At 40.3% G+C, this 226,266-nt stretch overlaps 21 protein-coding genes across 37 annotated transcripts; 8 read left to right on the top strand and 13 right to left on the bottom strand.

The window, feature by feature from the left end:
* Positions 1 to 13,530: 13,530 nt before the first annotated feature.
* On the top strand, positions 13,531 to 24,415 carry LOC147217278 (myosin heavy chain, fast skeletal muscle). The gene is made up of 39 exons (XM_086175848.1): positions 13,531 to 13,749; positions 13,904 to 14,047; positions 14,141 to 14,297; positions 14,391 to 14,418; positions 14,508 to 14,619; positions 14,700 to 14,792; positions 14,871 to 14,934; positions 15,043 to 15,141; positions 15,225 to 15,328; positions 15,544 to 15,682; positions 15,957 to 16,075; positions 16,198 to 16,347; positions 16,441 to 16,611; positions 16,690 to 16,996; positions 17,132 to 17,214; positions 17,338 to 17,425; positions 17,507 to 17,624; positions 17,732 to 17,855; positions 17,977 to 18,113; positions 18,200 to 18,455; positions 18,539 to 18,781; positions 18,876 to 19,052; positions 19,164 to 19,309; positions 19,720 to 19,810; positions 19,906 to 20,295; positions 20,451 to 20,577; positions 20,760 to 20,878; positions 21,070 to 21,266; positions 21,417 to 21,600; positions 21,684 to 21,849; positions 22,022 to 22,146; positions 22,278 to 22,586; positions 22,668 to 22,871; positions 22,961 to 23,086; positions 23,198 to 23,368; positions 23,481 to 23,585; positions 23,665 to 23,760; positions 23,865 to 23,996; positions 24,286 to 24,415. The coding sequence occupies exons 1-39, from the start codon at positions 13,546 to 13,548 to the stop codon at positions 24,304 to 24,306; spliced, it is 5,826 nt and encodes a 1,941-aa protein (XP_086031974.1). The 5' UTR covers positions 13,531 to 13,545; the 3' UTR covers positions 24,307 to 24,415.
* Positions 24,416 to 24,960: 545 nt separating this feature from the next.
* On the bottom strand, positions 24,961 to 29,437 carry LOC147217277 (uncharacterized). Its single transcript, XM_086175846.1, has 13 exons — positions 29,283 to 29,437; positions 28,702 to 28,845; positions 28,410 to 28,569; positions 28,074 to 28,240; positions 27,736 to 27,912; positions 27,511 to 27,661; positions 27,249 to 27,415; positions 27,014 to 27,175; positions 26,778 to 26,925; positions 26,544 to 26,692; positions 26,030 to 26,209; positions 25,644 to 25,682; positions 24,961 to 25,539 (listed from the first exon to the last, which is right to left on the bottom strand). The coding sequence occupies exons 1-13, from the start codon at positions 29,337 to 29,339 to the stop codon at positions 25,084 to 25,086; spliced, it is 2,157 nt and encodes a 718-aa protein (XP_086031972.1). The 5' UTR covers positions 29,340 to 29,437; the 3' UTR covers positions 24,961 to 25,083.
* A 763-nt stretch (positions 29,438 to 30,200) lies between these two features.
* Positions 30,201 to 40,165, bottom strand: stxbp2 (syntaxin binding protein 2). Of its 2 annotated transcripts, none has more exons than XM_086176247.1 (19): positions 40,085 to 40,165; positions 38,469 to 38,518; positions 38,320 to 38,401; positions 38,035 to 38,111; positions 37,861 to 37,936; positions 37,584 to 37,687; positions 37,135 to 37,283; positions 36,964 to 37,048; positions 36,321 to 36,451; positions 36,112 to 36,219; positions 35,083 to 35,140; positions 34,935 to 35,000; positions 34,478 to 34,558; positions 32,845 to 32,986; positions 32,658 to 32,764; positions 32,483 to 32,581; positions 31,718 to 31,803; positions 30,991 to 31,151; positions 30,201 to 30,885 (listed from the first exon to the last, which is right to left on the bottom strand). In XM_086176247.1, the coding sequence occupies exons 1-19, from the start codon at positions 40,119 to 40,121 to the stop codon at positions 30,806 to 30,808; spliced, it is 1,779 nt and encodes a 592-aa protein (XP_086032373.1). In that variant the 5' UTR covers positions 40,122 to 40,165; the 3' UTR covers positions 30,201 to 30,805. The 2 variants fall into 2 exon arrangements, with proteins under 2 accessions (XP_086032373.1, XP_086032374.1); XM_086176248.1 differs by having other exon boundaries at positions 30,991 to 31,148.
* A 1,751-nt stretch (positions 40,166 to 41,916) lies between these two features.
* Positions 41,917 to 44,740, bottom strand: pet100 (PET100 cytochrome c oxidase chaperone). Of its 2 annotated transcripts, none has more exons than XM_086175474.1 (4): positions 44,718 to 44,740; positions 43,270 to 43,371; positions 43,133 to 43,165; positions 41,917 to 42,999 (listed from the first exon to the last, which is right to left on the bottom strand). In XM_086175474.1, exons 2-4 carry the CDS (start codon positions 43,354 to 43,356, stop codon positions 42,910 to 42,912), a joined length of 210 nt encoding a protein of 69 aa, XP_086031600.1. In that variant the 5' UTR covers positions 43,357 to 43,371; positions 44,718 to 44,740; the 3' UTR covers positions 41,917 to 42,909. The 2 variants fall into 2 exon arrangements, with proteins under 2 accessions (XP_086031600.1, XP_086031598.1); XM_086175472.1 differs by lacking the exon at positions 44,718 to 44,740 and adding an exon at positions 43,498 to 43,656 and having other exon boundaries at positions 43,270 to 43,356.
* On the top strand, positions 44,367 to 73,327 carry brd4 (bromodomain containing 4). Of its 6 annotated transcripts, none has more exons than XM_086175468.1 (19): positions 44,367 to 44,450; positions 62,807 to 63,194; positions 63,390 to 63,527; positions 64,117 to 64,252; positions 64,351 to 64,688; positions 64,904 to 65,278; positions 65,378 to 65,506; positions 66,154 to 66,384; positions 66,474 to 66,703; positions 67,210 to 67,541; positions 67,683 to 67,778; positions 67,864 to 68,241; positions 68,684 to 69,601; positions 69,963 to 70,069; positions 70,165 to 70,318; positions 70,419 to 70,555; positions 70,671 to 70,876; positions 71,449 to 71,737; positions 72,098 to 73,327. In XM_086175468.1, exons 2-19 carry the CDS (start codon positions 62,967 to 62,969, stop codon positions 72,164 to 72,166), a joined length of 4,491 nt encoding a protein of 1,496 aa, XP_086031594.1. In that variant the 5' UTR covers positions 44,367 to 44,450; positions 62,807 to 62,966; the 3' UTR covers positions 72,167 to 73,327. The 6 variants fall into 6 exon arrangements, with proteins under 6 accessions (XP_086031594.1, XP_086031595.1, XP_086031592.1 ...); XM_086175469.1 differs by having other exon boundaries at positions 70,419 to 70,543; positions 72,098 to 72,168; XM_086175466.1 differs by having other exon boundaries at positions 44,368 to 44,450; positions 69,963 to 70,081.
* A 5,762-nt stretch (positions 73,328 to 79,089) lies between these two features.
* Positions 79,090 to 83,977, top strand: lpar2a (lysophosphatidic acid receptor 2a). 2 transcript variants are annotated; one of them, XM_086175845.1, is made up of 5 exons: positions 79,090 to 79,184; positions 79,582 to 79,716; positions 80,387 to 81,139; positions 82,490 to 82,752; positions 83,662 to 83,977. In XM_086175845.1, the coding sequence occupies exons 3-5, from the start codon at positions 80,389 to 80,391 to the stop codon at positions 83,755 to 83,757; spliced, it is 1,110 nt and encodes a 369-aa protein (XP_086031971.1). In that variant the 5' UTR covers positions 79,090 to 79,184; positions 79,582 to 79,716; positions 80,387 to 80,388; the 3' UTR covers positions 83,758 to 83,977. The 2 variants fall into 2 exon arrangements, with proteins under 2 accessions (XP_086031971.1, XP_086031970.1); XM_086175844.1 differs by lacking the exon at positions 79,090 to 79,184 and having other exon boundaries at positions 79,449 to 79,716.
* A 4-nt stretch (positions 83,978 to 83,981) lies between these two features.
* Positions 83,982 to 118,002, bottom strand: pbx4 (pre-B-cell leukemia transcription factor 4). Of its 4 annotated transcripts, none has more exons than XM_086175841.1 (11): positions 117,786 to 118,002; positions 117,142 to 117,352; positions 114,814 to 114,927; positions 111,427 to 111,500; positions 94,280 to 94,524; positions 92,085 to 92,275; positions 91,808 to 91,943; positions 90,899 to 91,055; positions 89,284 to 89,354; positions 87,982 to 88,068; positions 83,982 to 87,235 (listed from the first exon to the last, which is right to left on the bottom strand). In XM_086175841.1, the coding sequence occupies exons 2-11, from the start codon at positions 117,324 to 117,326 to the stop codon at positions 87,146 to 87,148; spliced, it is 1,350 nt and encodes a 449-aa protein (XP_086031967.1). In that variant the 5' UTR covers positions 117,327 to 117,352; positions 117,786 to 118,002; the 3' UTR covers positions 83,982 to 87,145. The 4 variants fall into 4 exon arrangements, with proteins under 4 accessions (XP_086031967.1, XP_086031966.1, XP_086031969.1 ...); XM_086175840.1 differs by having other exon boundaries at positions 117,819 to 118,002; XM_086175843.1 differs by lacking the exon at positions 89,284 to 89,354 and having other exon boundaries at positions 117,142 to 117,809.
* Positions 118,003 to 118,131: 129 nt separating this feature from the next.
* dsn1 (DSN1 component of MIS12 kinetochore complex) lies at positions 118,132 to 124,456 on the bottom strand. Its single transcript, XM_086176264.1, has 11 exons — positions 124,415 to 124,456; positions 124,094 to 124,124; positions 123,709 to 123,979; positions 123,549 to 123,622; positions 122,807 to 122,879; positions 122,603 to 122,681; positions 122,452 to 122,505; positions 122,207 to 122,278; positions 121,933 to 122,077; positions 120,786 to 120,873; positions 118,132 to 120,690 (listed from the first exon to the last, which is right to left on the bottom strand). Exons 1-11 carry the CDS (start codon positions 124,447 to 124,449, stop codon positions 120,608 to 120,610), a joined length of 1,005 nt encoding a protein of 334 aa, XP_086032390.1. The 5' UTR covers positions 124,450 to 124,456; the 3' UTR covers positions 118,132 to 120,607.
* Positions 124,457 to 125,732: 1,276 nt separating this feature from the next.
* atp13a1 (ATPase 13A1) lies at positions 125,733 to 135,009 on the bottom strand. Its single transcript, XM_086175839.1, has 25 exons — positions 134,384 to 135,009; positions 133,377 to 133,466; positions 132,959 to 133,222; positions 132,713 to 132,868; positions 132,515 to 132,584; positions 132,149 to 132,255; positions 131,946 to 132,075; positions 131,612 to 131,667; positions 131,381 to 131,507; positions 131,130 to 131,267; positions 130,926 to 131,046; positions 130,629 to 130,786; positions 129,575 to 129,750; positions 129,378 to 129,488; positions 129,134 to 129,259; positions 128,941 to 129,049; positions 128,566 to 128,759; positions 128,247 to 128,343; positions 127,978 to 128,162; positions 127,409 to 127,523; positions 127,114 to 127,310; positions 126,838 to 126,980; positions 126,631 to 126,742; positions 126,397 to 126,540; positions 125,733 to 126,309 (listed from the first exon to the last, which is right to left on the bottom strand). Exons 1-25 carry the CDS (start codon positions 134,735 to 134,737, stop codon positions 126,199 to 126,201), a joined length of 3,591 nt encoding a protein of 1,196 aa, XP_086031965.1. The 5' UTR covers positions 134,738 to 135,009; the 3' UTR covers positions 125,733 to 126,198.
* Positions 135,010 to 135,198: 189 nt separating this feature from the next.
* chchd5 (coiled-coil-helix-coiled-coil-helix domain containing 5) lies at positions 135,199 to 136,328 on the top strand. Its single transcript, XM_086175837.1, has 4 exons — positions 135,199 to 135,305; positions 135,489 to 135,629; positions 135,744 to 135,895; positions 136,156 to 136,328. The coding sequence occupies exons 1-4, from the start codon at positions 135,241 to 135,243 to the stop codon at positions 136,182 to 136,184; spliced, it is 387 nt and encodes a 128-aa protein (XP_086031963.1). The 5' UTR covers positions 135,199 to 135,240; the 3' UTR covers positions 136,185 to 136,328.
* A 1,379-nt stretch (positions 136,329 to 137,707) lies between these two features.
* lmx1al (LIM homeobox transcription factor 1, alpha-like) lies at positions 137,708 to 152,713 on the bottom strand. Of its 2 annotated transcripts, XM_086175836.1 has the most exons (9): positions 152,551 to 152,713; positions 150,712 to 150,800; positions 149,858 to 150,050; positions 140,419 to 140,651; positions 139,608 to 139,771; positions 139,378 to 139,455; positions 139,172 to 139,292; positions 138,938 to 139,093; positions 137,708 to 138,571 (listed from the first exon to the last, which is right to left on the bottom strand). In XM_086175836.1, exons 1-9 carry the CDS (start codon positions 152,592 to 152,594, stop codon positions 138,414 to 138,416), a joined length of 1,236 nt encoding a protein of 411 aa, XP_086031962.1. In that variant the 5' UTR covers positions 152,595 to 152,713; the 3' UTR covers positions 137,708 to 138,413. The 2 variants fall into 2 exon arrangements, with proteins under 2 accessions (XP_086031962.1, XP_086031961.1); XM_086175835.1 differs by lacking the exon at positions 152,551 to 152,713 and having other exon boundaries at positions 150,712 to 151,051.
* Positions 152,714 to 153,185: 472 nt separating this feature from the next.
* On the bottom strand, positions 153,186 to 166,226 carry gmip (GEM interacting protein). Its single transcript, XM_086175834.1, has 21 exons — positions 165,989 to 166,226; positions 165,156 to 165,246; positions 164,430 to 164,520; positions 164,249 to 164,312; positions 161,694 to 161,819; positions 159,956 to 160,020; positions 159,764 to 159,871; positions 159,596 to 159,676; positions 158,782 to 158,943; positions 158,428 to 158,565; positions 157,756 to 157,946; positions 157,541 to 157,632; positions 157,381 to 157,443; positions 157,183 to 157,266; positions 156,936 to 157,078; positions 156,669 to 156,845; positions 156,447 to 156,584; positions 156,176 to 156,369; positions 155,777 to 156,104; positions 155,160 to 155,262; positions 153,186 to 154,507 (listed from the first exon to the last, which is right to left on the bottom strand). Exons 1-21 carry the CDS (start codon positions 166,032 to 166,034, stop codon positions 153,945 to 153,947), a joined length of 3,048 nt encoding a protein of 1,015 aa, XP_086031960.1. The 5' UTR covers positions 166,035 to 166,226; the 3' UTR covers positions 153,186 to 153,944.
* A 202-nt stretch (positions 166,227 to 166,428) lies between these two features.
* On the bottom strand, positions 166,429 to 175,526 carry colgalt1a (collagen beta(1-O)galactosyltransferase 1a). Its single transcript, XM_086175833.1, has 12 exons — positions 175,208 to 175,526; positions 171,964 to 172,074; positions 171,459 to 171,576; positions 170,743 to 170,877; positions 170,463 to 170,667; positions 169,396 to 169,515; positions 169,168 to 169,244; positions 168,970 to 169,076; positions 168,747 to 168,879; positions 168,535 to 168,662; positions 168,251 to 168,457; positions 166,429 to 168,141 (listed from the first exon to the last, which is right to left on the bottom strand). Exons 1-12 carry the CDS (start codon positions 175,453 to 175,455, stop codon positions 167,874 to 167,876), a joined length of 1,857 nt encoding a protein of 618 aa, XP_086031959.1. The 5' UTR covers positions 175,456 to 175,526; the 3' UTR covers positions 166,429 to 167,873.
* Positions 175,527 to 177,071: 1,545 nt separating this feature from the next.
* pgls (6-phosphogluconolactonase) lies at positions 177,072 to 180,026 on the bottom strand. Its single transcript, XM_086175702.1, has 6 exons — positions 179,917 to 180,026; positions 179,479 to 179,760; positions 179,287 to 179,394; positions 178,411 to 178,512; positions 177,738 to 177,878; positions 177,072 to 177,455 (listed from the first exon to the last, which is right to left on the bottom strand). The coding sequence occupies exons 2-6, from the start codon at positions 179,740 to 179,742 to the stop codon at positions 177,309 to 177,311; spliced, it is 762 nt and encodes a 253-aa protein (XP_086031828.1). The 5' UTR covers positions 179,743 to 179,760; positions 179,917 to 180,026; the 3' UTR covers positions 177,072 to 177,308.
* Positions 180,027 to 180,068: 42 nt separating this feature from the next.
* On the top strand, positions 180,069 to 182,988 carry LOC147217264 (uncharacterized). The gene is made up of 4 exons (XM_086175701.1): positions 180,069 to 180,708; positions 180,885 to 180,963; positions 181,052 to 181,154; positions 181,934 to 182,988. The coding sequence occupies exons 1-4, from the start codon at positions 180,413 to 180,415 to the stop codon at positions 182,602 to 182,604; spliced, it is 1,149 nt and encodes a 382-aa protein (XP_086031827.1). The 5' UTR covers positions 180,069 to 180,412; the 3' UTR covers positions 182,605 to 182,988.
* A 2,703-nt stretch (positions 182,989 to 185,691) lies between these two features.
* LOC147217263 (uncharacterized) lies at positions 185,692 to 189,388 on the top strand. 2 transcript variants are annotated; one of them, XM_086175699.1, is made up of 4 exons: positions 185,692 to 186,108; positions 186,315 to 186,472; positions 186,951 to 187,056; positions 187,141 to 189,388. In XM_086175699.1, exons 1-4 carry the CDS (start codon positions 185,799 to 185,801, stop codon positions 187,749 to 187,751), a joined length of 1,185 nt encoding a protein of 394 aa, XP_086031825.1. In that variant the 5' UTR covers positions 185,692 to 185,798; the 3' UTR covers positions 187,752 to 189,388. The 2 variants fall into 2 exon arrangements, with proteins under 2 accessions (XP_086031825.1, XP_086031826.1); XM_086175700.1 differs by having other exon boundaries at positions 185,883 to 186,108; positions 186,320 to 186,472.
* Positions 189,389 to 189,563: 175 nt separating this feature from the next.
* LOC147217262 (uncharacterized) lies at positions 189,564 to 195,855 on the bottom strand. The gene is made up of 4 exons (XM_086175698.1): positions 195,436 to 195,855; positions 195,210 to 195,328; positions 192,356 to 192,461; positions 189,564 to 192,270 (listed from the first exon to the last, which is right to left on the bottom strand). The coding sequence occupies exons 1-4, from the start codon at positions 195,710 to 195,712 to the stop codon at positions 191,462 to 191,464; spliced, it is 1,311 nt and encodes a 436-aa protein (XP_086031824.1). The 5' UTR covers positions 195,713 to 195,855; the 3' UTR covers positions 189,564 to 191,461.
* Positions 195,856 to 195,947: 92 nt separating this feature from the next.
* On the top strand, positions 195,948 to 199,340 carry vac14 (vac14 homolog (S. cerevisiae)). Its single transcript, XM_086175697.1, has one exon. The coding sequence runs from the start codon at positions 196,094 to 196,096 to the stop codon at positions 198,470 to 198,472; it is 2,379 nt and encodes a 792-aa protein (XP_086031823.1). The 5' UTR covers positions 195,948 to 196,093; the 3' UTR covers positions 198,473 to 199,340.
* A 2,524-nt stretch (positions 199,341 to 201,864) lies between these two features.
* trim35-13 (tripartite motif containing 35-13) lies at positions 201,865 to 205,656 on the top strand. The gene is made up of 6 exons (XM_086175832.1): positions 201,865 to 202,373; positions 203,149 to 203,244; positions 203,322 to 203,552; positions 203,646 to 203,668; positions 203,769 to 203,887; positions 203,976 to 205,656. Exons 1-6 carry the CDS (start codon positions 201,972 to 201,974, stop codon positions 204,512 to 204,514), a joined length of 1,410 nt encoding a protein of 469 aa, XP_086031958.1. The 5' UTR covers positions 201,865 to 201,971; the 3' UTR covers positions 204,515 to 205,656.
* On the bottom strand, positions 204,979 to 210,051 carry slc27a1a (solute carrier family 27 member 1a). Of its 2 annotated transcripts, none has more exons than XM_086175829.1 (13): positions 209,627 to 210,051; positions 209,256 to 209,423; positions 208,781 to 209,175; positions 208,152 to 208,319; positions 207,892 to 207,961; positions 207,687 to 207,778; positions 207,483 to 207,592; positions 207,170 to 207,379; positions 206,935 to 207,061; positions 206,711 to 206,848; positions 206,364 to 206,528; positions 206,129 to 206,275; positions 204,979 to 206,025 (listed from the first exon to the last, which is right to left on the bottom strand). In XM_086175829.1, the coding sequence occupies exons 2-13, from the start codon at positions 209,420 to 209,422 to the stop codon at positions 205,868 to 205,870; spliced, it is 1,947 nt and encodes a 648-aa protein (XP_086031955.1). In that variant the 5' UTR covers position 209,423; positions 209,627 to 210,051; the 3' UTR covers positions 204,979 to 205,867. The 2 variants fall into 2 exon arrangements, with proteins under 2 accessions (XP_086031955.1, XP_086031957.1); XM_086175831.1 differs by having other exon boundaries at positions 208,979 to 209,175.
* A 3,008-nt stretch (positions 210,052 to 213,059) lies between these two features.
* Positions 213,060 to 222,000, bottom strand: adgre5a (adhesion G protein-coupled receptor E5a). Of its 3 annotated transcripts, XM_086175826.1 has the most exons (19): positions 221,626 to 222,000; positions 219,376 to 219,456; positions 218,982 to 219,152; positions 218,742 to 218,894; positions 218,425 to 218,571; positions 217,992 to 218,114; positions 217,821 to 217,864; positions 217,619 to 217,723; positions 217,206 to 217,359; positions 217,006 to 217,128; positions 216,696 to 216,886; positions 216,200 to 216,364; positions 215,885 to 216,079; positions 215,458 to 215,675; positions 215,314 to 215,374; positions 214,885 to 214,976; positions 214,501 to 214,669; positions 214,288 to 214,383; positions 213,060 to 213,928 (listed from the first exon to the last, which is right to left on the bottom strand). In XM_086175826.1, the coding sequence occupies exons 1-19, from the start codon at positions 221,654 to 221,656 to the stop codon at positions 213,887 to 213,889; spliced, it is 2,361 nt and encodes a 786-aa protein (XP_086031952.1). In that variant the 5' UTR covers positions 221,657 to 222,000; the 3' UTR covers positions 213,060 to 213,886. The 3 variants fall into 3 exon arrangements, with proteins under 3 accessions (XP_086031952.1, XP_086031953.1, XP_086031954.1); XM_086175827.1 differs by lacking the exon at positions 218,742 to 218,894 and having other exon boundaries at positions 218,952 to 219,152; positions 221,626 to 221,995; XM_086175828.1 differs by lacking the exons at positions 213,060 to 213,928; positions 214,288 to 214,383 and having other exon boundaries at positions 214,625 to 214,771; positions 221,626 to 221,998.
* Between the last annotated feature and the right edge of the window lie 4,266 nt (positions 222,001 to 226,266).

Below are 226,266 nucleotides of genomic sequence, written 5' to 3'. Positions count from 1 at the left end.
AAAAAGTCCACATAGTCATTCTATCATGCACAAATGTTGTACAAATTCAAATTGTGAGATCCAAACCAAAACATCAGTTCAGACAGAGATAGGAAAAAAATTGTTCCCCACTGATGGCTGGCTGAGCATAAAATACAATATGTTCTTAAACATAATTATTTTCATAGCTCTCAGCAGGCATGGCATGCACCAAGACAGCTTCCATTTCAAGTTTAAACAATTAGATATCTTGTCAATGGTAGTACTGTAAAATAAAAAAATTCTGAATTCTGAGTGTTTTTTGTATCTTCACACGAACACTTGTTGGAGATATTGGCTAGGTGCATCACAAAATCTACCCTGTTGTTAAGCAAGACAAGTACTGCTGGCTGAAACAGAGGCCAGACTTAAATAATTAAATCAGTCAACTTTGCAGATATATGACACCTTATTTACTGCCTTATATGTACTCTAGTATAGTCTGTCATCACTGTTTCCTTAGAGACATTTAAGCCTGGACTTGCAAGTGCCTTTCTATTTTAGAACAACCTGAATAACCCTACCCAACATGAAAAAGTATAGTCATCAAATAAATTACACATGCCGCATGTTAAAATCTGATCTCCCCCACATATCATTTTATACCCATATTAAGACTGTTATGCTTGCAAAGACAACCCTAAGAAATCTTGGATGATATTAGCCATTACCAAACAATTCGGAATTTACATGCCATATTTTTTCAGGAAATCATCTAATCAATACATTAAAATGTGATTTCCTTTTCTACAGAGGGATGTATAACTGGATCAGTATCAATGGTGGGATTTGATCACAAATGCACAATCAAAGGAACTCTGAAGGACAACTAAAGCAATTACCAGTAATCTTTCAAACATTTTGGATTTTGTTTTTTCTTTTAGTCAACACAACAAAACAGGCCTTACAATGTGACAGATTAACCTAAGTGAGAATATGAGTGTAGGTGGTAGTGGAGGTGTTGTTGCAAAACTGTGACATGAGTGAGATTTTGGGTACGTAATTAGTTAAAAATGCAGCTTTCTGAGAATTTGAAAAGTTGCCATACAGAGTACACTATATGGCCAAAAGTATTCGCTCACTCATCCAAATAATCGTAGTCAGGTGTTCCAATCACCTCCATGGCCACAGGTATATAAAAACAAGCACCTTGGCATGCAGACTATTTTTACAAACCGTTGTGAAGGAATGGTTGCTCTCAGGAGTTCAGTGAATTCCAGCATGGAACTGTGATAGGATGCCATCTGAGCAACAGATCAATTCGTGAAATTTCCTTGCTCCTAAATATTCCACAGTCAACTGTCAGCTGTATGATAAGAACATGGAGGTGGTTGGGAACAACAGCAACTCAGCCACAAAGTGGTAGGCCAAATAAACTGACTGTGCGGGGTCAGTGGATGTGAAGGAGCATAGTGCGAAGATGCCACCAACTTTCTGCAGTCAATTGCTACAGACCTCCAAACTTCATGTGGTTTTCAGATTAGCTCAAGAACTCTGGGCTTCATAGAGAGCACAGAGAGCTTCATAGAATGGGTTTCCATGGCCGAGCAGCTGCTTCCAGGCCACACATCAAGTGCAACACAAAGCGCTTGATGCAGTTGTGTAAAGCACACCAACACTGGACTCGAGAGCAGTGGAGAAGCATTCTCTGGAGTGACAAATCGCACTTCTCTGTCTCGCCATCTGATGGACAAGTCTGGGTTTGGCACTTGCCAGGAGAATGGTACTTGTGTGATTTGTCTGCCAAGTGTGACGTTTGGTGGAGGGGGGATTATGGTGTGGGGTTGTTTTTCAGGAGCTGGGCTTGGCCCCTTAGTTCCAGTGAAAGGAACATTGAAGGCTTCAGCATACCAAGACATTTTGGACAATTCCATGCTCCCAAAAAATTCTCATGTTGGCACGCATACACACACACACACACACACACACACACACACACACACACACACACACACACACAAATAATGACTAGGACGGGCTTTTTTCCTTAACTAAAGACAAGTGAATGATGGATCTTTCTTTGGATTATGGGAAAAAGTGTTTGACTTTCACACAAACTCACACAAATGGCAATTGAATCCTCCGGGTGTGCGCACGTCCTGTTTCTGCAGAAGACAGGGACAGTGTTTTATATCTATAAACTATGCCATAATACAACAATATATAATCTTGACATTTTGGTACAGATATCTACAGGTTTGTTTTTTGTGATCCATGTTGTGTCAGAAAGGTGGAAACAGCCTATTTTCAACTTTATTGAAAACTGCACCAACTACCATATGACAAAACAAGTAGAAGCAGGTGGGATGCTTTCACTGACTGTGGTCCACCTGATCCCACTTCAGCTGTCTACCATAAAAACTGACCTCAGCACTACATAAAAATATATATGCATTCCATAACTTGTGCCCTGACGCTAATTTAATTAACATTTTGCTATTTATTAATCTACAGAGTTTATTTATAGCTATCACTTGGAATATACACACACACACATATATATATATTATTCTAAGAATCTCTGATTTAACTTATCATTGCATTCAGCATTCTAGAAGGTCAGATCATCTAAAATTTGTTGAATATTCATATTCATAATTCTGCCCCATGAAACAAAGAAAAAATCATTATTTTGCTCTCTTAAGTTATGCATTTTATTGTGAGGACAATAACTTGTAAAATGAGAACTCTCTATTTTGCATTGGACAAATTTCAACATGTAAATTAGAAGAGACATGTGGATGGCCAGAACATATACAATATGAAGATGTAACATCCATGTGTCTATTGTCAAGAATTGTAAGTCCTTCCTGACTTTTAATTCCTCTTCCCTCAGCCGCAGGGAATCTTCAATCTTTGTAGTTACTGCTAACAGTTAGACAATTCATATTTCATTATATTTCTTATTCTTCCTCCTTTCTACTATTATCTATTACTGTTATGTTTTTTACTTGAAACTCTGGCACAACAATTTCCTTCAGGATTAATAAAGTGGTTCTCATCTCTCATCTCATCTCATCTGAACTTCACATCTCAGGGATAAAAGTAAGTATTTGGAGCTGAGTGAGTGGCAGATGGCTACAAAAGATTATTTCACTTCTTCAAGGAATACATAAACTGACAGCAACACTTGGTGCCTCACACAGAGGTAGGATTTATGCCCACTGACAACCATATATCATACTACACCAGTGCTACAGTAAAGCAGTCAGTCATTTTCCTATTTTGGTTGTAACTCCTCCTTTATGATGTGTGACAGCTCTGCCCTTTTCTAGCAACCCTTTGCAACTCTATAGGACAACATTAATAAATGTGCGGATTTTACTAGACTAATCATACTATATTAATGTTTTATTTTTATCTGTACACATGCAATTCATTATGTATGTATTTTTTCAAGATAAATCTCTTTTAATGAAAGAAATGGCATTAACTTATCCAAATGTGTCCTATAAATATATAATTCCATCTGTGCCACAAAAGATGCACTCATCCCTTCCTTGGCTGGCTTTATGTTTGACCAGGGTGGTACTCCACAATCTGCTGGTAAGATATGGACAACAAGCCTACTGAAAATCTGGAAATTTCAGTTAACCCAAATCTTCTTTTCATTAATTTGTTAAGAAGAAAAATATCTCCATCCATTTACACTGGCATCTGCTTTTATTCTTCCTGGCATCAATGGTATTTGTACAGAAAATATTTCTGACATTAAATGAACAGTGTTGGCAATGCTTCTGAGAGTCTCTCTAGTGATATATGACACCTGTTCAGCATTAATGGAAAGACCATCCCTCTGAATTTTATTTCACATGTCTGAGATTTCTGTGTCCTGCAACTATACACCAGTGACATTTTATTGCTTCTCCAAACTGGAAACTAATTACTGACTATGAAACAAATTTAAGGGGAAGAAGACCCCTTAAAGTTGCCTATCATACAACGTGTCGACTTGTAATAATTTCTGTTCTAGATTTATAAGACTATATAGCCCTCAAACAATGCAGTGCACTTTGGCTATTTATTACTAGGTCTACAATAAACACTAAGTTTGCTTAGTGAAATCTAGTTCGGAAGCCCATAAACTTAGCTTACTTGCCATCTGCTAACAGACATTTTTCAACATCAAATTTTGTACAATGAGCTAGTATTGATACTTAGGATGAAGGACATGGCCATGATGACTTTGATAGCTTAGTGGTACATTATATTAGTGAAGTCTTCAAATTAAACTGAATGTGTGACTGTGTATATTTTATGCCTTTACAGACCTACTATGGGTTGTTATGCGTCGTCATAATCCCTACAAATGGCTTCCGATGTACGATGCTCAATGTGTAGTGCCTACAGAAGCAAGAAGAGGGTTGAGGCCCGATCCCACATCTTCTCCATCACTTACATTGCCTGTCAGTTCATGCTCACAGGTAAGATCCAAATAATTACTGCTAAAAGTGTAGAACTGACCTTTTATATAATGAAAGAGGAAAGGAAGGCAAGAAAAAAACTGTAGTCGTGTGAGGTGTGTTTCCATTTCAGGTCATGACAATCAGTCTGTCTTGATTACATGAGTCACAAAAACAGTGCCATGGTAAACTTATAAGACTTAAGGATGACAAAGCAAAATCTGAATATTGAGTCTTCTATAACCCAGTGGAGAATCCGGAGTTGGAAAGACTGTCACTACCAAGACTGTTGTACAGTACTATGCAACAATTGCAGCTATTGGAGCTAAGACTACAGCAGAAAATGCAGGTAAAACTTTACAGCTGTCACAGTTGGTTTGTTTGATGATATCTACTTGTTATCAGATGCACATAACATGTACAATCACCTGGTGTTCCGGGGCTCCCTTGAGGCAGTCAACCCTCTGCTGGACGCCTATGGTAATGCCAAGACTGTGAAAAATGACACCTCCTGTTTTGTGAGTAGCACATCCGACTTTGTTTGGTTTAATTGTCGGATGAAACTGAAAGGAAATAAGCAATTATGATGTGGCCCTCAAGTGCAAATTCATTAAGATTCACTTTGGCTCAACTTGCAAATTTGCTTCAGCTGATATTTAAACACATAAATGTTGACATTGTTGTGCATTATGCTGATTCAAACTGAATATATCTGAAGGGAAAAATAATTCTAATTTAAAAGGGGTGGAGATGGATAATATCTATATTTGGAGAAGATCTCTTTTTCTCCATTAAACCCGGTTTAAAAAGGAAGCTTTTGTTTGTAGAAAATTCACACATGATGTGCAAGAATCAAGATCAACTGATGGATAACGGTAATCATAGGTTAAAAAAATATAACAAAAAAGGCATGGAGAAAATGACTACTGCCACATGAATAGAAAATTGAGTTTCACATGAGTCATATTGCCACTGTCACAAGTTCCCTTTCCAATCTGTTCATCTGTCCTAGCCATTGCTGGACAGTGTTTTACATTTATAGCATATGGTGTGTAAGGAAATTCAAATCACTGTCAAGAGCATGACAGTGTCACTGTCATCAATGATGTGGTGGAGTTCATTGCGATATATATTAAGTTATATTTTGTTGATAAAATACATATTTGATATAAGATACATGAAATGAAAATGATTCTCTCACCTGCAATGCAGACTGTTATTGACATCTTGAGCATCTCTAGGGAGGACAAGATTAACTGGGGCTGTGGTGCATCATGGCATCATGAAATTTAAGAAGTAACATGTAGAGAAGGCTAAATCTGACAACACTTGAGGTTAAAGCTAAAATTTGATTTTTTGTGACTATAAAGCAATTAGAAGCAATTATTAGGCATTGATATTGTGTATGACTCTTCTCTCTGTCTCTTAGTGCCTTTCCTTCCTTTATGCAACCCATTCTTCAGTTGTAGGTTAGAGATATGAGGGATACAACAGAGCTGAAATAATGTTCCATTATTAAGTGAATTATCTGAATACATGGTAACCACAAAAGCAGCATTTAAAATTTGTATGTTGTAATAGCAAATACAGTGTTAAAATTTAATAGGACTACAAACTAACATATCACTATTGTACAGTGAAATGTGAATTAATATGATTCAGTATTAAAAAGTGCTGCTGCCATAGATTTATTGAGTGACAGTGACAGAATTCTATATTCATAATACGGAAGCATCTGGCGATGGCAAGAAGGGTGGTGGCAAGAAGTAGGTTGGTTCCTTCCAGACAACATCTGCTCTGGGCAAGGTAAGCATAATTTGTATTAATTTTTTGAATAACAATTAAACATCACTTGTTCTCAAATATGATTTTATGTCACTGATCCACAGAAGAACTCTGGCAAGCCAAGACCATCTTCAGAAGCACTCATCATCACTGTGTGCTGCCTAATTCCCAATGAAACAAAGATTCCAGGTATAAAGCATACTGTTAAGCAAAATTATATTAATTCACCCTCACAGTACGAAGGACCCTTGTTCGATTCTCACAGGGGGCCTTTCTGTGTGGATTGATTCCCACAGGGGGCCTTTCTGTGTGGATTTTGTATGTTCGCCTCGTATGTGCTTAGGTTTTCACTAGGTTCTCCGGATTCCCCCCACAGTCCTGAAACATGCAAAAGGGTAATTGGACAAATAATATCCAATTCTATTTTACTTTGAAGTCACTGAGATTGCTAAATCTATTGTGCGGTATTATAAAACTATGCTTCAAAATTCATCAATCACTTTTCATAATCAGTGATAATCATGATAATAATTTTCATTTACAGACTGAAGAGGACAAGAGGGAACAGACTTCAAGATCTGGTTGATAAACTGCAGCGAAGACAAGACTTACAAGAGAAAGACAGGAGAAGCTGTAATTGAAAGTTTCTCTGTAGTTGTTTTTTTTTTCTTTTAAAGTGAGAAATGATGCAATTCATATACATACATTTTGTACTACTGTAACAACATTTCTGTTATCACAAAAACAGGAGTGGACCAACACTCACATATCAAAGCTTAGGAAGGATGAGCGTGAAGTGGAGAAGGCTCCCCAGCGCACTAACATTGCTGAGTCCAAGGTCATCAAGCTTAGGGCAAAGAGTCATGATACCAGAAAGGTAGATAGCGCCTCAGTGCGAAGGACCCTGGTTCAATTCCCACAGGAAAACTTTCTGTGTGGAGTTTCCATGTTCTCCCAGTGTCTGCGTGGGTTTCTTCCGGGCTCTCCAGTTTCCTCCCACAATTCAGAAACATGCAGGTTAATTGAAAAAAAAAATGGAAAATTGCCTTAATGTGTGTGAATGACAAAGAATCATTGTTTGTCTGTATTTTTGGCGACTGGTCCAGGGTGAAAGCTGCCTCTCACCCAATAACAGATGGGATAGGCTTCAGCCTCCCCCATGACCCAAGCTAGTTATCATGGTACTGAATGCATTAGAAAAAAATTGCACACTCTGAGCAAATCTGTTCTTAAAATGAAAAACAAATCCAATATTATTATTGCAGGAGGTGCTGTTAAAGAAATCAAGCATGGCCAATAGTAGGTACAACTTGTGAGCTATAAGTGTCTTGGATGGAACTGGCATTAGAGAATACAAGTCTCCAGAGTGGATTTAGTTTGTCATATGAGCCCACACTCTCAAATGCCTTTCCACTTTTAAGCTTATTATATCAACTTACTCTTGTGAGATCTGTCATGCATGCATCTTTTAACATTTGATATTGTTTCATCGTGCATTGCGCCGCCATGTCCACACTTAAAAAATGATTTATCATGATGTTTACGGCCAATCATGTAAATATAAGTGCTACTTCAAAATGGACCTGGGAGCCTTTAGATGACAAGAAAATCAACTTTTGTTTACTCATAATTCTTTGAATTTTTACTGTATAATTTAATATTTAGAACACAGTTACAGAGCTCACTGTAAAGTTGTAGTCTCAACTAGTAGAATGTTTGTATTTCCATTTCATATTAGCACAGGTTTCATTCCATGAATCAAACAAATAGGGGTCAGATGAGAAGGGATTTCTAGGCCATATTATTTTCTTTTAAAATGTACATACATTCAGAAACAAAGACAGTGTCATGCAAAGTGCAAATTATGGGACTAGTCCTCGAATGATAATGTCTGTTATTACTAACTGATGTCAGACACTATGGGCGCATAGGGGCCATGGTTATATTTTAATTAAATGCCACATAGACATTCGAAGTCATTCTGGTTTTGCTCATTATACACTCCAATTCAGTAGAAAAAGAAAGTACTTTACAAACTTGGCAAGGAAACTTCCAGGGGAATCTGCAGAGATCTGAATTGTCTTCATAACATCAGACATGTTTCAGTTTAAGTGTAATTAGAAAATGTAGGGGCTCTTGAATAGGTGAAATAGGACTAATCAAAGGACTAGTCACATAACTTACTGACCTTGTAAGTGTGCAGCCAGTTGAAATATTTATAAATATTCATTTATTTTTTCCAGGGACAGTAAGGATTATAGCTAAAAGAACATGCCATTGTCCTTTTCCATTCAGAGGTATTTAATAATATTTACTGTTTTCCTTCATGTTGGACCAATGATACTGATGAGTAATACTTAAGTATCCTCCAGTGAACATCCATGTGCTGAAGATCAGCGTTTGCTTTTCCCCTCATCTACCTGTAAGAACCCTCCCTGACTTTTCAGCAGTCACTCATCTGTTGAATAAAATAAAATAAGATCCTCGATTGAAGCTTCACAGAAACTGTGACGTCACTTTCCCCGTTAAAATAATCTCTGGTAATGGATGGTGATTGTTCATAGCATCGTCAAACTTCCATCAAAACAAATTATCTTGTTATATCCTATGACTTCCAAGTAATTAAAATTGGGGCTTAAAGTAAAAAATTACTTGTTTAAAGATGAATTCGAGAAAAAAAATGTGCAACATAAATAGAAAAATATTTACTTAAACAATGCGGTGGGGACAAATTCAAACAGGTGCCGACAATTAGGAATCAATTAACGGTCGATGTTCGGTTGTGAACCGCCAACATACCGGTTTATTTTCCGAAATACTCCCAAAACAAATCCATTGTTTCAAATTAATACGAGCTCTTCGGTTGGAAAATATTGTCTCTTCCAGAAAATACTTCTTTTTGGAAATACCCGGAGCATTTAATCCAATTTCTTACAATTCTTGTGGGGACAAAAAACGAGGGAAAGAGACAAGTAGGAGGTGTTCAGATGTCAGCGAGCTGCGAAAACGGAACCGCGCGTGACTTCGGCTTTAGACATTTGGCTAACACTGTGTAAGTCTAAAAATGTAAATGTTTTGCCTGGTGAAACGTTTTCACACAACGTTCCGTCGAATATAAATACAAAATATCGCTCCCCCCCCCAAAAAAAATTTACAGTCAAGTCATCTATTTACTTACTCTAACATATTATGGTGCAGATTCGTGTGTGGGCGCCCCCTAGCGGCGAATCTGCAGTGAACATGAACCTCAGGAGGGCGACCTTAACTGAGGCAAGATTAATGTTGACAAAGAAAATAATGCCAAGATATGCAACTCATCCTTCAGTTTCTTGGTAACAGCATGAATTTGTTTGGTTTGCGTTGCCTTTTCAATGACATCCAAACTCCCTTGATAACTAACATATGCATGATAGGTCCATATGCTGCTTTTTGCAAGTTTTGTGCAAAACAAGTAACTGCGTTTATTAGAGCACATGGTTTAGTTACGTACACAGGCACCTACCCATGACTACACACACATAAACCAATGGTAGTAACTGTCAAGTAAGCTGACACAAATCACTCAATGTAAAATATGTAACTGCTGACAAGTGGCTGTTTAAGGTTATGTTCGAACTTAAAAAGTGAGCCAGTGACAGTTACGCTAATAGTGAGACCCACTGTTATGGCATGACAATTGGCTTAATCCTTGCTCAAAGCCATTGCAAGAATTCAAATAGGCCTACTCTGCAACTCAGACTTGTTGGCAGGAGGGTGCAGTGTTCTAAATGTTCCAAAGGGTGACAATATAAAATGAATACGAATCCTGTGGTGGTCCAAATTTATGACCAGTTAACAGGACCTATCCATCAACTAAAACCCTCTGGTGTGTGTAACTATTTTAACATGGATTCAGCATCATCATAGGGGTGTCCTCTATCCCCATTTTTAAAAGCATGTTTAAATACATTTATTGATTTAAAACATCATTGAAAAAAATCCCTTTGTAAGATATCTATTCTCGAGTATGTTTTTTTCTTTTTTTTTTTTATCTATTAATGTGCCTTTTAACCAACACTGTGAACATGAGAACCTTCATCAAATAAAAATGTTCTATCTTGGGTTGCTTCCCAATACTTTGTGTTTAGCTGAACCCAGGTATTAAAAGGGCTTAACTTGAAGGACAAACTTCTCCTGAATAACAGTGGGCTATATTTTTACAACAGGAAGGATTAATTAATATCACTTAAGGTGCCTGTGTCTTTGTGCTACATAACATTTACATTCATGAAGGACAGGTGGTGTTGGACTCCGGAACAGATACTATTTTTGATGGAGACACAGCCTAAGTTATTGTCCACTTGTGTGCCAAGGTATTTTTAAAAGTTGACTTAGGCTTTGTTGTTCACATAGACAACTGTATGGGAGAGGCCACAAAGGCATCTGATTGTAAAGACAGTTTCCTGTCTTTATTATGACAAAGCCAGTATCATATGACCAACAGAAACCATGGTGTTCACTTTCACTACAGCTGTACAGCTAACTTGTTCTAACTTAGATGGCTGACTGAGTTGGCAAGCTAGAATAATACCCCAAATCTTTAGAAAGAGAATAATTACAAAGATTGTCAAGGTAAACGTGTACAATTTATACCAAAGTTGCTTCTAGGTTGCATGGGATTTTTACTCTGATATAAAATTACATTCTAAAAGATGATTTTAAACTTTGCTCCTCTTTCAAATCTCAAACAGCGAATTCGCACACTTCTCATGTCTGTTCCCTTCGTCCTGTGTGTAATGCTCTTTTAAACCCGGTCAGGCCCCTCCTTTCAAGACATGTCTGCCATGTTTTATTTCGGTTCGAGGGCTGGCTGAGACTTTTTCAGAATGGTCAGGAGCCTCAAGGACATACAAAGGAGAGGGCTTGTTAGGACAGTCTCCCTCACTTGTGTCAGACATTTTTTTTCAAGCTTACATGGTCACTCTAAACTGCCACTTAGTGAAAATTGTTGAATATTGAAGTTTGTGTTCTCCAAATGATATAACCTGTTATTATAATGAAGGCTTATCAGCTACCAAATAAATGGCACATGTTAGATTAGAACAATATGTATTTAGACGATAACTGCCCCTGTCCATCTCTTGTAAAATGCGGCTGTATAAGTGAAACACTTATATACATTTATACATTAACCTAAATGTAAAAATTCAAATAAATATAAATTTTGATCTTCATGCTCTGTATTTATCCAACCTGAATGTAAAACAGAGGCTTAAATCAGATGGTGCAATTTGTCACCAGTGTGAGACAATTCAACTTCGCAGCCAACGATGGATTTAAGGTGCAGGAAGATGTAGCCAACAGCTATTGAAATAACGTCAAATAGCAATAAATGGTATCATACGAACAGACTGATTTATAGACCAAAGATTAAACTCTCTCCCAGCTATACTAAATAATGTATGGTGTACAATGACTTACTCAAACAATCAGACTAAAAAAACTACTATGGACCCTTGACCTGACTTGCATAGCAGTGTGGACACATGCAGGTTGCTGAAAAAAATGCAGCCCTTTGACCTCCTTTTAGAGCATGTGTCCAACACATGTTTGTCTAAAAGCCCACCTACCTATTGGGGTCACGTGGGTGGTGTGCTTCAAGGTCATGCCCTTTTTCGAACAAAAGGGGTTATATAAAAGCGGTAATACAACTTGACCCTACAATTCATATCTAAAAACACAGCAATTTAGAGCCTTGAAACGAAATATATAGTCTCTCACATTTAAAGTTTAGTTATACCACGATTATATTTTTTTTATTGATGGTTCTATTACAGTTATGGCATCTCTATCATCTTGTTTATTGGCACATGACTTATTTTGGGTCTTATCCCAGCCTAGATGGCAACTGTTCATCCACTCCATTCCAAGGCGATATGTAATCCCTCCTCAACTTCTATGGAATGGTGCTCAGCCTCAGTTTTATTTCAGACATCTGAGATGTGTGATTGTTCTGCAACTGTATACCAGTGACATTTACATGCTTCTCCAAATCCAAAGACAGTACTGCCATGGTACACTCTTATTACTATTTATTATTATTGTTAATATCATCATAATTAGGTTAATCATGTCCTTATCAAACATTGAGGTGGCTGGCAAATCTGAGCATTTCCACTTATACGGTATTGCCACGATTATAAATGAAAATCACATGCTTAACAAGGTCATAGCGCTTTATTTAATCAGTGTTTCAATATTCTATGGAATTTTATTACATTTAAAGCAATAGAATGTGAAACGATAGAACAGTCTTATTAAAGAAAATACCATATTCAGTAATTATTGAATAAATCATGTTAAAACTGATTATATTTAAATAAGAGTCATGGGTTGTAAGAACCTAAAATCTTTTTTATGTTAGTGTCTCTGAACATAATGGTTCTGACTGTGCTTACAGACCTTGTTTCATGAGACTAACACATCTGATACACAACTACTTAGCAACAACACTAGATGCCACTCCAAAGCTCATAAAAATATCTTCCAGTGCTATTGCCATTAACGAAGCTTCAATTAATTTTATTGTGACTACTTTTTTAATTCTATGTCATAAAAGATTCAAATCCAACATTAGTCACTATATTGTAAACACATGAAAAATGTTATGTATATGGTTTAATTGATGTGGCACATAATTAGTCAAATATTTTTAGAATCACATACAATTTCTTTGTAAAACTAATATCTGATAAAAGTTCACTACTCATTGTATGTATTTGTCTCTTGACATTGTGGATTTCAATTATGAAGTTTAAATGCTGGGAATATATATGTACATATGAGTATATTTGTCTGCACAAAAGTTTGACCAAGGCAATATAAACTCTGTAAATGTCAATGTCACAGGATTAGCGGCAACATGACAAGAATACATGACCAAATTGAGCAGGGCACACCTACTGAGGAGACAGACTGGTCTCTATAAAAGAGGGTGCTTGGGACACTGTCAATAACTGGTAGGCTTCCAACTCAGGTAAGTAATTAAATATGGACAGTGTTATATTCATCATATATAATTTCAAGTATGATTATGTCTTCAGGTAATATGTTTTAAATTCAATTTAAAGATATTGTGCTTATTTTGAATAACCTACCCGTGCTTTATTGATAGGATCATAAGAACAGATCTGACGATATTCCATCTCCAGTTGGAACCAAAGGGGGTAAATGACAGCATTATTTCAGATTACAACCAGAATTTCGAAAAGAAATACCAACTGAGTGATCTATCTAAAGTAGTACTTGTTAAATTCATCCTTGTTTTGATTCAATTTCTGTCAGTCCTTAAGGTGCCATCATGAGCACAGACGCAGAGATGGAGGCCTATGGCCCTGCAGCCATTTACCTCCGGAAGCCTGAAAGGGAAAGAATTGAAGCCCAGAATGCTCCGTTTGATGCAAAAACAGCGTACTTTGTGGTTGATACTGATGAGATGTATCTTAAGGGTAAACTCACCAATAGAGATGGTGGCAAAGTCACTGTTGAAACTATTACAGGAAAGGTATGTAATATAAAACTCTTTAAATTGCAGCCAAAAGAACATTCAAACTGTTAAGAATTGCAGACACATTTTAGACTCAAAGGAGAATGATCAACCACATCACTGATGCCAAATCTTGTCTCTGATAGTCATACTCAATTTATTTAACATACAGACTGTTACTGTAAAAGAGGATGGCATCCATCCAATGAACCCGCCAAAGTTCGATAAAATTGAGGACATGGCCATGATGACCCACCTCAATGAACCCGCTGTATTGTATAACCTCAAAGAGCGTTTTGCATCATGGATGATCTACGTAAGTTCTAATTCTAAAAAAAAAAAAAAAAGGCATTCGTATTGATAACACATGTTGTTCATAAATGCTAATATTTTTTTCTTTGGTGCACAGACCTATTCTGGGTTGTTCTGCGTCGTCGTGAATCCCTACAAATGGCTTCCTGTGTACGACAGTCAAGTTGTTAATGCCTACAGAGGCAAGAAGAGGATTGAGGCCCCACCCCACATCTTCTCCATCTCTGACAATGCCTATCAGTTCATGCTCACTGGTAAGATGCAATTTATTAGATTAAAAAAAGAAATTGTGTAATGAGGACGTAAAGTCCAACAGTTGAACTCCGGTGTGTTTTTGTTGGTTGCAGATCGTGAGAACCAGTCAATCCTTATCACGTGAGTTTGATACAGTTTAACAGAGATAACGCACGATTTGAACAATTCAGAACTATATTGATTTCTTCAAATTACACCGTAATATGCAGCGGAGAATCCGGTGCTGGAAAGACTGTCAACACCAAGCGTGTCATCCAGTACTTTGCAACAATTGCAGTAGCTGGTGCCAAAAAGGCAGAGCAAGCAGCTGGCAAGATGGGGGTAAAATGTTTATGTTTCTTATCAATCTTTTTTTATCATCATGGATTTTATACCTATACTGTAATAACATTCCCCCATAGGGATCTCTGGAAGATCAAATCATTGCAGCCAACCCTCTGTTGGAGGCCTACGGCAATGCCAAAACCGTGAGGAATGACAACTCCTCACGTTTTGTAAGTAATTTAGCTTAAACAAATCTGTATAACTTGTGATTTAGCCAAATCTGACATGTTTCTGGTGAACCTTTTTAGGGTAAATTCATTAGAATCCACTTTGGTACTACTGGCAAGCTGGCTTCAGCTGATATTGAAACATGTAAGTTACAGTGTTTATAAAATTCAACAATTGTGGTGATGTGTGGTTCCCAAACTTCAAGTCTTGCATGAGCAGTTTGTGACATGTTTGACAATGTGTAAAATTCAGACCTGTTGGAGAAGTCCCGTGTCACCTTCCAACTGTCTGCTGAAAGGAGCTACCATATCTTCTACCAGCTGATGACTGGACACAAACCTGAGCTCCTGGGTATGGTATTTTGAAAATTGAACATAGTTTAGAAAATTAAAAAAAAACAAAATATGCCAATTAATGTATTTCCTTTCAAACAGAGGCTCTCCTGATCACCACCAACCCTTATGACTACTCAATGATCAGTCAGGGTGAAATCACTGTTAAGAGCATCAATGATGTTGAAGAGTTCATTGCAACAGATGTATGTTAACAGTAATTGGTAGAATGATGTGTATGTATGTATGTATGTATGTATGTATGTATGTATGTATGTATGTATCTATGTATGTATGTATGTATCTATGTATGTATCTATGTATGTAGTCATGCTTTTGACATGCACATATATATGTGCACACACACATATATAAATAAGACATGAATTTCAAAAACTAATCAGCTTCATGTTAATTGCAGACTGCTATTGACATCTTGGGATTCAGTTTAGATGAGAAAATTAACATCTACAAGCTGACTGGTGCTGTGGTGCATCACGGAAACATGAAATTCAAACAGAAGCAGCGTGAGGAACAGGCTGAACCTGACGGCACTGAAGGTATCTATCGTTTTTATTTTACTCTGGCAATTTAATTGTCACGGATGAATGTCAATGTAACTCTGAATTATGTGATCCATAATCATAAATACTCTAGCTGTTAAAAAAATCCAATTAAGGGGCCAATATAATCCAAGTGTAAATGGGTAACAGGAAATTACACTCCTATTAAGTGGTATACAATTTAGCATATTTTAGCAGCTTTTATAGTGGTGATTCTAATTTAAGCTGAGCTAAGTAAAATTACTCTTTTTTTTTTTTTTTTTTAAATCAGTGGCTGATAAAATAGCCTACCTCATGGGTCTGAACTCAGCTGATATGCTGAAGGCCTTGTGCTACCCCAGAGTCAAAGTCGGGAATGAGTTTGTCACCAAAGGTCAGACTGTCCCACAGGTAAATGAGCATCTTGAATAAAATAGCTGTCAAATGCATTTTTGTTCTTTTAATTTAGTGACTGTTTTTTTTTTTTCTTGGAACTCCAGAGGTTATTTTCATTGACATGCTTCTTCCACTAGGTCAGCAATGCTGTCATGGCTCTTTGCAAGTCTGTCTATGAGAAAATGTTCTTGTGGATGGTCATCCGTATCAATGAGATGTTGGACACAAAGCAGCCGAGACAGTTCTTCATCGGCGTGTTGGATATTGCTGGATTTGAAATCTTCGATGTGAGTGGTTCAAATTTATGTAAGCATGTAAAGATGCATTAACAGATAGCCACAGTTTTACAATGGCATGTGGCTGACTGACTTCCATTACAGTTCAACAGCTTGGAGCAGCTCTGCATCAACTTCACCAATGAGAAACTGCAACAGTTTTTCAACCACCACATGTTTGTCCTGGAGCAAGAGGAGTACAAGAAGGAAGGCATCGATTGGGACTTCATTGATTTTGGAATGGACTTGGCTGCCTGTATTGAGCTAATTGAGAAGGTAAGATATTTCCACAAAGTAGGAATTAGTCTCTGCCTTCTAGGTACCCAGTAAATTGTCAATATTATTTACTTTCAGCCCATGGGCATCTTTTCCATCCTTGAAGAGGAGTGCATGTTCCCCAAAGCAACAGATACTTCTTTCAAAAACAAGCTGCACGATCAGCACCTTGGTAAAAGCAAGGCCTTTGAGAAGCCAAAACCTGCAAAGGGCAAGGCTGAGGCTCACTTCTCCCTGGTTCACTATGCTGGTACTGTGGATTATAACATCAGCGGCTGGCTGGACAAGAACAAGGACCCCCTGAACGACTCTGTTGTGCAGCTCTACCAGAAGTCCTCAAACAAACTCCTCTCCTTCCTGTATGCATCGCACGCCTCAGCCGAGGGTATGTAGCGAATATTATCAAGGCTGTGTCATAAAGTAATATATGAAATATTAAGTAAATGGGAACTTTTAAGGGATTTTAAAATTAATAACAGGTAAACATTTTTCTATTGCGATGTAATATTTTTGAAAACAGAGTCCTCCGGTGGGGGCGGTGGCAAGAAAGGTGGTGGAAAGAAAAAGGGTGGCTCCTTCCAGACTGTCTCTGCTCTTTTTAGGGTAATTTTAACACTTCACTTTCCTGTCAAAAAAAATATTAATAATAATGTTGCTGTTGTTGTAAGTTTCCCTTCGGAGTCTGTGTTTGCAAATTGAAATGTAAATGCTATCATCTGCCTACAGGAGAACTTGGGCAAGCTGATGACCAACTTGAGGAGCACTCATCCTCACTTTGTGCGCTGCCTGATTCCCAATGAATCAAAGACCCCAGGTATTGTTTTTTTTCAAATATGACCATCAAAATTGATTCATACTTTTGACTCTAAACTGAATTGTTTCATGAAACGCGCAGGTCTGATGGAGAACTTCTTGGTCATCCACCAGCTGAGGTGTAACGGTGTGCTGGAGGGTATCAGAATCTGCAGAAAGGGTTTCCCGAGCAGAATCCTCTACGGTGACTTCAAGCAGAGGTCAGGGTGATTTCACTGAATCAAATAATTTCTCGAGAAAGAAAACGTGACCCAATAGTGAATCTACCAAAATTACAAAGGCTCGATTTGTCAAATTTGTATTACAGATACAAAGTCCTGAATGCCAGTGTCATCCCTGAGGGACAGTTCATCGACAACAAGAAAGCTTCAGAGAAGCTGCTTGGCTCCATTGATGTGGATCACACTCAGTACAAGTTTGGCCACACAAAGGTACATTTTCAGTGACAGAGAGAAAGTGGGAAAGAAAGAGAAATGATGCATACATTGATAGAATAAGAGATACATAGACAGATGCCATGATGCAACCTCATTTACGTCTTTTGCTGAACAGGTGTTCTTCAAAGCTGGTCTGCTGGGTACCCTGGAGGAGATGAGAGATGAGAAACTGGCCGAACTGGTGACCATGACTCAGGCTCTCTGCAGAGGATTCCTCATGAGGAAAGAATTTGTGAAGATGATGGAAAGAAGGTGGGAATAACAAAGTACATACTGATTTTTGAATTATGTGTGCAATATCTGAACCAGAGCCATCATATACACCAATTTGTTTTTAGAGATGCTATCTTCACCATCCAGTACAATGTCCGTTCATTCATGAATGTGAAAAACTGGCCTTGGATGCATCTGTACTTCAAAATCAAGCCTCTCCTGAAAAGTGCTGAGACTGAGAAAGAGCTAGCACAGATGAAAGAGAATTATGGAAAGATGCAGACAGACCTGGCTACTGCCCTGGCCAAGAAGAAGGAACTGGAGGAGAAGATGGTTTCCCTGCTGCAGGAAAAGAATGATCTTCAGCTACAAGTTGCTTCTGTGAGTGGCCTACAAAACAAGACCTAGACCTGTAATTGAAAAAAAGGTTTCAAAGACAAAAATACTTTTTCTTTTAAATGAAGGAAAGTGAGAACCTCTCAGATGCTGAGGAAAGGTGTGAGGGCCTGATTAAGAGCAAGATCCAGCTGGAGGCCAAACTCAAGGAGACTACTGAGAGACTGGAGGATGAAGAGGAAATCAACGCTGAGCTGACTGCTAAGAAGAGGAAACTGGAGGATGAATGCTCTGAGCTGAAGAAGGATATTGATGACCTAGAGCTTACCTTGGCTAAAGTGGAGAAGGAGAAACATGCCACTGAAAACAAGGTTGAAATCATTTGAGATGTCATATACACTGAGTTCAGAATCACAAATTGTTTCAAGTGTCGGGGAAATAATTAACCTTGCATGCCACTTTCAGGTGAAAAACCTGACAGAGGAGATGGCATCTCAAGATGAGTCTATCGCCAAGTTGACCAAGGAGAAGAAAGCCCTCCAAGAGGCCCATCAGCAAACACTGGATGATCTCCAGGCAGAGGAAGACAAAGTCAACTCACTGAGCAAGGCCAAGACTAAGCTGGAACAACAAGTGGATGATGTAAGACAGATATTTCTTGACCAGTATGAGTATGAAGAAATTTTGGGATGATTTTGCATTGAAGCCAGATTTTCACTTGGATAAAGACACGTAATTATCTTTCCCTAAAAGCTTGAGGGATCACTGGAGCAGGAGAAGAAGCTTCGCATGGACCTTGAGAGAGCCAAGAGGAAGCTTGAGGGAGATCTGAAACTGGCCCAGGAATCCATCATGGATCTGGAGAATGACAAACAGCAATCTGAGGAGAAAATCAAGAAGTAAGTAACTTTACTTATTGTTTACTTCCATCCATCCTCTGCCACTTATCCTGCACTCCGTTGCAGGAGTCATCAGGTGAGAGGCGAGGTTCGCCCCGGACTGGTCGCCACTCAGTTGCTGGGCCACATATACAGACAAACAACCCCAGCCATTCATTTGGGGCCATTTTCTCATTTTTTTCCCCTATTAACCTTCATGTTTTTGGACATGCAGGCAACATGCAAACTCCACATAGAAAAGAATTTGAACCAAGGTGTGAGGCTGAGGCACTACCTGCTGCGCCACCATGCCGTCTTATTGTTTACTTATGCAAAAAATTAAGGTTTCCTTTATTCACAGCCCACTCTTCCCAATCGTTAAGACACTGAGCAGTAAAAGTATGGACCCTGTTTTTGCTCTCCTCTTTCAGGAAAGACTTTGAGACCAGCCAGCTCCTCAGCAAGATTGAGGATGAGCAGTCTCTTGGTGCTCAGCTTCAGAAGAAGATCAAGGAACTCCAGGTATTTTATCTGCCATCACTTATTGTCTAGTGAACGAAAGGACAAGGGACTGAACGCTCTACTAATGATCCTTTTCTTACTCCCACAAAATCAAGGCTCGTATTGAGGAGCTGGAGGAAGAGATTGAGGCTGAGAGAGCTGCTCGGGCCAAGGTTGAGAAGCAGAGGGCTGACCTTTCCAGGGAGCTTGAAGAGATCAGCGAAAGGCTCGAGGAAGCTGGTGGAGCAACAGCCGCTCAGATTGAGATGAACAAGAAGCGTGAGAATGAGTTCCAGAAGCTGCGTCGTGATCTTGAAGAGGCTACACTGCAGCACGAAGCGACCGCAGCCGCTCTGCGCAAGAAGCAGGCTGATAGTGTTGCAGAGCTGGGCGAGCAGATTGACAACCTCCAGCGTGTCAAGCAGAAGCTGGAGAAGGAGAAGAGCGAGTACAAGATGGAGATTGATGACCTTGCGAGCAACATGGAGGCCGTTGCCAAAGCAAAGGTTTGCATTTTTTTTTCTTATTGTAATTTTTTTTTAATTCAACTCACATCGGGAAATAACAGAAAGTATAAATACATTTTCAATAAGCCCCATCATCACTGGGTTGGTGTCACCTACAAGTTTGTTACAAGGGTTTATATGCGTGTCTGATGCAGGGTAATCTGGAGAAAATGTGCAGAACCCTAGAAGACCAATTAAGTGAAATTAAGACCAAAAATGATGAGAATGTTCGCCAGCTGAATGACATGAGTGCACAGAGAGCAAGACTGCAGACAGAAAATGGTACGTGCCCAAAAATATGTAAAACATAATATTGCACAAACACATTACCCATTCCGGTTGAGTTACATGTCAGTGTTCAGTTACAGACTGATTTGAGATTTATATGAATTTATGAATTTATGAGTGTTTACATATAGGTAACAAAAGTTACCAAAGGTTTTTTCTTTCTGCGTTATCCTCAGGTGAGTTTGGTCGGCAGCTGGAAGAGAAGGAAGCTCTTGTTTCCCAGCTGACCAGGGGCAAACAGGCTTATACTCAGCAGATTGAGGAGCTGAAGAGACACATTGAGGAGGAAGTCAAGGTATAACAGCAATAAATGTTTGACGGTGTTATAGTAATATGCAATACACTAATGGACTCTTCCTTTTCATATCAAGGACGTAAATTCTTTCTCCATCCATGCAATGAACAAAGAGAAGATGTGTATATTAAAGTAACATACTTGAACCTAAACTACATCATTATTCACATTTATTTTGCATTGCTGACCAGGCCAAGAATGCCCTGGCCCATGCTGTTCAGTCAGCCCGCCATGACTGCGACCTGCTCAGAGAGCAGTTTGAGGAGGAGCAGGAGGCTAAAGCTGAGCTGCAGAGAGGAATGTCCAAGGCCAACAGTGAGGTGGCTCAGTGGAGGACCAAATATGAGACTGATGCTATCCAGCGTACTGAGGAACTGGAGGAGGCCAAGTAATGGACTTTTCAACACTTCTATTAATCCAGTAGTTTGAAAATTGTAGCAGTTGAATAGCACGTATAGGTTCAAGTAGTTGAAATATACAGTAGTTATGGAATATCGTGTTCCGTACATGTTCCTCCTCATATCGCTCTTTACTAAAGGAAGAAGCTGGCCCAGCGTCTCCAGGAGGCTGAGGAGTCCATTGAGGCTGTGAACTCAAAGTGTGCCTCTTTGGAGAAGACCAAGCAGAGGCTGCAGGGTGAGGTTGAGGACCTCATGATTGATGTGGAGAGAGCTAATGCTCTGGCTGCCAACCTTGACAAGAAGCAGAGGAACTTTGATAAGGTGAATGTTACACTTGTAAGAAATTCAGTTTTAACAAAGGTTAAAGGCTGGTCCTGAACGAAATGCTAACTTAACAACCTTAGGTCCTGGCAGAATGGAAACAGAAGTATGAGGAGGGCCAGGCAGAGCTGGAAGGAGCCCAGAAGGAGGCTCGCTCTCTCAGCACTGAGCTGTTCAAGATGAAGAACTCCTATGAGGAGGCTCTGGATCAGCTAGAGACCATGAAGAGAGAGAACAAGAACCTTCAGCGTGAGCCATTCTGACAATAATCTACAACAGTAATGATAAAAGTTCTTCTGTTTAACGGTTCATATCCAGGTTACAAGATTTTCTGGAATTAGCACCTACATAAAAACTATTTGAATGTATGTATAATGAGTGTGTGGAGTAAAATTGAATTTGGGCTTTGATTTTTCAACAGAGGAGATCTCAGACCTGACTGAACAGATAGGTGAGACAGGAAAGAGCATCCATGAGCTGGAGAAGGCCAAGAAGAATGTAGAAAGTGAAAAGGCTGAAATCCAAACAGCCCTAGAGGAAGCAGAGGTATTTTATACATCTATTTTTCAACTGTATGACCATAACATGTGCTTGCATTATATTAAATGATTACATTTTATGTCAATTTCAAATGAGTTGTATTTCCATGGGAAAAAGTTGGCTGTTCCCTCTTTTAGGGTACACTGGAGCACGAGGAGGCCAAGATTCTCCGTGTCCAACTTGAGCTCAACCAGATCAAGGGTGAGGTTGACAGGAAGCTTGCAGAGAAGGACGAGGAGATGGAGCAGATCAAGAGGAACAGCCAGAGGGTGATTGACTCCATGCAGAGCACTCTTGACGCTGAGGTCAGGAGCAGGAATGATGCCCTGAGAGTCAAGAAGAAGATGGAGGGAGACCTGAACGAGATGGAGATTCAGCTGAGCCATGCCAACAGACAGGCTGCTGAGGCCCAGAAACAGCTCAGGAACGTCCAGGGACAGCTAAAGGTCACTTTCATTACATTTCTTCTAAACATTAACAATATCTGAAGGTGGCAGAAACTTCATAGCTCTTCTTCTTGCATTCAGGACGCACAACTGCATCTGGATGAAGCCGTCAGAGGACAGGAAGACATGAAGGAGCAGGCTTCCATGGTGGAGCGCAGAAATGGCCTGATGCTGGCTGAAATTGAAGAGCTCAGAGCTGCTCTGGAGCAGACAGAGAGAGGCCGCAAAGTGGCTGAGCAGGAGTTGGTTGATGCTAGTGAGCGAGTTGGACTGCTTCACTCTCAGGTTGGTATTCCGATGATTAATATAGCTGCAAGCTGTGATATTCAAGACAAAAAACTTTGAATTAAATGTGAATTTGTTTGAACATTAAGAACACCAGCCTTCTGAACACCAAGAAGAAGCTGGAGTCAGACCTTGTCCAGGTCCAGGGTGAAGTGGACGATGCTGTTCAGGAAGCAAGAAATGCTGAGGAAAAAGCCAAGAAGGCTATCACTGATGTGAGCTTCATTCACTGAATCTGAAATATACCCAGATTAATGTAATCTTAAGAGACTGGAGATTTTGGCTTGATCTTAAATAGTTTAATTCCAACAATTCCTTTATTTCAGGCTGCCATGATGGCAGAGGAGCTGAAGAAGGAACAGGACACCAGTGCTCATCTGGAGAGGATGAAGAAGAACCTGGAGGTCACAGTCAAGGACCTGCAGCATCGTCTGGATGAGGCTGAGAACCTTGCCATGAAGGGTGGCAAGAAGCAGCTCCAGAAACTGGAGTCCAGGGTATGATATGAGCAGAAATTCTTCTAAAGGAGCATTAATATATGAAATCGATCTGTGATTTTGAAGTCACCGATAAATCTATTGTGCTGTATCATCTATTATCACACCTCAGGTGCGTGAGCTGGAGACTGAAGTTGAGGCCGAGCAAAGACGCGGAGTTGATGCTGTTAAAGGAGTCCGTAAATATGAGAGGAGAGTGAAGGAGCTGACTTACCAGGTTAAAAATCAATTCAATGAAAACAATTATTGCTGATTTTTGTTTGTCCACAGTCGTAATATTTATTGTGGTTGTGCAGACTGAAGAGGACAAGAAGAACGTGAACAGACTTCAGGATCTGGTGGATAAACTGCAGCTCAAAGTCAAGGCTTATAAGAGACAGGCTGAAGAAGCTGTAAGTCAGATGCCTTACTGAGACAAAGGAGATGTGGTTTTAGAAAACCGAAATCACGTTAAGCTTTTCCATTTTATTTTTGTAATACTCAACATTTTTCTCAGGAGGAGCAGGCCAACACTCACATGTCCAGGCTCAGGAAAGTCCAGCACGAGCTGGAGGAGGCTCAGGAGCGTGCTGACATCGCTGAGTCCCAGGTCAACAAGCTGAGGGCCAAGAGCCGTGATGTTGGAAAGGTAACTATCTTTTGTGTGTGTAGATTGTGTTTGTTTTACTGTCTAAATTTGCACATCTTTGTATTCTAGATAGGTGTTGTAGAGCACTTGAATATATTTCACACTCTTTTTCATTAGTCTACACAGCGCAATACTGTTACTGTTGTATGAATATAACAAATTCTCTGCTTTCAATCATAAGCAACATATCAGATACTGTTGTACATGCTACATGTTGCCATTTAGGGATGTTCATGATTTCATCTGAAAACTGTGGACAATCACTAAAACCTCTTTACTTTACTTTCAGGGAAGTGATGCAGCTGAGTAGATACAACGTGCACCTGGATTATTATATGGGTTCATATAATATGAGACCCTTCCTCTATATTCTTCAATAACATTTGGAATGGAAAAAAAATTTAAGTTTGTTTGTCTTGACTATTTATCCTATTGATTGATATCCATGCAAGCCAACAGTTACATGATTCTACATCCTAACACCAATTAAAACACCAAACTTGAAGAGGAAACATTAAGTCTGTTATGAAAACATTGTAATATTCCATCCATTTAAAATGATGTTCAGTGCACTTTTCCTTCATATGAAGATGAAACACCATTTTTTTGGATTTGTGGAAAGACCTACCATTAATTTTGTTTATTGTCCCATTGGTTTTTGTCTTGATGGAAAAACGAACTTTGAGCTGTTCCTTCCCAATGTTGTGAATAAAGTTGTGCATGGCATTGTTTCCGAACAGTTTTTTTTTTCTTTTAAACTCACTGTCATGCCCAGTCATGTGCCCAACTCCAAGTAAATATTCTCACTAAACAAACAACACTAACAATTACATCTTAAACTTTAAATAATTCATGTACATTTCAAAATGTAGAGTAATGTGTCTGCAGGGTCGACCGCACTAACTAATGTCTCAAAGCAAAAAAAAAAAAAAAAAAAAAAAATTAAAAACTACATCAGCAAACTGCTTCTAGGTAATGAGGAGTTATGAAAACTACAAGAGCTCACCTTTTCTGTCCAATGAGCTCTTGTTTTAGTCAGTTACACATTCAATTTCATCACACTTCCTTTACGGTGAGGATAAACTGCCTATAGTTTATTGACTCCGTCCTTGGCTTTCTTTCCGGTCCCTTTTCCCTTTCCTTGCTCACCCTTTTCTCTCCGTTTTCCAGGCTCCTTTTTACATTTTTGTCCTTGAGCCATTGCCATCTGTTGGTGGGCTGTGTGAACCTTCTCAATCAGAGAGAAATAGTCTTCATCCGGACTGATAGAGTTCGTCAAAGGCTTCCCCTGGTCCTGTGGGTGCGATGTTACTTTATTTGCTTTGGGGTTGGGCGATGATGGCCTCGAGTGGGCCTTCCTCTGTCTTGCGTGGCTCGGAGAGCTTTGCCTGGAATAACCGTTGTCTTTCGGGACAAGATTTAGGTTCAGGGAAATGGGTCTTCCAGGGGTCGGGCTCAAGGGGATGACGAAATTATCTCCTGGGGCTCCCACGGTGAGGAAGAGTTCTGGAAAGGTGCACGGCTGCTCGATAATCTTGTGTCCCTTTGACAGATGAAAGAATCGTGAGGTAAAAATCAAACAACTACGGACAAGATCGCTTTTCTTGAAAAATTTGTTCGCGGTCACAGAAGTCTGAGAAGATTTACCAGCTGAGGTGTGAAACTCATAGACACCTTTAGCGTCACCTGTAACGGAAAAGAATATCTATATTATTCCACCGAGTTTTTGCTCAATAGAAACATTTGATTTTCTTAAAGCTATACCAACTTTAATCCAGAGATTTAAATCATTGATATGATTTAAACCTTGGTTTGCTTTTTGCAGTCATTTAACTTATTAGAATCGAGTCGTCTTTGAGAATCAGAATCAGAAACACTCTGACTTTTACGCAAAGCTTGAAAGAGGCATGTACACATTGTACACACTGCACATGTATACATTTTCACATTGGTTTACATTTTTTTCAATGCAATAAACAGTAATGAGGTTAAAAAAAAATTGAGCATTACCATGATTTATTCATCTAGTTTACCTGTGCTGAGGAATTCTGTGTCCTCTGATATTCTGTGTCGGGGGTAAATGAGGCCGACTTTGGTATGCCCGTGGAGAAGCCTGATCCGACATACACCGGCGATTGGGAAGAAGGTCTGGAGCCGTCCTTCCGTGATGTTGTCGGTGTGCTCTTCGGCACCGTGATTTGCGGTGCGGAAGCCTTACAAATATGGAAGGAAAAAAAGCTCTTAAGGATTCATGTGTAACAGCTATTGTTTTTAAAAAAGAAATCCTACCCAGTCCTCATCATGTCCATTAATCAGTTGGATTAAAACACAAACACCATGAGATATAGCCCTTTTTTTCTTTTTCAGTAAAAAGTGGAGTCATTAAGCTGTCATTATGAACGCTTCTCCAGTTGCAGAAATGTATTCCCAACTAGGTGGCTGAGAATAATTTCCTGAATTTTACCAAGAGTGATAATATCACAAAAATAAAAAGACAGTACACTTGGGTTGCAAATGATTGGTTTTTTTTTTTAATGTGTAACTTACCCTCATTCCAGAATTTGAATAACCCCCATTTTCTTTCCTTTCAGAACTCCCACTTATCCCTGGCAGGCAAGGAAGCGCTACACGCTGATCATCAAGTCGCCGAGCCTGACTGGAGGCAATGATTTTGAATAATTTGTCATCTTCTGCACCTGTAACAGAGAGACATGTTATTTCTATTACCTCATAAACAAAGAAAACACACCCGATACCGCGGTTGATGCACCTCCATCTTACCTGCGGGTACACTAGAAATTCCATTGTGGGCGGGAGAGGCAGGTGTGCTTCTGCTCGGTTGTAAGGAGCAGCGCTGTTCATCCATGCGTCCCCTTTGGGCATGACTTATCATTTTTAGGAATTGTTTCTGTTCCGCTTCTGTCGGCTCCTACATTCGAAAAGTAACAACTCAGTAACCGTAAAAAAACAAAAAAAAAACAAAAAAAAAAAGAGCTGTGTGCTGCATGATCGCTCACCTGCTGAAGCTGCTCTGTTTTGGTTCTAGTAGGCGACCCTGACCTCTTGAAAGCTTTATCAGATGTATCTGAAACAGAATTGCCTTTGCGCTGAGAAGAAGGTGTGTCTACGGTCTGTAAGATTTGAGGTGCAGAACATCTCTGCTCATCCATCCTCGAGCCCTATGGATAGATTCCTTGCAGTTACATAATGTCAATGTACTTAAATACACTGCACTCTAGATGTAGCACTAACCTGGACTTTTGAGACCATATAACACAAGCGGTTTGCATCTGTGTCTGAAGCCGCAGATGTACCTCCATTCTGTATTCCCGGCAATGAAAGAAGACTCACTCGCTGGTCATCAAGGCGTTTGCTCTGAGAGTTGGCCAATAGACTAAAAAACCTCTCAGAATCTGGACCTGGCAGGGAGAAATATGCATAAGAGTTGGGTTATAAACTACTTTAAGATTATTATGTAGGAAGGCTCTTCATTGTCACGATGTAAACCTCTAACCTTGGGCCACTGGGCTCTGAGTGGGCTTGTGTTTGGGTGTGGACCGTGGACTCGGGCTCAGACTTAAGACACATCGCTGTTCATCCATTCGTCCGCGCTGTGCATGGCTCATCAAGTTAAAAAAGTCCTTTTGATCTCTTTCCGTAAGTACCTGTATAGCACAACGTGCGCTGTCAGATTGCACCAAAAATCTATGTTAAAAAATATAATGGGCTTGCACAATACCTTTTTGGGAGATTTTTTTTCATTGTTCTTGGGACGTTCTATGTCTGAACCAGGGCTGAAGGAAGCAGAACGCGGAGGGCCCGAGCCTGTCGAAGCCTTGTCATATTTTGAAGAATCATCTGTCTTTGCAGGTTGTAGTATGGGAAGAGAGCATCTCTGGTCATCCATTCTGGAATCCTGAAAATGAGACCAGATTTCTCAAAAAACCTCTAGTTTGAGGTACATCCTTCATCAACTGCTTTACATACGTATCAGTCACAGCAGCGATCGAGCAAATAACTTTCAAGTAATACACTTCAAAAAACCGGAGGGACAGCGAAAAACTTGGATGGACTAACCTGAACTTTTGAGACCATGTAACACAAGTAGCTGGAATCTCTCTCGTCTGCAGATTTAGGATTTTCCTTCTGCATTCCTGGTAACGAAGGAAGCGACACTCGCTGGTCATCGAGTCTTCGACTCTGAGTGTTGGCCAAGAGGCTGAAGAACATTTCAGAATCGGATCCTGGTGATGAAATGGGATAACCTGCATATTAGTTTTGATGTTTGTAGGATGTCACACATCAAAAGGAAAAGCAACTTATTTAGCAAAAATGTCAGGTGGAAATGTTGATGAGCATTTTAGTAAGCATGCAGAAAAAATATATATGAATATAGTTCAGATGTTCATGCACCTGTGTTTAATGAACTGGTAATTTGCATCCTGTCTGAGTGTTTGGGTGTGCAGGGAGCACTCCGAGAAGGATCCAGGGAACAGCGCTGGTCATCCATACGTCCACGCTGGGCATGGCTGATGAGATTCATGAACTTGAGTTGTTCTTCAGGTGACTCCGCCTATCAGACAAATATCAGTGACATACAAATATGAACAAAATCAGAATGTTCATAAGTTATTTACAACTTGTCAAAAATGTCAGGGGAAACACACAAGTCCATCCGGACTTCAATGGCACAATGACTACATACCTTTATCGAAGACGACTGGTCCAGTTGACTGGGAATTTGTAAATGGTTGGAGGGCACTAACAGCAGCCTCCTGTTTAGATCAGGGGTACTTTCTGTCAGTGATATTTGGGGTGCAGAGCCGTGATGGTTAGGAATTCTTCGTCCCTAAGAAAGAATTAAATTGTGAAGTCAAGCATTTATTCTTCACACCGCCCAAGTATAATGCGCCACATCACTACGAACAGGCAAGTATCTACTCTTGGTCAGTTTTTTTCTTCATTGTGATAACAACATTACATTTAAAACTGATAGCATTAACAATGAATGCTCTACTTACTATCACACTGTGAGGAAAGTGGCTTCGATATAGCAATAAGATATCAAGGTAAGACACACTGTGTATGTGAAATGATTAAAGAGAAGCACAGATACAATCATTATAAATATTATCATTGTTTTGTTTTTCTGGACTGCTCAGCAAAAATGCCTAAAAAAATTAGGATTATTTTCTTTCAAATAAATGATTGGGTAAACTGATTAAAAAATTGCTTCTAAATTCACAAAATATCCTGCATTCAGTTACTTTTTGTTCCATGTCCTACCAGCATTGTAGATTCGGCCTCTGGTTTTGAGTCCACTTCCAATTCAGCAGTTTCCATTATGAAGCAAGAAAACAAAGACTTGTTTGACTGAAATTAAATTTAAATGTGAAAAGTTAAAAGCAGTTGTATCAAAATAATTCTTGTAGTTAATGAAGACTCCATTCGTTACAAGACAACATTTTCCCTCGATGGTCCTCTGAACTATATGCCAGATACTGCTTGATACAAGGCTTTTATATAGAATTAAGTCCCGAGTATTAACCCATCGCCATTAAGACTCCCGTCAGTGCCCTGTTCTTAACATTACCATCTGTAATCCTAGATGAAAACATAATCCTCTGCATTGGAGAGGGATGATCTTTTTCACTGGTAGGTGTATATTCTCCCATTAGACTCAACACAACACAAAAACCATGTTTGCATTTTAAAGCCCCACACTCATTATATTTAGGCACCAGACTTATGTCCGTGTTGTTGTACTGAGATTATTCAAAGTACAAACACTTAAGTATGGTTATGACACTCTTTTTCCCCTAGATCCTCTAAATGAACAAAAAGTCAACAATCGAATATACACAAAGGGTATTTATTTCATTTTCACATGTGTGATGAAGGCCTGAAACTGCACAACTCTGGAAGATCAAGGTTTTACTTTGAAACAAATAATAAGTAACACGCAGGGGTAGGGTTTTAGCTAGCTCTTGTATTAAAAACTATTCAGTATTTGGTCGGTGTTGTACAGCTTTTAAGTATAGAAATTTAAAGTCAGCAGAGCATTAAACACATTTCAAGTGAAACAGGCCACAAGCAAACTTTTCTGTTTTCTGTTTTTCTGTTTTGTGAAAACTGAAAGTTGGTGGTCACACATGGAATGGATTTTTGTGTGTCACACATAAAAAAAGCAACTTTTGAAAACAATGTGAGTGAATATTGTGTTCCTTTTATTACTCAACTTTGACAAAGAAACAAACACCCACCACATTTGCTCCCAGCAATTTATTAGAGTAGATCATAAATGTGCAACACTTCATTTGACAGCAGTTAAAGACTTGAGCTCTGAGATAAGAAAGAAGAAAATGTACCTAAAGAAAGACATACAGTTAATATGACTTGAGAAAAGGCGCTAATATATTGATGTGTGTACTGTACATTAACATTAGACTTCATTTGATCTGAGGTGAGATTATCCCATTTTGCAGAAATTAAACAATTAAAAGTACAAAAATAAGTAGACGTAACACATGGTTAACAAAAGTAGGAAATTGAAAGAAATGAATACAATAGTGACAATATTAATGTCTACATTCAAGTTAAATATTTTTAACACAAACAAAAATCACAAGAAGTATATTGATACAATGTCACTGAAAATAAAAGGGAAATTCTAAAATAAAACAAAGCACTGAAATTCCCCACTGTCAACCTATAAAATGTATTTTTATGTCACTTCAGGATGCAGATATACTGCTATTTTTCATTTTTATTTAGACTTGAATTCCAATATCCTAATCTTTGATCCAGGATTAAGAATCAGGGTTAGGGACTTGGTCCAAACTCTTTAGATCATTTAAGAAGCTGGTTGGAGTCAGGATGTGTGACGATCCTATCAGGGAGAGTTGAGATATTTATTGGAGAAAAGAACAAAACCTTTACAATGCAAAACAGAGAAGATAAAACATGTACTAAAATTGTGACAACAATAGCTTACCAATCAGCACTTCCCATTTTCCCTCAGTAGCTCGGGTGACTTCATAAGCAGAGCGCATCTCTGAGTAAGACACTCCACCAATCACAAATATTATGAGTCGGGGGCCAGTGCGGTACTCTGTTGGAGATCTGTTTTTATGCCAGTGTCCAAAACGTGCACTGCTGTAACCAAACAAAATGTAATTGAGTGTTTTAGTGCACCAATGATTACAATAATCAACTGTAACATTGACAATACAAATATAGCAATTCAATATCGTTTATCTCTGTATCTATCTCCATCTCTAGAGGGAAACGCACGCGCGCACGCACGCACGCACGCACACACACAAAGAGACAGACATATATATATATAGTTTTTTAATAACTACTCATTTTAATTCTGCACTTTACTAAACAGGAAGGACACAAGCATTGTGCATTATGCAGATTATGAGTGAACCCAGGCCCATCAGGCTTGTATGTGTAAGCAGCATCAGGATGGGAATTCCCTCAAGGATTATAGACTACTGCAAGCAAAACTGGCTTCATTTCCCCTTTTAAACTTCAAATTTGTCAACAGCTGTATTAGTAACTATACAGAGATAAAAGCTTTCACTTTGCAAAAAAAAAATGGTTTGTTTCTCCAGTTAATACATGTATTACTATTTCTTTTGAATAAAATGACAAAATAACTAAATAAATAATTGAATCTAAAAATGTAATGACGTGCCCAATATATTGCCCACCTGACTGCCGTCTGTGTTGTATTGATGGGTGCGGGGTCAGATATGAATGGCCACAGTCTTCGGTCCAGTTTGTCGTCTATAGCATTCTGAGGCAGGAGAGAAAGGGTAAGAGAGGAATTGTGGATGCGGTGAAGGAAGATATACAGTAAGTGGCTGTGACAGAGAAAGATGCAGAGGATCAGGTTAGATGGAAATAAGATGTGTCACTGGAACTTCCCCTAATGAGTACAAGCTAAAAAGGGAAGTAGGATATATTAAGAAGCATGCTGTCAAAAGAAGATGCATTCAGTCTGCTTTTTTTAAAAAGCAGACTGCCCTGCCTAATTTGTTTTACCCAAATATGTAATATGTATTTAACTGCATATCTATAGGTAACACAAGTGTTAATGTACAGGGAATATATTTAAACTAATCCAACAGTGAATGCCTGCACACACACATTTCCTGTCTACATTCATAAATGAATACCACTAGGGAGGTAACTTAAATGTACAGTGTGTTGGATGTGTAGATTAAAATAATCATAGGTCTGTAACCTTGGTGCTGTTGAAGAGTCTTCGCAACAAGGGGAGAGAATGTATACGAATACTGCCTACTTGCACATTTCGTAAATAATTAAAGTAGCCCACAAGGCTTCATTGTATGGGGCACCATTTAACACAAAAATGCATGTGAAACAATGAAGTGACCCCAACATAAATTGCTCATTAATCCACTCAATCTCTTCGAGAGCGAGCAAAACCTGAAATACCAGTTGTAACTTACCTCCATGATGTCTTTGATGATAGGTGTCCATCTGGAGAGCTGGTATGTGCTGTCTAAGCGCTCTTTTCGCTCTGGCAACACTTTACCTGCATTGCGACCCTATATAGTACACCAAGAAGGCAATACATTTAAGAATGAAATAACAACCAAATCCCAATTAAGAACCAAAACTTACTCCAGATATGATGTTGCAGCCCAGATTCTGCAGGTTGGTAATGATGCTGCGGTCTGCCTGTATGTCAGCATGCTGTATAAGTTTGGTAAGGTTTTCCTCTCCAATGCCTGCATTCACAGTCAGTCTTAATTAAAAACACTATAGTGAGAGTGATACTAAAAAAGCAACAGTTATGACAAGTACCCACCATTCTTCTTGTGAAATATGTATAGTAGTATGATCCGTATTTTGTCATAAGCCTCAATTTCATTGTTGAGTAGCACAGGAACAATGCTTTTCATGGCATCTTTCAAAGGTTCCCCCTCTGCATTTGCACCCATTGCAAGATCCTGTGAAATAAACCATTTCTTAACCATTTTCTGTTATTAGAGTTTTAACATCTATCACACACAAAGCTGATATACAGTACATCTTGTAGTGAAATAGAAGGAGGATGTACTGTTCAACAATACTTTAGATGATAAGTGTTCATCCGGAATGTGCTGTCTAACACAAATAAAAATAAATCTAAGACTGCCAACCATTACCGAGCTCCAACAAATTACCCTTGGTAGTGCTGGGATTTCCCATTAGTTATGAACTCTGGTGACTGTATGACCTCATAACCTTGTCTAACTGTACGGTGAATTTGCTCTGAGCCTTCTTTGTCCAAATGAAAACAAAATATTTAGAGACAACAAAAATAAATAGAAAATACCAAGTAAATCAATTAAAGTGCACTGCATAGTTATATGTGTGCTTGGTCACCCAAACAATGTAGAACACTTAAAACATTGACATACTCATGTCAGCTGCCAAAGAGTTGTTGCTGTTTGGATCACACGGTCCATCTTAGTGCCAAAACAAGCCCATTGGATTTAAAAGGCAGCTTTCAGACATGCTGACAATCCATTAATGCAGATGAGTCATACACTCATTCAAAAAGGTCCCATTAACACTTGCATCTCATAATACCACAACCATGCACTGGCTTATCATTTCATGTGAGGTTGTAGCTTGTTTGATAGAAGACTATGTGAGACAAGAAACATGCCCTAAGGGAGTGGAGGCATGTCTGCCACATCTTAACAATGTATTATAGCTCATCCCTGGGACATGGCACAATACTAGCCAGACTTTATGAGCCTTTAGTGTCTTATTGCGTTATTAAGTGCCTTAGGACTCGCAGTCATGACATAACTATTTCTTTGATGATTCTGCTCAAATGTGCAAGTTGGCGTCCAGCTGCAAGCTTCTTATGCAATGTTATGATGACTGCCAGAGGCTTTTGAAATTATTCCAGAGAAGCTATAAAAAAATAAATATGCCACCATTTTGCAGTCACTTAGTGTGAGTGGGACACCGTAATTCCATATCAGACATTCTTTCTAGGATATTTACTGTCAGTGACTAATGTAGTGGGACATTAGCCGATCCCTCATTATTAAAAAAAAAAAAAACAACAGCCCACAAACACACAACACATCACAACAACGAAAACTTAGATAGGTTGTTTGATGACACATGAGCATATGGATTCCAAGAACTGAACTAGTGATAACATAAGACTGCATTTCTCTGGTGGGATCATGAGTCCATTATCAAATTTCTATTTATACTTTCTACTATAGATGAACACACTTACTGAATCCTCATTTAATCTATTGCCAGGAAGCTCCTGATGTAAGAAACTAGATTCCACGGGCTGTTCAAAGTCACCATTACAGTAACTTGGGAAATCAGAGCACTTTGTTGGAAAACCTCTAGCTGCAGCAAACAGCATGTTTCTTATGTGTCACGAAATGAAATCAATTTAAAAAGTTCTCTAGAAGAGCACTCACCTGTTCTACTTCACAAAGTTTATCAAGAGAGGCCTTGAATTTCTTCATACAAGCTTCAGCAAGGTGCAAGTGAGTTGAGTACTGTTAATGAAAACGAAGGGAATGAAGTGTAAAACAATAGTTCATGAGTACCGGTAACTTAAATAAATATGTGGATCTGTGACTATTCTCAAAAACTGATTGACTGTCACACCCAAGAGAGAAACTGATATATGTAAAATATTAATAAGTAAGACCAATATCAAGCAATTATGTATCTCAAGAAATTACTCTGTTGCTTTGGGAGACCCTTGTCATTGCAGGGACAGATATTGTGCAGCAAAATAGCAAGAAAGGACGCATTAAAAATCTAAATTATGAATCAGATAATAAGCACTGCCATGATCATCTCCCAATGAAAACCTGTCGAAGTTGGTATTGGTATATTAATCTGGTTCCAGTCAGAAGTCACACTCACCATGCTCAGCTCCTTCTGATACTGCGGCATCTTTTTCAACATCTGAGAGAGATCCTTAATATTGGCCTAATGTGGAAAAAATACTTTTTTGAAAACCGATTTGATATGTTGTGTTACAGATTCTACTAATAAAAATAACAAGACTTACATTGTCAGTGCACATTCTCTTGCTCTCACAAAAGGTGCGAAGAAGATCGGTCACTTGTCTGCAAAAATATATTTAGAAAATTATTTAGTCTGACTGCGGAAAGGACCATCATCAATCAATATTAATATCAATCACAACCCATTAAGCTGTATTTCTTAAAAAATATTTGTCAAGAATTTAAAATGTACGACATTTAAGATGTTGATATATCCACCAACCTTTTGAGGAGAACCCTCTTAGTTTCTGTTTTTTTTTTTTTGCAATTAGGACCTAATAACTGGTATCTGAGTGAGGTTGAGAGGCGATTAGAGATATCAGAAAAAAATATGAGATGGCACAAAAATTGGAATCAGTGATTTCTGAATCATATGTCTTTGCAAGCTCTATAAATATTGTCTTTTTCTGGTCAACTTCAGTACACTTGTAAATGTACATCCATACCTTCTATTAAGCGAGCGATATGTGCCATAGAGGGTTAAACTGAGGAAATTTTAAGAGCTGATAATGACGTGAAATAACTTTTGTGATTTGAGGCAGGTGAAATTCAGTATAATCATGATCTGGTACAGACAAAAGTTTCCATGAAAACACCTAGTAGCTTTTAGAAGATAAAGATTAGCAAGAAATGTCTGAGAAAAATATTGAATGGAAAAGAACATTGTTGCTTAAAACAGTAATGGGAAAGGATTTGTGTATTTCATATTCAATGGTGAAGAAGACAACATGTCAGGATTTCAAAGCTCACATGGTACATGTCCTCTCTGATCCAACTGCACTACATCAAACATCTCTCTTTATCCATGACTAATAACATCCCAAGGACTTTGCCAAACCTTGGTCTGCACAGAGTTCGCCCATAAATACTAAAAAGGTTGCTGAGCCAAAAGTAAGGTATTGTATAGTTCAAGTGACCAGATGCACGGTTTACAAAGTATTGAAATATAAATAACATTAGACAATGTCTCCGATTTGAAAGTTTTATATGAAGAAGGTCAACATGAAAAGGTGGAGAATGTGTCTCAGGCTTACTTAGTAACATCTGCGATGTGCATGTGTCTGAGCTGAACCCAGAGATCATCATCTTCGTCCAACAACACCTCTCTCTTTTTTGCATCCCCAATACCTGTTGTCTGATAACTTCAAAACCAGGACAATACAAATAAAAATGTTACAAGGAATGTAACAAAGATAAAGAAAAGGTATATGACAAAAATAAGTTAAACTTAGTGACAACTTACGCATATATATCCTGTTTAATATCCAGTAAATCATAAGTCATTGCCTGAAAGGTCAGCTCATGTAGAATAGGTGAGATTGGATCAAAACCCCGATCAACTATGAGCAGTTGGGATCGTGCCTTATCAGCACCCTAAAAACATTTGACATTGAAGACGTCAATGAATATTGAGCAAAATGTGAATTTCTTAGAGATAAATAATAAACATCTTGGTCTTGGTGAAGCTGCCATGCAGTCAAATTGTTTTCAGAATTACTGTCATGGTTGTAGTACTTAAGCAAACGGTCATGCCAGTCATAGAAAGAGACATACTGTGAATGTAATGAATGGAGGCAAAATGAATGAGGATACATGCCTTTACAAACCCCTCGCGGGAGCAAGGAATGTCAGCTGAGAGAGAAAGAAAACAAAAAAGCAGAAAAAAGAAATGTCCAGCAAAGTGCAAGGAAGAATAGGAAATAAACAGAAAATGAAACCCAGAAACCAGAGAATTTTGCAACCTGTAAAACTGAAGAGCTGTAGAATCCCTGTGGATGTTTATTTTCTTCTATGAAAAAGCTGGTTTAGCAAAAAAAAGTACAAGATTCAATTTTAGAAGTGCAGAAAAAAATACTATCATGGGTACTGTCTTTGTAGATCCTAACCTCTCCCATGCTTGGATTATCAGCTTTGTGGGCATTCAGCCGCTGGTAAACCTCATCAGCCAGTCTAGCATTCTCCTCTGGTCCCCTGAGAACATGGAAGTCTTAGTCACCAAGTTGATTCTGCAGCAAGCTAAACTTAACGTATTAATTTGCTAGTTTTATTAGACATACTTGCGATAGCGTATTGCAGGGTATTCCTTAAGTGTGTCACATACAGTTGCGATCTGTTCAGCCAGATTCTCCATCATTTTGTCTCTATTTACAGTGGGCTTGAGACTATAGAAGGAGTGCAGGGATGCTGGGTCATCCAGTGAGAACACCTGAAGGAGCAAAACACGGAAAGATGTGTCTCATTTTAGATTTAAAAACTTTTTTTAAAATCCCTTGATGATTACTGATCAGTCACTGGAGATTTTAATATATGGTTGAATTTACTGATTAATTTGTTCATGATGTGGAGATACAAAACCAACTAAATAAGATTCTATAGCATTTCCCGTGAACTACTGCAAAACAACTTGTTGAAAATAACAGAGAAAGGATGATAAAGTTATATGAATACAACTAGGTAAAATTATATTGTTCATATTTGTTTCAATAGAGAAAATAAAATTCCCCACCTGAGACTCATATGGTAGGAATGCAACATTGATCTCTTTTAAAGTCTTGATGACCTTTGCTACTCTGGATCTCCCAATCTCAGTGAAAAGACCATCTGGACAAGCTAAGAAAGCAAACCTCCATTTTAGTAGTGACAGTGGCTTATTATTTAAGTTCCGTGATCATTTCCCATTAGCACAATAAACATTTAAATAACTAACAGATCATTTCAAACACATAACTTTAATTAAAGAACATGTGTGCATATATGTATCATGTAGACACAGAAGCACTTACTGTCAGTGAAGAAGATGTGGGCTGCTTTGTAAGTAAAAGCTGTGTCTTTGAAGTCATTGATCAGAGCTCGAACTGACTGTAATTCAGAAAAATCATTGTCAAGAATGTGAAAGGTTTCAATAAGAGACAATTAAGCACATTTTAAAAAGATCATATTACAGAACATTAGCTGACCTTCTCCACTGGTGAAATCAAATATATCGCCTCCAAACTGGAGATGGGCTCCCTGCGTTTATTAAGGTCTTCAACAACTGAAGGCAGAAAAGATGTAAATATTACTTTCTTGAATCCATGTGATATGACACAAGGATATATGCAATTCCAAGCATAACAACACAATGGCCATCAATAATTGTAGTGCAGTGACACAACTGTTGTAAGTGTAGGTTTGCGTATCATTATGTGGTCAACCTGTGGCTTTTTTAAAATGCAGGTACCCCAACTTTTATGCATACTTACTGGTGACCCCTTCAGCCAAAATGTCTGACATTTTGCAGCAGGAAGAAAGAATTCGCATGCTCATATGGTCCACAATAAGAACCTAAAGAAAGATAAGCAGGATATTAACTCAGATAGGTGGATTTTGGACTTACTGGGCAACTTTTTACCTTCCATTCTCCATCCTTCTTCACACTCTTGATGACCCCATTGAGGATTTCTGAAGAAGTCAAAGATTGTCATTATGTCAAGGAAATCACTTGCTGATGATGAAAAAGCTATCCGATTTAAGTGAAGATGTAGCTTCATATAAGTCATATCCTATTAAGAGCTGTTTGAAAACAAGAATTAACGTAACTCTAAATTGATAACATACATGGTATGATAATGCTCAGGCATTCCTGTGAATTCTACCTTGATGAAAAGGTAAGTCACATCATATTGTAGGTTATATCAATCAGGTTAGGGTACAGTCACTTTTTCTGAAGATTTGTCAGTGCAACATCTAAAGTACTGTACCGAAAATCTGGTGAACATGCAAAAAAGCAACATGTATATTACATTAAGGATTTTTTTTCAATGATATATTTAGAAACATCCAATGTGGAAACAGTGGGAGACATATAACAAGTATTTATAAGCAACCAGCTGAGCCATGAACAAGGAACCTTCAAAAATGCAACATACTGCATGTAACGATTATATTTAAAATAATCTTCCAGTCAAGGTAAACTTCCCTTTATACATTATTTATTAGGGCATTAGAAAACCACTGTTGTAAAGAGTCCTATCATTAGGGCCAAATATGTGTGTGTCACATGATTTAAAGAACAGAATAACTGACAGTTTTCCTCACAAAAGATGTGAATTATTTCAGAGGGGCAGGGCAATGACTTCACACAACAAATATCACAATCACTACAAGTGAGAAGCAATGAAGGTAGACTAGTTACTTGGTAGTCACCTAAAATGTGCATTACTAAAAAAACACAATTGCTAACCACCTTCTATGGCTTTCAAATTTAAGAATATCAACAATTGCTGGTGCGGTCTCCCGTTGCCTGCCAGAAGTATTGTGTTACTCTGCAACTCTATACAACTAAATTGCAGAAATTAAAACCAAAAAAAAAAAACAGTCAAAAGTGTAATAATGTTGCAACTGCTGAACCAAAGCCAGCACTTCCAATGGTAAGACATGAACAGACCACACATAAATAATAAAAAACATTACACAGCAACTCGTTGGCGTTACTTTCGCATTTTTGTAGCCTTTACGCTGAAATACCGCCAAAATAAAAACATTTCAGTGCTGGATTTTAATTCTGACCAGACTTGTTTCTCTTGGTCTTTCGTGGTCTCAATGCTAATTGTGTCGTTGGACTTCACGTTAATTGATCAGAAGCATTAGATTAAACTTCCTACTTGTTAGCTAGCTAACTATGCTCCCCAACTCACAGTCCACAGGTGGGACATATCACTTTCAGCGATGTAACATCTCTGTGTTTCACCTGTCACGTAAAAAACAAACACTCTTCCGCTTAGGAAACGATGTTGTGATCGGTTTTGACCCTAGAGGACTACATTTAACGCGTCATTCGAGTCACTTTTATACTTCGTTAATGTTAGCATTTTCTTTGGCATTAACAGCCCGGAAGCAACCTTTAAAAAAACGACGTCCCTGGGGAAAGCCTCGAAATTACTAAACTACGAACATAAAATAAGCCCATAACTTCTGGATAGCATAAACTCCTTAAAAATTACAAGACACAACGAAAACTTTGCTTACTTTCCCCAACGACAGCTTTCAGCCCATTTGGTGCCATCTTGACAGAAGTCTGACGATTTAGTCAGTCACTTCCTTATTGTTAAAGTCTGTTTGGGCTAAACGCGCTGCATTTGACGGGGAATGTTGCCCCCTGCTGGCATATTATATAAAAAAAAATGTCCACATGCTTTTTATGTTGAAACCAATATTCTTCTTATTCAGAAGTGGGCGATTATTTTGTCTGGCGGGCCACATTACTTATTTATTTTTTTATGCGCGGATCAAGTCTGTATCATGTAAATTACACAAAAAAATAAAATGAAATTTGAATATTTAAATTTTGGGGCATTCTATTTCAACTTTAAAATAATTTATGATCATATAAATGTACCGACATTATTTTGTTTGTAATCATCCATACAAAATAAAACAAAAAGTAAAAGTAAGGAGTTTCTAAATTCAATATTGATTGAAAATACTGATTAAAATATTGAATGAAAATAGTTTGGTGGGCCGGAGGCCGTAAAATGCCCAGGTCTGTTCTTATTCTTCTTTCTTCTTTTTCTTCTGGCGTTGCCACAGTGAATCCTCTGTTTGACTCTCCTCTGCTGCTCTCTTCTCTCACATCAGCTACCTTCATGCACTCTCTCAGTCCATCCATCCACCCTGCCTGAAATTTCCAGCCTCAGCATCTTTCTACCCAAATATTCACTATCCATCCTCTGTACATATCCAAACCATCTCCATTATCTCCAAAACATCTAATATGTGCTGTCCCTCTGATGAACCTCCTCACCCAAGAGCCCCAGTGTATTGATAAAATTAAAATCCGCTGAGAAATTAACTTTAATGTGTATTTGTTATACCTTTTTGCAGAAAAGAAAGATAAGAATGCTAAAAATCATGTCTGATGAAACATTAATAAGACAATAAGAATGAGTATATCTCAATGACTACTTCTCAAACTGAATTGCTGGGCGTGCCCTAAGTCTCCCCATGTAGCCATGCAAGAGTGACTTCTTGCATTTTATTTCCAAGGACAATTAAACTTGGCTGACATTTGCCAGCTTTAAAAAGCTGTGTCATCATCAATTTTCCTTCACTAAAACACTTGACCATCCATTTGACCTCTTACCTCAGGGGGAGGGGAAGATACAAGGTCATTTTACAGTATTTCTCTTATTAGCTAGGTTTATCTTTTTAAGTGTATACTGTATAATTCATTTTGTCTCTGTGTAGTTGTGAGAATCCCCTCACACAGTCCTTCAGGAGTGAGAAGCCTTAGTGTTCAGCCAAAGTGTTCATTGGAAGTTGTTTTTTTCCTGAAAAATTGCTCAAAATACTCTGTTGAGCCTTGTGACAGTGCATAATAAAAATCCTTGCTTACTTCAGCATACAAATAACATTGCAACACGGAACATTAAGGGAAATAATGTTCACTGATTAATGGTGATCAAATCAAGATGTTATTCACAGAAATTAATTCACCATTATCACCATTTACCTTCATCAAGAAGGTAAAGATAAAATATATTTGCATTGTTAGTACTACTTTAACAGGAATGTGAGAAAAAGGCTGAAGAAAATTGTATTTATTCCAGAAGGTAGGTGGTTGGGCATGTTCTTAAGTGGCTTTCATCACAAATGGAGTTAGATTTTTTCTTGCCTTAAAACATGATATACAATTACTTAACTTTTTATTTGAAACTTATTGTGCCAATGCTTTAATTGTAATAAACTCCTTACTAAATGTTATAACTTGTAATAGAAATTAACTCACCAATTTAGCACTTAAACAGCATAGAGTATAAGTAATACTTGTTCCAAAGAACCAGAATATCAAGAAGCAGCGCTTTCTTTTTTTAAAAAAAAAAAAACATTTATTGAGCTGTTATTTCACACTGGGAAAAAAAATAATTTTCCAGAAGTGTAACACTAAGATTAGCATACCCAAATCATCAGCTAGTGTAAGTCACTGGTATAAAACAGATTATCATGTTTTTCACTCAAAAACAGAAGCGAGAGTTTGTCATTCAGATCAGATAATATCACCTGCTCTTTCAGGGCATTATTCACGGCAAAGAACAGCAATTAACAATGACAACCTGTGTTTTAAGATGTAGTTATGAGATTGGTGCATTGACATGGCAGTTAATTAAAATACAAATACATGTGATATCAGATCAGGGAGGTCTATTCCAGTCCAAAAAAAATTGGACAGATAAATTTGTGTTGAACAAATATACAATTTGAAAGTACTCTTCACCTATCTTGAATCATACCATCACAGCTTCATTCATTGTCACTGGGTTTTAAAACAAACTGTCATTAATGTAATGTGTAACTATACGAACCCAGTTTAATCTGATAATTTCCTCAAATCATGAACAAGTATCTGAAGGCAAGTAAGAAGCTTCTTTAGACTGATAATAAAGATGGGCTACAAGACGATCACACAAATAATGGCTCAATTGTAAAATAGACATTGTCAGACAAAGACCACACTAATAAGAGTTGTTGGTTAAACAATGGATATCTTATATAGTTATCTTGAGAGGGTTTATAAAGATTGATGATCTTGGTGTGTGTACAGTGTTTTATCTGCTAAATATGAAAACAATACAAGATACAGTTCAGCCGGATGAAACAATTTTTTACAAGCGTACTCATTGTACAACAAAATGACTCCTGAATATTCAAAATGCAGCCCTAATCTCTAGAAAACATCAAGGAAACCCTTGGGTGTTTTAACAGAGACATCCAATGTCAAGTTCCTGCTCCAGTTCAGTCACTTTTCCTTCTTGTGTCATCTTTGGGATGATGGTTTGAATGTATCTGCCATATTTTCAATTTTCAGATTCCACAGCAAGGTTTTTCAATATTCGCTGCTCCTTGCGAACACGCATACGCTCTTTGAAGTCCTCCAATTCTTTCCTCTGAGTATGAAAAAAAACATAAATGTTAGCAAATAATCAAGCCTGATGATATCATAAACTAGTTGTGAACAACAATTAGATATGCGTTTGAAAAAAAAATTGCGGTACTAGATGCTGATTGTTGTGCACTTACATGAAGTCCCTCGTCGGGGGGGAAGATCTCCCTCTGGATTCCAGAGGAGGCCACATGCGGAACAACATTCATTTGTTATTGAAAGAAAAACAGAAATGACACGAATTTATGATCCAAGTTAAACTATGTGTACATACCTTTCTTTTAACTATATACTCCTCGAAGTATTCCGCTTGATTTGAGATCCAGAACATGGTCACAGGAAAGGACAGGTACAGCATCATCTGTTAAAAACAAAACTACAAACTGATGACCGTTGCGTCATGAGCTGTTAGCTAACATATGACTAGCAATTACGAAACATCCTGGTTTGTTTGATCTGTAAAGTTTTAACCTAACGCTCTTAAAATACCATCGGTACCTACTCTGAACATCTCTATCTTGACACCCATTATAATTCGAATTTCAGAACAGCAACCGGTGAACGATTCCTAAAACAGTCAAGACTCCATGCTACTGTCGAAGACCTTCACAGTAGTTCCGGGGACCAGGAGCTCCAATCACCTGAAAGCCGCAGCGCATGCGCAAGTGTTGTGGGAACCTCAACATTTTTAAAGACCAAAACTAACACTGTATTGCGGTACCAGACGTATCTCTTGCCAAATTACATATTAACTAGATTAAAAATATGGTGCTTATATTTAGACAGCAGATAGGGAAAAACGTCGAGGTTCGTTATTGTCCACTGAGGGACGCTACAAACCGGATTTTGTTTCCAAGCTGTCCATGATGTCTGAAATGTGCAGATACTGGTATTGAGATGTGTTGTAGCTTGCTCGGTATAATTCACAAACAACGTGTATTCTACAATACTTCCAGAGATGTTGCTCACTAATCTCTGGCATAAAACCGGAAATAGATACTATCGTTCTAATTAGAAAAAGAAGTAATATAAGACAGAGAATAAGGTTTTGACGTGTTTCCTCACCGTGACAAAAACAAAAATAAAGGTTAAAAACAGTTGTGAAGCACTGCATTTTTGCAGTTTGATCTTTGAATACGGCCAGTAGATAGACGTTAGAAGTCGGGTTAACTGTTTCAAAAATAATTTTATTTTTAATTTTTACCCTATCTCGATGCATATTTTATCTGTAAAATTAACAAAAAAATAACACATATTCGTTTTGCCAAAATGCAATGTCGCATTTAACACAGTTTTGAAAAAGATGTCCCCTCAGTTACCGCTATGCTGCTCAGCCCGCAGCACGTTCTTTACGTCTGACACGAAAGACCGACGTGTGACGTCACCGACAAGGAGAGGTGTTCATGATCCTCGGAGAGAAAGATCCCGCGCGCCTTGGCAACCTGATAAACCCAGGTAAACGCCACCGTTTCAAACATTGTTCTGCTAGCCATGTTGTGTCAGTAAAGCGTTTAAGGGGACAGTAACAATCACAGAAGCAGCTGTACAAAGGCTTAACAGGTAGCGGTGATACCCGGCGCCCACAGAGACCGTTCACTTGCACGGCGGCCTGTTCTGACTAGCTAGCTTGCTAGCTAAAGCTAGTTGGCAGTTGTCTGTAAAGACACAATAACTGCTCTTGACTTGTGTGTCTATCTGACATCCAACATCTCTCTTACTCACTGTTGTTCACAATCACGTTACCAATAGCCCAGCAGATACCGTTATGACCACTGTGTTAGGCGTCAAGTGCTAGTTTGCCCGTCGACTGTCTTGTGTTGTGGGAGACGGTGACGCCGTCACGGTGATGATGGCGCACACTCAGACTGAGGCTATTTGCCGAGAATGCAGTCAATGAAGCACATAAGTCAAAATATATCCGTATGGTTCATTTTCAAAACTTGCTGCTACGATTTCGCACAGAGCGCCCATCCATATCGTCTTATTTCAGTTCTGGTGGATAGTATCATTTCCCTTTATGAAACCGGCAATAATCTGTGCCCCGTGGCCTAACATTAGGATCTTGGCTCCTCGACGATGCCCGCACGCCAGCAATCATTACGGTGCAGTTTATCGTTGTATTCATCACATCTGGTAACGTCCCCCATTCATTGCAGATGTGTATGGCTCCGTAGTGCTTTGATAAATGTGACTATCATAGACATAGCAGTAGAATTCACCCGACTGGCATGTGAAGATCATTCACGTTGTGGGCCGTTATTTAGGAGACAGGCTTTGCTGTATCATAGCAATAACGTCTATCTATTTTTAGCTCCAGTTGGTGTTCATTGTTGTTATAGATGGGCACAAGAACGGCAGTATGATAACACTAATATCTCGTGCTTAGATAATGGATTTTGTTGCTAGAGAATAAAGAAACCAAAGCAATTTCAAGTAAAAAGCTTGTTATCAGTTTTTCTTTGATTTAGTTTTTCCCCAGCTGTGTTTACCTGTGTGAATGGCAGCATCTGTTGTGAGATTCATTTGTTACCTCTAAGGTGTCAGGCCTATTAATATTGTTGATATAATTCAAGATTGTAATTTAGGAGGTGAACTTGGGTCTTGGAGCATGCAGTTGTCATGTCAACAGGAAATGAAACGGGTTCAGTTGACCAATATTTTACATGATATTTTTTGAGATCAATTTCAAAATGTATGCTGTATGCCTCTGTATGCCTGTAATCCAACAGTTTATCCAACAGTTGTGAGTAAATCATTAGCGTTAGTAACGTTTTAGCATACAGTTCTTTTTGTTGCACCAAAATTGTTAAGAAAGAGTTTGAGTTCACATAGATTTGATTTTTCTAATCTTGACACATTCCACTGTCTTAAGATTCCCGGTCCAAAAAACAGAGATATTCTTATACAAGTCTCAAATTGATATTGGTTTTTGATTGTTATGGTGTGTTAGTTGAACAACATTTCTTCTACTACAACATTGCTTTCTTTTCTTTATCAAACCTTTTTCGACTCGGCTCTCTGGTTTTGTTGCTATGGTAACACCCATCTTTGGCCTAGTTCTGAATGACCTCTCAATGAAAAGAGAGTTTGGTCAGGGAACAAAATATTCTATCATGCTGATTTTTCTGTGCATAGATTGTCCGTCTATCATAATAGATGAGAAATACTGCCATCATATTAAGGCCCCCCACAAACATGACTGAGTTTTTGACTGTTGTTATACACTCATCAAAACAGTGCATCCTTGTCACTTAGGGGCAAATTGATGTTTTTCTATATTGCTACCTCATGATCTATATGCTATCTTATTTTTTTATTTATTTTTTGTCATAATGCTGCATAAAGTCATTCTGTTTTAGAATATATATTATTGATATATTGTCATTTTGATCTCAAAAATTCATTTTCTCTGCTTTGATGATTTTTTTTTTTACATTGAAACTTACTTCATAATTTTTTATTGTAAACTTATTTTTTGTGAGCTTGTCCCTTTTATTTTCATTTAACTCTTTGTTTCACAACATGGATAAAATGGATGACTGAACGCTTTATTAATATAACATTGAGCAGCACTACAGTAAATCATATTCTTCAAATTACCAAATAGGATTTTTTGGTTCAAACAGTTAATGTTCCTCCCAATCACTGTAAACTTAAATTATATTGGAAGGCAGTTACGGTTCACTTTGTCAAGGGTTGTTATGTAACACTGTTGTTCAGGTTTGTCTAAAAACTACTCGAGAGGATTTTCTTCGCATTTCAAACTCAGTAACATATCCCAAGGGCTATGTCTTTGTTTATGAATTTCTTAAAAGTTTCATCATCCCAGCTGGAATTTGTCCACTTCAGTTTTGTTCCATTCATATAACACCTGTCTACCGCAGCAGCACTCAACAGTTTGATGCACCCATAACCAATTCATTCTCACAATCACACAGGGAGGGGAGGTCAACAGTGTGCTCTGTGTCTTGATCAAGGACATTCTGACATTGTCTGAATTGAGTCATGGTATTATAGTAGGGGCCCTTCAATTAACACAACATCAATCTAGCACCTGAGCCATGCCAACCCTGAATTCTGAATCTAAGATGCAAAGTGTCTATTGTCATGTGCACAGTAAAGTAATGTGTTTTCCTGTGCAATAATATTTGTTTTTTTCTTTTTACAGTGAATGCAAAAAATTATTATGTAAGCATAAAATAAATACAAATCATTCCACAACAAAAGTGATTTAAATGTTGAAAGATACGTAGGGAAAATATCATCATTGTCGCTCTCTGCCTTTTCAAATAAGCTTTCCATTGACATTTGTTTGCAAACCATTTTAGCTGATGTACTTGCTGAAAAAAGTGGCAAATTTTCAAAACAAAATATGTGGAACACTAATGAATATGAAATATATTTAATTTTAAACAACTGTATTCTGACATAAACGTCTGTTAGATGTGTATGTCATCTTTGGAATCGACCGCTTGGGCATGAAACAAAACCGTAAAGAACATTGAGCAATAAAGTAGCACATCAAAATCAAATATACCACTTGGCATATAGTGCAGCTACCAATGGAATTACTATCTGTCTGCTTGTCTAGTCTGTGTACTTTTATACTGAGACCAAGGTGTAGCTATAGTTCAATATTTGCAACTTGAAAAAGCTGTATGACTGTGACTGGAGAATGAAGAAGTCTTCAATTAAGTGTCTCTGTGTTTGTTTACTTCCTGATGTTTTTGATATGGTTACTTTATAAGATTGAATTATCTTGAAATAAATCATCTGTTGTAGTGTTCTTTAAATATTAAACAAATTGATACTTGAAGATAAAATATTTTCTTCTGAAAATTTGAAAATGTCAGAATTGTACATATTGCTTGGGGCTTACATCAACAAATGATGAGACTTGTTTGAAATATCTACTTCTTGAATGACTTAAAAAGATTTTACTAGAAACTGGCATTGAAGATGGTGGTGGGGATGATGATGATTTAATTGTTGTGACAGCGCAACATAAGTAAGTAACTGTAAGTAAGTAAGTAAGTAACTGTAGTGTGTTGTACTTGCTTGGTCTTGTTGGCTGATACAGGTACAGGGAGAGTGCCTTGGTGTGGTGCAGTATTCACAGTGCCTTAGTATAATCAATGTAAAAAGGAGTCATGACTTTTTACATCTTAAAAATAAAGTCTCTCCTAAGAGATGCACCAATTGTATGTCTTTTGAAGTGGGTGCTAATAAGGGCTGCCAGCCAAACTGTCTTGAGTACAACCAATTCAGCGCATCTCTTCATACACACAGCAATACAGACAACTGCATCAGTTACACACATTTGAATTGCTTCTGTGTGACATTTCGTCTCAGTGACTGAAGGGGACAAATTTTAGAAACAGATGCCTTTGTAAGTGAAAAGTAAAAGCATGAAAGAACTAATATTTTGTATAATAAACTTTTTTTACAGAGATTCTGCATTAACTCTATTACTACAACAACCAACCATTCATAAAGATTTCGCAAACTGCTACTAAAGAGTGAGAGTGATCTTTTTCCTCCATTTGACCTCTGTGTGCAATTATACAATTAACCGCAAGGCAGCAGTATCAAAATTTGCTCTCAAAAATACTGTGTAAAAAAAGCTTTAATCAGATACTTAAAATGCTGTTAAACATGTTAGAGCTAGGTTGACCAGAGCAAAGCCAGCTGCAGCCCATGGATTCAGAAACGCATCTTACCTAAGCAAGGGTAACTGTGATGTCATAGAGGGAAAAGAATGTTGTCTATGATGTCACAATGAATGAAAATAGCAGTATGTGTAATCATCTGTCCATGCAGCATTGACAAAAGAATTTAACGTGATGGGGTTTTTTTTTTTGGCTTTGTTTTTTTTTGTTGTTTTATTTTCATTTACATGAGACCTTTGCAGTCTTTGATTTAAAGAAATTGAAAGAATTTCACATTGAACTTTATACATTAGATGTAATAGAACATTCATAAGTGATTTTAAATTTGTACTTTATTGTATGGTGGAAAACTGGTAACAGGGTATTACTGAAACCTCTGACAGTTGTGAAGGGTACAGTCATGTTTAAAATTCCAAAATAAATGGTTATGAATGGGTAAAGCGGTGTCTTAGCATTTGTTACTGTTTCCTTACCTAAGTCATGAAAATACTTTAAAATGGTGCACAAATGTTTCATGTGTTCCCTGTTTTTTTGTTAGGGCTCTGTTTCAAAGATTACAAATCTCCCCAATCAATACACTTGACTTTTGTGAAAGATGAATATTTCCTTTCTGGTTATTCTGAATCCTATTTTACTTCGACTTATGTCACCTTCATTTGTAAACATCGTCATTCAACCTATGCAGATTTGTAGTTTTCTGCATACACCATTGACTTCTATACTGTTAACACCAAAAACCCTCTTTCCCTCTATCAAATTATAGCAGTTAATTCATATGGGTTTTGTTTTTATTGACAGATCACCTGTGTCATATTAACTGTTTTTAGGTTTTTAGCCTAATACCCCTAAAAAGTTCCACAATTTTTCAACTTCACAACACAGCTCTAGTAAATAAATAAACCTACATTTTGCATGATGGTTCAGGGGTCACAGATTCAGCAGACATTCACTTTAGAGAGTAAGTAACAATTAATAGTGCACATCATGTCAATCTCTGATAAACAGTGTAGGAGGAACAAACTGTTACATTGAAATAATTGGGCAGCTTTCCTAAATGAAGATTGTGTGTGGGAAGACGTACAGTAGTTCTCAACATTTTCTGTGACTGGTATGTTATTGAACTTGTGAGTAGAAGAGAAGTAGTAAAAATATACCTTTTGTCCCTGAGTTTTGGTTTACTGAGGAAAAAGGAAACAAATGACTATAAAGTCCTTACAAGAATGCTACCATATCAATGAAAACACTTTGATCTTAGATTGATTTCATTTCTTTGCCAAAAAAAAAATAGTGGGTATCTCTCATGTTGTACACTTGTCATGCGTTTTGGCAGATATTGTCTTTAAATTGTCATATTTTATAAGTTAGTGATTAACCTAGCTAATGTGAATATCTTGAAAATCATTGCAATCTTCCATTGCATCATCATTAAAAAAGGCATTGAGCATGTAATTCCAGTATAGGAGAGACAAGACATTCTCTCCAGCTAGGTAGAAAAAGGATGCACTATTACTTGACTGTGAAATGAGTTGTTCTATATCAGCATATTAGGTATCAGCGAAAAATCCAATATCATACACCCCAAATACATTTATTACTCATATGCAAACTTCAAACAAAACAATGACTTAAGTGGATTATTACACACTTGCCTAAACCCAATGATAGCCTTGCAAGTGTATTTAAAAAGCTAACTAGATAGTCTGTTTTGCTTTTGGCTTTCTCAGGTGCTTTAATGATCAATGGAATCTTAGACACCGTCTCTCATCTGTGTCCACTGCTACATCTTGCTTTGACATAGCCTCAAGTCTACACAAAACCCTACCCTACTATCTCCCTCCTCATGTCTGAATATAATTTACCCCCACCTTTCCAATAACAGGGCGATTGTTTTGGCCTTTGCTGTAGGTTGGAGCCTTTCAACTCCAGCAGCAGTATTGTTTCTGGGAGCACATGTGGAAACCAACATGGGTCTGTTAGGATACAGTTGTCTTGCTGCTTCACATCAGAGCTGGAGCTTTTTGTATTTGGCATATCAGATATTGTGTGTTATATTCACCAGGCCCTTGACAAGTATTGCAATGAAGGCTGTAGTCTACCTGGTCTCTTCGTAGGTTTTTGGTGCAGAGACATAGTGCTGTTTCTTTTCAGTGTTTCTCCTAGGATCAACAAAAGTAAAGCGTGTGCACAACACATGTTTTTTTTTTCACACGGTTTGTGCCCCAGATAGGTTTCTATATGTCTGCCAGACAAAGCAAGCTCTTAAAGCCCTACTTATTTTATACATTAATACACCTTAATTTTCCTTGGGTTGAAATTGTTTGCAAACTGTAGTGTAACTAATATACAATACAGTTTGTAAACAAACTGTTGTTTCCCAAGTTGGTTGGGAACTTTTTGAAGGGCTAGAATGATCAACTAGAAGAAGTAAACAAGTGTTTTAGGTCCCTATCTTTAAGATCAATCAATTAAATAGTAATTTCTATTAAATATGAGACAAAATTTAAAATGTACTCTTATACACAACCAAAACAGTATAGTATAATGTAGTTGACTTCATATTATTTTAAAATTCCTCTTAGCAGGATAATGGCAAAGGAAATCTGTCATGTACTCGCTCTGCGGGCTCCACAATATGGAAAGCTAACCCAGATGTCCAATGAAATGCATTGTTGCACCTGTGGACACTGATGATTAAAAATTATGAAGCCTCAACCTCTGAGGCTGTATCCCTATTCTACATCACATCTCTGTTGGTAATTTGGTTTATAATAATGTCAATTTTTTTAGCTTCTATCTAACAATAAACTAGCTTAATATCAGCTGCTATTGTTGGAAATACATCAAGAATCTCAACATAACAGCATTAACTTGCCACCAACTGATGTCTCATGTGATGTGCATGGGTTAAAACAAATGTTAAGGAATACAGAGCAAAAGTTTCTTCTTTTTTAATTTTAAAAATCTACAGTCTTAATTTGATTTGATATGCTGTTGTTCATGGCATATTGTACCATTTAGGTACCATTCAAATAAAAATTAAAAATGACTGATCTTAATGCAAGTTAAGGAGCATTTCCAGGACACAGTTCCATTACAATTTAATTAAACTCGGTATGGTTGGTTTTCCATTACCTCATTTTACCTCCTCATTATGGGCGGGGTTGTCATAGCAAGGTGATACCAAACTGGCGTCGTTTTTATAATCAAAACAAAACACACAAACCACGGAGGACATTGAGGCAATGGTGTTCTGTGGCTTTTTGTCACACATAAAGCAAGAGAAGAGAGCCAAGGAAGGCTACTGGCAGCTGGACGCAGCACCAGCCATAGTCGCATGTATTGCCCTTCCAGATTATTTTATTTTAGATGGTGGGTGCCACCTTCAATGACAACACACTTTGCCCAATCAATGGTCGGCAGCCACTTGATGTCACGTTTTAGTAGTGACTTGGCTTGCTTGGAATCTCATCAGGGCAGGTACTAAAAAAAAGTAGCTGGTACTAGGTATTGTCCCTCATGGAGATTTAAATTTGAGAGTTTAGTGGAGTACCACTGGAACTGTGTAGTGGAAATGTGTCTTCTGATACTATGAAAGAAATAAGAAGTTCCTTTATTTCTTTTACATGTCATACACGCAGTACATCATCAGTGAATTTTATCCTCATGTATGAACTATGAACAATGGGCAGGCATAGAGCAGAGCCCAGGGAGCAGGTAGGGGGTTAGTGTCTTGTTCAATGACACTTTGACAGCCTCGGCGGAGGTCGGGAATCTTTTGGTTCGGAGATAACCGCTCTACTAGAAATGTCCGGATGTCTGTATTTTTACTTTATACTTACAGTAATCCTTTCAGTTCTTCAGGAAACACAGCCGTACAAATCACTCAGTATGATTCATCTGACAATTAGACACCTTAATAATCGAACATTTTTTAAGGCGTCTTATTCAACGGTCAAGGCTACCGATCAAATAATCATTTGTATATTTTAAGAACAATCTTAATTCCAATTTGACCAGCAGAGTTTATTTTATAGGTTACTGAAGCAACTGCTATCAATGCTGCATTGGAGTAGTCATGCTACAAGTAGTCAAGCAAAATTTGTGTTTGAGAAGATGGGGCACGGATAAAGGAGGCCTCAAGTTAGTGGGGGAAGCCATAGACAAGATCATTCTGGAGGAGGAGAGTGAGTGGGGGTGGGGCATGATGAAATGGACAGGAAAAGACAGTAAGGGGGTGGGGTGTTAAAGGTGTAATATGGAGAGTGTGGAGAGAGCAAGGACCTCAAGCTATTGATGGGGAAATAGGGGAGGGGTGTAATGAGCAAGCACGTAGGAGAGCCAGAGGGAGGGAGGGAGGGCTGTGTGGGCTGAGGCTCTGCTGAATGAGGAAGCAGAAGAGCCATTTTTGCTGTTGAGTAACAGCATGCTGGTCTGTCTGTGCTGGAGAGGGAGAGAGCGAGCTTAAGGAATAAAGTCTCCTGGATTTTATCGGAGCCTTCTCTCCCATCTTTCGTTGCGTACCTCTTGTTTGGTCCTGGTATTCATTTAAGTTGGGGAGGCCCTGAAGAGGACACAATGGAGCGAAGAGCCTTTGGCAACTGGGCCGTTGTACTCCTGAGAGGGGGATGGGGTAGAGAGAAGACTGGTTCACACAGCTAACACAGCCTGCCGGCTGTAGGCTTCCTCAGCCTCTCCTCCCCTCCTGGACCCACTGTTCCCAGACTGGGGCATTTTTCCTGGAACAGCCACACTCAAACTCCACTTGGACTACACTAAGGATTACTCACCATGTTCTTTGGGGATTTTAGGATACATACTGGAGCCTGATGATTAAATCTTTCCTGTGTGTTGGATGCTACAGAAAACAAAACTTTGATCTATTGTTGCCGCTTTAATTTTTGCGGCTCATGTTTTGGTGTAGTGGAGTTCATAAATGGATTACAAAATGCATGCCAATTCAAATGATTTGCTGGATTTCCAGAAACTGGATGCCCTCCTGGAAAAAATTGCACATCCAATCTCTGTGAAAAGGTAATGTTGTTTGCTGAGGTGAACTCATCAGAAGTTTTTTTACACTATTAAAAGTATCACCAAATTCGATAAAGTTGTACACAATATATTGTCAATCATATGATGGAATACAGAGTACATAACTATAGTGAGAAAGCCTGGGGTTATGGTGCCTGGGACAATCATGTGGTTTGCACTATCTCTGATTGTACATGGTCCAGCTCAGAAATACTATTCTTAATCTGTGTGCCAGTTTCATTAAGAAGATAGTATTGTTATCCAGATTTCATCCAGAAACCATGAACCTACCTCCCGGTGAGAGAGGGGTGTGTGGGGGAAGGGGGAACTACCAAGGAAGGAGGGGGTTTTGTGTGTGTGTTTGTGTCTGTGTGTCTGTGTGTGTGTGTGTGTGTGTGTGTGTGTGTGTGTGTGTGCGCATCTAATGCCTGATTCCTGAGTGCTTGGCTTGCTTATCCCAACCAGCTGGAATTTCAACCTAAAAAAGGCGGGCATGATTCTTGTCCTTTCTGATTACTCTCCGTCTGTAGTCATCGGTAGCATATTGGAGTCAGTTGGTTTGCTCATTCACTTGAGTCACTAAGTAAATGAGTGTAATGGCCACCAAGGAAAGCTCTGCCTAAGTCAACGAAAACAAGTAATCCACTTTAAAATCAAAGCTAGTGTTGTTCATTTCAACCTATAGCTTCCAGTTTGTTGCTTGTTTTTCTGTAATAGTATGGATAATGGCAGGTTACATAAGAATTGATTATAATCCAAAACTTGGATTTAGAAGAATCAAGAATTACTATGCAGGAAACCATCTGTGTGCTTCTAGTGTGATACAAGCCTTTGCAACATTTTTCTTTAAGACAAGATTCAGAATCAGTCCTTTTAATGAAACAAGATGGAAGAAGTAAGCAAACGTAATTGTGACATCTTTAATGTGAGGATGAAATTATTGCTCTTTATGATTCACTGTGATAAATTAGTTGCAAAAGTACAGGTTTTACTTGAAGATATTACACACACAATATGTGTAGATTATGCCCTATGATTTGCTTTAATATGCTGCTTTAGATGTACAAAGTCATTTTCAAGCAAAGCAAGAAGCTACTTTTATCTTGTAGATCATGCCCACCTTAAAGTTTTGTCTTGTTTTTTTGAATTAGCTGCTGGTTTAAGCAATCTTACACAAAAAACATTGTGTTACTTCATACAAAATGCCTTGTTTTGTACAGTATTTCAATTGTGAAAGACATACTGCATCTACTGAAACTGTCTTTTAAACCATAGATGTAAAAAATTAATCTTTTTTGCAAATAGTATTTACTTTTTTTGTAGTGTAAACGCCTACGTTATAAGTTTCTTTCAGTTCAATATAAAAGTACATATTACAACCAGCTGCTGATAATCGTGTCTTGGAGCAGTGTGTTCAAATCCCTTAAGGGACTTAATGTAACCCCTGTTAGCTGCTTATGTATATTCATTTTATGTATACATTTTCTTGTTCTTTATACTTCTAGCACTATAACTTCAAATCAACTCATATCTAACATGGAAAGATACAGAGGCACAGTGACTTTGCCTTATTCAAAGATCTGTCCCATTTGTATCTGTTTTCATGTTAGAGAAACTATGCTTACAGAGCCAGAAGTTAGTATGAACTGAAAAGAGAGAAAAGACACTGGGTTTGCCCATTAATGCGAATATTGACTTGTCACAAAGTTAAATGCCTGAATGAGTGAATAATTTGCATATCCTTTGATTGCATTACATTACAGAGAAAACGACAACCCCCTAGGATTCCACAACAGCACCATGAAAACAACCGACTGCACTGCTGCTGCTGTTGATATTGTTTACGTAGAACCACACACTGTCAGTACAGTGCCTCCCCAGCATTTCATTTCTGCACAGGTGTTCTGAAACAGATGCACATAAACTGAGTCAGATAATTTGGCGAGGCTTTTTTAATGGCCAATGCCATCAATCTTGATACAATGCTGGTGCAACTTCAATCAAATGAAAATGGTTGCAATTGAAGAGTCAAAAAAACAAGTAGAAAACAATAATCAGCAAGTTATGTTGGGTGACCGCAACAAAAGCAATCGTTTCCATCAGCTCAAGGCAAATTGCGTTCCAGAATATGAAGAAAACAAAAGAATGTATCCTTCTCTTTATACAAGTGAATCATTTAGCAGACATTATTTTCTAAGGCCTGTTCCAAAGCTTTTATTGTAAAAAACACAGATGAGGGAAAGAAATCCTCCCGTTTAGCAGTAAGAGATGTTAGTAGCAATTTTTGTGATTACGTTGTATTTCGCTCTAGTGTCTTTTCCAGGTCAAGTTCCTATAAACTGTAACCTGTAAAATTCGCTGTATTATACTAGTTTTCAATCATCATTCTATTTTACCAATTAATTGACATTAAATTGTGAAATATGACAAGATTTAAAAGTTTATAGCCGTCATGGCTACTTTTGTATTGAGAATTATAGAACCTTGATAAATTGCCTCTCTGCCTCAAAAAAAGGACAGTGTTATATATTTCAAGCCATTCAATACATTTAATTGAAAGCTGTACTGTAGTTAAAATTGAATGAAATAAAAACGTAGCCAATATGCCAATCCTAACAATTTTACAGGAAAAATCATAGCAACAAAATGATGAACATGAATAAACGCAGACTATAGAAATGAATTAGGTATCAGCAGATGTACTAGAATTGCTCCCTCTGGGAGAGGTGAAGATGGTTTTCTGAAAGAGGGATATGGCTGGATGAGCAAGGAGTGGTGTTCCTAGCCTTGTCGCCGTGGTGCTATTAATTATTCATTTGCTTTCAGACCAAACACAGGCCACCATTCTGATACTTAAAGTGAATTCTGCAGGCCTTAATTTTTACCTCATTTTGACCTCCCACATACATAAATCATCATTACTTTTTGTGAGAATGCAAACATCCTGCTTTTATTTTGGAAATAAGACCCACTATGTCACACAGTCCTGCAAAATAATAATCACTGGAGGCGTTGGACACTGGCTAGGTTTAGTTATGTGTAAACAAATAAAAAATCACATTGGTGTTACAATATTATAGCATCAATGAAGTATTCGTAATACATGGCAATATTCACTCAATAAGATAAACGCTTTTCTCTTTTCACCTGAAAGGGGGTTTTGCTAATATTTCTGACCTAAAATAGATTCTATGTTTCAAAAAATTGTGAAAAAAAAATTATTTACTGCTAGAGTTAGGAGCTGGCTTGTGGAAACAACTGACTAATGAAGAGTTTATCGAGTCCCAGCAGTAGCTAATTTTGAATAAATAACAGTAAAAGTCACATGAAAATAAAGATTTAACTCCCTATTAAATCTTAATAGCAGCCCTGTAATTAGGATATTGGTTTTGTCTCTTGTTTTGGTCTATGGGAGAATGGCCAAACATTTTGGGGTTATTTGGCGAAGTTTGCGTCCAAAAAGTACAGACTTTATACACAAGAATTGTGTAGAATCAGTTTTAGCCAATGGCCCTTTTTATCTGTATGCATCAAAAGCATGTTCCCACAGAAAAAGTTACATACATTTCCAATGCTAAGATGTGATTGGTCAGTGTTAATCAGAATAGAAATAAATCCTAGATGGCTATGGTCAAAGTGTAATTGTAGTGGATAGGGTTTTTTGGCTCAAATTGTGAATATATTGGTCAAAGTGGCCACTGTTAAGCTGAACATGAGTGCATTTCCTGGGGTGTGATGTTCATCCCCCACCTCAGTAACAGGAGCCATTTCCGCCACTGAAAACATTCCATTGCAGTCTGCAGTGATGTATGTCCAGGTCAAAGGTCAACTGTTATTCCAGAACTCAGAGCAATCTAGGACAAGCGGCAATAGGAAGTTGACTTCTTGATTGTCCTTACAGGGCATCTTATAGATGGCATTACTTCTGTCTATCAGACATGAAGTCACTGTGACTAGTTAATATTAATTAATCATTCAGTGAGATATCACACATTGCAAGATTTCAAAATCAACATCAGTGTCAGAATGCAAGGGTTTGACATGATACCCATAAACCCTCTAACAGGGTTTCAAGTCCTAAATTTGCAGGTTTAAAGCCAGGTAATTTACTAGCTATCTGCAGAATGTTTTCATGCCTGCTGTTCAATATTGGTGATGTTGTACTTGTCTGTGCAATAGCCTCAATTGACAGTCGCCAGGTATGCTTGTTGACGCAAAGGGGGTCCTACATCAATCACGAGTATATACGACTATGCCTCTATTGCCTCTATTTGGCATTTCACCAGCAAAATTTTCAGAGGTAAAGTTCAAGGAATTACAAAAAAAAATCGTAAATGAAGGTGAGCCACATAATAACGACCTAAAAACAATTGAAAACGGTATTGGAATAAATTACCACAAAGCCATTTACTGTTCTCTGTTCTCAATTGTACACCGTATTGTGGAAGTTGTATGAATGAGACAAACCAGTATAGCATTGAGTCTCACATTAATTTGAGCACTTCCAAACAAAAAGCAGAACTGATGCTTGTCAAACCAGGAACGCCTTGATAGTAACCTAGCCCCTCCCATCATTCCAGTCCAATTATATTCTTGTGTTTGAGACAACCCATCCTCCAATGCCACCACAATGTCAATACATTTGAATGGTTTTGTGCTCCATAATTGTTTGCAACAGAGTACAATTGTTTCAGTTATTGTTAAAACTGAAGTAAGTTTAGTCCACTGATTGTTACAGTTCTTTAATAGCAGACTGTATGATAGGAGGCATTTAATGGCACATGAATAGGGGCCAGCTAGAGCAAAGTCATGGTTTGTCTTTCTGATTTCTTTATTTGTCTGGTTCCTTGAACCGGCTGAACTGTAAACCATATAGCAATAATTAGACCTTGCCTCTACTGTGTCCCAATGTTTTTAAGCAAACTGATGTAATTTGGGTCAAAATATGTTCTTTCGATTAGCTTGTGCAAATAAGTCAATGCTAGTTCCAACAATTGCAACTGGAACATTACAACCTCAGAACCGAAACCATGAATTATATTTAAAGAGGATTTTTCAATTCCTAACATTGACTAAAATTTTTCATTGTCTTTGGTAAACCATTTCATTTTGGGTAAGCTATTTGTTTACTCTTGTCTACAGAAAGAGTCCCGAAAGTTGTTGATATTTTCAGTAGAATATTATTATGATCACAAAATACCTACACTTGGTTATTTAGTGATCACTGTACTTTACCTGGTGAGCTTTTACTATAGTGATGAACATGTAACACTGATTTCCCAAATCAGTGCTATTTGTCACATTATCATCTTCAATCTCCCGTACTTCCTGAGACAGTTCATGGGTCTAGGAACTGTTGTTACATGTCATCGCTCTCTCCGTGTCATGTCAGTGAGTTCTGGGATCAGTGTTATTGTCTTTATCTATTGAGGTTTGCCTGTTTTCCAATTTTGTAACGGTGTTTCACGTAAGACTATGTAGCCCTACTTAGCACGCCGCACAACTTAGTGTGTTGTCAAGCTAATCTTAAGACACATGCTAGATAGTTGGCAACAGCGATCGACACATGTTGCAACAGGAGATGGGGACTATTTAGAAGAGTAAGACAGGGCACTGGGTCCAGGATACTTTGTTCGTCAGAAGTAGCACTTCCGGCCATTCATCCTCTACTAGTGCTAAAATTGGCTTACTATTAGTTGACATAATTTTTCAACATGTTAGGGGATATTTCATAAGTGCAAGGATCTTGACAATAGGTTTAATTGTGTAAGAACCCTCAATGAAATTCAAAAGCCCGCCAGTTCATTTTGACAAGCCATACTCCATTTCAAAACAGTTCAGGGATTAAAAGGTCAAATCTGACTGATAGTTTGTTTCTGGTGTTTGAGCAAGATAGAACCTCCAAATTTTACAACTATAGATCTTTGTATAGATAGATGTCATCAGCATTAGCAGACAGTTGCATTAAAACAGAAAATTAGAATTGGCTTGAAATCCTTTTTTATGTAATACATCAGCTGTTACAATCTACAAAGTATTAAAGTTAGCATTATGAAATGTACGATATTGTATTCCTTTATCTGTTATAAGGCAGTCATGATGAGAGCTAACAATGGGTAAAATCCACTCAAGGAGTGACTTGACATTACAGTTCTATTTGTATCAGTCATCAGCCAATGACTTGCAATAATTTAGCTTAAGGATTTTGTTCGAACTCCAATATTGCGCATTATTTAATGCTTGTTGATGTACACTGTCCCACTAGCTGATACCCTCACATATTTCATAAAATAAATATTTATTTTTTGGAAGAAATAGTAGCTGGTAGGCTTGTTAGCATTCCATATGTCCTTGCGTGTGTGTAAACGATCAGGATTTCTTTGGAGAAGTGTGTGTGCATGTGTGCGTGCATATACGTGTGTGTGTGTGTGTTCTAACCAAAATTGTCACCTTTAGTTTGGTTCACCATCTGAGCAGTATTACTAACATATGTCACGGCAACATAAACTCTCTGTGACAGTGTCAAAAGTTGTTGTATGTTAAAAGGTACCTCCTATACCTTCCCAGCTCAAGTAGCCTTTAGTTATTTCATTTCTGTGTATGTGGTTATGTATAATGTAAGCCTTGACATGTTACTCTATTGAAAGAAGTATTTGACTGGATGCCATGGTACTTCTGTCATAGCAGCCAAATCACTCCTGAAAAAATCTGGAAAAGACTGGAAATGTTCTCCAAAAAAACCTGAAAAAACTAAAAGCTGATGGAAACGGCTTATTATTTTATGGTAAAGGCTTCCCTGACCCTCAAAATATGGTTTTCCTATCTTAACGTATCACAAATTATTGGACCAAGATCAAACTGTTTTGTATTTGTTTATTTGTCAGAGGAAAACCGTTTTAATTTCATCCAATGGGTGGTGTGTGCATCTTCTAGTACATGAGATTCAAACGTATCCCTATCAGATTGGATTTGGTGCATCACCAATGGGAATGCCAATTTGCCCTCTTGGTGTTAGGTAATCAATAAAGTATTGCCATAATGTAACATTTCTAGCAGGCTACCAGCATAACTACTTGTGCCATGGTTGGGCAGTACTTCGTGCCAGAGAATGAACATTTTAAAGAAGACCATGGAATTCAGTCTTCTTGCTGGATAAGATTCACAATAGATGGGCTGCAATGCTTCTCAGTAGTCCCTTGGCCCCCTCCGATCTTTTGGTGGTTTCCACATATTTTGGAGGGAGATGTTATCTGCTCAAATGTGTAAATGGTTTTAGTGTTGTTCGCAGAGTTGGGTTTTTTGCACTTTAAAAGTCTTTAGAAAATGCATTTGTTTGACCTATATGTACATAATATATATTATGGATGCCATGGCATGTCTTATATGACATGATTCACCATGGTGTTGAACTTGTAAACTTAATTCAAATGGATTCTGTTAGATAGAAATTAAAGGCTGCTTCTGTCCTAGGTGATTCCATTACATGTGAACGCCTCTAAGTGCATCAGTTCACACCAGGCATGAGTGAGGGAAGTCTGTGCATGCAACAACAAATCCAAGTTCAACATTTTGAGGCCATCAGAGACAATCCTATATTCGGCCAGGGGCTATTTGAATATGAAAGGGCTGGGATTTGACTACAACTGTCCGACACAATGAAGTTAAGGTCAGTAGGTAAGCCCCCCAAATCAAAACATCTTGGCCTTGAATAAGAATGGCAAAAGAATTCCATAGAATTCCATCTGGCCAATGTAAGTTATGTCAAGATTAATCAACTATAATAGGAATACTTTTATGATTGTAACAGGTTTTCACAACGCTACTCAGCTTTAAACTGTTGTGCAGTATAATCACCAGTTAGTTATATTCTCCACTCCATGTGAATGCCCCAGGGTGGCCAAGACTGTGATCATGTGTTGCACAAACTGCTTCCCTGTTCTCAGAAACTGACTCATCAAGAAAGAGATTAGTCACAGATCCATACAGTGGTGTGTGTGTGTTTTTATGTTTAAGGCCCTTTTGTTGGATTCGATTTCAGTGACTTGAAAAAAAAAAAAATGTTCACCCCGAATGTTATGCTGTAGTCTATTTTTAATTCTCGGCCTTGTTACTTTTTTGTTTATCTTGAATGAGATGTCCCTGACTGACTGTGAGAGGACATTAGGACTGAGTGCCGTGCAATGGAACACACAGTTCTTCAGCTGCAAAATAACGGCAACAACTCCCTTCACTCTCCACCCCAGTCCCCTGACATCTCAAAACACTCCCAGGTCCTGAGACAAGACAGATGCACAAGTTCCCCCCCCACACACATATGCACTCACGAACAGCCTTTGAATAAATTGCATCATCTCTAGGATGCAATTTCTTTGATTTAGGTGACATACTACTGAATTAAGAATAAATGACACAATCAAGCGGATCAGAAAATAAGTATTACATATATAAATATATACACATACATATATATATATATATATATATGATAGATGCTGTGTCTGTGAATTGTGATAATAGTTAATATGAAAACTGTCTAAACTCTGTGTGTGTGTGTGTGTGTGCGCACGTGTGCATGCATGTACGGTATATATGTTTTTGTGTGTCTTTGTGTATATATGTGTGTATATGTGTGTGCATATATATATATATATTTTTTTTATTTATTTATTTTATTTTTTTAATTCATTCATATGTATACACACACACACTCATTCTTAAATGATGAACATCTGGTGAGGAACATGGTGTGCAATGGGAGGGTTTACGGGGCTAATTGTAATTTTTTTGCAAGCAGAATTGTTTTATCAGTCATAGCAACATGGTCTAAATGAATCATCTTTGCACTTCTATATGTATTGTAATTCCCCCCCCTAAAGTAGTAATAATACTCCCCAAGTGAAGTGGAAAGTTTTGGTTTTTTTTCATATTAATACCCGAAAGCACGATAGTCATCTTGTATTGACTGTCCCACATTCTGTAATTATAATAAAACAAGGAATTGAATTGCAACTATGCATTGTTACTGTCTGTGTTAATGATGAAATCAATCCAAAGTATTATGGGTGACAGTTGTTGCAGTCATGATAATTATAGTATATTTGCCTCTATCCCTAGAGAGTCCAGCGAGGAGTGCAATGGGATCAGTGGTGCTCTGTCAGTGGAGTCTGTGCCGGGGCCAAGACTGAACTGGTGTACAGCCAACACAATTACCCCTGCCCCTGCTCCAGCTCCTGCTCCCACTCTGGGGCCTGAGCCCACGCCCAACCCTGTTAAAATGGGGGACGGCCTGGACGCAGCGCAAATTTCAGGCTGCAGCAGCAGTCAGGGGCAGGCCCATTCAATGGGCAACCCCCCGCCCCCAGAGTACATTAATCCAAGCAGACCCAAGCGCCAGACCAATCAGCTGCAGTTCCTCCTCAAAGTGGTGGTGAAGGCTCTATGGAAACACCAGTTTGCATGGCCCTTTCATGCACCAGTGGATGCGGTCAAACTCAATCTGCCCGTATGTATTAGCTTGCTCCTTGCATCTATTCTGCCACACACCTTAATTCAACTTAGAGCATATGATTAATTATTGATGTTTTAATACTTTATTATTATTAACTTTAAATCACTCACTCATGCATGCACAGGTATTGTATCATTATTTTCATTTTTTTTCTGAATCTGTTGAGTAACTGCTATGCATCTGTTTCAGGACTACTACACAATAATCAAGACTCCTATGGACATGGGAACAATCAAGAAAAGGCTTGAGAATAGTTACTACTGGAATGCCCAAGAATGTATCCAAGACTTCAACACAATGTTTGGCAACTGCTACTTGTACAACAAGGTAATGTGATACACTTTAGTCACTGATACCGTTTACAAGATATGAATAAACATTGACTTTGCTAAAGCCCCTCTCTGACATGAACTGCTACTGTGATATTATCCAAGTTTTGCTCAAAAAGAGCTCTTTGTGTGAAAGCACATCTCAGAATAAGTTGGCTCGGGCAGTAAATTGTTCCATCTCACTAGTGCATCGTGGTAGAGCATGTGTTGATGTGTTTTTATTATGTGATTGGGAAAAGATGAAAACTTCCTCACTCTCAGAAGCCTCATTTAAGAAAAATATACCACTGAATGTCAGTAAAGTCTAAAATATCCAAGTGAAAAATGATGTGATTTGTGGAATTTTGAGTGTGGTTACAGTAAATTTAATACTTAAGTCTATGCAAAATAATATGAGGGTCACAGTATACCTTCTAGACCCTCTCTCCTTGACCCCACTATTTGACTCCCAACTACGAGCCACATGTGTGATGTAGGAACATGAGCCACATGTGTGATGCAGGAACATGATTCTATATTAGGATCTGAGTATCCACTTATATGGTTTTCTGTGAATGTAAGTTTGAAATATTTTTTTTTTTCCTTAGGCCGAAGATGACATAGTCTTAATGGCTAATGCTCTAGAGAAGGCTTTCATCCAAAAGACCACAGAGATGCCTAAGGAGGAGATAGAAATTGTTGTCATGACAGGGAAAGGCCGTGGCCGTGGCAGGAGAGACGGAGGTATTTGATTTACCCATTTAGAATACCACGTGTCGTCAAAATATTTTCATGCAGCTGGCCTTCATTTGTAAAGAAGTGTTCTTGTTTTTCTTATCAAGGTCAAAACTTGAAACCAGGGGCCATCATTGATTCTTCGTCCGCAACTCCTCAAACGCGGGGACTGTCAAATCTCCCAGCAGTATCGCAGACCAGAGGACCAGTGCAGGGCCCACCTTCACTACCTCCTCAGCCTCTGCTACAGACCCTGCCGTCCCATGTTCCACCTACGCTACCTAGCCATGCACCACAGCTTGGGGCTCCCTACTCTCTCAGCCAATCGGATTGTGCTTCTCAAGTTCCCATCATGACTTCTGTGCCTCCTGCTCAGACCTCCCTCCCCCCAACATCCATCCAGAACACCACCCCTATGCTGCAGAATCCTATAACCATGACCAAAGTGGGTGGAAATGACACAGTCACAATGTTATGAGTTTTGTTTTTGCAACAGATATGAGCACTCTTAAAAAAAAAAAATTCCCTCACCATAGACCACATTTGGTAATACTGATAAATGTTGAGAAATTAGTGTGATGTAATTTTTTTCTGTCTAATCACCTATTTGCTTGCCTTTTGTCTCTCTTTTCTTTGCATTGTTTGTGTTTTTCAATTTAGCAAAGAAAAAGCCAGAAAAGAAAAGCAGACACTACAACGCCCACAGCAAACGACCAATTAAGTGAGTCTTCACCAGCAGAGTCAAAATCTGGAAAGACGCTGCCCCGGCGAGAAAGCACTCGCCCTACCAAAGTGATGAAGAAGGACGCACCAGACTCTCAACATCATATAGTTATGGGGATGGGACCAAGCGGAGGTCATAGCCCCAAACCACAAGATCAACTAGGATACTGTGCTAGTTTGGTCAGGGATATGCTGTCAAAGAAACATGCTGCTTATGCTTGGCCATTCTACAAACCCGTAGATGTAGATGCACTAGGATTACACGATTATCATGATATCATCAAACATCCCATGGACCTCAGCACCATCAAGGTGAGGTGCACAGAGTAAACTGAATCAGTTGGCTTTATGATTTAATCCTGAGAGACCATGATCTTTAAAGTAATATGTGTCTTGAATTTCTTTTAATAGGCCAAGCTGGATAATAGGCAATACCGGGAACCTCAGGAGTTTGCTGCTGATGTGCGATTAATGTTTTCCAACTGTTACAAATACAATCCACCAGACCATGAGGTGGTTGCTATGGCACGCAGACTACAGGTACATACTCTGTCACCGAATGTATGCACATTTCTGTCATTTTAAAATAATCGAAGGCTCTTTATTGAATGCTTAAATTATCTCTTTTTTTAAAATAATTTCCTTGCTCATGGGTGATTATGGCACTTCTGTTTGGAGGTAACATGTTTTGTCCTCCCACCGTTCAAAACCATTCATTAAGTTAACTGAGGTTTTTACATTGCCTCCCTGCAACCCTAAGTGCAGAATGTATGGATAATGAATGCAAAAAAAGAATAATATCAAATACTTGTATACTTAGGTAGTCAAAAAGGTGCAAAAAAACAAAGCACATCTTGCTAAAGTAGTCAAGATATGCCTTGTATTTTATATGGGTTATCAACACTTTGCCTATAATGTGTTATCAGTCTTGAACAATATCACATATCAGTCTTGGTGTGAAACAGTAATTATCTTCCTTGAGAAAGTGTGAGATAATTCTCAAGCTTCAATAAGGAAAAAGCTACACATTTCTTCCAATGTGCCAAGCAGTTAGAAAAATGTGTTTGAATTATACAGGCACAAGTGCTTGGTGGAAACGTTACAATCATACTCACGTCTCTTCAGCCCATTTTGCATGTCCTATACTGTCATGTCATTAAATCTGTTTGTTTCCTGTCTGATTATAGGATGTCTTTGAGATGCGCTTTGCCAAGATGCCAGATGAACCTGAGAGCAAGCCTCTTGTCTCTGTCCCACCTCCTACTCATCACCACCCTGCCCCAGTCAAACCGCAACCTCCTTTGGCCCATGTTGCCTCTTCCTCCGACAGCTCAAGTGACTCCTCCTCTGAGTCTGAGTCTTCAACAGATGACTCTGAAGAGGAGAGAGCTCAGAGGCTGGCGGAGCTCCAGGAGCAGGTCAGTGACCAAGAAAGTTTCAGGGATGGTAAATTTTTTTCACGCTTGTGGTAGAATTTGATAGGAGATGGTTTCCTCTTGATTTGCAGTTGAAGGCTGTCCATGAGCAACTGGCTGCCCTCTCACAGCCACAGGCCAGCAAACCAAAGAGAAAAGAGAAGGAAAAGAAAGAGAAGAAAAAGGACAAACATAAGAAAAAAGGAGGTATGCCTGGACTCATAGATGAGATCCAGGATGCGACACCTGTTTCACAGCTGTCTAAAAGGACCAAGAACAGTAACAATAACAACAAAGAGGTTATTCCCAAGAAGAAATCTAGGTATGTTTTTTGTATATGTACAAACAATTCTTCAATTCTCATTAATACCCATCATTCTATGTAGCAGTAATAGTTTATAAAATTAGACCTATTTAAACTTAATTGTTTGGCTAGGCTTTGGTGTTATTTATTCATTGTATGTCATTTCACCCCTGGATAAACCTTTTTTTTTTTTTCTTAAAAGTGTTTTTTTTTTTACTTTTGCTCATGACAGTAGTAGTATAAATCCAGAGAAGTGCACTGTTGTCAAAGAAATACAATAAGATTTAGTTATTGTTGAGTTGCAACGCTGTATATCTCGAACTTTAAGTCACCTGTGGACTAAAGATGGTTGTTCCTATAAATGGTTATCCTACTTGAGAGATTTATATGCTCCATGGTTAGAAGGCAAATACTGCTATGGCTTTCTGACATGATTTACTTTTGAGTTGTACATTGAATAGCTGGATGAAAGTTTGGCACAAGTTTCAGATCGGAAAATATGTATTTCTGTTTTCACATCATAGTAAAAAAGAGGGGATGAAAAGCAACCATCCCTCAAACCTTCAGCCTGTCCCTGGCATGGAAGATGATGTTGGGGCATCTGGGTCATCAGCTTCTGTTGAAAAGTGCAAGACTATGACATATGAAGAGAAGAGGCAGCTGAGCTTGGACATCAACAAGCTTCCTGGTGACAAGCTGGGCCGTGTAGTTCATATCATCCAATCCAGAGAGCCTTCGCTCAAAAACTCAAACCCAGATGAGATTGAGATTGATTTTGAGACGCTCAAGCCCTCTACTCTGCGTGAGCTGGAAAGATATGTGTCTTCCTGTCTGCGAAAGAAGAAGAAAGTCTCAGGTTACTTCCTCTGGAAACAGATTGTTTCTCATTCTCTAGCTAAGCTAAAAATATTGATGTATTGTGGGCATGTGATTTTTTTTTTTTTTTATTTGTTTTATTCTAATTTTGAGGGAGAGTTAATTGTTTCATCTTTTTCAGTGGAGAAACCTGTTGAGTCCATGGCTACCTCCAAAAAGGCAGGATCTTCTTCAGATAGCAGTGCATCCAGCTCTGACAGTGAAAATGAGGGAGCAGGTCTGGCACTGCAAGTCTGACCAGTCAGATACTTGTCATTAAAAAATGTACACAACAGGCTCATCTTTTGCTATCGTTTCTGCAGGAATAATAAAGCAGCAGAAGAAAAAGGGACAGCCTGTCAAGGAAGGCAAGAAAACACATCCTCATGGTCAAAGTGTCCCCGCTCAGGCTGGGCTTCATTCCCAAGCTGCAAGTTTCCAGTCGAACATTCAGATGAAGCAGCATCAGCCATCTCCTGCAGACTTTATTCCCCCCCCTGTGACTGCTCTGGAACCTTCTCAGATACTGGAGACTAGCTTTGAATCCTTGCCATCCTTTGGCCAGCCTCTCATGCATCTGCCTCACCATACAGGCAACCCCTCAGCCCCTGCACCTCCGCATCTCAATGCTCATTCTGTCGGCCCAGTATCCCCTGACACCCACCCCTTCCTCAACCAACATCCCGTCCTCCCATCTCCAGGTAAGACTTTTTTTATTTGCTCAGCAACACCCACAGTGTCTTTAGAATTTGTAATTGCAAATTACAATTTGTATTGACCTAACTCAAATACTCTCAACATGGTTTTTAAGAATGGATATTTTTTATGTATTCAATAAATATTCAAAGTGATGTGTGAGCACAGCTCCTCAAATAACTTTGTTCAAATAAGATTGTATTTTTTTCATTTTCAGACAAAACTTTTAATCTGAGAAGCGTTTTCACTTCCGTTTTTACCGCTGTTACACCGCCGTTTTTACGAAATCTCAAGAATAATTGTAACCAGGCATCTTTTAATTCAAGGACTTTGCTGTTTTTTTTTTCAAATGCTTGAAGGAACGTCAGTTTTAAAGATTTCTGATTAGAAAAGGACAACATGTGAAAACTGTGTATGATTTCTCTTCCTGTGTTCTATACCTGTCAGCCTTGCACAGCTCCATGCCTCAGCAACCTTCTCGACCCAGTCACAAGGCAGCACCTCTTCATCCCAAACCTCCTCAGCAGCAACCAGCACCTCCTCAGCAGCAGCCAACCCTGCCGCAGCATCAACAACAACAACAACAACAACAACAGCAGCAGCAGCAGCAACAGCAGCAGCAGCAGCAGCATCAACAACAGCAGCAGCAGCAGCAGCAGCAACAGCAACAGCAACAGCAACAACAGCAACAGCAACAGCAACAACAACAGCAGCAGCAGCAGCAGCAACAGCAGCAGCAGCTCCAGCCTCAGTCAACAGCGCCTCCGCAGCACCAGCTACCCTCACAGATCCTTCACCCTCCTCAGCCGTTGCACCCGAGGCCCATGTCCCCACCAACCCTCACACCACAAGGCTTGCTGTCTTCACAGCCTCCACAGATGCTGCTGGAAGATGATGAGGAGCCAGTTTCTACCACACCAATAAATCAAGTACAAATGTACCTGCAGCAATTCCAGCAAGCCCGTCAGCCCCAGCCGCCCATGCAGTCACTCCCGGCACAGGCTCGGCAGCAGCAGCAACAACCTGGACAGCCATCTTTGCTGCAGTCAGTTCAGGGGCAAACTCAGCTCTCCTCTCAGGCCACACTCCCTCCTCCTCAGCTTCCAGTTCAGGCACAGGCTCAGGCAGCCCCACCGCATCAAGCCCCACCACAACAGATTCCTCTCCACCAGGGCCGACACATGGCGCACAGTCAGCAGCACCAACAGCAACAACTGAACTACCAAGGGGGACCTGGACTAGCTGGTCAGCCACAGGGATCACAACATAAAGTATCCATGCAACCCAACAAAGCACAGCAGATTATCCAGCAGCAACAAGAACAGCCCTCCCCTCGCCCAACCAAGGCAGACCCTTTCATTACAGGTTTGTCTGAAAACATGAAACAAAATGAAGTTGTTTAAGGCCTGACTCAGGCATCCTTCATGTGCAGCTCATGTACATTGCAGAGCTTTTTTTTTCTCAATTTCAGTGCCTATATTAAGCCATATTCAAACCAGCACCCCAGCATCTTTCAATGCAGTTTTGTTGATTTGAAAGAATAAACAGGAGGTAATACATGTGGGAGGGGCTTTATTTTCTGTACGCTCCACTTTCTAACGCTGAAAGAAAGACAATATATGAAAAGGACACAGTCATGTGAAACCAAATAAACCAGGTGTTATATTTTAATGTTATGACTTTATTATTTGAGCTGAAGATGTTTGCCATATCTCTTTGTTTACAGGTCATATGAGGGATAACCCATCTCCGATTCTGATGCATTCCCCACAACTTCCCCAGTATCCACCCGTGTCTCACCCGTCTCCACCACACAATATGCAGCCCAAAAAGGTCAGAAATCCTGTAAGTACTGGTCTAGATTCTTTCAGTGGATTGGTATATGCTAATTATGTTTACATTGAGACGCTTTCCATTTTCATCCAAAGCAACAAAGGGTGCCTGGTGCCCAAGGTGTTTTGAAGGAGGAGAAACTTCCCCCGTCCCCAGTGATGAGGGGCGAGTCATTTAATCCTGCACTGAGACCAGACCATCACAAACATCCTGAAAACAAGCCTTGTCAGCCAGGTCACAGCCAACAGAGTGAGCACAGACACCTTGACTGCTCTATCTCTGCAAAAAAAAAAAAGCCACACAATGTTGACACCACATCTGTTGTTTGTGTGCACTTAATGTCGAACAGATGTGAAGTCCATCGACAGCTCACAGCCTGTCATCCGCTCCTCTGAGCCCAGTGGACCGCCCTCGTCCCTTCAAGACAAGGAGAAGTTCAAACAGGAGTCTAAAGCACCTATTGCACCCAAAAAGGTACAGGGAAATGTAAGGCTCGCTTTTTAAAATTATCTCATATAATTCAAAATTTCCAGCCGTTTGCATTTTGAATCTGTCAGATTGCTTCAGAGAAGTTTTCTCTTCTGTGTGCTTGTTTGCTCAGGATGTGAAACTGAAGAATATGGGCTCATGGGCTAGCCTTGCACAAAAGTCCACATCTACACCCTTATCTGCCGTAAAGTCATCCAGTGACAGCTTTGAGCAATTCCGCCGTGTTGCCCGAGAGAAAGAGGAGAGGGAGAAAGCCCTGAAGGCTCAAGCAGAGCAGGCAGAAAAAGACCGGCTACGCAGAGAACAGGATAAATTACGGTATGTTTGTCATGGAAAAGGCTTGACACAATAAATAGGAGACCAAACCTCAACACTATATTCAATTAATTTCAGTTTGTTTAGTTATCTGCAAATGTATCGGTTTCTTCTGCCTTATAAGAATGGGACACCACAGACTAACTGATTGTGTAATACATCCCCTAAATTGTGAAACAAAAATATTTATGCTGAGATAATTGCTGATGGGTTCAACTTGTCAGATTTTTCCCAGATGTCCCATTTACCCAGGTGATTTAGGGTCTGAATTTGAAACGACCAAAAGGAATTTGGTTTGTTCGAAATTTGTTTGAAGTGTTTGTGGGTCAGTGTTGCTTTCAGTTACATGCCACTGGCATCAGCTCACACGCAAGTAATATTACACATTTACGGTGTGGATTTACAATTCCACAAGCATGGCTAAGCTGACTCTTCTGCTGCATAATTCATACGATTTTCCCTTTTAGTTTTATATATAGCTCTCTGCATTCTCCAGGATGGCACCACATGTGCCATGATGCCGAGCGGGAAATTTAGATCACAAAGTTTGAATTATCATCCTGTATGTTTCCCAGAGGTCGGGATGAAGATGATGTCATGGAGCCAAGCAGACGGGTGCACGAGGAACCTCGCAGGCGTCTGGAGCAGCAGCACATTCAAGCCCCTTCGCAGCAGCAGCAGCAGCAGCAGCAGCAGCAGCAGCAGCAGCAGCAGCAAACGCAACAGCAGCAAGAGCCTCAGCCGGCTGCCATACAGCAACCTCCGCAGCCCCCAACACCACCTCAGCCCACCATACAGAACCCCCTTGACCAACAGAGGGAGTTAGCGCGGCGCCGGGAGCAGGAGCGTAGGAGGCGAGAAGCGGTGAGATGATCACTACTAGCACTCTTGATGGAGGTCCTCGGTCATCCGGGTCACGGTTAATTCTTGTCGAAATCTTTTCTTGGCAACTGAGAAGGGGATGTCTTCCCTTTAGAAAGTTTCACCTCTCATCTTCAATGCGTAGCCTTTAAGGGCTCAGTTGCCACATCAAGATTTCGACAAGAATTATTAGCACTCCCTAATTTTGTGATTTAAAGCGGTTGACTTTTGTAATGGAAAAAAACTAGTTCAGTCAAAAATATCAACATATCAAGTTCACATTGGTTAGTGCTGGAGGTATTTTTCAGAAGCATTTCCTAAAATTATAGTTCTTGACAAAAACACTTTGATTTCTCTCCACAGATGGCAGCAACGATTGACATGAATTTCCAAAGTGACTTAATGGCTATCTTTGAGGAGAATCTGTTTTGAAAGAAGAAGCAACTGAAACGTAACTGCAAAAAAAAAAAAAAAAAGACGAAGAAAAGACAAAAAAAAAAAACCTTGGAGGAATTACATTTTGTTTTAAGAAAGATCGCTGAGGGACAAGGACTATGTGGAAGTGACAGGCCTTCACTGACGGATACAAACATCGGACCAGCGGTCACTGCTAGCTTTGCCCTCGTGGACCGAAACACACACTCAACCCATGGGGATCGTCTCATCGCTGAGGATATCATTTCCTGGGAAATAGACTTGGCCTGCGTGATATCTCGACCGGAGCGAGGACCCATGTTGGCACAGATGCCTTCGTCACACTTTATTCTCTCAGTGTGTGGCGGCACAATAATTGGAGGAGTAAAGCGATCCCAGAAACTTTGAAAATGCTCTGAAGATTTACTGACAGACTGCGCAGAAGTGTTTTGACACTGCCAGATGTGGAGTGATCAAGAAGACTGGTCTTTTATGTCGTTATGTTTTTGTTTGTTGTAAGTGAACACACGTAATGGTTGAGGGGGGGTGGCAACTTCCACACTGTAAATCATGTATATTTCTCAACAGAGAAGGTACAGTTTGCCTTACACCTCTTTCCTAAAAAGACCATTATGTTCTGTGGCCTGCACACATGGACAAACCAGTAACATTTACAGCCAGGAGTAGGAGCAGTGCAGACCTTTTTCATCATCTAGTATCTACTGTAAAGAAGTATTTTCTTATACTACAATAACTGTTTATTTTGGATCTTTTTTTTCTTCCCCTCTTCGAGTCTTTGAATCTTCACATCAATACACTCCACCACGTCTATGCCAAACAACCCATTATCTTTTATTCTCAAGTTATTGTCCTAAAAACATTGTAGGTAGCTAAAGGAAAAAAAAACAAAATATATGCATTATCATAGTTCCAGCAAGTATTTATCAAAGATAGTTGAAGCTTTCATCCTGCCTTGTATTTCTCATGTAAAGCTCCAACTGTCAGCAGAAGATTGGGACAGTCCATCGTTTCTGAGCTTTACTTCTAATTTTATTTCACTACCAATGTTGCACCATTATTTGTATTACACTTTGAGACGTAACGTTGGAAATGCTCATAACAACGGTGTGTTCATAGCAGCCACACTACTGGATTGGTACAGGAATGAAAAGATGAAAAGGCCCCATGCTCTTTCTCTCCCTCTCTCTCTCCCTCCCTCTCTCTCTCTCTCTCTCTCTCTCTCTCTCTCTCTCTCTCTCTCTCTCTCTCTCTCTCTCTCTCTCTCTCTCTCTCTCTCTCTCTCTCTCTCTCTCTCTCTCTCTCTCTCTCTCTCTCTCTCTCTCTCTCTCTCTCTCTCTCTCTATCTATCTTTCTCACTCTTGTCAGCTCTTGTTTGGCTCAGTCTCTCCTGAACGCTTTGATAGATAGCCAGGGTGTTTGAGGCGGGAAGGGTCAATCAGGGAAACAAGACAAATATCCTCTTTAGAGCTGTTACTTGAATCAGGTTTAGAAAAATGAATGAAAAGAGCTCATGCGTAGTCGTTTTGCATCCCATCTAATTGCTTCAAGTCTTCGAATTCACTGAGGGCACACAATACAAAATAAAAAGACAAACAAGGTAAGAAACTGAAAAAAACTTTGATTTTTTTATCTTTGTTCTTGTTCGATAATAGTGGATGTGAGTTATTCTGTTCTTGGAGACTTTGGTTGGGCGAACGATGGCTTGAAATCTGAAAGCATCTGTCTAAGCACGTCTCTTACGGTGTTTTTTTTCTCCAGTGCCTGTATTGTATTGCAATTCTCGTTGGCTATATTACACTGGGAGGGAGGGCTAGAGAGGAGAACAACAGAATCGAGTAGTGTAATATTCGAATGGGTGGGAGGGGGGGGGGGTCTTCAGAAAGAGTTTGTGTAAAAAAAAAAAAAAAAAAAAGAACAATAATTAAAAAAGGATAAGACAGCGTTTTATATTTTACCCGTTGTCAATATTCGGGTTTTAAATTTAGTTTTAGCTGGACTTCAATGAGTGTACACATCTGACAACTACTTTCTCATTATGTTCAATCAGCAGATTTTAGATAGATAATGTTTCAGCGTCGCCACACTAGTGTGAGTCGGGTCTGTGGGTGTGATTGTGTACATTTGGATGGCTGTGTGACTGTTTTGTTTTTAAGTGTGTGGTGCAGGGAGGCTTGTTCCCCAGTGCAGATAAATAACTACGGAAGAGAAGAATAAACAGATGAACAGTACTTCAGGATAACTTGTTTTGTGCTTAAGTCACCTTTTTAATTTCTATGAAGTCCACCATATATGACTATATCATTTTTATCACTAGACTGGCTTTGAAAGGGTAAAACAAAAACAAAAAAAAAAAAACATTCATTCCTTCTTAGCTTTTTTCCTTTTCACAATAACTGTTGTGCCATGTGTTCTACAGAGAATGTGCTGACTCGCAGCTCAGCCCAGAGTTTGCTTTATTCAGGTATTTTATTTTGTGTTACATATGTTCAGTTTTGGAGGTTTTGTTCAAACAATTTCCTCGATTATTGTTTGGTATGTGAGTGGTCTTTCGAGGTCTCTGATTCAGTCTGTTATGATCATTGAATAAACTCATCTCTTTTATAGAAAATTAAAAAAATAAACAAAAAGTCCCACTATTTTCAGTCTTTATTTCTCACAGTAGATCCTTGTGGCTCTGCCTTTCACATGGGGGATTCAGTTTTTACAATTCTTTTTAGGATTATTGTGACTTGATGAATTACAAATGGGATCTATCCTTGACACCTTGTGCTTTGGTATCAATGGATACCTTCCTAACGTCACATTATTGAAGCAAAGAACTAAACAATTTCAGTTTTGCCCATAACAGAAAATCAGAATATCATGTCATTAGTTAAAATCAATAAGTGAATTAATATTCTCCCACTTGTAAATGTCGATGTTTTAGGACCAACTTGAATCCATCTCACTACTTTAGCTATTACAAGTCATAAATACCCATCAATTATCTTACACTTATCCTGCACTTTTATTGAACTTTCTCCCACTGGCGTTAGTAACAGACTGCAACAATGGCTTAATAATCACTTGAATAGTGATTTATTGAATCAATGAACACTGGCTGAACGTTAGTTGAATGTACTCACTTTTTTATGCAATTTTGTGATCTGGAAAAAAAAAATTGAGTTAAAGCAATGTGGGCCCAAAATATTGATGAAGAAAAATATGTAAATGATCAAAATGAAATAAGCATATAATGTGGTCTTTACTTAAGTGATATTTACAATACAACACATATGCACTTAATATTGTATTTTTAAAAGTTACAGTTAGGCTCAATGGAATGATGTTTCACTGCCACCTAGCGGTGAAATAAAAGGTCTGCTGAAATACAAACTGATTTGTAATCGTATCAATATTACTTACAAATAAATATTAACCCATCAATCACCATCGAAAAGGACGTTTCATAAATCCCGGTCAGTGCATTAGACACTGTTTATAGTCCTGCAATTCTTATTAATAAGTAATGGTGGTCAAACTATTTTTTTTTCCTGTTCGAGCTGACGGACTTATAGAGTATTGGGGAATTATTGGTTCACCTTTCTAATTTGGTTCCGCAATCAACTTATCGATTATGCTTGTGAAGGACATTAAGAAGCGATGTCTTCGTGTAACGTTAACATTGCAAAATAAATTAACCAGTAAAGACACCGGCTTTCCTTTCTGACATGGAATTTTAGAGTATTCTATTTAGTTGTTTTTTATTTAATTATGTGCGAAAACATCGCACTGCTGTCACATGTTTCAGTAATTTATTTTTCTTTTACTTTATTTATGATCCTTGTAAATGTTTGCTTGGTACATTTTACCTGCAGCTCCCACCGGTTCACCACTGAAACGGACACGTGTTAGAGTCGTTGATGATCAACAATAATTCAAAAAAACTAAATTAGCAAAAAAGGCATGTAATATACATATGTAACATTATATATAATGTTACACACAATATACATACATATTATACAAATATTTATATAGAATACAATATCTATATATAATGCATATATATACATATATATGCATTTATATAAAATACAATATGTATATATCATAAAAAAATTCACACACACATATATGTACATACACACACATATATGTATATATACATTATATATACATGCATACATATCTACCTATATAAAATACAATATGTATATATAATAAAATAATATACACACACACATATATATATATACATATCTACATACACACATATATATGTATGTATCAATGTATATATATACACATGCATATACACAATATATATGTTTATATACATATACATATATAGGTGTATATATATATACACACACATATATATATACCTATATATACACAAATATATATATATTTATATACACACACAGATATATATATATATATACATACCTGTATATATATGTGTGTGTATAAATACATTTATATACATATATATATGTGTTTATATATATGTGAATATATACGTATATATGTATATATGCGTAGTATATTGTTTTTTTGTATATATACACATTTATATATATATATATATGACAACTTGTATCATTCTCAGTGAATTAAAATCTTGAACGAGAAACGAGTTATGTTCTAATGACAAAAAAAAACAAGTCCTATTAGTCCCCTTGCTATGCTTACGTTGTGTCGACATAAAAATATGTACATTATTCACTATCTTATATTTCTCATAGATGATTCTTATCTTTTTTTAGTTAATAATGTTAGATCACCTGCTTTGGCAGTATTGGAGTGATACTTCAGATAGGGGCACTTCAATGAAAAGTTAACACAGGACACAGGATTAGTGTCACTGATGACAATCAATCAATCAGTTAATAGATCAAGTAGCGCTGCAGTTCACCATTGTGACCACTAGGGGGCAACAATGACTCCGTATTCTTCGACTGCGTCGCCTTTTTGGTTTTATTTGATTAAGTAAGAAATCATTATATACTTCGACTTGTAATGAATGATTTTAAAATATAAGTAGACAATTGCTCTGATTGCGCTGCCAACGGCACTGACATGAATGAATTGATCTACATGGCAAATGTTAAGAAATTAAATAGAAGAGATATGAGAATAATAATGATAAGAACGGTAATAAAGGGGGTTTCGGTTACAGGGAATAGGGTTATATGGAAGAGTTTGAGACACAGAGAATATGGCTAGATGGATGGTTATTTGCTGTGGCGAGCTGAGAAAGCAGCAAACGAAAGGAAAAAAAAAAGAAAAGAAGATAGTTTCATGGAAATCATCTAATACTTCCTGGATAGGAGTTGCTCCAGATACCTGCCAGGCAGCCAGCCGCTCACCTGCAGCAAACAATGAGAGCGACGGGGAGTGGCCGACCTTATGTCCCCAAATGTTTGAGATGTAGTCATGAACTCATACTTCAGTTCTGCTTGTTTGCAATGCATTGATGAAGGTTTCTAATTGGCTTTGAGCATAATGAACATTCAGTTACTTTCTTTTGTCTTTATTCTTTGATATACATCTTAATTGAGTCTTGAAGATTTTTTTTTCAATACATAATAAATCAGGGAAAATTAGCACAACCACTTCATTACGAAATATTGGCCTGGAGCTGATGATTAAATCACACATTAGGACTAAAAATAAAAAAAACAACACAAAACTGCTGTCTTCAACAGATAGCAAGCAGATTACCATAAACCTGCCAGCAGACAAACAGGTGTCATTCCTGAGCTGGCCGTGGCTTCCCGAAGGGCAGTCATGTTCTGCGTCATCAGGCTCTTCTTGTTCTTCAAGCCGACATCTAGTAACATCAAGCATGACATTCTGGTCAAAACGGTGATTCAAAAAGGCAAAAATTTGCCGGCGGGTTCAGAGCTCTTTCAGGAACCCTGCGGACCGCAGAGCTGGATTGTCGCGGCTCGAGTGAAAACGTCTTGGGAGCAGGCCGCTGCCAAATATTGTGCCACGGAAAGTTTTAAGCCAATATTTGGGCACGAGCGAGCCCCCCCTCACGTTCAAAAGAAGGACGGACGAGACTATTCAAATCGTCAGATGGTGAGGCAGACAGTCGGTAGATTGTGCAATTATACAACCTCACGATTTTGCAAGATGCAAACCGCTGACCCGTCGGTTCCATAGAAATCAGTAACCTCCGGCTCTCAGGCAGAGACCAACTTGAAAAGATGCAGAGAAACCAGCCATCCGTGACCAGAGTTAATAAGTTACTAGATTCTGGTTATTTGAAAAGGACTAACAGTCGGATGCAATATGAACCAAGTTATTTTGGGATGACCCCCCCCCCTACGCCCTCCATCTCCCATCATGTAGAACCAACTAATGCTTCAATGATCATTCAGATTCTGAGAGTTCTTGTCTAGTTGTAGACCTTCATTAATGGCTTTTGTTCGGTTTCTTGTATTTTTTTTGGCTGTCTTAAAGTCAGTTTGAGTGCGTTTCTTCCTCATGCAAGGACAGACTTATGCTTAACCCGAGGAATCGGACCCTTTGCTCTGTTTGTCCCTTATCATAACACTATGTGTTTACTCTCATTTACTGGAATCAAAGGGCGTGAACGGGACAAGTTATATGGAACTTTATCTACAACGGAAAGAAATCATGATTAAAAAATGGAAAGTGGACTCTTCCAAGGAACAATATGTCTCAACCAGGTCATGGATGTTGATTCAAAACATTTTTTTCAAAGCAAATTCTAAGTGACACTGATATCACTTCCCCCTCCCTGACTAATGACTTCCTGTTTAGGTGTCGCTTCATTATCATTACAAAGCTCATCGCACCTGTGACAAACATTTGGAGAGGAAAGGAGCGGCAGGTCTGAAAGCCACAAATATTTAAGATGCGACAATGAAATCTGAGTTTCGCAAACAACTAAACAGTTACGTAACTGTAAGTTTTAAATTACACACAGTCTTTTCAAAATTCATGTCACTTCTTGTAACTCCCTGCTGACGCCTTGATGGTCTGCTAGTTTTAACAGGTGAGCTTTTACAAAAAAAAAAAATGTGTGTGTCTGGATGGAAGAATGGAAACTCAGCAAAAGCAAAGAAAAACACCAAAGTTAACATAGAAAATATAAATTCTAGTAATTAAAAAAAAAAAAAAAAAAAAAGACGGGGAGGAGCAAATCCAAATCGAAACTTGAACCGTTCAGTTTAATTTGTTCAAGGCTCTATAACCGTTCAATTTATTGTATATACTTTAACCTTTATTCTTTTTTTTTTTTTTTGATGTTATTGTAGATCTCTGGTACGTTTAAAAAGCAGGGGGGAATTTTAAAAAAAAACAAACAAACAAACAAACTCAAGTGTTAATCTTAATTCCGATTTTTTTTGCTGTCCGTGAACGCCTCGTTACCTGTCCGTCGGGTCCTGCAGCTGCCGGGAAAAAACAATCTGTATCCATAGAAAGTGTCTCCGCGCCCGACACACGCACGGACACCAGCCGTTTGTTCACCGGATGGCCGGCACTTTGACACCGGATCCACCTGGATGGAGGCCTTGAAACTGGCGGTGAGTTTTATTTATTTTTTATTTATTTTTTTGTTCTCTTTTTATTTCATTTAAAAAAAAAAAGAAAGAAATTCTTTTTTAAACTGGTACCAAGCAGGTGGGATATCTTGGTTTCAGCAAGCTGTTAAACACGAAGTACTTTTCAATTCTTAATACTTAATTAAATGAAAACTAAAATAGATTCCTCTATGTGCATATTTACATTTGTTCTATATCAAAAACTTCATTAGGAAATGGTTGAACTGCGAGATTTCATCACAGATTCTCTTTTTTTTTCTCAAGGTACACTACAATATTAGTGCATATCTAGTCTTTAACACTGTAATTTTTATTATTTGTTTCAAACGTATTTGTATATATTCAAGGCACCTAACCATTCTTGGATGTTTATATTCAGTTTGTTTTGAACAAATGTGTAGCTACAGATTTTTTTTTTTTAATGAGTAATTGAAATTTTATTTGCCTATTTAGTAGCATCAGCATATGTATAATACACTTCTATTTTTTTTGTTGTTGAGAAAACTGCATGTACAACTCTGCCACTTTTAATCAAGGGGATTAATAGAAGAAGTGCACGTGTGGGTTATTTCAACGGAGTAAGTGACAAAGCACATTACATGTGGGTGCTTCTTGAAAGGTTTGCGCCGCCCGTGTGTTTCTCCTTTTGCAGTTATGGCCTCGGAGGGAAATACCTGGAACACCTGCGAGCACGGCCACAACGTCACCTTCTTCTACAATTTGGTCGGGAAGAAGATCAACGTGGTGTGGACGACTCGGGACTACGTGGTGATCGGACTCGGCTTGACCGTGTGTCTGATCGTGGTTCTGGCCAACCTGATGGTGATGGTGGCCATCTTTAAAAACCGGCTTTTCCATTTTCCCATCTACTACCTCCTGGGCAACATGGCGGCGGCCGACCTGTTCGCGGGCGTGGCCTACGCCAACCTGATGTTGAACACGGGGCCGTGGACCCAGATGCTCACGAAGGAGCAGTGGTACATCCGCGGGGCTCTGATCGACATCAGCCTCACGGCCTCGGTGGCCAACCTCCTGGCCGTGGCCGTGGAGCGCCATCAGACCATCATCACCATGCAGCTGCACAGCAAGATGACCAAGCGGCGCGTGGTGCTCCTCATAGTCTGCATCTGGGCCGTGAGTATTCTGATGGGACTGGTACCTTCCACCATTTGGAACTGCGAGTGCGACCTGGACGATTGCTCCACGGTCGCTCCCCTCTACAGCCGCCGCTTCCTTGTTTTCTGGGCGATTCTCAATCTGCTCACTTTCTTCATCATGGTGGCCATGTACGTGCGCATCTTCTTCCATGTGAGATGCCTGAGTCACGATGTGTCCCAGCATACCAACGATCTGCTGCACAGGCAGACCGTGGTCAACCTGATGAAAACCATTTCATTAGTTCTGGGTGAGTCTGCAACTCCGTACTAGACATAACTGTAAATCAAAGGTCAAATTTGTCGGGTGTCAAATTTTATTTTTTGTCAGATGAATTGAGAGGGCAGAGCCGGGATAGCAGATGAGTCAATTCTCATCAATTAGTGTGACCATTCAAAGTCACGAGTTTCAAAGAAATGAACCGATTTCGGGGAAAATTGGCCTAGTTGCCACGGTGCCCGTCCTGCAGAAATAATATAATCTCCTCTCTGTGCGTGCAGGAGTGAGCCAGACACCTGTCCTACCAGTTGTCTCAGTAATGTGAAATGAATATTTTTTCATAGTTCTGCAAAAGTACCAACACGATAATGCCAATTCTCAAAATGATAATTCTAGTTCAGCTGAGTCAAACAAAAGCAATTAGCCTTTCAAGAACAATACTTGTTTGATTGACAGCTGCTTATTGTGACTAAAGGAAAGGAAATTATTCATTCAAGTCTCACATTTAGAATACTTCAACTCACACAAAATACACCTCAAACTGATACAGTTTGTAGTCCTGTTTAACATAAGTCAATGAACGTGTGGGTGGCTTCTCTTCACTGAAGCTGCGCCCTTTTTCCTTGGGTAAGATCTTTGTGAGTTAAGATGCAGCGCAACTACGTCAACTTATTCGGTCAAGTTTCGCAGATTCTTGCTTTGTGGACGTTTTTATCATAAATACTATGCACTGGAGAATGACTTTACAACCCAATATGACAATTTGCCACCCACGGATTATCGATACTGCTGCTTGACCGATATTCAATTTAGATTATAATCTCCTACCAGTAACTGCACTTAATTTTCTCACGAACAAGTAAGAGGTCACCTTTTGGTTTAACTGTGCACATTTGGCTTTCGCTTTGAGTTTTACTCAACAACAATGACTAAAACATGCTATTCTTCAGTAGCTCACTGGTTTGCTTGTTTCTCCGTGGCAAATTCCCTGCAGTGACTCACCGTTGAAGTATTCATCTATGCGATATGCACTAAATGTTGGTGGCGACTAGAAATTCCAGAAAGAGTCCGAAAGCAATAACACAATGTCATGTTTCTTGCAAAAGCAGCCTCCCACTTTAACACAAACCTTTTTTTCCACCCCCTCTCTTGCATCAGTCAGATTACAGAGCAGCACTTATTGTTAAAAGGCTGTGCGGAATCCCATGTCAAAAGTAGACGTGACCCAGGACTTATTGTTTATGATCCACTTTAAGTTAAGTGCATAAGACAATGGCCAACAACGTACAAATGCCAGTCAATACGGCTGCACTTTGAGGCCATTCGTGTCATTATTACCTTGAGTTTGTCGCTAACAACTGTTTCACCTGTCTCGCCGCAGGTGCTTTTGTGATCTGCTGGACGCCGGGCCTCGTCATCCTCTTACTGGACGGGCTTCTGGGCAAATCCAGCCATGCCAACACCTACGAGAAGTTCTGCTTGATTATTGCAGAGTGCAATTCCTTGGTCAATCCAATCATTTATTCCCTGCGGGACGCCGAGATGCGAAGGACGTTCAAGTGGATCCTGTGCTGCCTGTGTCAGAAGAGCAACGACCCGATGAGGAGGGACTCCCCGGGGGAGGCCGAATCCCCCCTGGCAGAGGTACATGCACCTATAGAGGGTTCTGTTTATTGTTCAGAAGTATGATAGGTTGCACATTTTTCTTCCCCAAAGTCTGCTCCGTTTATCATTACAGGTGTAGATTAACCGGCAGATGTGTATAGGAGGGGACAATGTTCTCTGCTGTTTATACCTCGACCTGCTATCTGATCCTCGGAGTCAGACTGAATGTTCTTGTTTTTCGTCTTCGGCGCAGGAACAAATTTCAGATTAGTTTTCTCGTACAAGAGGCATCAGAAACTGTCTGAACTTGCTAAAGATTGCATTTGAATGAATGTGATACGATCGGCTCCATCACTTAATTCAAGGGTTTCCGAAAGGGTGTCTAGCCATGATATCCAGATACAAGATGAATTTAAAATTGCTTATTCCCAGAATAATTGTCACCCAAGATAAAAAGTAGCATTTATACATCATTGATTGAATGGATTTAGTCCTATTCATTTTACTGTTTAACATACCCATGACAATTATATCCATTTTGAAATGAATGAATGAATGAATGTATTTATTTTTTGTCTTGTGTTACTCAGTGTTAATTTAAAAGAAAAGTGCAATATAGGTATAAAGTAAATTGTTTATAAATAATCATTATTGTTTTACAACCCAAATAAGTGGTCACTGGTATCTTTTTTTTAATGGTGTTGGTTGTTTTTAAACTTTGGAAACCTGTGAAGAAATTCCCATTTTTAGATGAATTAAAAATATGTGTTGTTTAATATGTTTAATTCCTACCTGTCTGAGTGGCATTGGCACAAATACATCTAAATTTCATAAAACATTTTGTTGTGCTACACGGAGTCCACGCAATTCATGGATTTGGGAAAAAAAAGCAAAATCCTTTATGTGCATTGGATCCTGACATATTTAATAATTTGTCTTTTTCAACAGGAAAGCTCTGCCTTTGTCCAGACATCAAAAGAAAATGCTGCCCGTATGCCTGAAGAAATGAGCATTAAAGAAGACAAATGGTCGATGGGGTTTTGAAGACTGAAATGAAAACAAGGAAACGATTCTGACTTTTACTGAACTGAAACAGAACTGGTTTTGTCGCGTTGGCATTTGTGGATCCGAATACAACCATTAGATCTACTCGCTTCTTGTGTGCATGTTGGATACATGCGGTGTTTTCTCGAAATGTTTTTCCTCAGTCTCTGCGAGACTGGGTGTTGTTTCAAGTTGCATATAAGATTCAGGTATTAACCATCACATTGGTGCAATCTCTTCTTTTATTACATTTGACTATCACAAGAGCGTTTGTGACAAATTATGAAATGAAACACTCCTAATATCTGAAATCAAATACTGAAAAAAAAAAAAATCACACTAAATCATTTTATTAATTTTCTAATAAGAACACTACAATTTGTCATTCTTCCTTTGTTTTACTCTTTCTAGAACAATTCTAAAGTTGAGGTATAAAAGGAGTTCATACAGACTGACAAGTCTGAAAACAGTGGGGGTTATATACAAGAGAAATGGAAAGACAGAGGTAGAGCGGGGTAAATACAAGGGAAAGAGGGGAGATACAAATATACTAATCAAAATTAAAGAAATCAAAAAGGGTTTAAGAAGCCACTCAGTGCTGTGGAAGTCATTTAGTCAACTGAACAAGTCTCCAAACAAGATTTAAACAATTGAAATATTGGAAGTCACAGTCCAATAATAACCCTTGCATTTTCTACTTTGTCAGACTGGGCTGATGTATTTACAGCTCCACTTGAATCCAACTGTTAAAACAGTTTTAATCTATGTTGCCAGTCAATTTAACAGATTGATCTGTAGATCAAAAGTGGCCTTGAACATTAAGGTTGCTGTAAAATAAAATAAAAAACAAAACTGCGGAATGGAAAAGGAGGATATCTGATGAGGAACAATCACATTCATACAGTATTCAAATAATGCAGAAAGTCAACGAGAAAACCCATATGCCAATTCTCCTCCCACAGCACCAAATAGCCAATCTGTAAACCTTATATTGCCACCCGGTTATGTAACAAAATACCTAAATAATATTCAAAAACAATACAGAGTTATAGTGAATCCTGTGAAACAAAGGCCAAATAAAATTGGTGTCTCAACCAAACATCAAAATTTATAAAAGAAACAAATACTGAAACATTACACAAACTGTACAGTGACATCCATTACAACAGGTAGAAAAAGAGGGAAGGGGGTGATAATTTGGTGTGGCGATAACATTATTCATAAAATACAGTCGTATGAACTGCGATGAGTAACAAAACAAGTAATTACATGTAGGATATCACATTTGACCAGCTTACAAGCTTAAATTTTGTTCTGTAACATTGTTCGACAAAGTCTGGACTGACACATAAATCTTCATAAGGCTTTACCTTACTATCAAAATGCAAATGCTTTATAATTAACATAGGTATGTATAAAACGTCCAAAAGAATGAAAAATAAAACAATTCTTTTCCTAGACAGGTTAAAGAGTTTGACTACACCCAGTGCTGCCTCTTTTTTTTTTTTTTGGTAACAGAGGAGAGAGAAGCCCTTGCCCAATCGGCCGTAGAAAGAAAAAAACAATGTCGTTATGGTTTTACCAGAACTTATGAAAGGAAGGGATCGTTGAAACAGGTGCACAAAATCAAATTATACATGTGACGCGACGGTCCTCACTCCAACAACCTTACTGTGAAGCCCACCCCCACCCCCTGCCAAAAAACAAAACAAAAAAAAAAAAAAACAAACCAAAAACAAAAAAAACCTCGAGGCATGACAACACCACACAGAGAGACACACACAAATATAATTCCCTCTTCTCCTCAAACTGAAGAAGTGGCTGCGCACCAACTTTAGAGACACAGAGTAGCATTATTACATTACTGAATGTGGTATTTTTGGTTTTGGTACAACAGAAGGTTGTAGTGTGTTGCCTTGGGCTCACAAGCTTACATGTTTCAGGACAGTGAGGAGATCTCAGTTCAACCCCACCTCGTGTGTGTCGTTCGCTGGTGGAAGCACAGTCTCTGTAACGCTTACAAGGACAGAGGGCACCTGACAGTTTGACTAAGACATCCGTAGAACACTGTATGCACACGCCCACACGGAGACACACACATCATAGCAATACATGATGCACTTTTTCCTTTTTGGTCTGACTGTAATAATTTTACCCTTTATTTTTCTTTTTTTTTTTTTTGTTAATTAAAAAACAAAGCTAAAAACTCAGGTTAAATGAAAGCAAAAATATCACGCCTAGAAGTCCTACATGCATGGAAGACAGTCACGTTACTAAATTCGTCATGTTTGTCCCAACAACACATCACTGCCCCACAATATTTCAACCTCATGTCATTTAGATGCTTTATTGAGCTAATTTTTGGTGGTGGCTGGTGCATTCTTGGTGAAACAGCATTAGAAAATAGCCTACAATCAAACTAAAGGACAGAAAGCAAGAAGTTAGGTCTACAAGCCATCTACCAGCACCCTCTATTGGTTAGCAACAAAAAGGGCCATTAGTTACATCCCCTCAGCCAAAGATATTCTCCTCTCTGCCCTTTCCTCTGCTTCTCACCAGCCCTATTATCGCCAGTCCAGCCTGATTTAGAACAGTGATCCCCCCGACTTCCCTTTTACAGGTAGTGACACCCATAACAAGGATGCGAACTTTTGTGCTTGACACATTGTTAATGTCAACATGGAGAAGACAGAAAAGTTGCGAGTTGCGGAGGGGGAGCGTGCACGCACGGTTGTGCATTTCTTCACTCTGAAATCTCCGACAGAATGAAACATCAAGCTATAAAGGACCAGAAGATACAACGGTATCTTGTGTTGGCAGAGGGTATTCTGGGAGGAACAGATGTGTTGACAACTACAGGGGCAGCACTTTGGTACGAGCAAGGTGAGCAGAGCTCCCTGGTGATCCGTAACAACAGTTTGGCTGTCAAATGCCAAGGCTTCAAGAGATACAGGCAATCACACACAGTTTTCCAAAGCAAAGGGTTGAGTGCGGAGGTCAACAGCACATGGACAAGCTGTGTGATTATTGTGTGAAGTTAACGTGCATATACACATAATGTACAGACATCATGATCATCTACACAGCTGAGTCAGTGGTTTTCAAAAAGTCCTCAACAGCAAAGAGGTTACCTATTTGTCTCAGCATCTGCTGACTCCATCCCTCATAAATTTGGAGGTACAGAGCTTCTGGAGTTGAAGTTGAACTGTGAAGGGGAGGGGGAAACCCTCCCGGCTAATGTTCGGCTGTCCTGTGTTCCAGCACAGTGTGCGGCTGTCTAGTTGAGAAACGATGGAGTTGTGGCAAATGGAGACAGAAGTTGTTTGTCAGAGTTGACCAAAGTGGGAATGGAGTGACGGTAGAGAGAGAGAGAGAGAGAGCCACCGAATCAGTTGGAGGTGTCGGAGTGGACGCTGCCAGGAGGACCGGGCGGGGAGGTGACGGAGGAGGGATTGGTTGTGTCCTGCCAGCTGTTAGCCTGCAGACAGTCACACAAGTGAGCTTCCAGCATTTAAAAAGTACTCTCAAAATGAATTGTAAGGAGGCTTTGTGGTGTCAGACAAGTCTATTTCATTTTATGAAATACCGACAGATTTTAAATGTTAGGAACTTCGTAAAAAACCCTCTCTCCAAACTTGTTTTGCAGGACTGTTTAAGGGTATATTGTTTGTGTTTTTGTTTTAATAACCAGAAAGCATAGAGTTGGTAAATAACAGGTAAAGATGTCCATAAAACGTGAAGGGTTGTGAATTCTGTAGTAGCCTTTCTCTCAAGATGCATGAGGAGAATATATTGATTGTATTGTGATACACAATACAAACGTGCATCACCACTGACGCTCAAAGCAAAAGAGGTTACATGCTTTTTGCTAGACATAATTTCTAAGTACAATTGGGCGGACTGTCTACCAGCAAGTCTCATCTCCTGCTAATAGCTAGAATTTCTTTATTATTATTGCTTTTAGTGGTTGGTAGAGTTTATTTCTGCAATATGTCAGAGCTTAAAAGCTGGAGTATGATCCACATACCAGAGTAACAGGCAGTGGAACTTAACTGGCACATGAATGTTCAGACACATGCTTCGCTTATATCTGGGCCAGATTCAGGCTTTGTTTCTGGATCTATCTCCTATTGCAAATCACGTCATTCCTTGCTGCCATGGCACAGCTCATCCTTTCTATCTTAGAACTTAAGCTACACCAAGATGGGAGCTGTTGGTCCTTACATCCAGGCGATGAGGCGTGTAGAGGCCATTACCCGACAGCTCCTCATAACCGGCCATCAGGTGTGTAGCACGGTGCAGGGTATCCACCTTTTAAAGAACAGAAAGGAAAATAAATAAATGTAAAAAAAAAATCAGCATTCTAAAACAAATGATTCCAAATAAGATCGAAAACAGGAGTGGGGGCCCATTTATACATTCCTGTAACAAGTTTTTTGGGTCTATATATCTTACCTGGGCAGTGAAAAGAACATATGAACCCAAAGTGTAAATGGGCACAGTGTGTAATACCATTTTAGTTTGATCTGACCTGCCGGACCACCTTTAAGGGGTCAGGAATGGTCACACTGATATGATCTAAATGCAGAAACATGAATGCAGGGCGTGCAAGCAGGTTAAAAACTGAGACAATCTTGGCATAAAAAAACTTTTAATGCAGGTGTAAATGGGGTCTGAGTCCAAAAATACTCCTTTGTTTGAGTCAGTCATTTATTACCACTTTAAACCGATATGCTGCCATTACTCCGCAGTGTACTCTTTCATCAGGATTTGTTGCCTTTCAGGTCAGTCTGACCACTAAACATTATAGCTCACCCATTACCATAATGGCACCCCACCAAACCACTTTTTATTCCCAAGGAATAAAGGACTAGAGCTGGAGCCAAAAGCACATTTGTATTTCTGTGCTCAAAGGTAGCGCGGCTCTCAACAAAACTCACAAGAACAGTCAAGTGTCAGATTGTTTCTATTAGGTCTACACAGGACAAGACAGGACACATGGAGAGATGGAATGGGGGGATGTTTGGATGTGCAGGGAAGAACAAGGGTTAATAAAGAAGGAGGCATTATCCAGGGTGAAGGTCATTCTGGGAAATATAGACTCTGAACATAAAACTGCAGATTGCTGGTTTCTCACTTGCCAATCACTTTGAGGTGCTTGCTGATACCTTGACAGTTTCAATATTTGGAGAGAGACGCTTGTTTCAGGGGTTGTGCACTTAAGATATCGCTGCTCTTGAATTATATCTTACTGGAAGTTACTGCGCATTTAATTAAAGCTCGTGAAATTCTACAGGTTTACACAACCATAATGGCTTAACCTGGCTAATGACGTGGCACCACGGTGCATGGTGCATGCTGCTTGTGTGTTTGTGTTGGGGGAAAATGTCAGGGTCAAAGGTAAAGACAGGACAGGATCTGAGGAGAGGTCGAGGTCAAAAGGTGCTAAGCTAGGGGTAGCTATCCTGGGATGCTATCTGGGTTGATGGCATTGAGGTCAACTCTGCAGCTGTCCTCAGTGCATACCTGCTGCTGTAGAGAGGGGCTGATGCTGAGACCCTCCCCGTTGAGCAAACGCAGGCCAAGGTAGGCGTCGCCTGTGTGAGACAAACTGTATGACGCGGGTGGCCCTGCAGGCAATACTTAATATATATATAAATATATATATATTTATAGAAAGAGAGAGCCAATGGTAAACCAGCCTCAGCGGAAAGCTTTAGGGTCTATGGTCACCATCGGTCATCAACACTGACCGAAAGAGAGGAGGTATTCACATTTAATAACTATGAACAATTTGTTTTCAGTTCTCTGCTTATTCTAAAAGGTCACTTGACAAGCCTAAAAAATGTGGATTCTTTAATGCATATAAACATAAACATTGCCTTTTTAAGCACGAACAACGACCCAAAGTCAATTTCTGCAATATATTGTACTTTTTTGTACAGTAGTTTACTGATGCAAAATAAAAAAATATATATGATTTTCTCTTTAAATCAGGTGTCATCAAAATCATTAATCAGGTGTGCACTCCTCGCAGTTTTAACCTATTTATATACTGGGGAATGTTGAAGACTAGTATACATGTGACTAGGAAAATGTCAATCCAGAGCACAACTTGAAAGAAGCAATTAAAGAAAAATCCAGGTTTTAATTCTGGCTACTACTTTTAATGTGCAATAGTGCTAGTGAGTTGAAGCATTTCAGTGATCTAAAATTGCAAAATATGTTTGTAGTAATAATGGATTGGAATACAACAGTTAGTTTCTGATTAATTTAAAAAAAATGAACAAAGTGACTGTAGATTTCTTAAGACATTCACTCTCCTCCTCAAATGGCCATTTTAAGTAATAACCCCCCCCCTCTCAGAAACAGTCCTGTCCCACATTAAGATGTCATATATTCTATTGGCTTTCAAAAAGCAGCTAACTAAATGAATCCAAATGTTAATGACTTCCTAAGCAGTCCACACCGCTTTGTTTACAAAATGGGAACATATTACTACTATGTGCTAGGAGTTTATCGAATAAAAAGGCATTCACCCAAAGTGAATGGATAAACAAGTGAAAAGTATAAAGCTTTTCAGGAGAAAGTAAATGACAGAAAGCTCTTGAAGCAAAAATGGTAATGCTATGTGTGAGTATTTTAAGGGTCTAAAATTGTACACAGGTATTATCAAATTACAGTATGTTGGGAAAAAAACTGACGGATGGAAATACAAAAAGAAGCCAAAGGATATCAAAACCTTAGGCCTTCAAATAAGATTAACTATGACTTCCCAAACTGCAAGAACAGCCTATTTTGAGCTCATGATTGCAACTGATAATAAACTGTAAAAAGAACAACGGTATATTCACTGAGCCAGAAAGCTAGTTTGCAACAGAGCAAGATGAGTAAAGCTTTATCAAGGCTTGAAATTAAACATTAGAGTATTATGTATAAATGTTCCACATGTTCAGCCAGTTGCTACCTGTGAATGGTAGCTGAGAACCTTTTTAACTTTTGCTTTTTCCGGAAAAGACGCACAGTCGCAGTCAGTTATGACAGGGTCAGTTGTGAGTATCAATTTGACTTTATGAAGAAGAGCCTGATACTTAGCTGCAATTTGTGGTGGTTGAGAAGGAAAATTAGGAACACAAAGTACCTGAGTTGGGTGTTGCAGGAGAATTCGCCTGGCTAGCCTGCGCTGACACATTAGCAGCATCAACCGCTGTTTTAACCGCATACAGGTTGGCTTCCTCCTGAAACTTTCCAATGTTCTTCTTGTAACGTATTCTCTTGTTTCCAAACCAATTAGAGACCTGAGGGACAGAAAGACAAGCTATTAGTGTTTCACCTCCTCAACCTAAGTCAGAACCATAGTAAACTAACCCTGCCCATGTTAAAATTAACAAGTGAGGGCTACTACTGCATTTCATTACACTTAACAAGTGGCAAATAAGGATTGTTTGGGCACTGGTTGATGCATTTTTGCTTGTGTGCGTTGTCTCCAGTTTATTTTAACGGTCAGAAAACAAGCAGGTAATTAAGGGCTCTAACTTGTCCATAGAAGTAAATGACAGTGAATGGGTCTACAGTATGTCTCAAGGTGTGGCTCGGTGACTGACAACCGATCCAGGGTGAACCCTGTCACAGGCCAAAATGTCAGCTGGTATTGACCCCTGGACGCAACAACCCTGTATCCAGGAGTGAGTAAGTGGTATTGAAAGGATATGAATTAATGTATTCATTATTTTCCATGCGTGTGTTAGTTATAGTATGTTTGTTTCTAAATAGCCATGTGTGTGTGTTGTGAGAATTATTCTCCGGCAGTATAGGTACTGTCCCCTGATGCAAACTTATCTTTAGGACAATAAAATCAACCTTGAGAATATACATGTACCCTAGCTTAACTGGTAAATTATAGAGGTAATTATACCTCTAACAGGTAAATTATTATTCCATTGTACTTGTTATGTCTTATTTGATTCAAGAGCAATTTAAACACCAAATACATTAATGGCAAGCGGTTGCTGACAAAATAACAACTACCCAGTGGTGTAATAGCATTCACCTGAGACACTGTGATCCCACACTTTTTGGCTAGCTCCTCCTTCGCCTCCTCACTAGGGTAAGGGTTAGACAGGTGGGAGTAGAAATACTCGTTCAGCACCTCTGTAGCTTGCTTGTTGAAGTTGCGCCGCTTACGTCTGACATATGGAGAAGAGAGGTAATCAACATGCATGGAATGCAAGGCTGACACTACATTAGTGTGCCTAGACATGACTTCACCATTCCAGACAATAACCACCTATATAATGTAAATAACATCAAGACACACACAGACAGACCTGGCATCAAGGAAGCGTGAGCGCAGGATCATCACGGCCTCACAAGTGCTCTGTTTGAGCTGCATCTGAATGGAGCTGAACTTGCGGTGGATGATGGCCACCATCCGTTCAATCTCCTTGGGAGAGATGGGCCGTGTTCGCGACTGCTCCCTCAGCAGGTTCATTACATGGTTGGTGAATTCACTGCATGCCTGGAGAGATGAGACAGTTGAATGCCATAGTAAGAAAAAAAAAACACAGACTCTATCCTGGGCAAAGACAACTCTGTAAAATCCGGGTCAAATAAACAGATTATTTTCTGCGGTATGTTTGCATTATATTAAACGTTAGATTCTATTAGGCATTATTATGCAAACTACTTATTTGTCTAACAGCAGGAAAGACATATTCTGAGTATAAAAGAAACAACCATATTGCCATTGAAGGGGCAAGCCAGACAGCAGTTCACCTGGAGGACAATGAACATGCCTCCCAAAAACAGGCAAAATTATCGACATGAGGGTTGCATTTATGGTTCAGATTATGTCTAGTTATAAAAAAAGTATCCACATTAATGGAGGATAGTTCTTTGATAGTGACATGCATAAATTCATTACTAATTATTAGGGATAGTATTTTTTTACTTTTCTAAAATCTACATTACAGAAGAATCAAAAAGCTTAGCTTCGTGGCTGTAGCTTGCACGCTTCTGGTCTTCACATAGAGAGCATGCTAACTCAATCTACATGGAGGCCACCTTTGATGCTGGTCATTAATAATAGAGCGGTTCTTTTCATTTTAATCCTAAATTGCTTTTAAAAAAGTGGAGAGTTGGAACCAGAGTACAGTTCGTGTTTTCCCTTGAATAGGGAGAACTAGAAATATAAACCCCTTTACTGATGTTCTCGAAAAGTCATCTCTTTGTAATTTATATATGTTCCATATAATAAAATAAAATAAAACAGTAAAAAAGTACAATCTATTTACATTGATGTCAAAGAGTATCTACATCTACAGGTTATTTGTATAATCGACTTTTGCGTTTTATACTGTTGACATTAGTGCTTGGGATAATTCAAAAGGCAATACAGATGAGAACTGAAATGTTCACATGTAGATAGGAGCGATCGCAGTTATAAAGTGTGAGAAATAATTCATTCAGGTGGGTGGATGATTTATGGCTGCACATGGATTTGAATGACATCAAATGCCATCCCTGAACCACTAATATACATACTGGACGGAGAAACCAGGTGGCTCTCAAGATGAGGACCACTGAGGTCGATATGGAAAAATGATCGATCAACAGGACTACAACATCTTTTTACAGGAACCACGGATCCAATGGTTCTTGGCTGTAATCCTAGATCTCCCGGGCCGCATGTGGCGTTCATGTTGAATTTCATGATCGTGTTTTTCTTTTTACAGTATGTGCACTATGTTCCCTCTAAGCTGCGCACTTGTGCAATCGCACACTGCTCAAACATCATCCTCGCACAACAAAAAAAAAGACAAACAAAAATAAATCAACATGAATGTAAGAGCTGCGGGTTGGCCAGACCTGTCCTCGATATACAGTTAGGTTTAATACATTTCTGATGGTGCGAAAGTAGATTCTTGATATTTTAACATAAAGTTATATACTTTCTATTTCCCTTATCAAATGAAACATTGAGCTTTGCGGCTCTGGTATTTCAGCATCAGTCATGCAGCAGAGGTTGTGTCTGAGAAGCATGATGATGTTATATGTCACTCTGGGTGTCACTTGTGTGACACTTTTCCATTCTGACTTGAATTGAAATTTTCTAAAAATCACACATTGTGATAGCATGGTGCCAAAACTGGTTCATTTTGAGCAAAAAGAAAAGCAAAAGTTGAAGTGTACTCTTACAGGAAGTACTAAAAGATCTCTTTTTAAATGCTTTCCACTCACCAGCCATTGAAAATGTATGTATTTCCACAATTAAACTGACAGTGAAAATTACGGTATCAAGACATGCTGTTAGCTTAAGTTCATGCAAAACAATAAAACATTCAATTTCAAGTTCATGTCGGAGTATTCACATACGGATGTATGAACTTGAAATTGGATGTCTTGTTTTCTTTCCATATATTAGGTAAAACGTGATTGCTACCATAACTGGTTGATCTGAATGTATTGACAAAACAATCTTATTAATTTATGGTATATTCATATATGAAAAGCATGCACACACCTGCTCATATTTCTCCAGCTCGGAGTGATATATCTGGCGAATTTGGGCAAGCTTTGCTCTGTAGTCGGAGTGTTCGATGCTACTGTCTGTAGGCGAGCCTCCTGCTGCTGCTGCAGCTGCAGCTGCTGCAGCTGATCCTCCTCCTTTCTCTGGTCCTGACACACCCTCTGCTAGCAGCATGTTGTCCAACCTCATGATTTGGGGATCTGGGGGGTCCTCCTCCTGCACACCACGTATACTCAGCACTGTCCAGGAGAAATGACAGAAAGGAAAGGATTGAGGTTTGTGATGGAGCGCTGGATGTTTTGACCATATCCTGATTCCTCTCACAGACAGGCCAAACCCGAATATCTAGAAACGAGTCATAAAAAAAACCCGCTGGTTAAAAAGGTCGGGGTTAACGCGAAGACCATACATTTGCCCTTGAAGAGGAAACCTAACACTATGGGTGAGAAGGAACCAGACAAAAATGCTTTATCACTGCTAAAATTCATAGAAGTGCAGCCCTGTCAAATCCAGTCAAGTTTCTCCCCAGAGTTGTTGCAATAAGTGCCTGGCTGAATTCTCAATAAGCCTGAACTTCCCCGCGACCAACAGCAGAGGACAGTGTCGCCCCTTTATGGCGGGCTGCCAAGGATAAGGGCATGAGGCATGGGACCAGTAATGCGAGTGCATGTGCTGTCACTATGAGCCCCAGTGGCCATAAGTATAGTTATCAGTCCCTGCTCTCCACCACTGTATTATACCAGGACCTCTGTCAGCCTGCAGCCTTGCTCTCATCTCTCTTTCCCACATACACACCCTTACAGATAACACTCTGTTACTGGAAAGTTTCAAATACAGACAAGTACTATCTTACGACCTCAAGCATTTAACAACGTTTGTTGATTCGAAATAATCAAATCTCTGACAAAAAAGGCATAATATAACCTTATTCATGATCATGGGCAAACTGTTTACTAACTGGTTAATCCATTCTGCGAATGAGGAGATCCATGGGATAACACAAGAGTCCACAATACTGAATATAGGGGTTAACATAATAGCTATAGTGGTGAAGGTTATGCCTCATAGTTCCATAACAAAGCAAAATATTCGACTCGTTCGGGCTGGAAAAACGATTTAAATAATAAATATTGTCTTACATTTTCAAGCAAAATGCAAGTTTGGTTAGATTAGTGTCTTGAATTGTTAGACTTCCCAAAAATCGAACACGTTTGGGCTTTCGACTGTATCGCACTAAATAAGCACTTTGAAGCTGGCTACTTGCGTCTCGAAGGAATATTGATCAGTGTCCCACCCCTAAGTACCAGCAGCAGCAATACATGGAAAGAGATGAGACTGCTCTGTTTAATCTATTTAGAAACTTTCTCTCAACAAATTATATTACTTTGCATATGTGCTTCATATTGCAATCAAATAAGCTTGTTGCCTTCTCATAAATGCCAATGATTTAAATAAGTACGAGGTGGATGTTTACGATGGTGGGAGTAATATTAGTTCTAATTCAATTCAATGCCAGGGTTTTCACTAGTTTACAGTAAGCCTGATGACCCGGAAAAACATTGAAGCAAAAGTTGCACGCCAGTACTCTTATATATAAATTTGAAAAATGTTAGGTGGAACCTTTAAGGCACAATGTGCACAATGTAAAATGGCTGTAATAAGCTGTCATGTTAAATATGTGAAAACAGTAGTGTTATTTTTGTGAGAGATGCATTCGGTTGGTGAAAGAAATGGTAAGAATCATCACAACCAGAGGCAATATAATTTTTGTCAAATGTTTTATCCTTATAAAAATAATCTTGTCTTTTCATGAGCATTGAACAATGTTAACTCTTTTGGAACAAAATTTCCAGAAGAGTTTCTGAAAAACCTTGTATGATATTCTGTAAACGCAATGTGTGTATCTATAAAAACAAAAAAAGAAGGTTGTTAAAAAAATTACATTTTACAAATAACTGTCCTATGTACGTAGTATGACGATCCTTAATCATGTATACTTACTCCGAGAGGTAAGAGCACATTTTAAACGTATTGAAACCAGACAAAGTGCGCAACTGTGAGAGACGGTGAAAATATGGAGGGGCGATTTTAATCCGAGTGGAACCACGGAGGTTTTAGCTGCTTGTCCTTGTTAGGGATTATGCTAGTTAGTCAAAGCTCATCACCAAAGGTTACAGAGTGTATTAACTCACTCATTCACAAGTTCTCCTGTTTGCACAACTTTGACGTCTAAATAATGACATATAAGGCTGTTAAAAGTTTCACCATCAAGTGACGCTGGAAAAAAGTTTGCAGCCACAGAGCAGTCAAAAGCTAACAAATGAGTGGAGCGATACTGCAGGGGTAACAGATGTGGGAAAAATGAGGACGAAAACAGTTTTGCTTAAACTTTCCAAATGCCACGGAGCAGATGAGTTTTTGCTTTTCCAAACTTCATTTGATAAATGACTCTGTTCCACCATTTAAGGTCTCTTGTAGCAAAGTGTCCAATTCCCCCACCCCCACCCCCTTTTCTTGTTCCTTCTTGCCTGTTTCTTTCCCTCTGCTTAGGTCTCTTCTTTTTCCAAAGCACATTCCTGCTCTGCTGCTCCCCCATCTTAGGGCTCAGGAATGCAGCAGACCCTGCCGCCTGAACTAATGACCCTGATTCGCCCATCTTTTTTCCCTCCTCTTTTTCTTTCAGTCATTCAAAAGCAGTCTCTCCACTACTTAGGCAAATAACCTATAGCTAATTCAAAGATTAACTTCAAAGAGTTCTTTTTTTCCCCCCCATGTTGTTTTGAACCTGCAGTCTAACAGAATCCAAGTAGTAATCTGGATACTTTGTAGTCCTGGGGTTTGTCTTGGTAATAACAATAAAGGGAGCTGTAAAGCTTAATACAGTTTTAAGTATCTTTAGTGGTGTCTGGGGTTAGTTTCAATGCCCACTCGCTGATAAGTACAGCTGATGTACAGTACAGAGGGCAACTGTGGCTCTTGAAGCTCTTCACCAATCCCACCCCCCCCTTTGCCCCCACCTCATTATGGCCCCCAGCTGTAGCCTAATGCCCCTACATTCCCCTAATTACTCCAATTAAGCTGTGATTACCCACAATTGCACTCATGCACAGTCTAGTGGTCTAGTGGTATTATAGCAGCTTGCTATGATGAGTTAAGTAAATGCAAAGATGAGGACTATACCATGTGAAAAACAAACAAACCTCTCTGACGAAATAACTGTTAAAAAAAAACAAAAAAACAACAGGTTGTAAGGGCAGGACGGCTGTTTAGCTCAGAATTCTGAGCGATGTCTTCTTTTAATCAAGTGGTGTCTAACACCGATGGTAAGCTGGTTACTGAGACCTACCGAGAGACTGTAGCTCAGAATGCTGTAGCTAATGATACTTAAGTCCTTTTAACTGAGAGGAAGACAGCTTAGGGTCTACAGCCTGCATCCATAGCTCTTAGAAATCACACTATTATGCACACGTTACCACCCTCGCTGGGCTGTGTGGCACTGAGAGACAGAGCGAGCAACATATACTATGAAATATTCAGGGTATCCAGCTGGGCTTTCACTGCATACATAATCATTCTCATTTCTGTATTGCCAATGTAGAAACAGAGCGCTATGAAGAAACAACACGCAGAATATGAAGTGGTGGAAGTAAGGGTGAGCAACCTAACAAATACTGTAGGGCTGTACATTAACTGTAATGCCTTCCACACATAGGCATAGATAAGACTTAAACGCAGCCAGTATATCATTGCTCAGCTCGCAGCACAAGCTTTATCCTTGTCTGTCTTTTCCCTCGCTAGCATCCCCTTTTTCACTCTGTCTCCCCCAACACACATCCCCTCCCCCTCTCCCTTTCAGCACACCCCCCCCCCACACATCTCCCCCCTCTGTTCTCCATTTCAGTCGAGTTCTCCATGTGAGCCGCAATCCCTCATGCTGTCAGCCCCCCTCTCTCTCTCTCTGTAGACAGACAGGATTAGCATTTTAATTGCATCAGCTCCCTTGGGTATTCTCAGCCTTTCACTGGGAGAGAGCAAGGGAGTGGGAGAGAGAGAAGGATAGGGAAGGGAAAAAGGGGGGAAAAGGTAAAGAGAGGGAAAGAGAGTGAGTGTGTGTGTGTGTGTGTGAGAGAGAGAGAGAGAGAGAGAGAGAGAGAGAGCGCACGAGAGAGAGAGAGAGAGAGAGGGTAGAAGGAGAACCAAGGAGAATTGAAAAAAAAGGAGTCACAGGAGAAGATATGTGTGCAAGAGATGAAGAGAGAGAGAGAAAAGCAGAAATGAACAGAATCTGGAGTATAGACATGCATGAAAAAGAGTGAGCTAGAAATGGAGAAAAGATAGGACTCCGAAAACAGTTTTCCCTTTCATTACAGAAAGATAAAGAGACTAGCCCAGTGAAAAAGAAATGGTTTCCTCAATGAAAATTTTGAACATGAATATGCAAATTTACTTCACAAAAAAAAAAAAAAAAAAACAGGAACAAACCTCAACTCTATCCCTGGAGATATAATGGGAAACCTCTGTAATTATGGCAGTATCGTTGTTGTAACGTTTGATTAATGTCAACTTTTACAGACAAGTTCCGCTTTACATAAAGTATTTTGAGGGTGTTACTGTAAAATATGGGCTGAGTAAAATAAGGGCCCTAGGTGACTAAAATTCTGCCTTTGGCAAGTTGTTGAGTGACATTAAAACTAAAGAACCCACATAAAAAATTAATGGTTTCCCTGATGGGCGTTTGACAAATGAATATTGGTGTGTGAGACTGAAATTTTGACGCAGAAGCATGTACCCTATTTTTTATTAGGGTGTGTTTTGTGGAGTACAGTTAACTTAATGAGCCCAATCCATATGTCCATTCCTACTTTAAGCAGCTCACACTAATCAGCATCTGTTTGGGGAGCTCACTGGAGGCCTGTTGCACGCAGCCCTCCACTCTGACACAAACACACACACATTGGGAGGTGAGCACAGTGTGGTCTGATTAAGGTGTGAATTGAAGAACTCACACCTTGGGCAAACAACACTTCAGTCCAACACATCATTAATCACCCCTTAATTATCTGAAGAGAGAATTGGGCACCAGAGTGATGACTTCAAGTCCTTCAACGATCGTACACAAACACAGTTTTACGGACGCAAACGAAGGATATTAATGTGCCTTCTTCTTATTTCAAACACCAAACTATTTGGTGTTTACAAAATACATTCCTCTCACAGTATTTACCGTTCTCGAATGAATCATTTTAACGCTCACGTGCACCTAAATACAGAATCTTATCAAATACAATGTAAAGGTGACGTGGACAAGAAAGTGTAAAATTACAAATTAAACAAAATGCTCACCAGACATTACACCTACCATGAAAGATATATTCATAGTATACTCCAATTTCACATTGAATGACAGGACATGATACACATCTGATCACATGGAAACGGAGTGCGTGGCTATTTTCAGTGACGTTAATAACTCGTGTTATTGATACACTATTAACTGTGACTGAGAAATATCACTTACTGTCCAATACAAGCTTTTAGTGTCAGTGTGCTACCAGACATCAACCAAAGCTTAAGCAACAGCTCGGAAACACTGATGCTTGTATGTGACACTCCCCAAGTCCATTTCAGTTTTGCTTCTACAGAAAGATGGAGACACGAAAGAAAGAATTTGAAATGTCACAGGAGTAAGGGGAGGATGACAAAGAGCACCTAAGCAGGAGGCTTGTTATAGCATTGCAAGGATCTTCCCCCAGTCAACTCTCATCAGGCCAGCTGCCTCCTGTGCTCATTAGCACAGACTCTTAAGGAGCTCCTAAAGACTTTGTGAAAAATGAACGCTCATTTGAGAGGTCGTTAATTTGCACTGTTATGCAAATTAGGCTGCAATTAAGCGATAGATCAGAAGAGCAGTGGCCATTTATAACAAGTGAACAAGCATTATGACACAGTCAGATAGTGTCAAAGACAGTTGAGGGTATACGGTTGGTCTACAAGTCAAATGATCAGTTTCTCAAACCAAATCATTGTAAAAACATATGCATAGTTGGATAACAAGTTACTTGTGGTTTGATGGGAAGGTACGCTTTTTTCCTCCTGTTGTGAAATGTGAAAACATGAAAAGTGACATATATGTCATTCTAATTTTCCAAATTAATATGACATACTAATTCTAGCAAAAGCCACTTAGACGGATAGAGGGGGACACATTTGAATGGGAACATGGGACTCACAATTTTTGTAATAAACAGAGGACCCATGGTGCTCTAGGTGTGGCTATTATAACCTGGCTGAACCTTATGTTTAGATTTCTCCCCTGCATTTATGACATGGTGTGAAATATACAAACATACTGCCTGGGACGGCAATGTGCAATACTGCAGAGGGGTGGAAGGCTCCCATCAATTATAATTAATCCTTAATTAGTCAAGATTAGGATCTGGGCTCCAACACTCTCCCACCCCTCCACCACCTAACTAATGCAATCCAGCTGAGACCACATTTACATATCTTTAATTAAGGAGACCTTCTTTAAGAGGAAAGCCTAAAAGCTGTTTGAGAGACATAGACCTGCTGAGAGGAAGGGTAAATGAGATGAAGAGGTAGTGGTTTGGCCTGTGGGTGATGTTACACTAAAAGTGACGGGTCACTCAATACCCACTCCCTTAGCACGTTTTTTTCAGGACAGGAATGTTTCGTTTTTACCATCTGTAGAAAAATTAATAGAGACAGATCAAGGGGCCGAATGTTACACTGTTGAGCAACAGAAGAGAAAGCCTCAGCACCGATCAACATCTAGAGGAAAGACACAGCCTGAACTGGCTGGACATCTCACTGTCAGGCTTCAATTCAGCACTCATCTTACTTCAATACATCAGAATGCTACGCACAATCCTACAATGGAGAACAATTACACAAGCATGGCTCAATCTTTGAACACAAGCACATTGTTATCATGGGAGGTCCAATTTTATAATTGTGCTGCAGAATCTGTTTCGAATTGGCTTTAGCTGCCATATTGCTTGTTGAGCATGGAAGTGTAGAAATACACTGATCTAAATGAACATAGTTTGACATAAGTAACACTGTACTAAAGTGAACGTATAAATTAGTGGTCAAATGACGTTTAAAAGCATTACGAAAATTTAATTCAGAAAAATGAGGTTTTGACTCCTAATATAAATTTCAGACAAATATGTACCAATTTCTTGATACTGTTAATCTAAGTTATAAAACTGCCAGGGGGACTATTTGCTGAAATTATTTCCTCATTTCTTTTTTTATATTTTGACAATTTGCCATCCAACTCACTGCTTTTCTGCTACCATTCTCTTGGTGCAAAATATGGTCAAAATGTATGTCAAATTCACAATGACTTTCAAGTTTACTCTGACATAGCTATTTAGAGAAGTCATTTCAACTTGGCGAAACTGGGCAAATAGTGGATAATTATATCATACCTCATAGATATAATCAGCTTGCAATTCAGCTAATGTATATAAACTATGAAGTCGGGCATCAGCCTGATCTAAGCACACAAGATTCTGAGTTTTATTCCATTATTTCATTTGTAACCGTAATGTTATCACTGCCATTGAGTCGTCTTCTCTAGATATAGCCCACCCATTAACTTATGGTTACATTATAATCATAAAGACCAAATTAGACACACCAAATATATAGTGTATAGTGTATGAATGCAAGTTCATTTCAAATGTGTGGTATCGGTATGGCATAAAGATGCAATGTTCCAGGTTAGGTAAGTGCATGCTTCTGCTCCTTTGTAATGTACCATCCTTTTTGTGATGCTTCCCATTAAGCTTATCTCATTAACCACTGTAGTCTTCTGATCAATATTCAATAGCTCTCCCTTTCACACTCCAGGATTTCAGTCATAAATACTGCTTTGATTTAAAGTTATGGAGCCTCCATTTCAGTGGGTAATGTTAACCCCTAACACGACAGGATTGTTTAAGAAGGTAATGACAAGCCTAGATTTGAAAACATATTGTTGGGATGGGCAACTAAAAATTAATAGATTATCCTATACCTGACACCTTTTTTTTACAAGTGAGGAGGTTAAACAGTATTTTTAGACAGTTAATGGTAAACTGTGATTTGGGATGTCACAATAAAAGTACAGAGCTATAAATGAATGTTCTGTGCACCCTTTGAGAAAGAGTTTAAGAATGAAAAAATAATAAACAGACAAAGAGTAGAATCACAATGTCAGTGTACTTGACAAGATGTATACAAATGTTATACACATATTGGAGCTATTCATATGCGCCGTGGTCAATGATTCATCAGGGGACAAAAAATTTATGCAATGCATTTTTGGTCACATAAGCATTTAAATGAGTTATAGTGATAAGATTAATAATCTTCAAAAAAAAAAACACATTAGACATCACTTCAGCTATAATTGAGAGGATGAAAATGGGAGGTCAATGGAAAAACAGTTTTTATAGACTGATAGTACATGGGGAGGATCTCCTCAGCATCTTAACTGACCCTTTTATGGAATTTTATGACTTAATTAAATTACTTTACATTCTTGTGCACATGAGATGATGAAAGAAGTAATAAATGTGTGACACTGATATTAAATGGCGGAACAAAATTAATATTCCTCTCTTCCTATATGTTGAATCTGCTGTGCAACTGAGGTTTTTTTTTTTACCTACTTTACAACTGGACTTTTTTTTTTAACACTTTTAAAGCATCACTTAATTCAACCTACTGAAATAGTGATTCTTGATTATTATGTGTCAGTGAAAGTGGTGTGTCAAATAAACTCAGATTAGAAGGTATCCTTGAAGGTTAACGATTCCCTTACGCTTCTCTTATCCTATGACTCCAGATTCAGTTTCCCTTGTCAATATCTTTATATGCACCCCCTTCCTTTAGGGAAAAATACCACATGGGGAAATCAGCCGGACTGCACACGATTAGGCCTAGACTAAAGGTTGAGGTGTTATGCTTCCCCGATTTGAGTTGGGGGTAGCGTTGGGGGAGGTGGGGCGTCTGTCAGGGCTAGGGGTCTGTGTGATATTAGCCGTCTGCCAATCTGGCTTGGGGAATGGACATCGAGTAATTACTCCTGCTCTTACTGCCTCATCAATCTCCTTGTATCACTTCTGCAACCCCCAACACACACCATCTTTTTTCAATCTCTTCTGCACAGTAGAGGAGTGAAAGAAAAAAAGCATTGAGTGGCAGGACACAACAAACCAACTGTTATTCATCAAAACCAAATGAGATAATCCTGCACTGCTGCATAGGTATAAATATAAGGTTACCACTTGCAAGACCAAAAGCTTGAACTCTGAATAAAGGCTTTTTCTATAGCTCCCAATGTAGAGCTTCGCATATCTCTACATTGCAAGCTTGTTTACAAAGTCTACTCAAATTGGGAATACTGTATAGCCGTTGGCTACGGGTTCATGAATAAAGCTTTGTTTATATTTCTGTCTGCTCAACATGAACCAAAATTGAACAGCACAACCCAAATTCAACATGAGCCCAAACAAATAATGCTGAGCAAGATATTGACCCCCAAATTACCCCCTGGGTGCTGCTTGTTGGCTGCCCACTGCTCATGGTTAACCCATCATGGGTTAACTGCAGAGGATTAACAATTTCCTACAAGGAATTTATAAAGTATTCAAATAAAAAAAAAAATGGTAGTAAATAAGTAGGCTCTAACACATCTTCTATTTTGTGTCCGTGTTGACAGTAGATTCAAGAGACACTAATCATTAGTACCTGGTTGAAATTTCTCGAGTGAATCTGTTAATGTAGGATTCCCCTATGATATACATGTGTAGAATTGTTTTTAATATGAGGCTGTGCTGGGTGCCATGGATGTATAAATCTTGTTTTTGTACATTCAGTTCTAAGCTATGTGAATAAAACACAGGTTCATATATTCACATTTTAATTTTACACATGTGCAATAGGGTGGCCGTGCCACTAGCATTTACAAATAGACCATGTCAACTGATACCAATATCAACATAGTCTGTCAATTGCATCATAATAGATAGTCTTCTGCCCCATTTATTTGCTACGAAATGAATTGATGCTTACGTGTATTTAAAGACATGTAAATAAGTGGAAAAAAAAATCAACAAGAAATAAATGAAAATGTCAAATCAACCAAAATTTTCACGATCCCCTGCAGTACCCCCGCAGACCCCCTAGGGGTCACGGGGCCCCTGTCGGAGACCTTTGTGTTAGCAGCTACAATAGATTTGGAAATTCATTTTATTAAGATGAACTGAAAACACTAAAAAACCTTGCAGAACCCCACCCTTTGGTGCAAGAAGGAACCAGGTAGTCTTTAATTTTTAATTCGTTATTAAAAATGATTGAGTGATGCAAAATTGCAATTAGTTTGGGATAGCACCCCATGCTTTTTTACAGTTTCAACATAAAACCTGTTTTCATTTACAGTGATGAGCTACCCCACCAAAATAATTGTGTGTTGTGTATTCAGTCCTGCTGTAGGTTAGATGAAGTCAACACATGCTGGCCCAAAAAACAGATAGTATCTGATTCAGGTAATAAGTCAAATCAATTCCTGTATCCCGTCACGTGTCATGATTTTGATGTCTTTTTTTGTGAATAATGAGTGAAGTTACTTAACAGATAAAGAATATAACCAGTTGGAGTGAAAGGTGAATCTATGTTTGCTGGAATGTACGAAAGAAATAGGAAGCAAGGAAGAGTGAGTGATTGTGTTTCAGCTGGGTATTAATGGTATTAACACTGACTAATTTAACTCCAGGTGAACAGTTCTAATGCTAAAGCTACTAGAATACAGTACATCCTGTGCAAAAGATATTTGCTTCTTTACAGCGCTTGTTTACAAAACCATAAAACCAAAGTACTCAAAAAAAAAACTGCAAGGTAACTGTTGGATTCTTAAGTTTATGAAAAGCACTGCAATGAGACAAATGACACTTGCAAAACCAGTTATGTAAACCCCGATGATGACATTCTTACTAAGGTTCAAATGATGACATTTTCCTACCAAAAGGTACTGATTTGAAGTAGGGGAGCTGAAATTGATTAACAGAAACTGATATCCGAGCTGATATTTGAATTTTGAGCTGGAATGGAAATAATTTTCTTGTAGGAATTGCGCTATGATTTCTAGTTTGAGAAGAGGGCAGTATAGCTACGGACGTTTTGGAACCGGAAGTTCCTGGTTCGATTCCAGAGCTCCTTCTGTCGAAGTGTCGATCCATGACATCAAACCCCTAACTGCTCCTGGGGCACCGCTCAAGTGGCTGCTCACTGCTTACGTTTTATCCATGGTGGATAAAATGAAGAAAATGTTCAAACTAGGGATTAATAAGTTATTAAAAATTAAAATAAGGCAATTTAATGCAATTATTTTTGTTTGAAAGTTGTCCATAACTTCATTCACTAAGTCTCTATCCTGTGACCCTGTGTGCAGGGTCACGGTGGGTGCTGGAGCGTATCCCAGCTGTCATTGGGCAAGAGGTGAGGTACGGTCGGTCGTCAGTCGAATGCAGGGCCACATTTAGAGACAAACAACCACTCACTCTCTCATTCACCCGTCTGGGACTCCGTTTAGGGTCTCCAGTTAACCTCTGCATGTTTTTGAACTGTGGGAGGAAACTGGTGAACCCAGAGGAAACCCGCACAGATGCGGCGAGAACATGCAAACTCCACACAGAAAAGCTCCTGTGGGAATCGAACTATGATCCTTCTTGCTGTGAAGCGGAAACATTAATCACTGCGTCAAAGTGACGCCGTTGTCCATAACTTATCGGAAAGCAGTGTTTTAATTTGTCTACAAAGCAACCGAGAATCCCAATGTCTGCATTTCCTATTCCATGACTTCACAGAGTTGGAAGCACTAAGAGTGGAAACAATGTAACCTCATGCTCTACTGGACAGTATAATGATATGATTTCTTAATTAAACTTTTGATGAGTTAAAAAAAGGTTTCATATCAGCACAAAAATAATGATGACACAGCTGACATGAGTGCATTTTATACATGTATAGGCAAACCTCTACAGTACCTAAGACATGTGCTTCCCTAATTAGTCACACCTATATAATGATCTAGAATAACAAGAACCCTATGGTAAATTCATCACTCTATAGTTGACCTTCTTTTTTTGGTCTAAGCTAAAGTAAGACAAGAGCCATGTTGTTGCCATATCAATTTAAACCCAATTATACAATTATTTTGCCAATGGGTTCTATAAGAACTGCAATTTTGTTGATCAACAGATTGACGGAGAAAGCTAAGATGAATTGTGTCCCCAAATGCAATATATTAATGCCTTTCAGAGTGTGCCATGCGCTCATATCTTTCTTGCTCAGGTGATGTTGACACAGAATGGCACTATGTACTTATGTTCAATCCAAGAGAAAATGTCACAAGAAAAAAAACAACAAAAAAACGAATGACAAGGGAGATTTTAAAATCAAAAGGTGCAAAGCTGCATTGTGGGAGGCTGCCCCTGAAACCATTTACTGCAAGAAAATTGGCTAGGAGTGGTTCAGAAATTGTTTCATTCAGAACCAAAGTTCAGGTTTAACCAGCCAACAGATACTGCGATCAATTGTTGCACATGGCTTTTAAAGAGATAAACCAATTACAAGAAGGTTCATAAACAACATTTTACTTAAGTGTTTGTTTCTTTGGTTTTACAACAAGTAGGCTGTAATTCAATTGACAGCTAAAACAGGACCATTTGTTTGCTGAAATGGAATTGCAATGCGTACAAAGAACTGGAATGCTGTGATTATAGTCCTGTTGCTTTCTTAGACAATAGACTTACATTAGACACCTGGCTAACAGGAAATATGAAGAGTGTGTTGCTCATGCCACAAGTAACAGACTGAAGCTCATAAATAAAACTCTTCTGCGAATTTAGATTGCTGTGACAATTGTGAACATTCACAAAACAGGTATGAATCTTGTTGAATTATTTCTAAAGCACTAATGGGTATTACCCTTTATGGCAATATGTAAAATATAACACTAAGTTTTAACTGACACCAATGTTGATGCTTGGGACTTAATAATACATTACTTCTTAAGTAGAAGTCTTATAATGACAGGGCTAACATAGGAGCGCCACAGGCTATTGACATGGGTGCAAAAGTTGACTCCAAGCACAGTAAATATTAGGATTTTCATTTTTACTCAAAAATATGGCAAGTCTCGAAAATGTGATTGAATCCCCATGTCATAAACAACACAAACACAAATACACCCTAATGGCTAAAGTGGGAACCTACCAGTGCAAGTCAATTTCACACAGGCTCTGGGATATGGGATTTCATGGATCTCTTTACAGTGGAAAAAAAAATTAATAAAAAAAATAAATCACTTAGCCTGGAGATGAATAGCAGTAGGCAGAGAGGCAACTATAGATGATAAATGTCTAAACAATCTTTTAAGATAAGATACTTTTTTGATCCCCATTGGGGAAATTCTATTGTCACAGCAGCATAACAGATTGTAAGTGTCAAATAAATATGAATATAAATAGAGAGGCAATTAGAAGACAATTAGAAAAAACAAAAGACATCCACAAATAAACAGACAGGAGGAGAGAACAACTATAGCAAAAACATCAAGGAAGACAGTAAGGGTGAAAATAAGACAACCAAAACTCAATGACAACATAAACAGAGTGACAATTGCAATGATAAGAATAAAATAAATAAACAAAAATAGGCAGGAAGCGATTGGGTTGAGACCAACAGGACAAAAAAAAAAAAGACAACAGAGTTGGGGCATGACAGATGAATGAATGGTTGAGGTAGTAAATGGGGTTAGGTGGTGAGGTTGTCGTAGCACAGATGCACCTCCAGCCGGTCAGAGTTGTGTGCTGTCCAGACTGCTGTTATACAGTCCGATTGTGCCGTGGGCACAAAGGAGCGTCTGAGGCGTTCGGTTCTGCATCGGGATGGGATGAATCATTGGCTGAAAGAGCTGCCCATCAGCCACAGCTTGTCATTAATTCATTAGACACAAATGTCGGTAAAAAAAATCTTCCTTGACAAAATTTTATCGGCTAACAAAAATGGTGACTCTTTGTTCACTTTAAGAATTAACTAAGCAGTTTCTTAAAACAACATTATACTGAAAAATATCATCGGGGCAAATGCTAATGTCCAGCTATTTGTATTTCTAAGTATTATTATTTCCATTAGCGGCAAACTTAATTAGATATTTCTTCAATTCAGATACTTTTCAGGAGGCTTTCACTGTTCGAGGATATTCGTAATATAATAATTAGAGGCATTATAGCCTAAAGATCTATCTTTGACATCTTATCAAGACAAGTGACAAATGTTGAAGTGCGAACTTTGCCAAGTGTGGCCAGAAGGGAAAGGGTAACTTGTAAAAACACTTTTGCTGGTTCCAAGGTACAAACCTGCATAATGTAGCTTTTAATGTACTTGAAAAGCAAGTTAATTGTAATTTCAAAACTGTCCAAAAATAAACAAATAGGAATGTTCAGGAATGGGAGACGGGATTCTGTGTGGGTGACAGAACAGAATGAGTGACAGAACTGTTATCGTGTGTAAAGAAAAAAAAAAACAACAACATAAAAGTACAGAGAAACACCTCAAACATGCCCAAACTAAATGAAAAACTTCACAGAGTAACTGCAGTGGATTTTGGCATAAGCTGTCCCATTGCACCAAGAGCTATTTTTACAATAAATACCCATGAGAACAGAGGAGAACAGAACCGATTTGAAGCAAAGCCACTCGCTCTCAACTCTGATCATTTCCTGCCTCTCCAAGTTCTTCGTTTGAGTGCAAGTGTAAAAAAGTATAAAGCATCAAATTTCATGCTGATGAGCGTTCTGGACAACGCAGGCACTGTAGGAAAGGGGAGTAGGGGGGCAGTGACGGTAAGAGGGAGGGGATGGGGGGGTGCTGGCATTTGCGCAGAACATTTCCTTTACAATGAAAACAATCTAACCAACTGCAGCACTCAGAGGAATTCACCTCCCATCCCCCACACCCCGCCTCCCTTCCTCCACCACCACCATTACATTACCATATCAAAGGGCCGAGTTCAAAGCAAGTCTTCTCTTTCAAGAATGGAAGAGAGGCAGAGGGAGAGAGAGGGGGAGAGGACAACACCGAAGCAGTAGGAGTAGACCCAAGACCGAGTTTGCTTTTATCCCTGTTCAGTGCTCATGTATGTGTGCAAAAGAGACAGTGGGTGTATGCGGGTGTGCTGACAAGTGCATGTTAGTGAAAAAGACAGCATAAAATCTGTGAAGATTACTGATTGGGTCTTCCAAAAGCTCTGCTGAGGAGAAGTCAATTCAAATTCCTCAGACACATAATGGAGCCTGCAGGGGGTCTTGATGGAGGAGCGGAGAAATACCAAAGCAGGTACTCTGTGTAGTTAGGGGGCACCATGTGGCAGATGGCCAGCAGGAGCAGTCATGGCCAAAGATCTCTATATCTCATAGTTGGCATTCTCACCTCGAGTATCAATTTATTGTTCAGCGACCACAAAGCCTTTTGTTTTTCTGCTCAACTTAGTGTACGACTGCTCGCAGATACCTTCGCCAGTTTGCAGGGAGGCTAAATGTGAAAATCAAAGTGAATGGCATTAGGGTAAATAAGACCACTGGTTGCCTGGGAAACCGTGTACCCTGCCCCACTCATGAAGCCCAAGCCATTTACTTTTCTCCAATCACTGGAGAGCAATAATATATTATTGACAGAGGCCCACAACAGGCAGAAGTGCAGCATTTTTAAATTGTATTTGAACAAGGGAGGTTTTCTGTTGGAAGACTCACAAGTCAGAGAGAATGGCATATGGAAAAAAAGAGAAGCGAAGAGAATGGCGGAGCGACAATCAAAAAACCCACGCTATCTACTACGCCATAACCATCAATCTTACATCCATTCCCGGCCGCCTCCTTTAAAACAAACTGCACTCTGTCAGACAGACAACTTGCAAAGTTAACAAGATGAGATGATAATAATCCGATTGTTTTAGTTAGAACATGTCCATTAACATAGACCAAATAGGAATATTTACATATGCAATATGTTTTCAACAGATCTTATTTGTTTGACATTTGTCAACTTTCTTTCCAGGCAGAGAGAGAATTGGGTCTTGTTAATGTTAGCCGACAAGTTTTGTTAGAAATAAAGTACTTCATTGATATGCAGTGTAATTAATTACATTTCTAAGTTACTGTGTACTGTATCAAAGTTACACTGAATTTATGTAACACTGATTGTGAAGCGATGACCCCTGTCGGGGTAATGTTTGGCTGCTGTCAATCTAGTTGTGCATTAATTTCCCCTCTGGATAAGTTACTTCATAGCGGCAACAGCAGATAGAGCATTAGCACTTTGTTCCCCTGCCTTAATACAGTAATAATTCTTTGTGTACCAGCATTTCCTTTGTAATAGCCAATATACTGTCTAAACCTTCAAATGCTGACAATTTAAAAACAAAATTTGATCTGTAGCAAAAAAAAGGTACCCCAAATCTCAAGGCCTGCTTTTGAGGCAGACGGCCGCAATCAACGGAGCTGGTTCTATTCCAGGTTAATATTTTTTCATTTTCAACACTTCCAAATGGTTACTTAAACAGAAATATTGAGTCTTTAAAAATGTATAGTGTAGATTGGACATGCTCCATATCAAAAGTAGTCTAAGATCAATTCTGTTATGAGTAGCCAATGTAAAAATAAAACTAAATGAAACTGAGCAAAACCAAATGTGTTTTATTTGGCCAATTAGCTATTCCAATGCTTCACGACAATGAAGGTAATTTGCTGTTGTTTAATTAAAAAATAGTAAGTTTATAACAAGTTCTGATAGCAAAATTGCGATAAGTCGTCTGCCGCAAAGTGTGAGCAGAGACCAAAATTTGATTCTATGAAAACCTGTGCTGAACAACAGAAACGCTCTTCAACCGCAGAAATAGTTTTTACAAAATAATAAATCCGTCGCGTTAAGAGTTCTCATGAAGGGTGAAAAAGAAACTTGGTGCCAGAGTAAACATTATTGAAGCACACATGCACAACATTTTAAGAGTAGGTTACAACCTGCAGTGACAGGAGAATACAGAGACACAGAGAGAAGTAGAAACTCACCTGTCTTTTCTTTGATCTCACAGAGAACGCTGAAGAGGGCTGGCTTCATTCTGTGACAGTTCAGGGCATGCTTCCTGTAAGAGAGAGGAGGGAATAAGAACGGTAGAGAGCCACGGGGATTACAATGAGCAGAAGCTCCATTGTTCCGTGTCTTTGCCTATTAAAAAGGTAGAGGGACTCTTTGCAAAAACCATTTTATATGTACAGCAAAATGACCACATAGTTTAACAACATTTACAACAAGCAAAACCCTTTGGCTATAGGCAAAAACATCCTATTATTTGAGATGAACAGGACAAGTCTAGTTTGGATCCTCTACTCTGTGAGGTTGGTTACGTCGCCATAAGTCAAAGTCATCACAACTGAACACCAGATTTCATCGTGAAGACACGGCAAACTCATTTGCACTGTCACCATGAAAAATATGGAGACAGATAAAAATTAAGTTATGGAGAAATTTAAATTCTCAAAAAGGGTAAAGGACAGAAAAAGATGTAAAAGTATGCAGACACCATAATGTGATTGGAACACCCTAAAATTTGCCTATCATACACGTTACAGCATTCACACACACACACACACACACACACACACACACACACACACACACACACACACACACACACACACACACACACACACACACACACACACACACACACACACACACACACACACACACACACACACACACACACACACACACGACCACAAAGATATGCCCACCCCAATTTTAAGTTTTGAGGATTAAATACCATAGAACATCAATGACTAAAGCAATAAAGCAATACCCCAAATGATGCGGCACAAAGGTTTAAAAGTTCAAATGAACTGTATGTAGGAATTAGTGGCATCTAAAACCTTCAGTACAGCCCCTGCTTCATCAGCATACCTGTGACGTCCTTAAGCTTAAATTACTTGTCCAGCGGACTGGTGGTAACTGTGTGACTGAATTTTTTTTTTTTTTTAATCAGTGACTTCTATTTGAAAAAGGACAATCCAACAGCTAATTATATTTTCCGCTATCACCCAGTGACGAAGAATAACACTCTTGCCATTTCTGCTGTGCATTAATTTTGATATGCAGTTTGTCGAAATTAAGTTCCTAAAACTTCTCACAAGAAACGGTTTGTTCATCAGTTGAAACCTTCCTCCTTCTCACAATTCATGCATTTAAAGTAGAATTGAAGCTGCCACCACAAGAACACAACACTGAAGAAATATGGCTCTGCAAGAGAATTCCGTGAACTATGTCCGTTTAAGTGAATTATTCCATGTAGTCTCTTTGTAAATTGGACTGACTGAACACATGATTAAGGTTTTTTTTCCATTGTGAAAAACGTAATAACACAGCAATTGCTACAATACAAAATGCGTGTGCCAGGTACATTTTTCTAATGTGTATCGTCCAGTACCATTTCAGTCCACATGGTCTATAAATGTTATTTTGACACCATTTAAGGGGCCAAGATCTAAACTGGCTTTTAACAGCATAAGTCTTCAGTGACTTCAGTCCACGAGTCCGACACAATGTCCAGGTCCAATTACATATACAATTCGTATGCAACAACTTGTGATACCGCATTGCTCCATTTGGGGATGGGGAACATGGCGGGAGAGCAGCCTCCAAAACAAGAGGTACACTGTGAGTTTCACCTTTAGGAGGATAAACAGAATGACTCTCTGTTGATGTGTAGCCCCATGATAATATGGCATATGAAATATCAAGCACTTGCTTGTTACCATCAGAGAAATTGGACCTTTGATGGAAATGTTTTGCCTTGTCAGCAAAAACGACTTAGCACATTGGTCCCTCACAGCACTATTTGTATTCACAAGTCAGCATACTAACAAAATGATGTGGCTAGTCATACACAGTAAGGAAATCTGACCACTGACAAGATCATCCATCTCTTAGGGCCATTGTTGACCAGTTGCAGAGTGTCTCGAGTTAGAAAGTCAAATGCAAACAGACCAGTGTCCGTGCTAATCACTGCACTGATGTCCATGGGGTGAATTTACATACAGAAACCCTTCATATTTTCACAATACAGAACTCTATTGGTATATCAAACAATGGTGTAGGAGCTCATTCATGATCACATGACTCATACCCTGTTCAACAAATACAAATTGAGAAATCCTTATTTTTGAGGTTAAGAACCATATTAAAACATGCTCATAATACCTGTTGAAAAAAAATATAAAAACTGTATATACATTGTAAACAAAATATATCATTTGATGCCTCATTCAAACAAGTTAAATCAGTCATATATATATATATATATATATATATATATATATATATATATATATATACGCCTACGCTATATAAAAGCAGGTGGGAAATACATCACTACTAGCACTGCTGTAATTTGTTTATAAATATCTCATTGCATTTTTTAACATCAAGACTTTCATAATTGATGGACTCGCTCAAGGATTTCACATTGCTAAAATTTAATTTCACTGCATGTAAAAGACATCTATTTGCTTGATGGTACCTCAGCTTTTGAACTATTTATTAAACTTTATGGTATCTATGTGACCAGCATGTTAATGACAACCCTAGTAAATAAAACACACTTGCATATATTGTATGGAATTCTTCCAGACTGTTTTGTAGCAAAATGTTTAATATAATTGAGAAGGTGAAAGATACAAACATTTAAATAGAAAAAAAATAAAGTACAGGGCCTTTGATGGCAATCAAATCATGGTAATGAAAAAACAAACAAAAGCTATTAATTGGGAAAACATTACTAAAAAAAACAAATAAACAAAAAAAACAGTAACAGTTCACACCCAAATTAAAAGATTAAAAGAAACATATTTCTTCTTGCCTGCAGTACTACTTATTATTCTTGATTGTTTTTGTATGACTTACAGAATTTTAGATACAATCAACTGCAGAAATAACTGCGTTATCTTGCGACAAAATGGAAAAAGTTTGCATTTACTGTGCAAGTAAAATTCAAGAACTCATATCAAAAATAGCTGGGTGGATACATGACGGGCAAGAGGGATCATATGTTTGCTTATTTGTTTTTATTTTGGGGTGAACAAGTCTCTGAAGTACAACCACACATGAATATGATTTGGCTACACCTGACCTCAACACCAATTCCAGTTGTGAATGTCCACCACAGAATTTATGAAGGGACTATGGGGACTAGCAAATAGTAGGTCTAGTGTCTCAAGAGACTCCTCCTTGGTGAGGAAATTGAGGCAGAATGAAGCAAGGAGTTATGCATCTGACATTCAATGTATCACTTGTCCACCAATTCTGTCACTGCTGGATTTGAGTTGGGGGAGGGCTGCCTTCGGCATGGAGGGTATGAGCAGGAGGGGGAGAAGGAGGTGCTCATGCGGTCCTGTACTGACCTGTGCTGGAAGTTGAGTGGCAGGCCACCCCCTGCCATGCCCCCCCCTGCTCTCCCTCCCTCTGTGGGGTCGTCTGATCCACCCCAATGCGCCGGCGAATCCTCTGGCCAGCATCTAAACATATGGCGACAGGGTGAGAGGATGAGGGCGCATGGTGTGCAGGAAGCATACTCCGCAGCACCAGGTCCTTGCGCTGCCCTGACCACTCCCCGTCCCAACACACTGCCACCCTATATAGCAAGTGTGTCATGGGAACATGTGAGCCATCTCACTTGTAAATAAGTGGAGAGAACGCTTGATCCAATATCAATCATCTTGATCAAACTGGGGTGTAGTGTTTTTGACCCCTGCACTGACCAGACAGTTGAAGGCAGACTATAGAAATTTAATAAAACCTATTAGGGACAACAGGTTTCAGCAGTCCGGAAGTGGAACCTCGTAACTTGTGGTCTTTTTACCAAAGGTAAACCTTTAAATGACATTGGCAGGCAGCCGACTGATCTTTCACATAGAGGAAACCATGCTGTCAGCACACAAGAAACAACAAAGGTTCAGTGAATAATAAATATATTTACCACTTCAATAGATTTTTCTGATTAACAGTGGATTTAAACACTGCGTGCTATTGGTATCAAATCCCCCGGACCAGAGTGGGCTGCATTCTTCAACATAGTTATCCCATACACGTATGGCTTATAGGGGACGTGCTTTGAGTGGGAGTTTCGATCAATACCATCATATGACAAGGACACCTCTGGCACTTCAAGGCATCCACACCTTTAATTAGCTCTCAGAATAGCATTTCCAACAATATTGCTGCCCCCTGAAATCCACAGAATTGCAAATTGTGTTTTGATTCAATGTGGTGTATAAATCAATCAGACACAGGAAAGAGAAAAAAAAATGGACTAGACATACTCTATGCAAAAAAATTATCCAAAGCATCAAATATTTGCAACGTGGCTTGATTAAGTCTTCAAACTTGTACAGAAGAAAAGTAATACCCCAGTGCTGGCTGGCGGTGTAGCATCATCCCTCCCCCTCACCACCACCTCATTAATAGAAACTCGATTTGCGGACAGCTGCACTCGCGTACACATTATAGGAGAATTGATTGCACCCAGCACACAATGAAAAGGATGAACACCAGGGAGGGAGGGAGTGAAAGAGGAGTGAATTAATTAAGAGAACCAGGTGGTCAAATGTTGGGTGGAAAATCACTAGCTAATGACACATCACACAGTGGCCACAGTCTTGCAGTGGACGGTTTTCTATTGTTGAAAATACTGACGCTTCATCTGAAACTGACCTTATGGTCTTTGGGCCACATGGCAGATGAGCGATAGCGATTCGCTCACTGCAGCGCATATTCCCTTCAACAATCCAACGCCGACCTGCCCCTAACACAAACATTAAGTGACGAGTCATATGAATGAATGGCTGCTGTCATCGAAGGCAGCTCCGGGCTGATGAGTAACCCTTACCTTAATCTAGCCCCTCATTTGCATTTCATTACTAATGTTGACGGCTTTCGTACCGCGTTTCTTGGTAATTACATACGTTTAATTCGGCAACACGTCGTGAGGTAGTACAACATAAGACTTAAAGGAAGTACAAGACAGATTATAGGGAAATCTTGATTTTTCCAGCTATTCAAGGAGCGTTAACTTTTGAAATGTGCATCTTTTTAAGAAAGCATTTTGACTTCTGCTGACAAACAGTTTTCAAAGGAGAAGACACAAGTAGTTTAACTTTGATTTCGAGCCCACCTGCGCCAATAGATTTAACGAACGACAGTATTGAACTGAGACGTTTCTGTCTTTGCAGCGGTTTACTGGAACGTCTGGGGATATCACAACCACAGCTTCCTAGTGCGATAAAATGTTAAGCAAGAATAACTGAACACAAGTCTCCACCGGTTTCTGAAGATACATGATGCGGGTACCATTATCTCAATTTAAACTTTACTAGTCATTCGTTGAATAAAGTAGATGCGATGAACGTTAGCTCTGTCACCGTGTGAAACAAACAACTGCTTACAAATCACTGGATAATAAAATGCAATTTGCGATTGAGAGCATTCTGTTTTTATTACACCAGTGCTGTGATGTGGTTGTTGTGTTACTAAAACTTAATCACGTAGCTACAAATTCAGGCTTACAGGCTAGATTCAAATAAAGTATTGAGTAATGTATATATATTTCTTCAAATATGCATTAACGGCAGCCCCAGTTTCAGATAACCGCTGAAAATCCACGAGCAAAAATAACACACACCGTACTTTAGCTTAGCCATCATCTCGGGAAAATGGCTCTTCGCCCCTCTTACCTGGCCTGTGCTTCGTCCAAGCTCTCGTCGGTGATGGCCATTATTTGCTGTAGGATATCTCCTATGTCTTGCTGAGGTTGACCGAGAGATTGCTGTTTCCTCACCGAGTCTGGGTCGCCGACATCGGCTGGTTGTAGTCCACCCATTCCGGTGAGACCCGTCATCATCCTTGTCTGGTCATCCATACTTTCAAAGGAAACTCGCCGTTTTCCTTTTTCGAAGAATACACAAATAGCTAGCCTGTTAGCTAGCCAGCAAACTATTTTCCACGACAAATCATGCACCACTTTTTATCGAAACCGACAGCGACTGTTCGCAAACAGTAAATGACCGTTGTCATTAAACAAATCGCACATATACGCGAAGGATTCGCTTGCTTTTTTGACTACAAGTCAATAAACGCGGTCAGGCTAATGTTAGCTAACCACCGAGTGAAAAGCAGCTAGGTTAGTAGCTGTAACCCAGCAGCAAAGCAGCAGGGACACACATGCACGGACTGTGTGAGCTTGCCAACAGCGCCTCGTACATTTTGAAAAAAAAAAAAATTAAAACGAAGTCTCAACAATAGGCAAGCACTCTTGCCTTCGAATGAAATTTGCCAAGTCTAATAAGAAAGAGGACGCGGTCGAAGCGACTTATCTTACGGACTGTCTTAGCTCCAATCAGAAATCCCCTACCAAAACAGACTAGGGTTTGCCATTGTTGTTGCCGTCGCACGGGTACGTGGGATGTTCTGGGCTGCGCGAACTCAACGCGACGCGAGGGTGGGTTCGTCCGTGGGTTTCCGTGGAAAAAAAAAACGACCGACGGTTAACGGGGTTGTTTTTTTTTCTTTTAAGGTGGGGAAACGCGGCACTCCGTTGACTGCAATATTTCTGCAAGTGACACGGTTCTCCTCAAAGGTGATACCGTTACGTCACCACTGGCAATTCTTTTACGTTCCTTTTTTATGAAACACGAATGTGATTGCGCTACATGACACAATTTAAAGACAATTTCGATGTAACTTTATTCGTCAATAAGATACATAGTTCACTTCCATAAGAATCAAAAATGAGCAATCTACTTTCAACTAAAGTTGGTGCCAAGATTCTATTCGAAGTACATCATACATATGCATCTATCCAAAAAAATGTCCTTAAATGATATTTAGTAACACAAAAGGAACATCAAGATTAATCTAGGGTAATTTGATCTCGCTGAGTGCTGCAGAACTAAAGGAATATAATAAAAACCAGTCTCTCTGAGTTGTCGTCATTTCATTAAAATGCACTGATGTACAATCTCTGCGGGCAAATTGTAAAAATGCTACATTAAATGCAGCATCCGGTTTCAAAGCAAAACAGTTCCTGGGATATTACTGCGTCCTGAGACTCACAAGAAAGAAATATCCCATCAGTTTTCAGTATGAAAATGTTGACAGCACAGATTGAAAACAAGTGTCCTTGTTTTTTGCAAACGGGGCAATTCTGCTGCAGTTTATCACTCAGATCAGAGAGACAGCTTTCCAAGACGAATGGCTGGTTGAATGGATGTGGAGAAAAGCTGCAACCAGCCTAGCAGTACTATGAGGAGATGATGGGTGTGCATAAGCTAGTGGGACCAAACTGGCAGTGGTTTATGCTGACTCTTCACACGCCCATCTACTACAATCTGTAGCTAATCAATCTAAAGTTAGAGACAACTAGAACAGAGAATACAGTAATCCTTAACAGTAATAATTCTGTGCATGTGCATTTAATGAAAGTCACAATTCAAGCTCCTTGACGGTTCCACCAAAGTTACAACCTGCCCTGCAATTTTTCTAAGTTCAAGGTTAAAATAATCACATTGCGTATGTAATAGGATGAGGGGGAAAGAAAGGGGAGAGAGGGGAGAAGAAGGGAAGAAAAAAAAAAAAAAATCAATTCCAAGATAATAATCTCCAAACAAGAAACAGGGAGAGCCTGGTCACACCCAAACACCTTTATACAAACGTGCAAACACTTCACCTCTAAGTAGGTCACTCAGGTTGTTTAAAGAGTTTGTCTTGCAATTTTAGAAGAGAAAAGCTGCAGGGATTACCATCTAATACCAAAGTAATTGCATTTCGCTGTCAAGAAACATCTTTCTTGAAAGAGACGACAGTGTCTTTGTAAACTTCTTCATGTTTTATTGTTCGTGATTCATTTAAGGATCATTTCTCCGAAACTTCTATTCATTTGGATGCTCAGGCTGCCCTCTTCTCACCCCACAAGCATCAAGCCTCATTTTCATCTAAATAAGAATCGATCTCTCCCGCTGTGCACCATCCTCCTTTTACACACAACTCTCACGGTCACAACCCCACTTGTCTTCTCTCTGCTTGTCCCTATGCTCGCTCGTCACTCCCTCGAATAAAATCTCAAGGTAATTTCACCATACTTCAGGGCATAGATCATAACTGCAAAAGCCACAAGGATATCCAGTTGTAATCATCGTTTACGGTGAGATATTTCTGTCTGTTCTGATGACATAACTTGTGTAGCGCCATTAACGGCAAAAAAAGGGTTTGATAGATCAGAGTGATAGCAAACAAAGCTTTGACTGACTGGTACAATGTCAAAGCTTCGTTCTGCATCAGTGACCCAGCCAAATGCAAGAGATGGGGGTGAGTCACTGTGGGGGGAGGGGCCTTCTCCTGAATGGTCAGGGGACACTGATGAAGTGAAATAGATGCAGCACCAAAAAAAAAAAGGCTAAATGTAACAGGGGATGAGCATGGACAAGAAATTGGAAGTAAACCGAAGAGTCCAAAACCAACATTTAGAGCATTCAGTCACATTGCTTCTTGCTTGGATTAGATTTTCCAGCTTAAATGAATTCCAATTAACTGATGAAAGGGCAATGTTTATTTTTTTTAAGATGCTATCTTGTGTGCTGAAAGGGTTTTAACACGTTCAAGGAAACGCTTCAGAGGACTTTTGGAACACTGTATGAAACTGATGCAAAAAGGCACTTAGCATATGCACAGAAATACAAAATCACATCTGATAATTACTCCTGAACAATTAAGCACATGAGATAATGTTAAGAGTGGCATTTTTTTATATACATGGCTAGCTTTCTTATTTTCAAAATACTGGCCCAACTTCATCAAATATTTGTCCAGTTCTGAATTTCTGTCAGGTGCCAGTCCAAACTTCACTGCTGTCGACTGTTTCTACAGGGGAGAGTGCATTTAATTAAGTCGTGACAAAAAAATGTACTCCCATTACTCATCAAGCTTGTAAAAGTTATATAGCTCACCACTGCCACCTGCTGCTTGTTCATCAAACTACTTCAACTAGACATTGCATTTGAGGTGCCCCCTCACTTTAAGTGATAAAACCACCCAGACTGGGCAAACAAACAACGCAAACATCATACAAGTCATGTATGGTCATGTCATCAAAAAACATGTTTTTTTTAAGAGTTATCTTCTCATGCTTGACACTGGCAATAGTGGTCATGCCTTTGTGGACGGTAAAGGTCCCATCATTAGGTTGCTGATGACATCGGGGGAGAAATCCTGGAATCCTGCCTCTGCCGCTGGTAAGAAAAGTAACCAGTTAATCAATTTCAATATTGTTGGACAGTCTAAAAACATTCCAGAGATAGGATCAGAGTAAAAATAATATAATTACCCAAATTGCTGCTGCTCTTCTTCACCATCAATTGTGACTGCTCCTTGATAGACAGAAGTTCTCTCACAATCTTGCACTGAGTGTCCATCTAAAGATAAAAGTATATGAAGAAACCCAGAGGAAAAGAAAAGCATTGACTGGAGATTTCTGGTTGTATCTATTTATCAGTGCGTTGTGGAATGAATATAAACTGTTTATTTTCTTAGCTTTGGTCTCGAAAACAAACTTCTGCTGGAGACTCATTGCAGTTTTTTTTCCTCTTCAGTCTCTTAATAACAAATGTTGGACTTATGCATAAAGCTTTCAGTCTCAAAAATACTGTTTCAAATTAAAGCTCTAGAGTCCATATTCTGGTTAGAAGAGTAATTTATATTATTGAATCTATAACATATGATCTGTAACCTAATTAAGCAGAAAAAAAAGCCTGGTTGGCCAACCATACACTCATCCCCATACACATACACCATTATATGCTAATTAAAAACAAAAAACAAAATTTGACAAAGCTGCAAAAGACTGCTGTCAAAAAAATTCAACTGCTAGTGCAATTTGATTCCCCTGTTCCAATGACTATTTCTGACCAAGCCTCACATGTAGAGGACATGTAACAGATTATTTCTCTCTGGAATCCTAAATAGCTGATAGGAGTTAACAATCATGGACTACCTGAAAACAATTGTATTTGACAGTTTACATTTACATTTTCAAGTCAAATACATTTTGCACTCATTGCGGACCAATAGCACAATAGCCATTGAATTGGTACATAGTTCCATTCGTATAGTTTACAATTTCCATTGTTTAATTCACATGTTGCCTTTTCAAACTACTTTTATTGTGTACTTTTATGTAATTAGTTTTAACCTAGATAAGACAGTTCAGCATTCACTGTCGACAGCAAAGAAAAAGTTACATTGTACAGGGAAACAAGTTCCCTTATCACACACATGGTGCACAATTAACCCTGAATCATAAATATTGCACCTGATACTGATATGTAATACTGATATTGAGCAGTTTTGCTGTGGAAGAGGCATAACAGTTGTACATATTTTATTTTTGTTAATCAAGTGTGCAATGTCTCGTACTTTCAACCTTAGGCTAGAAATGTAAATCTGTCACATTATTTAGTGAATTTCATACGTACAATCAATGTCATGGTGTTAAGCATTGGTTTTTGTTTGGAGAGGAGACTGTGGTAGTCAGGTTTACTCTGAATACACTGGAACTGTGATGACTGGGCCATAGTTGTAGCGTCTAATACAACAGTCTTGCGACCCTCTGTCACTTTCCTGTAAGAAACAAACAATTCATTTTTTATATACATATATATATATATATATATATATATATATATATATGGAAAATTCAGAAAGACTGATAATGCACTGTTTCCTTTAGCGCAAATGACCTGAGCTCACCTTTCCCATTCCTCTGCTTTACTCCGATGTTTGTTTAGAAGTGCTTCCCAAGATTCACTTTCAGCCCGCAGGCTAAAACACAAAACAGGCTGGTAAACACAAGGAACGCCTCATTGCAAAGGTGTCACCGTTTCTATCTGGTCTTAATTTATCACTATTATTTTTGGTTGCCTCGAAATTATGTTTTTATGCAAAAAATGTTTTCTAAAATTCAAAACAAACTGGTGATATTATTAATGGCATACCTATCAATGGCCTCAATTTTTCCCAAGTCTTTCAAAGGTGCATGATCCATAGGTCTGAAGGAAAATACCACATGGAGGATAAAATTATAAAGGACCAGTTTGGAGGAAATAAACTTAAAAAAACTACAAACTAAATAAACATGTTACCTACCTTGCTGAGAGTTGATGACTCTTCAGCTCATCTGATATACCTTTGGCGACAGAACACCATTCTTCCTTTAAGTTCTCAACTACAACACAAACCACAGGGCACAAATAAGACAAGAATGCATACTCTATGAGGCATTTGCTTAAAATAGAAACAAGAAAACAAGACAAAACATTGCATTTACCATTTTTAACATGAGGCACTTACCTTGTTTTTGAAAAAACTTTGGTGAGATATCTGACACTGAGTGGAGTGAATCCTGAAGTCTCTCTATCGCCAACTTTGAAAGAAAACTAGGATTAATACTGTGGACTGTAGGCAATTATACACTCTCAACACTTCCCTCCTACAATGAAATGTGAGCTTAGGTTTTACCCCTACCCTTTTCAACATGTACCCATCAGTAACTGTTTACTTTAACTTGAAGCTACAGTTGCTTTGCCATTTTCTTGTTTGTAGCAACAACAAAAAAGGGTGTTTTGTCTTAAATGTGCTTCAAACCTCTCTGTAAAACATGCTTTTGCGGCCAAATTTTCAGGTCAGAAATAGTTCACAATTGGCAACACTTTCTTGTTGTGACACCCAATGAAAAGGGGAGTGGAGTTGCAGCACAGTTAAAAAAAACCCTGAATTAGACAGCTGTGGCATGTTTGAGATAATGCCTAGGCACTGGTGTGAGAAATATACAATACATAAAACACCTGTCATAATGCGTAACAATGGCAGATTTAAATTAAGCATAATTTTTTTTTCCAATTGTTATTCATACAAAAAGCGGAAATGTAATTTAATGAGCCCACATGTCTTTATGGTGGAGGTTGAGACACTCCAGAGGTTAGCCTGGAGGGTCTCATATTAGGTTAGATTGCAACAAAACATTGGCATCCAACTTAATAAATACTTAGACCGGTTGTATATCTTGGCTGGAGCTTTTATTTACTAAACTCACCCTCATCGAGGCCTCCATCAGTTTTTCCAGCCTCTCTTGTTGCGATAAAGATGTGCTTATGCTCCTGCACAATTCTAAAGAAGAAGCACACCCCGTGAATATTGAAGAACTCTGTGACAGAAAAGTAAAAACAAAGTGGTGAGAATTTTTTTAAACTCACTCTGATATGGGGTGGGAAGTGCCGGCAGAGAGCGCCGGGTGATGGTGGCTCTCCTCCAGGATTTCCTCCGGTCACCGGGGCAGATCAACGGACTTCGACGGCCCTCAGTGTTTTCTGACGGCACCTCCTGTGTGTCCATCACTGACTGACCTCCACCGCCAGGTTCCTGTGCGGTCGGCAACGGGATGTCGGTCCGGGGAGACTTATGTGGAGGGACTGCGGTTGGGCTTGTAGAGGGACGCTTTTTCGATGCTATATTCACCGAGATGACCTGGAGAAGTGATGCGGAATACTGGTGAAGACCGTTGTTGAGCAAGCGTAGTTAGGTGGCATAGAAGAAACGCTAACTTTTTCACTATCAGTCGTTGTTGTTAGCTGTCGTTACCTCTTCGGTGGTCTCGGCAGCATCCATGCAACTAAAAGGCAATGTTATACAGACAATTAGAAAAAAACGGGATCTCTATCGACGAAAACTACAAATACGGTATTTTGTTGTTTTAGTTTGTGATCATTAACTGCCAAGGTTTTTATAGCGAATGTTGCATTGAAACAGCACGCCAACCACAATTCTCTTCAGATGAGCGTCAAAGCTATATGCACATAGTTATGTGTATAGTCCATATATAGTATACTTTTTTGCAATGTAACACGCATTGTGCAAGTTCAATTTATCAGGTTACCCCGACGATTAAATGTAGATACAAACCCGTCTTGTTCGGGGACCGAATGTTTGTCCGCCATTTTTCTTTTAAAAATATTTTCCTCTCAGCGCGCGCTGGACGAACCAATCAGCGTCACGCAACTGTGCATTGTGGGAAATGTAGTCTTATTCAAGCACGACCGAGACGCTGTTACCAAAATGTAGTCGAAATTCATTTGAATGCTCGTTGCCGCACTTGAAATGTACTAGTCACTGTCTTACTTATGCACTTTTGTGTAGCATTACTTGTCAGCTGAAAAAGTTCATGTGGTTATATGAAGAAGTGACTGAAGTAATATGACCTCAAGGACAAGCTCAGACAACGTTTTCCCCAGTTCCTTAAAATGCATACGGCCAAGATATTTAAATTTTAAGTTCAGATTTTTGCAGGAGAAACGTCCGGAGTAACCCTCGGTAAATCCTCATCACTGCCTCCCGAGAGAATTTGATCTTTTGCATAATGCTGTTTAGTAAATAGATTAAAATGATTAAAGGATTTCTCTAAACTCACTGCTGATGGGAAATAATCCAATTTCCAAGAGTACTTTTTTGAAAGCATCTTCTATCATCTTTTCTCAAATGTGAATGTTTTCCTTCTAAGACTGTGTCCAGTGACTGAAGTTATACAAGTGACAAATACATATTACATTATTTTGTGGTCCTTTAACACCTCTATTATTACTGCACATACAGCTAAACAACTAATTTTTCTGTGCAAAGAACAAGATTCCTATTTTGAAGGGAGTGAGTGAGAATAACAGCAATAATAAAGGGGGAGTTTCCTTTCATTAAACAGTTGTTTATGACAGGCCATAAAGGAAATAATGGTCATCGCTAAAGCTTGCTGTGTTCCAAATGATTTGTATGTAAAAATGATACTTTGATCAAATGTGATCACTCTACTCTGTCTGGTCTAGCATCAGATCTTAATATCCTGCAATGAATTGATGAATTCTGCCTGTCAATTCTTTTTGTCACATTCTCTGTCTCTTTCATTAGTGTGTATGCACACAGGTTTTTTTGTTTGAATGACTTTTTTGCCAGTGAAAAAAAACATTGAAAAAGTGTCAAACAGTGAGCTGTGCTTAGTGCATATAAAAATTAATTAAAGATGGCATTTTACCCCAAGTGTGTGGGTTGTTTTTTAGATAAAGAGTTAGGTTACACCATTTCTCTAATCAACATTATCCCAATAAAACTATTTGACTTACCTATTTCTAAAAAATAAGTTATCAGCTGGAAATTTGCAGGTGATAAATGTGCAGACATATCTGCCCTTTCAGCTGACAAAACATTTCCAACACTTCATCTGTTGTTTCTGGGAGTCTTTTTTTTATGTCTGTTAGAGATATTTTTCACTTTTTACAAAATCAAGGAACGTAATCAAAAAATATCAACAAACACTTTTGAATTCTCTTGGAGAATGCCCCCTTGTGTGCCTGTATTTTTCACTTTTGTTTGCACACAATCTTGCACTCCACTCAATACTGCTGTCTTCATGGCCTTGTGTAGCAGTGGGGCAGGGAGGGATAAGAGGGAGGAAAGTGGAAAAACAGAATAAGTTACATGAAAAAAAAAATCTAGAACTGGAGTTGGTTAGAAGACAGTAAGGGATGGGTTGGAGGGAGCTGAAGAACATGAGAGAAGGGAAAACACGTAGTTTGAACTACACGCCATGCCTGTCTCAGCTGTCTTGTTTCACAACAGCTTCGATTCTCTTCTTTTCTCCGACGTCTTCTCTCCCTTTACAGTTTGGTTGATAAGGGCAGCGGTTGCTGTTGGCACTGAGTTCAAGAAGGCAGCCTTAGCGTTCCTTTGCCGAGCAGGAATTGCAGGACACGGTCCACCAGCAGAGCAGCGACGAAGTCCACGATCAACACCTGGGCTATGACTAATTTGAACTGCAAAGAAGCAAAAGTGAAGCTGATTATAAATGCAAAGTTATCACAAGTATATGACATATGTAAAGACTCATTAGTTCAGTTCACCTCTGTTGGAATATCAACAAGGGCAAACTGTTCATTGAATTCCGGTGAAGATCCTGTGAGGAGTCCCACAATAGCTAAACCAGACAGAGCGATACTCCATAGCAAAGGCCTGTTCTCACTGAGAGACTCCATGAAAGGGTGACCCTAATCAACACAAGAAGAAATGCAATAGTTGTATTTATACTGTGAAATAAGGTTGAAGAAAAAAAACCTATTACCATTAAGAACAAGCACCTTGTAGTTAATGGCAAATGTAGCCATCTGCATAGCCATAGACATTATGTACACAGTGCTGTTGATTAGACTGGGTTCAAACTCTTTGTACAGGTCAACGAATTGCTCCTCTCTGCAACAGAAAAAAAGGACACAAGGATTTTTGAAATGCAATGTTTTACTTTGAGAAGTGACGCTCCCGTTAACTCTATTCCCATCCCGGCTTACCTGGGAGGACTTCTGGTTTGTGCCTCTTTGTAAAGATACACCAGACTACAGAAGTGGACAGCGAACTGCAGCAGCACAGTCAATACAGTATAAAGATTGAAGATGTTTGGTAAGGGCCGCTCCCGAGACAATGTTTTAAGAGGCTGCACAGACAAAAAGAGAAGTTGGATGTAATTGTGAGCAACAGACATGCAAGGGAGTGCAATCAAAAAAATCAGAAATTAGAAGAGTAAATGGACGGCTTTTTGAATTTTTTGATGATGACAAAATTTTCACCTTTGACCTAGAGATGAATAGAAAGCATCCAGCCAAAAGCAGTCCCTGCAGGGTGGCCTGGAAATCACTGAATTTTACCCCCTCTAGATAGAGCACAGACTGGCTGTAGGCCAGGACCAGAGCATTTAGAGCAAGGATCTTGAACATCTGTAGCGTAGTGACCAGAGTGCATCGACCTTGCTTTATTACATGACAGACTGGAGGAAAAAAAAAACCCACAGGGGAAAAATGCATTAGATGTGGAGGGAGGGGTATGTTTGGTCCCGTGTTATCTTTTTACATAGCTGTGACTTACTGCACTGTATAGAGGAGAGCTTTGAGGTGAATGGGGCAGCGATGGAGGCGTCACCCAGTTTGACGATTTGTATTTGATCTTCTTCAAGCTCCCGCAAGACTTGACTCATTCTCTCCTGTCACAAAACACATCTTTATGTTTTAAAAAAAGCATCTTGTGGCTCGATCATCTCAAACAGCTGTATCGATTCAGAACAACAGTTAATTAGAGTACAAAGATAAGAATCCATTGTGAGGTTGGATGAAATCCAGAAACATAATACTCCCATAGTTAAGCAATGTGCTGTGATGTTATTGATTATTTTAGCAGGAGAGCAATTTTACAAAATATAAATTAATGAGGGGATTCCTCTGGGTTTTGTAACAATTTTTTAATGGTTATAAAGACCAAGGACCTTCTTAACTACATTTCCTTCTGGATATGTTGGTAAAAAAAAGTAAACCAATTTTTCAGCTTTACTATTTGGCAGCAAAACATAAAAAACATGATATATTCACTGCACATTGATAAAGTTGAAATTTAAGTTCCCTTAAAACTATTCAACCTACCCTTTAAAGGCACGCACATACCTTTTGTGCTGCAAGTTGTTCTTCTCTGTGGGCCATTACCCTTTGCCTGGCTGCCCTAGAGCTCAGTTTGCTTCCAGAACTGACAGGCGGTGAAGGTCTAGAATCTACTGAGGACCCCTCTTTCTCTTTCCCCCGTTTCTTTTTTTCAGGCATGTGCTCAGGGGCATTAGCTAACAAAGCTACACCTGAAAAATAACACGGTTGTGTTAACAATATTCAGTTTGGAGCTTTTACAGTATGATGACGTATAAATAAATCGTATTTCTTACCTATGTGGGCATGTTTAAGAGCTCCAACATCATTTGTACCATCGCCACACATTAACGTCACGTAGCCCAGCCCCTTAAGACTGGTGATAACGAATTCCTGCAACACAAGGACACGACGCCTTCACATATCCTGAGAGTATTTAAGTTTCATCCAAAATCTATCTTTCACATAATAACTGTCTGTCCAAATGATGCCCTATGTCAAAGTGTTAACCGCATTTTGCTGAATTTACAAATTAGAGAAGGTGTTGATAGTATTGCTCTGGGATGATCATTTTCAAAAATCAAAGCAAGCTGCCGTTGCACTTTTAGGATCTACCTTCTGTTTCGGGCTAACACGGGCAAACACTCCAATGTGAGGCAGGAGGGTGTGGAGTAGATGCTGGTCACAGCAAAGTCGAGCCAGCCCCTCCCCTGTCACGCACAGGTCGAACTGACGAACCAATGAAGAAATAGAGGGCGCCGGCATCGGTACATGCACACTGCCATCGATTGATTCCCACTGCCATCGACCTAAAAGAAGAAACAAACAATCGAAGTGTCTTCACAAAATCAGTGGTACATGATGCACTGAGTCTGCATTAAATTATCTGATTTTTTATTCATTATTCGTAATCTTGAATTTTTATTTTCAGCTCACTTGATGAATATATATGATTTGTTTTTTTTTTAAATCATATATGATCCCACGCACCCTGATCAGGACCTGGCTGCAATATAAGTGTGTGCTCTTTCCGAATGAAATGCAGCTCTCTTGCCACGTGGCACGCCGTTAAGGGGTTGTCGCCCGTGATCATCACCACCTGACAGCAGAGGAAATGTCATCTTCTTCAAATCGAGCAGTTTGATAGTCAGTGTGAACCCTGGAGTTTTAATGGGCTATTTACATGATGAGATGCTTCCTGAATCTCTCTGATGACAGCCTTACTGTCACTTTTGAGGGGACAGGAGACAACCATGAACCCAGCAAAGTTCAAATCGCACTCCAGAGAATTGCGACTCATCTCCCGTACCTGTATGACACATAAAAATACCGACAAGTTTCACCCCCTAAAAAATTCTGTTCTCAGTGTATACAAAAAGCGAAACAAAAAGAAACTTTTTTTTAAAGAAGTTAAATGAATTAGAAACCTGCTGATGACTTAGGTGTCCCATTTCTTTGTAACCCAAAGCCAGTACTCTTGCCCCTTCTCGTGACATTTCCTTGTGAACTTCATCATAGTTCGCTGGACATTCTGCAAACTGAAATCACATTATTAAAATTGCATAATGAAGACACTTTCTTGGGCCAGAAAATGGCCGAGATTAAATCAAAGTTGGATCAGTACCATTCCTCTAAGTGTTTCTGGTGCTCCTTTGACAGTTGATATGTAGCAGAGTTCAGTAGATCCAAGTTTCTCATAAGAAGCCAGAACAGACATCCGCTTTAGGGCACTGGCAAAGTGGAAACGCTGGTGGATCTTAAGTCCCTGCGTTTTAATGCCACGAGGGAAAACCTTTTCATCTAATTGGAGAGAGAAAGCGAGAAAGTGAAAGTAAGGACTTATGCCATTAACAGCAAATATACCTCATGACTTTTAAAAACACAGCAATTTTCTAACCTTTCTAAAATAAATGATAACCTTGCTACTAACACAAAAAATAGAAAAATATAGTGTAAATGTTAAATGTCATAAATAGTGGTATCAGAATACATATTATAACATATAACAGAACAAAAAATAACATGACCGAAAGTGCTTTAACTTCAAGAATGCAGCACACTACGGGGCCAATGCTACATGCTACAAACTGGTGGTCACTCTTTTCTGAAACGTCAGACCGATTTGATTTTTTCTGACAGACCCAAAGAACATTTTACACCTAAAGAAATTAGAATGGTTCTATCATGGCCTTTTATGGGTTATGACATCACATACATCAAGTAGTAAACCCATACTTTCCAAAATTTAAGACGGTGAGAGCTTCCACCCTGAACTGAAAGTCAAATCTATAAATCGTTACACGATAACGGGATATTACCTTAGATTTCAATCATACATCATATCCACACTGCCTATCCTGCAAATAGGGTGGGTGGAAAAAATCCAGAGTGTCATTGGGGATGAGGGGACCCTGGACTGGTTGTCAGTCACTCACAGGGCCACGTATAGAAATATTCACTTTCCAACTTACACCGATGGATAATTCGATCGTCTGTTAGCCTATTGCATATTTTTGCTCTGTGGGGGGATGTAAGAGTATCTGGATAGAATCCATGCAGGGTAAACACACACAGACAGACCGCAGTTTCCCACTAGATATGAACTGAGAACCTTCTTGCTGTGAGGCAACAACGCAGTGCTGCTTGACTTTTATTTACTGGAGGCAGTGTCTATGTACCTTTAGTGAGAGTCCAGTCTGCTGCAGTCAGCATTGCCTTCTCTAGCGGATCTCCAACCAGCTGTCCATCATCCAGAGTGACTAGTGAGTGACAGGTGGCCACAACCCGATGAGTTTCGACTGGGATTTCAGAAACAGGCAACACCTCCTTTCCTTCTCTGTCAAAAGTAAACATGTCAGTTTTCAGTACATGCTCCACATCTTGCAAGTGGACACTTTATGTTGCATTCTTTGTGTAAAATTTCCATAAATCAGTTCCATATAAAGTACACAATACAAATGGAGTTTAAAGTTTACCTGAGGCCTGCCACACCTCGTACCACTAGACTGTCACTAGTCAGTGTTCCCGTTTTGTCAAAACAGCAAACCTCCACTTTGCCTGCAAATGGTATCCGGAAGGGCTCTGTACAGAATACATCTAAGAGGGAAGAGAAAACTTAGTCTCAAAAGAACCACTGTTGTTAAAAGAATAGTGTTAAGGGGTCATCAATAACAACTTACATAGTTTGGCCAGAGCTATAAGAGAGGTGTTAACTGCCAGTGAAAGCTCAATTGGGAGTTCTGGCGGCACAACTGAGGTTAGAATAAGGGTACACTCCAAAAATAGCTTATAGCGATTCCTGCTGAGATCCTTGGTTCCTGATAGAAGCAACAAGAAGAAGATAGTATTTTGACTAAATCGTAGAGATTACTTTGACTGTGATTTGGTAAAATGAATAGGACAACTTATCAGTCCATCCTTTTTAACATACCTTCAACCCACACATAGACAGCTGCAGCAATGGCAAACACGAGGAGAAAGAGGATAAAAATGAAAGTCTCCAGGTTGTTTGCAGTTACTCTCTTCACCCCAAAGAGGATGGTCCTCAAAAGTTTACCCTGCGGGAAAGTTTTAACACAAATTATGTACAAATAAGCAGCTCTCGCTACTTTCTCTAATTCCATTTTATCAAAAACAAGGATTAGAAAAGAAGTGTTCAAACCTGAGAGGTGGAGAATCCTGTTCTCAGTACATAGGCCACACAGCCACTGTCTACCGCTTGGGGGAAAATACAGATGGAAAATTATAACACAAAACCGTGTATTAAGATTTAAAAAAATGTAAATGCCTCCATACATAATGGGGGTAGGGCGCGCAATATGTTGAGTGTGAAATGTAAAGCAAAAAGTGATAGACCTTCAGTAAACTAATTTCAATCCTAGAGACCTCCTCTGAATAAGATTTAACAAACCTATGTGACAGAGTTCCTGACTACATCACCAAACCATATACTGATGAAATATTTTTAAGGATGATAAAAAAAAAAATCCATTTACGTTTCAGTCCAGCACTGGCCTTCATAGGGGGAGTATGCTGGACAACTTTTGTCCCTCCAGAGATTACATGGAGTCGAGAGTCTGTCTGAAGATCGAGGACTTGGTCTGGATCCAGGTCCTCGACTGGTTCCTGCAAACCACATTATGTCAGCAGAAATGTATAACGTTCACACACAATGTCTGTATAAAAATTTGCCCCAAACCTTCATCTGGGGTACAGACTCTCCAGTCAGCATAGCCTCATCCACAATACAACGGCCCCTTAGTAGTAACACATCACAAGGTACCAAGTTGTCTTGGGGTGAACGTCCTGGAAATCAGAAAATATATCCGGAATATTTTTATCAACCTCTTCTTGCTGTGGCAACTGGACTTGAATTTCTTCACTTGAAGACATTTCAACCCTCATTCGAGAGGCTTCTTCAGTTCAGTCTTCGAGTGAAGAAAATCAAGTCCTGTTGCCACTAGAAGAAGAATCGAGAAGATTTGGGCAAGAATATCCGGAGTACTTCCACGTAGTTTAATGTTTGTGTGGGGTGAAGCCAAAATAAAAATGATGAGACACTTACCTATGGACACAATGTCACCAGGGACAAGCTCATCACTTGATATAGGTCTCCATTTCCGATTACGATAGACCTATTAAGAAAAACGGAGTTAAACTCTATAGCTTTAAGACACTGTATATTGACATTGGAGCATTCCATAGATTAAATCATGAAGTTGAATGATAGTTTTTACACCACACTACATTTGGTGAGGCTCACCTGAATCATGTAGGGCTTGTTCCCCATGCGGCGGATTTCAGACATGTTCCTCATCTGCTGTTGGACAAGGGAGGCTTCAAAAGCCACCAGCATGAACAGTGTAAAAACACTGTAGTACCAGTACTCATCCAAACACCATAGCCCCACACAGAATACCTGATGGAAGGCAAAGGGTAGACCGAACATATGTGAAAAAATATTTGAAGTCTAAGCATTATTAGGAGATAGAAATATACGCACACCCACCTGGAACACGAAAAAGGGAGCTGTGGCTCTCTCTTTAAATAGCTCCAAGAAATCTGGAACCACCATCTCAGCACGATTGGTGCCATAGCGCTTTTCTGCAGCTCTCAGTTCAGCCTCTTCTTGATAACCGCGCCAAGACTGAAAATAGCCCATTGGATGGTTGATGGGAAATGCTATTGGAAGAAAGCGTTTCTTTTCTTTTTGGTCAAAGATGTAGCAGATCTTTTGAAACTCAAAAGATAGAATCCCATCTCCATTTTCATCCTGTTGGTTAATATAAAGAAAAAATAAAGAGGGTCTATACATGTGACGTACATTAAAAACACATACAGTTGAAGCAGGCCCAAACCCAATAGCTCCAAATAGTTTCCATTAAATTTGTGAGAGAAATGAGAGATAAGAAATTAGGTCAACTAACCTGGTCTCTCTGTAGCACCACAAGCTCAGCAGAACCATTATTCGGAGTGGGTATGACCTTTGCCAGTGTAGCCTTGTTTGGATCTGGTTCCTGTTTGAGTGAGTGAAGACAAACACATGCGCGTCACCATAATCTCCAATGTTGTGGGTATTTCTTATAGGGTTTACAGAAATCTGGGTTATGGCGCCTTCAAAAGGTGTAACTGATAATTTACATGTAATACGTTATTTAATCTTCAGATAGTATCAGACTGAAACTACAAAGCATTAAGGAAGTCTCGTGCTTTTGCATTACTTTCATTCCACATCCAGTCAAAAGCAGAGCAGTCAGAGCTTCATTGTATAATATAATCAATGTGTAAAGTCACACAAAAGACTGTTTCACAGGCACTAATGAAGCTGTCATTTTCTATGTGTGCAAAGAGTTCGAAGTAGGCCTGTCTCGTCAACATTACGGACAAGATATGTGACATTCCAGATAGTTTGTAGGCCTGTGCTCATCAAATACACAGCTTTTCCAGTTTGTGAACTTGAAGCCTCCGGTACGATGTCAGAGATGGATGTCCAACAAATAAAACTTTGGAATTAAACATTTCCATGTACTGGAAATTCAATGATGCAAAGATACATCGCATTAAAATTTTAAATGTTATACCAACTATGAGACTGAGAAACTCTTCTATTTATGATTGCATTTTAGAGTCCCAAATCAGGAGATAACTTTAAATAATACCCCCTTTAGAGAATAATGCAGTTCAAACATAATTTTCCAGAGACAGTGACTATACAAGTCCCTGGATTTTTGGTGCCTAAAACTGAGAGTGAAACTTTGGCAGTCAGAATGGGAAGTTGAATGATGAATTAATAAACACAACAGGGCTTCGCGAGCAGTGAACCGGCACCTGCCATTGCAGTCTTGCAGGTTTATGTACAGAAATAGAAAGGGACTTCGGGTTTCCTTGGCCTGTCAGTGGACCCACAATATTATTATTGTGCATCTCTGTTTACCTTGGAACAAGTGAGCCAGCAGTGCGCGTGGACGGACCAATAACCAGAAAGCGCTGTGAGGACGTGCGCGATCCCGATAGCGGCTAGTGCAAGGAGGCCTGCCTCCGGATACTCTGAGGCACCGTACACCGCCAACCAAAAGTACAGCCAGCACGGATAAAGGACGGCTAGGAACGGGAGGACAGTGCCGTGTAACAGCCGCGGTCTACGTCTGTACAGCGTCACTGAGCTGACTAGCTCGTCGCCGGCTCCGTTGTCATGCTGGTTGTGAATCACACAGGGGGCCATTTGCAGCTCATCTGGTCCATCGATGCCGTCTGCAGCCATATCGCCCTCTTTTTTGGTGTCCTTCATTGTACTCCCCTCACGCCTCTGGCCCCCTTTGTCATCCAGCACCACCCCGTTCTGCTGTGATCCGGAAAAATGTAAATACAGCCAAGGAACTGTGCTTGGTTTAGCCTTCAGAATGCGTTGCCGAGTCGCTTCTTCGATGACCGTGGCTTCCGCATACGTAAACGCGTAAAGACACGTAACGTTCCATTTTCACGTCACTGGTAAACTGGAGTTTTTTTTCTTTAACGCACTTGTATTTTTCCGACAAAAAATCGAACGATAATGTTTGGACAAATTTGTTACCATAGCCGGTTATTAAATACATTTGCCGTTTGACACGTTAGATGGCAATTGAGTGGATGTCTTTTTAATATGACGTCACAAGTGAGCCATCGCATAGTGTGTAAATGACAAGTATCCCAACCAATAGAATTTTTAGATTTGCCGCCTGACGCGCTGTTCATGTCCAATCAGATGGATAAAGTCAGATAGCCGATTTCGACGCTCGCCAGACATGGCACCATATGCGGGAGCCTTATAACCTCGATTCATCAGCTTCACCGTTTGAGATCAACCCAAAGACAAACATGTGAGACATTTACAAACAACACTAACATAACCGTTGCTCTCTCTCCTTCAGACACTGAATGGAAACACCAGCGCGCCGTCATTAAAACTTCAATTCTGTCTGCTACCGATAGCGTCGATTGAGATCGAGTGTTTGCCATTTATCGGTGACATGTACGAAATCTTGCATAATGTCACATTTCAGGCAGGCGGCGATGGATATCACGGCAAAGTACTGCCAGAAAGAAATCGAGGCCTACGGCTTGTGTGTGTCCTCCAACCCATCAACATGGCAGCAGACGTGTCATGAACTGAAGATGAAAGTTGCACAATGCACATCATCACAGTAAGATTGGGGACTTGTGCATGCAACTCTTATTTTATTTTTTTAATTTATCTTTTAAATCCATCACAATCTCATAGAAATAAATGTTTGCAATTAATCCTTGTGTTATGATAGCCCAGTGATCCGGAAGATCAGACTGGACTGCTCCAAGGAGTTTGTGGAGTTTGAGCACTGCCTCAGAGAAAACCAGGGCACACCTACCTCCTGTTCACCACATGTTGCTCGGTTTCTAGGCTGTGCTGAGAGCGTAGATCTCAAGGGAGTGGGTAAGTCCCTGCCAACTGTAACTCAGTCACACACACAAACACTTAGGCTTGACTAAAACATGAGCCTGACATAACTTCATTGTGTATGCCCATTGTTGCCTGTCCCTCATCTTACTTAAGTGTTGTGTAATTTTTATGGGAGATGTTTTCCTCCTGCCAAAACAAAAGACACAACACTATTTATGGTGTCTCAACCTTGCTCTACTCTATGAATCGTCAACATCTATGTATATTGTTGTTCTTTTTTTTCCCCACCACAGCAACAAATCCAGTACCTCAGCCGTCGTAGCACTGGGAAGCCTTGCATCCATCCCATTCTACATCTGCCTCAAAGCAGAACAGATGGGCTGATATACTGTATCCCATACATGTTCTGTACAGTGACTGTTGGATTGCACATCATCGGCCGTCTTTTGGCATCCTTTCGCCGTTGAAAGCAATAGTACTGTAAGATTGAAAGGTTTTGTAGAATTTAGAATGATGACCTTTTTTTTTTCTAATTCTGAATTCAAATGCTGTATTCAATGTGAATAATGTGTGCCTGTAAGCGAGGAAGTGAGTTTGGACTGATCTTTGAATATTTCATGAAAATTAATGTGTACGGTCATCTGTTTGTTTTCTGTTACCCATGCCGGTCCCTCCTAACTTCACCAGCACTGAGTCAGAGTCAAATATTAAACTGGACAATATCAATCCCACACAAAATCTCCTGACTACTCAATGACTGAGAAATGGGGAGTTTGGGAGGAAAATAAAAAGGAGGGAGTTTGTCTGCTTCTAATCAGAGGGACAATCGACCAAAACAGTGGGAGGATGTTGAGTTATGAGCCCTGTGACCGCTCAGCAGAACGGACCTTTTCTGCTTGAATTCTTAAAACTTTGAAGAGCTCAGTCAAAGGGAAACAGCAACTCCTCCTGTGTGTCATATTTCCAGTTCATACCAGCTTAGAAAGTGTATCGGTGTACCATTTATCACATTTAGGACCCCAAAAAAGACAACCGCAATCAAAGATGAAACCGCAGACTGTATTGTAGATACGGCAACATTACATTCAAAGCACATCACCTGGTAATCACTGGAAAAAAAAAAGTAGAACTCACTTACTACCACACAAATAAGTTACATTCACAAAAAATTCACTGTTAAAATGCATTGGGTCAGTGATCAGAGTTGAACATAATGTCATGAAAGAATGTACCAAGCTGTAGCAGATCATTGAGGTGCAATCAGTAGCACCCAAGTGAAACAACTGTCCCTCTAATTCTATTCCGCACCATACACTGATCCTGATGCTTTCTGCAAAAATTGCTATCCAATTTTTGTCTGGAGGCTACTTATTTAGACCTACTTTTGCGACAAGTGTCATGCTACAGATTAAATATGTTTAGCACAGAAGAAGGTACAAAATATCTACCTAACACCATCTAATTGGAGATGTTTGAGAAAGAAATTACCCAAAGGGACTACAACAATTAAATATAGCACAGTCATACTCACATTTACATTTTGAGCACAGAATTCTGTACCCGGTATTCTACATTTTGGCCAGTAAAGATCCATTTGGTGTTGTTTACTACACCTGTGTCCTAGTGACAAAATAATAGGAAAAAATAAAGTTAAAGCAATAATCCCTTGTACAACCCTGTCTCCGTATAAGGCTCTAATATTGACCCTGTTGTTTTTTTTTTTTATTAATGCTAAATAACTGCAAATATTGTTTTTTGCCAGGAGTATGGGTGTCACGCTTTAGAAATGAACGGTGACGTGTGTGAAGTATTCGTATGCAGATGGCAACTTTACACATGTTTTCCTTTTTAAATGTAAAATCTGAATCATCCAGCATGTCATTTTATTTCTATCTAACACAATATCCTGAGTTCTGTCTCAGGTTACACAAACATACACACTAACCTGAGAGCAAAATTGTACTCAAAACCATATACAGTATCGTATACACTGCAGTCTTTCACGCATGTTAACTGATCACTGGTCCTGTCAAAAATGTTATGCCATATATTAATTCAACTTGGATCCTCAGCTGCTCCAAAGTCCTGCCAAGGCTTTTCAATAAGTGAATGTTGATTATTTTTCAACAACCAATTGTACTTTGTATTTCATGATAGACATGTCAGTATGTTTGACAAGTGTGTTTTTTGCTTTTCTGTCATGTTGTTTTTTTAAAAGTGCCTTAAAGTGTGGTTCATTTAATCTTACATAAATACAACAGGAGCAACTGAGGTCCTTCTATATGTCTCACAGATTTACAGTGTCTACAAGTGATTTCCAGCATGTGATTCTCATCTATCAGGGATGTTGGGGATATTTTACTAATCTGCTCAGAGTAGTGTGATATGACCGCGATTGATTTATGACGATATTTCCCTGTGGGTAGTGGTGTCAGCGGGTACAGGCTGTTGATGCGGAGTGGTCCCACAGGAATGTTGATGGACAGACTCCATTAGCTGCTTCTCTGAGGTGAGAGGTGGAAGAGGAGGGAAATGTGAAAGTTTATAAAGGTCAGGAGGTGAAGTAGGAGTTCTGCATGGAGTAGAGACGGTCAATGGGGTTTCCCACTCGCCCTGGCAGGAGACCGCCCTCCCCTGTTGCTAAGAGGCAGTCACCAAGGTGACCGAGGCTTCCATCGCTGTCCAAGTCATGGAACACTGTCTCTGATTCTGTTGTGAAACAGAGATTGTACAAAGCTAAGGTGAAAAGAAAAACATTGTAAGACGTACAGATTTTCAGCGGAGAATCCATTGACCTACTACAGAGGCACAGTCGTAATCGATTTTAAAGCGACCATAGATGTCCAATAGGGTCATCTTTTTATATCCGGAAATCCAATTAAGTGTCATCCGAACATCACCAAATACAGAATAGTAAACAGACCTGGTTTAGTTTGAATGGTCACCCCCCCCTCCTCCCCCTGATGTTCACAGATGAAAAAAAAAGGTTTTGGTATAAAGCCTGATGAAATAAAATCATTATAAAAGAAGAATACTACCGTCCCTTTATACAGCTACTTTCCCCCTCTGTCTTACCATAAGAGTGAAGTTGCTCATTGTTCAGTTGGGGAGGGGTAAGCCCATGTCGAAACGGCTCCCCACCGTAAATGTTGGGGTCCAGAGTGAGTAATTGTTGTCGTGGCAGGGAGGGATATCCCAGCATTCCATCCATGCCGTGGGTACTAGAGCCATCTGTGTGGAATGTGAGAATCACTTTAGTCGTGCCATAATATGCAGCCCGCTGTTCTAATATTGGCTTATTCTTCTTACCCTCACTGTCATCGTTGCTTTGGCGGCCCCCTCTACTCGGCCCTCTTCTGGTCCCTCCCAGCTGTTCTTGTTCCTGTTGCTGCTGTTGCTGCTGTTGTTGTCTGCGAGCTATTTTCTTCATCTGATGAACAAACATTAACACGGTTTCATTCTATGTGCCGCGCATGCAATAAAGACATTTCTTCGGGGAATATGTAAATTCTAACCTTGGCTCTTTGGTTTTGAAACCACACCTGCACAACTCGGACCGTTAGCCCAGTCTCAGCTGCCAGAGTCTCTCTCACCTACGGGTTAGATTAGGACAATTTTTACGGTCACGAAATTCGCAGTGTTTAAAAAGGAGGGTTATAATCACAAAAAAGAAGATTTTTTTTTTTTTCTTACAGACTACTTCCTGACAGACATTCCTATTGACACGAGACGCTGATCCACTCACCTTGCGGCAAGGCTTGGCAGAAACTTCAAAAGATGCTTTGAAAGCACGGCGCTGCTGTGTTGTCAAGATGGTGCGTGGTCGTTTGGAGCGCTTATGCTCCTTGCCTTCATCTCCACCTTTCCCTCCGCCAGAGCCCCCGCCGCCATCCTCATCCTCACTTTTTACTGCATAAGGCAAGCGGGGATTTATAAGGTCAGAACGACTCCTTCAACTTGAAACACAGTCTTTATTCCATCGATGAGGGGAAGTAAATGTAAAGGAGAATAAAGTATGTAACCCTCTGGTGCCTTCCACCGAGGCCCCGAGTGTTCCTAGAACTGATCCTGAGTTCAGTGGGGAGTGAAAACATTTCTATGGTTTCCCTTGCCAGTATTGTCTCTGTGTAAAGGCGGTTCAGCTCCATGTATTTGAAAGAATTTCCAGAATGCATCCAAAAAAAAACCCGGAAAAATGTTGCTGACTAACCAAAATTAAGGTTAGTATCCGAAAAGGAAAGATAATGAACTTAATTCATCAAACACTTGTATAATTACAGTTTATAACCATATCTTTGTGTGTCAGTACTTTCAGATCAGTGTTTTTTTAATACATTAATGGACGTTTCTTGTTATGTTGATCATTTAATCAGCAAATCCCTCTTGGCCTTTTTGTCCCGTAACTACTCGGTCCCTCAATTGCTGCATGACGGCTTTCGGAGAAGCAATGCAATAAAAATGCACACTTGCAAAGGAAGAGTATTTTTGTAGATGCAGGAGCTTTGTTTTGACAAAGTGTAATCGACTGAAACAACTTTTGAACCCCCATACTTTACCTGATTCGGTGGGTGTGGGACTGATGGCGGCAAGCATTTCCCTCTCCTTTTCATAATCCATACGACAGAGCAGCTGGCCTTCTTTCAGCACAAACTCATCACCTCTTTGTAGCCGACGTTCACATTCACAGCAGCTGAAGCAGCCCAGGTGGTACACCTGGCCCAGCACGCGCATTATCAGTTCCGAACGTCCAATCACCTGCAGACAGGCACTGCATTTCCTCACAAACAGCCTGCAGGTGCACAAGGAGACACGTGGGCTTATTTGTAAGGGACACCCGCATACATTGGAGTCAAGATTGAAGGAAAGGTGAGATAATTAAAGATTGCGGGTGCGCCGACAAATTCTTCCTCAGCTCCAATGATTCTGAAGATTAGCATAGTCTCTTAATTAAAGGTCGTATAAACATTACCCAATTCACAGAGCAACAAGGTGAACATCTGCTGCGAGGAATTACAATTATCTATTTTTTTTTTTTAAATCATGTTTATTTCCCCATCAGGAACAGTAGATGGCAGTAGTGAGCTTGTGATTTGGCAAACTGATAGAGTCCATTTGAATTCCCTTAAATGCTGGGATGACTTACTCGGGTTCAATTTAGTATATCAACATCCCACCCACATGCTGAAAGCTCTTACTTAATATTATCAATAAAGCTTAATACTGAGGTTTTCTCAGGTTCAATGCAATTCCGCGTGACTACTTTTCCTCTTCTGTCACTCCATCTCTCCTCATGAGATGTTATAAGCCTTCGATTTCTGTCTTGCCTCACCGTCACTTTACATTTCCATTGCCGGGGTCTAAGTCTCTAGCATTAAATTCCTCTTAAATCCTTGCTCTTGCACAAGGTTTCCTCCCCCTCCCTCCCCAGTATTTTCTGCCAGCATTCCCAGTTCTCCCTCACGCCCTCCCAGCCTGCCTCCCCAGTTCACTGAAACTAATAAAGACAGGATTAATTAGATTGTTGTTTAAACAGTGCTATGGCCAGACAGACGCTGTAAACTCATAACCAGGGATTGGGGATAGCATGGGGTTAATCTCTCTCCTCTCACTTATGCACACCAAAACACACATTCACACATTCACACACACACACACACACACACACACACACACACACACACACGCAGAAGCATGCACACACCCACTGACTAAGTATACTAAGCAAGTATAATTAGCCCGATATAGTTACTCATAATAACATCATCATTACGCCAAAGATATCTGCGATCAGTAAATATGTGTTTTTGACAATCAGACTCACTTTGACGGGAAGAGTTACAAGAAAGTCTTATAGAGGTGAAAATCAGAAGATGCCGTATGGGTTTAGATACAGTAGCAAATGCACCAAACATAGACCTGGATGAGGAGGAAGGGAGGATGAAAGAGGAGTGGATGGAGTGGTGGTGGTGGTGGTGGGGGGTGTTGTTGCTCCCTGACTGAGTGATAGGAAGGTGTTGCTGCCCAAATCTGGAGTCTAAAGAAGGAGCCAGGTCTCCACATTAGAGCTCCTAATCTGTGATTCTGTCCCAAACGCAGCTGCCACGGCTTATCTTTCTCAATCCATCTGCCAAATTCCCCAAATGACAGTGTCACTAATTTAACGGAACACAAACAGCAGTGTACCTGTGAGCGGCCCGACAGAATGCAAAGTGGCCAGTTCTGGTATCCGTTTCGACAGGAATCACCGGGATCGCTCATATTATCTGGTATTGTGCTCATTGCCTGTAGGAGAGGCGTCCCGCTGTGCTCTGCGCCCCGCTTTCCTTCTAAATACCCTTAAACACCTTTGACACCCCCTTTCATCGTGAATAAAGATAAAACAGACCGCCACAAGATTTCTTGACATAAGACCGATGATGTTGTTAGTTAAGTTGCACACTCCCTAATAGGGGTGCACACAGCATGGCAGGAATTTGCTATACATGGCAATTGAAGGTAACTTGGGGCAACTGCCACAGAGGGGGGTCTGTAAGTAGATCAGCCTAATCCTTCTAATAGAAGTATCATTCACTCTAGTTCTGACCAGGGTGCAGCTTCTAATAAATCACCATGGACATAATGGTTAAAGAGTAAGCGCAAGAATTAGGGGAGCCCTCACTAAGTAATGTTTTACAACTTTCCCTGTATATCAGCATATATTACGTGCTATATGCATTGTTTGCAGGTGGAGATAATTATGCAAATACTTTCGATGACACATTTGGCATCGTGAGTCTTAGTCGCATGTTTACAAATGTGATTTAGAGGCGATATTGTATTGCTTATAATCATTATAAGCCCACTTTTTACCTCCAGGCCCTAAGAGCCAAAACACCCTTTCAAGATATGTGTCTTTTGTCAACAATACATCATGGCAGCATAACAAAATGCGTGTATTTATTTATTGAAGATTGGCAAGCTCTATAAATTATCTACCACCTGTGGAAAAACATTGCGTTAAGGGCTTTAATTTAGACGTGGGGCACTTTCTTGGAATTTAGTCAAATGTAATGCTCAGAGCGTAATACATGCTGGACCTAAAAGATGAAGTTTGAACAGTGAGAAGAACAGTTCACTTTAAGCACTTGTGATATACATAATCTTGGGAAGTATGGCTGCCAGGAACTTGATCATGTGAATATGGATTTCAGAGCGGTTAGAGGCCATGACTAATTACAAGCCCGCTGATTATGAGATCAAATGTAAACAAACACAAAAAGGTGATTTAGTCTCTGTGTCGGATGATTACAATCAGTCCTTCGAGCTGTATTTTATATCTAAGGCGTACAAAATGAATAACAGAATTGTTCTCATCTCCCTAAGCTGTGTCATGTGGCATTGTTTTTGCCTGTGAGCTCTGACAAGCACGACATTGTCTGGACTGCAACACTATCATTTCATAAATATGTATATGTCTCGGAGTTATTACAGCTGCTGTGCTTGCGTTCATAATTGATGAATATGTATACAGGTATGGGTCTTCATGGTCTAACTCTGGATTTAGATTTAGAGTTCCTTCGATTGCGTTTCAGAAAACCAAGACACATTTTCATTCATAGACCCCTATTCTACAACGACCACTACTTTTGCGTTCCCAAAATTTCAAAACGTGTTACATGCACAGGTACTGGTGCGACAGCGTGACGATTTTATTTTCAGGTTGCCCGATGTAACATCAATGTATGTTTGCCTCCGTCGTGAAAATGGAAACGTATCTAAAGATCCATGAAATATGTTGGATTGAAATCAACAACAACATGCATGCAACAACCTTACTTTTAGGTTGCTCTCTGTTTAGTATCCATTTCTTAGTTATGTGTGTAAAGATGTGTGTCTGTGTATGCGTACTTTGAGCGGATATTGCTCTGTGAAGCAAAATGGCTCAGAGCCAAGGTTCAGTAATCACATCATCTCCTTTTATTAAATCTCCCTGCACTGCTTCTGTGTTATTAAAATCTCCCAGCATTCCCCACGATACTCGCTACCCCTGCCGCCACTCACTCACACTCACACTCACGCTCACACAAACACACAAGCGCAAGCATGTATAGAAATGCATATGTAGGGTACAGTCACAAACAGTCCCACACGTGCTTATATACAGTCACGTACGCACATAAACACAAATATACTCAGTTTGTGGAAACACAGATAAGGTGCCTTGGCACAAACATCGGTAAAACACTGACAGATGCTGTTGTTTGGGCACCATATCGTGCATCAATAAACTGAAGTCGTAAATAGTCCCCTCTCAATTATGAGCCCTCAAATTTGTGAAATGCGGAATTGTATTATCGAATTGCCTCGTTGACCAACGTCACGGTCCGCTTAACTCAACAACCTGTGAATCCTCCACAGAAAAATAGCCGTTGAAAACGAACAGCCACGCTTGTAATCGTTTTTGCAATGTACCTGTGCAAGGTAACAAAATGAAAGTCTGCGTAGTGTTTATGTTCCACATGATACAGTATGCGTCTCTGGGTATGTCTGACTTTCACCTGATGTGTCCAAGAATTAATGCTATGTGTGGGGATATAGCTCAGATGTGTGTTTGTGTGTGTGAGAGAGTGGGCGTGTGCGTGTGTTAGTTTAGATAAAACAGTTAATCCCCAGGCCACCAGAACGCAATATCCTGTCTGCCCGTTTCTCATTTCCTGTCTGTCTCTGGCGGAGCGGGAAGCAGTTGGGAGGGGGTGACGGGGGACAGCGGGACCCGTTGCCCCAGAAACAAGAGATACAGCCGGTCGATTTGAGAAAAGTCTACGCTGATCTCCCTATCTCTCCCTCTCTAGTGCGACCCCCTATTCTCTCGCTCTCTTTTTCCTCTTCCTCTCTGCTTTTATTATCTCAGATTTAATAAAGCCGAGGTGAGCAGCTTGTTCTGCCATGAAACATTTATTAGCTGTCTGTTATAAAATTGTTGTGGGGGAGGAAAGATGATGGGGTCTCATCTCACATTATGCAAAAATAGTGGCAATATCACCCCCCCCCCATTCACAACCACACACACACACACACACACACACACACACACACACACACACACACACACACACACACACACACACACACACACACACACACACACATAATCATCTGCCCATCCATTTGGCTCCAAACACCCTTCAATACATTGTCTTTATCTAATTTCCCCCATAATGAACCCTGTCTCCATCAAATATTGAATCCAATATGCTTTTATTTTACCTTAAAAACATGCCCTTCATCAACTGCATGTCATAACAACCCAAAAGTTCCACTTCTCTACTTTTCTATCCTCCGATGGGCTTCCACCTACCATTTGTTGATCCTCAGATTTGGCTTATATGAGACTTTTGAGTAAAAAGAGAGCGGAACAACATTGTTTTGCATCAGATTTCGGAACAAATAAAAGTTAGTGTTGTGCGTCCAATACTTTGTCCGTTCCATTTCAACTGACCAAATACAAGAAACTCATCTCCCAGTAAAGTGTACCGACACCAAAAAAATCAGCATCCAAAATAACAGTTAAAAATATCAACGCCTATTTCAAACAAAAAATGTAACTCGGCACCTGAATGAACTAAGTTAATACAATATATAATTATTATTGTCGATTCTCATGGAAGAATAAAAAAAAACAAAAACACTTATCTGCAATGGTTTTGGAGCGTAAGGAGGCAATATTCAGTTTTAAACCTATCTGTCGGTATTGTAATGCAACAATACTTAAAATATTTCACCGCATGTGATGTCATATGGAATTAATGATTTCCTCTGCATACGCATTAGGGATCCTTTTAAGTGAAAAAAATAAATGCAATGGATTTTAAGTGAGCCAGCATTACAAAAAGAGTGAGGTAGAAAATGTGGCTCCGTAACCAATCCTGTAGTTTTAATGGCTGTCAGTCATCAATCAATCAGAACTCGAGAATCAGCTGAGAGGGACAATAGCTTGTTGGCTTAAAGATGCGTTGTTGCATAATTCTTGAGAAGTATTTCCCTATAGGCCGGTGTCGGGCTTGTCATTGCAGGACAGCCAGAGAATGCTGGGTAATTAGCGCTGTAACAAATCAGCCTCCCTCCTCCTCCCACTCGCGTCCTGAGACACAAAGGGAACGACGAGAGGTGTGGGTTGGGGGGCGATTAAGAGAAAACAAGGGATAATCGGAGAGATAAACCGTTCAATGTCATCACCGCTATCAATCTCAGTGAAAAGGAAATGAGGTTTGGAATAGAGAAATATTATTACAAAGTAGACAGTGATGAATGAGGTAACAGATAGAGAGACGGAGAGAAATCCTAGATAGGGTAGGAGCGTTGGATGGGAGAGGAGAGTCTCAGCCCTCGGTTTGTGGGTTCCAGCGAAGAAAAACTCAGATGTTCGCTCGCATACTCACTCCGGGTGAGAAGGTGCAACCCCGTTCGCGTGAGACTCGCATATGAGGCCCTGCTCTTCGGTCAGAAGAGAGAAATTCCATAACTATGGCAGCGGGGTCCCTCTATCTGTCATTAGAGACTGAGTTTGTGAATCTAGATGTAGCCCCAGTACCCTCTACCCCACAGAGTAAGGTATTAAACTCAACGTTTAGTGAATATCCACCCCGGTGACCTGTTTTTCACAGGGCCAAGGCTTCCTTTAAGGGGCTTACAAGGGAGTTCGCGGGTTATGCAGCCAGATTCCTCTCCATTTGGTCTGGGCTCAGTACTATTGACCAGGAAACACTGGCCTCATACTGTTCACTTTGGCAAGTCACCATCATGTTGACCCAGTGTGAGAAAGGCAATGAGTTTGTATAAAGAGTATTGTTCTCGTTCGATTTGATTTTCAACCAACCTGCATATTTTATGATCCGTTCGTATCTATGGAAAACACAGTTCACATATTCTGAGGCGGCACTGGTTTACGTTTGCCTAAATCACAGACGATTCTTTCTTATTTCCAATTGAAGACAAATCACGCTGAAGAAAAGATTTTCCATCCGAAAGGTTGACATTCGGCCAATCTTGCCCGTGAGACGAATGAGCGGTGCCTATACTTAAAAACATAAGGATGGGAATTTAAACTGTAGGGGGATATCTTGCCTCAAAGTTAAAGCTTTATTCTAAACATCTGGTCCATACCAGAGAGGAGTTCCAGAGAATTTCCGGGGCTTTAAGAACAAAAATAAATCCACGAGAAATTTCCACAAGATGCAGTTTATGGTGGCTAAATCCCCTCATTTCCATAACAGATTGTGACCGTGAAAAACTCAAATACGAAGGCACACCTCCTGTTATTTGTACACAAGTAATGAGCGGCAAGATATGAAAAGGGTTATTTCTTATTTATTAGCTACAGACGCAGGAGCTAGTCTTAAATATGACTCATAGGCTGATACTGCTACAACTACTCCTTATGATGATGCTAACAACAACAACAAAATTAATAATAATAAGAGGTTTGTAATCTCAGGCGATGAGTGGACATTCACAAATTTTGCATGCATTTTTAATCTAAGGTATTCATCACAAAACCCAGAGTTGCTGAAATGTTTAAATGAGTTGCTCTGCACAATTTGTACAATTTAGCTTTTAGTTCACACGGAGGTAGAGTGAAAGCGGAGCAGCCCGTCTATTGGTATGCAGGGCGATGCAATCAAATATTTGTGACTGGTCAGAGATGTACACATTGCGTTCCAAAAGGATGAAAATATACAATGCCAATATCCATTTCAAGCAAACATGAATCAAAAGTAATTTGCAAGCAAAGCAAGTTGAAGTAAAGGTATATCATAGATTTATTTGCTCCAGCCTTTATCTGCTGTATATTCTAGATTGCAAATATACGACGCCCTCTGTAAAAGAATAACCCTTCTTCGCGCAAATTCCCCGAAAATTTCTTACGGGCGTTCGAAATTCTCTGACACGGTTATCTGTTACAATGCACACACCTGCTGTTCATGTTTGGGGCAGGATGTAGTGTAAGGCGCTGATGGACAGACCGCAGGGAAAACAAGGAGACATTGTTGCTGATCCGCTGAAGGTCACAAGCAGTGCAGTGTGCCAAGTCTGGCACCGACTCACACAACAAGGGCAACTATCCATATGCAATGTATAGGGGACTAAATCAACAGAGTAATGAATGAGCCACTGACTATTAATTTGGATCTTCAATTAAAGTCATTACACGAGGAGAGCAAATACGCTTTTTCATTCCATCACGACAAATAAACCCAGTGTTTCATGCACGATAAGCTACTGCCTTCATGATTCCCACTCATTTTTCTAGATAAACGTCACACAATGGGACTTTCATCATCAGCCAGTTCCCCCTTTCTGTGTCGTTCACTCTCGCTCACTCCTCCAGATGTCAGGTACAGTGGGAGCTGCTGGATGCCGTCTGACACTTTTCAAAACAATGATAACAAGCTGCAGGCTTGTCCTTCAGGCTTCTTAGACCGTTGCTCCCACCGCAGACATACATCCAACGGCCAAAACTGGAAGCGCTCACAAACGCCCCCTCTGCAAGTACTGACCATCAAACCAAAACATGACATTACATATTTCTCAAAGGAAGCATTATCTTGCACATTTCCAGACTGTTCACGTAATAACAACAATAAATTCCATAAAGCAAATGAGTGACATCTACACATTTGGAGCGGTGTTATTAAATTACTCATTTGGTTAACATTGTATTCCCTTGGTTTTTCTTGGAAAGTGGTATTTCTAAATAGTGAGAGAAAAAAGTGCGGACAGTGGAAGAGCCGGCAATGATTCACACAAGTCCCATAAATCCCCGATGAAACAGTAAATGTTCAGTATTGTAAACGGTCAGACTAGATTTCATTTCCGTATATTATCGATGGTGAAGCACTCTTGGAGAAATGACTAAATAAACAAATAAAAGAAACAATATGTACTGATTTCCATATTATTTCAAAATGAATAAACATACGTGTAAACAAAGGATTTTCTCTTAAATTTGTAATTATTTTCGGCGATCGATGTTTAGAAGGGGGGAAAAAAAAAACTTCCCCTCAATGCCCATACTCCATATTTTTTTCATTATGCGCACATAAGGTGGTCTTCTGAAGCAGCTGCAGGATACTGAGCCCACCTTATTATACAATATTGTTATACAGCCTCTCTAAGTGCAATGTTTTAGCCCCAGCAGCCCTGCACTTAATGTATGTTTTGAAGGATAATCACATGTTTGCTTTTGATTTTTAACAGATTTTTGCTTTGTTATTGGACCAACACACTATTTGACTTGACTTGATTAGAGCCTTAACTCCCAGCAGACCTTTTCCATACACTCCTCTCACTACACTCTGCCTTTTTCTTTATGAAGTTTAACATGACTGACTATCCTCCAGTGTTGATTCGAGGCTGTCTTAAGTGCATCCGCCATGAGAGGAAACCACACCATCCTAACACACACACACAAGAATAGCGACACAATTCAGAACCACGGTTGTCTGTGCAGCCTGGTCAGGTGCCAAAAAAATTCAGAGATGATGAAAATTCTCATTGCGAGGTGGCTCTGTGCCCAAACACAATTCTATCATTAAAAAAAAAATGTCTACGACAGTCTTATTGAATTGAGAATTCTAGGTCCCTTCAGCCACAGGGAATCTCAAAATCTTTGTACTTAAGACCTTAAGACACTTTATAGCCTTGACTTGTTAATTGACACTTTATAGTTTTATCTGTATTTCTTATTGTCCCCCCCTTTTTTATACTGTTTATACCATTTTCCTACCATTATTCATTCTTGTTATGTTTTACTTGAAACTCTGGCACAACAATTTTCTTTGGGATAAATAAAGTTGTTCTTATTCTTATTCTTATTCTTTTTCTTATTCTTAGGATGGGGTGCAATGTGGCTTTCAGCTGAAACAGGGGAAGTGTTTGGTTTTGCATGTGCAATACAACCAACAAGCAGTGTGTGTGTGTGTGTGTGTGTGTGTGTGTGTGTGTGTGCAATCTTACTTTTCATAGTCGTGTTTGCAGTAGAGCAGGCGGTCCCTGCTGTAGCAGGTCCCCGTCAGGGTGCTCAAACACACCGTGCACTTGACGCAAGTCTCATGCCAGGAGCGCTCGTTGACGCGCAGGAGGAAGCGATCGGCGATAGGAGACTCGCAGCCGGCGCACACCTCTCCGCCCCCGCCCGTGTACTCGGGACCTGCGATGGAGGACAAACAAAAGGCTTGGAAGGGGGGGGAAACACCGGGGGTTTGGGGTCCGAATCGCCAGTTCTATCTGGGCCGATTTTAAAAATCTCCGTTTAAAAGTGATCCGCTGTGCACTTTGATGGTTGTTACCGATCCTTCCGCCACACAAAATAGGCCAGAGGAGGGCAAATAGTCCACATAATACACTTATCTTTATATATCTCAAAATTGAAAAAAAGGAAATATTCTTATGACATCCACAATGCAGCCTGGGGTATAAAACACATTCTTTCGGGGTCATTATTAATATTATTATTATTTTAGTCATTTCCACTGAGGGCCTGCAAAAGTACAGGCCTTTCGTTTTATTCTATTTCCAACTGTTGAAACCAACATTTTACACCCTATCTTTACAACAGTCAGATTCTGTGTATGTGATTCCACCGAAATCCACATTCTCTTGATGATTTATATTCCCGTGCAGATTATTTTTTCAGTTTTAGTAACAGAGGTTGGAGAATTTAGGGTTGTTGTTGTTGCTGATACAATAACAAATATGAGCTCAAAACAGCCTGATCTGTTTGCTTTTTCCCACCCTAAATGTTCAATAAATGATAATAATCAGTTTGCCGATGCCTCGATTGCTCCAGAAAACGCCCGAGTTGGACTCACCGAAGGGTGTGGAGGACGGAGGCTGCTGCAGACAGGACTGCTGGCTCTCCTCCGTTTTCATGCCTTCTCTCCTGCCGTCGGTGTGGTCGCTGCAGGGGGAAGCAAACAGCGCGTCTCCATCATGATCCGCAAAAAAAAACAAATCAAAAAAAAAAGAAAAAAAAAAGAAAAAAAAACAACAACAACAACAAAACAAACCAGAAACAAAATAAAATATCATGCAAAAAGCACGCATCTCACCACGGCCATCGCGCGGGGATATTACACACCGATCCAAACACACGCACACAATTAAACACAATTAAAATCGTTTTGAAAATAAAATGAATAAAATAAGATGGGCATCAACATCCGGAGATATAAATATCACAACGAATAGTTTATATAAACTTTAAATGAAGGCCTGATGTGTTGGTATTAATTCCTTATTAATGTCCTTTACTAAATGTGATGAATTAATTCATTTTCTGATTTTTAAAACGTTGATTAACATGATTAAAAAATAATCTTATGCCGCCTTTAACGACGGTGTGATATTTGGTAATTTTCAGTGATTTAGGCCTATAACCCCCCCAAAACAAACAAACAAACAAACAAATAAAAAACTATGTATTTAGAAAGTTGTAATCTTTGAAACAACCACTGCTTGATTACATTTAATTTAAAATAGGCATAAACATTTTTCTTCACATTTCACGTTGAATTCTGATTCTGTTGTTTTTGAACGATTCTACGTTTTTTTTAAGCTGACAAAATGCTTTCTTTAGATCAATACAGGTTATAGAAGAATACTAGTCAGATATATTTATGGCATTTTAAAATGTTCATAATTACGTGTTTGGAGGCGAGTAGAAAAATGAGATGGCAAGGAGAAATAGGGAATAAACGTGTTTATATTCAATTCTTTAACCCGCTTGCGTTCGTCTTTTGATTCTATCCCTCCACATTTTGCATTACAATTTGTACATTTATATTATGAATCCCATTTTTTTTTCGAATTCAATTTGTATGCATCTGTTGTTGCAAATTAATCAAAGATACCCTGTTATTTCTGCCACGCCGGTATAAAACAATATTAAATAAAGGGTTGAATATGGGGACAATTGCCGAATGGCCATTAGGTAATAAAATAATAAAGGAAATGAATTATGTAAATGCGACTAATCTGATTTGGTGTTGTGCCTAACCGGGGGCTGAATACATTAGTGACAAGTGTGTGTAATTGTGTGACGCGTCGGTGATGACATGACGAGACTAACAACCTGAAACTCACATGATGATCGAGGGAATATAATAACAAAAAAAAAGAAAAAGACCTGACTTTGAGGCAGGTAAACTAAAATTACCATGACAGAAAATGAAAATGTCACATTTTTCTGTGAAGTTTAGTGCCTCAGGTGAAGGATCGGGATTAACATCTCTGTCATAAAACCAGTAAAATAAAACACACCTGTGTGTGTGTTTGTGTGTGTGTGTGTATGTGGTCAAGACACTCGTAACACAGCTGTCAGTCACAATGATTGGATTATTATACACAAATAACTGCCTCAACCCCTCATCCATAACCTTGTTTTTGGAGACTGAACCTTGCTGTGCACTTGTTATGCATTTCTACATAATCCCAGGAATGGGATTATTCGATCTAATTTCATCCTGATTTATTTCTCCAGCCGTGCTTCTAGATTTTACCTGCCCCTTCTGAGAGAACGTGTGATAGAAAGAGGGGGAAGAGATTGAGCCATGTAACACGAGAAGAGAGGCAAAGAGAGAAAGAAAATGCCATGTTCGTGTATGCAAATCACGCATCTGAAAACCTGTTCTCGAGTTGCAAGTTCTTACCTTGAGGTGAAACACACTCCTCCTGAAATCTCGGTTGGCAACATTTAAGAAAAGAAAAAAAAAAAAGAAAAAATAAAGAAGGAAAAAAAAAAAGGAAAAACTTTGAGGCGGTAAATGAGATTATTCTGTAGATTATTCACCTGTGCTCTCACGGCGCGGCTCGCATGTTGCCTGCACGGTAAAAAATCCAAATTACCATGACGACCCCAAAACTACCGTCTATTGTCTCTCCTCCGCCTGCCGTGTGTACGTGTGTGTTTGTACGTGTGTGTGTGTGTGCGTATATGTGTGTACGTGTGTGCGCTCCCGGTTTGTTTTGTGCGTAAAGGAGCGCAGAGGGAGGAGATGGACAGACAGAGAGGGAGGGAAAAGGTGGAGAAGATGAGCGATGATGCAGCCTATAGATAACTCAGATGGGGGTGGCTTTTTTTTTATCTTGTCTTTTTTTTTTTTTTTACCGGATTTATTTTTCAAGGTTACCGGAGAGCAGGCGGATGGAAGTTTGAGGTAAGAAAATGAAACTCTGGCCCCCTCAATTATCCACCCATCCTAGATGTTGTTGACGTTTCTCAGTTACCTGATTGGATCAAGATGCCATCAAAAGAACAAAGAGCAGTGAAGATCATGTCGATTAAATTGAACTTTTTATGTTAGTCTGCAGACTATGGGATGTCAGGTCTGTTTACATGCCATTTCAGTTGAATATACCTGGATTTAGATGGCTGGCACCGGAAAAGGTGCGATCTCAACGGCTTGTGTTCACAAACCCACGCTTTATTGCCCCCCCACCTCCTTTTTTTTTTCTTTTTTTTTTTTGCAGCGACGTTCTGGCTTTTTCCCTGCAACCCTTGAGAAGAGCACCCCCATGTGTCACACCGAGGAGGTGCAAGACTCCCCCCCCTCCACCCCTCCACCAGAGCCAAACAAAACAACAGCTCTCGATTTGCACATGCATTTTCTGCCTCCCAGTTTGGGGACAGAAAGCAGAAAAAAAACGTGATTAATCAGCGTTACAAACATTTTTTTTGGTTCATTTATGACACCGTATCTCCTGAAATGAAGTCCCTGCAAACACAAGAAACAGATGTGAAAACAGACGATCCTCTATAACCCGGTGGACGGTCGACACTTCAGCTATCCATAGACAATTAGTGGTTTAAGTTGCTGTGACGTGTCAGTCAGCAGGTATTTTAAAATGTGTTTTTCTTCTTAGAGAGAAGCTAAAGTGTGACCTTTTTCCGGAAACCAGTCATTCAGAGCCCAGCGAGCCGTGTGAGGCATCCCGCCTGTTTTTGACTCCAAAACATCTCACATTAGTCACCGACAGATGGTGAGAAGACAGAAATAATTTCCCGTCTCTCAGTGTATGCGTGTGTTCCAGAGTAGTACTTTCCTCAGACAAAAAGTTGCTCATCTTTTCCCGAATGGCTGCCTCTCCGTCTCAGACCCGACAGGATCTTCTCGGCCGGGGAGGTCGCGTTGCGCTGATTCAAATCCGGTCTCTGTCCGCAACCCGGTCTATTGCTCGAAAGGCCGACGCTCGGATCGGTCGGATCCGCGGTCGCCGGCTGCAGAAGGAACCCCCGCGCTGCGTCCGAGGGCCTCTCGGCTGCAACCGATGGAAATACGGAGCCGAGGCCCAGCATGACGTCGGGTTTGTTCCCCGAGGCCTCGTCCCCGCTCTCACAGGAGAGATCTAAGCTTTGGGTGAGTCTCTTTTCGGCACGCTCTGGAGAGCAGCCGGCGCTGCTGTATGCGCTCCCCGGGCCGTCCACGGTTTGGTGAGCGGACTGTCTTGCTGGGTGACTCGGTTGGGGGAGTTGGACGCCCGGCTTCTGATGTCGGTGGTACTTTACGGGCTGTCTGGTGAAACGATAGTGTGGCTGGGTCACGAAGACAGAGTCGGAGTCCTCCGGCGGCCTGCTCCGGTTATCGCTCGATGATTTCATAGCCAAGACTGCAGCACAAGGAGAAGGAGGCGTTGGAGTTGAATAACCCTCCCCACCATCATTATATGTTTGTTTTAAACTGTTTAAGCAGGCCGGAACTACACACTGCACCGAGTGTACAGTGGCTACTTTAGGTTTATGACTAATAAACAGTTTGTTAGTAGCAACTAGAAGATTTGAAGCTGTTGTATTTTGCCCCAGGAAACAGAAACAAGAGAAGCGTGAAGCAAAACGAAGAAGAGAAGAAACCTTCAACGTAAACGACACCAAAACTGAGAAATAAGAAACGGTCACAGTAATAATAATTTCACTCCACGGCAAGACGAAAGAAAAGTGTTCTCGTTTTACAGCTGAAATGGCAGAAGTGAAAAAATAGAAGGAAGGATTATTTCTATAAACGTAGGTAGAGAAAATGTGTATAAAAAGAGAAAAGGGGAACTCTAATAATCACTTGAGACTGCCTGCTTCCCATATCTCTGAGCCTACAGGAAGATACTTAGCAACATCAGATCTCTGTCATAACACGATTTAGAATCTAGATGTTTCACCATAATCTCCAGCTGGATAAATAAAACGGCATCTTCTAATTTATTCAAGCAACAACTATTGTGATCCTTTTCTCATCTTGGAATCGGGATTCCCTTACTACAACCCGCCTACCTGCTCTGTCAGTGGCTTCGGGGCTGAGCTGGTCCACTGCCTCATTGGACGAAGACTTGTCAGAAATATAACCTTCGCTTGACTCTCTCTTGATTTTTCGCGTCTGTTGGAATGACACAAGTTGAGTGGTGGATTTCTGCAAGTATTTACAAACCAGGTGAAATCTTTCCACTTTAGCTGGTGCTAACCGTTCTTACAGCCATTGTAGAGTAATTTGAACTGTAAGGTTATTTAGTTACTTTTTCTAGTCGGCCGCAAAAGCTCCTCGGGGTAGCTTTAGTCTGATTTTTTTTTTTTTTAAGGAAATGCCCTCATAGAGAAGCTTAAAAGAAGCACAAAATCTATGCAGAAAGAAACAGCAAAAAAAAGCAAAGGCTGTCCAGTGTATTAATCCCGAAGAAATGTGGCAAATGAAGTTAAGGTGCAAGGTGCTAAACAACTGATTGATCAGTCAGAAAAAGAAGAATTAAGTGCAAACTTATTCGTACTTTGTATTCCAGCCCGATTTAATTTCTGCACCGGTGCAATTCGGAAATAATTCAAACGGGAACCATTGCGATTTTTATGATTATTTAGCGAATCCTATAGAAAAACATTAACGTCGCTGCAGAACTTACTTCCAGCAAGTTGGGATGATCTTTGGAGGACACCGATGCCGGACGGCCGCCCTCCGGATGTCCCCCGTCCACAGGACAGGAACGGCCGAGAGGGCTTTCTGGAAGCGTGGCAGTAGGAACAGGAGGGGTTGGTGTTTCAGGCCTTTGTGCAAGTCCAAAAACCTTGTCATGATGTGTGATGAGGAACTCTATTAGCGCAGCCTGGTAACTGTTCTCCAGCAGGGCTATCATGGACATTTCTGATGCAATAAGGGGGCGCAGTAGCGTCGGGCCGAAAACGATTCCCAAGTTGCTCGGGGACATTTTGTTCTCCGTGTTCTCAGACACTCTGTAGAAACAGAAAAGCACGCAGATGAGGAAATGATGAAGAATACCGACGACTGTCATTTATTTCCTTACTTGTGCAAGTGACATATCAGGTGCTGCAATGTGCCGTAACAATATGAAGGGAGTTTCTGGAGCAGCGCTTGAAGTTTGTGAATGATGTCCCCTATCTCGGTCATTTCTGCCGTGGATTCACTTTGGTGATGAATCGTCTTTCCGACGGCCATTAAATCATTGTAGAGGTCAAAGGTTAGCAGTGGCTCTGGAAGCTGAGAAGGGCAACTTTTAGTTAGTTTTGAAAAAAAAAATGGGAGAAAAAAGTTGATTCTGCAACGAATCCTTGTACCTCCTTGAAGAAGTGCTTAAGGATAGAGGTGATGTCATGCGGTGAGAGTTCGGAGAGGTCCACGTGTTCCTTTTGCAGCTCAAAGGCCTGGCAGAGCTTCTGAATACGAGGCTTGGACCCGCTTACGCGATACACCCCCTCGGAGGAAAGCAAAAAGAAGAAACATTGCGAGCAGACCGCGTCTTACTCTCGAGTCTTTCCACCGTGCTAAACGAGTAATACCTGGAGAGAGAGAGCGCGGCTTTCAATCTCAGATGTGCAACGAAGCACCACAAAGTGCACTCGGTCCGGCCGCTCGTGCATCAGCGCCGACAGGTCGACGCCGAACACGGTTCCCTTTTTGTGCTCGCACTCCAGCTGACAAATCTCCATGCACTTCCTGTGAAAACCCAGCCCACACTGAGGACGGGCCAGAAACAATACGTTAGTATCGTTTCTCAAACCTCACGATGCATTTCTCACACCGATTTTTTACGGTGTGCGTCGTACCTCTTCGCACTCAACGCCGCCGACAACTATGTAGTTGTCACACTGTTTACATTTGATAATCTTATTCTTGAGCTTCCTGAGTCGGTGCGTTAGTGCAGCCCGCGAAAGTGCGCGCACTTTGACTTGCTGACCGTCAGTACACTCTGCGGAGAGAGAAAAAAGATCTGTTGAGCGTTTTGCGAATTCGCCGGCTGGTTTCGATGAAGTCGCTAAAAATAATGAGCAAGAATTAATTAAAAATAATTACCCGATTCAGACCCTATGTCACGGTCATCCAGGTCATCCGGGAACCCTGTCAAATTAGTTTTCGGGAATCTCCTGCTTGTGTGAGCTTCAGTTGTGTGTTCCCACAGAGCGGTCGCAGTAGAGGGGATTTAAAAATGATTTTTTTGTCACGTAAATATGAATGCGGAGTCTCACAAATTAATTGAATCCGTATATTTACCGGGGCTGGACAGAGATTCCAAACTGCTTCCGATACCGTCATTGTCACTCTGTCCCATTCTCCCTAAAATGAACGGAAACGTGTTGGGAAATTCTACATCAGTTCAATTCAATATGTGTCCTAAACTAAAAGTCCACGTGTCACAATGTGTATTTCTTACTGCCGTTGCTTGGCTGTCTGTACGGATTCTCATCCGTCAGAGGAGAAGAGTCCTGGGTGTGGCTTTGAACGTTACCGGTTTTACGTTTGTTCCTTAAAATATATAACAACGACGGACATTTTATTCGTTTATTAGCAACCTTCAACACGTGCATTTGATATCGACACTTGTTGGAATGGAAATTAAAATCACTACTTGGACTCAAAGTACCGTACCGTTTGCTTTGACCATTATACTCCTGGAAGGTAAAGATGTGGATAGGTTGCTCGGGCTGTCGTTTGCTGAGGATGTGCATCAGATACGCCTTCCCGGGCTCCAGAGACCTGCTTGTAAACTCCAGATTGTGATATCCGAGGGGAACCAGCTCGGTCTGCTGCTGCTGGTAGTAAAACATATTGACCGTGGCCTGATAAAGACAGAGCAGCGATAAACCCGGTAAATGACATCCAGATGAGTGTAATGAACAAAATCATAACACAGCTTGGCTTATTGACTTCCTGTTTATGTTTTCCCTTATTCTGTTTCTTCTGTTATTGAAATGGAATAAAAGGAAAACATATCTACGAGCATATGGAAATAAGTAACGATTGCAATATTTTTAGTCCTTATCTACATTTGTATTATTGTGTTCCTAATTTTCTGGTTGTATGCTGAGCTACGACAATAAAGAATATCTAATTTATTACATTATATTGACCGATGCTGTTCGAAATGGAGGCCAAAAGATCGAAAACAACACTGATGAGCATATTGCCTTACTAGCGTACATCCTTTGTTTATACTGGAGTGAAATGAGACTTAATCGATTTGGAGAGAGCGGAGTATTAAACATTTCTGGATGTATAATGTTAGGCAGAAAGACATTGAATTTCATCAGTCACACCAACCTCCTTTAGCACGGTGTCTCCTTGACAGATGAGCTTGCGAATATGAGAAATAATTCTCTCTTTGACTTTCCCTAACTCATCCTGCTGGATCCTGGCATCGCTCACACATTGATGATACAGAAACTCCGAGTCAAACACCTTGAGGAGACGGCAAGTATATAATGTCTCTTAGATTCAATGAAAAACATCACTATAAGGTTAAACAGAAATTAAAATGGCATATTAAACTGAACAGTTGCAGATCATCTATGTCTGCTAAACTTTAAATCATGCCTAAAATTAAATCAATTTGATGGGGAACACACTTCATCATAAGTTTTTGAGTTTTCTATCGAAATTCAATGAGACGCTCACCCGGGTTTGAGCGTCATCTTTGGACTTCCTTCTCTTATCCATCGTTTTAATTCCAGCTGCGTCATCCACAGTCTTTGCTGTGACGGCCTTCGCTTTTACCAGCTCGTCACAACGCTGGTAGTATTGCTGCTGAGCCTTTTTTAGAGCTGTTACCGCGTCATTCTGCAACACACACACACACACACACACACACAATATGTTTCTTAAAATTGGTCAATTTGAGTTTGAGTAAGTTCTGAATCATGTACAGTGATCCCTCGCTATAACGCGGTTTACTTTTCACGGTTTCCCTACTTCACGGATTTGCATCGTGCATTGTCTTCTGCATTCTGATTGGCTAAAAAGTCACTCTACTTCTTCTCTACCTGTGCGTCAATAACGTTGCAGTTTAATATGTACACGTACGTAAAACAGCTTGCCAAATTTACATTACGTACGTGCAAATTCTCTTGCAATTTCGAGTTTCCCTAAAACCCATAATGTTGACAAAACGCTCTGGACCAGCAAAAGCACCTGCGGCAGGGCCCAAAAGGCAGCGGAAGATGCTATCTATCGCAGATAAAGTTAAACGTCTGGACATGCTAAGGGAAGGTAAAAGCTATGTGTCTGTAGGTCGGCATTACGGAATTAATGAATCTTCCGTTCGTTCCATAAAGAAGGAAGAAAAAAACATAGGGACGACAGCAGCAATGTATGGTATATTTAATTGTATAATAATTGTAAAAAAAAAAAAAATGTTTCTACTTCACGGATTTTGCCTATCACGGGTTCTTTTTGGAACGTTTCCCCTGCGAAAAACAAGGGTATACTGTACCATTCTTTTTTGCTCTTTTGCCCACTGGTCCTTGAATTCTTTGCGCCACTTATCAATCTCATTTCTCTTGGCGGCCAATGCCTTTTTGGACACGTACAACGAAGGACACAGTTATTTCCGCAAGACAATATGCTGCTTGAAAGTGACGTAAATATGAGTCAGTTTTACTTGGTAACAGTGGTTGTGTATGAGCTCGGAAGTCTTCCTTGAGTTCAAACTGTTCTTGATGTCTTGCTCTAATGCCATGGTGTAGATGTACTGCAGGGGCATCATCTCCTACATGTGTAAGAGTAGTGTTATGAATAAGAAATGTGTCATAATTAAGAAATAGCATACGGACCGTTTGGTAACAGAGCCTACCTGCGGCGCCAAACTGGCTTTCGCTGCATCAGATGTCTTCATGACATTTTTGACAAATTCTTGCTCTGTCAATAAAAATCAGCACATCATTTAAAATAATGCAACGAGGAGGGTTGATGTGAGCTGTAATATTGATAACTGCTGTCAACACGTTGATTTGATATGTCACTTTTTTCATACCTCTCAGAGTTCGGGTAATATTTAGCTCTATCTATCATCTACCTGTTAGCTGCAGAGATCTATTAATCTTCTTTATTTATGATAAAGAAGTCCATTTGTTGTAATCGTGCTTCTCCACGCAGCTCTACTCCAGAGCTAATTTGTCTCACTCGTGACACCGATGTGATTGCGGGATTGAAAAATGGATTCCAACACGTGTAATCCACAGTACCTTCAGCTTGACTATTAGTCAACTGTTCCTGTTGCCGATCATTGTCCTTTACTATCAGAGGGACACTTTCATTTCGCTCTTTCAACAACCTTGGCTGTTTATTTGGTCAATCCGAGGCACCCGTGCCTCCCGGATTCAACCGTCATCAGGGTCTACGTTCTCCAAAAGACACCTGGTCTCCCACATTACCCTTGTCTAACATGCTAATCTACCATCTAATCCTTTTTGTGGGTGTGTAGATGCGTCTGTCGCTTACTGGGGTGACTAAGACGTCCACAGAGCTCCTCAGCAAGTCAAGCATGATCAGATCAAGTCGAAGCATTCTGCTCCCCCGTACACAATAAAAATGATGGCTGCAGCACCAGATCTGCCAGTCTGCCAGTCTGCCTTGTTTCAGGTTTCGGTTAGGCACGTGACAATTGTGACAAGTGAAATTTTGTCTTACTTTCAGGTCGAAAAGTTATACCAATTTATATTTGTACTTAAGACCTTAAAACACTTTATAGCCTTGACTTTGACACTTTATAGTTTTATTTGTATTTCTTATTCTCACACCCCTTATTTTTTTACTGTTTATGCAATTTTCTTCTATTATTTATTATTGTTATGTTTTACTTGAAACTCTGGCACAACAATTTCCTTCGGGATAAATAAAGTTGTTCTTATTCTTATTCTTATTCTTATTCTTATTCTTATTCTTATTCTTATTCTTATTCTTATTCTTATTCTTATTCTTATTCTTATTCTTATTCTTACTCTTACTCTTACTCTTACGCTTACTCTTACTCTTACTCTTACTCTTACTCTTACTCTTACTCTTACTCTTACTCTTATTCTTATTCTCATTCTTATTCTTATTCTTATTCTTATTCTTATTCTTATTCTTATTCTTATTCTTATTCTTATTCTTATTCTTATTCTTATTCTTATTCTTATTCTTATTCTTATTCTTATTCTTATTCTTATTCTTAAATACTACACCTACTTATCACAAGGTGAATGACTAAATATATACTGGATAGCTGATGATCATATCATTCTGCTTTTCTTTTTGCAGTTACAGGACTGTCTCAGAAAATTAAAATATTGTGATAAAGTTCTTTATCTTCTGTAATGCAATTAAAAAACAAAAATCTCATACATTCTGGATTCATTACAAATCAACTGAAATATTGCAAGGCCTTTTATTTAGTATTGCTGATTATGGCTTATATCAAGAAAACTCAAAAATACTATCTCAAAATATTAGAATATCATGAAAAAGTCCTTTTTGTTTTTTTAATTGCATTATAGAAGATAAAGAACTTTATCACAATATTCTATTTTCTGAGCCGTTTGTATGCTTACCCAAGGTTATTCTCTTTTCTATCCACGCCAGGAGGTCTTTCGCGTAACGGCACCACATTTTCGCATACTGCAGGGCCGTCTCCACTCCATCCTCGCAGCGACAGAGGGCCAGGTCTGCTTCCTGGGCTGGGAGGGAGTACATCAACATTGCTGCGGGCTTTACGCGCTCGAAGCGACTCCCCAAGATGACACGGTGTCCATTGGGCTGCCCCCCATGACAGGTTGGCCCTTCTGCCGCCCGCAAAATATTTTTTTTACTCTTGTGAAAACATAAATCCAATAGGCATCTTCAATGCCTAGATCCAGATCAGAGAAAACGTATTAAAATCGCATTAAAAATGCTTCTGCAGCATCTACGTAAAGGTTTTCACAATCGAGATCCTGCAGTTGGTGTTATTAGCTGGCGGGAAATATTCTCAATAAACAAAAAGAGAGATTTGACCCAAGTGACATTTTGCACCCTGTCAATAGACATTAAATAACTTTTCCCCTCAATCATCCACCTCCACGCCGACACACACACACACTTCCAGGCTGCTAGAAAGGCAAAGGTTGAAATGAAAGCAGACTCACTTAAAGCTAAGCTGTTCAAAGGCTCAGTTTCAAATGTCAAAAGCAGCAATGTCACTGCTCTACTTTCATTAGAGGGGCAGGATGTCGATATGACAACCAACACTAGTTCTTCCTCTGTGACTCACATCAACACGCGGTGAAGGACGTAAATGTAACAGTCAGGAGGTCTAAAAAGTTTCCTGCTGCACTCTCTTCTGTCCACACACTCCATCATAACAACAACAGCAACCAAGCGCACAAACAAACAAAACGTCGATAACAAAGCTTTTTTTTGTCCTTTAGTCAAAAGTTGAAGCGGATGTAAATTTCTTCCTCTAGTCCACAGTGCAGTTCCAAGAACTCAGTTTGACTGACTAAGCAGTCATTGCTGTAAATTCTTATTCAAGTTCCTCTCCCAGTCATGCAGGTTCATATCCTACTCTCTTGATTTACATCAACAAATCCAATTATGGCAAAAGAAGAAAAAAAAAATCCAAGCAGGCCGATCACTTCTTCAAGAGAAATCCATGAAAGAAAAACTGTCTATTTCTGGCAAAGTGCTGATGGTGTTGCCAAATCTCTTCGCCTCTCTTCGCCTTGTCGTGAGTTTTCAGTAAAAGAGACTCAGCATATTGGGAAATCATCCACCAGCGGGAATCTGCGTGGCATTACGGACATACTCTCACGATCGGGGATTAGCCCGATGAAGTCCAGATTGTAGAGTGACGGGGTTTACAGGAGAGTTGGGAGAGGTTTACCTCCTGGTGTGTGACAGTATGGACGGTGTTAATAAAGGCTGATGGGTAACCCCTTCCAACCAACGGGACCACAATAAGCAATATTGCCAAAAGATGTTATCATATCAGATTATTATTATAATTATTTGTAGATGCATGACGTGAAATGAATGGCATGAATTACATTACATTGCCATCGATTGGTATTCGGTGTTCGTTCTCATAATTCGGTGATTTCTTTATCTTGGGGCCGAAAGAAAATAATAAAAAGATACATTAATTTGTAGGTGAGTACAGTATATGCTGCAAGATTAAATCAGATCTCTAAAAACTCTTTACATCCTCCCATTTCGGGAGGCGTTTGGAAACACACGTTACAATGGATGTAAGACTGAAGTTGGAGCACTGTGCAAGTGTAGACTTCCTTTTGGCCTCCCTTTTATTTTTATTACTTTAGCTAACATAATACCAACACTTTGGTAGGTAAAACAGTACAGCTGTCCCCGGCTTAATCTGCAGCCTTGATCCTAATCTTATTACCTCACGGCAATTACAACTCACAGAGAGCTTCATGAAGCACGTGGAGCTTGTAAGACAGAATATCATTTTTTTTTTTTTTTTTTTGTTAAAGGAAATTCCCATTTGTTCGTAAGACCATTAAAAAGAGCAATTATATGTAGAGATGAACAGTTGGGTGCATAGAAAAAAGTGATTTCAACTTTTGAATTAAAATAAATAAGAACCTCACAGTGATTCTGAAAGGAACTAAGCTTCACTGTTTGAATCCTCGACATCAGACCTGGGCATTTTACGGCTTGCGGGACACATCCGGCCTGTTTTGCTTTTTTATTTTATTATTTATTTATTTTTTATTTTTATTATTTCTATTATGTATTTTCAATCAATATTGAATTTACAAACTCCTTTTTCCCCTTTTTGCTTAATTTTGGATAGATGATTACATACAAAATAATGTCAGGACATTTATATGATCGGTCATGATTTTAAAGTTGAAAATAAAATGTCTAAAAAGTTAAATATATACATTTAAATTTCATTTTGTTCAATTTACAAGATACCTAGTCGGCCCACGCATAAAAATCATATAAGAAATGTGGCCCGTCAGCCAAAATAAGCCTGCTCTACGTCATCTATTGACTCCCTTGTGGTAACACACACACAACACACACACACACACACACACACACACACACACACACACACACACACACACACACACACACACACACACACATATACTCATACCTGATTGGTTTTCATCACTGTCACTTGAGACTGGGCGTACACGTCGGTCAAAAGTATCTGCACACTGTAGGGGCGAAAAAAACACTTTTAATATGTTTTCTGTCAGATTTCAAGTCAACCTCGATAAACAACAACAAACGCAGCAGACAGCGTTTTTATGAATATTATTGACCGCTCTTACAGCTTTATCATGTTGCTCTGTAAGCCCGGCGGTCTCTGTAGGGATGTACTCCGACTGTGAGCACGAGTCTGACATCAGGTCATCCCCTTCACTAGACAGGCAGACACAGTTTCGGATAAGAAGCAAATACAGTGAAATGGCAATATTTGAAAATCAAGTATTAAGTGGAACATGCTTTATCCAAACATCCCATTTCTCTGCAGCTTTGCGTCCAAATAAAAAAAGTGAACAGAAGTAGCCACACACACACACACATCTTGCATGATCGATATTTCCGACAAGTTATTAATTGCAATTGGAGGGGACAAAGGCTGGCATCGCAACCTAGAGCACATCCAGCATCTAAAATATACGAAAATTAAAATGAATACATAGAATAGGGGTAATATTAAAAGTAAGATAATAAAATGATCAAAATAAATTGAAAATAAGTGAAAAAATAGAGTGAAGTGACTCCAACATCAATAAACTGTACATCTATACAAGTTGCATTTCAATAATACAATTGTTGAGTGGCAATGACATTTGCAGAAGGTGGAATATTGCCTTGGCAACGCCACCAAAATGAGCAAAATGCATTAAAAAAATAACATAATTTTCTCATAAAAAGAAGGGGACTGTCTGACTTCTCAAAAAACAAAATTAAATATTGCATGTTTAGAGACTATCAATAACTATATATTTAGATCCAACTTCAAATGTTCTGGACACACGAGTGATACTTACAGTGAGGTGAAGGATAATTCAAGATTGTCGAAGTCTCTGAAGATCTCACTATATCGTTTAATTTCAGATTTTTGATTAAACTTCTTCACATCTGCAAGGAGGAAGGGAAATCCTTTAAAACATTGATAGTAGTTTAGATACAAAAATGTGAATCAAACTAACTACCACAACTAAGACACGACCTGGGGCATATAGTCACACCTTGGCCAAGGACGTACCGTATTGCCTTCGATTGCTTGAATTTTCAGTTATACATTTATTTTATGTACAATTTAGGGGAAGTTCCCAACTAGAACAAGCTATGCCTTCTGATGATACAATCTTTACGTGCTTGTGTCCCAATTTTGACATGTGGTTGGCATTAATAACATAAATCTGATTTTCTGTGCTACAAGTGCAAGAAGTCAGAGCATATATTTGTGTGAGCAATGTCTCCATTTTGGTCAACCACATCCTGTTGCTTTTCTGTCATCTCTCAGCATGACATTTGATGTCTTTTGTGCACCTCGCTTTGTATAACTGTTCTGTCTGGGAGGCAAGCAAGAAGTTCCAGCTTGTCATTTAATTGTATAATCCTGCACTCAAATCTCCCCAAAAATAAACACTAAACCCACCAAAATAAAAGCTCTCTTTAGCCCAATCATCTCCAGAATAGTATTAAAAACAAACAAATCATTCAGGAAGTAAACACAACACAAATACCGAAGCAAATAAACAGCAAAGACGTGTGAACGACATTCTCGGTACATGCATTCCCACATGATGAGTTTTTATGAAGTGAAAGGTGTAAAATAAAATAAACCTTAAGAAAAAAGTATGGGTTTTATGAGTACCTGTGGGTTGAGATAGGTCCTTGTTCTGCGCTTGTTCCTCTTCCATTTTACACGTCTGTAAAGGCCAGATCCTACCGACACCTCTCACACATCATCTGCCCTCAGGTTGACAGAGTAGGACGATGCCGGCGTGGGGCAAGTGGTCTTCATGGCAGCGCGTGCAGGCTCTGGCATACATTTGCAGGTATTCACTTGCGAATGTAAACTTGCTGCTGTCTGTCCTTTAAAAAAAAAAAGATCTTCCTCTTAGCGAGGGGAGGTTGACAAATTTTCTAACCATAGGAAGGGGAAGTGTATCTTGATATAGGCCCCACCTACCACAGACACAAGGAGAAAATGCCTTTGTGTTGAGATTGTGTTGATTTGGGACAAACCATGGCCAGATTCCACATTTTGGATCACATTTTTTCAGATTTTTCAGGAAACACAAAAAACTGAACCATTTGACACATTCTTGACATAGGCAATTTCTACTAAAGGGGTAAAATGGCACAATTTGTTTAACTGAGGATGTAGGCAATTTTGCCAGACGTGGTTAGCATCATGAGGAGATGATTTAGGAAAAAAAAAAAGGTAAAAAATGTACTTATTTTAAGAGGGTGACGATATGATTGTTTGTAATTCTGACAGGTTTGGCTTATCCGGGCGGTAGAGACACGCATTGAATATGTCACAGTCAAATAAAAAAAAAAACAATTGATTCAAGTTCAACTACAGCTTTATTGTCCTCTTTGGCCTCAACAGTAAGAAATGAAATGACGGACCGAACGAGGCAACCTCCTTCGTACTTCATATCAGCATATACCGCTTTATCAGAGGTGATGTTGAAATATGTAGCTTTCGAGGTAAACCAAATCACCCCATTCTGTCTTGATGAGCATCCTTGGACTGTTCTTGCATAGCAGGCCTTGATTCTTCGCTTGTTGAAAAGCAAATAGACAGGTAACAAATTAAAGGAAAACCCTTAATAAATAAGATTAGGAAAAAAAAAGGCAAATACTGTATATCCTATTGGAGCAGAGGGGTAACTGAAAGTGATGTGAATCACACGCTGAATTGTCAAATGTCTACAGATCTGAAGCCACGGGAGATTTTGGATGGGAACTTGCAAGGCAACAGAAAACACCGCACAAGAGCTTTTATAATGTGCTCAACATGATACATTCTGCATTAAAGTGCACATTTGTTCAAGGAATGGGGTTATTTCTTGTGACAGTGGTCATTAAACTTGTTCATCAGTTCACATTTTATTTTTGTTAAAAGGCACTTCTGTGTTTTGATTGTCTTGACACACACACAAAAAAAAAGTTTCTGATTTCGCAAATCCTATCTGATCCGTTTAAGTTTATATCAATCCAGCGGTCAGAGAGAGGCACAAAAGGTCAATCAAATTGCAGTGTTATGGAGCCAAGTTCCAGAATTAAACGCATTCCCGCTTGTGATTTTGGTAAAAATTGGTAAAAGCTCTGCTGTAAGCATTTGGGGTGTCAGTAAAAAGATTTCAGCAAACCGTAGTTTCACAAGAGACCAACGGATTGTTTGTTGACATCCGTGTTGAATCCAAGTGACACGGTTGTAGTCGTTACAGTAATTAAAGCAGCTCAGCTCGTGATGTCAAAACACTCGACAATTTCATTACTTTACAATGAGTAATATTTCTGTATGACAGACAGATAACGGGTACTTCAAATGCCATTCCATGGCAAGTCTGGTGCCTTAAAAAAGCAAATACTAAAAAAAAAAACGACATCACGACCGACAAGGTAATACACACCTGATCCCTTTCTATCTTGTTTCATCTCCGCAATGATGCAAAAATGAAATATGATTATAAAACAAGCTGGGTTGCTCAATGCAAGTCTTTGCTGAGAGGCTTTTATCCGTTTTATAGCTCGTCCCGTGCCGTACTGTCCAAAGGAGACTGGAGCACATCTGTGTTCTGGGCCTCTGTGCTGATCTTGGCCTGCTTCTTAGTTTTCCCTGAGTGTGTTCTATCCCAGTCTGTACGGACCTTATCGTTGTCCCACACCGTGGAGGTTTCCGTGTCGCTGATGTACCCCGAGTCACCGGTATAGTGGGTTGGATACACCAGGAGAGGCTCTGCTGAAAATGCTTGTAGGTCTCTGACCTCAAACTGATTCATATAATCAGAGCTGTAGAAAAAGAAGAGGAAATATTGTGAAAAAAAAAAAAAAAAAAATCACGCATGATATAGATATCAGAGAAAGATGGCTTATTTACGAATGCGAGAGCAAAACGTACATTGGATGCTTATTATACATGATGGGCAGAAACTCGTCCACTGGCAGGATCCTCTTTAAGGGCTCGGCGTTTAAAAGTTTCTCTGCACCTTGCAGCGATATCATATAGCCAAGGGTCCAGTAGGAATAATCTGCCTCCACTAAGTTGTGTATATTCTGCACCGCTTTCTCCGGGCGATCTACTTGCATTCTCTTTCGACCGATATAACTGCAAGAACAAGAAGAGAGCGTTGAGAGGAGGTCGTACGCTTTAAAAACCGGGGAGTGAAGGAAACACGGACTTACATGAGATCCCAATCCAGCCCTTCCTCCTCAACTTCACTCATCAAGTTCATCAAGCGACGTTTGAAGAAGACTTCGAAGCGCAGGTCGTCTTCCATCACGAGAGACGTGCGCAGTTTTCTGTCTACGATCTGGGGGGGGATTGCGGATCTGTTAAAGAACCATCATGCCGTTCTTTTGATTGCTGATCATTTAATTCCCGACCGACGGTTCACCTCTTTCCAGATGTTATAATGGGAAAGGAAACATCCTAGCTCTCCTTTCGTCAGTGGACGGCCATGATAGGGGTCACTGTATCCAGGCAGCATATGGATACCCATAGTATGAATCTCGCTGATATTCATCGCTCTGAATAGTCACAGAAAGTGTAGATTATTAGTGAATCAGAGCGGAAACACCAACAGGGGGTTAGGGGTTCATTCTGCAATCTGAACTCACTTTCCGTCCACCGCTGCAACGACCTTGCAAGCGATACTTTGCTCGAACAATGCCCTCATCATGCGCTCTCTGCGGTCCGTCCGCCTCTCCAGGTTTATCATGAACACCTGACAACGGAGTAACGGCAGACCGTGTTGTTAATTCCCAGCGGTGAGGGTAGATGTTCAGCCCCGAGATGGACGGGTAGCCATTACTCACCTCGTCGAAGCCCAATTTGTCGGGTTGTTTTCTCGGAACACGTATGTATTTGGACGGCATCACCGGTGGGTTTCGCACTACACGGCAGGATGCAGGAAAAGTGGCAATTATATATAACGAATCATGCTGAATGTTACCATTAGTGAGAAGTGGAAGGAAAAACAATGCAAGTTTCAAGCAGAAAAAAAAGGAGTTTAGTGCAAAAACAAAGGAATATCAGCGGCTTACCGTTCACTTCGAGGACTGAATGGATGAAGCTGTCAGCTTCATCTTGCAACGTATTGTGGGATCGCAGCGGCACGGTGAGGTAACCGTACGTCTCTTTGTTGCACACAAACATTTGAACATCTGTTGAAAGCCAAAGACGGAATTTTTTTTTTTTTTTTTTTTTACAAAACTACTTTAGATTTGAAGAGACAAGGTTTGGAAATTAGATGGTTACGCTGGAAGAAAGCTATGTAATATTCAGGCTTTTTGTTTGTTTATGTTCATCTGAATTATTTCCGCTGCCTTTAAATTTGACATTTTTATTCCCATGGCGTTTCTCTTTCACAGGACCCCATTTACCTGTTAAAATCTATACTAGGAGTGTCCTATTTAAACTGAACCATCTCTAAACAACCAGGACCATTGATCATGATCATCATCAACAGGTTCAGGGTCATATTGTGCAAGATTCCTATCTTTTTCCTGCATGAAGACTCAACTGACAAAACGATTCTGTGAACAAATTGTTTTCAGCATTGTTTTTTCTAATGTATTTGTAACAATTTAGTGCCAGAAAGCAGCAGTCGTACAGATGCAGCTCCTCAACACAGCTATAAAACACGGCGATATGCTTTTGTTGTCGCGACAGCTGGGACTTTTGTGAGCGCGGCTGTTGCAATGTAACTATTTGCAGTATTCCATGGTTCATCAAAAAAAAAAAAAAAAACAGTGATACAATATGTCTCCGTATTTTCCAACCTGGATGGGTCTATTTACGTGACCCTCTCAGTTCCCACGACAGCCGGACTGAAAACTGCACTTCATCAGTGAGTGGACAATCATTTCCTCTTTCCAAACAATTCTTAAGCAATTCACAGGCAAACAAATCCGTGTGCCTGCAGGCCAGAACAACAGTTTCTCGAATTGAGACGGTCTGTGTTGTGAGAACGTAAGGGAACTCTAGTTATATGCGAGTGAAATTCCGAGCGTCAGTATATTTTCGTGTTTCGTATTTTGTGACCTCTATTTCATCTGCTAGATTTCTCTATATTCCGTAAATCGGTCCTTGAGCTGGGAACGCAACGTACCTGCCATCCGGGCTGAGAAAGCGAACACAATGATGTCATCGAAACTCCAGTTGTACTCCGGGTGAGGAGGGTGAAAGGCCAGCTCCCTGGATGCCTCTTTCCTGAGGTCTATCAGAAAAGTGGAGTGGACCATGGGTACAGCAAAACAGCCCTTTCGCAACTGCTTCCTGATGGGCAAGTAGGCAGGCGTGCGCTTGTAGTAACCCTAAAAGAGCCAGGATGATGAGGAGTTGATCCGACAGCATTTATCAAGGTGTAAACAAAACGACCGCGTCGGCACCTGAGATGTCATTCCACACCAGAAGTTTGAATAGGCGGCACGGGATTCGAGCATCGGAGCGATGATGGTCTTATTCTCTTTCATGAGATCCCAGAGCACGTCCGGATTGGTGAGGAGGTTATCGCAGTCCACCAGCTACACACACACACACACACAAGCAGGAGGAAATGCAACTGTAAGCTGTTTCTGCGACGTGATCGACTATAAAGGGGTTTTAACGTTACAGAAAATGCAGTTGAGGTCATGAAGGTTAAGGGGAGAAATTCACTTTCAAGGTATTCTCCGAAGTCTGTTTTTAAGGGGAAATATAGGACGGCATTTCCAAGGATTTCATGTGCAAAGGCTGCCACCGTCCTGGATGTAGCATGCATCTAAATTATACACCACTGAAGTTAGAGAGCTCGGCCGGGACATACAAATAGAAACGTACACATGGCTTGCACTTAAAATAAAGCCCGATCTTCGTGTCACAGTAAGGAGAGGTCTTCGGGAGCGGCACCAGATAAACTTAACCATAATGGGACGAAAAATACAACAGGGTCAATTTTCAAAACAACTGCCGGAGCTCAGAGTGAGCCTGTACTTATCCTCCTGCAGCTATTATTTGACTATACACCCAATCCAGGCAGGAGTATTTGGCTTGAAAGTGAAGATGGAAAAATGTGACTAATCTTTTTTTTTTTTCAGTCCCTTTAAAGAGCACTTTTGTCACTTACCATAAAGTAGTCCGCCCACATCTCACGAGCCGACTCCAGTGCCACTTGCCGAAGTTTCATGACATGCTCATAACGGGGATCCGTCCAATGCTTTGGACCATCTTCACCCTCATAGTGTCTGTGGGAAACACGTTGCATTTATGTTTGAGCATTATTTGCTTTATTGGATTTTGTGAGACCTTTATACCGACTATAAAAGAGCATATGGGTTTACTAAGCAAAACAGACACTGTACGATACTTCTCGTGTTTTAAATAACCTTGAAAATATCAACCTATCTTATTCTGAATAGCAATAAAAATGATCATCTGTGCTGCTGATCCTGCACGCAGAAAGAACCCACGCAGACGTAAGGGAGAACGCACAAACTCCATGATGCACAAATTGCAACTGTGAATCTTGAAGACTGCAAACTACTACATCATAGAGCCACCCTCAGTATTGTTGGTTTTGATGCTCCTGCAAATAATATCAGTAATAAGTGATGTAATGAGTAAAAACCAACCTGGGCTCTTCTTTCGGCCTCCACTCCACGTAATGGTAATGATTCTGCACCTTGACAAGCCAGTCACGCAAAATGTCAGTGGTGTTGTCCTCGTTGTGATCAGTTGCTACCCTTTAAAAGAGACGAAATAAATTAATAAGTGATAGCAATCACAAATAGAACGGGGGGGGGGGAGACCTTGTGATGGTTCGGTAAAGCGGAGTGCCAACCGAGATTCAAGGAACAGCAGAGAAAAATGACCCTGCGGCTCAAGTAACAAGACTGCAGTGTTCATGGAAGTAAAACTTATTGTGTGCAGGTGTGGGAACTGACACGATGTCAACAACACAAAGTACGCGGGGCTGAAATATTACACACCTGCTCGGGGAAATTCTAGCGCAGCATAACATGCTGTTATGCGGGTTATAAACAAAATCCATAAATGTGCTTTGCCGGTATCCTTGAAATAGTTAAATCAATCTATAATAGACAAATGTGCAAAAAAATTCAACCATATTACCGAGATCATTTGCACTTTTAAAGTACAGGGTATCTTTTTACAACTGTTCATTTGTTTATCCTGGGGTTAAGTCAAAAGATAAAACTTTATCAATCCCGAAGGAAAGTTGTGCCAGATGGATCTAGAATTGAAAAGTAAAGAGTAATATTTCACATGACTGTGAAAATGCCGCATATTGCATAAAAACATGACATTACACTGAACATTTAGAGAAATATATTGCACATGATATGAACTCAATGTAGCCCATGGTATTGAGATTAATATTCCACATGATGACGGAAAAAATAATTTTGCATGTGGTTAAGAATGAAAAAGTAATATGATACATGAAATGATATAACCTAAAAGTGCACATTAGGATGAGCCTTACATCGCCTTTTTTTTGGCGTTGCAGCAATACTGAACATTAAATTATTAATATTTTGAGTCCGATGTGTAAGACTTCCTCCATGCAGAAAGGGGAGGAGTTCTATAGTTTGATGGCACAGGTAGAAAAAAATGCTCATAAAAACTCTAATTTGTGGACCATATTCTCCTCTCAAATTCAGATATATTAATTCTATAACGTGCTATATTGAAACGGTGGATTCTTTTGTCAACTTGTGTTGGTAAACAGGAGGTAAACGTGTTACTCCCAGAAGAACATCTGCACTTAAACCAGCTTGTTTTTCTGTCGGGCTCCAGAGGACGACAGCCAAGCCGGACTCATCTTACAGATTTCTCACAGACCTGTAAGAACACGGCAGCAGCTTGCTAAGTCGGTGTCTTCCTTCAAAAACCAAACAACTGGATTTCCAAATCCTCAAACACACTGAGTGGATTCACACAACGTAAATATAACATTTTTGACGGATGCTCTCTTACTGCTATTGACATAAATCTGGCTTTTCTTGGCTCCGGCGCAGCAGAAACACCAGGCAAAATTACATTTGAAACATTAAAAATGAAATACGATTTAATGCAGATTCAGAGGCGTCGGCCTACTGACTAACAGCTGCCTTAAGCTTCTGCAAAAACACAAACAGAGAGTCGTATTTAAGGCGTCACACAGCTGTTGGTGTGTTCGCAGGGCATTTTCAAATGAGACTCTCCTTACCTCAAACACATTTGCAGTATGACCACCAGACAACCAAAGGAGTGACTGAACATTTTCACTCACATAAATCTATTTCACCGAGACGGAGGGTGAGGAACATACCTCCCCAACGGCTCTGAGGGGGATTGCACGGTGGGGGCTGTCGAAGCATGTTGCACGGCTATTAAGTGAGACACGCTTTCCTTTTATCACCGTAAGCTTTTGCCTGAGCTTGACAGACAAACGTTTAAATAGCCCACAACATCGCTTATACTTCCTTCGCATTAAAACCTACGCTTTGTTACGAATGAAAGTACGGCTTAAAGTGAGGCCTACTATGAATGACTTCATTGAGTCTTAATACTATGTCTTAACACTTGGTTTAAAAGTGTCTGAAAGTACTAATTATACAAGCGGTGTTATATTATTATAGAATTTGGTACTTTTATCTCAAACAAAAACCAAGATAGGACACAGTGGTTGCATTAATAGGACTATAACCGTGTTGTTGTACACCGAAGTGCGCCATGGGCTTTCTTACCACATATTATATAGTATATTCCAATCAAAGTACAGTCTAGGTTTTATAAATAAATACATTCAATCTTCATTGCAAAACTAAGAGAAACTCTGAAGAACAAATGCATCTAGAGAGAATATTCTCTCTTCAAATGTGGGAATAATTAAGTATCCAAGGCAAATATTCCAAGTTCCAATTAACTGTCATCTGGCAAATACATCTGGGATCCTCCACACATGAATAAAAACTTATAGGAAAAAAAAAAATCTATGTTTTTAATATAGGATTTTTTTTTTCTCCTGACAGTGCAAAGGTCTCAGAGGGTTCCTGGTACCAGTTTCATGTTTGCTGAGTCACGGAATCCAGTTGTTGAGTCCGAACATCCGTAACACACACGCACACACGCTCACACACACACACACACACACACACTCTCACTCACACACACACACACATCCATCAGGGACCGTGGAATCTCAGTACCGGCGCACGTCGCTTCCGGGATCAGACAGTCGGTCTGTTCATTTCTAAAGGCGGGGGGAGACAACCGGCGCAGGAGTGGGGTAGGGGGTGGGATGCATGATGAGTACTACATAAGTGTGTGTGTGTGTGTGTGTGTGTGTGTGTGTGTGTGTGTGTGTGTGTGTGTGAGTGTGTGTGTGTGTGTGTGTGTGTGTGCCTTGACTTTATGGATCCGTGTGGCACACAGCTCCTCTTGGTCCAAGCGCTCCAGTTTCCTCCCCTCCACGTCTACAAACCAATGCATCTCCCCTTGCGAGGATCCAACCGCTCATCCAAAACCAGCAGAGATCGGAGTTTAATTCAATAACTAAAACATCTCAACACCGGATTTTTGTTACCTTGTTGGTATTTTGCTTTTTTTTTTTTTTTTTACTTTGTCTTTTTCTGGGAAGGCCTTTTAACGTTGTAACCAAGCACCACACAGCTTGAGCTCCATTGTTACCCTCCCCTTATTATTTCCGCTCCCTCTCTTCCCCCCCCCCCCCATTTCTCTGGATCTTCCCCACATATCATACGATTTATGTGCATTTTATAAATCGTTTATAAGCATTTACATGCATGGAAACTTCTTGGAGAGCGGTCGAAAATGGTTGTCTTGTCTGCGGGAACTAACTTGACAACTTACCACAGCGCCATTCGGTCTTTGGGATACTTGAGCCTCTCGATGGAGCCGAGGAAATATGGCAGGGAATGCTCGGAGTTCCTGCAGACGAGGGCGAGGAGTAGGCGGGGAGCGAGGAGCGGAGACTCCGGGCTCCAGCGTTCCTCCGCGAAGTATCCCCGGCCAGGTCTGCAGCAGGACGCCAGCAGCAGCAGCAGCAGCAGCAGCGGCGGCGGCGGCGGGGCGGCGGGGAGACGGGGGGGCCCTTCCATGGCACCGATCGATAATGGATCTCTAAGCAAGGGGAGATTAAAAGACGAATCCTAGCGAGCTGACGCTGCAGAGAAAGGGGTGGGGGGTGGGGGTCTCCGGGTTGATCGCGGTCACCATTAAGGAGCGGAACCGGGAGTCATGATGTGACAACACTGCAAAGTTTAGCGTTGAATGGGGCGGGGCGTTAAAGGGGACGGGCTCGGCGTGATTGACAGCGGACGAGAAAACGCAGACATGTGCTGTGCGCGTCGGGGTGCTATCCGGTGTGCATGTAAATTTGGGGTTCTGCAAGCAAAACCTGGATTAATAGCAGTGGATTGATACTGCACTTCCGGGTTGAATGCAACCGTGAACAAAGAGTTTTAGCCTGTGCTTGCAGGCCTCATCCAGACCAGGCTGCTACCCTGCAGATCTGTACTCCAACTATGGTTGAAAAAAAAAACCAACCATCTGACAGGACACAAGTGACAAGGAAACAATTGTATGTTCTGTCTGTGTGACATGGAAATCAGGATAAATCTGTCGGTGCATTCTGGCAAGAGAGCATGGTCTAATGTGCACGCCAAGTCAACTGCACGTCAACATCATCTTCGTAGTGGTCAATAAGCAGTTGTTGAGAATATATAGTTAACACCTATTGCATTATATGTTCCCACTCAAGTCTACACAGTATCCTAAAATAACTAGTTAGACTAATAAAGTCTTTGTGCAGGGTTAGATCTGAACGCTAAGTAATGTGCACGATGAATCACTATTCAGGTTTTCTGTTTTTTTCCACATAATTGTACAGAAGATACTCAGCAATCCTGTCAGTAATAGGTTATTCGCATCCCTCTTAAGATTATCGGTAAACTGGAACGGACCACATGATCAGCATGGTGTATATAATATCTAGTCTGACATTTCATCCATTTCTTTCTATACCTACACGTCGATGTTGAGGGCCCACTTTATTGATGGACACATCCAACTGGTCAGGAATGAAGATAAGAATATAAATGCTGCAATGTGAGCTGGCGCTGTTGCCTGGTTGCTGGTTGCCAAAGTATCACACCCTCGTGTTCCTTATGGAGAAGCCTGTGTGAGGACTAAAAACGTTATTGTCAAGAGACAGGACAAAAAGGGGCCTTACAAAGACGAGGGCTTGGAACTCTGCATGACAACTGCTTATTCATGGGAAAATGAGATAAGCTTAGTTTTACCCTTGGCTTTTAAAGAGGAGCCTACTCTTTTTAGCAGGGCATGTTGCCATGGGAACTCTGCTGTAATTTCAATCTCCAGAGATCTAGATAAGGCATCAAAACACAGAGCCTCCGCACATAGTCAGTGGTGAGGGTGTGGATGCCTGTTTGGTATTATTATTTTTCACTGCCTGTGACTAAGTTACACACCAATGATTTGAGTCAAGGAGACAAATATTATATAAAAGCACATTTGATTAGATCAGTCCCATTGTTCTTCTGATCTGAAAAGCGTAAAGTCTGAAACATGTGTCTTCCATGTGAGTATACAGTTCTTAGGGCACAGTTTAATGAATTCAAAAACAAAATCTGCTTAACATAACGTTAAGATTTTATTCGCCTAGTCACAAACCCAGACGCGCGCGCGCGCGCGCGCACACACACACACACACACACACACACACACACACACACACACACACACACACACACACACACACACACACACACACACACACACACACACACACACACACACACACAAGTTTACAATACACAGTTGACCTGGTCAAACTGACCGAAACTATTCATTTCAAGTCAAAGCAGGAATACGAGAATGCTCAGTGAAAATCAACACGGGCTTCCTGTCTTTATTCAGCAGGCGGAAAGTTTTAGAGTCTGGCCCCGGCGCTTAGCCTCTCCACCTGGATAGTCAAGGATGCAGCTGCAGGGTCATCGATCAACCAGAAGAGCTCACCATTAGTCGGGACCACACGAGCCGCCGGGAACACTGGACCCTCTCTACCCTCCAACACCTCCTGCATTGTAATGTTAACCATGTCATAGTCACCAATTTTACGCAACACAATGATATAAACCATTTTCGGTGGGTTATAAAATATTAACATTGAATTGCTTATCATGCTCTGTAATTTATAGATTGCTGTTGATGTTTTTCTTCATTCTCTTGTTTTGAGCCCCAATTTCCTCTTATTCATGTTGGGTAGCAAAACTGCAATTCTTAAAACCTGGAACTGAATATGCAAGGACATCTACATTTTTTTTATTTGTGTATTGACCGACAAAACATTGGATATTACCTTCAAAACAGGAGCTTTGCTTCCACCGGTTGACACAAACGCCACACAGCGTGCGGAGTTCACCACTGGAAATGTCATAGTTACACGCTGCGGCGGTGGTTTGGGGGAGTCGTTGATGGGCGCCACAATCTTCTGGGTTTCCTGAATATGGGGTGCGGGCATCCCAAAAATATCATATCAGTTGTAATGTATACAGTCTCTGAAAAAATGTAAATCCAAGACCCACAAACCAAAACCGACTAACTTGGAAAAATATGGAACAAAATGTGAGAAAAAGTATCTCACAGACATGTCATCAGCAATGGCATTAAAGATCACAAGGTCCAACATCTGAAAACACTGAAACCTATCAATGATCCATACATAGTTGAGGGAGTGCCTCAGTGTCAGAATAGAAAAACAGAAGCCACATCAAATGTGTGAATCCCAGTGTGATTCCATACTTTTAAATAGGCCCTTGGGAAGTACACAAATTAATGTTTTTGAATGAATACTGCTAAAATTCTATATTTCTAGCTTGGAATTAACATGAAAAATACTCATTACATGGTAATGACCAGTTGCAATATTTGATGATGATCCTAAAAGGTTTTTCAAAAGTTAGATGCTTGAGTGACACATGGAAAAACATGGAATAACACTGTTTTGAAATTGTGGCCCCTGAAAGCCGCACCTCCAGAAGAGGATGGTCTGGGAAGAGGGAACATGTGTGTCCGTCGGGGCCCATTCCCAGCAGCAACAAGTCGAACACAGGAACTTCGTCATCTGGGAAGGCCTGTGTTTTTGACAGCAAGAAATCAAGAGTTTAAAAATGCAGAGCGAATTCTAACCCTAAACATACACTTTACTTTAGGCTATGTAACAAAAACTACCATCACAGCATTCACAAGCTTTTTTTATATATATACCAAAACAAGATCAAGTGTGGCCTCAACACAGAAGTAGAGCATTTGAATAAAACAAATCCAACACTGCATTGATCATACCTTTAAATAAAATTCATTTAAAATGTATTCTTTATTCTTAAAATGCTTTCTTCCTGCCGGCAGCCTGCCTCATAAATACTGTTCCGGTCCCAGCCTCTCTAATGCACTACCTTGAACTGCTTTGCACAACAAACCACGTTGGTCCTGATCTCACTTTTATTTTTCACTTATTTAATGCCTGTTACAAGTTGTCTGTTCGGCACCGTCAACCAAAGCAAATTGCTTGTAGTTGCAAAATTACTTGGCAAATAAAGCAATTCTGATTCAGAAGCTTGTGTCACTTTCCGAAATCTGCAAATTTTTGGCTAGCAATTTTCAGAAATGTTTACTGTTTACAAAGTAATTTTATGCAATACACACACACACACACACACACACACACACACAGTAATCATGCAATCATTTTTCATTTTAAGGTCTTGTCAAGTGTGTTTATACTGTTTGGATACAGAATCTATGAGTGTGTCTCACAATATTTGGATAAAATGGAAAAACAATATCAATATTATATATCAGTATATTTATATATTTTCCAGCTCTGTGTGATCCAACAAATGTCTCACCTTCCTGAGTTTTTGGGTGTAATCCTCAGCGCACTCGTTCACTGAAAGTGTGGAATCAATGGCTAAGATTCCACTTTCAGGAATATTGATCTTTGAGAACAACTGAGTCTGGAAGAGAAAAGAAAACAACAAACAAAGTGGATTGTAACTTGGACAGTTAATGCAAAATAACAAAAACTCCTGCAGGGATACCTTGTAAAGCCCATAGGTGCTTTCAGGGTCATCAAAAGAAACCAGGCGCTCGTCACAGAAACCAACCAGCCACTTGCTGCAGTCCAGCTCCGGCAGGGCGAGTAACTCCTTGCTGAGCAGGGTCACCAGGCTCCCTCCGGCCAGTCCCATCGTGAACCTGCCGTGGGAGGTGATGGCTTTCTCCGCCCTGGACGTCACCAGGCGGGCCAGAGCCGGCCCAAGCTCCGCACAGGAGGGGAACACCACGACTCTGCGACCGGCCATACTGCTCTGAAAGTGGGCCTAAAGGGGTGTCGGGGGGGGTTATGAGGAAGTGAGTTACAACACGGTTTAGCTAGTAACCCAACAACTTTCGACGCTGTTGGATACAAGACGGGATTCTAGCATTTTGTAACCTTTAACGATACTCCCGTTTAATCCCTAGCGCTAGAATTTCACCTTAAATAAGTATTCCTCCTCACTCAGTGAGAATCCTAGCGGTGGGATGTCACGGACGGAAGATTTTCAGTCGGCGAAAACGACGCGACACTTCCGGGAAACCATCCGCGAGTCTGCTTTTAAGGCGCGTTGCATTCTGGGAAATGTAGTCCAAATCTCAGAGTCTAAGACGAAAAGTCAATCTAGTTAGGCTTTATTAATGGATGATAAGAGAACATTCCGGGAGATTTTGTCGGGAATAAAATCACAGTACCAATTGATTCTGAAGGAGATAGAAAATGCAGCCGATATTGAAAGTTAGATGAATGTGTGTGCGTTTCCTCCCAGCCGGAAGATGGGAAAAAAAGCTCTTCCTTCCCATTTGCACACTCGTGTGCGTCTTGTTTATGCAGGTTCAGCTCTCGCCTGTCGTGTCTTGCGTTTGATCGTGTTTTTTTTATTTTTATTTCACCAACAACCGGGCGTCTCAGAGTAACATTAAAACAACAACAACAACATGTCGACCGCCTTCTCCTTCCAGGCGCAGCTTGTGTCCATTATGGACGCGTTATCCAAAGCGGCCGTGATGGAAATCGGCAAAGTGGTGGAGATCGAGTCGAAGATGCTGAAAATAGAGATAAATCGAGGGCGGAATGAAATCGCCTCCCTCACCGAAAAACTGCATCTCATGGAGAAACTGCTCTACATGGCTCAACGGGGCAGACAGGACGCGGCTGCAGCCTGCACAGTGCCAAACGAGGCTGTGGAGAAACCAGCACTGGAGCTTGATGAAGCAATACCGGCCATAAAAAGGTGTGCTTGATGAATTCTATCTGTCCTGTGTGTGTGTGTGTGTGTGTGTGTGTGTGTGTGTGTGTGTGTGTGTGTGTGTGTGTGTGTGTGTGTGTGTGTGTGTGTCTGAGATGTCATTATTACCTTTGCTCCTTTCTTTGTGCTATTTGGTTTATTATGAGATTTCTGTTTTCCAGTGAGAGAACATCGGAATGCATAAGTTCTTCCACCGAAGCAAGTACTTCACTTCCAGGAGAAGACCATTCGTCTACTGGGGTAAGTTGAATTGTAGTCATGCATTTATTTGCCTTTATGATAAAGTGTGTTCTCAAATAAATCCCTTATCCCACCCTCTCCCAATTAGTTACAACATCCACCAAAAGAGCACCCCGAACTGGTCATGGTAAAAGAGGAGCCTTCCGAAGTGGTCATTAGAAACACGGAAGAAGAGGGAACAACTCAAAACAGTGAGTTATTAAGACAAACGTTGGGCGGGCTTTGGAAAAAATGTAAATAAAACAGAATATTTCTTTAATTGTTTGATAAACAAAAATAATCCAAATAACTGTTTGCCAACCTCTCAAAGAGCCATTTGGCCCCATTTCCCCACAGGGAGCCACACAACCCTTTTGAAATTCAAAATGAATTAACAGCATATAATGTTTTTTTTTTCTTTCCTCCTTTATATGTAAATAGAATATGTGTTGCATTTTTTAAATCAATCGACAACTGCAGAGAAAATGATATTACATTTCTGCATGCAACGAAACATTTGAACTCCTAAAAAAATGTTGTTGGGTTGAAGGTTACTTTTAAGCAAAATACTCAATATCTATTGAGTCCTTCTTGTATTAAAAAAAAGCTGAACTTAAATTATCCACTGGCAGCAAACCAAAACTGCTGTCTTCTCTGTGTGCTGTCATTCTTTAGCTGGCGCGTGCAGTCGCTTAAGAGCAACAAAAATATTTTAACAGGTTTTATTTAGATGTTACACGATTACCATAATCTTCAATTTAAAATTACATTTAAAATGAACAAACTAAACTAAAATAAAATACATCTGACTGTAATTCAATACTTGTTAATTATTTTCAAAAGCCACAGGGAGCCGCAGGTTGCCAACCCCTGCTGTAGGCTCATCAAAATAATTTCTTAAAATTTCTCACATAAAATATAAGAAACCATCGTTTGGCACGTAGTTGTGTGAATTGTTTTCAGGTTTACCATGCATGTGTGCTCTCGACAGACACCCAGAAGATTCCAGATGTGATCCAGAACCCCAAACCGATGTCGGGACAGCAAGAGCTCATCTATGCAGACAGATTTCTGACAATGAATACTCAGTCTTCTCCAAGTGGGGCAGGAAGGAAAGACACATTGTGGAATCCACAGCTCGCTTCGGTGAACGCCAACATAGACATTGGAAGAAGCATCGCTCAAAACGTCGCCTCCCAGAGCTTAAATGTGCTCAGGAATTTGAAGGTGCACAACCTGAGGAACTCAAACGCCAAACGGTTTGGCTGCTTGCAGTGCGGGAAAAATTTCCGGTGTTTTAGCCAGCTCGAAATACACCAGAGAAGTCACACAGGAGAAAAACCCTTCAGATGCACGTTGTGTGGAAAGAGATATGCACAAAAAGGCCATTTATATACGCATCAGCGCACACACACAGGGGAAAAGCCGTACCGCTGTCCCATTTGTGGAAAGGGCTTTATTCAGAAGTGCACTCTTGATATGCATCAACGTACACACACTGGAGAAAAACCATTTGTTTGTATGAAATGTGGCAAAGGTTTTACAAAGAACTGCAATCTTAAAAAACATCTCTCAGTGCATCTGGATCCCAGTTTGCTTGTGTATAACAGTGAATCAAATGCTTCGACATTTAGCAGCTCATTCATGAATGGAACCTCATGAAATGAATGCGTTATGAATGAGTCAGAGCAAACCTTTCCAGCTCTTTGAATTTACTTGATTTGCAAACAGCTGTTAACCACATGCTCCACAGTGAAGAAGTTTGTATCAGTCATGTTTTCTCTTTGGCTCAGTTTTCACATCTCGCTTAAAAACATGCTTTTAAATGGACCTGAAATTGAATATAGTGTACAGCGGGGCAAAAACGTATTTAGTAGACCACCAATTGTGCAAGTTCTCCCACTTAAAAAGATGGGAGAGGCCTGAAATTTTCAGAATGACAGAATGAGGGGGAAAAAAATCCAGAAAACCACTGTGATTTTTAAAGAATTATTTGCAAATGATGGTAGAAAATAAGTATTTGGTCAATAAATGTTCATCTCAATACTTTGTTATATACCCTTTATCGGCAATGACAGAGGTCAAACGTTTTCTGGAAGTCTTCACAAGGTTTTCACACACTGTTGCTGGTATTTTGGCCCATTCCTCCATGCAGATCTCCTCTTGAGCAGTGATGTTTAGGGGCTGTCGCTGGGCAACACAGACTTTCAACTCCTTCCAAAGATTTGCTATGGGGTTGAGCTCTGGAGACTGGCTAGGCCACTCCAGGACCTTGAAATGCTTCTTACGAAGCCACTCCTTCGTTGCCCGGGCAGTGTGTCTGGGATCATTGTCATGCTAAGAGACCCAGCCACATTTCATCTTCAGTGCCCTTGCGGATGGAAAGAGGTTTTCACTCAAAATCTCACACTACATGGCCCCATTCATTCTTTCCTTTACACGGATCAGTCGTGCTGGTCCCTTTACAGAAAAACAGCCCCCAAGCATGCTGTCTCCACCCCCATGCGTCACGGTAGGTATGGTGTTATTTGGATGCAACTCGGCATTCTTTTTCCTTCAAACACAAGTTGTGTTTTTACCAAACAGTTCTATTTTGGGTTCATCTGTCCATAGGACATTCTCCCAATCCTCCTCTGGATCATCCAAATGCTCTCTAGCAAACTTCAGATGGGCCTGGACATGTACTGTCTTAAGCAGGGGGACACGTCTGGCACTGCAGGATTTGACTCCCTGGTAGTGATGTGTGTTATTGATGGCAACCTTTGTTACTTTGGTCCCAGCTCAGGTCATGCACTAGGTCCCCCCGTGTGGATCTGGGATTTTTGCTCACCGTTCTTGTGATCGTTGTGACCCCACGGTGTGAGATCTTGCGTGGAGCCCCAAGATTGAGGGAGATTATGAGTGGTCTTGTATGTCTTCCATTTTCTAATAATTGCTCTTTGGTCTTTACTATAGTTGAGTTTGGAGTGGGACTGTTTGAGGTTGTGGACAGGTGTCTTTTATACTGATAACCAGTTCAAATGGGCGCCATTAATACGAGAAACGTGTGAAGGTTAGAGGAGCCTCTTAAAGAAGAAGTTGCAGGTCTGTGAGTGCCAAATATCTTGCTTGTTTGTAGGTGATCAAATACTTATTTTACCAAGGAGTTTACAATTAATTCATTAAAAATCCTATGATGTAATTTCCTGGATCCTCCCCCCCCTTTCTGTCTCTCATAGATGAAATTACGGGCCTCACTCACCTTTTTAAGTGGGAGAACTTGCACAATTGGTGGCTGACTAAATATTTTTTTGCCCCACTGTAAATGTTAGGTTAAAATATTTACCATATGTGTTGAATGACTGAATAGCTAGGGTGATTTAATAATGACACTTCCGGCTTTATTTCTTTTTGGAAATAAAATGAAACCCTGAGTCGACTTTGAATCGTACTGAAGACAGAAACCAAACCGTTTCTCCTCCCTCGGCAATTAGAGTGGAAGTGTGACTTGGGAAGTCAGTGCGTCAGTGGAATCCCAAGAGTTCACATTTATTTTAGTCTCGCTGTGAGGTCTATAACACAAATGAGAACTCTGCTCTTGGTTTTTAGGGAACATAAAATCTTAGATATATCATTGACTACAAGTATGAGCTCAAAGGTAAGGTTTTTACATCACACTTAACACTAACAAATGCGTGGGTGGATAGAGATGACCCAATGACATTGGTTATTTTTAATTTATGTTTGAACATTTAGAATAATCATGTCCTTTTCCAGAACAAACTGCTCTACTTTCTACACCATTCCTCTTCCTCTTAATGCCATGGCATTTCAAAATCTGCCCAAGGTTTATAACCTTGCCATCTCTCCTGCTGGACTTCCTGGACACGCAGGATATCCACCTCTCTCGACATACCAACCAACTCTTGCCTTTCTTTTTTTTTTCACTGTTCTTCTGAACTTGCCGTCCTCCTCTCCTTTGTCAAGGAACAGTAGCCCAATTACTGTTGATACCCAAAAGGTAGGTAGTATTTTGTAAGGTGAAACACGTTTCTACACAGTACATATGACAGTAAACACTTTGAATCTTGATACACCAGTAGCAATAGTTGGATGCCTGGTTGACAGATCTGATTGGTACCAAGTCACATATTTAGTCACGGCATAATTTCCACGTTGGTCAAACCCCATCCGAGGACATCTCCATCACCAGCGTAGAATTCCAACACCAGGCGTAATTTTGTTTCAAAGGTCCAGTGGATATAGAACTGCATGTAATACATCAACTTAATTTGGCGAATATCGTAGTCAAGTTGCCCTCAAAAGAAAATATATGCTGCTATCGCTGACATGCTTTTGTGGTTGTAATGTATGTCAAAAAGCGGTTATTTCTGTTTTGGCCACTTTGCTGCTCTAATTTTCAAGCATCTCTTTGCAACCTACCATTAGCTGCAGTTAGCATGCGATTCCCCCTCTGTCCACTAGAGGGCAGTAAAATCACCGTCCAGGCTATCCCTCTGCCACTCCTGATGACATTTTCAGAATAAAATCCTTCCGAACTGAAGTGCAAGTAGTAAAAACAACAGAACAGATCATGAAATGGGCGATTGTGTCAAACGGTGTCTAAATTCTCGAGTGTATTCTTAAACGGCGAGACCCCGAGATCGAAAAAAACACTATTTAGGTCTCGTGTGGCAGTGCCTTCAGGCTCCCTTCGTCAACGTTGGTTTATATTTAAATATATATATCCCACAATCCCTTGCGGCACAGCGGAGTCGCACAGTGTTCGAGTCCTGCTTTTGTTCATTTCAATAGCGACGTCGCCGCACAGGGAATCTCGCTGTAAATTAAAAAAAAAATCCTGCCTCCTCGTCGAGATGATGTGCGACACCTCCAACCGAAGTTTCCGGACGCAGCTAGCCGCTATACTTGAGAAGCTAACCAAGGCGGCTCTCGTTGAAATCGGAAACCTAGCCGACGAATGCTCGTCCGTCCTTCACACAGAGATATCCCTGCACAAGACGGAAAACGAGGCCCTGAAGAAGAGATGTTACTCCCTGGAGGTCCAGCTGAGAGCGGCGAGGGAGGCACAGTACTACCCGACACATGTCAACAACAACAATAGCAGTAGCAGCAGTAGCGGCCGGCGGCAGCAGCAGCAGGCGGGACAGGACGCCCAGAAACCCGGTGAGTCTCAACCCCGGCATCCCTCCTAATTTGCCCTCTGAGAACCATCCATATAGAACCGTCATGTTATCAGCCGTTCCCTTCTGCTGGGTGATGACTAAACATGAAGGATGCATGGCCAGGAGTCTTATGTGACCTTGTGGCAACTTATATTTAACGTCAACCAACGACTAGGGGTCACCTTTCTGGACTGCTTCTCCTTCCAGAGCAGCAGCAGCAGCAGCAGCAGCCTCAGCCTGCCCCGGCCATCGATGGGGTGTTTGGGAAGGACTGGTGCATGGACCTGTGGCGAGAGGAGAAAAGACTCCCCTCGCAAAGGAAAGACATTGCAGAACCTGCTGCTATGTCCAGCATGGGATCACAGGTGCATTTGAGTTGTTTGCATCCTCATTTTCCCTTTTGTTATTTCCATATCCCCCCCTCACAGGGCTTTCCTAAATGTCAAAGAAGTGAAAGGTCTCCCGTCATTGCCGAGTCTCAACTAATATCAGGTTTGCTGGGAAAATTGCAAAGGATAATGGGTTTTCGCAGCGGATTCAGATGACCGATGGTCTTGGTCACTGTTACGCATCAAATGCACATTTCCATTTGTAACAGGTCAATAGTACATCTACTACATCTAATGCACATAGCCATCCGTATTATATATTCATAGTACCCTATCTGTAAATCAGTCGTAAATTATTGACATGATGTACCACGCGCATACTGCTAATTTATTTATTATATTTGCACCTGCTGCTTTTTGCACTTCTGCTTACATGCTTAACTGCACTAAACTGCCTCATACTTATACACATGTAATGACAAATAAAGTTTAATCTAATGTAATCTCTTGCCAGGTGCTGGATATGATGGAAAGAGAGCCCGATCTCATTTATGTGAAAGAGGAAACTTACGATGATCATCCCATCGGGCAGCAGATAAGGTTCACAGATAGCAGAAAAGGTAAGTCCGGGGGAAAGAAACAAGTAGGGTCAATACACGGGACTGCTATTTTCTTTTAAAACACCATGTGGTGTCATTTGACAGGTGTCGAAGTTTTTGAGGCGGAGGGCCTGTATCATAGAGCTGCTGGCGACCTGCAGCTGCACTCGGAGGACTTGAGCAACTTCCCCATGACGGTTGACACTCAAACACAACGCACACAGGCGACAATTATGGACAAGTTAATAGAGGACGCGACAATGAGCACACTGGTTGACAACACAAACCCTCCCGCCGTCGCTGGAGAATACCTGGACTTTCCCAACAGCATCAACATGAACGTAACCAAAGAACTCGCCATTCAGCCGAAACCCGCGAAGCAAAGTAAACAGTTCCAGTGCTTATTCTGCGGTAAAGTTTTCAACTATCTGAGCAGTTTAAAGGTTCACATCCGACGGCACTCTGGCGAGAAGCCGTTTAGCTGCACGGTTTGCGGGAAGCGGTTCGCTCAGAAAACGTACCTGAAACTGCACCAGCGCGTGCACTCCGGGGAGAAGCCGTACAGCTGTTTAGACTGCGGCAGAAGTTTTTCTCAGAAAAGCTCCCTTAATATACACCTACGGACACACACGGGAGAAAAGCCTTACAGCTGTGTGGACTGCGGGAAGTGTTACGCTTATAAGTACGGTTTAAATCACCATCAGTGTTTCAACTGAGGGGTGGTGAAGACGAGCAGTCTGAATATCACCTGAAGTGTTTCCTCCTCAAGTGCTCTCAACATAGTTCAAAATGTACAGCAGCCATAGGTAAATTTTACAACCCATAAGGTTAGCAGTGCTGCTGTGAAGTGTTTTATGTTTTCGCTGTACCAAAAATGCTTTGTAACATGCAGCAGCAGCAGCCAAAAATCTATCGAGCATTATGGTCGATCCCCTCATTCGACTGTGGTTTTGAGTTGATACGATTGGTTACGTGGTCATTGCCAAATGTTGTCTTTCCCTTAAGCCAACCAATTGCCGTTCGCCAAGTGTCATGAATTTTATTTATTTGAATTATGCTTACATTTAATGCTTTATTGCAAGCAGCTCATTGAAAGTACAGAGAATCGTATTTCACATCTTTTTAATCCATCACAATGTTCTGTGTTTATTGTTATATAGAGATAAATACATATATATATATATATACATATATATATATATATATATATATATATATATATATATACCTCAGTGTTCTTTCAGGTCACAAAAGGTCTGTCATATTTATTCTAGTAAAAGGTGCCAGTGTTTGCACACATGTAGCATAGACATTCAAAACTACCTCTATATAAAACCAGGGTCTTTGCTTAAAGATGCGATTTGTAGGTGAGACCGACAAGCTAGTGGTCCGTTTCACGTTTCGCATCTCATACAAACAGGAGTTCACCTTTATTTCTCGCTATGGAATGCAGTTTTTTGTTTGTTTTTTTTTTCGGTTGGAACCGAAGGCCAAACTGAATTCATCAGTTGTATTTATAATCCATCACTTACCTTGTTACAGACAGACAGAATGAGAATGAGCTGCGAGGAATGGCCCGCATGATGACTTTTCTCCACAGCACGGCTGACCGACACTATTGTGCCAACATCACATTGTAGTCTAGTTTGTACACGCAAGTTAACATGCCGTTTTGATTTTTGCATCCATTTGCTTTCCTTTTTAGCTGATATCATGGAAAAACAAGGTAAAGTATCTGTCGATTATGGATAGAAAGCTGGTCCGGGTGTTATTTCCCAATCCAGCCGAAGACGTAAAGACGGTTGGTATTCCTTCGGTAATGAATGAATATCAGCTAAGTACTGGCTTGGCAAAGTCGGTTTTTGGTTGAAACCCAAAAGTTCCGCCTTCAGGCAGACTGGCGTAGCCAGACCCTCGTCATCTCATTTCCCCAAGACATAAAACAAGTTGAAACCAGAGCTAGCTTGTTCAGGTGCTTACAAATTGTCTTTCCAGTTCCTCGCAGCTGTGCTTTATAGTGCTGAATTACCAGGTCCTGTTTCTTGGTATCAAACTGTAGATAAGGAGGAAGGAGGCCAGTGTCTTTCAAAACAAGACTTTTGAATTGAAATGTTGAAGGGTGTTTCTTATATAATACTAAGAGGAATTCCAGAAAATGTTTGGGGTTAAGTGATGTAATTGAGCGAACAGTGTAATTATTGAGATTTCATTATTTGTTTAAAGACTAAATATTGTGAATGTTAGACATTTTCCAACGAATTACCCCGAATGCAAAGAAAGAGCAGTGGTCTGCTAAGTTCTCGTTCCTTCAGACCGATGCACTGAACGAGAGTCGTTTGTGTTAATTTCTTTTCACCCCTTACATTTGCATGCTCTGAAAAGTCCCCAACCCTTCTGGTTTAGATTGTTTGTGTTGAATTTGTTGAGGATTTTGAGTTGGTGGAACATTGAGTTTTGACGAAAATCATTATTATAACAAACTGAAAGTTTTATTCAATAAAAATTTTCATTTCCAATTAACATTCAAGACTGTTTATTTTCAAAGACAGAAACGGCAACTTAAAGACACAAGCGCTGAAAGCTTTTCGGACAGAAAGAGCAACTGAACACAAGTGCTAAAAGCTGAACTTAAAACGGCTCACAAAAAACAGGAAATTTTGCTACACACACCTGGGGCTAGATGCATAAATGCTGTGTAAGCACAAAAAAAAAACAAGCATTCGCTGTTTCCTACACAGAAATTGGTTTTTGTAACAAAATAACATGCAGCGAGAATGAGCGTACCTCCACGCATGCTTCACACTGTTCAAACACAGTTTTTGGCTGCAGGCTGATGGAGGAGAGACGGAGAAAAGAACATGAAAGTGGGAATTTATATGAGCTTCTTGTAACATTCATTTTTCAGATTCGTGGTGAGCTGGTGTTTTGCAAAAACCTGACTTTTCCTGTTACTCGTTCTTTTGGAATTGGAAGTGAGAATGTCTTTTGCACTGTCATGCATACTATAGATGTGAGTGTGGTCTCATTTAGAGTAAACAAGTAAAATTTTTATTTACATAGCACCTATTGTTAATTCCAAAGTTACAAAGTGCTGCACAGGTTGCAGATAACAATAAACATTATACATTAAAGAGTAATTTTAGGGCATACATATCAATGGAAAAAGCATACGTATAACATACATAAAATAAATAAAAATAAATTACACCCCTCTTGCAAGGAGGTTGGCTTTAGAGAGCTTCTTGGAAGTGTTTGTAGCTTTTTTTTGGCAGGGGGCTTACAGCTTAAACCAGTCATCCTTAGATTAGTAGACGGTCGGGGATACAAATAAGAAAAAGTTCTGATGACCTTCAGGAGATATAATCTGAGACTGAAAGAGTAGACTATGAAAAGTTCACAGGTGATTCTCTACTTTTTGGGAGGGGGAGTGTCAGTGACTGGATGCAAAGACGATGGGATTTATAGCTGGTTGAGGCACGAATGTGATCAAATGATAGTCGTTGGGAGAGGTATGAGGACATGGCACAGTGTGTCACAGCTGTGTGTAATGGCAGTAATATTAGATGTGTTGCCCGTAATTGTGACACATTAGTCCAAACTAGTCCGGAGGTCCAATCTAACTAATTTGCGGGCCACTTTTTGGAAGATTTACTTTTTTTTGTGATACCGCTGCCGGCACCTGATGCGAATCCAACATTCCCAGCAGGATTCGTCAAAGCAGATCCCTCCATGACCATTCTAACTCTGGTCCAAGTCACAGTTAGAGCCGAACGAGGGTCCCTTTGTTCACCCTGTGACAATCTCAGGAAGGGCAACTAAACATTGACACGGGGCTCCTTTTTTTTCCCTACAGACAACAGTTTTACAAGTTCAAAAGTATAACCAAGTTTGAACAACAGCATCTGACTTGAAGTACTTGTTGAATAAAGTACTTTATTAGTAAACCCAAGTCATGATGTTGTTATTCCGATGGTAATCCTTGTATATCTTGTATCACTGAAAGATAAATGTGTTTGATGACAAACACAGACATGTCGTTCATGTAGTCAGTTAGTGAACCGATTGTAGTCTCACGCCTGCCTGACATTGTGTACCTACAACTAGGACACCAAATGGAGAGGAAGCAGCCGGGGGGGTCTTTTGGGAAAGGGCCTTCCTATCGGAAATGGGGTGTGCCAAACTCAATTTATGTGAGGCTGGAAGTTACACTTGTGTACGAACACAACAGTGCGTTCACCAGGCTTTAAACAATCAGATAAAAAGAAATGTTAAACATATCTCTATCTCTTAGCTGACTCTACACAGATTTTTATGCATCGGCCCCTGAAATTTTTAGCACCATACATGACATGAACTACATTTAACACGGGTGTCTGAAGCACATTATGCTCCCAGGTGAATATGGCTGACATGTCACGGACGGATTTCACTGATATCTCTTTTCTTCTCGATTCCTATGTGCCATTAAGTGATGGTTGAGGTTCACCTTTTGTGTGAAGGTCATTCCGCACTCACCGCAGCCGAATGGTCGTTCGCCGGTATGGATGCGTAAGTGACATTTTAAATTGCCTTTCTGGGTGAACCCTTTCCCACAAAAGCTGCACTTGTATGGTTTCTCTCCTGTGTGGACGACAAAATGAATCCGCAGCGCCGATGGGTTTGCGAAGGTCTTGCCGCACACGTGACACGATTTACTGACTCGTAGAGAGGACGGCGGAGGGATGCATGTGTGCGTGCTCAGTTTGTTCTTGCGAGGGAAATGCTGCTTGCAGATGTTGCAGTAGGTTGACTTGTGTGATTTCAGGTGGTGTGTTAATGTGCCCTTATGAAAGAATATCCTGTTACATATTTGACAGCTGAATTTGACCTTGTTTTCTTCTCTGTCGGACCCTACATCAACCATGTTTGAGTTGTCGAGAGGATCTTTATCTAGAACGCTGAAGTTTTCTTCAAGTGTTTGCTCCTTGTTCTGGTCAATCCAATTGGGATCATCTGCCGTTTCCTCCTGACCTTGAATGAACTCAACCTCATCGTCTTCTTCAATTGGAATGATATGAGTACTGAAGGGTCCTTCTGTGTCATTGAGGGAAATCAGATGAATGGATGTCTCTTCGATACCTCCGTCCGCCACATCCTTCTCTACGTCCTGATCAAAAGAAATGCTGCAAGTGCTGCCGTCAACGGAGTACCCCACTGACAGTTGCTCTGGTTCCTCAGCTATGCATCGTTCGGGCTCTGTTACAGAGAAACACAAAGACCAAACCTCCAAATCATTGAAAGCTTAGTCATCAACGGAGTGTGGTTGCCAAAGCCAATTTACCTTCGTCTCTGGACATTTCCTGCGGGTAGCTGCTGCCAGAGTCCTCAGCATAAACCTCCTCTTTAATCTCAGGCATAGTAATATGGTCACCCAGTGTGGCAATTGACTGCAAAATAGTAAAACTAATGTGAGAAACTACCAAAATTATAAATCACCACTTAATTTTGCTTATGTTTTTTGGCAGTTTCAAATGTTTGAGCCGTGTGATGTGAGCTTTATAAATCTGGCAAACAAGTTCATTTAAGTGTTATTGTTGGCAAGCCTTTCTTCTCTTGTATGACAATGTGTATTAAAGAAGTGCAGATGTCATTGAAAAGCTATGACAACAATATAGGGAGGGAGTCATAATAATGTCAGTTAAATCCTTGACTGTTGTCTGGCACAATAACAGATTTCAGGGGACCAATGGATTGGGGTTGTAAGAACCGATCGGTTAAGGATAAACTCATCAAATTGACAGGCCAACAGTCCCGATGCATCAGTGTGGTGCAAAAATATCGGAAAAATATATGCTGTGTTTAAAATGGATTCATATTTAATTTAAAAGTTTTAGTCAATCAAATGACTGCTTGTCTGCCAGCGTTCACATCATAGATATAACATGGTTATGGATATGGGCATGCAGGGGATCTTATCAACTACTTCTAATTGCTATGATTAGCATCACTAATATCAAATTAAAATTTTATTTTGCTTGCATTTCTGAACTCACTGAAGTGTAACAATGTATAAACATTTCACAACATTTATTTCACCTCAAGTCCAAAGTCACATGCGGCCAATTTTCTGGACAATTAGACTGTGCTAAGAGTGCAATAGAATTACATTGTAATGAAGTAAATACCGTATTCATCTCTACCATGCACAGCTCTTGTGGAGGAATAAGACGACATTGCTCAATCAATAATCTCTTTCATTCTATGTGGAGAGGATGCACTGCAATATGAGATGAAAATGGGGATTAAACATGCAATTGAGAGGTAAACTTTTAATACCTGACCCCTTCTGTCATTTAATTCTTCAAACTATATTGTTTGCTGAAAGAGTTGTATTTTGAGGAATGCTCATTATTTCATGTACCTTTATTATTCATTAAAATGCTTAACCCAAAATCAGGAAAAAAAATCAGACATTATAAAATGATATTAATGCGTGCCCCTTTCAACTTGCTTTCTATTGATCACTCTGGATAAAATCAATCCATTTGAAGTTGAAATTGACAAAATTGTTTATTTACACATGTTCCTACATGGTCTTTAAGGTAAGGACATGGGTTCACCATTTACTTCACCATTTTCTTTAAACACTCACATTGTGTTTGGAGGACATTTATTGATGTGGCTTTGAAAGTGGGATTAGGGTGAGGGGTTAGGGTCAGTTGCTCAACAAACTCGGGTCTCCTCAGAGTTTGCACATTCATGTCGCACAAATTTTCAACGGAGGACAGGTCTGACCTACAGGGAAGGGAGTCTATGACCTGCGATGGTTTACTGCAAATCCGTACTGTCATAATGTGCTTTCATGTATAATGTGTTATATCGTAGCTTAGTTTTGTCTTGTCGGCATGAGCAGAAACACTCCTGAAAAGAAGATTATCTAGTTAGCAGTGTACATTGTTTCAAGAACCTTGATGTACACTTCAGCCAAAACAGGGCTTTCACATTCCTCATAACCATCACATTTGTTGGCTTTGGAACTTTGCAGTGGTTAAGAATCCTGGTCATATTTTCCCACATAGCCCCAGAAACACAGAATATTTCCAATGGCAACTGGAAATTTGGACTCATTTGTGCAAAAACCAGACGCCGGCTTGTGTTAACATTGGTACATTTTGTGCCGTTTATGTTCAGGAGGGCAAAGAAATCATTTTGGAACTGAAGATATAAATTTAATGAAAAGTATTACTGTGAGATTGATGATTCATGCATTGTGACTGAAGCTGTAATGATGATTTCATAAATTAATAGGCATTGCTTAAAAGGATAATTACGAGTGCAGTGGGTGAATCTTCGCAAACTGGACAGCAGTTTGAAAACATACCTTTTTGTTTATCCTTTTCTGTAAACCATTTTTACTCTTTTAACTACATATTTTCAAATGTATTAACTTGTACCCTTGGTTTTCAGTTAATTAATGGATTAATGGATAACAGCAGTAACTATTCAGCACATGCGAGTTGGTTCATCAGCTGTTTTTCAGTTTGCATTTGCCTTGACTTTATATGCAGCCCTATTTCTGTTTCTTCCCAATGATAATCAAGTGTTTCGTTTAACATAACTTCAAAAACACAGTGATTTAGATCATGGTAATACAAGTGGGGTGCTTTATTTACTTATGTTTAAACTTTGCTATTTGTTATCCTTTTGCAAACTGGACGAAGGTCTTTTTAACACATAACTTTGAAACTGTTAAACAATAATGATAATCATAATGATACATTTTATTCAAAGGCACATTGATATCTTAACACTCAAGCACACTGTCTATGAATGAGCAGGTTAATTTAACAAAATTGCTAAATGAACCTCCTGAGGGGTAAACTACAGAAAAGTTTCAAAATAGTCATGCAATTTGTTGGAGTAGACCTTTTGCGCAGTCACAAGTGGACCTATACCACTGGTTTTTAAATTTATTTTTCCTTTGCCTTGCATCACTCCTTGTCACCAACCCCGACCATTCATCCTTTGATATGCTTAACTTGCTGTAACCATGGTGCGTGAACCATGCACTATTCTTGAAATGATGAAAACATGATTTTTAACATGAACGACAGGGGAGAAGAGAATTTGACACACATCTGCAGTCTACACAGGTGGATAAATACCAATGTAACTGTGCAACTCAGGCCTCTCACCTTAACAGATGTGGCTGTTGAGTCTGTGACTCTCTCTGCACTAAACGGAGTTCTGTTAATCCACAGTTCCCCGCACCATTCCTTTCCAAAGACCCCTTCTATAGTTGGAGGGTCAGACACTGAGGGAAAACCAAACACAAGGGCTGACTCCAACAGCACACACAGAAGCAACATGTTGATGCTTTTAGAACAAGCCGATTCTAGTGTGAAACAATAATATGGGTACCATGAGCATCCCCGTCCGTGATGCAGACAGTCTGGACGCCTACAGTGCGATAACTTTTACACAACTTGGGGTCGTCGCTTCTGACGATTGTCAGCTCGCACTCCAAGCTGCTTACTTTCTCTGCTAGAGCCGAATTGGCAAACATGAGTCGGGACAACTCCAAACGGAGCTCGGTCGAGTCTTCGTCCACCAGTTTGCAGACCTGACTCAAGGCAGACCGAGCCATTGTCTCCATGATGGAGGAGAGCTGGGAGTGAAGAGAGGGGCGGCTCGCCATCGCTGCTACCGGCTGTAAAACCTTCTTCTCTACCTAAAGCAAGTGTTACTAAACCGTAACAACCGAAACCGTAAATACGTAACGCTACAAAAAGTGAAGAATGGCGTCGCCGCTGAACGTGGCTAATTTAAGCTAATTTCAGCTAGCTGGCGCGGGTAAAGCGGGACCTAAATAAACGTAGCAATCCTACGTACTTCCGGCGGAAGTAGCCAGTCAGCTGCGCCGTATTACGAAACGCTTCCTGGTTCGGCCGTGAAATCGATTTGTCGCTTCTGTTGGAAAAGAAAAACCATAAATGCGGACGTTTTTGTCCCGTCTCGACGAAGACCTCGGCAGAGCTAAACAAAGGGAAAATATCGGATACGACCGCCGCGACCGAAGATGAACACGGAGAAGGATTTTTCGCCGCTGACGCCCAATATCGTCCGGGCACTGAATGATAAACTGTACGAGAAGAGGAAAGTCGCCGCTCTTGAGATCGAGAAACTGGTGCGGGAGTTTGTGGCTCAAAACAACTCCATGCAAATCCGGCACGTTATCCAGATCCTGGCTTCGGAGTTTGCGCTTTCCCTGCATCCCCATAGTCGCAAGGGAGGTCTCATCGGTCTGGCAGCTTGTTCCATCGCTCTCGGCAAAGACTCCGGTCTGTATCTGAAGGAACTAATTGAACCCGTACTCACTTGTTTTAACGACTCAGACAGCCGTTTGCGTTATTATGCCTGCGAGGCTCTGTATAATATCGTCAAGGTGGCCCGGGGTGCTGTTTTGCCACACTTTAACCTGCTCTTCGATGGTCTCAGCAAGCTTGCTGCCGATCCAGACCCCAATGTGAAAAGTGGATCCGAACTCCTGGATCGGCTTCTGAAGGATATCGTGACCGAAAGCAACAAGTTTGACCTGGTCGCTTTTGTTCCGCTGCTGAGAGAGAGGATCTACTCCAACAACCAGTATGCGCGCCAGTTCATCATCTCCTGGATCCATGTCTTGGAGTCCGTGCCAGACATTAATCTGATAGACTACCTCCCTGAGATTTTAGACGGGCTCTTCCAAATCTTGGGAGACAACAGCAAGGAGATCCGGAGGACATGCGAAGTGGTGCTGGGAGAGTTCCTCAAGGAAATTAAAAAGACGCCGTCCAGTGTGAAATTCGCCGAGATGGCAAACATCCTTGTCATTCACTGCCAGGTTGCGGACGAGACCAAACTCACAAATGACCTAATCCAGCTAACGGCTATGACCTGGATGCGAGAGTTCATCCAGCTCGCTGGCAGAATCATGCTCCCCTACTCCTCTGGTATCCTCACTGCGGTTCTGCCCTGCCTGTCCTACGACGACAGGAAAAAAAATACCAAAGAGGCAGCCAGCGCTTGCAATCACAGCCTTATGAAGCTGGTGACACCCGAGGATGACGACGAGGACAACGCGGAGGACGAGAAAGATGGAAGCGCTGAGTTAACGTCCAAGGAAGATGGCCAGTACAAGACAGAGGCCGACAGCAATGACACACTCAATGCGTCACAGGACACCGTCGGCTTCAGCAATATCAGCTTCTTTGCTCCAGCAAGTACAGACAGATCTCAGGTAACTCTGGATCTGGATGGTATCGTCCAGGTGTTGGACCGCCACCTCCACGATTCCTCCACTGGCATGATGACCCGCATCGCTGTCCTGAAGTGGCTGTACCATCTCTACATTAAAACACCGCGGAAGATGTTCCGCCACACGGACAGCCTGTTTCCGATGCTGCTGAAAACGCTCTCGGACGAGTCCGACGAGGTGATACTCAAAGATCTTGAAGTTTTGGCCGAGATTGCGTCATCTCCCGCCGGTCAAACTGATCAAATAGGGTCGTGTGACAGCACTGACAACAAACTGGAGCTCAGGGTGCCAGAAGGTGCCAAGCCGGGACAGCAGACCACCGCAGCCTCTAAGACAGGGGATTCGTCACCCTCCACCCCCAGTATGAACTCTTATTTTTACAAATTCATGATTAATCTACTCAAACGCTTCAGCCTGGAGAGGAGGCTGCTGGAAAACAGAGGAGCCTTTATCATTAGACAGTTGTGTCTGCTGCTTCATGCAGAGAACATCTTCCACTCCATGGCTGACATCCTACTCAAGGAGGAGGACCTCAAATTTGCGTCGACCATGGTTCAAACGCTGAACACTATCCTGCTCACCTCCGCTGAGCTCTTCCAGTTGCGCAACCAGTTGAAAGATCTCCACACGCAGGAGAGCTGCGCTCTATTCTGCTGTCTTTATCGTTCCTGGTGTCACAACCCCGTGGCCACTGTTTCACTCTGTTTCCTCACACAGAACTACAAACATGCTTACGATCTCATCCAGAAATTCGGCGATCTGGAGGTCACCGTGGACTTCCTGATGGAGGTGGACAAGCTGGTGCAGCTAATTGAAAGCCCCATTTTCACATACTTGCGCTTGCAGCTTCTGGACGTGGAGAACAACCCCTATCTCATTAAAGCGTTGTACGGGCTGCTAATGCTGCTGCCGCAGAGCCAGGCCTTCCAGCTCCTCTCCAACCGCTTGCGATGCGTTCCCAACCCAGAGCTCATGAGGACAGTGGATGAATCCAAGTACATGGACTCGAAACAGCAAACGGCCTCCAAGCGCGCGTTTCACGCTCGTGTGGATTACGGTGAGCTGCTGCAGCATTTTGACTGTGTCCAGAGCAAACACCTGGAGGTCCGACACCAGCGCTCCGGACGTGCATCCGATCACCCTGACAGAAAGCTGATTTGAGACCATTGTGTCTCGGGAATGCTGCCTCTTGCGTTTAGCAAGAAAAGAGTGAGAGAAAATGTCAAGGAAAAGATTTAAATGTAATTAATCGAATGAAATGAATCAAGAGACTATTGAACCTAAAAAGTATTACGTGTAAGCACCATAGCAGCTGGCCTAACAAGACGTGTCATCAAAATATGTATAAATATATTTGCTTATGATAATGAGAATGCCTTGTAATTTAATGAATCACCTTCGATTTAAAATGGATCTAATTCACACCAGACTTTAGCGCACACGTGTTTTAAGTATGCATACAAAATAACATACCTCATAATGGTTGTGATTGCAGTGATTATCCGTTTCCCGAGTTTGCATCATTCCCCCGTCAAAAGTTTTGATTTATTTTTTCCGGCTAAAAGATATAGTTTTATCGTTTCAAGTGAAACTGTCATGCGTTAAAGTGTTAAATGGGTCACTACTGTCATTAAATGCCTATGGGAACCAGTGTTTTCACGCTGTTTCATGGTTAGTAGAAGGCAATGTAGACACAGCATTCTTTCATGGTTGCCTTAATCTTATGTCACTCAGTAAAGAAATCTCACGTGTAAAGTATTGAATTAGCTTGTGAACTGTGAACGCCATTTGAGGACTGAACTTTTGCAGGAAGGTCTTCGCTCTTTTGCTTCGCACCATCAGTTCCAAGTGGACCAGAACAGAAATAACTTTTACAATTCCATTTCCTTAAATCACCTCTTGCTAATGATTCGTTCTAATGGCTAAAATGTCTTTCTCCTTCTTTCTGCTGTCAGTCAGTTCTGTTTTTACACATTTCATGTGATTCATGTGATTCATGTGATGAAGTAATAAAGTGGACTATGTTGACAAGCTTCTTCTTTTATATTCATGTTACAAGTTAATGACAAATCATAGCTAAATTATCCAAGAACTGAGTGAGTTTGGAAAAAGTGAATTCAACACACATTTGCATCTATAGGTGTACACATTTTATAAATTATAATAAGCTTTTTGTTTTTTTCAACCTTGTGGTTTAGATACTTACAGTGAATATAAGTATCTAATGCACAGCAATTAATAATAGGGAGGGGGGCTAATTTGTAATCAGATGAATATGAGATCGTTTGAATTATTTTCTATTTCAGACTGCTTTTATTTATTACAAAGCAAGGTCAATTTTGGATGAAGTCAAAAAGGTGCTGAATTATTAATTTGAAAAAATGTTAGGATATATATATATATACATGTATATATAGTGATTTGAGCATTCCTATAAATTCTCTCAACTGTGATTGGACAGCACTTGTATCCAGCCAAATTAAAAATATTTGAAAATGTGTACATATGCAAGCAGAGACGGTTCTCTCTCTCCTCCCTGTTACTGTAAGACTATATGCAGTTGAAGTGACATGCAACATACTGTACATACACAGGGAACTCTGGTCAGTCGTCGCGTCTGCATTGAATTTCACAGTGTGACAGTGCTTGTCGAGAGTGGATGAGTCTTGGAGTTCTGTTTGTGGGGATTTTTTTTTTCTTACCCTTGTGATGCTCAGCTGTGCACACCCTTGATGAAACTCATTTGTAACAGTTTTGGATGTTTCCGGGTTCTACAGTGAGAAATCGAAGCTGTGGCGATCTGTGGAAATTACTGAGAGCATGGAGAGGTTCTGTCTCTTCCCTGTGCAGATTGTCTTGTGGTATAAATTAGGCCTGATTGTGGGCCTACTTTTATTCAAGAGGGACAGTATGGTAAGTGAAAATAATATATTATTTTGGTTGATGTTATTGTAATTTGAAGAAATGTTTAATATTGTCTCCGACTGTTTTCGTGAAGAAAATCAGTATGTTTGTTATAATAAGCAGATCCTTATAGGTTAAGATATAGCATATGACACTTGGAAAGAAATATTGCTGATTCCAAACACAAGTGATTTAAGCATGGCCTCAAAACATCCATCAAGGTTTTAATCTGTACATTAAACTTGTCAGACAAAGAAACATTTTACAATGGATGGTAGTTATTTTTGATAAGAATGAACACCAACTCCAAATTATAACTACACCTCCCTATGGTATATCTGATCCTTGAACTGTATAATTTCAACCTCATTATCTGTTTGCTTCTGAACTGTATAGGCGCGCACACAATTCATTTTTCTTAATCCCATTGTTTTATCCTATAATTAAAATACAAACGTTGGCTCGATAAGATGTTGTTTAGCAAGTAACTCCAAACTATTTGTGTGTTTCGACCGTACTGTAAAAAAAAGTGCTTTACGTTAAGTGCTTGTACTTTAAACCAAGACAGCAGCGAGTGCATGTTTAAAGAGAGGCCGAATGCAGGGCCACATTTCTGGCATGGCTGGATTGCATGTGTGTGGGTGGGGGGCTTTGTTGACTCCTGTCAGTTGGCCCATTACTATCATTGGCTCTCATCTGCTGCCCAGAAACTGGCATGAACACAAATTCAATTTTCACTTTGGCTTAGCAGCAAAGATTGCAGGCGAAGTGCAAGTTAAGATAAAGTTTTCACTCACCGCACTTTACATGATGTACACAAAGTACTGAACTTTCAGTACGCGTCAGCACGCGCATATCTTGTTTAAAAATGGCTTTACGAAACCCTGGAAAAGAACAATAGAAACATCTCGCTCGGTTACATCGTGGCAACACTGGAACATGATGACATGTAAAGTTACGTCCATACGCTGAGGGAATCTCGTCGAGGATACGTGATAGCTTCACGCCCGTACGGTTTTGTTTTTTATGATTCTCCAGTTTGAAAGCTGAGCAATCCTCATCATACGTAAGCGACACTAGTCTGCGTCGTTCCTTGTAATCGCAGGATCATTTTCACCAAGCTTTCTGTCTCTGCGCGATGACTCCCATCCTATTTTGGTGCGAGAGTAACTTGGTCCCTCAACAAAATATAGGATCAAATACGGTCAGCTGAAAAGGAGGATACCACATACATGAGATAAGGGTTTTTTTTCACGCTCAACAGTGTAACATAAAAAAGAGAATTGTATCAGTGACAGGGGGGATATCCGACGCTCGTTGAGCCAATTGAACTTAAGTTAAATCAAAAAATGTTGTTTTTCTATAAATTCACCCCATGTTTTGGATGTGTTATTTTTGTTTCTCATTAAACTCAATTTGAACTGCAGCATTCTTTTTTTGACACTCTTCTCGAATAACGTAGAGGTCATACCGTAGCCAATTCCACTGTCTTTCTACTTTGTGTACCTTGTCGAACTTGAGCTATACAGGTTCTGCTCTGTACATATGCACTATGTAAAGACTCTTTGTAATATAGACATGCAGTGTTTATTTGAGAACGCGCAATATGCATACTCAAACAACACAGCGTGACATAGGATATGCCTCTGGGCTCTGAGGTATTAACACTTATTTCTAAGGTTAAGATGAGGTTGTCTACCATAGATATGGGAGGGGCCTCCCGTCGTGCCATGTCATCAAAGTCCCACGAGACAGAATGGCCACCAGACGCAGTCATCAAGAGGACGACCTTTCCTGTCCAATTTGTGGACATATTCTCAGTCACCCAGTCGTGCTCACTTGCAAACACAGATTCTGTAAAGCCTGCCTCAAAGACAGCTGGCAGACACAGGGCGGTGAGGATTCATGCTACTGTCCTCTGTGCTGGTGTCTTTCTTCCATGGATCAACTAGTGGTGAGCAACGTGTTGCAGAGGGCCTGCGAATCCTTCAGGGAGGACAGAGGTAAGAATGACCCAGAAGCTTGCAAGGAGCATGGAGAGAAGCTGTCCGTATTCTGCCTGGATGACCTGGAGCCGATCTGCGCTCTTTGTGGGAAAGCAGCGGCGCACAGGGGACACAAGCTGTATCCCATTCAAGAAGGTGCTCACGACTGCAAGGTAAGAATATGTCTCACCTCCGTATTAGACACCTGTCATTGTCGTGTTTGGAGCCGATTAGTTCTAGGGGTGTTATAAACACGAAGCGTGGACCGACTTATCTGAATTATTATTGAAATGTATTGTTGGTGCCTGAGGGATCAAAACACAATTTAAATGCAGAGGTGCCGGCAAGCTGATATTGCTTAATCATTAATGCGCATAGCTTGGCATATTCACAAATGATACCTCAAAAGATGCCTTAAATTCATTCATGCATTAATCAACATTACACATGGAGATTTATCAAAACAATAACCTGTCAACCAGTCCATTATTAACAATGGAAAATTAAAAAAAAAAAAAAAAAAAGAAAGAAAACTTCTCACATCTCTTTTTTTTTTCATTCTCGTCAGAAATGTTGATATGTATTAAGGTGTTTGGCAGAGTCTATTAACATTCTAATAATAGGCTTATATTTTTGGTTTGCTGTTGCTGTTGGAGTCCAGAGAGGCCTGAAACTTGACCCCCTCAAGGTTTTCTATGACACAAAATTAATTCTTCTCCTGGCCTCGTCCGCCTCATCCCAAGAAATGGAAACTTTGAGCGGCGGCTGAAATAACATAATCTATCCTGCTTGCTACCGAGGAATTAGATCATTTTCCAAAGATGTGGGTGATTCCTGTGATGTCGCTTCAACAGAATGCCGCCTCCCATATATTGTGCGGTCGGCCGGGCCAACTGCCAGACTGACCTTGATTCTGTGTGTGTTGATACCCTGTCGCCGACTCCACAGGAAGAGCTGAAAAGCGGTCTGCTGCCTTTGAGGGAGAAGTTGCAGCTTTACCAGAAGGCAAAAACAGTCTGCGAGGAAATGGCAGCGCACGTCAAGGTATGAGCGTTTCAGTCGGCGGTAAATGTTACAGAGACGAAGCCCAGAGGTGAGGCATCAAATGCGTCTCTTTGCAGAACCAAGCTGAACACACAGAAACACAGATCAAAGATGAATTCCAGGCCCTCCACCACTTCCTGAAAGAGCAGGAGGCGGACAGACTTTTCGCCTTAAAGTCTGAGGAGGATCAGAAGAATATGATGATCAACCAGAGGATTGAGGAGATGAACCAAGAAATGGCGTCACTCACAAACATGATCAGATTAGTGGAACAGGAGATGAGATCTCCAGATATCCCCTTTCTCAAGGTAGATGAAATAAACCGTTTATCATACGTAAATAATAATATCATTTTACCCGTGCAATCTATTGATCGTTGTTGGGATCACCGTTGTTTTCAGAATTACAAAGAAACGATAAAGACGTGAGTACCATTTTGGTATCTACTTTCAGTTTATCCACATTTCGGGATTAAATGTATGAAGAGCAACGGCGTCCCACTAATTCCTAAAACACCGTTGTAGGACCTGGCGAAGCTCCGTCGATCCCCAGATGATGTCTGGTGCTTTGATCGACGTGGCGAAGCACCTCGGCTCCCTGAAATACAAAGTGTGGGAGAAGATGAAGAGGATCGTTAAATATAGTGAGTTCCCGCCGGGATAAAATTAGTCACGTTTTCCTGCTCAGCTGTTGTTCTATAACATTTCTATCTTCTTCTCTTTTGTCACCAGGTCCGGTGACGCTGGATCCAAATACAGCAGCCGGTTGCTTCATCCTTTCGGAGGATCTCACAGTTATACAGAACTGTATCCAGATTTTCAAGCTGCCAGACAACCCGGAACGCTTTGACATCAGCGCTGAAATGCTGGGCGCCGAGGGTTTTACCTCTGGGCGCCACAGCTGGGAGGTGGAAGTGAAAGACAACACCTACTGGGTGGTGGGGGTCGCCAGCGAGTCAGTGAACAGGAAGGGCAAGCACGTGCTGACACCGGCGGAGGGATTCTGGACCGTACGTTTTCGTAACAGCGAGTATAAGGCCTGCACGGCACCATGGGAGCCGCTTAACATGACGAGGAAGCCGGAAGTGATCAGAGTGGTTTTGGACATGGACCGCGGCAAGGTGACCTTTTACGACCCCCGAGAGAGGGCGCCTCTGTATACCTTCACAGATATCGTCGCCCCCAGAGCTTTTCCTTACTTTTGCACCGCCTGTAAAGATCACCCTCTGAAAATCCTACCCACCAGGATATCGCTGTCAACAGACCGCTAAGTCCTCTAGGAAGGAAAATACCAAACAATGTTTATGGAAAATATCATCCCCTGAAAGATAAAAATTGGTTGCTTGAGCTTGCGATAGTTGGGTGTTTTCTTTCACTCCGTGGGAACGGCGAGCTCGTATAACGACGACGTGGAAAAGACTTGCGTCGTTTAACCCTCGTGCGATCTTAACATTGTGTTTACTCCCCTTGTCCTACGGGTCAAAAATGACCCATAAGACAATCTTTGCACCCTAGTCGTGTACGGCCCACATGGAAACATAAACAAAAAAGAAGTATCACTTTTTCTAATTATGGGGCCTCTTTAGGAAAATCATAAAATTTAAATTGGAAAAAAATAGGGTAAGGTGTTTTTTCTACAGCTAAACATGGTAGTGGGTCACTTTTGACCCGCAAGACAACACAAGGGTTAAAACAGAACGAAAACAAAAAAAAAAAACAACAGGAGACAAACTCAATGTTTTAAAATATTTAATTTGATTTACATCAAACACACATTTTCCTGGTGGACTGTTATAGTAAATGAAATCTGGAACAACTATATATTATTACAATGAGAAGGAGCTGTTACGCAAAATGACAGCCACTGTGGGTGGCCTAGCTTAGCCTGACACAAAACCACCACTGTGATTTCCAGTCTTGGGACTTCGTTTCAGGAAAAATAAATCAAATCAGTGAAGTACTTGAAGAAAAATAGATGAGAACTTTTATAAGGCACATACAGTAACAAGTTTAGTGTATTTGCAAACCTGTGCCAAAGTTATTCCATCTAATGGGATTAGATTTTCCACAGCTTTTAAGGACGTCTCACGGTTAGTATTTGATCTAGTACTCTTGAGTACATCGTTTTCAAGTCATTCAGCCTCATCCTAAAAGAACAGAACTGCATAGTCTCACACCTAAGTTTCATTTAAATCTAAAACAGAATTAATTTTGCAGCATTTTCCATTTCTGGGACTTAAAAAACATGCAACAGTTTCATTTGATACCGGCTATTGCTGTTCAAACGTGTATCCTATTGCGAAACGGTTGTGGGAGATGCCCACTATGTGCAGTGATGCTCAAAGGCTTTTTGAGGTGTTTTTTTTTTTTCTCATTCATTATGGACATCTATTAAAGGGAATAAATGCCCTAACATTATGTCCTGGTGTGTTGCTCATACAGTGTTATAACATGATCTGTAACATTACGGCCTAAATAAGTAGTCCTCTCAGCTTTTGTTCCCTGAATGGTTAAAATCCAGGCCGGAGTTGACCGATCCCGACGCCGCTATAGACTATTGATCCCCTCTATCTACTTCATCTTTTTACCTGAGGCCCCGTGACTGCCCACCCACATCTTCCATGTCATAGAGAAATTCTTCCCTCCACTATGTCATTGTATAGCTTCTCATCGACGGCTTCGTAACATTCAGCCCTCGCGTTTAAAAAGTAGATCCGGTCGGTCGTGAGACGCGGGTTGTATCCGTCCCTCTGCAGCCTGGTTTTCTGGATTTTAAATGTACCTAGGGAGGAATGTGATCGTAGATTACGATTTTTTTTCTGACACAAAAGAAAAACGCATTTTCGATGTTGACACTTTTAGAATTAATGATTAACAGCGCTTACCTGTGGTGTCTACGTGCGGGGAGATTCGCAAGAACACGGGGCGAGCGTACGACGGAAGAGCTCCCCGAACCTTTTTCAGGAAGTCGTTACACTCGAAACTCCCCGATTGGTCCGCGATGGCAGCCATGCCTGCCTTTCCTTCAACTCCTGGGTACGAAACACGGTGGTTAAAGTCTAGGGTGCGGTAAAGGTAATGATGGTAAGCGCACTAAAGCTGTAAAGATGTGAAATTCACCTGGTACTACTACTCCGTACACGGCGACGTCAGTCTGAGCCAGGAGGCTGCTCAGGATGCCCTCAACCTCCGTGGTGGAGACGTTTTCTCCGCGCCATCGGAAAGTATCTCCGCCGCGGTCCCTGAAGTACATGTAGCCCAGGCTGTCCATCACCAGGACATCACCTTGAGAAATAGAGAAAGAATATATTAATATGCATGGGCTTCGGAGGATTAAGAGGGCATATAAAAAAAAAAAAAAAAAAATCTGCTCTGTTTACACAGTGCTTTTGAGCGTGTTTAGGTGCGTAAAACGATCCGATTGTTTACTGCAAATAAATTTCAATGAACATTAGAAAATTGGCCACCTGACAAATACGCGGAGTCGTTCTTCTTGAAGACATTATGAGCTATCTTCTTTCTTGTAGCATCCTGGTTTGCGTAGCCATCAAATCGTCGTAATGGATCCTGTTGGTTGATACGACCCACGAGGAGCCCTGGCTCCCCTTGATGACAGAAGCATTTGATTAAGAGCTCTCACTTTACGACGGCGTGCTTCTTGGGAGTAGGTTTTAATTTTAGTATTGCTTACCGGGTCCGCAGGGCACACACAGGCCGCGGCTGTCCCGGACCAATTCCATCGTGTCTTCGTCCACCCTTACCAGACGGATGGGGTACACGTTAGGAAGAATACGACTGTTAAAGCCACACGCTCCTACCTGGAGAGCAAGAAAGACTTTCATTTCAGTCTAATCCGCAAGTTATCTGTGGATTTAAAACAAACAAAAAAAAACAAAAAACGACACAGGACACTGTGGAAGGATTACCTTTCCGTCCATATTGGCAATGCTGCAGTTGCACTCCGTCGCTCCGTAGAACTCGCCTATCTGCACCACCCCGAAACGCTCTGTGAAAGCCTCCCACACACTGGGCCGCAAGCCATTTCCCACCGCCAGCCGCACCTTGTGACCCTTTTCCGACGGCCGCACCGGCTGCGACAGGAGATAGCGGCAGATTTCCCCAATATACTGAACCACCTGCGGAGGGAATGATGCCATTATGCAGAGAATTGCACGGTCACATTAATATTCATTAATATTTATTATTCCCATACGATGTGGATATTTTCAAAGCTCTTACAGTGCAGTTGTACTTAATGCAATCTTCCCAGAAGCGACTGGCGGAGAATTTCTTCTTCACGACGACGGTGAGGCCATGGATCAGACACTGGCCGACTCCCATGATGTTACCTGGCGAGAGGATATTGCTCAGTGTTCAGTCCGGCTTACCAAGCGGAGGAAAAAAAAAAAAGTTTCCCAGAAACTGTGATCCATCATTACATACCTGCCGAGTGATAGAGTGGCAAACAGTCGTAGATGATGTCGTCACGACGCATGCGGAAGGCGTAATACCCGAAAGCAGCAATTCTGTAGTAGCTGTTGAGGGGAAAAAAAAATAGGACGGCTTTTCAGGATATCTGCAACCGACAGCTTCGAAGCAGTAAGAGAGCTGGTAAGGATTTTTGGAAGCGACTGATCAATAAACCTACCGACTGTGCACAACAATGGCGGCCTTAGGCAGTCCTGTGGTGCCAGAGGTGTAAATATAAAACAGGCGATCTGAGGAAAAAAAAACACCAAAAAAGACTGATCTTTGAAGAATATTAAGGGAGTTTACTGCTACTGTACTTATTCCATACATATTTCAGAAGAGAGCAGTAAATACTAACACAGCATAACAACACTGTCTGAAGAAGTCAATTTAAAATGGAAAATTCTCCCCCGACACTGATTTTGGATTTATATTTACCGTTCATGCCTTTGGCTGGAATACAAGGTGTCGGGGAATGCCTTGGGGAAGATGCTAAAATTCGGTCCAAAGATTGAGCGGTCAGACTGGCCACGTGTTCGGCGCCGAGCTCTCCTGTGTAAAACTGCGCCATAGATTGGCTGATGGAGGAGTTCACTTCCATTATGGCTGATATGGAGAGGGAATAAGGAGGAGAGGACAACAGTTTTAATGATGCGGCCGTCATACTAACAAGAGCCTAACGGCTAAACATAACTGTGCAGTTAGTTGGCGAGTTATTAGTTCAGGGAGAAACTAAAGTTATTTCCACACTGAGGAGGCACGGACAGAATCCTACTTTCATTTGATGACTCAGTTTGCAGTCTGACTACAGAAAAACAGTCATGACATTTTTATTCTATTATTTATTTTATCATGAGATCCTTGGATATTGACTGCTTTGGGTCGCATTGCGGTTTGATCTTAAGGGAAACTTTAAATAAACACGAAACTTGTAATTAGAATTTGGGAACTGGAGAGACCATTTAGATTTTAACAATGTTATACAAGCCTTAACAGCTTTTTATTCATGAGTGCAACTGTTACATCTGAAAATTAATATTTACTTTAATTACAAAGCGTTTTCTCACCATTCGCAAGCTCCGCGCCAAACACGATAGCCCGTGACCCCGATACCCCGATGCAGTGCAGCAGGGAGTCATGTCGCAGGTTGAAATTGATGAGCGCAGCCTCCACGCCAACCTTTGCCAAGCCAAGCCAAAGCGCCACCTGTAACGGCCTGCTTTCCATGAAGATGGCCACCACATCTCCCGACACCCATCCCTGACCTCTCGCCCAGTGAGCCACCGCGTTAGACATCTCGTCCAGCTGGGAGAAGGTCCACGTTTCGCCGGTGGCGTCGTACAGCAGCGCCACTTTGTTCGGGTGACGTTTTACCGTCTGGGCGAATATGGAGGGAATGTTGCTTCCGTTGTGCATGTAACGCCATAAAGCCAGCTTCACTCTCAGCAGCACGTACAGGCCACTGAAGGCAAATCGAAAACAGTAAATATTACGATCCGATGGGTTGAAAAGGATAAAACCAATTCGATATAGTTTACCAACTTCAGGTCTCTTTTAGCGGTGCGGGCTGCAATGTAGAAATACTTCCAGCTCCTTGTGCCCAGGTACACCCCGAGTCCTGCAACCAGGCTCCAGGACCAGGACACCCCACAAAGTCGCAGCAGTCCCATGGACCCCAAAGAGGCTGAGACACTTGCCACATTGTGCATTCTGGTCACGGGAGGAAGTAAAGAGAAGATGGAGGGGAATGAAAGAAACAGGAAAAGTTGCAGCATCAGTGGGTTTTTGTCATTTACCATAAGATGAGACACTAAAAGACGAAAGTTATTGTCATCAGAAGGGATTCAGCACACAAACAGTGGATTTCACGTCCTAAAAGCTGGAATCTACAAACAAGTCAACAAACGACTTACCTACAAGTTAGTAGGGTTGAGTGATGTCTCCGTTCACCCTGCCCAGAGTCGCTACAAGTTCGCTGTTAATCCGTTACTTCAGCGGGAAAAAAATGGTCACGATTTTCGGTTCTTTTCACAAACACCGTGGAAACATTTTATACGAAGCCCACTCGAGGAAACCTGTGTGTTGCGGGGAAAGTGGTTCCTGAATTCTGCATCTCAGTGCTCGTAGACGTGTTGTAACGGGAACAGCCGGTTGTCAAACGGTATTTTGAGCGAGTCAAACCTTCGACAGGAAACCTTCGGATAGCCCGCATCTACGAGGGGGGAGTTGATTGTTTTACCCGGCCGGTAAAAACTGTCCGAAAGTTGCAAAGGAGTAGAAGTGGATGGGTAGTGAACCGGGCTAGTTTCCGTACTCCATGTTGGACAGAAACCATGCCGAGGAAGCTCCGCCCACGATCTGTGCGGAGACCCCTTTACTGCTCAGCCATTTGTCAAACCCCACGCTTGTCAAGTAATTCTGTAATCCAATTGGCTGTCATTATAAGCCCCGCCCCATTACGGAATTGCTGAGTGCCTGCCTGCGACAGTTACAGACTACTAACTGCGGTGAGACCCCGCGGTGATGCCGCTGTCTGTTCGTCAGAGCAAAAGAAAAGTATTTGCCAACTTTGACAAACAAGAACATTGTGAGATAAATACGGCGACAAATCAAGCGCCGAAAAAAAGGCCTTAGTCCTGACAAAACGTCATGTATTGCCTCAGAAACGAGTTCTCGGATTGCTGTAACCTGACAACAACTAGCAAACTTGGGGTCAGGGCTTTGACCTCGCAAAAAAGAGGCACCTCTGTTTGCACTGTTATTTCACTGAAATAATTTAAAATCAGAAACAAACCCCACAAATCTTGCAGAGTGCACATTGAAAAAAGGGCAAGCAGGGAACCTAGGATCCCTTCCACAAAGGGATGAGCAAATCGTGGAGGAAGGCGATGATGTAACAGGTGCGGATCGCCACGGGTGTCCCACATATTCGGACACGGTCCTGGCCCTCGACAACACCAGACCCCTCAGGGAAGAAAAGGGCCAAGGCTACGAGAAGGAGACGGCTAAAGACTTGATAGAGGACCGTGGATCACGTAAAGGCCGGAGGCACCTGTGCCAGGAGACTGAAGGTAGGTCTGCCCTGCAAGCATAAAGTAAGAGCAAGAGTTGACGGACATGTCGTAACTCCCCGCAAAGGAGATTCTGCCATCGTAGCATAAATCCATAGACCATCATCACAGAACAATCTTGGCACGGGGTATTAGCTTAAAAAAATAAAGCACAACACAACTTTGGAAGAATGTCTTGGTGGACTTCCTATTACGCCTCTGCTTTATGCAAAACCGAAGTACCTGGGGATTGCAACCCGGTCGAGGTTGGCCGCTGGTGTTCGTACTGTCAGTTCTGTAAGCTAAGATGTCCAGATCGTGCCACAGAGCCAAAATCGGACATGTGGAAGGCCTCGCGCTGGTCTTCAGCCTTTGACTGGCCGGTTCAAAAGAGTAGAGCTCGATGTTCTTCCAGGAAATAGAGAATGAGACAGTCGGTCTTTACTAAAAGTGTGGCCACGTGCTCAACAAGAAAGTAGAGAGCAAGGGAATTAATTGTGTTTCAGCACGCTTGTGTTTGAAGTAAATCAGGCAAGGAGTATCGGGAGGGGGTTATTAAATGCAAAATCACGTACCTGTGAATAATACGATACATAGTTCACTTGGCCACTCACACTGAAATTGCTCTGCTAATGATACTTGAGATGTAGACCTTAATGAGGCTAGCCACTTTTTCCATGACAGGTTTGAAGAGCACTGGGTGATATTCAAGCAGGGTTTTCATCCCCACTTACAAAGAGAAGCACAAGTAAATCCTTATTGCTCATGCATGCATTTTCACCTTCAAAATCATTGAATACCAAAAGAAATTGCACATGAAATGTGATCGCAGCCTGTTTAACAATAAAAGAGGAATAGACAGAGGTTTGCTTTTACCAAATTCTATTTATTTTGGGTCCTGCCAGTTATAATATTGAGCATGGCCATTTGTGTGCAGATGCAGATTAAGCAAGTGGACATCTTCAGGACTGGCTGGCAAACAATGGTTTTGAAATATGGAAACATTATGTTTTTTCCGTTTTGTTTGTTGCACAGCAGCCTTCCAAACAAGACAATGTGCATGCCTGATTTAAAAATGTTGATCCTCACAAGTCCCTGCTTTGCTTATTTAGTTTAAGCCAAACTGTCATAACACCTCGCGGTTCTCAGCTTATGTGTTGTCACTGGGATAAATAAAAAGAAAAAGAGCAGTGAAAACACAAGATAAACAAAAGCTTAAAATCGCAGGGGCTCTCAAGGTTATTTGACCGTTACAGAAACTCATTGAAAGCTCAATAAATCTAATTAATAGTTGCTGTTTTTTGAGCCGCAGCTTCAGCCATTAGACATTTTTCAAATCATTACGTTTGAGCGACATGTACAGAACCCAGTCAGCTGTTCATATACATCATAGTGACTATTTTTGTATGCGTTCCAGCTTCAGTTGGACTGAAAAATATGTAAAGGATGTAAAATATATAAAATGTGTAAAATAAACAAGGCTCACTATCAGATGACTCTGGAAGACCAGGTGTCTTTTATCGCTCTCATGTTAAACATTTTGTTCTCTTACTTCTCCATTCTTTGGCCGGCCTCTCCCTCCTGAGTCACGTTGTCTGTCCTTCTCTTTAGAGTCTTGGCAGCCATTTTACCTGCTTGACATACCTGTGTTTAGTTTAGTTCTCCTTCCCTGTCTAGATGTAGCTGCCATCCATTCATTATCTCTTTGGAGATTTTCAACTTCAGTGAACAATTTCATTCTGAGCCATCAGCTACTTCCTAACAAGTTTAACAGGTTGAGCGTCAAATCCCTACAGCAATCATCAACTGCATTTTTTTTTTTTTTGTAACTAACAAAAATGATCATGTTCTCCAAAAAGAATCTATAATTTGATTGGGACCATTTTCAGTTGCATAGATTACCAAAATGACAGATATAAAGTGACTTTGAATGAGCATAATGGTTCAGTGCCCTCTGATTCTTCCCTGAATATAAAATCCTTTTATGAATACATTTTTGATTCAATATCACCAAACAAAATGACAGAAAAGCAAAACAAACATTACCAATGACTCGACAACCAAAAAAAAAGTTATCTTTGGACAATTCAAGTGCCAGTTCAGAATTAGTCTGTTTTTTTAATATAATATTCAACCTTGTGAATAACCAGGAAGGAAACTGAGCTAGATATCCTTTTTTCCCACCTTGTTATTCACAAAGGGAAATAGGTGTTCCAGAGGTTAGTCAAAGTCTGTACTTCAAGGCGGAAAGGCATAAAATACACCCTCTAACAAAATACCTAACTCAATTCTTGTCTATTGGCTCACATTTTCCATTTTATTTTTAAGTTTGACATTACAAAGCACACACACAATTGTCTCAATCTCATTTTTTTAGCAACATATTTTATACAGATATTTATTGAAGTGAAAACTCTTAGTAGCAGAACAGCCAGCATCCATCGAGTCGTATTCAACAATAAACTGAAATTTTCGAGATATACAATATCCCAGCAGGACACAGAAAACATCCAAACATGTGACGGCAAAATAAATGCAAAAGAAACACAGTTGAACTTAATGTGGCAGCAAAATATACAAAAAACTTTTCGGCCCTCTCAAATTGCCTGCTTTCCTGGGCAATATTAAAATAATGTAGATCATTTAAATATATTTGACAAGTTATACAAGAACACATATGGTCACTGCAGAGTCACCGCTGCTGTTTGTATGCAGTACCGACATGTTATGATAAATTATATCTGAAAAGACAGATTTTGATTTTTACAGTGACTAATTCTGACATGTTTGCCGGAATTCGGTAGATTTTTCCAAACAGGAAAAAAAATGTAAAAGTCTTGAGATTCTGTCTCCAAGGACTGCGGGCTTGAAACAGATTTGCCGAAATGCTCATTATTTTCTATTTAAAGACAGTAATGTGTAACATGCTTTTGAATTCATAACAGAATTTTTAGCAGTCAGCATTTCAGTAGCTTAAAATACTGAGACACACCACTAGAAAAGCATCGTTGTGCTTAGCTTCACCTTACATGAAAGCAAACTAATGCAAAGGCAGCAAACAGCTGAACGTTTTTTTTTTTTTTTCTTTTCCGCATGTGTCTGAGAAACAAGCCGTTTGGCTCCTCACATATGAGACTCCCCCGTGTCCTGGGTGCTCTTGGTTGCCTGAGGATAACAGAAATAAGAAACAAAGAAATCATTCTCCACTGATAGTTTCAGAGTTCGTTCATTATCTAAGCTGGCTCTCTTTCAACGAGATAACACAGAATCACGTCGGAACATACCTCGTCGTGATCAAGACCGAGTTGTCTTTTCTCTGTCTGTGTTTATTCTACTGAATGTTCAAAGTGCATTGCAAATCTCATCGAATGTGTTCAACACAGATATAGTGCACTTGATCAGTTGGTTCATCATGTTATTCATTCGTAGAAACGTATTCTTTTCAAATATTTAGGATTTTGTAAGGCATTGTTTGGATACAATGGGCTGAAATGTGTTTGGATGATTGTAAGGAAATGTCTTACATGAGCTTTGCTGGATTGTGAGTTGCTTAAGTCTGAGTAAGTCTTCTTCTGAGGGGTGCGTAATCTGGACAGGATATTACCGTACTCTTCCCTCACCTAAAATCAAAACACAAAGTCATTTATTTACACCGGAGGAGCGTAAGACTTTGAATAACAACAACAAAAAAAACATGGATTTGAATCCTTGGGATGTTTCATGAGAATGCGACTGACCTGTTTTGAAAGCACACAGTGCATGAGGAAGAGCAATACCCCCTGCAGGCTGCCAAGGATGGTGAACAGGTAAGACATAACTATGGTCCCCGGTTGAAACTGAAAGCAACCAAAGATCCACATGGTTCCCAGCACACACAGCTGAGCCACGGCAGTAATGGTGAACGCCCTGTAGGAGGCAACAGAGATACATGACTGAGGACTGATGCATTAGCTGCTGTCAACCCCTTTTTGTTTTGTTTTTGTTGTATTTTCCCCTCACGCAGGAAACCTGTAATTTAAACACAAAAAGCACAATGCATACTTTTCTATTTACATGCGTTCACGTATGTGGTTTTCAGTGCGGGTGGGCAGTGCTGAAGGCCAAGGTTGAGCCGGACTCACTTTATTTTCTGCAGTTTGTTCAAGTCGGGATTTAAAGCGGTGAACTTCTGTGCCAGCTTCCACACGGTGATTAGAAAAAAGAAAATATTTATCTGAAAAGCAACAGAAAAAATTCTGTTTATTTCTTTTTTAAACATGTTTTATTGTTTATGCATGGTATTCTTCTATCTATCTATCTATCTATCTATCTATCTATCTATCTATCTATCTATCTATCTATCTATCTATCTATCTATCTATCTATCTATCTATCTATCTATCTATCTATCTCTCTCTCTCTCTCTCTCTCTCTCTCTCTCTCTCTCTCTCTCTCTCTCTCTCTCTCTCTCTCTCTCTCTCTCTCTCTCTCTCTCTCTCTCTCTCTCTCTCTCTCTCTATCCGCCTGTCTGCTATCTATATACCGATATATGTATTTTTTCTTTAACTCACAATGATGATGACACAGACTGGACCCAAAAAACTCCAAATGAAGTCCAGATTCAACCAACAACTGCAATGAATATTGAGAGTTTATTTAGCAGAGACACTGTAACCCAGCTTCTAACTACATCAGACTCGAATAATGAGACTTACTAATTCTTTGTGCCGTATCCTTTTGCATTTACTAAGGCCGAGATAGTGACAATAACAGCTGGGACCCCATAGCCGCCTGCCATCATGTAGAGAGTTTTGAAGCTGGTGTTGAATACCAGGATCACCATCCTGAACAGTTGCACACCCTCCAGACACATCCAGCAAAATGCTGCCAGAAAAAAGAAATGCAGCAGCCCCGCTACCACTGCACAGCCGACCTGAACCCACGGGGAGAGGTAGCAGGACCAGAAGTGCAGCGTGGGGGAAAACGACAAAGTGAGCTTGAAAATTGTGCGAAGGACGAAGGAAGAGACGGTTTTCAAAATCACGGTTGTTAAAATTTGGAAAGAAATATGAATGGTTTTGTGGCCGCGGCGCTCGTCTGTATCCATGTAGATCGCGTAGAAATGGCTACTTGCGTATTTACCTTGTTCTCTGTGTGAGATATGCCTGTGAGGAAGAGGAGGGTGGCGATGAAGAGGCTGATGCAGAGGTGTAAGTGGATCGTGGTTCTTGGGCTTTTGATTGCGCGGATCAAGGAGAATGTCAGGATGCAGATGAACAGGCATATTGATGAGAGGGATAGTCCCACCTGGGTGATCAGCTGCAACTCGTATTTGTTCTGGAAGGAAGAAGGAGATGATATCATTGAACCTAACTGAAGTCTGAAGAATAACCTTTGACCCATCGGCCCTAATGGTTTGCGTATATTATCCTGCTGTATATGTAGTATAGATTTGACCTCAATGTCATAGAGAGCCATGAGCACGGCAAAGCTGCTCAAGTGGTTGCAGGAGCACACGGTGCGTTCGGCATTGGACTCCAACGCGGTGCAGCCTCTGGTGGACCAAGTCCCACCGTTCTGAGTGTGATCCCAGAACACGCAGGTGTGAGAACTTTGGTTTGTCTTGAAGACAGAATAAAGGAACCGTCCATTTTTGTTCATTTCAAAAAAGCACTGCAACATTATATCAGAATTCCATTCAAATACTGAGATGTGCTGCAGTAAATATCAGTCGACCTTATCTGAGTAATACAATTAAAAGATACTTTTATTTTCCTCTTTGAATGGAGTTGGTCGACTGAATTTACTTCTTTTTTTTTTTTTTGGCATACAAGTGGCGGTTCTTGTCCCAGTTTCATTTAGCGACGTGTTCACAAATTAACTGTCAGTTATGACTGGAATGTCTTTGCACTGGTACAGCCCGAGTAGTCCATAGTAGCAAATGAAAATTTACCTGTATCAAGTGATATAAAGTTAGATTGACAGGCTCGTCGAGTTGGGTCGTGTCGATGTTACTGACAGTGACGGTTACGACTTTGGAGTTCATCTTAAACCTTTGATTTTTCTTTGGCGTCATCCCACTAAAAAACCTGTTCGTAGACTCTTCCAGGTTCCCGTAGCTGAGCAGGGACACCACGGCGAAACCTTAAACCGACGCACCGAACAATACGGGATTTAGTTTTTCCCTGCCATCGTACTTTCAAGTCAACAGTATCTTGATGAAATTGGCTGTATATGTTTTTTATTTAAAACATCATCATTACCTGGGTAATGGGTGGGATCCCCTGCAGCTGTTTCCATCTTAATATCCAATTGCGTTTGATTAGAAGACAAAGTCACTTGTCCCTTGGGTAAGTCCATACCTTTGTGGACCAGCATCTCCACGTCTGGACCCCGACACAAAGATCAGCGTTAGAGAAGCACGTTACCTTTGTAAATAGACAGAGCTGCATCATAAAGTCACCTGTGTGTGCGGAGGATGCTTTTGTCCGGGGGGCCTTAGTGAAAGCGCCGATGATCTTTAAGGCATTCTCTACCAAGTGCAGCAAGATGGAAACTTTGCTGTTGTCACTCAGGGCTCCTCTGGACAAGAGTTGGTCAATGATGGACATCAGTCCCTGGAGCCACAGGAGAGGAGGGGGGCAAGAAAATCATGTGCGGGGGAAGCCGGAGGCCAGGGCAGACTTTCAGGCTGCATACCATCCCAGGCAAGCATAAACACTGCAAGGATTTGTTAGAAACCGAACACCCAGTGACAGACCTGGGAGGAAGATGAGCTTCCTGTTTCTATTGTCGCTGAGAGAACTTCTTTTTTTTTTTTCCACAGTCTCAAGTTGAATTTCAATTTTTTTTTTTTTTTTTTTTTGCAAAAAGTACCTTGAGCATGTCAAATTTGTCGAATTGGTTCGAACTGCCATTCTCTTTCATCTCCACACAGCTGCTCCTCAACTTCATCACAAGATCACGTGTGATGTGAGATATCTAGGAGAAAGCAATTTAGGGAGAATTAAACACAAATAGGAGAGAAAAAAACATTTAAAATATCTGAATCTTGAGTGGATGTTGTGCAGGGAGTTACCTCTTTTGGATAGCTTGTGTCTTCAAATACATCACAGTTTAAATCTGCGGGAAAAAAATGTTGGTGATTGCCATAAGTATTATGTAATGCAGATTCTATAAATAAGCACTAGCTCTAATACAGAACAAACAGCAGCATGGTAAGGGATGTTGAGTGCATCTGTATTCTTACCAGTGCAGCGAGACTGTTCGCTGCCGTAGTTAGTGAACCCTGCGTGGCATGAGCAGTAATGACCGCTCGCTCCGTGGTGGCAGGTTCCATTTCCGCAGATTGTCTTATCAATCAAACATATATCTAAAATGAAAAGAAATCATCGGGTATTATGGTTGTATAGTCAATGATAATGGAATAATAAATATTATTGGTCAATACGTTCACAGCTAGAAAGTGTTCTTGATACGTTTTAAAGCCAACACGACAAATACAATGTACAAAACAAGCTGATATTAGCACAACTTGGGATACCTCTTAAAAAAAAACAACTGCATTGCTACTAGGTTTCCCACCGCTGCAACTTCTAATGCCTCAGCCATATTTATTCAATAAAAGGTTAAAAGAAATGGGTGAACATGCCCTGTCATTATTTCACTTTTTATCTCCTCACCTTCACATTGCACATCTGCCGGTTTAAAGCTGACCTGGACAGGTTTTTGTCTAAACCCAGCCTTGCAGACACAAGTATAATTGCCTTGTGTATTGACACATGTTGCATTCTGGCCACATATATCTTCCTCTTCACACTCGTCAATATCTGCGCATGTTTGACAGGAAGAAGACATTGATCAAGAGCTCACAGGAAACCATTATGCTTTTTTTTGCCTTCAGATCACAATCACACTTACATTGTGGCCCTGTGACTTATGCATGTGTAATACTGAGAAATGCTTTTGGCTATGCTCAGGAAACTGATACATATTTCACCTCTGCACGTGATATTGTGACCCGCTCGAAATCTTTCTTCTCCCGTTGATGAGATAAATCCATCCTCACAAATACAGGAGTACAGCGGAGCGGTGTTATAACATACGGCCATCGGTCCGCAGATGTTTTTGTTCTCATAACATTCATTTATATCTAAAAACCAAACAAGTTTTAAATGATTAAAACACAAACATTTCAATCCATATATACCTGTGTCTTTCAAGTGACAACGGGACTCACCTCTGCACGTTGCAGAGGTTTCAGCTGAAAAATTAACGGAATTCAACGAGGATCTGTAACCTTCTTCGCACTGGCAATAAAAGCTGCCCTCCGTGTTGATACATTTTGCTTTTTCTCCGCACGGTCCGATGTAATCGGGATCGTCTTCATCGAGCGCACACTCGTCGTCATCTGCGGACAAAATCACAGAGACAGAAACGGAGGTGAATGTACCGTTGATATCAAATAATGAAAATATGTGAATGAAACACAAACATTTTTATATGGTAGCCATTTTTCAATATTCACAAGAGTGATTTTGCCATTAAAAGCCATTATTAAGGAACACTCATGCAAATACCTAATTAATTGACAAGAGTGCAGTGTGGATTGGAACAAACTCAAATTTTCATACCAACGCAGCCCTGCTCCACAGAATTATATCCTTTGGGACAGGCTGACACGGTCAGAACCATCATCAATGAGAGGCACAGAGCTGAAAGAAGAGCAGGCGAAATTCATTCTTTGGTTCAACAGCTTCGTGTCTTTTCAGCGGTGCCGATGATACATCGACACCAGCCCTTATTTATTCTGTAATATTTCACTGAACTGACAGGGACGCCAAAGGATATGTTTTACTACATGAATGACAAAAAATGTTGAAAAGGTAAATGGCCTTATTCTCTGCACCCCCATTTCCTAGGATTGTTCCAACGCCATCTGTACCGTAATCCAAAGTGGTGTCTGGAGAAATCTGCTTCCTATGTGTGAGGAAACACCCAGCGAAAGAATAAAACAAACGTAATGTCATCTGCCATGAGAAAACAGATTCAATTGTCTGTGCTTGCAGATGGGTGTTAAAACATATTTGTGCACAGCTCCAAAAACTTGCTCTTTGGCAAGTTTCAGCAAGTCATTTAACAATAGCTAATGAACTTTTAATTAAAGAGTGATTCTGTTCGTGTGGCATAAATTTAACATTTCTCCTCATCTCCGTCTCATGTGAGGGAAGTTTGTTGTATTTGAAATATTCGCGTCTGTTATATATAACTTTTACTCGAGGGAGGGAGATATGCCCTAGTTTGAATAACATTACATTGAAAAAGTTTACCTACTAAAAGACAAGATATCGGGACACAATTTTATCCCCTAAAAATAAAAAAGACAGAAAGCCTGTAATTATATATGCCGCAATAATGGTCTTAAGCTTTACTTTAACCCACTAATATACTGATCTTTTATCTTATGTATTTTCAGTTTTAAGAAAATCGTTTTATTTGCGTTTGCAAAAAGGTCATGGGGATTTTTTTTATTGTTTTCACCACATTTGGTTATTTGTTTTCTTTCCTTCTAAGTGGGATGTCCATTGGTTTACATATTTCTTGATTTTTTATTATTTTTATTGAATTTTTTAAATATCGTTTATCTATGCTATAAACAATAAATCTGTGTTTTCCCTTGCGCTTTTATGCCATTGCAATTCGATAACTGGAATAGAATTTGATGCGATAAAAGTGAACTCGAAACCACGTTCAAACCAAATGTAAGGCTCCATCAATACTTTTTGGCGGTCTCGACAATTTCAGCGAGACGATTTCCAAATATCGCAAGACTCGTAAGATTTTTGTCATCTTGCGCAACTACTTTCGCAAACATTTGCTGTTTCATGGCAACGCGTTGTCTGATGATGTACATTTTCTGTGGCCGTGGGTGGCTGTCCTTTTAACCGTAAGCGGGGGAAGTCTGATGATGATCTCATATCCATATCTTCTTCCAGTTTTGTTTTTCCGTCATGGGTCATGACAGCGAATCAACCTTCTCCATCTAACCCTATTCTCCGTATCTACCTCTCTTACACAAGCTAACTTCATATCCTCTCTCACTACATCCATAAATCTTCTTCTTGGGTTTGATGCGCATTTGATTGGCGTCAAGTTTTTTGTCGGAAACCCTTCCTGACACAACCTGCGTTTATCTGGGCTTGGGGCCGACTCAGGGAGACACTGGCTGTGCCCCCCTGAGGCGTCTATCTATTATACTATATCTATCTATCGATCTATCTATATATATCTATAATAGATATATCAAAGATTTTTATGTATATATATGTGTATGGGTGACCGAGCACAGGGACTCTTTCGTCATGGCTCCAGCAAATTCAGGGAAAGGCAAAAAATAAAAATAAAAAAAAATATGTGTTTGAATATGTATACATGTACACATAAAAATATACACTCACTCTATTTTCGTCATGTGTGTTTCGGAATAGGTCTCAACTTGGGCTTCATCTGTTATATATAGACTTCCATATTAAATGGTACTCAGTTTGAGTTTCTTTCTATTGTAACCTTGCTGGTGAAACTTTGTGAAAGTTTGCAGGTAGATTTTCAGAAAAGTAATGAACTGTAGCATTAAAAGACAGAAGAATTCTGTAATCACGATTTGCAATGAAATTCTAGCTCTTGTTTGATAGAATCTATGTAAACGATTCACCGTCTTTCACCTGGTCGATTGTCCTCAATTTCAACTCAGACATTTGCTAGACTTTGCTCACTGCGGCTGCAGGCGCCGCGTCTTCCTCAGACCCAAGTTTTGTTTTGTCTTTGTCAAAACAGATGATTTTCAATTCCAAGTATTGTGCAGATGGGTGACAGCTTTGACTCACCCAGTTCCACGATGTTCTTCGTGCCTGTCATAGTGGAGAAGGAAATGCTATCCAAATTTGTATAGCAAAAGTTTAAACCCCAAAAAAAAAAAAAAAAAGGTTTCGAAATAAAAATGTAGGAACTATCTGGATTCAGGTGGTGCAGTTTTCTGGCCTCACTTCTTCTCTTCTCAAGTAAACACAAAGAAGAATATAAAAAGGAAACTATGCGCCGATGCTGGGAAACTAACTAAATAGTCAAATCGGAGCCTCGCATCTCACAAACTGACAGGTCAACGTCCTTCTACCCTTTGAGTCTTTATCTGATCCAAGCACTGTGGCGACAGACAGAGATGTCTGAGCTCTACCGGTAGGAGGTCACACTTGCCATCTCACTCATGAGTGCAACGCAGGGCTCTGCAGGGGTGTTTCTCTGAGGCGGGACCCAAGTTTTAACAACTTCAGTTTGTGCGTGTTCGTATTGGGTGGAGCTTACAGAAACAGAGAGGGGAAAAGTGTGCTTCTGCTCATTCATAACCATATGTTACGGATCTGAGTGAGCTACGGGCTATTTTAGATTCATCTGTCCTCGCACTCACCGCTCCATACTGTTTCCCCCCTCTGTTGTGCTCTGTTTAGGGGGACAATCTGGGGTCATGGGGTATTCTGATTTTTTTGAGTGGTCATTGTTTTACAGATTCCTGCTGGCTGGTACACCCTCCCGTCAACCATAATATGGCACACAGACTTCTAACAATGATCCTGACATATATATGAATCTGATTGAATGTGTCTGGGAGCATATAACAATGGCATCTATATTAAGCGTCGTTTGCAAAGGCATGAACAAAACAAAAATCCCGCTCTAATGTCTTTTCTGTCATTTAAAAATTATTTTGTTTAGAGTAACTTTCCCACTCCCTGAAATCAGATTTGCTATATTTATGCTAAATTAAAAGGAGGCTCAGACTTACTACTGCTGGTAAGATGTTTTCTTTTATAACGGCTGTGAACAGGGAAGCCTGCTAAAACCACCCAGGCTATAATATCTATTATGTGATGTTAAACACATCTATTTCTCAGATCAAAATCATGTGAATAACAAGAACATTTCGAATTTTTGTAAGGGAAAGAACATATCCTTATCTTGCTTCACCCTTTTGCGCTCTAATCGCAAAATATGAAAGCGCCTCTAAAATATAAGTTCACGATAAAGCGCGAGCAGGACGAGTGTTAGCGGCAGCACGCAAGAAAATTTAATCTCACTCTCCGAGCAAAGTTTTCTTGCTTTCGGTGGCAAGTGATCCGAGTGGCAAGGTCATTTGTGGGCCTGAACATACTGTCCCCAGGCTCACTCACGGGCAGGGCGGTTGTTGAAATGCTTCGCTTTTCAAAACAATGAGGTGGGATTTGTGCCGTTTGGGCTTTGGAACGAGCTGTGAACAGAGAGCACGCCCTGAGGGACCGGTGTCACACAGCATGCACACATCCAGACCTTGAAATGTACTAACATCAGCATGAAAAATAAAAAAGACCCCTCAAGCCTGTAAATAGGCCCCTGTCTGTCTAGGATGTAACTGCTTCTCACAAAGAAATGAATAAATAAATAAATCGTTCCATCGTAAACGTTTTGCAATACAGTTACCACGCACATCAGCCCGAGATGCTTATTTTTTTTTTTTTTTAATTTTTATTTTATTACTGCTTTGAGAATCAATTTAAAGCATGCTGAATGGTTTGTAAATAGCCATACGTGTGGAAATAACTGCTTTCGCTCCTTGGTTGCCTTTCATTTATCAACAAGATTCTGCATGGAGACATGAGAGCCCTTGAGTATGTCAGTCTACAACTTAGCTATGTCCCAATTTTATAGCGGTTAGCATTATATATTGTATAAGAGGCTCTGTTTAGAGTAAATAAAACAAAATGCATTAAAAAAAATGAGCACTGAATCGGAAACCAGGAACTGAGAACAGGAAACAAGGGCTTTGGTTAAGGCATCAGCGGAAGATGTGATGAATCACAATTATTTGTGGGTGTGTGTGTGTGTGTGTGTGTTATGCCCCACATTGGGAAGATTTAATTTCAGCAATTTAATTCACTAACTATCAAGTCATGAGTAATGTAGAAACCAAGAGTGCAGGCTTTCTTTCTAACCCAGAATTAAAATCCACTGCTTCATTATCCAAGTTCTTTTTTTTTTGCTGCCTTATTAGAAGATACTGACACAAGGAGAATTTGTAACAAAAGATAGACTCTCGTATGATCAAGACCAGAGTGGTATCACAGCCCAGAAGCTAAATATCGCCTCTGCTCATATTCCGGATCCAGATGATGGATGTGTTCCACTTGAGCTGACTGAACTGTCCACTGCCGCGGTACCGGATAATTCTTAATTCTCCGTCAATGTGATTTCCAGCCAATAGATATCCCGTTATCTCACAGCTGTGCTCCTGCCCAAACATAGATCGCCTACGTATAGAGGTTTTGGATGGTTTCCGTAGGCTGGGTTTGTTTCTCTCTAAATCTTCAAAACAATGAGGAGGGACGGCAACGTAGCCTAGCTGTCTCAACAACTTCCTGACAAACACGGGACAAAAAGGTCAGGTCGGAGACTCGGTAGCTCAATCTGACCGTAGTTGACATTGACAGCGGAAAGATAGACATTTCACTTCTATCTTCTTTCACAGACAGCTGAACTCTGAGGGGATGAATAAATCTAGCAGTGATTGATAGGCTCTAGTATTTTATAATTTTCTGTTACGGGTGAACCACCTTGAAAAACATTTGAATTTCATGCAATGCCGATTTAGACAAGGTGGCGAGCATATGCTGATAACTGCTCTCCCATTACAATGTTTTTTTTTTTTTTTTTTTGCAACACATTCACAGCACAGTAAGTGGTTAGTGGTTGAAACCAAATGTTGTTTTATGAAAAACACAAAAAAGGATATTTCTGGCAGAGCTGCCTTATCCTGGCAGCCCACAGTGTAGATCTTGTTTAGATATGGAAGCAAAGAGAGAGAGAGAGAGAGAATGAACATCAGTACAAAAATAAAGCCAAAATGTCATACTTGGATGTTTCCAATGTTGGAAATTCTGGGTAAACTCATAAAAACAGCTGTACGGAGAAAATTCCACTTCCCTTTTTTTAAAGTTTGTCTTACAGAGAAGGTTCCTAAGACCATAGAATGTTCCAATTTTTACTGCTTTTCAAAAATTCATAATGCATGTTATATGAAAATATCAGAGTGAAACCATTAGAATTGATGGAACCATCTGCCCCCAAAAAAAGGGAACACTTAAACAACGTAATGTAACTCAGAGTAAATAACATTTCTGTGAACTCAAACACACTTCGGAAGCAAGACTGATTCATTTTGACGTGTTTTAAGGATATTACATCACAGTTTGATCAGCCTATTATGTTTTTCCACTTTTATTTTTGAGTGTGACTCCAAATCCACACCTCCATGGGTTCATACATGGGTTCATACATTTAATTTCCATTGATAATCTTTGTGTGATTTTATTTTCAACACATTCAACTACGTAGAGGATTTCATTCATTCAGATCTAGGATGTGTTATTCTCAGTGTTCCCTTTATTTATTATGAGCAGTGTATGTAAAAAAAAAAAAAAAGAAATAACTGAAACAAACAGCTCGCTTGGATGTTTCAAGAATATCCATATGAACCGTTGGATGGCGCAGGGCCTTGAAAACTAAAATCTGCCCAGACTACAAGGGGTCTCTTTCCCTTATAGGACCATTTAAATCAGAATAAGAATCGCTTTATTCGCCAAGTAATTTTGCATCTTTGAGGAATTTGCTTTGGTTGACGGCGCTAAACAGACCACATGTAACAGGCATTAACAGGCATTAAATAAGTGAAAATATGCTGGAAGATTGAAGAAGATGACCTGGCTTACAAAATGTTTTTTCTCAGTGATTTTTCCCTTATATACACTGTATATCTCCCACACACAGACATCAAAACAGAATTATTGATGACCACCTTTTTCTTGGCTGTTGTAAAATGGCATGATCTTGTGGAGAAATATAGGTATTGCATATTAGCTAAGGATTCTCCTGTGTTTGACTCTCATGAGGGCCGCACATCACATCGCGCACAGAGAGGCTGTCACGGGAGAATCGCTGTTTATTATTCGTGTCAGTTATTTGTGTTTCTAAGTGACTGACTGTGGTAGGTGTGGCCTAGTTACTGGTGGTACAAAGTGTTCGCATCAGGTGCAATGCGGAACACAACACTTCCCTTCCTCTTAAGGGAGGGGAACTAAGGCGGAGGGACTGATCCAGCAAAATCAGCAGGTTTTTAACACAAAAAAAAAACAAAAAACATGCAGATGAAGCATTTTGAACAAGATGCTGGTTTACATATATGGAGCCAGAGGGTTGCTTCCGGCCAAATGATCAAGCATGTTTTATGTTAGGAGAGAAATACTTGAATTGCAGTGGCCTCTCTGGCTTCAAATGGATTTCGGATGGTACGCACTCCACATGATGAGGTTTCCTGCAAAGGCCTTGATTAGTTAGTACTTGAGTTAAAGCCGACATACGCCGACATTTTGATGCAAAGAATGTTTTACTCGTCTTTCTCTTCCTTTCAGCTGCTCCCTTCGGGGCCACCATCCATTGCTCTC

This window comes from Fistularia commersonii, chromosome 28 (assembly GCF_037954325.1).
Source record: "Fistularia commersonii isolate RoL2024-O1a breed Wild chromosome 28, RoL_Fcom_v1.0, whole genome shotgun sequence".
Lineage (NCBI taxonomy): Eukaryota > Metazoa > Chordata > Actinopteri > Syngnathiformes > Fistulariidae > Fistularia > Fistularia commersonii.
The sequence above is the reverse complement of the archived record's forward strand: the minus strand, read 5'-3'. Positions and strand labels throughout refer to the sequence as shown.

Coding starts and splice junctions, on each gene's coding strand:
- pgls (XM_086175702.1), bottom strand. CDS start 179,742: ATGGCCGGTCGCAGAGTCGTGGTGTTCCCCTCCTGTGCGGAGCTTGGG. Junction 178,513..179,286: donor ACACCCAAAAACTCAGGAAG/GTGAGACATTTG, acceptor TCAAAAACACAG/GCCTTCCCAGATGACGAAGT. Junction 177,879..178,410: donor CAGACCATCCTCTTCTGGAG/GTGCGGCTTTCA, acceptor CCCCATATTCAG/GAAACCCAGAAGATTGTGGC.
- chchd5 (XM_086175837.1), top strand. CDS start 135,241: ATGCGGGAGCCTTATAACCTCGATTCATCAGCTTCACCGTTTGAGATC. Junction 135,306..135,488: donor ATCAACCCAAAGACAAACAT/GTGAGACATTTA, acceptor GTCACATTTCAG/GCAGGCGGCGATGGATATCA. Junction 135,896..136,155: donor CGTAGATCTCAAGGGAGTGG/GTAAGTCCCTGC, acceptor TCCCCACCACAG/CAACAAATCCAGTACCTCAG.
- colgalt1a (XM_086175833.1), bottom strand. CDS start 175,455: ATGGAAGGGCCCCCCCGTCTCCCCGCCGCCCCGCCGCCGCCGCCGCTG. Junction 168,458..168,534: donor GGGCTGGATTGGGATCTCAT/GTAAGTCCGTGT, acceptor TTGTTCTTGCAG/TTATATCGGTCGAAAGAGAA. Junction 168,142..168,250: donor ATGTATAATAAGCATCCAAT/GTACGTTTTGCT, acceptor CTTTTTCTACAG/CTCTGATTATATGAATCAGT.
- pet100 (XM_086175472.1), bottom strand. CDS start 43,524: ATGGGTGTCAAGATAGAGATGTTCAGA. Junction 43,357..43,497: donor TCAAGATAGAGATGTTCAGA/GTAGGTACCGAT, acceptor TGTTTTTAACAG/ATGATGCTGTACCTGTCCTT. Junction 43,166..43,269: donor AGTATATAGTTAAAAGAAAG/GTATGTACACAT, acceptor TCTGGAATCCAG/AGGGAGATCTTCCCCCCCGA.
- vac14 (XM_086175697.1), top strand. CDS start 196,094: ATGAACACGGAGAAGGATTTTTCGCCGCTGACGCCCAATATCGTCCGG.
- atp13a1 (XM_086175839.1), bottom strand. CDS start 134,737: ATGAAGGACACCAAAAAAGAGGGCGATATGGCTGCAGACGGCATCGAT. Junction 133,223..133,376: donor TGGTGCTACAGAGAGACCAG/GTTAGTTGACCT, acceptor ATTAACCAACAG/GATGAAAATGGAGATGGGAT. Junction 131,047..131,129: donor TATAGCTCTGGCCAAACTAT/GTAAGTTGTTAT, acceptor CTTCCCTCTTAG/ATGTATTCTGTACAGAGCCC.
- brd4 (XM_086175470.1), top strand. CDS start 53,598: ATGGATTACAAAATGCATGCCAATTCAAATGATTTGCTGGATTTCCAG. Junction 65,507..66,153: donor CTATGGCACGCAGACTACAG/GTACATACTCTG, acceptor GTCTGATTATAG/GATGTCTTTGAGATGCGCTT. Junction 68,242..68,683: donor TCCCGTCCTCCCATCTCCAG/GTAAGACTTTTT, acceptor TATACCTGTCAG/CCTTGCACAGCTCCATGCCT.
- lpar2a (XM_086175845.1), top strand. CDS start 80,389: ATGGCCTCGGAGGGAAATACCTGGAACACCTGCGAGCACGGCCACAAC. Junction 81,140..82,489: donor AACCATTTCATTAGTTCTGG/GTGAGTCTGCAA, acceptor GTCTCGCCGCAG/GTGCTTTTGTGATCTGCTGG. Junction 82,753..83,661: donor CCGAATCCCCCCTGGCAGAG/GTACATGCACCT, acceptor CTTTTTCAACAG/GAAAGCTCTGCCTTTGTCCA.
- pbx4 (XM_086175841.1), bottom strand. CDS start 117,326: ATGGATGACCAGACAAGGATGATGACGGGTCTCACCGGAATGGGTGGA. Junction 92,276..94,279: donor AGCTGGAGAAATATGAGCAG/GTGTGTGCATGC, acceptor TCATCTCTCCAG/GCATGCAGTGAATTCACCAA. Junction 91,944..92,084: donor TCACGCTTCCTTGATGCCAG/GTCTGTCTGTGT, acceptor TCCATATGTCAG/ACGTAAGCGGCGCAACTTCA.
- lmx1al (XM_086175835.1), bottom strand. CDS start 150,946: ATGCGTGCTTTTTGCATGATATTTTATTTTGTTTCTGGTTTGTTTTGT. Junction 150,051..150,711: donor TCCGTCCTCCACACCCTTCG/GTGAGTCCAACT, acceptor CCTCCATCGCAG/GTCCCGAGTACACGGGCGGG. Junction 139,293..139,377: donor TTCAAAACCAAAGAGCCAAG/GTTAGAATTTAC, acceptor TTTGTTCATCAG/ATGAAGAAAATAGCTCGCAG.
- LOC147217262 (XM_086175698.1), bottom strand. CDS start 195,712: ATGGCGAGCCGCCCCTCTCTTCACTCCCAGCTCTCCTCCATCATGGAG. Junction 192,462..195,209: donor CAACAGCCACATCTGTTAAG/GTGAGAGGCCTG, acceptor ACTATTTTGCAG/TCAATTGCCACACTGGGTGA. Junction 192,271..192,355: donor GGAAATGTCCAGAGACGAAG/GTAAATTGGCTT, acceptor TCTCTGTAACAG/AGCCCGAACGATGCATAGCT.
- gmip (XM_086175834.1), bottom strand. CDS start 166,034: ATGGAAGAGGAACAAGCGCAGAACAAGGACCTATCTCAACCCACAG. Junction 157,947..158,427: donor GAGACACCGTGCTAAAGGAG/GTTGGTGTGACT, acceptor TGTCTTTATCAG/GCCACGGTCAATATGTTTTA. Junction 157,079..157,182: donor TGACATAGGGTCTGAATCGG/GTAATTATTTTT, acceptor CTCTCTCCGCAG/AGTGTACTGACGGTCAGCAA.
- LOC147217277 (XM_086175846.1), bottom strand. CDS start 29,339: ATGGAAACTGCTGAATTGGAAGTGGACTCAAAACCAGAGGCCGAATCT. Junction 28,846..29,282: donor AGGCCGAATCTACAATGCTG/GTAGGACATGGA, acceptor ATTCTTTCTTAG/GGACGAAGAATTCCTAACCA. Junction 28,570..28,701: donor ACCAGTCGTCTTCGATAAAG/GTATGTAGTCAT, acceptor TTTGTCTGATAG/GCGGAGTCACCTGAAGAACA.
- dsn1 (XM_086176264.1), bottom strand. CDS start 124,449: ATGGCGGACAAACATTCGGTCCCCGAACAAGACGG. Junction 124,125..124,414: donor TCGGTCCCCGAACAAGACGG/GTTTGTATCTAC, acceptor ATTGCCTTTTAG/TTGCATGGATGCTGCCGAGA. Junction 123,980..124,093: donor CTGCCGAGACCACCGAAGAG/GTAACGACAGCT, acceptor TCACTTCTCCAG/GTCATCTCGGTGAATATAGC.
- slc27a1a (XM_086175829.1), bottom strand. CDS start 209,422: ATGCACAATGTGGCAAGTGTCTCAGCCTCTTTGGGGTCCATGGGACTG. Junction 208,320..208,780: donor TGGCGCGGAGCTTGCGAATG/GTGAGAAAACGC, acceptor TCTCCATATCAG/CCATAATGGAAGTGAACTCC. Junction 207,380..207,482: donor GCATTAAGTACAACTGCACT/GTAAGAGCTTTG, acceptor TTCCCTCCGCAG/GTGGTTCAGTATATTGGGGA.
- adgre5a (XM_086175826.1), bottom strand. CDS start 221,656: ATGACAGGCACGAAGAACATCGTGGAACTGG. Junction 218,572..218,741: donor TCACAATATCACGTGCAGAG/GTGAAATATGTA, acceptor AAACATGCGCAG/ATATTGACGAGTGTGAAGAG. Junction 214,977..215,313: donor CAGTCTGTGTCATCATCATT/GTGAGTTAAAGA, acceptor GTTGCTTTTCAG/ATAAATATTTTCTTTTTTCT.
- LOC147217278 (XM_086175848.1), top strand. CDS start 13,546: ATGAGCACAGACGCAGAGATGGAGGCCTATGGCCCTGCAGCCATTTAC. Junction 19,053..19,163: donor TGGAACAACAAGTGGATGAT/GTAAGACAGATA, acceptor TTTCCCTAAAAG/CTTGAGGGATCACTGGAGCA. Junction 23,997..24,285: donor AGAGCCGTGATGTTGGAAAG/GTAACTATCTTT, acceptor CTTTACTTTCAG/GGAAGTGATGCAGCTGAGTA.
- stxbp2 (XM_086176247.1), bottom strand. CDS start 40,121: ATGGCACCAAATGGGCTGAAAGCTGTCGTTGGGGAAA. Junction 37,937..38,034: donor TGATTTCACCAGTGGAGAAG/GTCAGCTAATGT, acceptor TCTGAATTACAG/TCAGTTCGAGCTCTGATCAA. Junction 37,284..37,583: donor TCCTACCATATGAGTCTCAG/GTGGGGAATTTT, acceptor TTGCTCCTTCAG/GTGTTCTCACTGGATGACCC.
- LOC147217264 (XM_086175701.1), top strand. CDS start 180,413: ATGTCGACCGCCTTCTCCTTCCAGGCGCAGCTTGTGTCCATTATGGAC. Junction 180,709..180,884: donor GCAATACCGGCCATAAAAAG/GTGTGCTTGATG, acceptor TCTGTTTTCCAG/TGAGAGAACATCGGAATGCA. Junction 181,155..181,933: donor AGAGGGAACAACTCAAAACA/GTGAGTTATTAA, acceptor TGCTCTCGACAG/ACACCCAGAAGATTCCAGAT.
- trim35-13 (XM_086175832.1), top strand. CDS start 201,972: ATGGCCACCAGACGCAGTCATCAAGAGGACGACCTTTCCTGTCCAATT. Junction 202,374..203,148: donor AAGGTGCTCACGACTGCAAG/GTAAGAATATGT, acceptor CCGACTCCACAG/GAAGAGCTGAAAAGCGGTCT. Junction 203,888..203,975: donor GAAGAGGATCGTTAAATATA/GTGAGTTCCCGC, acceptor TTTTGTCACCAG/GTCCGGTGACGCTGGATCCA.
- LOC147217263 (XM_086175699.1), top strand. CDS start 185,799: ATGATGTGCGACACCTCCAACCGAAGTTTCCGGACGCAGCTAGCCGCT. Junction 186,473..186,950: donor TGTCCAGCATGGGATCACAG/GTGCATTTGAGT, acceptor ATCTCTTGCCAG/GTGCTGGATATGATGGAAAG. Junction 187,057..187,140: donor GTTCACAGATAGCAGAAAAG/GTAAGTCCGGGG, acceptor GTCATTTGACAG/GTGTCGAAGTTTTTGAGGCG.